Source organism: Arvicola amphibius, chromosome X (genome assembly GCF_903992535.2).
Source record: "Arvicola amphibius chromosome X, mArvAmp1.2, whole genome shotgun sequence".
In the NCBI taxonomy this organism is placed as follows: Eukaryota; Metazoa; Chordata; class Mammalia; order Rodentia; family Cricetidae; genus Arvicola; species Arvicola amphibius.
Genome location: NC_052065.1, coordinates 22786545 through 23074902, shown reverse-complemented (window position 1 = coordinate 23074902; position 288358 = coordinate 22786545). Strand labels below are relative to the sequence as shown.

Here is a 288358-nt window from a genome sequence, read left to right as displayed (position 1 = left end):
GGGTTAAATAATGGTCTTTACCAGAAGAGAAGCTGCAGGCCTTAGAGCAGCTGGTAAAGGAGGAACTAGATGCTCACCTTATTTAAAAATCAATCATCTTTTAGAATTCTCCTGTATTTGTTATTAAAAGGAAATCTGTAAAAATGGAGAATGGTGACAGAACTTAGAGTGGTCAACAAGGTTATTCATTGTATGGGCCCCTTACAATCTGGAATTCCTCCACCTTTTCTATTACCAAAAGGATGGCCTCTCATAGTTATTGATTTGAAAATTTGTTTCTTCACTATACCTTTAAAAGAAAAGAACAAAGAAAAATTTGCCTTCACGGTGCCTACTTATAATAATTCTCAGCCTACTAGGAGATATCAATGGACTGTCCTCCCAAAGGGAATGCTCAATAGACACACCCTGTGTCAATACTTTGCAAGTCAGCCATTGGAAATAATATATAAATAAGTTTATAAGTATTATATTCTATTATATTTTGCTATCTGACTCAAGTGAGTCAGATAAGTTAGAAAGAATGTTTGAAAAAGTAAATAAAGCTTTGCCCAAATGGGAATTATAAATTATTCTTGAAAAAGTACTGAGAAGAGATTCAGTCAATTACTTAGGTTATAAAATAGATTTACTTAAAGTTAAAACACAAAAGGCACAAATTAGCAGAAACCAATTGTGGAATCTTAATGACTTTCAAAGATTGTTAGGTGGCATTTCCAGTCAATGACTGGCTGTTGGGATAACATCTGATCTAATAATCTACTTAAAGAAAATCTTAGATGGTCACAAAGACTTAAATAGTGCCAGGGAATTAATTGATATTGGAATGAAATTAAAGGAGGCATATGTGGATAGGGTGGATCCATATCTTAATTGCATTCTAGTCATATTGCCTTGCAGAATTTCTCATACAGGAATTTTAATGCATAGGGAAGATATTATCTTATAGTGTATCTTTGAACCACATAAATCAAGTAAAAAATTAAAAACTTATTTGTAAAATGTCTCTGAATTCAGTATAAAAGGAAAATTGAGACTTTGTCAGCTAGCAGGTATAGACCCAGCAGAGATTATAGTGCCTTTTACTACTGATGAGAATTTAAAACAATATAGGAAGACAATGAACTATGACAAAGAGCTTGTGATAAATTTTAGGAGAGATTAATAACAATCATCACAAAAAGCAATAGAATTGACCTTATAAAGAGAACTACTTGAATTCTTCCTTGTTGCGGGAGCTCCCTCCGCTCCTTTAGCCAATAGCCGCTGAGATACCAGCCCATTGGGGCGTGGTCTCTCTTTTTAAAAATGCGGCTACTTCCCTCCACTCGTGCTCTCCCTTCCGGCTCTGCTTCCAGCAACTAGGCTCCCTTCCTGATTGCGCAGAGGGCTGTTGGCTGGGACCGTGATCTGTAAGTTTTTCCCCTTTAAATAAATAACCATTCTATTAATCATAATTCCAAACTGGTGTGGGGCTGTTTGTGACTTATGCCTTCATCTCCTCACATTGTATGTGAGACACAAATAACTAGAACCCATATATTCTATACTGATGCAAGTCAATCAGGAAAGGCAGGTTATAAATCAAAAGATTTAAGTAATTCTGTCCAAAATGCAGAACTATATGCAATTTTCATGATACTATGGGATTTTAAAGAACCTCTCAAATAGTTACTGACTTGCAATAAACAGAACAAGTTGTCTTGCATATTGAAATTGCTGAATTTCTACCATATGATACAGAATTGTCTTCATTATTCATTCATGTTCTAGATATAATTAGGAATATGCTTTGTCCCATATACATAATACATATTTGATCCCATATGGGTTTCCCAGGACCTCTAGCACAAAGTAATGCAGAAATTGATCAATTATTGATTAGAAGTGTGTTGAGGGCCTCAGAATTTCATAAGAAATGTCATTTGAATAGCAAAGGTTTAACAAAGGGGTTTTCTATTACATGACAACAAGCTAATGAGATTATAAAGAGATGTCCTACTTGCTGATTCTATAGTCAAACAACACTACCTGCAGGGAACAACCCAAAGGGTACTCAAAGGAATAAAATATGGATGTGTTCCACTTTGCAGAATTTGGGAAATTAAAATATGTACAGCACACTATTGATACTTATTCAGGTTTTCAATGGGCAACTGCCTTGAGTTCAAAAAAGGCTGGTTCAGCAATCATGTGTATATTATAAGTTATGACCATCATGGCTATTCCTGAGCAAATAAAGATAGAAAATGGTCCAGCATATGTGTCTAAGAAAATGAAACAGTTTTTTTGTTTATGATAATACAAAGCATATTATAGATATACCAAACAATTCTACAGGTCAGACAGTTATAGAAATGTCAAATTGAACTATGCAGGACATGTGAAGCAAACAGAAAGGGATGGAAAATACCCCCAGAAATAGATTGCATAATGCTTTATTAACCTTGAATTTTCTTAACATTGGTGAGAAAGGATCCATGGCAGCAGAGAGACATTGGATGAATTAAATCAGCCATTGTATTTCAAAGATATTTTGACCAGGCAATGTGCTACATTGGAGCAAGGGTTTTGCTCTTGTTTCCACAGGAGAAGAAAACTATGGATATAATCAAAATTAAAAAAAGTTTTGATTTGAAAAGGAGAAACCTCTTGAGAAAGGGAAATGAGAGCTGATCCATAGGTGGTAATCATGCATGTAGTAAGAAAACCTCAAAAGTATTGGGACAGCATTCTATTCTTGCCTTTGCAGGAAAATATACTTTTTCAAAAAATCAAGAGACCCTGGATGTTTGGATGCCTAAAGAGGAAAAAATAACCATCAAGAAATGATCATCAAGCAAAGGAATATGACTTATGAGGACATGTCATCTGAGGTTAAAAATTCATATATCTATCTACATATAGATATATAGATATATATGTATATCACAATATTCTTTTAAAAACTCGCTTAAAATTTAAAGCTGGTTTTGGTGTTGGACAATAGCTATTCTTCCCTAAATGCAAGCATGTTGTTAAAATAATTCAGAGTTTCTGTCTCATGTCAGGAGCCATTTGGTATGGGACTCAAAGAAAGAAGATTTTAGGAAAAACTTTACTTTTTTCCATACCTATATTTATTATATATTGTATATTTTGTTGAATATTTGTTTATACAAATAATGTTTAAGTTTTCTACAATGAACAGTATATTTTCCTGCAGTAATCTTTAAAGTTTTCAGGAAGAAGATGGAGCCCCCCCCAAATGACTCCATATCATTGATATGAGGACTGAGTATTCCAATGTCTCTCATATTATGCGCATTGTCTACTTGTAGGCCTCTGTGTTAATTAGCATCTAGTACAAGAAGTTTCTATGGTATGTGTGGGGTAGAGTAGGGCACAAAACTATAAGAATGGTTCTTTAGAAGTCATTTTATTTTAGTATTCCTTTTTCTGAATAATAATAATAGGAGATTTAATATGACTTATCTAATCCCAGGTTCCTTTCCACTTCAGCAGTGTCTTCTATAGGCTCCATTTCATGGAGTGGGTCATAAATTCAATCAAAATTTGATGAGTAACTTCCTTCAGCCAAACACCTTTAAAGGCTGGACCAGGTTGAAGCAAGACTTTGGGAATAAAAAGGCCACAATCCCATCCACTCACCCTCTTCTTCCCATGTACCACACCTGGATAGGTGTTGTTCAGTAGTTGACTGTTAAGTTTCCAAGAGTTTGTAGGCTTTCTGGGGGTAGAATTATTGTTAAATTCTAAATTTAGTCCATGGTGATCCCACAAGACACAGGTGGTTACTAATATTTTTTGTATATGTGAAAATTTGCTTTGTTTCCAAGTAAATGGTCAATTTTCGAGAATGTTCCATGAGCTGCAGAGAAGAAGGTATATTCTTTCCTATTTAAGTGGAAAGTTCTATAGATGTCTCTTAACTCCATTTGATTCATTACCTCCATTAAGTTTCTCATTTCTCTGTTAGGTTTCTCTCTGATTGACCTGTCCATTGGTGAGAGAGGAGTGTTGAAGTCTCCTACTATTAGTGTGTGTGGTTTGATGACTGCCTTGAGTTCTAGTAATGTTTCTTTTACATAAGTGGGTGCTTTCATGTTAGGGGCATAGATATTCAGGATTGAGACTTCATCCTGATGAATTATTCCTGTTCTGAGAATAAAATGTCCATCTCCATCTCTTCTGATTGACTTTAGTTTGAAGTCAACTTTGTTAGAAATTAGTACGACCACACCCACTTGTTTTTTAGGTCCATTTGCTTGATAAACCTTTTCCCAACCCTTTACTCTAAGTAGATGTCTGTCTTTGTGGTTGAGGTATGTTCCTTGTAAACAGCAGAATGTTAGATCCTGTTTTTGTATCCAATCTCTTAGCCTGCGCCTTTTTATAAGTGAGTTGAGTCCATTGATAATAAGTGATATTAATGACCTGTGGTTGTTAACTACAGTCATTTCATTTTTTTTTTGGTGGTAGGGTTTGTGTGTTACCCTTCTTCAAGTTGTACAGGTGAAGGGCCACTTGATGTCAGAGTTATTGTGGGCATTGTTGGACTCCTTGGTTTGAGATTTTCCTTCTATTACTTTCTGTAAGGCTGAATTTGTGGCTACATATTGTTTAAATTTGTTTTTATCCTGGAAAATTTTGTTTTCTCAATTGATAGTGAACGAATGCTCGGCTGGGCATAGTACTCTGGGCTTGCATCCATGGTCTCCTAGTTTCTTCAGTACATCTATCTGGGGCCTTCTGGCTTTCATACTTTCCATAAAGAAGTCAGGTGTTAGTCTGATAGGTTTACCTTTATAAGTTGCTTGACCTTTTTCCTTTGAAGCTCTTAATATTCTTTCTTTATTCTGTATGTTTTGTGTTTTGATTATTTTATGGCAAGGGGATTTTTTTGATCCAGTCAATTCGGTGTTCTGTATGCTTCTCGAACCTTCATAGGAATATCTTTCTTTAGATTGGGAAAGTTTTCTCCTATAATTTTATTATTAAATATATTTTCTGGACCTTTGAGTTGTACTTCTTCTCTTTCTTCTACCCCTATTATTCTTAGGTTTGGTCTTTTTATTGTGTCCCAGATTTCCTGAATGTTTTGTGATGAGAATTTGTTGGATTTGCTGATTTCTTAGATCAGTGCATTTATTTTCTCTATGATATCTTCAGAATCTGAGATTCTTTCTTCTATCTCTTGTATTCTGTTGGTTATGCTTGTTACTGTAGTCTCTATTCATTTACATAAATTTTCCATATCCAGGTGGCCCTCGGGTTGTGTTTTCTTCCTTGCCTCCATTTCAGTTTTCAAGTCTTGCACTGTTTCCACTATCTGTTTGATTGTTTTTCCTTGGTTTCCTAGGATATCATTTACAGATTTACTCAATTCTTCAAACTTTTTGTTATTCTTCTCATCCATTTCTTTAAGGGAGTTTTTCACCTCCTGTTTAAGGGCCTCTATCACTTTCATAAAGTCAATTTTTTTCTACTTCTTCTTTGATGTTGGTGTGTCTTCTATCTATCTGATGATTTCATTGGTTAATTAATAAAGAAAACTGCTTGGCCTAATATGTTATAACATAGGTGGGTGGAGTAGACAGAACAGGAAGAAGGAAGTGAGGTAGATGGCTCAGATAATTTCCCCGCCTCTCCTCTCTGGGTCAGATGCCATGCCTCTCCTCAGGTAGACAAACGCAATGAAGCTCAAGCCCAAAATAGACATAGGCTAGAATCTTCCAGGTAAGCCAACACCTCGTGGTGCTACATAGATTATTAGAAATGGGTTAAAGCAAGATATGTGAGAATTAGATAAAAAGAGGCTGAAACTAATGGGACAGGCAGTGTTTAAATGAATACAGTTTGTGTTGTTATTTCGGGTTTTAGGCTAGCTGGTGGCTGGGAGCAGGGTGGCGGGAATGCAGCCTGCAGCTCATCACTACAGAATGGTGCCCAACTCCTGCCCAGATCACCAAAGCAGCAGGATGTGATCTGCCCCACTGAAAAAAGGTACTGAGCCACATGGCTAACATAGATCAGACTAATGGGTTAATTGAGATATGAGAATTAGCCAGTGAGAGGCTAGAGCTAACGGGCCAATCAGCTTTATAACTTATAGAGATCTCTGTGTTATTTCTTTGGGGCTTGCCAGCCGTGGGGTATGAGGTGGGACAGAAACCCAAACAAGCAGGCCTGACCCCCTCACTACACTTCTTGATTGAGGTGTTCAAATCCTCCTGTTGTAAGGTTGCTGGGTTCTGGTGATTTCATGTTGTTTTTCAGATTGTTGGAGGAATTCTTGCATTGGTGCCTGCCCATCTCTCCTTCTGAATGCTCCTCTATGGATCTTCTTTTACAGGATCAGGTGTCCTTGCTTGCCAAGGAGCTTGCAGACAAAGGGCCTACCTTGCTGCAGGCAGGCTATTGAAACAAAGAAACTCCCGCTGGCCCGGTTGCACTCACTACCTAGTCCCAGCACCCAGATCAGGCTGAGCTTCTTATGTTATGAGCCCAAAGGGGGAAAAAGAAGGGAGGGTTTTTCTGGATGCAAGCTGCGTGGGGTAGGAAGAGAGAGGCAGTAGCCAGGGAGAATAGCCCCAGCCGGAAGACCAGGAAGTATAGGGGGTTGAGGAGTGTCTGTGCTCCTTCTCCGGGGCTGCTGCCAAGGGGCCAGGAACTCACTCACCTCCTGGATGTATCTTCTGGCACTAAGATCTGGTTTCCTTGTTCACCAGGGAATTCGAAGACAAAGGGCCTACCTTGCTGCAGGCAGTCTGTTGAAACAAAGAAACTCACTCCCGCCTGGTTGCACTCACTACCCTGTTCCAGCGCCTCAGTCAGGCTGAGCTGGGGATGTTATGAGCCCGAACATGAATCAAAATCTTCACTGCATTCTGGTCATATTATCCTCTAAATATTCCCCCTACAGAAATTTTAATTCAGAGAGAAGATATTATCTTATAATGGATCTTTTTATCACATAAACCAAGTAAAAATAAAAAAAAATTATGTGGAAAGGGTCTCTGAGTTAATTCTAAAAGGAAAATTGAGATTTGTCAATTCTCAGGAATAGACCCAGTAGAAATTATAGTATCTTTTAATAATAATAAAATTGACAAATTATGGGAAGAAAGTGAATCCTGGCAAGGAGTTTTTAGTAATGTTTTGAGAGTGATTTACAAAAACTATCTCCAAAACCAAGAGAATTTAACTTATAAAGAGAACTCATTGGACCCTTCCTTGCATTGTACAGGACGTACCAATTACTGAAGCTCCTACATTCTATACTGACGCAAATAAATCAGGAAAGGCAGGTCACAAATCAAAAAAATTAAGTAATAGAGCAAAGCCCTTATCATTCTGTCCAAAATACAGAATTATATATTATTCTCATGGTACTAAGGGATTGTAAAAAAACTCTCAATATTGTTACAGATTCACAATCTACAGAAAGTTGTTTTGCCTAATGAAACCGCTGAATTTATACCAGATGATAGATAATTGACTTCATTAATATTCAGGAACAATATATGATCAGGAATAGTCAACTTCCCGTATACATACCACACATCCAATCCCATATGGGCCTGCCAGGTTCTCTAGTACAAGGTAATGTAGAAACAAATCAATTGTTGTTTGGAAAAGTGATGAAGACCTCAGAATTTCATAAAAAAGCATCATGTCAATGGCAAAAGTTTAAAAAAAGACTTTTCTCTTACATGGCAACAAGGCAAATTATAAGGAAATTATAAGAAAATGTCCTACTTGTTCTTTATATAACAAAACACCACCACCTACAGGAAGTAACCCAAAGGGTACTCAAAGGGAATGAAATCTGGCAGGTAGATGTGTTCCATTTTGTAGAATTTGGAAATTAAAATATGTACACCCCCACCAATGATATCAATTCAAATTTTCAATGGGAAACTGCTTTGAGTTTGGAAGAGACTGATTCAGTAATCACAAATTTGCTAGAAGTTATAGCCATAATAGGTATACCTGTACAAATGAAGAGAGACAATGCTCCAGCAAATGTCTCTAAGAAAATGAAATGCATTTTTGTTTATAATAATATAAAACATATTACAGATATACTACACAAACCCACATGACATGCAGTCATAGAAAGGTCAAACTGAACTTAAAAGATATGTTAAGTAAACAGAAAGGTATGATAAAGACCCCCAGAAATAGATCACATAATGGTTTGTTAACTTTGAATTTTGTAAATCCTAATGAGAAATGAACAATAGTTGCAGAGAGGCATTGGATAATAGAAAAAAACAAAATTAAATCAGTTGGTATTCTTCAAAGACATAAAGACCTCAGAATGGAAACCGAGATATGTGTTATGTTGGGGAAAGGTTTTGCTTTGGTTTCCACAGGAGAAGAAAATTGATAAAGATTCAGTTTGAACAAGAAATATCTCTTATATAGAAGAGATGATAGTTCATCAAACAGCATGACTGCTTAATCTAAACTAATTTATAAAACTAAATGATGGTTTTCATTTGATGAGATGTAACTTGCCAAAAGGAAGCCTACCCAAATTTAGGGTTGGGGAAGGGTTTTTGTTTCTCTCTTTTCAGAAGATTAAAGGCATCTAACTAAGGGCACCAAAGACAACTGGACAAAAGGGACATCTTAAGAAAAAGGACAAATTTTCCAGTAAAAAATGTCTCAAGAGTAAGAGCAAATTGGCCTATTGGTATATCCTATTTCCAACAGGAAATTTCATAAATCTTCTCAAATGTTTGTTTTGCTATTCTCTACAAACATTTAATTAAAATTATCTTTTTGTAATCCCCATCAAGTTAAAGATTAAAGCTGGCTTTGGAGTTGGAGTGTGGTTCTCTCCTTCTATATACCTAAGCATACCTGTTAAAGTAAAATCCAAAATTTCTGTCTCATGTCGGAAGATTCACCTGATATGGCACAGAAGAAAAACAAAAAATTAAGGACTCTGTTATTGCCATTAATGTCATAATCTTTGGTATTATACTCACCATTTAACAGTGTTTCTTACGGTATAAATTTTATAAGATTAATAAGCATATGTATTTAATTTTTGTCATGATATTAATGATCATCCAGAGTACTAACTTGTTCTAGAAAAAGGTTTCATCTACCTTTCTGCCCACGATCTTGTGTTTGAGTCTCTATCAGTTTTCAAAAGTGAACCATGAACATGCTTAATAGGGATCTTTGAAGTTTCCAAAAGTAGGTTGGGACTCACAATGATGATTCCTCCAGGACTATGTTAACACCACTAACCTGAAAAAACAACCACCTAAAGATTGCTTTGGACTCCAAATGCTCAGAACAATTTCAAGGTGGCTAGTTGACATGATCCAGCCTAACAGACTACTCTAGCGAGGACTTGAGACAAGCCTTGCACTTTCCCTTTATGCAGACCCTGGGTAACAAATGGCACTCCTACCTCTCCCAGGACTTCATTAACCTAAACTTTTCTTTCAGGATGGCCTAAAATTTCGTTTGCCTTCAGACAGCAGGAATAAATTTAATAAAACATTGTACACATTCCCAAGAGGTGGGGGTGGGGTAGTTTTTGTCTTTTATTGGGTTATGGATATTTGTCTTTGTTTAGGGTGATTGGCTCTTTGGTTTATGACAATGAGACCATCTGCTCCTCACAGGAGCAATCTACCTCAAAGAAGATGATGAACATCAAGAAAAATTCCATAGGAATTTACTTTCTTTACGGCAAAAGTAAGCCACTGGGAAAGAAAGTGGCCTTGTCTTGAGTGCTGACAGTATGCTTCCCTAATTGGAGAAGCAGGACATACAAAAAAGTGTCTACTAAACATTTTCAAGACAAGGTGGGACAGCCATTTAGAATATCTCGCTTCCCAGAAATGTCTGACAAATATTGTAGGTCTGCAGGCCAAAGATGGATGGATGCCTCAACATTGCAGAGGAACTTTGGGGGGCTGTCCAGGCAGCCAGTCGTTTCTATCATTTCTCAAATTTTTGGAAGTTGCTTGCTTGAACTTCCTGTTTATTTAATTAATGTTATTTCCTTCTTGACCTCTGAAGGAGTTGAAGGCTAGATAGTTATGGTTTTCCTTGTTTACCAGACACAGAAAGTAAGCCATGTTAGAAAGTAAATTAGGAACAATACTTTGTACACACCAGATAGGATAGATAATGGAGTATTTTTTCTGACTTTTCAAATACACATGGACTAGACACTGTTGATGTATTTATTGCCTTATATGTTATTTTTAGTTATAATACTTATTGTATATATAGTTTTCTTATATTAATTATTGCCTTCTCTTTTATTTTAGACAAAAGGGATATATAGTGTTATATTATTTGTGTATTGATGAATAAAATTTACCTGAAGGTCAGAGGACAAAGGATCCACCCCAGCCCCCCTCTACAGGTCAGGGAGTGGTGGTACACACCTTTAATCCCTGGACTCAGGAGACAGAGGCAAATGGATCTCTATGAGTTCAGGGCTACCCTGGGCTACACAACATAAATCCAGAAACAGATCCAGGTGGTGGTGACTCAGCCCATTAATCCTAGTATCCCAGAAATAATGAGGTGAAATATGGAAGCGATATGTTTGGGCAGAGAAAGGGGAAGAGACAGGAACTCACTGGAGTTTGGAGTCTGAGGAATTGTAGAGACAGACTATTGCCCTTTCTGTCTGAAGACTTGGTAGAGGTAAAAGGTCTCTCTAGTGGTTGGCTGGTTTGTTTTGCTGATCTTCTGTTTGAACCTCAGTTTCTGTCTCTGGGTTTTTATTATTCATGCTATAGCCCTCTGGCCTATGCAGGCAAGGACACTCACATGCTAACTGCCCCATTATGGCTAATGGAGGTATTTCCATACCCTCTGCAGGCACCTGCAGTCACAAGTTTCACTGTCTCCCTCTCGCCTCCTCAAGCACCTGAACTCACATGTCAACTTTCCAACTCAAGCTTCTGTAGGCACATACATGCACATGCCCACTGCCCAATCTGACTTTCTAGATGTCTCTACTCACATGCTCCTGCCCAAACATGACTCTGAATAGCCTAGACTCCACATGCCCACACTCTGTCTTTGTGCACACCTGAGCTCTCATGGGCACAGTCCCACTGCAGGTACTTTCACTCAGTTGCCATGCCCACTGTCCTAGGCACCAACAATCACATGTCCACCACCACTTGGTCTCTGTAGGAAAGTGCAATGTCCATGCAATCTGTCAACCTTCTTGCCTTGTGTACCTTTGCACTCACATTTCCACTGACTGCCTTGGCTCTGCAGCCACTGGCATTAGCTGCATACCACCCACCTCTTGCCTCTGCAGGCACCTTCAATCACATACCCACTGACCCTGTCAGACCTCAGAACTCATATGCTCACTGCATTCCTGGCCTCTGAAGGCTCCTGCAGGCCCCTGAACTCATGGACAAACCCCTCATCTCTGGCATCTGCAGATACCAATACTCATTTGTTCGTTGTCTCTCTGTTTCCTCACAATAACATGCCAAATATGTGAATAATTTGTCAATCTCTACACTCCTATATCTCTTCCCTCTCATGCCTTCTGCAGTCAATGTAGTTGCATACTCATTGACCTCATAGACAAGTACACTCCTCACAGGCCCACTGCCCACTGGAGCTATTTGTGTACTTCCATTCATATATCCACTGTCCCTGTATGTGCTCCTGAAACAAATGACTCACAAGCCCACTGCCCTCAGGACCTTTTTAAACACCTGCCCTCACAGGACAATACCAAACTCTGGCCTCTGAAGCCAACTTCTTTTCACATGCCCACTGCCCATAATCTGGTTTCCCAGGCATCTCTACTCACATGCTAAGTCTCAGGCCTTGTATGTGCAGAACATTGTTGTCAGAAGCTACTTCTTTATTCCCAGCTGTTCAGATCTGAAATAATCACACAGAAATTATATGGTTTTGCAATAATGTTTTGGCCATAGCTCAGTATATTTTGTCTAGCCCTTTTATCTATAAATTAAACCTATCTCTATTAATCTTTTTATGGCCTCATGGTTGTGGACCTTACCAGCAAGGGTTCTTGTGGTGTCTTCTCCTACAGGTGGCTACATTGGCTTCCTCTGACTCTGCCTACTCTCTCTCTATATACAATATCTCTTCTAATCTAGCTATATTCTGTTAAGCCATTGCCCCAAAGCAGCTTCTTTATTGAACAATAAAAGCAACAATATACAGAAGGACTTCCCACAACATTTCCACTTTTTTGTGTTAATGAAAAGAACGGATTTAACTTTAACATAGCAAAATTACATATAAAAGAGGCATCAAGCAAGAATTATAGGTACATATTTATATCCTATCTTTATCTTGACTAAGGAAAAACTATAATTATAACTCTCTATTTTTCAACTCCATCAAAGACTCCAGGAGGATATAATATTATTTAAATAAACTTGAAGTGCATTGAAGCAATTCCAAAATTCTAGAATTCCACAGAGACATCTAGCTGCCTGGATATTCACCCAAAAAAATCTTCTCTAATATTGTAGGTACCTTATTCAGCCTACTGGCCTACATAGTAATCTGGTAGACTTTTCCATGAAGCAGAAAATTTAATAGACAGTTCCACTTATATTGACAGTTTGTCAGTCACTTTATTCTGTGTCCTGCAGAATGTCTGGCAAATTATTTCCTGAAGCAGGAACCCTAAAAGCCAGCATTACCTTCTTTAGGCATCTTCAATCAGTCATTTTCTGTGGGTCCTGAAAGTCCAGTCAAATATTCAGGCAATGCCATGGGACAATGGCCTTTTATCCTGTCACTTGTAATATTTTTTATTAAATGCTGATGGTTAGTAACCAGGCAAGAAAAGTACAGGCAGGGAATGATAACAGGAGATTCTTGGAATAGGAAAGCTCAGTCTGCAGTTATTACCCAGACACAGAGGCTGCAAGATATGGCTGCTTCACCAAAAAAAGGTACCAAGCCACCTTGTTAACACAGACAAGAATTATGGGCTGATATAAGTTATAATGATTAATTAATAAAAGCCTGGGCTACTGGGCCAATGAGATTATAATTAATGTAGACTTCTGTGTGATGTCTTTGGGACTTAATGACAGCGGGAACTGGGCAGGACAGAAAACTCAGTCAACTGAATGGTGACTAACGTGAGGCCAACTGCATCTATATAAAGCATGAGAGAGATTGAGAAGTTATTACAAATAGAAAAGAATAGAGTTAAGCATGGCTTATTGATGACAGCACTTTCTCAGGTGGGCTCTGCTTGCTAGAGGCAAGCCCTTTCATTTAAGAGAAGCCTTCCTGACTCAACTTTAGATGCATAAACTTGAAGATCTTTTAATAGGTCCTGCCACCAAACACTTAAATGGTGTCTATGAAGAGCCAACAGCAGCTCTTGGTGTGGCAGGGACCTTGAAACTCCATAGAATTGTGTCATTGCACATGGCTCCTACAAGTACCTCTCCCATGAAGCTGAACTCTCAGAAAGTTAACGAATGGGGTGGATCCAGCCATCAAGGCCATGGCTTTAACCTTACCCATATTACTTAGAAATTAAAGACTCATTGGTCAGAAAAGAAAGATATACAGATAAAGATAGATTCAGATGAAAAAGAAAAACCGTCGAAATGTGTTATGGTGTTTTAAAACATATATGCAGGCCTTGGGAGAGAAAAGAAAAAGAATAAAGCCTTCAAAAGGGAGATAGAGGGAATAGTTGGGTGTGTTGGCACACACCTTTTAATCTCAGTACTTGGGAGGAAGTGGCAGAGGCAGATGGAATATCTGTGAGTTCAAGTACAGCCTGTTCTACAGAGTGAAGTGTCCAGAACAGCCAAAGATACAGAGAAAACCCTAATCTCAAAAAACCAAAGATTAAAAATAAAAATAAAAGTAGTGTAGGTTAAAATAAGCCATGTACAAATGTAAAATATACAGAGAACCTGGTTACTGTATGCTTTTATGTTGTCTTGAATTGTTTGATGACTGAGGAAGGAGCAACAGCTGCTAAAAGATATTTACTTACAAATGCTGCTAGATTAATCCAACATATATAGTTTGAAAATGTCTGGACTTTAAAATTTAAGTCAAAGATATGTTACTTTGGAGAAGAGGTTTTGCTTTTGTTTCCACAGGAAATGAGAGGTTCTGGATTCATTCTGGGTTAAGAAAATCAGGGATTAATGAAAGAAGATCCCCTGAAAAAATATCCATGGGAAAGGGCAGCCCAGATAATCTAACATTCAGAGGACCTCTGTTAGGAGTTTCTTCTGAGGTTCTACATCCAGAACAGCTTCAAGAGTGCTGGCTGAAATGATCAAGATGCATAGAATATTGCACTCAGGACTTGACCAAAATCCTAAATTTTTAGGTCCCCATAAGATTATTAATATCTTCAGTCACCAACGAAGTAGCCTAGAAATTTATACCCACATACCCTAAAATACTTATGCGTGTTGGTCTTTGTTTAGAGTGTTGGTTACAAGTTGTTATGCATAATGGTCAGGAAAGAAAAAGCTAAACAAAGAAGCTTAGATTCAGAGTTATTGTCTTGAAAGGAAAGAACGGGGAAGTGTTGGTGGGACAATGATCTTGTCCCTGTAAAGATTTGTCACTTGAATTGGTTTAATAAAATGCTTATTGGCCAGTAGCCAGGCCTAGGGGTATAAGTTGGGGTGACCAAAATAGGAGAACTCTGGGAAGGGGAAAGGCTTAGTCACCAGACATCACCCAGATGCAGAGGACGCAAGATGAGAATGCCTTGCTGATAAAAGGTACCAAGTCATATGACTAAAACAACTAAAAATTTTGGGTTAAGATGTAAGAGTTAAGAAGCTTGAGCTAATAGGTCAATCAGTATATAGATAATATAGACCTTTGGTGTGTTTCTTTGGGAACGAATGGATGCAGGACTGGAAGGAACAGAGAAAAGTCTATCAACAAGAGCCCACACTTACATGTTCATGGTCATCCTCTGACCTATGTGCACTTGTAAAATCTCATGTGAACAGCACTCCTGGATTCTGAAGGCACTTGCCCTCATCTGTAATATATCCCCTAGTCTGATCGTGACAGTCACCTCTCACTATGCAGCTTACTTGGACTGTCCTAGGGGTTCTGTCCCAGGGGATCTAGGACAGCCCACAACTATCTGGTCAGGCTTTGGCCTCTACTCTGCTCTCTTTGTCTCTCCCCAAATCTAAGCTCATGAGTAAGTAGATGACCTGATTGCCTGCAGTCCTTCCCTACAAATTAGTCAAACTGACACCTCTGCTCTTCCAAACTTCTTGCCCAACTGGAGCTATAGAGTCTCATCTTCTATGGTCCAACTGTCCACCCCTCAAGTCACCCACTTGGCACTAACCATTATCCCAGTCACAGAGCCATGACCTTGGATACAAAACACCAAATCCAGTCTCTCACAGGCCCCTCTACTAAGGAGGAGAATATATCATTCCCAGGAATAGCTGGCTTCTTATGTTCCTGGACCCCCTCTTTTTTTCTGTTCTTGCTCACCACATGACCCCTCACATGAACCCCTTCTCACGCCATTACTAAGCCCTCTCATGAGCGCCAACAGGCCCTACTTCTGGTCCTAGCACTACACTTCTCAGACTTCACCCTCAAACACATAAAGAGGGATATGACCTTGGGGTCCTAGGCCAGCAAACGGGACCTTCCTTGCATCTTACATACCTTATTGAGGGTTATATCAGCAGATATTGCAGGGGAAAGCTGGCATATGTTGAGCAAGATGAAGCTGGCCTCTCTATCTCTGACACCCACATTGCAACAAACATAGACAGGACATTTATAAACTTTAGAGAGGGAGAGCAGGCACAAGCAAGTGGGTCTTGGAGCTAAGAAAAAGCATAGAGACTTCTTTGTCGATTCCCTGACTGCCTGGTCCACAGTATACTGGGGCCAGGTTGATTTGAAAGCAGCTGTCAGGGGGGGTCTCCAAAACACATCCCAATGGGAGCAAGGAGGTGTGTGACACAGTTCCCAAAGATGAGGCAGAGGAAGGAGGTCCAAAGCCTGAGTGTCCTGGCATCCTGGTGATACAGACAAGATCAGATTGATTGGGCATAAGTTGTTCAGTGCCTCCATCACCAAGCAAGAACAGGTCCCAAGCACAGTTGATAGGGGACAATTCTGTATTCTGTCAATTATGTTTTAAAGAAATGCTGATTGGCCAGTAGCCAGGCAGGAAGTATACATGGCATAACCAGATGCTATGTAGAGCCGGGCCAATGAGAACAGGATTATTCTGGCAAGAAGGAAGCTCTTTCTGCAGTCCTGTCAAGACACCAAAGAAGCAGAATGTGATCTGCCCCACTGAAAAAGGTACTAAGCCGTGTGGCAAAATAGATAGGAATAATGGATTAATATGAGTTATAAGAGTTAGTAAGAAACCCCAACAAGCAGGCCCTCATGTTACAAATGGTGCCAATGTGTGCACAACTGCATCCACATAAAGCCCGAGACAGCTTGGGAAGTAATTCTAGACACAAAATAACAGCATTATGCATAAAAAGCCAGAAGGTGAAGAGAAGACTATGCTCCAGAAATGAAGCCTCACATCCAGTGGAATGGTCAGTCGTGGACAGCCTCACCACAGATACACTCACTGGTATTGAAAGGAAGGCAAAATCCTTCAGTGACCGAGAAAGCAGATCTGTTGCAGGTGGAATACAATAGATCTGTTGCAAGTAGAGTGTGCAGGTATGGTACCAGCACGGCCAGACCAAACACCAGGAGAACCTATTAAGTTTCAGCACCAATGAAAGGATAAATAAAAAAGAAAGGTGGCAATAGGATCTGGACATTTCTGGCACCCTCTCCTCAGCTGCCCAAGAACCTAGCTGGGGGCGTCTTCCTGGACACCTGGGAACCCCTCTAGAGTCAAGCCTCTGCCAACCCTGGCAGGACAGAACTAATGGGAGACCACCAAGTCCACTTGGAATGGGACTGATGGAACGTGCGACCAAATCGGTCTCTCTGAGGGTGGCTGATGGTGGAGGCTGACCGAGGAGCCAAGGACAATGGCGATGGGCTTGGTCTCTTCGACATGGACGGGCTCTGTGTGAGCCTTGTCAGTTCGGTTGCTCACCTTCCTGGACCTGGGGGGAGTTGGGAGGACCTTGGACTCAACATAGTGTAGAGAACCCTGATGGCTGTTTGGCCTCAAGAGGGAGGGAGTGGGGGTGTGGGTGGAGGGGAGGGAAGGGGGAAGAGGAGGGGAGGAGATGGCAATTTTTAATAAAAAATAAATAAACTGGAAAAAAGAAAGAAAGAAAGGTGGTAGTGAGTATCTTTCAGTGAGTCCTGCCCAGGTATGCCACTAAGGAATTGCATCACATGAAACAGAGTTAGTGAAAGAGGTTTATTGGGGGAGTGGGAGAGAAGAAGGGTGAACGGCCTTATTGTAGTGGGGACTTGAGAGAGACAGACAGACAAGAGGAAGAAGAGAAGCAAGAGAAAAGAAGAGGCAAGAGAGAGAAGAAGAGGCAAAGAGAAGAGTAAGAGATAAGAGGTAAGAGAGACAAGAGAGGTAAAGAGTTGTGAAGAGGGTGAGCTGTGCCTCATGGACTCTTATAAAGGGTGCCCATGTTGCGTAGCTGATGTGGGAAGGCACCTGGTGATAGGTGATGATGGCACTGCTTTGACAGCAGAGACAAGCTGCTGTGATGTTGGGAACTATCAAATACCCTTTTCCATTTTTAACTCTATCACTTCAGAATGTGGGGAACAGGGTGTCATGTAGGCAATGCACCATAACACTTTTCTGTCTTCAAGGACCTCTAAATTACTCAGACATGCTACAAGAGTAAGCCTTATTTAGTACACACACCATTTGAAAATTCAAATGAATTTCAATATATGACAACCTTTGAATTAGCTATCCATTGGTTCATTACCAAAAGTTCATTTCTTAACTCTCAATAATTCTAACATAACTCTCTGGAGTATTTAAAGGCAGGTACAAATAAAACAAAAGAATTATCGTCATTTTTTGGATAGTTTTCTCATTATCCATTAGACATTTTATTACTATGCACACCCAATCTGAGAAGTAAGCATAAAACTGTTAAGTATCATTGTCCTTGGAGGATTCATCTGAAGAAAATCATCAAACAACTCAGAAAACTGAAGGTGCGTGGTTGATCGGCAGTTATGATTCACCAGACAAGCTTTAATATATATAATTCAGTTTTAATAAAGGAAAGGAAAGGGAACTTACAAATCCAAGGTTCCAGCGAGGAGGGCAGGAAAACAAAGAGCAGGCGGGCCACTGGCCCACAAGATTTTATAAGTCAATATTAGCCTAAGGGGGACACGCCTAAGAGGGACAGGCCTTTAGACCAAGGGGGACACGCCTTACAAAACAAGGTTTTTGGCTAGGCTTCCCCTTCAGCTTGTGGTGGGTTTGGACATGCAGCAGGTAAAAGGCACATAGACACAGTAAGCAGGCATAGAACTGGACATTTATTAGAGGAGAGAGAGAGAGGGGAAGAGAGAGAGAGAGAGAGAGAGAGAGAGCGGGGGAGGGAGGAAGGGAGGGAGGGAGAGAGAGAGGAGAAAGGAGAGGGGGGACAGAGAGACACGTGTGCACATGCCAGGGACAGGGAAAGAGAAATATTCAAGATGGTGGCGAGAGGGGTGTGGGGCGCTGGGAGTGGGCATGGCTTGCCCCTTAAAGTGCCAACCAAAAGAATAACAGTATTGACTGTCTTGTTTGGTTACTAGTGTTCACATTTATGTAGATCTATAATGAAAAGAAGCAAGGTAAGAAAGTAAAAACACACAATATACAGTTTGAGGAGAAAGGGAGCATCAGGTCCTGTAATGGAGCTAAATTCAGTGAACAAGGAGATTAAAAAGTTTAAAGAAAAGCCTGGTGCTAAATTGAATAAAGGGAGTGGTGGCCTCAGGGCAGGACCCCACCAAGCTAAGCTTCCAACTTATGAAAAGTAATTAAAGAAAAGCTTAAGCAGTAAAGAAAGCCATAAAAAAACATAAACCTGCCAGGCAGTGATTGTGCACCTGTTTAACCCCACCACTCAGGCAGGCATTATTTGTGTGTTCAAGGCCAGCCTGGCTACAGAGCAAGTTCCAGGTCAGGCTCCAAAGCTACACAGAGAAACCTTGTCTCAAAAAACAAAACAAAACAAAACAAAAATCCCAGAGAGCTGGTGAAAATATATTTGAACAAGAAAGTCAAGTTCCAGCTTCAGCAAGCAGAAGAACCTGGTGGCTTCAACCACATGATTCAAGCAGGGGGTGGAATCTTCCTCTATGGCTAAGGAAAACTGCTGAAATCAGGCAAGTTTCAGTGAACAGAGGTACAGAGAGGCCATTTTGTGAAGTTATTAAGGTGAAGCCTAGATTGCCTTAGAGACCTCAAGATGTTGTAAATGCCAGAGTCATGGGATGCCTACTATAGCATGCTGTAGATTAGGTATGAAACCAGCTGAAGAAAGAGAAGTGTGTTGAAGTTAACAAATATGAAAGGAAATAAAAATCTAAAGAGTGCTTTTACAACAGACATGGAGATGCAAAGTTTAGAGTTTGTTATGCTGGTTTTCATATTTGCTTTAGTCCAGTATTTCCTTACTATCCTCCCTTTTCTTCCTTTTGGAAGGGTAATGTTGTATTTTGTGCCATTGTATGTTAGAAGTATGTGACATCCTTTTTATTTTGATTTTATTGGGATTAGAGTAATGAAATTGCTTTGAATCTCAGAAGAAATTTTGAACTTTGAACTTTTATGCTCTGTTAAGAATGTTATAGATTATGGAGACTTGAAGTTGGAGTGAGTACATTTCTGCATTATGATATGGTTGTATCATAATGATATGGTTTATCAATAAAAATAATAAAGTGGCACCGTTCCCCAAGTTGCTGCAATAGGCAGTGGGTCCTGAGACCACTGTGGACCACAAAGGCAGCTGGTCCCACGCAGGGAGCTGCTTCGCAGGTGAGAGACAGAGACATGCCGCACAGAGAAAGTGGGTATTTATTTAGTGGGTTATGGAGGGGAAAGGCGGGAAGAGGAGAAAGGACAAGATCAGAGAGAGAAAGAGAAAGAGAGAGGAAGAAAGGGAGAGAAAGAAGGGGAGAAGTGGGGAGAAGGGAGAGAGGCAGAAGCTACCTCTTTAGGAGAAAGCCAGAAAGAAAGGAACTGAGGCTAGAAGTGGAAGGAAGATCTGCTTGCCTCAGCAAATGGGAGAGGGAGTGGGCAAGGCTTGTCTCTTAAAAAGACAGGACAGATCATTACACTGTAAGCCTTTGGGGGCCAGGGAGTGGAATGTGGCAGCTTGAATATGAACTGCTCCCTTGTAATGCCTGTATTTCTCTCTATGGTACAGTTCATGCTACTGTACCATTCGTGAGACAAGCAAGGGCCTGGAGATTAAAAGATTATGAAGATTAAAAGAAGATGAGGAGATAATGCCAAATGTTGTTTATTCAAATTTAGGAAATCCCTTATATACCTAACTTCACAATAGAATTCCCCCCAGGCAAGTGGGAAATTACCAAGCCCAAAATGAAGTAAATAATGGCCCTATAGCTAATCACCTGGGGGGGAGGCAGATGGAGCACAGAAAAAAAAACAGTATGTTTAGCCGGAAATTGCAAAAAGATACCTGGCCAGAAACTTTCCTCAAGATCCTGGGGGGAGTTGGGAGGACCTTGGTCTTAGCATAGAGTGGGGAACCCTGATGGCTCCTTGGCCTTCAGAGGGATGAAGGGGAGGTATGGGTGGAGGGGAGGGGAGGGAAGGGGGAGAAGGAGGGGAGGGAAGGGGGAGGAGGAGGGGAGGGAGGGGGGAGGAGGAGGGAAGGAGATGGAAATTTTTAAATATAAAAAAATAAACCATGAGAAAAAAAAATTAAAAAAAAAGATGAACCTCGAGAGGAGGAGTAGAGCTTTGGGCCCTACACTCCCCCACAGGCTCATAGATTTGAGTGCTTAGGGAGTGGCACTATTTGAGCACATTAGGGGATGTAGTCTTGTTAGAGTCAGTGTGGTATTATTGGGTAGGTGTGGCCTTTTCGGAGGAAATGTGTCACTGGGAGTGGCATTTGGGGTTTCAGAAGCCCAAGCCAGGTCCAGTGATTCTTTCCATTCCTGATGCCTTCACATTTGATGTAGAACTCTCAGTTACCATATATGTCTGCAGGCCACCATGATCCTTGTCATGAGGATAATGGACTGAATCTGAAACTGTAACTGAGCCCCAATTAAATACTTTCTTTTATAAGAGATGTCATGATTCAAGATCTCCTCAGTAAATTTGGAGCTTGGGGACCTTGGAAGAGGGTAGGAGGCGAGGGGAGAAAAATATAGAGCTCAATAAAAAAATTTAAAAAGACATGCAAAGCTATGTATGCAAATATGACATATTTTCTGAGTGTACCCCTTATAATATATATATATATATACATATATTTCAATTATTTTAGAGTTAGCCTTGTATTCTTTGACCAGAGTCATCACCCTTCAACAGTATAATCTTGGAGGAAGAGTGTCACTGGGGTGGACTTTGAGGTTTCCAAAACCCAAGCCAAGCCCAGTGTTTCTCTTTTCCTGCTATCTGCAAATCCTGATGTATAACTCTCAGCTCTTTCTCGAGCACCATGTCTGCTTGCATGCTGCCATGCTGGAAAGCCATGATGATAATGGAATAACCTCTGAAACTGCAAGCAAGCCCAAATTAAATGTTTTCTTTCATAAGAAAAAAAAGTTGTCATGGTCATCATGTCTCTTCTCAGCAATAGAACATTGACTAATAGACTATCACATATCTTCTAGGAAAGAAGTAACCTTGTACAGATCTATACACACCAGTAAGAACCTCCACAATCTGGGTGGTGGTAGTATACACCTTTAATATCAGTACTCAGGAGGCAGATGCAGGCGGGTCTCTGTGAGTTCAAGGTCAGCCTGGTCTCCAGAGTGAGTTCCAGGCTAGGCTCCAAAGATCCAAGGAAACCCAGTCTTCAAAAACCAAAAAACAAACCAAACCCAAAACAAACAAACAAACAAACAAAAAACACCATAGAACTAACAAAAGTTCCACACATTACCAGTTTATCAGTTAGCTACAATTTCTGTCATTGGGCTTCTGAGATGGCTGCATCCAGGCCAGTGATGACAGCACAAATCATTCTTGAGGCAGATTACCAGGAATCAAGGATGGTGATCATGGGTCCTTATTTTATAGTACAACAAATTGACTAATGCAACAAGCTTGGTATGATGTAATGGGGCAATGTCAGCGATTCTTACAGTAACATTCCCTTTCCCTCATTCTTCAAACAGTTTAAATGTGTCTCACAATAACTCGCTTTGTAGAACTTTAAGACAGTTCTGAAGCCATTTCTGGCATTTCTCAGTACTTCCCCTCCTCTTCTGGTAACCGAGGACATAACAGCTATACATGCACATACTGAGATGTTGGGAACTTTCCATCTCCCTGAATAGGGGCAAGATAACCCTTAGGTGTTAACTCAGTTACTGATGTTTTGACTTAGTCCCTGGGAAAGGGGCAAAGTGACCCTCAGAAGTTTTCCTTTACCTCATCTGATCTGGCAACCACTCTCCAGCCAAATATTGGTAATAGCCTTTTTGAATAAGCCAATAATAACAGTTAAAGAAGAACCCCCAGACACCCCTTCCTTCTGTGGTTTTTCCCTTTAAAAATAGCCTGTACCAAACATCAGGGTCTTCTAGCCTCCCGACTGCTGGAGGACCCTGTCATGACAGAATTAATAAAATCCTCATGCTTTTACATCAGCTGTGATGTGAGAGATGGTCTCTTGGGGCGAATTCTCCTTGGTGACTGGACGCTAGGGTCCATCTGCTTTAGAATGGAAAGGCTAGACAAGGAACCAAAACCACAGATGGATTTTGGTCCAGATTAAGGTTATACTGTTACACTCAAAGCCCAGAACTTCGAAATACCATCATGAGACCAAATTCAATGCAAAAGCAAAGAATCATTATTGTGAGTTAACTCAGGTCCCTTTTAGTCTGAAGTGGCAGCAGCAGCAGAAATAGCAGCAACAGTAGCAGAGCGGCGTGTGGGAGCTGTTTTTTATAGAGGGGAAAGCTTGGGGAATTCCAAGTCTACAGGCTTGGAATTGGCTTCCCCCACCCACGGGGTGAGGGGAATTTCTAAGTCTACAGGTTTCAGATTGGCTGCCCACTCTGGGCTAAGGTTTGAAAAGGTCATGGTACATCTCTAGGTTAAGGGCTACTACTTCCCTAGGATTAAGATCTATGGGGAGTCATGCCTCTAGACTAGAAGTTACTACTTCCCTACTCAGAGACTGGTCGTATTTTCCTGACCAGGGATTGGTTGCTTTCTTTGTCAGGGGCAAAGATGGATTTGATTTCAGGACCAAACTGTTTCCTTTTCTGATGCTTTTTAGCTTTTAGGCTCCAATTTTAGGGTCAGAGCGTATTTCTTTTTTTTTCTTTTTTTTCCAGTTTATTTATTTTTTATTAAAAATTGCCATCTCCTCCCCTCCTCCCTCCCCCTTCCCTCCCCTCCCCTCCACCCACACCCCCACTCCCTCCCTCTTGAGGCCAAACAGCAATCAGGGTTCTCTACACTATGTTGAGTCCAAGGTCCTCCCAACATCCCCCCCAGGTCCAGGAAGGTGAGCAACCAAACTGACAAGGCTCACACAGAGCCCATCCATGTCGTAGAGACCAAGCCCATCGCCATTGTCCTTGGCTCCTTGGTCAGCCTCCACCATCAGCCACCCTCAGAGAGTCCGATTTGGTCGCATGTTCCATCAGTCCCATTCCAAGTGGACTTGGTGGTCTCCCATTAGTTCTGTCCTGGCCGTCTCAGTGGGTTAACGCATCCCTCATGGTTCTGACTTTCTTTCTCATGATCTCTCTCCATCAGCTCCTCATCAGAACTTTGGGAGCTCAGTCCGGTGCTCCAATGTGGGGCTCTGTCTCTATCTCCATCCATCGCCAGGTGAAGGTTAAGGCTCACAGTGAGCCCGTCCATGCTGTAGAGTTCACATTCATTGTCGTTGTCCTTGGTTTCTCAGTCCTCCTCCACCATCAGCCACATTCAGAGAGCCCGGTTTGGTCCCCTGTTCCATCAGTTCTATTCCAACTGGACTTGGTGGTCTCCCGTTAGATCTGTCCCACCGTCTCAATGGGTAAACGCACTCCTCACGTTCCTGACTTCCTTGCTCATGATCTCCCTCCTTTTGCTCCTCATCGGGACCTTGGGAGCTCAGTCCGGTGCTCCTATGTGGGGCTCTGTCATTTTCTCCATCCAATGCCAGGTGAAGGTTCTATGGTGATATGCAAGATATTCATGAGTATGGCAATAGGATCTTGGACATTTCTGGCACCCTCTCCTCAGCTGCCCAAGGACCTAGCTGGGGGCGTCTTCCTGGACACCTTCAGTGGAAGAATGGTTGAAGAAAGTGTGGAATATATACATGCTAGAATACTACTCAGCGGTAAAAAACAATGACATCCTGAATTTTGCATGCAAATGGAGGGAAATAGAAAACAACATCCTGAGTGAGGTAACCCACGCCCAAAAAGATGAACATGGGATGTACTCACTCATAATTGGGTTCTAGCCATAAATAAAGGACATCGAGCCTATAATTCGTAAAAATCCTAGAGAAGCTATATAAGAAGGTGAACCCAAAGAAAAACATATAGTTATCCTCCTGGATACTGGAAGTAGACAAGATTGCCAAACAAAAAATGGGAACATAGGGGTGGAGTGGGATGGGGGGAGGGGGGATGGGGCGAGAAAAGTGTGAAGTGGAGGATGGGAAGAGCTTGGGGGAATAGGATGGTCGGGATATAGGAAGGGTGGAAATGGGAACAGAGCATATTTCTTTAACTGGCTCTGATTCTAGATGCAAGTGTGTTTCTTTGGCTCTGGTTTCAGGGTCAGGGTGTTTTTCTGTGACTCTGGGTTCAGGGCTCAGGTTCCAGATCCTGGGTGTGTTCCTTTCACAGGCTCTGGGCTCAGAGTCAGGGTGCTCAGCAATTGTGCTAGGGCCACGGATCACAGAACTGTAGTCGCCTGGGTCCTCAATATTCCACTTTCTGTTCTTAGTTCCAAATTAAGCTTGTATTACAGATCCACACAATTCTATCATATATGCTTAGTCTGTAGACTGTACCTAAAATCTATCAACAGATATATGGCCAATTTTAAAAATGTAAACAAGGGAACTATTATAGAATTCTGAGGATTCTGGCCTGGCAGAAGTACAATTAACTGTTTCAAAGAAAGACAATAAGCATATAATTGTGGACAGTGAGAATCAAAGAACAGAACAGTGACAGCAAGATGATGCCAGTTAGTTTGAGAAAGGGATAAAAAAAGGGCAAGAAAAGTGAATGTAAGGATAATCTGACTGATCTTAAAGCATATATGGTTTGGTGAAAGTAAAAGGTGGGATAAAATAAAAGAATTTGGGAAATTGGACCTTTTCTGGTTAGTTTCTAAGAGACATCATTGGGCAATCAATATTTTTATAGCTGGGATGGTAATAGAAGAAATACTTTATAACTTAAAATCAAAGGTTTTATGTAACTGGCAAAAATGGCATGTAGGCTACTTTATTCCAGAATACCTTTGTACTAATAACCCCCAACAAGAATTCAGAAGCTTTTTTGTCCGCACAGGAGATGTGAATGAGCTTCTAAAGCCAATATGAACTTTGGTGCCCTGAACATTTAGTATGTGAGTCTCTGTCTAGTAGTTACCTTTATGAGGATTCACAACTCAAAACTATGAATGTATAAGAATAATCATACATGGAGTTGATCAAATTCTTTGAAGACTTTAAGAAGTGAACTCCCCAAAGGACACATCACCATATATGTTATATGTACAATAATAGCTTGAAAATGAGGCATTAATGGGTTTCAAATAAGTAAATTTTTAGAAATGGTGCCAGAAAAACAAATTTTGCAAGCAAAATTGGAAATTTTTCAATTATACTTTGAAATAATAACTCATATGCTATGAATATTGTTGATGCCCTTAATAGCTTCCGAATGAATGTATCAATCCTTCTTTGTTGTATAATACCCCAACAATTTGTGTGGGCTAAGTGCCTCCAAATTTAGAGTGGGCTTTTATTGTGACAAACATATTAGCTAAATGAATCTACATTATTAGCTAAATGTGCTTAGTTCTTAAATCAGCATATAAAATGGATATAAAATAACTGGGCACAACATTTGAGGGGACTGTATTACAAAGGGAGGCAAATGACCTGTGATAACAAAAAATCATTTTGAAAGAATTTTTTCCGTAAGATTTTACAATGAAATAACTCTTTGACCCAGTGTTTGTGAATGAGAAAGCATTTATTTGCTAAACTTGTGAACAGTTCTAAGATCTTAGGGTGAAAGTGAGAATATAAAATAGAAGTCAGGAAAATTTGGTTGTTGGTGGCATAACAGGGTATTTGCATGCAGGGCTCCTTTGACAAAGTAGCACAGACTTAGTGGCTTAAACAATACTTATTTTCTCAAAATTGTGAACTTCCTAAGTTTAAATAAAGGGTTTATCTGTGTTCAGGGCATTTCTCTCGGCTTCTGAATGTTGGTCTCCCCTTCTGACTTCAGGTGACCTTATCTGAGTGTCTCTGTATTCTAATTTCTTATAAGAACTATAATTATATTGGATTAGAACAGATATACATGATTGAATTTGCCTTAATTACCTCTACAAAGGCCCTATCTCCATAAAAAAGCCACATTCTTAGGGGCTAATTGCTGAGATATCAAAATATAAATTAATGGAGAAATAATTCAGTCCTTAACACTGAGTTCCTAGATTAATACCCACTCCATTTGTCAGGCGCTCCAAAGAAAATACTCCATTTATTGAAAAGAAACCACTTTATTTGGTTTTACTTAAATATAATAGAAAGCATCCTCATATAACATCTAATATTATTTCCAGAATTACAGGCTGTGTACCACAAAATATACATAAACTGAAAGTACAGAAAAATGAACCATACCCATAGCATGTATGAGCACCTAGCCTAAGTTGTTTATAAGTTGAAATCACAATGACAATAATTTACAGGTAAAACAAGACTATATTTCTTTAAAAACCGGTATTTGGATCTAATGTACACATATATACTATTTTAAAGAAACACGAGTAGCCTGGTGGTGGCGGCAAGTGCCTTAAATACCAGCACTGGGGAGGCAGACGCAGCCAGATCTCTCTGAGGTTGAGACCAGCCTGGTCTATAGAGCGAGTTCCAGGACAGTTAGGACTATTACACAGAGAAAGCCTGTCTTGAAAAACAAAAGAAAGTAAGGAAGGAAAAAGAAAAAACTGAACGCACAATAGGTATGTTTGTCAGTATGTTATACAAAGAAGTTAACTCTGTGCCTAATATAACTGACCTGAGTCGCACACTGGATTTATGTGGCACTGAATATCCACAGCATCATAGGCAAAAATCATTTGTAGTGAATATTAATAAGTGAATATTTATAAATGTGAACATAGTGTATATAAAATGATGTATCATTTCTGACCAAACTTAGTGAGTTTTGTGTTTGCATGTGACTCTGACAGTTAAGTGAGGGGCTCAATTAAGAAACTACTGAGGTGCCTGCTCCATGGTGAAAAGGGAAGGTTTCAATAGTAGGTAAGAGAACATCCAGAGGCATCTGGAAGAATCCAGAGCAGTGCAAAAAGGAAAGAGACCAGACATAGCCAAGGCTAGGAAAGCAGGGCATGGGCCAGGAAGATGAGTAGCAGAGGGTAGGGAACCTGTGACCTAGTGAAGCCCAGGAGTTTAGGATAGAAGAGGAAGTGAGGAAGGCCAGGAGCCAGGTGCTCTGAGTGTTTAACAAATCTCTGACTCTGGACTGAAATAGCTTGAAGGCCAGCAAGGACTGTGGTGTGCAATCGTAGGTTGAGCCATTTAACCCTCCAGGTGCAGGCAAAGAAAATGACTCCTTTTAGCTGACAAACCAGTTTCACTAGTTCCCGAAAAATGCTGACTTTTATCCAACTACCAGAAATCTTGAGTTCAGTTCAAGCTTAATTTAGGCACAATTTTGGACCAAATCAGTGATCCCGCCGTTTTGGGGAGAAATGAGACATATTTTGGACCCTTACTATACAACAAATAATTTAAAGAATTTCACAAAAGTATCTGAAGCAAAAAAGTACAAAGGTGGAGCTAAAGAGTATGAGAAACTCAAAAGAGTTAAAAGGACTTTAAAGAAACCACAGTTATGAACACTAGACAGAAAAGAATTGCAAGATACAGACCAGAAAGACAGAGACAGACAGAGAGAGAGAGAGAGACAGAGAGAGAAAGACAGAGAGAGGGAGACAGAGAGAGACAGAGACAGAGAGAGAGACAGAGAGAAGTAAAAAGAAAAAAATCCCACCACCACCAACAAAAAGCCCTGCAAAATAAAACATAAAAAGAATAAGACAAATAAATACACAGAATGAGATGAGAGAGGAGCAGCAGCAGCTGGAATTCCAGGTGACAGGGCAAGCAGCCTCCAGGAGAGGAAAGCTGAAGAAGCCAAGAGCCCATCAGCATCAGGACACCATGGGTGCTCCAGTAGCCTGTCCAGCCACCCTTCCGGGCAGGCCCGGCGGGCGGACAGATCATCCCCTTAGGCTCCTGGGAGCATAGCCTAGCCTGGCGCCTTCGCCGCGGGCTTTAAATGGAGGCAGCAGCCAGGTGTCCAATACCGGCGTGCTGAGCCCTGGACCCCACAACAGGACGCTAGGCTAGACAAGCTTCTAGGTGGGCGCCAGGCCTCAGCTGAGGTGGAGGGCACGGAGCAGGCAGGGGAAACAGTAGCGATCCATGGGCACGCAGAACGCTAGGAAAGGACATCCGCAGCGGCCAGCGGGAACCGGGCTTTAGGAGCCCCGCACAGATTCGGAAACGAGCGCGGTGAAACTCGGAGGAGGGTACCAGGGAGCGGCCTGAGTAAGCAGCAGGGGCTGTGAGACGCAGGCGGGATGATCAGCGCATTGAGGTGAAGGACAAGGTGGAGGAAGGAGAGCTTTCCCGAGCTTCTCTGCTCTGCATCCGAACCGGTTTGCGGGGAGCGGGGCGCGGGGCGCAAAAGGTTGAGTTTCAGAGTCGCCAGTTCCTGCATTTCGGAGGTCCAAATCCAGTTCCATATCCGCTGTCCCACTGCCACTCTCCAGCCCTTCCCAACAGCACCAGGGAACCAGGAGAGCACAACACATCAACAGGCACCCAGCCAGGTGTCCACCATTGCCCTCAGGCTCCTGGGGGTGAGGGTGGGGGCTGGTTAGGAACCAGATCCCTGGAGTGGAGGCATCTAAGGGGAGGGGGTAAGTTGACCCTTTATTCCCTTAGCTAACTGTCTCATCCTTTTTCCCCAACACAGCCATGAACCCAGGCACCAGCACCCAGTATTTCTGGACCACTGAGGCCCAAGGGGAACCCGAAGATGCAGCTGTAGGACATGAGTACTGTGACAACTGCACCAACGAAACTGCAGCCTTGACCAAGAAAAAACACCGAAGCAGAAGAGGCAGAGGCGCCGATGTTCATCCCTGGCCCAAAGGAACATCGTGGGCTGCAGAATTTCTCACGAGTGGAAGGAAGGGGATGGGCCCATCACCCATTGGAGAGGAACTGTTCTAGATCAGGTTCCTATAAATCCCCCTCTCTATCTGGTGAAATACGATGGAATAGACTGCGTCTATGGATTGGAACTTCGCCAAGATGAAAGAGTGTTGTCCCTTAAAGTGCTCTATGATGCAGTAAAACCATCCCCAGTCCCTGATCCCAACCTTGCTGATACCATAATTGGCAAAGCGGTGGAGCACTTATTTGATGGTGAGCATGGCTCAAAAGATAAATGGAGGGGCATGGTTCTAGCCCAAGCTCCTACCCTTAATGCCTGGTTTTACATTACCTATGCAAATGATCCCATCTTATACATGTACCAGTTTCTGGATGATTATAAAGAGGGCAACCTTCGTATCCTGCCAGAGTACAATGAGATTCCTCGACCAGATGTAGACCTGAAATTTAAGGATGGTCTGATAGGCAAGATTGTAGAATATACCCAAGACGATGGTTCCAAAGGGCGGGTAAGGTGATTGGCAAAGTAGAAGCCAAACCATCGGTGTACATCATCAAATTTGACGATGATTTTCATATCCATGTCTATGACTTAGTGAAATATGTCTAATTGGCAAAGTTATGTCACAACTATTGAAATAAAGTTGTCATTTCTAGACGTTCAGAGGCTGTTGCTTTTAAGTATGTTGGGAGCTCACCTTGGGCATAAGTTTGTCCTGACGAATACACAGTTCTGTGGGTATTGCATGCTGTCTGTAAGCACTTTGCCTTGTGGAAAACACTGGGTTTGTTTGGTGGGTGGAGCAGGGAAGGAGGGAACAGCTGTCAATTCAGCCTGTGAGAGAAGGGAGCTAGTATCATTTAAAAATGGAATGGGACTTAGCAGGTCTGGTCCGGGGGGGAGGAGGAAAAGGAACTGGAGTTGGGCTGTGGAGAAGGGGACTGCCTAGGGAGAAAGAAGGAGAGTCAAAGTGTGAGAGAGTCTCCCTGTGCATGAGACAGAGTGAAGGAAGAAACATGGATTGGGAAGGGCAGGAGGGGTAACAGAGTGAAGCCTTCTGGCACCTTCTGGTGATGGTGTAAATCACAAACAATCCCACACCAGTTTGGAATTATGATTAATAGAATGGTTATTTATTTAAAGGGGAAAAAACTTACAGATCACCGTCCCAGACAACAGCCCTCTGCGCAATCAGGAAGGGAGCCTAGTCGTCAGAAGCGGAGCCGGAAGCCAGAGAGCGAGCGGAGGGAAGTGGCCGCATTTTTAAAAAGAGAGACCACGCCCCAATGGGCTGGTATCTCAGCGGCTATTGGCTGAAGGAGCAGAAGGAGCTCCCGCAACACCTCCCCCTTTTGTTTAAGTAAGAGAGTTCTAAACCAACTATGAAATTATATACAATAAGCACAAATATCCTATTCCAACTAGCTTAAGTCTTGTATAATAAATAACTTGGCCAAGTCATGAGAGGAAAGTAACTACATTTATATAGTCTTCAACCCCATCGAAGATCTGAGAAGGAAAATAATGTTACCTGAGTAATTAGGAAGTGCGTTCAAACCACTTCTAAAACATGCAACAAATCACAGAGACAACTAGCTACCTGGACAATCACCCAAAGTCACGTTTGCAGCGTTGAAGCAACCAACTTTGGCTAAGGCCTAACGTAACTGACATACCATTTTCAAAGGCAAGAAACTTTTCAGAACTATCTTACCCTGTCTTGGCAGGATATGACAGTCCTGTTTTATCCATTTATGGATGCTCTGTATCTGTCAGTGGTTGAGGTATGGGCATTTCTTTGCCCAAAGGCCAGTTCTGCCAAGAAGAAAGGCTCCACGTGGAGTGTCTTTGGTGCTCAACATTCTCTCGGGAATAGATTGGTGTTGCCAGGAGCAATTGTGTCTCACTACCAAATTATTTGTCTACCATGGAACTCTGAGTTAAATTAAAGGCCATTTTCTACAGCTCTTTGAAGAGGTTGAAGATTATCTATCTATTCTGAGTATAATCTCTATTTATCTAACGAACCTGATTAGTCTAATTATAAATGACAAACATAGATGACTACTGATCTATATAATTCTCAATACCTATCTAACTTAAAGACTAAGACAATAAACAACTGTGCAATAAATGAGGACAATATCCCCAAATGTAAACAATGTCATTATACAAATAATATCAGAGGTAGAAATGTACATTGCAATATGATAAATATCTCAATATGACAATTGTTTTAAACAGAGTTAGAAGCATACTCTCATACAATAGAGGTAGAAGCATACTCACATACAATGTTCAATATACAAGAATCAACACCAATGCAATTTTCTAATAACAATAATTCACAAATACCAATCATCCCATCAAACCAGGTAATTCCCCCCCCTTTTTTTTCATAAACACCCCTGAGTCCATATAATACCTCCCCCATCCCCTCAACCCTATACCAACTACTAAATGATGTCCCTAAACCAAAGGGCAAACTCTGTTGGGAGAGGGGGCGTCGTCCTCTAAGATTGCTTCTAGCTGACATGGGGGCGACGTTCTTCTCAGGGGGTCCCATGAAAGCAAATGATGGTAAAATTCCCAGAATAACATTTGATCGAGGAAATTGTAACTAGCCTCTGAGTGTTTTGAGGAGGTCCGGCCAGAGTGTTGTCAAAATTGTATACCATTTGAAACTGTCTTGTGTAGTTGGTACCAAAAAAAACCAAAAAAAAAGGTCTAATTTTAGCGCTATTAAAAACATGACGTCATAGTAACCAGGTGAAATTGATGTTGTGGGGCCCCATCTTCATCCTGGAAACTTCAAAGATTACTGAAGGAAAATTTGTTGTTTGTTACAGGAAAGGTAAACATTATCTACAAAGACATATACAGACATATATATTTGATGGAAGGTATAATAAAGACAGACACAGATATGAGGAAAGGCAAAGAAAGTTTATCAAGTATCATCATCATCATCATCATCATCATCATCATCATTATTACTATTATTATTCTGTCCCATTTCATGGCTCCTGACCTGAGACAGAATCTCTGAGATATCTCTTATCAACAGGCTTGGAATTGAAGAGGGACTGAGCCATAGTCCAACTCCAAAACCAGCTCTATATACATATAAATAAAAGCACAGTAATGTATATATATATATATATATATATATATATATATATATATATTTAAAAAATGTTTTATACTTACTAAACCTATTCAGGTTCTGTGTTGATCCATATTAGGTTGTAACTAGTGTCCATCCATCAGTATTTAAATATCCAGGGTCCCTTAAGTTCTTTGAAGATGAGTGGTTTCCTGTGGAGATAAGAAAAGAACCCTGCCCCCAACCTATATGCTTTTCTTACCATCAGTATGATCATCATCCTTGTGAATGAATTATTTTTCTTTTCCAAGGGGCTTCTCCTCTTCAAACCGAACCTTTATTAATTTTGATGGTATCCACAATTTTTCTTCTCCTGTGGAAACAAGAGCAAAACCCCTTCCCCAACGTAGCACATCTCCTGGCTTCCATTGAGAGGTCAGCACATCTTTGAAATAAATTGGTTGATTTAGTTCAGCAGACTTTTCCATTATCCAATGTCTTTCTGCCGCTGTTGTTCCTTTCTCATTAGCGTTAAGAAAATTCAAGGTTAATAAAGCATTATGCAATCTATTTCTGGGGGTATTTTCCATCCCTTTTTGTTTGTTCAGCATATCCTTTATAGTACGATTTGATCTTTCTATAACTGCCTGACCTGTAGGATTATTTGGTATACCTGTAATGTGTTTTATATTATAATAATCAAAAAAGCGTTTCATTTTCTTAGATACATATGCTGGACCATTGTCTGTCTTTATTTGTGCAGGTATACCCATGATGGCCATAACTTCTAATAAATGTGTGATTACTGAATCGGCCTTTTCTGAGCTCAGGGCAGTAGCCCATTGAAAACCTGAATATGTGTCTATGGTGTGGTGTACATATTTTAATTTACCAAATTCCATAAAGTGAAACACATCCATTTGCCAGATTTCATTCCTTTGAGTACCCTTTGGGTTACTCCCTGCAGGCAACGGTGTTTGATTATAGAAAGAACAAGTAGGACATCTCTTTATAATGTCCTTAGCTTGTTGCCATGTAATGGAAAATTCTTTCTTTAGGCCTTTACTATTGACATGATGCTTTTTATGAAATTCTGAGGCCTTCAACACACTTCCAATCAATAATTGATCAATCTCTGCATTACCTTGTGCTAGAGGACCAGGCAGACCCGTATGGGACCGGATGTGTGTTATGTACATTGGACAAAGCCTATTCCTAATTATATCTTGTACCCGGATAAACAATGAAGTCAACTCTGTGTCATCTGGAATAAATTCAGCAGTTTCAATATGCAAGATAACTCTTTCTGCATATTGTGAATCTGTAACTATATTAAGAGGTTCTTTAAAGTCCCTTAGCACCATAAGAATGGCATATAATTCTGCCTTTTGGACAGAATTATAAGGGCTTTGTTCCACCTTACTCAATTCATCTGACTTGTAACCAGCTTTCCCTGATTTATTTGCATCAGTATAAAACGTACGGGCTCCAGTTATTGGAGCATCACGTACAATTCTAGGAAGAATCCAAGAAGTTCTCTTTATGAGGTTAAGTCTATCACTTTTGGGGTAGTTGCTATTAATTTCTCCCAAAAATTAGCACAAGCTCTTTGCCATGGTTCATTGTCTTCCCATAACTTTTTTATTTCCTCAGTAGTAAAAGGCACTATAATTTCTGCCGGGTCTATACCTGCTAGTTGACGAAGTCTCAGCTTACCTTTTATAATTAATTCAGAGACTTTTTCCACATAAGTTTTTAATTTTTTACTTGGTTTATTAGGCATAAATATCCACTCTAAAATAGTATCTTCCCTCTGCATTAAAATCCCTGTAGGAGAAATTCTGGAAGGCAATATGACTAGGATGCAGCTAAGATTTGGGTTCACCCTATCCACATGTGCCTCCTGTAATTTTTCCTCAATCATTGTCAGTTCCTTTTCTGCTTCAGCTGTCAGTTTTCTGGGACTATTCAAATCTTTATCACCATCTAAGGTTTTGTTTAAATGAACTATTAGATCAGGTGTTATCCCAACAGCTGGTCGTAGACTGGAAATGTCTCCTAACAATCTTTGGAAGTCATTAAGAGTCTGTAACCTGTCTCTCCTAATTTGTGCCTTTTGCGTTTTAATTTTCTCTAACCCTATTCTGTAACCTAGGTAATTAATAGAATTTCCTCTTTGAATTTTTTCAGGGGCAATTTGTAATCCCCATTTAGGCAAGACTTTCTTTACTTCTTCAAACATCCTTTCTAAAGTATCTTTATTTGAATCAGATAACAAAATGTCATCCATATAATGATAAATTATTGACTTGGGAAATTGTTTACGAATTATTTCCAATGGCTTACTTACAAAATATTGGCACAATGTGGGACTATTGAGCATTCCCTGTGGGAGGACAGTCCATTGATATCTCTTAGTAGGCTGAGAATTATTATAAGTAGGCACTGTGAAGGCAAATTTTTCTCTATCCTTTTCTTGTAAAGGTATAGTGAAAAAAACAATCTTTCAAATCAATAACTATAAGAGGCCATCCTTTTGGTAATAGAGAAGGCAAAGGAATTCCAGATTGTAGTGGGCCCATAGGTTGAATTACCTTGTTGACAGCTCTTAAATCTGTCACCATTCTCCATTTACCAGATTTCTTTTTTACAACAAACACAGGAGAATTCCAAGGGCTGGTTGATTCCTCAATATGGTGAGCATCTAGTTGCTCTTGTACCAGCTGTTCCAATGCCTGTAATTTATCTTCAGCTAAAGGCCATTGTTTAACCCATATTGGCTTCTCAGTTAACCATTTTAAAGGTAGGGCTGTTGGTACCTCTAAAGGTTTGTTAGTTGTTTTATGTTCTTGTACAGCCTGAATGGCTGGTGACCTTTGTGCATAGTATCCTATTGCATCCTTCCCAGAATTATGAGTTTGTGGGACTGCAGGAATGTTAATCTGGGTATTCCATTGCTGTAGCAGGTCACAGCCCCATAAATTTATTGAAATATCAGCTACATATGGCCTTAGCTTTTCTCTTTGATCTTCTGGCCCAATACAGTCAACCCATCCCATGCTTTGTTTAACTCGAGATATGGTTCCAATTCCTAGTAATTGAACATCTGCCTCTTGAAGAGGCCAATTTGGATGCCAAGATTCTGGAGTGATGATACTCACATCCACTCCTGTGTCTATCAAGCCAACAATCACAATTCCATTTATACATACTCTCAGCTTTGGTCTCTGATCATTTATAGAGGTTTGCCAAAATATAGGCTTCTTATTTCCTATTTGAATTTTTGACTCATCCTCCAAAATTGAGCCATCATTTAGAACCTTATGGTCTTGCAAAGAAGGTTTTAGAGTTTTTAATTACCCTGGTGAGACATGTCTTCCACAGTTACTGGGAACAACTGGACCACATTCGGCTTGGGGGTTTGCAAGAAGCCCTTATTTAGTTTCCCAGTGGTATCAGGTTGCCTTGTCTGTCTGTTGCTGATCTGCATTCACTGGTCCAATGTCATCCTTTACCATACCTCCTACATAATCCGGAAGGCTGAGGTTTCCTATTTTTGCCATTTCCAGATGAGGTATTATTTCTAGAAATTCCTTGCCTGCAATTCCTTTTCCGGTGTCCCAATTTACCACAATTAAAACATTTGGCAGGTTGATGTTCCCTCATTGCTTTGGAAATTGCTTCCCCTACCCAAGATTCATCATGGTAGTTAAATTTCTGAAAATTCATGGTATGCTGAATCCATTCATCCATGGGTGCTGATCTAGACCTTAAAGGCCCAATTATCTTTTTGCATTCTAAGTTTGCATTTTCAAAAGCCAGCAATTCAAGAACTATTCATCTAGCTTCTGCATCTGTTACTTCTATGTGCAAAGCCTTAATTAATCTTTGCAAAATGTCAGTATAGGTTTCTCCCTGTCCCTGCCTAACCCTCGTATATGACTCGACCCTTTTCCTTAGTTCTGGTATTCTATCCTAAGCATTCAAGACTTCTTTGTGGCATAGGAACAATACTTCTTCAGTATAAACAGCTTGGACCTGTGGATCATCATAAGCTCCTACACCAAGAATTTGATCCTGGGAAACCTCCACACCCTTTGCTCTTCCTTGCTGTTCCATACGTTTGGATTCTTCTCGGAAATAAATTCCACACATGAAGGAAGGTCAATCTTCTAACACCACGGATGCTAACTGGGAGAAATGATATTAGAAGCCCAAGTTCTTATCATTTCCTTAACAAATGTAGAGTGCAAGCCATAAGTAATGACAGTGTGCTTAATTTCCTTCAGATAATTCATCCCTATCAGCATCAATCTACCTTCTTTGGCTCCTTTTAAGCCTTTAGAAGTTGACGCTTTGTCAGAGTAAATTACAGGGTATGTTGTTAAAATCCTGGGTAAATCAATTCTGACAGCCATTGGTGACAGTGTACCCTGCCCTTGTGTCTTCTCACTCTGATCATCAGCTCCAGTTTCCTCAATCATTTCAAATCTCTTAATCATAATCTCTTGTAACACCTGAATCTCCTGACCTGCAAATATTTCTAGTGATTTCCCTATGGTATCCATTTTCTGATTCCCATTCTGTACTTGCAATCGCAAGGTCTTAATGTTTCCTTTCAAAGATAACATCTCCTCCTTGAAATGCTCCTGAACATCATGTAAATTGCCATCCTGGAGGTATATTCTGTCTGTTACCTTATCGAAACTCTGTGATGATTTCTGAATGTCAAATTCAACAGCCTGGACCCTCTCAGGTAAGTTCCTAGTACCCTTAGATATGGAGTCAATTTTTCCTGTCATGGTATTAATCCCATCAATTAATGCCATATACTTCCATAATGATATAATATGAAGAAGAAAACTGAAACCTAATAACCAGTAAATTGAGGTATCTTCATAGAGATATAGGCCTCTTGTGATTTTTTCCATAGTGGCAGCAAAAACTGCAGCATGAGTCCCATTAAAAATGAAACCTGCCAGGAGGAGGGGAGGAGATGGCAATTTTTAATAAAAAATAAATAAACTGGAAAAAAAAAAAGAAAACAAAAAAAATGAAACCTGCCATCTTACCTGTTAACCAGCAGATGGTGCTGTTTCTGAGTCATGAGTGGAGTGTCACGACAAATCCTGTTTTAAAATCTGCCCTGATATTTCTTTAAAAACTAGGGGAAAAAATGAGTCACTTGAAAGGGGTTAGATGTAGTACATAGAGAGAGAAAACCCAGAGTCCAGGCACAGGGAACAAAAACCCAGGGAGCTTCTAGTGGCTGATAAACAGTGTGGCTCTCCCCAGGTGCCTGCCCTGCTGCTCTGCTCTGACCCAATGCAGGGTGATTTTGACACAACCTGATGCGAGAGAAGCTGACTCCACGCCCAGAGTCGCTATGCTGGGACAATGTGCCATGCTGCAAATGCCGCTGTGGCAGCATCCACTCTATTGTGTTGGGGATTTCAAACAGCATGTCTATTTGAGCCACTAGGACTTCACAGGGAGTTTTTGCCCCAAGGAGTTTTCAGCGGTAGGCAAAGGCTTGCACTCGCATAAGTGCTGCGCTGCAAGGGAAGGGATTTAAAAACCACTCAGAAAAGATCAAACCAGGTGGGCAGAGACTGCCTGGGCCCGTGGATCCTGGGAGGCATGGAGTTTAAATCCATGTTGGAAGGCAAATGATAGGGTGCGTGGGGACTTGAAGCCAATCCAAGGCGGGTAAAGAATTGCGGCAATAAAAGCCAATGCCCGAGATTCTATATTGAACTGATGGCTCCACGCACAGGCTGTGGCTGAGGGAGGTCTCAAGCCAAGCAGTGCTGGTGGCAGGCAGCCGAGCAAATGGGGTGGAGGAGGTGGGAGGATAGTTCTAAAACCAAACGTTGAGCACCAGGTAAAGGAGTAAGTCACAAAACAATCCCACCCAAGTTTGGAATTATGATTAATAATAAGGTTTTATTTAAAGGGAAAAACTTAGAGATCACTGTCCTAGACAAGAGCCACCTGCATGACCAGGAAAAGCATCTGGTAGCCTAAAGCAGAGTCTGAAGCAAGAGAGGGAGCTACCGCCAGAAAGAACACACCTAAGTGGCTGGTATCTTAAAGGCTATTGGCTGAAGGAGCTGAAGGAGCTCCTGCAGCAGCAGCCCCAGAACTGGCAATAATGGTACTCCATTTTAAAAGTGGAGAAAGGCAGAGCCAGCATGCAGAGCAGCTGCAGACAATCTGCTTACTATTTTAAAGGCTCTTTAAGACTGTAAAGAATTATAGATATGCAATAAGAACAGATTCACACATAAAAGAAATCTAAATGGGTCACAGTGTTGGATAAATGTATGTAGGCTTGGGAGAGAAAAAGCAGGAGTATAAAAAGTTGAAAAGAAATGTAAATATTTTTAAAAAATGTCTTTAAAAAGACAAAGTTTGGGAGAACAATACTTGGTGGACATAGAAGGTGAGACAACAGTGGACATGGAACTCCAGACCCCTACTCCCTAAAACCTCCACGTGGGAGAAAGGCTAGGGCCCCCTCCCAAGGTAACTTTGGCATTCCTAGCACCAGCAGGAATCTGTTCTGCCAGACAGCCTACCCCCAACGAGGAGTTCCCTGCAAGCTCCATGGAGACCAATACTTGGTGGACATAGGAGCCATATACCCTGCCCCCAATGCATCGTTCCCTGCAAGCTCCATGGAGAAAAATACTTGGTGGACATAAGAGCACCAGCAGTGATCTAGTCTGCTAGAGAGTAATCTACCCCGCCCCCAATGTATCATTCCCTGTGAGCTTCATGGAGACCAATTCTTGGTGGACATAAGAAACATAAAAGTTGTAGGAAGAAATGAAAAGGTGCCAATGCAAGAACTCCTCCATCATCTTAAAAAGCAACATGGTACCACCAGAACCAAGATAACACACAAAAGGAAGACTTGGCCATCCTAACCCAGAAGATATAGAGAAAACAACGTTAAAAGTTACTTAATGAAATTAAAGGAGACCCTTGAAATGGAAGTGGAAAAACTCCCTTACAGAAATGGAGAAGACAAACAAAAAGCCAGAAGAATTAAATCCCTCAAAAAAACCCAATAAAACTAAGAAAAAGCAATCAAACAGGTGAAGGAAACAGTTCAAGATTTGAAGATTGAAATAGAGGTAATAAAGAAGACAGAAACTGAGGGAATTCTGGAAATGGAAAATCTGGGTAGACAAACAGAAACCACAGAGACAAGTATAACCAACAGAATACAAGACATAGAAGAAAGAATCTCAGGCACTGAAGATTCTATTGAGGAAATAAACTCAGTGGCCAAAGAAAACACTAAATCCAAAAATTCTTAAAACATTCATGAAATTTGGAACACCATGAAAGACCAAACCTAAGAATAATAGGGTTAGAAGAAAGAGATGAATTCCAGCTCAAAGGCACAAAAATATATTCAACAAAATTATAGAAGAAAACTTTCCCAACCTAAAGAAGGATATATCTATGAAGGTACAAGAAGTTTACAGAACACCAAATAAACTGGATCAAAAAAAATCCCCTCACCATATAATAATCAAAACACAAAAACATACAGAAAAAAGAAAAAATACTGTGGGTAGTGTTGGGTTCCTTGGGTTGTGAATTTCCATCTATTACTTTCTATAAGGCTGGGTTTGTGGCTACCTATTGTTATAATTTGTTTTTATCCTGGAATACCTTGTTTTCTCCATTGATGGTGAAAGAAAGCTTGGCTGGATATAGTAGTCTGGGCTTGCATCCATGGTCTCTTAGTGTCTGCAGCACATCTAACCAAGACCTTCTGGATTTCATGGTTTCCATAAGAAGTCAGATGTAATTCTGATAGCTTTACCTTATATGTTACTTGACCTATTTTCTTTGCAGCTCTTTGATTTATTGATTCTTTGAATTTTTTCTATGTTTCCATCAGCCCTCAGTTTGATTATTGCCAGTCTTCTACTTCTGCTGGTTGAGTCTGCTTCTTTTTTTCTAGAGCTTTCAGGTGTGCTGTTAAGTCTCTAATGTGAGCTTTCTCCATTTTCTTTATATGGGCACTTAGTGTTATGAACTTTCCTCTTAGCACTGCTTTCATAGTGTCCCATAGGTTTGGGTATGTTGTGTCTTCATTTTTGTTGAATTCAAGGAAGACATTAATTTTCTTCTTTATTTCTTCCTTGACCCAGGGGTGGTTCAGTAGTTGACTGTTCAGTTTCCACAAGTTTGTAGACTTTCTGAAGGTAGTATTGTTGTTAAATTCTAACTTTACTCGATGGTTATCTGATAAGACACAGGTGGTTACTCCATTTTTTTGTATTTGTGGATGTTTGCTTTGTTACCGAGTATGTGATCAATTTTCCAGAAGGTTCCATGAGATTCTGAGAAGAAGGTATATTCTTTCCTTTTTGGGTGGAATGTTCTATAGATGTCTGTTAAGTCCATTTGATTCATTACATCTGTTAGTTCTTTTTATTTCTCTGTTAAGTTCCTGTCTGGTTGATCTGTCCATTGGCAAGAGAGGAGTGTTGAAATTTCCTCCTATTAGTGTGTGGGGTTTGTTGTGTGATTTGAGTTTTAGTAATATTTCTTTTACATATGTGGGTGCTTTTATATTAGGGGCCTATATATTCAGGATTGAGACTTTATTTTGATGAATTGTTCCTGTTAGAAGTGTAAAGTGTCCTCCATCTCTTCTGATTGTTTTATTTTGAAATCACTTTTGTTAGATATTAGGATAGCCACAGCCACTTGTTTCTTATGTCCATTTGACTGGAAAAACTTTTCCCAACCCTTTACTCTGAGGTAGTGTCTGTCTTTGAAGTTCAGGTGTGTTTCTTGTAGGCAGCAAAGTGCTGTACCCTATTTTTGAATCCATTCTCATAACCTGTGCTTCTTTTATAGGTGAATTGAGTCCATTGATATTAGGAGATATTAATGACCAGTGGTTGTTAACTCGGGATATTTTTTGGTGGTAGTGTTTGTGTGTTTCCCTTCTTTGAGTTGTGTTGGTGGAGGGTTATCAGATGTCTGTGCTGTTGGGGGTGATGTTAGCTTCCTTGGGTTGAGGTTTTCCTTCTAGTACTTTTTCGAAGGCTGGGTTTGTGTGTACACATTGTTTAAATCTGTTTTTGTCATGGAGTATCTTGATTTCTCCATTGATTGTGAAAAAAAGCTTTGCTGGGTATAGTAGTCTGGGCTTGCATCCATGGTCTCTTAATTCCTGCAGCACATCTATCCAAGACCTTCTGGCTTTCATGTTAGAAGAAAATAATAAAACCCTCAAAGATACCCCCAAAACCAAGAAAAAGCAGTCAAGCAAGTGAAGGAAACAGTTCAAGACTTGAAGACTGAAAGGGAAGTAATAAAGAAAACACAAACTGAGGGAATTCTGGATATGGAAAATCTGGGTAAATGAACAGGAACTATAGAGACAAGTATAACCAACAGAATACAAGAGATAGAAAAAAGGATCTCAGGTGCTAAAGATACTATATAGGAATTAGACTTCATTGTTCAAAGAAAACATTAAATCCAACAAATTCTTAACACAAATCATTCAGTAAATCTGGGACACCATGAAAAGACCAAACTGAAGAATATTAGGGATAGAAGAAAGAGAAGAACTCCAGCTCAAAGGCACAGAAAATATATTCAACAAAATTATAGAAGAAAATTTTCTGAAACTAAAGGTGGATATCCCTATGAAAGTACAAGAAACTTACAGAACACCAAATAGACTAGATAAAAAAAATCCCCTCACCATATAATTATCAAAACACAAAATATATAGAATATACAAAGAATTTTAAGAGCTGCAAAGGAGAATGTCAAGTAACATATAAAAATACCTGTTTTGTTATATGTAATTTTACTATGTTAAAGTTAAAGCAATCTTTTTTTAATAGAAAAAGGCAAATTGTGTGGGAGGTCCTTCTGTCTATGTGCTGCTTTTATTTTTTAATGAATAAAGAATCTGCCTTGGCCTGTTGATAGGGCAGTACTTAGGTAGGTTGGGAAAACTGGACTGAATGCAAGGAGAAGGAAGGTGGAGAGAGATCCCATGGAGATGTCAGATTCAGACATCCAAAAACATTGTCCATAAGCCATTGCCACATGGCGATACACAGATTAATTGAAATGTTAAATTAATGTTACAGTTAGCCAGTAAGAAGCTGGAGCTAATTGGCCAAGCAGTGATTTAATTAATACAATTTCTGTGTGATCATTTTCAGGTCTGAACCAGCGGCATGGCTGGGAACTTACAAGAAGACCTCCTCCAACAGGAGCTAACTCTTGGAGATGAGGTTGACCTCTATTTCAAAGAGATTTGCCTTCCTCTGCCTTCTGAGTATTGGGATTAAAGGTATCTTCTTCCACCACTACCCAGGAACATATCTCCTACATTCTAATACATGTCCATATTCTAAACAAACTTCACACATCTATGGCACTCGCCTGATACCCTTATTTACATTGTATGAAGTAGACAAATCTGTGTGAGTTATAAATGTTTTTTTCTCATACACTACAGCTCAATACTAAGACTGTAGTAAAGCACACGTACAAGTGATAGCATCACTATGCCACTATATTAGACTGATGAGCAGGTCCTTGTAGATTATGTATTCCAGATGTCATATATTTAGAATGGAGAGTAACAGACCCTTGTTCCTTTAACCTAGTTAGCACACTTTCATTGAAATTAAAACTATTTTCTTAATCCCTGTCCAAATCCTCTGCACTCTCCTCAAGGGCAGTCTATAAAATTCAATTAATTGTCTTATATGTGGCTGTGCACATTGTTGAAAGCCAATGCTCTCACAGAAAAATAAACTACTTCTTTGAAGAAAAGATGGCTCTCTTTGGGTTGCATAAATGATTACATGTGTTAGAGAGGGATTTGGATTAGTGTAGTATCTATATATGCCATTCAGTAGAGATTTGTCTTGGTTCTGTGTTAATTCTTTGTGAGGGCTAATAGTAAATGTGGTGTCCTACATTTACTAATTACAGGAGTCACTCTGATATCTCTCTTGCAACTTTCCATGCTTGAATTCCTCTCTGGAGAATAAACCCAAAATGCATAATCCGTAGTTATTTTATGGAATTTCTGAAGCCATAGTTTTTAAACATAGTATTTAGACATTATGCTAGCCATTATTTTACCTGTGAGTTCTCAGTGTCTTCCCAATGAATACTGCCTTGCCATGGCTTGGGTTGGATTGAAAGTTATATGAATTTTATCCTTGATGTGTTTTCCCAGGGGTTTCATTGATCAACTTGAAAGAATTGTTATAAAATTATGAGTGTATCAGATATATTAATATATCTTTGGTATATACTTAACATATGCTATCAACAATGGATGCAAAAACCTATTTCCATTCCACAGATTGATAAAAACCATCAATTACAGTATGGAAATCTTTGATTGAACTAATGTTCACACTGAGGAAAAAAACAGTTTAATGCTCACTGATGCGACACTTCTCTTGCAGGGTCTTAATATGTGTACCAAGCTACATTTTCCCTATAACTGAGTATTATTAAAGGGCATGAATTTACCTTTCAGAAATATGTTCTACCAAAACGTCATTTAAAAATGAAAATACAAAATAGAAAAAAGAGAATTGAACAAAGGTAAAGAAAGGAATAAAGAACAATTAAGGAAAAAAGATATATAAGAAAATAAAATTAGAAATTAAAAAGTGTTTGAGATAATAAAATAGTGAAGCATGAACGTGGTTAGAAATCTTAATAGTTTTGCACTGTAACAGTAATGATCTCAAAATATGTTAGAATTTTGGTACAACTTCAGCCTCTAAGCAAACTTTAGTGATCAAAGACATTCACATTATTTCATAAGTTACACAGTATTAAGAACATATATCTGTGTGAGTTATAGTTATTTCATTTCTTTTTATTTTTATTGAAATTTATTGAGCTCTACATTTTATCTGCTGCCTTCCCTGCCTCTCCCAAGGTCCCCATGCTACCAATTTACTCAGAAGATCTTTTTTTGTCTACTTCCCATGTAGATTAGATCCATGTATGTCTCTTTTAGGGTCCTCATTGTTGTCTAGGTTTTCTGCGATTGTGATTTGTTAGCTGGTTTTCTTTGTTTTATGTTTAAAAACAACTTATGAGAGAGTATGTAAACTAATTCTTTCTGGGTCTGGGTTAACTCACTCAAAGTGATATTTCTAGTTCCATCCATTTGCCTGCAAAACTCAAAATGTTATTTTTTCTGATGTGTAGTACTCCTTTGTGTAAATGTTTCACAAATTCGGTATCCATTCTTTGGTCAAGGGGCATTTAGGCTGATTTCAGGCTCTGGCTATGACAAACAAAGCTGCTATGAACATAGTTGAGCACATGTCCTTGTGGCGCGATTGAACGTCCTTTGGATATATAACAAAATATGGTATTAATGGGTCTTGGGAAGGTTGTTTCCTAATTTTCTGAGATATTGCCACACATCAAAAGAGGCTGTACCAGCTTACAGTCCCACCAGCAATGCAGGAGTGTTCCCTTTAACCCACAACCTCTCCAGCATAAGTTGTCATCAGTGTTTTTGATCTTGGCCATTCTTTCAAGTATAAAATGGAATTTCAGAGTTGTTTTGATTTGCATTTTTCTGATAGCTTGATGTTGAACATTTCCTTAAGTGTCTTTCAACCATTTTAGATTCCTCTGTTGAGAGTTCTCTGTTTAGGTCTGTAACCATTTTTATTGGATTATTTCTTATTTTGATGACCAATTTCTTGAGTTCTTCCTATATTTTGATGATCAGACCTCTGTCTAATGTGGAGTTGGGGAAGATCTTTTCCCATTCTGTAGGATGTTGTTTTATCTTGTTGACTGTGTTCTTTTCTTTACAGAAGCTTTTCAGAATCAGGAGGTCCCATTTATGAATTATTTCTCTCAGAATCTGTGCTGCTGGGGTAATATTTAGGAAGTGATCTCCAGTGTACATGCATTCAAGTGTACTTCACACTTCCTCTTCTATGAAGTTCAGTGTGGTTGATTTTATGTTAAGGTCTTTGATCCATTTGGACTTGAGTTTTGTGCATGGTGATAGATATGGGTCTATTTTCATTATTCTACATGTTGATATCCAGTTATGCCTGCACAACTTGTTAAATATGCTTTTTTTTTTCTATTTGATATTTTTTGCTACTTTGTCAAAAATCAGGTGTTCGAAGATGTGTGGATTGATATCCAGTCTTCTATTCAGTTCCATTAGTCCTCATGTCTGTTCTTATGCCAATACCAGACTGTTTTCAGTACTGTAGCTCTGTAGTAGTGTTTGAAGTCAGGGATTATGATAGCTCCAGAAGTTCATTTATTTTACAGGATTGTTTTGGCTATCCTGGGGTTTTTGCTTTTCCATATGAAGTTGAATACTGTTCTTTTGAGATCTTTGAAGAATTTTTCTGGGATTTTGAGCTCATTGTATTGAATCTGTAGATTGCTCTTGGTAACATTACCATTTTTACTATGTTAATTTTGCCTACCTAAGAGCAGGGGAGATTTTTCCTCTTCCTGGAGTCTTCTTCAATTTCTTTCTTCAAAGATTCAAAGCTCTTTTCATACAAGTCTTTCACTTGTTTGGTTAGAGTTACTCCGAGATGTTTTATGGTATTTTTTGCTATTGTGAAGGGTGTTGATTTTCTGATTTTTTTCTCCAGCCCTTTTATCATCTGTGTATAGGAGGGCTGCTGATTTTTTGAGTTAATCTTGTATTCTGCAACATTACTGAAAGTGTTTATAAGTTGTAGAAGTTCCTTGGTAGAATTTTTGTTAACCTTAAATTTTCTTAATGCTAATGAGAAAAGAACAACAGCAGCAGAGAGGCACTGGATAATGGAAAAATACATCTGAACTGAATCAACCAGTATATTTCAAGGATGTGTTGACCGCACAATGGAAACCAGGGGATGTACTACACTGGGGAAGGGGTTTCACTCTTGTTTCCACAGGAGAAGAAAAATTATGGATACCATCAAAATTAATAAAGATTCACTTTGAAAAGAAAAAACATCATGAAAAAGAGAAATGACAGCTCATCCACAATGGTGAAAATCATACAGGTGGTAATAAAAGCTCATAAGGGTTAGGGCAGGGTTCTGCTCTTATCTTTACAGGAAAATACACATCATCAAAAATTCAAGAGACTCTGGATGTTTGAATACTTACAGAGGAAAAAATAACTATCCACTAAGGAGCACCTAGAAAACAGAATGTGGTTTATGAATCCAGGAATGGGTTACACTTACATTTACATATGCACACACATTGTGTGTGTGTGTGTGTGTGTGTGTGTGTGTGTGTGTGTGTGTGTATACATTCAGCTGGTTTTGGAGTTGGACAATGGCTCTCTAAATCCAAGCTTGTTGTTAAAAAGAACACTCAGAGTTTCTGTTTCATATTAAGAGCCAGTTGAAGTTGTGCCTGCCAGTAGGATTGCTGAAGGAGGCAGAGTCAGGAGGATCACAAGTTTGAGAGCCGCCATGGATCAACCAGAGTCGGACATGTTAAATTTTTCCCAGTAAGCCACTGCCATGTGGTGATACACAGATTAATAGAAATGGGTTAAATCAAGATGTGAGAGTTTGCCAATAAGAGACTGGAACTATTGGGCCAAGCAGTGATTTAATTAATATAATTTCTGTGTGGTTATTTCAGGTGTAAGCTAGAAAATGGTTAGGGACGTCAAACTGATCTGAGCCTATAGTCAAAAATACTAGTTCCAAAATAATCCTAAAATACAAAAATGTATCCTAAAGATAAACATCAAACCACAGTTTTATGAAGCAACTCTCCCAATGATGCCCAATTAAATCCTTACATTCTCTCCTATATGTGGACCATAAGGAATCTGCCACCTGGGACCATGGTGACATCTGGGCCTGGATTGATGCCCATGAACATGTCAGGTTATGTAGTCCTGCCACTGCTGGTGTCTGTATTAATGGCTAGGGCCCATGTTGTAACCAATGACATGATAGATGTCCGGGGTTTAGGCCACAACCTGTGGCCATGAGGGTGTCTGGGTGCTGGGCTTCTATGAGGGACATGCTGATCTTAACAGCCTATGCTGGCACCCAGGGCAACAATATCATTCAGGCCAGGGCTGCTGGCTAGGGTCATGTCTGGGTCCTATTCCATACAGCTGTCAAGGTCTGGGTTAATGTTTGTGACTTCTGATTCCACCAAGGGCCAAGCAGATGACTGGGGACAGGTCAGACACCTCAGAGAACATTGGGGCCTAAGGACCATGCTGCTGCAAGGGCCTTACTGATCTGGGTTTCTGATACTGCCACTTGAAGTCATGAATATGTCTGACACAGTCCACTACTGAGGGCCATGCACATGGAACATGCAAGAAGAAGGAATCATTGGAACCATGCTGTGCTGAGGCATGCCCACCCTTCACTGGCCCTGGGATAGCTGTCCCCTCACTGGATACTATAGCAGGGGAGCTGGCCCTACCCCTCTAGGAAGAGCTCACTACAAAGAGGTAAACTCCTGCCCACTGCCACATGTGTGCACCTCACCTGGGCAGCACACTATAGCTGACCCTGTGGTCAGGAAGCAGGTTTGCTGACTCTAAAAGCATGAGAGTAGGAGATCTGATCCTGCCTCCTCTCATCTGTCACATAGTGGCATGGGTGAGAGAATGATGTCCTCCCTCCTCATCCATTACCACCTAAGGCAGGTGAGAGAACTGGCCTTGGGTTACATGAGTGGGAGAGCTAGCCCTAACCCACAGCAGCTGCAGTGCAAAAGAGAGCAGGCTCTACTTCCTGTCTGGACAGCACACTAAAAATGACCCTGTGGTCTAGGACAAAATGAGCCAATCTTGATGGCCTGAGATCAGGAGAGCTGACACTGTCTGGCCTTGAATGTCCTCTAAAACAATCAGGAGAGAGGGTCCCGCACCGTGCCTGGGCAAAAAATTATAGCTGGCCCTGGTGGTGTGAGTGTGGGAGACTGGATCTGAGGACCTGAAAGCAGGAAACCTGGCCCCTCTCCTTGCTGCAGGCTACATTGATTGAGCTAGTAGAGACAGTGCTAGAGAGTCACTTGGTAGTGTTGATGAGGGAAAGAAGTTTGTCTGACCAATCCAGCTACCAGTCCTCTCCCACACCCACCCTCAAAACCAACATTATATAAGTGCACCTCAACATCCACCTTGTCTATAAAGTTCTGGGGCATGTGAAGAGGATGAACTTACAGATCCAAGACAGTAGGATCTCAGTGACACAGAACATCAGGATATCCAGGAGGAGCACCAATGAGAGCCCATAATAAGTGGTCTACCAGAGGCCAGAGGCCTTAAACCAGACCAATGAACCATAGCAATGATCACAAGATGAATGAACTAAAGGGTAAACTGTGAATCAACAAGTCACACTACAGCCTCCATTGTTGTTGGGGTTTCCTGTTCTGCCTGGTCATCCCAACAGGTCCCACAGCCGATTAGTCCCAAGGAAATCACACAGAGAGTCTATGTTAATGATAAACTGATTGGCCCATTATCTCAGGCTTCTTATTAACTCTTATAACTTATATTAGCCCATTATTCTTAGCTATGCTAGCCATATGGCTCAGTACCTTTTTTCGGTAGGGAAGGTCACATCTTGCTTCTTCAGTGGATAGGCCAGAACTGGGGAGAAATAGGCTTCCTCCTTCCCAGAATTCTCCTGTTCTCATTGTCCTGCCTCTACTTGCTGTCTGGTTGTCCTGCCTATACTTCCTGCATTACTACTGGCCAATCAGCATTTACTTAAAACATAATTGACAGACAATTTTCCCACACCATTTCCCCCCATTTTCCTTTTAAAAATATATACACATAGTCCATTTGGGGGGGGATGTGTGTGTAGTATTCCAGGCTACTTCCTGCAGGTTGGGAGTGCTGATAATCTTATGGGGACCTAAAGAAAATGTAGACTTATGGTAAGGTTCTGACTGGAGTATCCTGTGAGGCTTGATCATCTCAGGTTTCAGTCTTGAATCTGTTCTGGATGTAGAACTCAGACATCTGAGCCATCTGTCCCCACCAAAGATTTTTCAGGTGGTCTTCCTTGAAAAAATCTGATTTTTCTTAACTCAGAATAAATCCATAGACTATCTTCTCCTCTTTCTGTGGAAACAAAGGCAAAACCTCTTCTCCAAAGTAACATACCTTTTTACTTCAATTTTGACATCAAGGTATTTTCAAAGTACCTATCTTGGATCAATTCAGCAGCATTTATAAGCAAATATCCTTTAGCAGCTGTTGCTCCTTCCTCAGTATTCAAACAATTCAAATACAGCACAATTACATACAGTATCCAGATGCTCTGTGTATTTTCATCTTTAAGTGACTTAATTTTAAACTCTATTTCTTTTATGTTTACTTTAAATTTTTGACTTTTTGAGACTGGGTTTCTGCGTATTTTATCCTGGAACACTATAGACCAGGCTGTCCTTGAACTCATGGAGATCTGTCTGTCTCTGTCTCCCAAGTTCTTGGATTAAAGGTATGTGCCACCACACCTTGAACTCACAGAGGTCTGTCTGCCTCTGTCTCTCAATCTTTGGGATTAAAGGTGTGTGCCACCACCCTTGGATTCACCGAGATCTGTCTGCCTCTTTAATTTGCTAAGCAATATGAGTAGGATTAAAGCAGTGGCTTTGACGTCTGGATCCAGCCCATTCCTTCACTTTCTGAGATTCCAGGCTCATGGCGGAGGTACCACCAAAGCCATGTTTATTGCTACAACTCTATGGCATTTCCAGGTCCCTGCTAGCAAGCAAGCTGCAGCAGTCTGCTCACAAATCACATTCAAATGCTCCATAGCTGGACCTCCTGCCTGAAAGAGTCAGAATTTGCACTGGCAGGACGGCCCAGAAAGCTGGCATTTTAAAATGGAGCAGTTTTTTCCTGCCACAGGTAAAAACCAAAAGGCATGCGGTCAGCTTTTCATCAACACCATTTAAGTGTTTCATGGCATGAACACGTAAGTCACAAACAATCCCACACCCGTTTGGAATTATGATTAATAGAATGGTTATTTACTTAAAGGGGAAAAACTTACAGATCACCGTCCCAGACAACAGCCCTCTGCATGATCAGAAAAGAAGCCTAGTAGCCAGAAGTGAAGCCGGAAGCAAGAGAGTGAACTGAGGGCAGTCACTGCTTTTTTAAAGAGAGAGAGACCACACCCCAATGGGCTGGTATCTCAGCCACTATTGTCTGAAGGAGCAGAAGGAGCTCCCACAGCAATGGCAGGACCTCTTAAAAAGAGCTGCAAAGGTTTGCAGCTAATGCTGAGTCAGGAAATCCTCTCTTAAATGAGAGTGCTTGCTTGCCTCTACCAAGCAGAGCACACCTGAGAAAATGCTGATATCAATAAGCCACGCTTAACTCTATTCTTTTCTGTCTAGAATTACTTTCCAAGCTCTCTCAGGTTTTATGTGGATGCAGTTGTCCATGTGGGCACCATTTGTAACAATTCTGTATTCTCTCAACTATGTTTTAAATAAACTCTGTTTGGCCAGTAGCCAGGCAGCAAGGATAAGCAGGAAAACCAGACAGGAAGTAGAGGTGGGGCAATGAGAACAGGAGAATTCTGGGAAGAAGGAAGCTTCCTCTGCAGTTCTGCCCAGACACAGAATAAGGAAGGTGTGACTCCCCGATGAAAAAGGTACTTAGCCATGTGCCTAGCATGGATAAAAATAATGGGTTAATATAAGTTATAAGAGTTAATAAGAAGTGTGAGTTAATGGACCAATCAGTTTATCATTAATATAGACCTATGTGTGATTTCTTTGGGGATTAATGGCTATGAAAACTGGGAAGGACAGAAATTCAGGATCTGGGGGTTCACAGCTCCCAAGAGAAAGACCAGAGGATAAGAATGAGGCACTATTTGGTGATTTTCTTTACTTAGGTCTGCAGCACTTCACTATCCTGTTGACAGCAATCGTACCATGTCTAGTTTTCCCAAAAAGTGAAATCTCTTTATAGACACCAAACTTGAATACTTCCTGCCTAACATCACCTTCAGTCACAGAAATTCAAGTCTAGCACCATCACTCTTCTTGACATGTCACCATGGCACTAAGATAGGTTTACCTTTCTGAAGGATGGAGAGGGACAAACATCTCTATATTTATCAATTCTACTCAGATTCACTCTCCTCCTATACAGGCAGCCATATAAATTCTTCCTCCATTCAGTTTATTACTCTTCCTTCTTTCTTATTTCTGACCTGTCAACCTCTCCTTGTACTGATATTACAAACATGTATGACAAACCAACTGCCTGCCACAAATTTAGGCATCTTGCCCTATTTTATTTCTCTCTTGTTCCCTATACCTCCATTTCCCCCTCTCTACCTTTTTCTTCCTGGGCCATCCCCTCTCTTCTTTTTCCCACTTTTCTTTTTCACTTCCTCCTTCTCTTTTCCCCCTCTCATCATTTTCCTTCCTCTACTTTTCATTTCTTTTTATTCCCTAAAAAAAAGAGTGTGGAAACTCATACCCTCTCATTTCCATTTCTTAAATTTGGGTTTACATGATTGTGAAAACAAATGAATTACTACAAACTCTGCCATTGTGGAAGTTTCTGGCAGGTTTAGTCTACAATGTAGAAATTACAGTTTTGCATCCACCACACATATTCCTACTATGTCATTCTGCCTCTTTTTGCTTTTGATCATTTTTGATGCAAATTCTATCTATATAGCCCAAGAAAAGCTGAAGCTCACAATTCTTTTTTTCTTAGGCCTGCACTTCATAGAGCTGTATTTAATATATATATATATATATATATATATATATATATATATATATATATAAAATCAAAGTCATCTAATTCTGCCATCTAGTGGCTTTTCTTACAAGTGAGACAGCCTCTTCTTTTGTAACCCAGTAGGAGCTATACTCAATCTTGTGATATTTGTACTATAGTGTCTCCACCTAAAGTATTATGCTAATAATCTAGCATTGCAATATTGTCCCCATCTCAGCACCAGATTCATAGAATCAATTGAATAATGGAAAATGAACATTGCATGAAAGTCTCTTGTTTTGCTACTTTTCAATCCAGAAAAGTTGCAGTCTTATGCCCTTTCATGCTACATAACCAATGTCAAACCAGATACCTAAAATGCATACCAGTCTTCAAGTAGCTCACTACAAAGTATTAATAATTGGCATGATAAATGCTTGCAGAAACATTGTTTGACATGTTATTTATCTAGATACAGAAATCTTCAGCCTTCTTAATGAAGGAATCTTAAAATTGAAAAAATAATTTAAAGAAGAAAAATGAGCAAAGGAATAAGAAATAAAGAAAAGAACAATAAAGGCATATGAAAATAAAATTTGAAATAAAAATTGTGTACAAGAGAGAAATAAAGGGCAAATTCTCAAACATGGCTCAGAATACATAAAGATAGAAAAGAAACAAGGAAGGCGGAAAAATGCATCAAGGACAGATAACATAACACATAGTAGTTATTTACTTAAGGACAAATATTCCTGTTTTACATTATGCTTTGGAACAAGAATTACTGAAACAAAAGGACATGCAAGTACAAGAAAAGAAATATTAATAGTTATAGTGACATATTTGGGGTCTTTTATTGCAATAATATTTTATCTTAAAAGAAAAGAATTAATTATATTGAATAAAAACTAGTTGTCTGCATTTATAAAATTATTTCCTCCACTCTCAGCTCCCTAAGAATATAACAGATGTTTTTGCACTTCAGAGTCCTCTTGTTTTGGATATAAATTTTAAAGCACCCTGATCGAGACATTTAATCTCTTGTTTAAGTAATCATATTCATGTTTACACTGTCATACTGATATTAATTTATCAGAGTACATATAAGAAGCAGTGGTCATTGACAGTTAGTGGAGATAGCAAAGCAACAGGGAAATAACAATCATTTCTGATAACAAAATTTAAATAATAAACATTTTTGGGAAAACTTTAATTCCATGGGCAGAGACCAGAATTTTAAGGATATGTTGTCCTTTTTTAGAGAATAACAGATAGAGTAAGTCTGGTAGCTGCCAGTTTAAACACAGACCTCACTCAAATCAATATCTGTTCAAAAAAACTGCTTAAAAACGGAGACCTGTAGATGGGCACTAGGTACAAGGCCCATCTGCTGAGGATACTTAACTGATATTTTCCATTAATAGTACCTTTATGCTACTGTCATAAAAAAGGCACACAGGCCACAGCCAAACCTCTGACTTCTTGTGTTAAACCAAGAAGCTCGGGAGAGTTAATCACACCAATCTATAACCTGGAAAGCTACACCCTGAAAAGGTCCACCAATCCTAAATAGTGTCTATATAAATCCATCATTTTGTTCAGTTTCTTACTGAATATTTCCTAGATGACAGTATTACCCCCTTTACATTATCAATCCTCATATAACTCTCTTGTGCATCTTAATGTGAGGTATGACTTTTTTTTCATGGTTTATTTTTTTATATTTAAAAATTTCCATCTCCTTCCCTCCTCCTCCCCATTCCCTCCCCTCCTCCTCCCCCTTCCCTCCCCTCCCCACCATCCATACCTCCCCTCCCTCCCTCTCAAGGCCAAGGAGCCATCAGGGTTCCCTACTCTATGCTAAGACCAAGGTCCTCCCAACTCCCCCCAGGTCCAGAAAGGTGATCGACCAAGCTGAGAAGGGTCCCACAGAGCCCGTCCATGCAGAAGAATCAGAGCCCAGCACCATTGTCCTTTGCTTCTCAGTCAGCCCCCACTTTTGGGCACATTCCGAGAGACGGGTTTGGTCGCATGATCCATCGGTCCCATTCCAACTGGAGTTGGTGATCTCCCATTAGTTCTGTCCCACCGTCTCCATGAGTGAACGCACCCCTCACGTTCCTGACTTTCTTTCTCATGTTCTCTCTCCTTCTGCTCCTCATCAGAACCTTGGGAGCTTAGTCCGGTGCTCCAATGTGAGAGAACATGAGAAAGAAAGTCAGGACCGTGAGGGAACCTCCACCTGGCGATAGATGAAGAAAATGACTGAGCCCCACATTGGAGGTATGACTTTTTGATATTCATTAACTGTTTCCTCTGGTTACTTTTCCATCTGAGCTGTAGCACTTAATAAATCCTTAGCTGAAGGAAAGAAGTAATGGGAACTTCACCATTTTGGAGATGTCTGAGGCCTTTAATTTCTTACTTCAGAGCTTTATTTCTCAGTGAAGAGGACGTTCATTCACAAATGCTTCTGTAAAGCACTTCCAGAAATGGTACGCAGTGACATTATGTACCCATGACTTGAGAAATATTATTGTCTGCTAAGAATCCATAGTCCAACGATTTGACCATAGCCTTATTTGGAGAATCACCTACCACCAATGATGCCAGGCAGATTGTATAAGACACTTATAGGTGATGCTAAATCTTCCAAAAGAAACTACATCTCAGCTGCTCCCTACTTCTTGGGGCTAGAAATGAGCAGATAGAATATCAATGGGGTTTCCTGGCAACACTTATATCACTGTCTGGCACATTCTTTTTTCCCTTTTGTTTTTTGTGACAAAGTTTCTCTGTGGAATTTGAACCTGTCCTAGCACTAATGCTTGTAAAGCAGGTTGGCCTCAAACTCACAGAGATCGGCCTGCCTCTGCCTCCCGAATGCTGGGATTAAAGGTATGTGCCACCACCACTCAGCAATCTGCCACCTGCCACATTCTAATGTATCTTCATATTCTAAACAAACTCCACCCATCTATGTCCCTTGCCTTATATCCTTATTTGCTTTGTATGAAGTAGACAAATCTGTGTGAGTTATAAATGTCTTTTTTTCTCAATCACCACATCTTCATACTAAGACTGCAGTAAAATGCACATGCAAGTTATAACATCACTATGTATACCACTAACATACAACATTAGACTATTGAGCACTTCTGTGTAGACCAAATACTCCAATTTTTATATACTTAGAATAGAGAGTAATATACCCTTTTTCTTTTGACCATGTTAGCACACTTTAATTTAAATTAAAACCACCTTCTTAATCCCTGTCCACATCAAGGCAGTCTAAGAAATTCAACTGTCTTTTTTTAAGCAGTTAGTTAATTTTTTAAACTTTTATTTTTTAAACGTGGGCTAAAAGTAAACAGTATTAAAATATTAAGTTTATATAATACATAAGTACAATTTAGTGGTGTTTTCTTTTCAGACAAAAACTGAGGCAAACTAATTTTATAAACAAAAACTATACAAGAACATCACACATTAACAGATCACAATTTCTTCAAAGAGAGAAAAGATTTACATGTCTGGTAACCTGGCATCATTTTTTTCTGATGAAATTGACTTTTTAGGCCCAAGTTTCTTTTTCAAAGGCTAACTTAAAATATTTAATGTATAAGTAGCTAATCTATATACAACAAGTTTAAATATATAGATGTCTAGGAGTCAGTATACATTTAATATTTTTTCTGCCATAGAAAATAGAAGTTTAGGTCACATGTTAAGTTCATCTCATAAGATGGGGCTTAAAAATGGACTGTCAGTTTTGCAAACATAAAGCCTTAGTTTCACACTATATTTCAAAAATACTTAGGGATAGCTTAGTGCAATAAAGTGACTTTCCTATATAAATAGTTTGAAAAGGCATTAAAGTTTTTTGTGATGTATGAAACGATCATAAAGCAACCTTTAGATCAAGTAAAACCCCATAGAAGTCAAAGCATTTATCTTGTTTATAATTTCTTTGGTTCTCCCATTGTTTAGAACAGTTTAAACATTTGTTTCATGCCTTACTGATTAAGAAATATTATGGTAAGACAAACTAAAAACAGATTGAACTTCACCATTTGTAAAAATTCAAGTTTTATCATTGTTTGTTACAGCTTTAGATAAATTAGTCATTGTATTACAAAACAATCTTTGTAAATAAGTTTAAATTTCATTTTCAAAAGACAAATTGCACCATTCAAGAGTATAGGAACTTAGGAATCAAAGTTGTGTGTCAGCGATGTATCTTTTAAGTATCACTAGTTTAGTCCATATTCCAATGATAAAATAAATCCTAGTTTATCAAGAGAAACACAGTAACAAACAGAAACTGCTACAGCACCAATTGTTGCTGGCTTCTAGCCACTGTCCTTGGGCCTGAAGTCAGCCCTGTAAACAAGTCCTCTTTTCTTTTAAACAGCTAGAGGAAATTTAAGTGCCAACTTTTTTTTAAGTTTGTTTTGTTCTTTTGTAGTGCTGGGGATTGAGCCCACGGCTTCATGTACCCTAGGCATTTAGTGCCAAATTGATGTCATTTTTAAATAAAATGGCAGTGTAACTCCTCAGTGGGCAAGGATAGCCACAACACTACTTTCCTGTAAAACTTACTCATTTGTATGAACCTTATCCAATATCTTTTCAATTCCAACTTGATGTTAACTTCAGGGTTTTATTGGTAGTTTTTCAGTACTCTTCGGAGGTGTCATAATGCCGCCATTACACACTGGTGACAACTGCCCTCCTTTTCTGAAGGTGTCCACATAGTTTACTTCACTCAGTAAAGCCAAATAATTTGTATGTGTCTGGATATTGTGCCTGTCTTCCATGGCTATCTTCTTAAAGGTCTTCAGCTTCACTGGACTTACACTTTTTACTACACTGACAAAAGGCACCATCCAGTCTACACACTCGGAAATGTCCTCCCATTCCAAACCTGAGGCTTTCTTAACCACTTCAATGGAGGTAAAATGGCATAAGGCTGCAGCTGCCAGAATTCTGTACTGGAATTCTAATGAATCAATAGCGAGGATACACAGATCTAAAAGCTGAGCGATCTGGATGAACGTCTCCTGGGAATACTGAGGTAGAAGAACCTTAGGAACATCTGTAACAGCATCAACTTGGAGAAAAAGATTCAACCAGGAAATGACTGTTACAGGACAAAGTTCCCATTTTAAAGCCTTTAAGATATTGAGTTCCATCTTTAAGATATCTACTTCACTGCAAGCACCATCAGTGACATAAGCAAACTCTTGGAATTTAGGAGCGTAGATTTCCTCAAGTTTAGAAGCGATGAACAATGAGGTAATCCCAATGAGTTGAAGCATATTTTTATTTACATCTTTTTGTGTCAACATAAATCTGTCAAAAAAGTCTTGGGCAAGGTAGAATGTCTCCCTATGAAGTGTGTAGACTTCACATACCTCTAAAAGCCAGTCTAAAAGTATTGACCTCATCTGTGGTTCCAGGTCAGAGTGAAGAACTTGAAAATGTTTGCCATGTACGTATCTGCTCTCCTTCTGCAGCATGTTGTGCCAAACCTCCTGTGAACATCCCCAGCTTAAATCTGGCAGAGGTGAAGGATTAATAAAAAGGTTTTTAAATCTGTAATTTGTAAATCTAGAGAAGTCGCTTGTTCCTATTTCTTTATGCGGTGTTTCAATGATAGTGCAAGGACTGATTCCTCCAGACAGTACATGCGGCCAACAATTCCGAATCTCGTACTGATGCTTCTTGCTGATCTCCTCTTTTCCTTTTTTGACATCCTGTGCTGTTTTCCTCTTTTTGGCCTGAATTATCTGGGCTACTTGCGGGATGTCTGGCTGGCTGGGCTGGGCATGCTGCTGCTTAGCTTGTAAACGGCTACTGCATCTCGACATTCTCTTCTTTAAGGTCTATGAAACCCGCCAGACCCTATACAGCTCGGCTATCAACTGTCTTTTATGTTGATGTGCACATGTTTGAGGTCCAATGTACTTATCTACTCTCACAGAAAAATAGACTACTACTGAGAAGAGATGTTTCTCTTCTGGGCCACATAAATTATTGCTTGTGTTAGACAAGGTTTTTGATTAGGGTTGTATCTACACACGGATTTCACTGGAGATCTATCTTGGCTCTGTGTTAATTCTTGGTGAGGGCTAGTAGTAAATGTGGTGTGCTATATTTACTAATTACAGGAGTCAATCTGATATGTCTCTTGAACTTTCTATGCTTTAATTTCTCTCTGGGAAATAAACACAAAGTGCATGATTGTAAAAATCTAGTGTGTTCTTTCGCTGCTGCGTCCGCAGCCATGAGTATGCTCAGGCTACAGAAGAGGCTTGCCTCTAGCATCCTGCGCTGTGGTAAAAAGAAGGTCTGGTTGGACCCCAACGAGACCAATGAAATCGCCAATGCCAACTCCCGTCAGCAGATCCGGAAGCTGATCAAAGATGGGCTGATCATCCGGAAGCCAGTGACTGTCCATTCCAGGGCTCGATGCCGGAAAAATACTTTGGCTCGACGGAAGGGCAGGCATATGGGCATAGGAAAGCGGAAGGGCACTGCCAATGCCCGGATGCCCGAGAAGGTGACCTGGATGAGAAGGATGCGGATCCTGCGCCGCCTGCTCAGGAGATACCGCGAATCCAAGAAGATTGACCGCCACATGTATCACAGCCTTTACCTGAAGGTCAAAGGGAATGTCTTCAAAAACAAGCTGATTCTCATGGAGCACATCCACAAGCTGAAGGCAGACAAGGCCTGCAAGAAGCTCCTGGCTGACCAGGCTGAGGCTCGCAGGTCTAAGACCAAGGAAGCAAGAAAGCGCCGGGAGGAGCGCCTCCAGGCCAAGAAGGAGGAGATCATCAAGACTCTGTCTAAGGAGGAAGAGACAAAGAAATAGAGCTTCCCTCGAGTCTGTACATAGTGGGTTGCCTGTGGCCTCAGGTGGATCAGTCATTAAAATTAAAACAAGCCTTAAAAAAAAAATCTAGTGTGTTGGGTTCCCTGGGTAAGGGTCTCGTGTAAATCAGGACACAGGGGATGCAGAGTATGAACAACTGCATAACAAGCTTTATTTTGTATGTCTTTTCATACGGACTAAAAAATATTACCTCAAATCTGAAACCCCATTCTATTCATGTACGTGATCATGAGAAACTCTTGCCTCACCTTGCAATAAACAATACCTCATTTACTAATAGTAATAAAAGTGAAAAGAAATACATAGAAATAAGGCAAAAAGTATACAGAAGCAAAGCACTCCTTTATAACTGGTAGAGCATGAAGAACTGAGCTCAAAGGCCATTTCCTTACCCAGGGTAGAGATTCTAACAGAACGTTTGAAAAATGGGAAGAGATGGCCTAGTTTCTCTCCATTTAATTTGATGTTAGCTGTCAGCTTGCTGTAAATGGCCTTTATTATATTTAGGTAGGACCCTTGTATCCCTAATCTCTCGACGACCTTTAACATAAAGGGGTGTTGAATTTTGTCAAATGCTTTCTTAGCATCTTACGAAATGATCATATTTTTTTCCTTCAGTTTATTTATATGATGGATTACATTGATAGATTTTCATATGTTGAACCAGCCCTGCATCTCTGGGATGAAGCCTACTCGATCGTAGTGGATAATTTTTTTAATGTGTTCTTGGATTTGGTTACCAGTATTTTATTGAGAAATTTTGCATCAGTGTTCATGAGTGAGATGGGCCTGTAATTCTCTTTCTTGGTTGAGTCTTTGTATGGTTTAGGTATCAGGGTAACTGTAGCTTCATAAAAGGAATTTGGCAATGACTCTTCTGATTCTATATTATGAAATACCTTAAGGAGTATAGGTATTAGGTCTTCTTGGAATTTCTGGTAGAATTCTGCATTGAAGCCATCAGGTCCTGGGCTTTTTTTGGTAGGGAGGTTTCTGATAACAGTTTCTATTTCTTTACGATTAACAGGACTATATAGATTGTTCACCTGGTCCTGGTTTAACTTTGGCATACGGTACTTATCTAAAAAAATTGTCCATTTCTTTTACATTTTCCAATTTTGTGGCATACAGGCTTTTGTAGTAAGATCTAATGATTCTCTGAACTTCCTCTGTGTCTCTGGTTATGTCCCCCTTTTCATTTCTGATCTTATTAATTTGCTTGTTCTCTCTCTGCTGTTTGATTAGTTTGGCTAGGGGTTTGTCAATCTTTTTGATTTTCTCCAAGAACCAGCTTTTTGTTTCATTGATTCTTTGGATTGTTTTCTGTGTTTCTATTTTGTTGATTTCCACCCTCAGTTTGATTATTTCCAGTCTTCTACTCCTCCTAGGTGAGTCTGCTTCTTTCTTTTCTAGAGCTTTCAGGTGTGCTGTTAAGTCTCCAATGAGTGCTTTCTCTGTTTTTTTTTTAAGTGGGCACTTAGTGCTATGAACTTTCCTCTTAGCACAGCTTTCATAGTGTCCCAAAGGTTGGAGTATATTGTGCCTTTGTTTTTATTAAATTCAAGGAAGACTTTAATTTCTTTCTTTATTTCTTCCTTGATCAGGGTGTGGTTCAGTAGTTTACTGTTCAGTTTCCATGAGTTTGTAGGCTTTCTGGGGGTAGCATTGTTGTGGAATTCTAACTTTAATCCATGGTGATCTGATAAGACACAGGTGGTTACTAATATTTTTTGTAACTGTGGAAGTTTGCTTTGTTACCGAGTATGTGGTCAATTTTTGAGAAGGTTCGATGAGCTGCAGGGAAGAAGGTATATTCTTTCCTATTTGGGTGGAATGTTCTATAGATGTCTGTTAAGTCCATTTGATTCATTACCTTCATTAAGTCTCTTATTTCTCTGTTAGGTTTCTGTCTGATTGACCCGTCCATTGGTGAGAGAGGCGTGTTGAAGTCTCCTACTATTAGTGTGTGTGGTTTGATGTCTGTCTTGAGTTCTAGTAATGTTTCTTTTACATAAGTGGGTGCTTTTATATTAGGGGCATAGATATTCAGGACTGAGACTTCATCCTGATGGATTTTTCCTGTTATGAGTATAAAATGTCCCTCTCCATCTCTTCTGATTGATTTTAATCTGAAGTCAACTCTGTTAGAAATTAGTATGGCCACACCTGCTTGTTTCTTAGGTCCATTTGCTTGATAAACCTTTTCCCAACCCTTTACTCTGAGTAGATGTCTGTCTTTGTGGTTGATGTGTGTTTCTTGTAAAGAACAGAATGTTGGATCCTGTTTTTATATCTAATCTCTTAGCCTGTTCCTATTTATAGGTGAGTTGAGTCCATTGATATTAAGTGATATTAATGACCAGTGGTTATTAACTCCGGTCATTTTTTTGGTAATAGAGTTTGTGTGTTTCTCTTCTTCTAGTTGTGCTGGTGAAAGATCGCTAGATGTCTGAGTTATTGTGGGCATTGTTGGACTCCTTGGTTTGTGGTTTTCCTTCTATTACTTTCTGTAAGGCTGGATTTGTGGCTATGTATTGTTTAAATTTGTTTTTATCCTGGAATATTTTGTTTTCTCCTTTGATGATGAAGGAAAGCTTGGCTGGGTATAGCAGTCTGGGCTTGCATCCATGTTCCCTTAGTGTCTATAGCACATCTATCCAAGACCTTCTGGCTTTCATGGTTTCCATTGAGAAGTCAGGTGTGATTCTGATAGGTTTCCCTTTGTATGTTACTTGGCCTTTTTCCTTTGCAGCTCTTAATATCTGTTCTTTATTCAGTATGTTTTGTGTTTTGATTATTATATGGCATGGGGATACTTTCTTTTGATCCAGTCTATTTGGTGTTCTATAGGCTTCTTGTACCTTTATAGGAATATCCTTCTTTGGTTGGGGAAGTTTTCTTCTATAATTTTGTTGGGGAAGTTTTCTTCTATAATTTTGTTGAATGTATTTTCTGGACCTTTGAGTTGAAATTCTTCTCCTTCTTCTACCCCAATTATTCTTAGGTTTGGTCTTTTCATGGTGTCCCAGATTTCCTGGATGTTTCGTGTTAAGAATTTGTTGGATTTGTTTTGTTCTTTAATCTGTGAGTTTATTTCCTCTATAGTATCTTCAGAGTCTGAAATTCTTTCTTCCATCTCTTGTATTCTGTTGGTAATACTTGTCTCTGTTCGTTTACTCAGTATTTCCATTTCCAGTCTTCCCTCGGCTTGTGTTTTCTTCATTACCTCCATTTCATTTTTCAGGTCTTGAACTGTTTCCCTTACCTGTTTGATTGTTTTTCTTGTTTTTCTTGGGTATCTTTGAGAGATTTATTCATTTCGTCTACCTTTTTGTTTGTCATTTCCATTTCTTTACGGCAGTTTTTTTCTTCCTGTTTAAGGTCCTCTATTATTTTCATAAAGTACTGTTTAAAGTCGATTTCTTCTATTTCTTCTGGAGTAGGGTGTTCAATTCTTGTTGTTTTGGGATGTCTGGATTCTGGTGATGTCATGTTGCCTTTCAGGTTGTTGAAGGAATTCTTGCATTGGCGCTTGCCCATCTCTTCTTTCAAATGAAGCCAGGAGAGACTTGGTGTCTTGGTCCCAACTTTGCTGTGACTGACTCTGGATAGATTTCATCAGTGCAAGAGCAGGAACTATTCCTGACTGGATGGAACTCCTCAGCACTGAATCAGGGATGCTGGTAGCCCCAGGACTCCGCGGACAAAAGGGCGAACGTGGGGGCAGGGTGGGGTCGAGTATCACACAGTGAACCAGCTGAAGGTGTCCGCACTCCCTTGTGGGAATCCTCAGACCTGCCTGGAGGGCAGACTCTCACCCCTCTGGGTGGATGGCCTTGGTGTGGGAGCAGGACACTGTTCCTGAGCCAAGGACCTTGATTACACTAGGGGAGGCTTGGGAGAGGCAGGGACATGTGTAACAAAGACACCCCTGCACCAGGAGCTGGGGGAGGGGGTCTGTGCTCTCTTCCGGCACAGGTCACCCCAGGATAGCACACACTCACCTGTCCAGATTGAACTCCACAGCACTGAATCTCATAGAACCTTTTTCTGGCAACAGATGGAGATAGAGACAGAGACCTACAGTGGAGCACTGGACTGAGCTCCCAAGGTCCAGTTGAAAAGCAGAAGGGGGGAAGAATATGAGCAAGGAAGTCAGGACCACGAGGGGTTGGTCTGCCCACTGAGACAGTGTGCCTGATCTAATAGGAGCTCACCAAATCCAGCTGGATTGGGACTAAGTGAACATGGGATCAAACTGGCCCCTCTTAATGTGGCTGACAATTAGGGCAGACTCAGGAGCCAATGATAATGGCACTGGGATTTGTCTCTATTGCATGGACTGGCTTTTGGGGATACTATTCTATCTGGATACATACTTTCCAAAGCCTGGATGGAGGGGGGAGAGCTTTGGACTTCCCATAGGGCAGGGTATCTTGCCTTCTCTTAGGACTGGAGAGGGTTTGGTCAGAGGGTGTGTGGGGGAGTTTGAGGGTAGTGTGAGTAAGGGAGGAAGTGGTGATTGGTATTATTTATAAAGTAATAATAAAAAATAAAAATAATAAAAAAATGAAAAAAAGAATAACTCTTACATTGACAATTGATCTCAGGAGGTGAATAAGCTGCAAGACAGGTTAGACGGATTCATTAAAAATTTTGTTCTTCATCCTGAGTGTGAGAATCCTGAAATAGATTTGCATGCCAATCCAAAGAAGCAAACAATAGGTATTTTTTGTAAAGCCTGTGGATAGTGAGGCATGAAATTGTCTGGCATGAGTGAGAAGGAAGCACAGAACACACAACAAATCTGCTTAGAGTTTATGGGGGGGTTGTACTGGTCCACTGAAAATTGGTGTGCAGAGAGAGAGAAGGAAATGGCACATCTAGCTTTTAAAACTGCCTAGTACATACACACAGGGGGTTGATGCGACTATGTCATACGCAAATGATGTGGTTCACATGCTCAAGGGTTGGGCTGAGTCATATGTGGGTGATGCAACCATGCATGCATGCAAGTCTTAGCTGAGTTATAGATGGATGATGCAACCACACTGCACGTGGCTCACACGTGGCCCCTTTATCATCCCTGGGGCCATTATGCCCTTCTGCCTGAGGGTTTGTCTGCACATGCATGGCCCTAAAACCTGGAAGTGTCAGCCTTATTGTGGCTGAAATCATAACATTCCACCCTTTTGTTTATTATAAAATTTGGGGAGTTTGGGGTCTTTAATGAGTGGGAATGGGGCATCATAAGGTCTCTTATGACTGCTTCCTGCTGATTTTGTGGGCATCGGAGAGCTGAGATGCTTGATCATGACCTGGGGTGGCTGATTACTATTGTGTTTTTTCCGAGCTCTGTGGAACTGGTTGGCTGGCAGCTTGGACCTTGCAAGATGCTGGAAAGGCAGAAAATTATGTCTGGAAAAACATTTAAGTCCTGGTGATTAAGGGAGAAAAGTCCCAAGATGGTAGATAGAGGGTTGGGGGACAGAGGAGGGAATTTCCCAGAGGTTCCCAAGACCAAGAATAAGGGAAGAATTAAATGATACTTATTGTGGGTAAATCTGATCTGTTTAGATAGGTCCAATTGGTTCCCTGGAGCTTATAAAAATGTTTGAAAAGAAATAAATTTTAGACATATTAAAAGCTTATGATTACAACGGTATAGTGTTGGAATGGAAGACTGTGGGGAGAAGGGAAGAAAAGAAGGGTGAATTATTGGAAAGGGAAATTATTCGACCACTTAATGTTTTACCTGAAGCAAATCTTAAGCATTTGTTCTCCTTAGCATCAAGGTACTACCTTAACATCCAGGAGACACTGCTGCAGTCAGTGATAAACCTGTTATGTCAAAGTCTGTTTTGTGAGCTTTTGGAGTTTGGGGCTGTGAATGTCCCCAAAATCGTTATTGTTTCTTACCACCTGGGCTTTTGGCAATACTTGTACCTCTGACTCTGTTTAATGATGGTCCCTTTAAAAATAGCTGAGTGGTTAACTGGAAATTTAAGTATGACATTGGGGATATAGAGAGGTTGGTAAAGCAGATAAGAGAAAGAGAGTATATGGAGTTTTTGGCACAGGAGGTTTGGATGTGGTGATGAAGTTTTTTTATGGAACTGGAGAAAAAGTGGCTGATCTTGGTGTCCTCTGGAACTTAAGGGAATGGGGCCCTGTTTGAATTACCATATACAAGGGAGTATTTTGAGGTGGAAGAGTAAAAGGTTTAAGGTGAGACAAGTGGATCCAATGAGAAAGTTCCTTGTTTGGCAGCTGTGGGAGTTAAAAGAATTACCTTAAAGGGGCCCTGCCATTTAGGGTAAAGGGGTAAGGGGCATTGGTCTGGGGGAGAGAATAGTACCTGATCTTCTATTTTAATCAGTGGTGGGCATGAATTGGCACATGGTTGAGGTAATGAGTAGTCGGTAAAATAATGTAATAGGGAGCAAAGATAGGATAACAGTGGAGTAAGCAGGTGATCAGAAAGGAGAGAAGTCTTAGGTGAGAGGCCAGGGGTTAAAACCAGCTGCCCATACATGAGTTCAAAGGGCAAGATGAAAAGGGAGCTTTGGGGAGAGCCCTAAGCCTAAGAAGGGCCAGAGGCAAAAATTTAACCCAGTCAAGGTGAAGCTCCTGTGACATCTTTAACAAGAACATTTTTAAAGGAATGGTTAGTTCATTCTACCTTCTCTGAAGACTGAGGATGGTATGGGATATGAAAATGCCAGGGAATGTTAAGAGCCTTAGATAAAGTTTGAGAGATCTGGGAGGTAAACTCTGGGCCATTATCTGACTGAAGAGAGGTTGGGATTCCAAACTGGAGGATAATTTCCTGGAGAAGAACATTGGAAACTGTCTGGGCCCTCTTGTTAGTAGTGGAAAACACTTCAATCCACCCAGATATGGTGTCCATCAAAACCAGGAGATATTTAACTTGTCTGACTATGGACATATAAAATCAAGCTGCCAGTCAGTTCCTGGAAGGGAACCCCTGGCTTGGTGGATGAGAAAAGGGAAGCTACAATATTTGGTCTTGGGATCTGACTTTTGACAGATTTTACAAGAGACAGTGATAGCTTTTAAGAATTCTAAGTCCTCAGGTTTGAAGGTGAGCCTTGACAAAATAAAACAGAGCTTTGCTATTAGGATGAAAGAGCTGATGTAGATATCACAGAATTTGCTGGGTGTCAGGGCATGTCTGTGAGAATGTAAGCTGTACTGTCAGAACCCTCTGAGGTGATTGAGATAGGTTTGGGCTCTGGAATGCTGCTGTTCTAGCTGCATGGTCAGCCCAGTGAAGGCAAAGATATTTTGAGATTGAGAGCTGAGAGGAATAGAGAACAAAAGCATCCTTAAGACCTAGAACTAAGAAGTGGGAAGTTCCTGGGGGGATACTGAAAAGATGTGTGTAAGGATTAGGCACTACAGGATGAAGAGAAACCACTGCAGAATTAATAAGCTGGAGGTCTTGAAGCAGGTGATAGGTTCCATTAGGTTTTTTAACAGCAAGTATGTGATGTTAAAGGGAGAAGAGGTAGAGTAAAGTAGCTTTTTGCTTAGAAGGTCAGAGATAGTAAGCTTAAGTCCCCTAAGGCCCTGGAGAGAGAGGGGGTATGAGCTTGGGTAATGTACTTGTTAGGGTCTTGTAATTGGATAATGAGGGAATGGTGTTTAGCAACAGAGGTATTTAGGGTGTCCCAGACTTGGGGGTCCACCTGATAGGCTAGTAGCGGAAAAGACACATTGGAGCTGTGAGGTTGGGAGGCTAGAAGGAGGAGGAGGAGGGGAGCTGTTGGCAAGTCTCAGGTAAGCTGAAAGAAAACAAAATGGAAGCTCCTATTTTTGCTAAAAGAAATCTCTTCCCATAAGAGGTACCAGGCAGGTCGGCATAACTAAAATGAATAAGATAAATATCCCTAAAAACACAGTTAAGTGGTGGGGTCTGATGAGATAGATAAGGCTCTTCACCTACTTCAACAATAGGGAAACTAGAAGGAAAGGTAAGTCCCAGAATTTCCTCAGTACAGAGAATGTGGCACCGGTGTCCAAGAGAAAGGAGACGGGTCATCCTGATACCATGATGTTTACCCATGGATCCCTGTTACATATGACAGTTGTGGTCAGGTCAAAGGAGCCCAGGCAGCCTCACTCATTCATAGCCAGAACTAGGTCAACTTGGGAATTTTCTGGGTTTAATGTTTCCATGCCATGATGTGCACAAGGACAATCAACTGCCTGATGTCCTTCCTATGGCATCTTGGACAATGTCTTCTGGGACCAAGATGAGGATTGGGGCATTCTCAGGCCCATTGGCCAGTTCTACCTCATTTGAAACATGAGCCTGCTGGTTCTCAAGTCCCAGGGGGACAAGGGAGCAGTATGGACAGCATGGATGGGTCAGTCTGTCACCTTGGCTGGTCAGAGGGCTGTGGCTAGATTGCAGGCTTTGTCATTCCTTACATGGTACACTTTAAACATCTGTGGGGTCAAGGGGCCTTTTTCCAAATGTCTAAGTTTAGCCTTAATTTCAGGGTAGCACTAAAAAAAATGAGTCATGAGTAACTGTCTGCCTTCCATAGTTTTGTTTATCTAAGTTAGTATATTGTAAGAGGGCTTTAGTGAGGCATTCCAAAAATGCAGAAAGATGTTTTTCTTCATATCCTGAATGACCTCTGAGAGCTTATTAGGGTTTAATGGATTGAGGGCAGCCTTATGGAGACGTTCCAGGAGGCAAGTCAAAAACTAGTCCCTAGCTAAAATTCCACCTGAGGTGTTATAATCCCATGGTGGTTCCCACTCGAGCACTGCCTCTGTCCCCAGAGGGGGTGTTGCATATATTTGGTGAACCTCATCTGCATGTAATCTGGTCTAGCCTGCTCCCAAACTCATCTCTGCTCTTCAGGCAGTAGGTTATTAGATGGGATCATATACATATCATGAAAGGTGAGATTATAAAACTGTGACTTAGAGCTTAGATAGTAAAAGGCTTATATATAAGGAAACTCCTTCCATTTGCCTATGCACTGACAATAGTTAGAAAGTTCCTATAGAATATTGGGATCAAAGGTACTGTTAGGTGGCCACTTTAAATTGTTATCTAAATTGTAAGGAGGCCATATTGAACAAAGATGAACAAGTGTAGGAATCTGTAAGTAGGGCATTAAGGCCTGGGGTTTTAAAGCCTATAAAAGGCATCCCAAGGGAGAGACTGGATTGATGGTCTTGAGATTGATGACTAAAGACTGAGAGGTCTCTCACAGTAGGGATCATTGATGAGTAAGTAGTCCAAAAGAAAAGAAAAAGAAAAAGAAAGAAAGAAAAATCTGAGGGAACCTGGGTCCCCAGTTGTGGGAGGACTGACCCTAGGTTTGTCCAAACACAATTTTAGCTAAGGGAAGCAACCCAGGGATGAATGTCAGCGAAGGGTTCAACCATAGCTATGAAGGCCATGGTTGGGGGGGGCTACCTCCCCATTTCTAGAAATACCAGAATATTTCCAGGAGCTCAATGATCAGTTCCTTGGGTTCTGAGAAATGGTTAAGCTGACAAGAATGGGGAAACTCACCAACTGAAGCTGGTGTTGTGCAGAAAGGCCGTGCTTAGGCACATGGAACATCTGGTTGTTGTGGAAAAAATACCCGGTTCCCGATCCCAACACCGGAAGAGGATCCTGGGGTAAGAGAGCCCCCTAAGACTCACAACACCAATGAAATTACCTGGCACAAGTGAGAAGGAAACACGGAACATGCAACAAACCCGCTTAGGAGTTTATTGCGGGGGTGTACAGGCCTGGTGAATGGTGAAGGTCAGTGGAGAGAGAGAGAGAGAGAGAGAGAGAGAGAGAGAGAGAGAGAGAGAGAGAGAGAGAGAAGAGGAGAGGAGAGAGATATGGCGTTCCAGCTTTTAAAAGCTGCCTGGCACATGCACACAGGGGGGTTGATGTGACTACATCATACACAGGTGATGGGGCTCATGCATGCACTCAAGGGCTTAGCTGAGTCATACATGGATGATACAACCACACGGCACATGGATCATGTGGAGCCCTTTAACATCCGCGGAGCCCTTAGGCACTTCTGCCTGAGGGTCTGTGTGCACATGGATGGCCCTAGAACCCAGAAGTGTCAGCCTTATTATGGCTGAAATCATAACAAAGCATGTTTGGCACACATCAAAAATTCTGTATATTCATTCTCAAAAACCCACCTGATAATAGTGACAGTGGAACAGGAAGAAAGAACAGGAAAAGAAAAGTAGACAGGGCAAGGACAAGGAAAATTTTCTTTCTGACCATTATCTATACAACTTGTAAGCAACACTCTAAAAAAGAAAAACATTCATAATCCATTTTTTGGGAATGTGGGAGTAGTTTTCCAAGCTACTTCCTGCTGATTAGGGGCACTGATAATCTTATAGAGATCTAAAGAAAATTTAGAATTATGGTCAGGTCCTGACTGGAGTATCCTGTGAGGCTTGATCATCTCATGCAGCAATCTTGAATCAGTTCTGAATGTAGAACTCAGACATCTGGGCCATCCACTCCTATAGGAGACTTCTCAGGGGATCTTCCTTGATCAAACCTGATTTTCCTTAACTCAGAATGAATCCACAGCCTCTAATTTCCTATGGAAACAAAAGCAAAACCTCTTCTCAAAAGTAACATATGTTTTGACTTCAATTTTGAAGTGAAGGTGTTTTCAAAATACCTATCTTGGATTAGTTCAGTAGCATTTATAAACAAATATCTTTTAGCAGCTGTTGTTCCTTCCTCAGCATTCAGAGAATTCAAAAACTTAATAACATACAGTATCCAGATTCACTGTGTGTTTTCCATCTTTACGTGGCTTTGTTTTAAACTCTATTTCTTTTATTTTTCTTTTTAATTTTTGGCTTTTTGAGACAGGATTTCTCTGTGTATCTTTTGCTGTCTTGGAATTCATTCTATAGACCAGGTTGTCTTTGAACTCACAAAGATCCACCTGCCTCTGACTCCCAAGTGTTGAGGTTAAAAGTGTTTGCCACCACACCTTGAACTACTCTCTTTATTTTTTATTTTAAGGTCTTTATCCTTTTTTCTTTTCTTTCCCAAGCTTACATAGATTTTTAAACACACTGTAAACCATTTAGAGGTTTTCTTCATCTGAATCTATCTTTACTGAATATCTCTTTTTCTCTGACCACATAAGTCTTTATTAGCTAAGCGATGTGGCTAGGATTAGAGCTGTGGCTTTGGCGGCTGGATCCACCCCATTCCTTAGCTTTCTGAGAATCTAGTTTCATGACGGAGGTATTGGCAGGTGTCATGTTTATTGCCACAACTCTATGGCATTTCAAGGTCCATGCTGCCACCATGAAGCATGATGTAGACTATTCATAAACACCATTTAAGTGTTTTCTGGCAGAGCCTCTTAAAAGGGCTGTAAAGTTTTTGCAACTAAAGCTGAGACAGGAGGCCTCTACTGAGAGTGCTTGCCTCTAGTAAACAGAGCTGCACCTGAGAAAATGCTGCTACAGTAAGCCATGCTTAACTCTGTTCTTTTGAGTCTAGAATTACTTTCCAAGCTCTCTCAGGCTTTATTTGGATACAGTTCTCTACGTGGGCACCATTCAGTTGTCTGGAGGTTTCTGTGCCACCAGGTCCCACAGCCATTTAGGACTAAATAAACACAGAGAGATCTACATTAATTATAAACTGATTGGCCTAATATCTCAGGCTCTTCTTATTAACTAATTCTTACATCTTAAAATTAGCCCATTATTCTTGTCTGTGTTAGCCATGTGGCTCCATACCTTTTTTGGCGAGGCAGTCACATCTTGCTTGCTCTGTATTTGACTTCCTTTTCAGCTGGGTGATGACTGTAGACTGAATCTTTCATCTTCCCAGAATTCTCCTGTTCTCATGGCCCCACCTATACTTCCTGCCTGGTTGCCCCACCTATACTTTCAGCATTTTTTTAAAATACAGTTGACTGGGTACAGACCATTATCCCACAGCACATCTGGGTTCCTGACTATATTTGCATACTCATTTTCAATGTTAAACACTTGTTAGCATAACTTCTTCCACAAAGTGCATTCTGGCAGTTAAGAACCCTAGTGGTTAATTCATGTGGCATACTAGCTCATAACATTGTTTAGGTCTTACCCTTTGTGTCATCCATCTCACAGATTGTAACACTTCAATAAATGTATGTGAAATTTTGGCATTAAAAAGGATGGATTCTATTCTCTTGTCCATTATCTTTGTCTGTGTCTTTTAATGAGGAATTAAGACAATTCATATTGAGATATTAATAACCATTGGGTTTTTTGTTGTTGATGATAGTGGTGATGCTGTTGTTGCTGTTGCTACTGGTGGTGGTGGTGGTGTGTGTGTGTTTTTCTTGTGTGAGATTTTTTTCTGTGTTTTCATAGATGTAGCTAACCTTCTTAGGTTGAAGTTTTCTATCTAGCACCTTCTGTAGGACTGGATTTCAAAATAGATATTATTTAAATTTGATTTTATGATGGAATATCTTATTTTCTCCATCTATGGTGACTGAGAGTTTTGCTGAGTACAATAGTTTTGGTTGACATTTGTGGTCTTATAGAGTCTGCAGCACATCTTTCCAAGAGTTTCTGGTTTTCAGAGTCTCCATTGAGAAGTCAGGTGCAGTTCTATTACTTCTGCCCTTATTTGTTAAGACGTCATTTTTCCCTTGAGGCTTTTAATATTGTTTCTTTGTTCTGTATGTTTAGTGTTTTGATTATTATGTAGATGGGGCCTTTGTTTTCTGATTCAATCGGTTTGATGTTCTGTATGCTTCTTGTACCTTTATAGGCATCTCCTTTTGGTCATGAAAAATTTCTTCTATAATTTTGTTAAAAATATTTTCTGTACTTTTGACCTGTGTTTCTTCTCTTTCCTCTATTCCTATTATCTCTAGGTTTGGTGTTTTTATAGTATCCTAGATTTCTTGGATGTTTTGTGTCAGGAACTTTTTAGATTGAACATTATATTGACCAATATATCCATTTCTTGTATCTTCAATGCCCAAGATTCATTCTTTCATCTCTTGTATTCTGATACTGAAGCTTGCCTCTGTAGTTCCTGTTCAAATACCTAATTGCTTCATTTCCAGAATTCCCTGTTTTTTAATTGCTTCTATTTCCATTTTCAGGTCTTGAACAGTTTTATTCATTTCCTACATCTGTTTGTATTTTTGTTGGCTTTCTTTAAGGGATTTATTCATTTCCTCCAATTGTTTGTGTTTTCCTGGCTTTTTAAAAGGGATTCATTCATATACTCTTATTGTTTTTGTTTTTTTTTTCTGGATTTCTGTAAGGGATTTACTTATTCATTTCCTCTTTAAGAACTTCTATCATATTCATATAGTTGGTTTTAAGGTCTTTCTTGTGCTTCAGCTATATCGAGGCTGCTGTGGTAGGATAGCTGGGTTCTAGTGGACACATGTTGTCCTGGATGTTATTGTGTTCTTAGGCTGGTATCTACACATCTTGGTGTGATTATAGGTCTAGATGCTGATTTCTGTGTTTGTCTTTATTGGGTGAGTGTTTTGTTTCTTCTCTGGATTTTCAGAAAGTGCAGTGGCCATGTGTTGCCTGTTTTAATACAATGTTTGGCTGGTATGTTCACTGAGAATGCCTGCTGGTGTTGGAGGCTGGGATGCAGTGACAAGTGGGATAAGGGAGGTCAGGATGTGATGGTCCGTGGGATCAACAGAAGACGTAGGCAGGGGTAAGGAAGGCCAAAGCTGTTGATCTGTTGTAGCACAAGGGAGAAGACTGAGGGTTTGGGTCTAGAGCATGGAGGTCTGTGGGTAGCCCAGCCTGTGGTTGAACAGGAGAAGTCTGCCTGAGTTGGGGGCTAGGATACAGCAATGAGTGGGGGAAGGGAGACCAGAAGGGGAGGATCTGTGAGATCCATAGGAAATGTGGGTGGTGAGGGGGAGGGAGGCTGCAGCTGGTATTCAGTTGCAGCATTAGAGAATAGCCTGAGGGATTGGTTCAAGGACAGTGGTTCTCAACCTGTGAGTTGCAAACCCTTCAGGAGTGGCACAACCTTTTCACAGGAGTCACCTAACACCATCATAAAATGCAGATATTTATAGTATGATTCATAATATTGGAAAAATTAGTTATGAAATAGAATGAAATAATCTTATGGCTGGGGTCACCACAACATGAGGAACTCTACTAAAGGGTTGGAACATTATGAAGGCTGAGAACTGGTCTAGGGGAACAGAGAAAGTGGAGAAGGTCTGTCGACAGGCTTCCTGGTCTTTTAATTAAATATATTTTTTAGAAAAATAAGGTAATTTTTTGGGAAAAACAATTTTTTCTGTGTCTCAGTTATCTGATACTCTTCTTAAGTAGTAATCTGCTAAATATGTTGTAGGCACAGATTATATATTTTCCAGTATACCAACAATACCACATACAGATTTATCTAGATCATGACTAGAATCTGGTTCTAAAACAGCGAGAATAAGAAAAGTTTCTGGTTTCCAGCCAGGTGGCCTGGTGAAATCATAACCAATGTAAATCTGGAAGTATGGACATGTAAGTAACCAGGGAGCTATAGAATAGCTTGCCTGGTGAAGGTCCATCTGAAAGACACAGCTAACTGCTTAAGCTTTAAAGGAGAATGGGCAGGAACCATTAGAATAGGTATTGGAATGTTCATAGATGTTTGGAAATTTAGAGGACTTAGTATCTGTTTCCTGCCTTAGGAAATTAAACTTTGCTAAAGCCATTTCAATGACATACCTATGAAAGACAGGGAGTCACTATCTCAAAAAACAAAATAGTTGTTAAGTGCTAACAGATTGACTGAATCTTGTATATACATATAGTTGAGTATTTAGAATACAGTTATCAGAAAGCAAAACAACCACTGGAATATTTGCCAAATGTCAAAATAAAAGACAAATGGATTCTCTGGGGGATTTGCTATCTGGGGAAATTCATCATTTCATTATTTAACAAGGCCAAAGTGTACCACTAGCATTTATTAACATTCACATTTGAAAATTAAAACCACATTACATCAAATTATTATCCTTGAAAACATACACATACAAGTAATATTATATGGAGTAGGTTTTATACACACACACACATACACACACACACAGAGGTCATGAATTTGAAAGAGCAATGAAGCACACTCAGGAGGATTTTGTAGTGAGGAAAAAAAGTGGGAAATAATATAATTATATTATATCTCAAAACATAACCCTACCAATTAGAGAGAAATCATACCTGGTACTAGAAACTCAGCCAACTATGTATGGCTAGTGAACACATGGATCTTAAAGAACCTACAAACACCACTTTACTAAACAAGCATAATTCCTAACTATACTCTATTTGCCCTTATACTCAGAAACAAATGTATTTCTCATCCATCAAGAAAACTTCTCTTTGCAACAGACCTTTGCAGAAAACCAAAGCCAATCAAAATGCAGAGTTGTGGATCCCATATCCAATTGATAGATACATCTACAAATCAATCCCTGTACCTTGGGTACATTCATTGCAGAAGAGGAAGAAAGATTATAAAAACCTAGAAACAATCTAGATTCCCCTCAATGGCAGAATGGATAAAGAAAGTGTGGCACATTTACACATTAGAGTACTACTCAGTGATAAAAAACAATGGCATCTTGAATTTTGCATGCAAAAGGATGGAATTAGAAAACACTATCCTGAGTGAAGAAACCCAGACCCAAAAATATAAATATGGTATTTACTCACTCATAAGTGGATACTAGCCATAAACAAAGGACACTGAGCCTATAGTTCATGATCCTAGAGAAGCTAATAAGGTGAACCCCCCCCCCAAAAAAACATATATAGACCCACCTGGAAATTGGAAACAGACAAGATTCAGAGCATGGGGGCAGGAGGTACAAGGAATGGGAGAAGGGGGGTTGAGGTGAACTTGAGGGAATGAGATAGTTGAGATGGAAGAAGGACAGATATGAGAGCAAGAAAAAAGATGTCTTGATTGAGGGAGCCATTTTGGGGTTAGCAATAAACCTGGCTCTAGAAAAATTCTCAGGAACCCACAAGGATGACCCCAGCTAAGACCCTAAGTAATCAAGGAGAGGGTGTCCAAACTGACCTTGCCCTGTATTCAGACTGATGATTATCTTAAATATCACCACAGAACCTTCATCCAACAACAGTTGCTTCTGTACCAGTTGTTGTAAGGCCTGCTGCTTCTCTTCTGTTTTAAAGGCCATTCTTTAACCTATATTGGTTTCTCAGTTAACCATTTTAATGTTAGGGTTGTTGGTACCACTGAAGGCTTGTGAGTTGTTTTGTGTTCTTGTACAGCCTGTATGGCTGGTAACCTTTTTTCATAGTAACTTATAATATCCTTCTGGAAAACATGAGTTTTTGGTACTGCAGGAATTTTAATCTGGGTATTCCATTGCCACAGCACATCACTTGCCCATAAATTCACTGTCTTATTAGCCACATATGCCCTCATCCTTCTTCTCTGTCCTTCTCTATGTATTCAACCCATCTTGTTCTTTGTTTTACTTGAGCTATAGTTCCAATTCCTAAGAATTGAACATCCGCCGCTTGAAGAGGCCAATTTGTCTGCCAAGATTCTGCAGCAATGATAGTTACATCCATATCTGTATCCAGGAATTCTCCCAATTACAATGTTATTTATATGCACTCTTTTCTTTGGTCTTTGAATATTTATATTATCTCCCTAAATATACGCTTTCTACCCCCTATTAGAATTTTTGATTCATCCTCCATGATTAATCACCATCCACCCTCTTCTGGTTTCTGTGGGTAGTAGGCTTGCATGTGGTGCACAGACATACATAAAGGATAAATACGACCCATACACATAAAATAACATCAAAGTGCAAAGCTGAACAGACTTAACAACTTACATATCTCAAATCAAGGAACTTGTGCTCTGGAAAGAAACATTTTTAGGTGCCAAGCAAAGAGAGGATGAGATAGGCCCTGTGAGTCATAACTAACACATGCTACAGGGGAGAAGATGAACAGAGGAAGCCACAAGGACATGGGAAGTTTTTTGATATTTCTTCCAAGTGTCTTAAGTGTTAGAAATAAGGAGATGGGATACCAACACATGTCTAAGACCTGCCTTGAACCGCAAGGTCAGAATGGTAGATTTGGATGCAGGAGAAAGAAGGGTGAGATAGGAAAGCATTTAGGGTTATGGAATTCCTAAAGGAACTACCGTGGACAAAGAGGTAAGAGGCTATTGTAGACTGATAATAGAAATCCCTCCTTTATGCTTGATCAATCCTGCTGAGGAACAAATTTATAACAATCCTCTTTGGCTGATTAATCATAAACAAATTATTTTGTTTGGTTTTGCAAATTGAAGCTAGGTTCCTGTGCACGCTAGGAAAGAACTCTACTACTAAGCTAGTCCAAGGAGACCTTAATCTTATAATTCTTCTCAGCCTGCAGAGTAACTTGCATTACAAGCATCTATCACAAAGCATGGACAAAAAAAAACCTATTTTTGAAAGAAAGGCCTCTTCAAGATTTCTATTGTTATGGTAAAACACCATGATCAAAAGTAAATTGGAAAAAGGTTTATTTCTACTTACAATTGTAGTTTATCATCAGGGAAGTAAGAGCAGGAACTGAAGGAGAACCAGGGAGGGGTGCTGCTTATTAGTTTCCTCAGATTGCTTTCTTAGAGAACTCAGGACAACCTGCCCAAGGGTAGCATCACCCTGCAGTGGGCTGGACCCTCCCACATCATCAAATAGAAAATTGTCCTATAGCCTTGCCTACAGACCATCTGGTGGCAGCTCAACTGAGATTCCTCTTCCCAGATAACTCTAGCTTAACTCAAGTTGACCAAAACAAAACACACAAAATCCAAACCAAAAACAAAACACCGAACAACCAGGTCTGATACTGTAAGCAGCAGATGGTTAGAAAAGTTAAGAGTACAGTTGAGTGAGAATAACAGTGTATATGTTTCTTCTGAGATAGTCGGAAATGCCTGTCCCATTATGGACTGGCAACAAGTGGCTACATGGAAAGCATCAAACTTGTGGTTGAAGACAAAATTTTAAGTCATGGAAGTGTGGGCTAGATGCATTCTCACCTGGAAGCCAATGCCCTTTGTTACCAGAGTATTAGGCAAGCTAGACAACCAGGATTGATAAGAATAAACATTAACTCTTGAAATAAAGTGAAAGGCTGCTTCTGAGGTCCTAAGATGAGCCAGGTGGGGGATAACACTCTGCTCAGATAAAAATTTACACCAGACAAGGTACTTAAAAGCTCAGCAGACATCATATTCAACAGAAAACCTACGTATCCAAGACCCACTCCTTCTGCTATAACCACCCAAAGAACCCCATGTTTCTAGCTTCATGTGCCCAGTAAGGTGAGAGAGAAAGGTGTGGGAGTTAAGCCAGATTGCAAGAGATTGGTAGAATGGGTAGGTCATGGCCATGAGTGGAACTAAACAGATCAGAAATGCTACTCAGAAAGTAGTAGTATAAAGGACAATGTCATGAATTAAAAAAGAGAGTTGTTGTGGGTATACTAATGCACTTAAGATGTTAATATCTCATTGAACACACTCAACATACATGTTGTTCAATTTGTTTTTAACCATCAGGAAACCATTCATGTTACCACACATTAATTATTACCACTGATTTTTGGTTAGGTCAAAATACACAGCAGCCCGCACCTAGCTAAATCACAAGAATCTTGTCTACCATGCCAATTAGGGATGTGTTTGGCACCTGTATACATAAGGAACAACTATGCTGTGGGTCCAGCCATTTACCACTCCACCAAGGGCTGGGATTACAGGTGTTTGCTGCTGGTATTTGAACTCAGGGCACTATGCTCATACCCTTTCCCTTGGACTACATGCCCATCACTGGTATTTTTATTTTTGTACAAAGCTATAATATAGGAAATAAAGACTTTTTTTTCATTTGAAGAGAAATTATTTATTTTGTTAAAGTCAAGCAAGAGGATCTGTTGATAAGTGGTAAGCATCAAGCACAAATGTGCATTTTTTTTCCAGGGCAGAGTTCAGGGTAAAGCCACAAAAACCGACCACAAGCAAGGTCAGTGTGTATACAGAGAGTTCCACAAATGTACCCACGCCTACGCATGCCAAGGACAAACCATTAGCACCAGATTGTTTCTTATGCAATAGTATCAATAGTCACAGACATATGTACATGGACTCTCTGGAATTCTTGGATCCCTGCTAATCAGACATGGAACAGGCAAGCAGGGAATGGACAATGTTTCAGTACAAGCATGCTAGAGCACTACATATTGTTTTCCATAACAGACAATCTTGGAACAACATGAAAAGGCAGGTTACAGACAAACAAAATTCCACTATTCACAGTTTACACACATATCAAATTTTCACAACACTGTATTTTGGGATAAAGAACCACAGGTAAATAGCCTTGTGTAAATTAAAAACAAAACAGTCTGCAATTCCTTGAAAAGTATGTGAACAGTCAGCATTACATTTTCTGACATGACCCACATTCACAGCAAGGAATGACCAAGTGGAAAGAGGACGCTGCAGTGACAGATCAAGGACTTCAAAAGGTAGAAGTAGCTTTGTTTAATAGGATTCAATACATTTGCAAAGGTTTTCTTCCAGCCGACAAGTGATAGATTGTCAACAAGGCCATCTGTGCTCTGCAGTAGAGAAGCTTACCTACCTCGACTCAATTGTATGGTATCAACCTCTGTTCCTCTGGCTCAGGAAGCATGGATTCTGGTCCTTTAAGACAACTGTGTATGGGAGTGTGAGCTCATGCATATACACATGGATCTAAGTGTGCATGTGTATTCTGGAAAGGGCATGGTTATTGGCAAAAGGGAAATCTTTGCATCTGCTGCAATCTCAAGGGAAAACAAGAATTAAACAATCCCTTGATAGAACAAAGACTAGTGACGCCCAAACATCAAGTCACTAGAGGAGCTTACTCATCTTTCACCATGCATTTAGTTACATAAACTTCTCTTTAACTACACCAAACCTACACACATTTAACGCAAGTTATACACGCCATTGGTGCCTGAACATTTTTCATGTGTTTATATGCCATACACACATTCTCTTTGGTGAAGTGTCAAGTCTTTTGCCCACTTTTTCCAAATGGTTTGTTTTCTACTGTTGGATATTGGGAATTCTTTATATAAATCTTTTATCAGATGTAGAAAGCCATGGAAGTGGGGTATGCTAGTAAACTCAGAACTCAGGAAGTGGAGGCAGGAGGATCAGGAGTTCAAGGTCATCTGGACTACATAGGGAGACTGAGGCCAATCCGGGTTATGTGAGACTCTTCTAAAACAAACAAATAATAATAAAAATAAAATGAGTAACAAATCAGACACATGATTTACAAATACTTTTTCCCAATCCCTGTCCCGTTAACTGGAAACCAATAGAATGACAGTGTTGCTTTAATGAATAACACTCCATTTATCCATCTTTCCATTTCAACTGTTAAGGACAAGGAATCTTGAAACTCGATTTCAAGTGTAAGTACTAATCACTCCACAGGACCTCTGACAAACTAGAAGACGGAATCTTAAGTCTTAAGGTACATGGTATGTAGCTCATGGTAACAGAAAAGTAAAAAGAGACAAGCCACCAATTATCATTAAGGATCACATACACAAAGGAGTGTTTTGAGGGAGAAAACTTCAAAATATTCCACTGGTCTCAGAAAATAAAACACAAGCAATTACATTACGGGTAGACACACTTTTAACCAAATAATGTCACTTGGTTAGAAATTATTTAAGATGTGACAAGAAGGACTATGTGATAATCTTATTCTTGGAATGAATACATCCAATATGCAGGCTGTTCATTTCATAGTTGGTTTTTAACCACTAAAAAACTGTTCATGTTTCCCACATATCAATAAATTACCATCATCATGATGATAAGCCAATGAATGCTCGCATTATTAAATGAAAAACAGAACACATAGTAGCCGAGGCCTGGCTAAATCACAAGGGTCTTTCCTCTCATGTACCGTAGGGATGTACTTGGCATCTACACAAAGGAGGAACAATGGTGTCAGCGCTGCAAAGGAGTGCTTGCATGTATTGTGGGCCCAGCCATTGGACATTCTAGGGGTCCCTGCTGACCAGTAAAGGCGGGCATTCTGTGAAGTCGCATGTAATATGAAACTCTGCTCAGCAAACCAATAGAAATGAAAAACATAAATGAATCATCACATACTAATAGGACATTATTGCTTTTTTACTAGCCTTGTGGCTCCAGAGTGTGTCTCTCCAGAGATGGGCAAATAGGCTTGGATTCACTCTTGTATTCCCAGGCATTAATTTCCAAGGCTCAGTGTCCGACTTCTGCAGGGACAGGTCTCTTACTTGCTTCTCTCAGGCTGTAGGCTGTCAAACAAACACTTGAGCTGCTCTTCACCCAGGTGGATTTTATCTTCCAGCTCTCGTTGCTCGATGATGAGGGCTGACTTCATCTTCACGAAGTGTTCATAGTCAGCCAGGCTCTCCTCACTGAGGTAGTTGGCCAGGATATCAAATACAATGCGCTCACGACGGTCCAGGTTCTCTTTAAGCTCCTTGGCATCCTCATGCTGCTGGGTTAGGATCCTCTGTTTCTCCAACAGTGACTGCTGTTGAGGAAAGGGAGACAGAAAGTCCTGTTGAGGCGGGGCTAAAGACAAGACTCTGGCCAATTCTTTAAAAGCCCTGCAGCTTTTGGAGACCGGTCTGATGGAAACCTTGAAGTCACATGGGATCCCCATAGAAATGACCAGAATGTAGTCTACATGTGCTTTTAACTATGGCCATCTTCTCTACAACTCCTCCTTTCCTCACCCTTCCAGAAGTCACTTAGGCCCCTCTGGATTTCCTCTTTGTCTGTGCCTTCTCTTCCATTTGCCTTAAAATCAGGGACCAGCAGTTACAGAGTTCTGACATGCTTCAAAGAGACAAAGGACTTGGGAATCCTGTTTGTCCCAAAACTGAAAAAAGAAAATACTATAAGTTGAGCCCAGTGGCTCAGGCCTGTAATCTCAGGTACTCAGAAGACTGGGGCAGAAAGCTCATAAGTGAAGGTATGTCTTAGCTGTGAAGTAAATTCCAATCCAGCCCAGACAAATTACTGACACCTGGCCTCAAAATAGAACGCAAATGTAGGATTGGGCTATAGCACAAAGAGGGAGGGGAGTGGAGGGGAGGGGAGGGGACGGGAGGGGAGGGGAGGGGAGGGGAGGAGAGGAGTTTATCTTTCTTACACTACAATTGATGTAGCAATTTAACATCCCTTCCCCCAACAATTCCCCTTCTATATTTTTCTTGGCCCTCTCCAACTCCAAGCTTGCAGAATCAACACTATGAGGAGAGGGGAGGGGAGAAAGGAGAGGGAGAAAGACAGTGGAACACACACACATACAGAGAGAGAGGAGAGAGGGGGAGAGAGAGAGAGAGAGAGAGAGAGAGAGAGAGAGAGAGAGAGAGAGAGAGACAGAGAGAGAGAGAGAGAGAGAGACAGAGAGAGAGAGAGAGAGAGAGATTGAGATTCTAGGACAAGATTAAATTCTTCAACAGAAGGTGGTACAGAGACAAAAAAAAAAAAGGCCAGTAAAGCAAAACCCAGAGCAAGAGCTGCTGGGAAGTATGTGTGGAACAGCTCTTCACTCCTTACAGTGTCTTGCTTCAAACAATGTCTCGGACACACAAAACTTACCATCATTGCTTTTAGTTTATAGAATATCCATGTCCAATAGAAACCCTACCAAGTCTAAGATGAAGGAAGTGAAGAAAGGAAGACATGAACGCACTCATTGTCTTCACACGGAGCCTGGCAGGAGCTCAGGAAAGAGGGGCTGTTATCTCTTACTCAATGTGGCCTGAAACGGAAACTCTCTTTGGGATTCCCATGACCATAGAAACTTTAGAGTACATCTTGCCTTGTCAGGCCTGAGACAAAGAAAGAGATGAGATACTTTCTCTGAAAGAGGGCAGGTCAAGCCAACATCCTCCAAATGGAAAACAAGTGGACATGATTAACGTGTTCTACAAATATTGCTCAAGTTGTGAAAATCACACGGATGCCTGAAAGCTACTGAGACAGCAGTGGGAAAGAGCCAGACGTGTTTCACGGTGGGAAAGAGCCAGACGTGTTTCATTAATAAAGAGATTGATTTTGAAGTTCCATAATATGTAAAGAACAGAGAAAGATGTTTAGCTGAAACATAACCTATGGAAGTGAGGAATTTATCTTCTTCTGAGTATAAGAAAACTGAGGATACATGTGATGGTATATGCCATGCACAGACAGTATGAGGCTTCTAAGAGCTGCCTTTCCTAGCACCCCAAGGATGGTCACTCTAAAACATCCTCACCACTTCCCATTTCCCACACAGACACGTTTGCCAGTACCCGATCTCCAGGAGAAGGACTGTCGTCCAGATTATTGAGGGCATTTTCCACGCGGGCCAAGCGGCCTGACAGTGACAGCAGGAGGTTCACCACTTTGTCCAGGTCCCCAATAAACATCCGGAACTTGTCAAACTCATTGGGTTTGCAGACGTCTTTCACAATGGCTTCTACCTCTTCTCCCAGGGCGTTGTTGGCTTGGATGTCTTCCAGAAGGCTCTCTCGGGCTTCCCGCAGTACCCGCAGCTTACGGCCGATGCTGTCGATGAGCTCTTGCTGTAGGGCACAGGGAAGCATTGAGACATTAGTTAGAATCATCCCAAGCTGGGGCCCTAGGTTAGTATAGCCAAGTCACACACAGTCTGGGAAGAATTCAGCTAGATGTTAGTCTTTGAACCATCAAATAACGGGGGATTTGTAAAACCAGGGAGAGGAAAAGGCCTCCTGGTTAAATATAAGCTTCCTCGTTTGTGTGAGCCAAAGAGGTAGCTCAGCAAAGAAAGGTCTGATGACCTGAGTTCTAATCCTACAACCCACTTGGGGAAAGGAGAACCAGCTCCCACCAGTTGGACTCTGACCACCATGTATGTGCTGTTGCATGCACACATGCACATGCACGCGTACACATAAATGTTAAAAGAAATTAAATGTATATAAAAATGTACTAAAGACAAAACAGGGCTGGTGTATATATAAGTCAGTGATAAAGTATTTACATAGCATTCATGAGGTCTTGGGTTCCAACCTCAGCACCACAAAAAATACACGAATAAATCCAAAAGAGAAATAGGAACCCAGGTGATGGAGGAGGGTCATCTGTCTATGTGTTACTTTCACTGGTTAATAAAGAAACTGCCTTGGCCCTTTAATAGGACAGAAAATTAGGTAGGCGGAGTAGACAGAACAGAATTGTGGGAGAAAGAAAGCAGAGTCAGGCAGACACCTCAGGCAGTCGCCATGCCTCTCCTCTCTGAGTAGGACGCAGGTTAAGATCTCTCCTGGTAAGCCACCACCTCGTGGTGCTACACAGATTACTAAATATGGGTTAGTCAAGATGTGAGTGTTAGCCAATAAGATGCTAAAACTAATGGGCCAGGCGTGTTTAAATGAATACAATTTGTGTGTTGTTGTTTCGGGTGTAAAGCTAGTCATGCGGGAGCGGGGTGGGAACGCAGCCCACTGCTTCTTCAACACCCAGGCCTGGTGCTTTATGTCTTTAATTTCAGCACTGGGGAGACAAAGGCTCAAGGATGATGAACTCCAGGCTGGCCCAGTCTATATAATGAGATACTATTTCCAAACATAAAAACAAAAGCTAAATAAAACAAATTCTCATTTGGTGAATGTCCTGGAATGCTAGAGCTACCTCGGTTTGACTTACAATAGATGCTATTCCGATCTCTGTGTCTGCAAGAATTCATGGAATCTATATGACACCTTGAATGCTGTCATTTTAAGCATACAAATTAAAGACTTACATACAGAGACAGCTTGAATCTATATCCAGCACTAATTATCTCTGTCTTTTAGCAAAACAGCTATCACATGTGTTTATTAAACATTATTTATTTAGTATGTGTGCATGTATGCACGCATGTGCATTCACGCATGCAAGTACATGCGAGCCATGGCACACATGGAGAGGTCAGAGGAAAACTGAGGACTTGGTTCTGTTCTGACACCTTGTAAGATCTGGGGAGTAAATTCAGATTTTTAGGCTTCTGTAAAAGTGCCTCTACCTATATAGCTTTCTCCCAGGCTTGTCATTACTCAAAAGCAAAACAAAAAAAAAAAATGTTAAAAAAAAAAAAAAAAAAAAAAAAAAAAAAAAAGAAAAAAAGAAAAAACAAAAAACCACCAATAAGATCAGCTTGTTAACTCTTCCTCAGAAGAGAGAATAGGGAAGGTCATTAGACCCTTTCCTGAGATTCCAGCCACTTTCTCTGACACATTTCCTATGAACATGTAATACCTCCCCCAATGCATGTGTCTTTGAGAGGGGCGAAATGGCGTGTAGACTAGGACTCCACCTATGTAGCTTTAAAGAAATTGTTATCTAAGCCAGGGTGAGACTTTCCCAGTGATATGATTGTTTTGGGGTCATTCGTGCTCCTTGCAGTAGATCCAGTAAACTCATTGATTCACCAAGCTATATATGGGTAAAACTCATCTTTTTGATGCCCATTATGAAAGGAGTGAGAAATGAGGCACCTGAGGACCACTGAAGTTATGTGTCTTAGCCACTATGTCTCCTTGAAGCTACAGGTCAGGTAGGCTGTTCCTCTTTGTCAAAACCAAGGAGCCAGGGCATCCTCTTACACATGTGAACTAACAAAGAGTCTATACCCACAAAAGACCTGAAATCAATATTGCATTTGGGTCGACACCTTTGCTTTTGGAGCTTTTTAAAGAGAATCAGGTAAACACTATCCCTTTAAAAAGGAAATCTGGTGCACCATGATTTCAGAAACGAAAAGAGTTGCCTTATTCCATGAATATGCCACCTGCCTCATAAATAGTCATTAAAATCCTTTCAAATTTCACAATGAAGAACTATGGGCTACTTGGTGCTTTGGGAAGCCCACCCAATTCATCTTTGCAATGTTTACTTTGCTTAGTTTTGCTATGAAGCCTTTTGCTTCATCTGTCTGTCTCTTGACAGAATTCTTTCAATCAGACAATACTGAAGAGAACCCTAACCAAGATATTACCTTGGTACCCTATCTGTGGTAAGTAGGTGATTTGTTCTTATTTTCTCAGAAAAAGTTTAGCAGATACTGAATACCATGATTCCAGAGGCAATTAGATCTTGGAGCTCTGACCCAATTAATGGTTTTATCTATCTATGGTTTCAGAATTTGAAAAACGAAACTACTGGGAGGTGGTAAAACTGTAGAAGGTGGAGGACTGAGACACTGGGCATGATCTAAGTACTGCATCTTGCCCTTCCTGCAGCTGCTTGTGGCTTTGATGAGTAGGACTATGCCATAGCCACTATTGGATAACTCAGCCATCATTAAAACCATGATTAACAGAAACCTTCTTTCTCTAATGTTGTCTATGTCAAGTGTCTCATCACAGAGAGGTAACAGTAACACATGTAAAGAAACGTCAGCGACCTTCTGAGACACTGTAAGTATAATCTATTGCCTTCCATCTGATAAAGACATTAGTAGGGAAAATATATATGTGCCATAAATGATTTAACATTTCATCTTTTACTTTTCTCTGCAGTGCTGGGGATATAACTCTGGGCGCTGTTCATCCTGGGCATCCACTGTGTTGCTGACCTACACGAACCCATAGCTTGACTGTTTTAAAGTGTGCGACAATGTGGAACTTAGCACATTTATGCTTCTGTGCAGCTACCACCGGGCATTCATTTCTAGAACTCCATCTTCCTCAGACAAACCAGTAAACATTAAAATTATTACCCACCCTGACACAAGCCATTTAAAGCAGTGGTTCTCAACATGTGGGATGTAATCCCTAGGCTGAGTAAGACTATTAGAAAACATGGATATTTACAAAACATGATTCTGTGCACAAAAATAAATAAATAAAATGTAACAAAACTCATCACACTCTGTGATTCACCCAGACCCAAAGCAGTGGCCTCTTGACACAGTATTCCAGTACCTGGTGCTCTTCAGAACCAATAGGTAAAGCACTATACAGACAAAGGTGGTAAAATCATTTTTTAAATTGTTTTTCGGAGGTGGCATTTCTGAGAAAGGGACTTGCTGTATAGCTCTGGCTGGTATCCAGCTGGTTATGGATCCCAGCTGGTTTTGATAATCCCCTTCCTTCTTCCTCCTGAATCAAGGATTATAGGTACATATCACCGCACCTGGATTTTAAAGACATTTTGGCATACTTTGTAAGGTAGGGAGCTAGAGAATGAATCTAGGACCTAATACATGCTAGGTAAGCAAGCATTCTGCCAATAAGCTATGTCCTTGGCCAAAACATGCACTTCTAAATGTATTGTGCTATGAAATAACAAGCCTAACTAGAAAGAAGGAGGAAGAGACCCAGTCAGCAGTCCTCATCAACTTAGACCGTGAAACCCAATATGGACAAGTTCAACAGAACCACCATATATGGGCTGCCCATGTATGCTTCAGCATTGCCAGGGCGTAAAATAAAATAAAATAAAAATATAAAGTTCCCTGTATGTACAGCATAGCCTAAATCAAAATGCTTCGAATTCTGTTTTATGAAGTAAAACTAGAAATGCTGATGTTTTTAAAAATATGGACACATGACTAGAATAAAGTATATATTGCTCCAATTCAAAGTCTCTAAGAGACCATATTTAGTTCACAGAACTCAAAAGGTTACCATTTTCTACACTGAAGATGTTTTTTATTATATAAATAGGTCATAATACTCCCTTCCCTAACATTTCTTACATAATTAAGATCATCTGTGCTATCTTTCAAATCACTGGGTCGGGAGCAAAAGATAACAGTGTCCTTGCCATGACTGCCACGGGTAGACTGCATAAAATGGCCATGAGTTAACTTCCAACCTTCTTTCTTGGTTCATGAAGCTGAAGCCCTGCCTTCTACTGCTTCTCCCAAGACCACCACCAGCTCCTGCCAAAGAGTATCTGTACCTCCTCTACCTTTCCCTCATACAGGACACAGTTCTAGGGTTAGAGCCTGCCTGGCACTACTCTGTTTCTACAATCACGGGCATTTGTCTCTTTCTAGCTATTCACTGCAAACTTTTCCCATGAGGGACTAGGGTGGTATATATTTTTACTTCTTGTAGGTTCCAAGATCAGTGACAGTCAATATGTAAGCAAATGAATGTGGCTATATTTCAATAAAACCTATTCCTAAAAGCAGGTAGAAGTCAGGTTTACCCAGCCTATGTTTAGATGTGTCTGTTTTTTTTTTTTTTTTTTGGCGGTAGCCTAACATATTTCTTAAGAACATAAGTCCCTTACAGAGGGCTCCTTTCTCTAGTCTTGCCTACAGTTGGATCTTCACAGGGCTTTGTAGAAAGGCTATAGCACGTACAATTGTGAGGAAAGGTTGTTTTTATTTAATTTTTTGAGGAAGGATCTCACTGTAAAGATCAGGCGTGAACTTACCGTGGCTGCACAGACTGATCGAACTTGCCACCCTCCTGCCTCAATCTTCTTAGTGTTGAATAACAGGCATATATCTCTACATTTAGCAGGTAGGGAGTTTTGACTGAACAGAGGAAGGTCTCCTTATTCCTTCCAGACTGGTCCAGAACTCCTGGCCTTAAATAATTCTCTAGCCTCAAGCCTACTTGGTAGTTTTCAATTGGAGCTACTGGGCTGAGGTCATATTTGCACTTCTTACCTTCTTAACTGACAGGTCGTGGTCCAAGTCACCCCCTGAATACTCCTCAGGCTCCTGTAAGTCCTTCATCTTGATAAGAAGTTCTGCCTTGGGGGCCGATGTGCTGTAATAGGTAGAATTGGTGGCCAAGGACACGACCCCTGGCACGCCTGTGTCCTGTTTCCTGGGTGAAGAGGCAAACAATTGCTTTTCCCATCCCACCAGTGATTTGGATTAAATCCAAGTCCTTTCATGCGCTAGGTAAATACTTTATCTCTGAGATGCATCCTTTGGCCCTAGGTAACCGAAATTTTTAACAAACAAACTCTTTAAAAGAAAGAAAATGCTATCATATAACATCCTTAAGAGGCAGGTTCTGTAATGGGACTTAAAAGTAGGTGAGAGGCAGGTAGATCAAAGAGACACAGATTAAATACACATAAAGATGCCAGCGTCTCAGGAATCTAAGGCGGGAAGATTTGGAGTTTAAAGCCAGTCAAAGGTAACTGTCTCAAAACAAGACAAAATAAGTAAGGCTTATAGCTTGGTGATGACAACTTGCCTACTATGTATGAAGACCTGGGTTTCTAGTTCAATATTATCAAGAGTGGGGTAGAAGGGAGACAGGGACATGAGGATGGCATATTCCTACAACCTAGCATTGAGGAAGCTGAGGTAGAAGAATCAAGTTCAAGGGAGCCCCAAGTTCATAGAAAGACCCTACTTTTCAAACAAATAGATGGACAGGCATGCGATCTTCATATTGAATATGGAAATTAAATGAGAACACCACACAGCTGAGGAAGCGGACAGTCGGCCTCATGCCAACAAAGGGTTTCTCGGGGTCAGCACTGATGATATCTGGGAGCTGTCTCATATACGGTAAGATCTTTAGTCGTTTCTGCTATGCTTCCACTAGATGTCAGGAGTGTTCCATTCTCCAGTGGGCATCATCTTGCCTCTGTTAAGCCCCAAGCAATCAAATCCAGGGACGGTGGAGGAGGACTGAGAAACCAAGGACAACGGCGATGAGCTTGGACTCTACAGCATGGACGGGCTCACTGTGAGCCTTATCCGTTTGGTTGCTCACCTTCCTGGACTTAGGGGGAGTTGGGAGGACCTTGGACTTAACATAGTGAAGGGAACCCTGATGGCTCTTTGGCCTAGAGAGGGAGGGAATAGAGGTATGGGTGGAAGGGAGGGGAGGGAAGGGGGAGGAGGAGGGGAGGAGATGGAAATTTTTAATTAAAAGATGAGGAAAAAAAAAAGAAAAAGAAAATTTAAAGACTTACCAAAAAGCGCTAAGTACTGGGGACCCCAAGGAAAACCATCACCTCCCGTGAGAAGCAATCATGATATCAATACGCCCCTAAGTCCCTTCTTTTACTTCTAAGCCTAGGAGATAGGGACTGATAAACAAGCAGGTGTATGCCATCTACTCACTGGTCCTCTGTGACTCTGGGTGAGGGGACTTTGGGAAGCAGCTTCCTCCGCTGCTGAGCTTCCTCCAGGAGGGATTCGTCTTTGGGGAAAATCCCTTCCATCAGATCCATGGTGGTCTTGATTTTCACGCTAGGGTCCAGGATGTCAGCCAAGACTGTCTTTTCCCACAATCTCCCTGGCTAATTCTTCAGACTTCAAGTCATCCACGGTCTTCTCCTTTGCCTTGCCGTAGTTAAGTGAGGGAGGGGAGGAACAGCTATCTCTGACGGGAGGCACTGGGGTGCTGGGCGGCTGGGGCTCTGGAGGGCGGGCTCTATGAGGGGCTTCCCACCTCCTGTCGTGTGTACACACAAGAGCGGGAGTGAACACTGCGCTGATGTCCTCAATGTCTTGATCTGGTCCTCTCCAGCCCACTGGGCAGTTGGGGCAGCTCGGCTGGGCACGCAAGACTACTGGCGGCTCTCTTTTCTCGGGCTGGCTTTCCGAGTGCACGATTTTTATGGGCACCATTTTCATCACCGTGGTGTGGTGTCCCTCCACACCGCTCGATTCTGTAACGACAAGGGCTGGTCTTCTGAGATCTTGACATGTACAGGTTTCCACCTGCGATTCACAAAGGGAGTCCTAACACAAAGACCCACTGTCAACTAGCCAAATCAAAAGACAAAGCAGAGGTTGGAAAATGGTCCTCGTTTACCCCTCACATGGTCTCTAAATGTTCTAGCAGTTCACTCAAAACTCTGCCACACACCTATAAGCATGTGAGGGAGAGGTTCTGAATGATACCAAACCTGTTTAATATTCATTTTGTTTCTTAAGAATTGGGCATGAACCCAGGGACTTAAGACAAATGCTCAATCATATGAGCAAAATCAAGCACACTCCTTGATTTTGTGTTTTTATTATGAGGGCAATACAAAAAAAATGCAGTGCTGGGCAGTGGGTGGCTCACACCTTTAAGCCCAGAACTCAGGAGGCAGAGACAGGTGGATCTCTGTGATTTCGAGGCCGGCTGGTCTACAGAACGAGTTCCAGGACAGGCTCCAAAGCTACAGAGAAACCTGTCCCAAATAATAATAAATAAATAAATAACCATTTAAAAAAGCATCAAAACCATTTGTTAAATCTCTCTGTGTCACTATGAAGCCTACCAGTAATTCAGTATAATTCTAATGAGTTGAGATGCTAAGGCACTGGAAACTGCCTGTATGAAATGTTATGCAGTTTCTCTATCACAAGAGGTCACCTTATTGTTTTCCTATTGCTATAATAAGAACGTGTATGCAGCACCCAAACGTCTAGGATTTTTTTAAAGACAGGTCTCATTATTAAGACAATGCCCAGTCTCAAACTCATAGAGATTCACCTCTGCCTCCTGAATGCTGAAATTAAGGCATATGCCATTGACGTCTGGCCTCCTAGGTTGAAATTTAATACCCTAGGTGTGGTCTTAGGAGAAAGACCTTAGAGAAGTGGTGTGTTGGAAATGGACTCTTCTAAATGGTATTAGTGTCTTCACAGATGAATGTTGAAGAGCTTCCTGCCTCCTTTACCATGTGAAGACACAGCCGTCTATAAAACAGGTTTCTGAATTTGCCACACCTTGACCTTTCTCTTCCATTCTCCAGAAACATAAGCAAGCCACATCTGTTGTTTCTAAGCAACTCAGGCTGTTGGGATTCCATTGAAGAAGAAATCACCAGACTAGGATAGCTTCTCTGTAGATTACTAACAATGCTGCCAATTGAAAGATGCTTTATTTAAGACATAAAACACAGTTGAGGCATACACAGCAAGTCCTCTGGGAAGACAGAACATCGATTGGACAATTGCTTCCATCAGAGTGGCCTATAGGCAAGTCTGTGGGGGCATTTTCTTGATTAATATTTGATGTGGGAGGGTCCAGCCCACTGAAGCTGCTGGTCCTGGGTTGTATAAGAAGGCAGGCTGAGCAAGCAATGAGCAGCAAGCCGGTGAGCAGTGTTCCTCCACGGTCTCTGCCTCAGTTCCTGCTCTTACTTTTCTAAGGGTGACCTAGACATTGTGAGGTGAAAGAGATCCTTTCCTCCCCAAGTTGCCTTTGGTCGTGGTTCTTATCACAGCGGTAGAACCCTCACTAGGACAGAGATGTAATAACAACATCAATGATGTCCTTTCTAAAATGGCTTTTTATTATTTGAGAATTTCATACATGCTTATGCTTTCATCAAGTCCCCCCACTATTCCTTCCCAATTTCATGTTGCTTTTTGTTTTCAATAAAACTTCCAAGTCTACTTAGTGTTGTTAGTATGTGCTTGCCAAAAGCTACTCAACAGGGGGTAGGACTTTGTGAAGCTCCCCTCCATCTATGCTGGGATTTGTCTGGCTTACTCTTGTACATGCAGTCACAGCCACTGTGAGCTGATATGTGCAGCTGCCCCATCCTGTCTGGAAAATAATTTCATGTAGTCATTCATTACCTCTGCCTCTTACAAGCTTTCCAGCCACTCTTCCACAATGATCTCTGAACTCTGGGAGAAGGTGTGATATCATGTATTGTAGTGATATTTTGTTTGTAACATAACAGGTAAAGCTTGCCTAAAGATCAGAGTGCAGAACTAAAACACTAGTTAGCCATAGAGGCCAGGCAGTGGTGGGACACACCTTTAATATCAACATTGGGAGGCAGAGGCAGAAAATCTCTGAGTTCAAGGCCACCCTTGGCTACAAGAAATTGATCCAGTCTCAAAGAGAAACAGAGCTGGGTGGTGGTGGTTCACACCTTTAATCCCTGTACTTGGGAGTTACATGCCTTAACCCGAGCACTAGGGAGGTAGAGGCGGGAAAGGATATGCCTGGGTGGAGAAAGGAATAGAAGGCGGAAGGAGACAGGAACTCAGTTGCAGTCTGAAGTTTAGTGGAGACAGATGGAGTCTAAGGATGCAAACTGAGCCTGCAGTCTGAGGTTTGGCAAAGAAGCATTCATTGTGAGGATTTATAGAGACAGGATCTCCCCTTCAGCCTGAACAATGGTAGGACAAAAACTCTCTAGTGCCTGACTACTCTGCGTCTCTGATCCTTCAGCTTTCAACCCCCCCACCCCCAAATAGCTGACTCCAAGTTTTTACTATAAAGACCAATTAGAATTTATGCTACAAGGGTATGAAAACTTAGAGGTTTCATATTCTCTGCAAGAGTTATGGATCTTTTTGTTAATTGTCTTCTATTGCAAAAGAAGCTTCTCTGATGAGTGTTAAAATGTACCAACCTATGGGTATAAAGACAAGTACTTAAAAAGGAAGATTTAATGCAATACCCACTTATCAGAATGAGAGTAGTTGGTTCTCTCCTAGAGTCTTTGACCTACCCAGCTATGGGTTCTCGGCACTGTTAACAGTAGCAGGCATAAGTTCCAATTTGTGGAGCAGGTCATAGATCCAATCAGAAAGTTACTTACTCCCACAACATTCATTATTATAATTCCCAGAGTTCACAGCTGGGTAAGACTGTTTATTACTTCACTCCCCTATCATCAGTAACACTTTCTGGCACTATGAAAGCTAGCCAGTGGGGATGAAACTTTTAGGTCATTACCAACTTGCCTGCATGTTTTATGATTCAAGCATGTAGCTTCTTCAGCAATAGGATAAAGTTCTGGAAGGTGACCAAGAGCAATGGTAATAACCTATAATGTTTTTTTTTTGGGGGGGGGTGTCTATGAGATCTTACTGAACCATAACTTGAAAAGAGGTAACTTGTGGCACTGGGCTTTTTATCTGGGTCATTCAGAAGTTTAAAGGGGTTGAAGAACTTATTAGTTGATAAAAGTCTTTGGCTATCTTAGCTCTTTAGAAGTAAGAGGCCAAAGAGTGAGGAGTTCAAAGACAGTTTAGGGCACATACACAGTCTAGGCTACACAGTGAGTTCTTGACTAACTCAAGTTATATATCAAGTTCATGTCTCACAAAACAAGAAAAAAGGAAAGGAGGGAGAGGGGAAAATTGAAAGAATATGAAAATCCTGGACATTACTCAACTTTACCTAAATATCTTATACTTGGGTTAAATCTGATTTTGATCACTGGCAAAATATGCTTAGTCTGAATGTGCCAGGTAGTAAGGCAAATGGAAATGCATTCAATGCAGACAGAGGGGATCATGATGTCACTAAACTACAACTGGTCATTTGAGCTAGGCCTCATTCTCTACACGATTTTTCATGACCAGATTTTACCCATGTTTGAAGCTGTAGCATACTGTTGTAAAACAATACCTTGCTGAGTTGTCTTCATGGATAAGCAGGGGAGGCTTGTCTGTCAACTTCTGTGGGGCAAACTGGGGTGAAGGGGAGCGAGAGGTTTCCATGGTTGATATCTGTCGGTGTTGACGCTTAGAAGAGAGCTGGGCTTCCGGTTCAGAGAAAGCTCTCTCCTCATTCACATGCTGGCTGTCTTGTGGTTGGGCACTGCTGATCACAGAGGAGCTGTAGGAGAATCACACACACATCCAGGGACTCGGTAAATGGTGTTGGTAAGGACTTGTTGGAGAGAGCTAAGTAAGAGTCTGTATGCGTACTGGACTTGAGATGAGTCACTGAAGGCCTCTGAGACAAGGCTGCCTTCTTAGCATGCAGGGTTGTGCACACTGGCTATAAAGTACGCTCCTGAACAGGTAGGGGTAAAAGGCGACCCTGGACTTGGGGCCCCAAGTCTGACAGTATGCGTATTCTTGAGGTAGAGCCCCAGCTTGGTTCAGGCCCTCCTGCAGAGGCTCTGTATCTTCCTGGGAGTGGGACAATTCAGAAACTGTGGAATTGGCTTGTGGGTTCTGATTCAGTAGGTCCTATAATGGTCTCAGGGCATCTAGAGGAATTTCCAGGAATTTTCTTATCTCATAAAAATGAGACAAGAATTCTGATTGGGATCTTCTCTAGTAGACCACTTTAAGGACTACACGTTTTCCAACACCCGTGCCACAGCCACTTGTGAAATGGTAACAATCTACAACACATGCTATATATGTTAGGCCATATGTGTAACATGTTCTGTATGGAACATGAAGTATCAAGGACACATACATATAGATCTGATACAGACACACATGTATATACCAACTACATTTCTTTAAAAGAAACACCCCTTCACCAAAAAAGAAAGAAAACAAACCTCTGATTTAAGGAAAAGAGCAATTCTCAATCTAAAATTGACTTTGAAGCTGGGCAGTGCACAGTATTTGGTAGGCCAAAGGACTATAGGACTATTATACAAGTATCCTGCCTTGTGGATGATAACCCTTCTGTGTTCTAAGGAGAGGAAGGGAAGGCAGCTGAGGGGAGGGGAGGGGAGAGGAGGAAAAGGGGAGGGGAAAGTAAGGTATGGGAGGGGAGGGGAGGGGAGGAGGAGAGGGGGAGGGGAGTGAAAGGGAGAGGAGAAGAAAGGGGAAGTTTATCTTTCTTATACTACACTTGACTTAGCAATTTAATGTCCCTTTCCCCAACAATTCCCCTTCTCTATTTTTCTTGGCCCTCTCCAACTCCAAGCTTGCAGAGTCAACACTATGAAATCACCAACTGATTTTAACGGCCCCAGTTCATAAGAATCTAGCAAATCCTGTCACAGATAGACACAATAAAAAAGGACCAAGATGTAACAACGTTGAGTTCTGTTGGGACCATATTCGAATCTGTGATTTTAATGGTGTCCAAGAGACATAGAATGTAGATAAAGTTCAGTGTGATATGTTTGTGTCATGTTGGAATATAGATGTACATTTATAAATAGATGTATATGCTATGGATGCTGTCTGTACAGATTTATGTAAATGTACACGTGTGCCAGTGGTGCATATATGTCCGTGTTCTATGTATCTGTCCTGTGCTGTGTATTGTATACGTAGATGTGTGGCGTGACTGTATATGCGGCTATGCCATGTACATATATACCTTGATCTGTACTATTTTTTCTGAAGCAGGGTCTCATAGAGTACCCAACCGTGGATGCAAAAACCACAATTCTCATCCTAAAGGGAACAAGAGATAGTTTATTCAGGGGCCATATTTGAGTGACTGCAGCCTGGGAACACGGGTTTAGGTGACCCCAAATTTCACGTTCCAATATGGAAAAAGTTTCAAGAAGTTTTTACAGTTTTGCCAAACAAAGAAAGTCATACAAGACAAGTTTAAAATGTATTTGGCGTGGATATCAGAGAGGCAGTCACAGAAAGATGAGGAGATTCGTCCTATAGGTCTGAGATGTTATCTGATGATATTCTTAGTTTGGGGATGGTGAAGGCAAATGGGTCTTCTAAATTAATAGATTACAAAAGATTTTAATCTATTAGTCACATGATGATCCAACACAGAGGTGGACAAGGAATGGCTATTCACAGGGCTAAAGCTAGTCCAAGGAAAACATTCCAACATCTTCAACATCACTACAGTTTTAATCAGCCAACCAGCCTCTACACACACAGTTTTTCTTTCCAGGAATTTTCATTGATATTATGTTGGCCTCACACTTAGCATCCTTCCACCTCAGTCTCCCAAGTTCTGAGATCAGGCATGTAGCACTTTATCTAGCTTTTGGGCGGGAGGTAACCAGGAACTGAACCCAGGGCTTTGTACATGCTAGTGTGTGTCATACCACAGCCCCCCTTTTTATTTTAAGACAGGGTCTCAGTAAATGGTTCAACTTGTCCTTAAATTCATTCCATAGCCCAATCAGGCCTTGTACCTATATGATCATTCTGCTTCAGTCTGTTGAGTAGCTAGGCTTGCCCCTTTTTCATTCATTTGAAATAAAACACAAGTGACCACAGACCTACAATCCTGGCACTCGGGAGGCAGAGATATCAGGAGTTCAGGGTCACCCTTTGATTGCATAGTGAGTTCAAGCATAGTTTGGGCAATATGGAGATCCTAAGAAAGGGAAGGGAGCAAGGAAGGTAGGAGGGAGGGATGGATGTCCACAGAGACAAAATCCCTAAGATAATAGGAAGACTTAAGGACTGTGTTTCCTTATGTCTGTATGCTACCCTGACAATAATGCTGGAGCTGGAAGAGAGCCATACATAGGAAGGTGGCAAAGGCAACAGCATTGCAGAGTCCTGGCAACTAATATTCAGGCTAGGTATGTAGTGAAGCTGACCCTGCTGTGGGACCATGGTCTGTACCCTGTCACTTGTATTTTAAATGAACACTGATTGGCCAGTAGCCAGGCAGGAAGTATAGGTGGGGTGACCAGGTATAGGAGAGGATTTGTATGGAGTTCCTCCAAACCAGGGATCGTAGGCAGACGCAAGAGTTGCTCTTAGATGAACGGAACCATCCATGGTTCTCCATGACAGAAATCACCATACAACTTCTTTCGAAGACACAAGGCACACATAGCCCAGACTGAACACACAGAGCTCAGGCAGGACAGGCCACTTGTTTCCCAGCTGGTGGAAGTGTTTGAGAAGGATTAGGATGTGGCCTTACGGAAGGAGGTATGCAACTTGGGGCAGGCTTTGAAGTTTCTCAAGACCCGTGTCATCCCCAGCCTGTTCTTTCTCTGCCTCCTACTTGCAGGTAAAGAGGTAAATTTGGAGATGTTCCTGCTGCCTCTGAAACCATAAGCCTAAACACTTTCTTTTATAAATCGCCTTGGTTATGGTGTTCCATTAGAACAGAAAAGTAATGAAGACACTAACGTACTTTTTCTCCTTTCATTAAAGTAAGATGCAAAAATTCAAGAATAGCAGCATGGGCTAGAGAGGTGGCTCGGTGGCCAAGGCAATTGCTGAGCAAGTGGGAGGACCAATAATCCCACTGCTCCTATGTTGAGGTGGGAGGCAGAGGCAGGAAAATCCCTAGAAGTTTGTATATGAGTAGCCTGATAAAAAAACAATGAGACCCTGTTTCAGACAAGGTGGAAGGTAAGGACCAATGTCTGAGGTTTTCATCTGACCTTCACATGCATGGTATCCATCACACACACACACACACAGACACACACACACAACAGGAGCAGTTCTACAACAGCTCCACTGGCTGTGGGTATAAACAAAAATGATCTGGAAAAGGGTAGACTCATCGTCCATTATAAATAGCTAGTCTGTCCTACAGCTTGGAGGAATTTATCAGTCAGATCTCTGTAGAAGTCAGGAAGCTAGAAGACGGGACACAAGACATTCCACCTATAATTCTCCACCACCTTTCCCACATTCCTGATAATTCTTAGCAGTCACAGAACTCCAAAGAGCAATTAGTTAACCAACTGACCAATCAACAAAGGCACAGGCCTCATCAGGAACATTTAAGAATAAAGGTACCAGTTATATTCTTAGAAATTAATCATCAGACTTCCCAGAGCATACGCTGCTGTGGAATAGGGACTGTCTTATTATCCTCTGACTGCCAAATTTTCAGGCACGGAAACAAGACGGTTGAGCATCTTTTATCTCGAATGTTTTGGGGAAGATATATTTGAATTTGGAATTAAAAGATTTTTTTGACTATTTGTATATACAGGTATGAAAACTAAAATACCTACAGAATGGACCTTAATTATAATCATGAATGAAATAATGCTAACTTATGCCACATTTACAGTTTATATGTTTCATGCATATAGCTGAAAGATAATTTTAGTTTACTATTTTTTGGCACACCTGCATTTTCACTGCAAGCCATCACAGTATAATGTATAACATCAAGAGTAGAAATTTGTCCCTTGTGGCATTCTGTGGGCACAGAACTTCTGATTCAAGAGAATTTTAGATTTCAGGTTTGTGGACTAGGGATGATCAACCTGTATTTGCTAAATTAACAGACAAATTATGCGAATGATAACAAGGAAAAGAACTATTTCTACAAGTTTTGTTCAAACTCTTGGATCTTTTCATTTTGCAGTTTTGTCTGGGGATTTTGGGGAGTGTCTTTAAGACAAGGTCTCAATATGCAGCCAAAACTGGTCTCAAACTTGTAATGGAGCCCAGGCAAGCCTGCCTGCACTTCCTAAGTAGTTGAGATAGCAGATGTACATGACCATGCTCAGTCTCCAAACTTTTGTGTCTTGCTGGACGTCCTTTGGGGAAAACGCAAACCCAGCAACATCCTGGCTTTGACCATGTGTTTACTGAAATGCCTCTTTGCTAAAGCTTTTCTCTCTACGCCAGTCTGAGTTTCTCATGCCATGTGGGAAGAGTAATTACTTTAGAAGACCAGATGAATTTTACTTCTCCAATCTCTTCACAGATGGGCTAAAAAGGTTTGCAGTTTCCTTGGGATTTCATTTTAGCTTACAGAAACTCAGATGCCAAGTAGTAATTAGACAAAATGATAAGTCATTTGTGGTTAAATGGGTTGGGGGGAGTAGACGATTAAAAGAGAAATACTGCTCATAAAGTGATGCAAACTCAGATTAACAGGCACTGACTTTTAATTGCTATCCAGTAATTATAAGGGGGTGGGGGAGTAGGCTTGGGAAATTCCTGCTGTGCAAGCATAAGAACTCGAGTTTGGATCAACCAACATCTTTGTAAAAGTCGGGTGTGGTGATAGTGTGGTGTGGACCCCAGTGCTCGAGGAGGGTTTGGAGCAAAGCGTGGTCTCTGAAGATCACGGCCAGCCAGAATAACCATATTCATGAGTTCTAGGTTAAGTTAAGAGACTGTCTCAAAAAATAAGGGTGGTCTTGTCTACATAATGATATCCGGACAACTAGGTGGTTAGACTGTTAAACCTATCTTGAAAAACAAAATAACAAAGTAGAGTAAAGACATTAACAGAGACTTTTGCACTCTGCATGCATGTAGGTACGTGTACACACACCACACACACCCCTGCTTGGATCTGGAAACCTAAAATAAGCTATTAATAACGGCCTGTTCAAATACTGTAGGGCCTGGTCTACCCTTGTTCCTGGGGGCTCATCTTGAGGACAGTTTCTGGTCAGCTAAGCTAAGGCATCCTGTTTGTTCCTGTGCCCTTCTGCTCCCCGCCTGGTGATTACTGTAGGGCATTGCTGACTTCATCATTGGTATGGTAATTTCCCACCTGTCTGGGTGGAAATCCTTGCACAGCAGCGAGGTATATAAGCATTTCCCCAAAGTTAAATAACGGCAATTCGGCTGATCTCCTTTCGAATGACCCAGGTCTCTTTGTGTGTTTTTTCAATCTCCAGGCCCTTGCCCGTCTCGCATACTGTACAGTGGCATGCGAACTGTACCGAGGGGATACACAAAAATCGGGTGTTACAAAATACCCCAAGCGAACTAGCTATGCTTTACAAAATACATTCTGAGAATCTGTGGCAAGGCCTTTCTCATGTCTGCAGCCCCATCACATCATACTTGCTCCTAAGATTAGAGGTAGCAAGGAAGTGGGCTCTGCTCAAACTGAGTTAAGAAGGCCAGGAAGAGCGTTAAATAGTGAAAGATTGCATGCCTCCAAATCTATGTCAAAACCAGCCCTCCAAACAATTTGGATGTCAAGAAGAAACATTATGAATCTGTTTTGCAAAACTTCGCCTTCCAATTCCCTTCTCTCCTACTTTTCTTACCCACTCTGTGTAGATATCTAAAGCTATATTTCTTGCATTTTAAATCCTTGACTCTGCAGTCCCTTCCAAGGAATAATCATTATCTATAAAAATGGTTTCACTGAATGTTCCTGGCACCAGGGCCTAGGGGGAATCTACCTAAGTTTCCTTGCAGTGGGGACAACTTCCAGAGCCCCTGGGCCAGTGCCTTCAAATGGTATCTGTGGAGTTCCAATTGGGTCAGAATACACTGTCTTAGATGAAACTGAAAAAAGGGGCCAGGAAAGTTTTGTTTGTTTTAAAACACAGTTTTCTAAACCTCTTCACATCCTTGGCCACATAAACTCTTCCTGGAATTCTTAAATGCATAATAATTCTCTCTTCCCATTAACTCTTTCTGCCTGTCCCTCCTTTCCCTTCCTCCCTTCTTTCCTCCTTTTCCTTATTGAAGCAGGATCTCACATGTCTCAGGTTGGTCCTTGAGGTAACTATATAGCAAAAGGTAGACCATGGACTTCTGATTCTCCTGTTTCCCTCCCTTCTAAATTCCGAAAATAAGGTAATCACCAGGATGTCCAGTTTACTGCACTACTGGGGATTGAACCCAGGGCTCCTGGATGCCAGGCAAGTCCTTCCCCAAGTTGGGGTATATCACTAGCCTAGAGTCTCCTTATACCCTTCACGGTGTTTACAAAAGAAACAATTATAAATACTTTGGTGTTGTTTATTTCCCCTTTGGCAATACTGGGAACTGCAAGTATCTAGGGCCCGCAGGCTAGGGAGAACGCTGAGCGTCACCACTGAGCTATAATTCCAATCCGCATTTTGACTTTCACATCAGTTGCCCAACCTGGACGTTGAACTTGCATTTCCTGCCTTGGTCTCTCAAGGAGCTGAACTAAGAAGCCTGGTTAAAACACCATGCCAAGTCACTAGTGACTTTAAATTCTAGTATATGCCGTGCTATGCAGAACAGGGGATTAGCAAACTAGGGACGTTTTAAGTACTTTGTCGTGTCCTTTTATTAAGAAAAAGCATGGTGTGATGCATGGTTTTATAAACAAGGTTTTATCATAATAGTACTATTCTAGGAAAATTTGGTCCTACTATATGAAAAACTTTTCCCCAGACACTGGGAGACCTAGAAAGAGAGACAGGCAGGGGCTGGAAAGATGGCTCAGTGGTTAAGAGCACATTTCTGCTCTTGTAGAACTCAGTTCTAGATTCGATTCCCAGACCCCACATGGTGGTTAAGAAACATCCATTAACAGTTCCAGGATCCAACAGAAAATATACATGGTGCACATATACACACATGCAGGCAAAACATTCATATACATACATAAAATAATCTTAGTTTTTAAAGAAAAAGAGAGTACAGATAAATCCAAGATTGTACCGAATGCAAATTGTGTGAGATATTTACTAATAGAAGTGTGAGTCACAAGTAGCAAGAGGACCTACTATTGTGTCAGAAAAGGAGGATATATCTAGTGACTTCATCCTATATGTAGAATGTACCTGTTTATCTTAATTTAATATCAAAAGAATCAGAAACATCCCTGGATCAGGTGTGGAAGTTTGAATGTAATTGGCTCTCATGAGCTCATAAAGAGGAGCACTATTAGGAGGTGTGACATTGTTGAATTAGTTGTAGCCTTGTTGGAGGAAGTGTGTCGCTGTGGGGGTGGGGCTTTGAGGTCTGCTATGCTCAAGCTACACCTAGTTCAGTTTACTTCCTGTTGCCTGCCAATCAAGACGCAGGACTCTCAGCTCCTTCTCCAGCACCATGTCTGCCTGCACGCTGCCATGTCCCTTTGTAATGATAATGGACTGAACCTCTGAAAGCATAATCAAGCCTAATTAAATGTTTTCATTATAAGATTTGTGGTGGTCATGGTTTCTCTTCACAGTGATAGAAACCATAACTAAGACACAAAGTCTGTTTTGCTTATTTGTGGCATATAGGGAAATGATATGAAAGAAACAATCAGGGTTATTTAGTGTCAACCACGAAGGTGATGAGTGAAGATGCCAACCATCAGATCAAGCTGAATCCCTGTACCACTCTTCCAATTTTTGTTTCTTTCTTTGGCATAGCATCTCAATATGTAGCTCACTCTGACTTTGAACTCACTGTCCTCTTACCTTAGTGACAACAAATGCTGGCATCATAAACATTTCTAGAGTCCATAGTCATTTCTTTTGCCAAACACTTTGTAGACTAAGAGTATTTAGAACACATGGGACATGGCGCTCTCCCCTAATACATGAGCACTCCAATCTCCTACAAAAGGTCAGCAGCCATCAACCTTTTCTAAAATAGAATTTCCTCCTACAATACATGTAACACAAGAGTCAGGCCTGTAAAACGCTGATCTATTTAAAATCCTTAGTCACTTTGGTCCTTCCTTGCAAAAGCATTGTAGACGATTAAGAATCAACAGAACTGTTGGGTAAGTTTTATACAATGCCATTATTAAGTTACAAGTTAGCAGCAACAACACATAGTTCCTAGACAGTTGGTGGCCACCAAAATACCGATTCAGGGGGTGAGCCACAAGAAGAGGATTAATTTATGTTGTACAGAAATAATCTAAAACCTAACCAACAGTAAGATTTTGAAAAATACACACCGTATAACTGGCAATGGATGTAATTGTATGGCCTTAATTGGCAAATGATTAAAGAACAGAAGCCCACTTTTAATAGGAATGTGAGCAGTAAATGAACAAAAGAAAAAATAATACCAGAATAATATACAAAAAAGATTCCCTCTCCCCAGCCCCCCAAAATATGTTAAAGTGATTGTTACTTAAACCACAGAATTGTAAAATTAATCTTTAATACTGGCAAAGTTGTAAGAGGAACAGGACTTCCTAGGCTGCTGGTGAATAAAGCATAAATAACAAAAATACACTGCATAGGTCCAAAAGGTGAGACCTCCCAAATACATATCTACCATGTTTTAAGATAACCCATATGGAAATGTATGCCTCTTACATTTTAGCTCTTAGCAAAATATGCTTATTAATTAAAGTATTATTTGCAATTGTGAATGGCTAGAAACAGCTTTAAATATTATCTACCGTATAAGACAGATTTCTCACATTTTAGAACACTAGGTAGAGTACATATAAAAGATTTTTGTGTGTGTGTGTTTTTTTTTTTTTGTTTTTTCGAGACAGAGTTTCTCTGTGGCTTTTTGAGCCTGTCCTGGAACTAGCTCTTGTAGACCAGGCTGGCCTTGAACTCACAGAGATCCGTCTGCCTCTGCCTCCCGAGTGCTGGGATTAAAGGCATGCGCCACCACCGCCCGGCAATTTTTGTGTTTTTTAAAGTCAATTTACATACACTATGTGGAGAACGACTGTATATGTAAAATATATATTTGATTGAAACAAGACTCAAAGCAAACACCATCTCCATGTTCTCTAGTGGAATCACTGGGTAAGGGGATTAGGATAATTTTAAATTAAAAAAATTAATTTAAGCTAATCTCCTCACCCCATCTAAGACTTTATTTTTTAAAGAGGTGTGTGTGTGTGTGTGTGTGTGTTAATACTTAAATAGATTCTGAATCCCTTTGCACATCCACAGATATCTACCAATGATCGGACAGCTAAGTTGCTCTTGCAGAAGCCAGCTAAAACCTCTAGTGTTCAAAAAAAAGGGAAAGATGGGTAGCTCAAAGTGGATATGTCAGCTTCTTCCCATGGTTCTGCAAACATGATCATCACATACATAAACACACAGAGACACACATATACATGCACACACACACACAATCCAAAGTAGTAAATAGTCACACACAAGTATTCTAAAAGGCAACATAAATTATTACCTTCCCTAACCTTCAGCATCCAAAGTCAGACTTTGGGGGAGTGGCCAGTCTGTGCAAAGCATGCAGCAGTTAATACACATTTACTAAATTGTTTGTCACTGCAGCTGGGTAGCGGAAGCCTTCTAAAACCCATTTGGTTAACACATACTTGTGATTATTTCCAGAACTTTTAAAAAATGCCTTTGTGCATGCTTGAATAAATGAAAATGCCCCTGTAAAGTTTCGCTGAAGACAGAGGTAGGTGTGTGTGTGTGCACATTGTATGCACATGAATGGCTTTTCCTACTATATAGAATAGTAAAGACATGTCCTCTTTTCTACTACAAATGCAATATTTCCTTACTACATTATCAAAAATACATACATTCATACATACATACATACATACATACATACATACATACATATACTTTGCCTAGAAAACATGTTAACCATTCATCAGATTGGTACCAGTATTTTTATGCTTAAAATTATTTTCCATTCATTTTATAAATGCAGTTGGAATGCAGCAAGCTGCTTAGCTATAATGCTACCAGATTCAGTAAACCTTTACTTAATTTGCCGTTGTCTTTTTTTTTTCTCTTGCCTCAGCACTGGCACAATCAATGACTAAATATGTGATTCAAGATGACACCTAGTCCCATGAGTCAGTGAATACAGACTCAGATAGCGTGTGTATGTGTGCACAGATAGCTATGCAGCAATTTCCCGGTGAAAATGGCATTCCTTCCACACATGCGAATGCTTCCTTGCCTGCAGCAAAGGCAATCCATCATTTAGCAACACGGCCAAAAACAATAACCTGCATTTTTAATCACAATGTAAGAGGCAGAACAGAAAACACAAGCACATGTATAATGACACCTTTAAAGAAAAAACACTATCACGATCCAAATAAATAACAAATTACAAGAACTAAAGATTTTTCAAAGCCATAGAGATTCCATTTTCTCCTTGTAGGTTTTTTTTTTTTTTTCACTGCAGTTAGGAAGCCGTGTGAATGGAACCATGGACCGTTTGCATGACCAAGCATGCACACCTGGTTTTAGCCACCCACCTCTGTCGGGATGTGTCTAACTCACCATTTTCTTTCAGGGTCCACACTCAGTGTCTTGGGAGTGAGCGTGCCTGCATCTTATAGCTACTGAGAAAGAAATGGCAATGCAGACAGGTCTTCACAAATCCCAGTATCCTATTGCCAGAAGTCACACAGAGCAATTTCTCTACACAGCCAGGGCTACCAGTCCCACTGGTACAAACGGCAGGCAGCTTTCAGTTCCAATGTGCCTTCCGCCAGCTGTAAAAAACCAAGGCTGCAAAAACTGCATGCATCCTTAGACATACATGCAGTATGGACCAACGTGTCCCCTTGCACACGTGTGCATGCTTGCAGGGCTCTGGCCAGAATCTGTACCCTGATTTGCATGATTTTTTGTCTTTGACAGAACAATAAACAATGAGAATGTTAGCACATCTTGCCAGATCGGACCCACGCCATTGTGAGCTGACAAACAATGTGCCCTTTAAAGACGGTAGAACAAAAGAAGCATTGGTACTACACCCCCCTCACAAATAGCACAAGTGAATTTTTAAAACTGTTCCCTTTGGGGATAAGATACCCTGAGAAGGTGAGCCCTAGAGTCTCTTACCTGAATCCCTGCTCGCTGCTGTAGACTGTGGCTCACTCTGTCTGCAAAGGCAGCTAAGTGCTTCAGGGACCCACAGCCTGCCTCTGCCACCGCAGAATCCTGCTGCCTAAGGCACTGAGGAGTCACGAAGGCAGCTGCGATAGCTGGAAGATCAGAGCCTTCGCCTTATGATGGACAAGTTTGATGCAGGTCTGGTCAACTCCAGAACTCGGTATATGTGACCTCAGGGAACATTCCTAACACATACCATAATTAGCTATAAGAGGTTTCTCCTTTGAAAATCCCATCAGGCACGGAGCGGGGAGTGGTGGTCCTTCTTTTCCTATTTTTTTTTAATGGAAAATATAGAAGAAGCTCCTGCAAGAAGATCATTCATAAATTCTACTTAAGAACTCTTGGCCGTGCTATGGCAGGCAATCCATGGTCTAATGCTACAATGGAGTTAAAGATGACATTCAACAGCCTATTTTATGTCTGTGGATAGATATTCTTAGGCGGATTACGCACTCATTAGGAATGTAATCCATCAGCTAACAAACCAAGTGTTTCAGAACCTTTCCTGTGTGCAAGGGCACTAGGGCGAGAATACAAAAGCCTCCAGGCTGACCCCAACTCACCCGATTCCTTGCATCCCAATGACTTGCATTTAAAGACCCCCTCCCCCCCCCGCCCCCGTGCCCCATGTCCACTCTGAGCCCAGCCCCCAACCTCAGTGGCATGGTCCTGAACTGAAATTGCTTCTCTCACAGCTTTTCCTCACAGCTCCTTCCTCTGAGTCCGGGGCTTAGCCACCAGGGGTTTCTCTTTACAGCTTCTTTCCATAAAGCTCTTCTCACTGCACAGCAATTATTTCAAACTCCTGTTCATTTTACCAAATCACGTTGTTATCCAACCTCCAATGCAGTGCATTGCTAATGTGTTATCATTATAGCCATGAAGCACTGACTTTTTTATTAGTATATATTCGCTTTTACAGCATTATGGGTTCCATTCTTATATTTTCACACATGTAAGTCACATAGTTTGTCCATCCTCATATTCTTGTTACCTTCCTTTGCTCTTTTACATCCTTCCTCTTCTCAAATACTAACCTTTCCACTACTTTTATGTTATATGCATACACATGTTCATATATGTTTAATCTAGATTCTACAATGAAAGAAAACATTTGTTTTTTTTTTTTTCTGATTTACCTTATGGTACCTAACACAATGGCCTCTGGTTTCACCGACTTTCCTACAAATGACATGATTTCGTTTTTCTTTGATACACTCACATCCCACCCTACGGTTTTCCTTACGATTCTGTTGATGGAACACCCTGGCTGGTGTAATAACTTGGCTATTGTGAACAGTGCTTCAGTGGATACTGATACGTAGGTGTCTTTGGGGCATACTAACTTGGATTCCACTAAATGCTTAAATCTGAGAGAAAGGGTTAGGAGAGTCTGGGGGGCCTGATATAAACACAGTGAGGAAGTGAACATGTATTTTTTATTGCAAAGCCCATACTTTTTCCAGTGTTTTTTCACATCCATATAGTATTTTATAAATAAGCAACAGTGCCCCTTTCCTGCCACCCCATCTCTACCTTCTTCTCCAAGGGGCCTATACATGCTAAGCACATATTATACCAACTGAGTATATTCCTAACTACAAACACTTCATTTAAAAACTAATTATAGAAAATTTAAATAAAAGAAAGGAGTTTCCATACAATACACCCAGTTTCTTCTATCATTAAGCCTGAGATTTGTATGTATAGTGTATGATCAGTTGGATCTTAAAGTATCTCTCATAGTCCTGTGTTTTAAAGGCTTGATCCACTGAAGGCCACTACTGTGAAATCAAAAAACCTTTAGGTGATAGGGCCAAGAAGGAAAAAGTTAGGCCACTAAGAATATATACTGAAATAAAAGAAAGGAGTTTCCATACAATACACCCACTTTCTTCTATCATTAAGCCTCCTACCATGAGATAAATGGTTTCTTCTACCCTGTGTTCCTTCCATGATGTCCTGCTTCATCAACAGGACTAAAAGCAACGTCACCAACTGCAGACTAAAACCACAAGCCAAATCCACCTTTTTCCTTTATAAGTTGGTCATCTCAGACATTTTGTTGAAGTGATGGAAAACAGTCTAATATAATTTACCCCAGATAATGATACAATAGTGGTACATTTGAAACTGATATGCTACCTACTGCACTAACAAGGAATTTCAACATTTGTACACTAAAATGACCCAATATCATATTTTTGTATTTTTTATTTTTATACTTTTATAAGTTATTTTATACTTTACTAATTAAAATATACTATTTATCGTTCCTTTCTTGGCCTAGGATTCCAGCCAAGTACCACATTGTACTTAGTGGTTACATTTTCTTAAGCTTCTTTTATTGGGACTGCTACAAAACTAAAAGTTTGTCCCTCCCTTCAAATGTATATGCTAAAAGCACATAGAGATTTGTTCTTATCATCTCAGAATTTGGGATGCAGGTGTTGTGTAACAGTTGACTAGGTAAAAACCTTTCATCTTGTAGGGAAACTCTTTAAGACATAGGATGGAAAAGGGGAGGAGAAACAACAGGGTGTTCTAAAGGGATGTGAAATAGTCCATCCTGTCGGGAAGCTCGTTAAAACAGGAAGTAAAACTCACCCATGTTCCTGTAAGGAACCTCAGTAAAACTCACTGGTTTAGCAAGCTGAACTTTGGCACTATCTGTACATAGTGAGCTCCTGGAAATCTTCTGGTATTCCCAAAAATAGGGAGATAGCCCCCTAACCATGGCCTTCATAGCTACAGTTGAACCCTTCGCTGACAATTCATCCCTGAATTGCTTCCCTTAGCTGAAATTGCATTTGAATGACCCTGGCGTCAGTTCTCCCGCAACTGGGGGCCCAGGATCCCTCAGATTTTTCTTTCTTTTTCTTTTCTTTTGGACTACTCATCAATGGTCCCGACTGTGAGAGACTGCTCACACCCGTGCCACACAGGCTCCACTGCCCTCTTCAGATCTCTCTACCCCCACTAACTACTCCATTAGCCCCGCTGGACCATTCTTCCTCTCCATTGCCTGGCCACAGCAGCCGCCCACTCTGGCACCCACCTTTACCCCGCCTCTCACACACTCACGTGGTGCTATGGAACCTAACCCGGACCAAGCCAAGCCAGTTGCAGTTCTCCTGTTGCGAGATGTGGCCGGCACAGATGGATTGATTAGGGCACATGTTCCTTTCTCCCTCTCAGAGAGAACAAAAACTGGGATCCTATATGTCTAATTCTACCACTTTCATAAAACAATTCCAATATATTACCCAGTCTTAGAATCTCACCTTTCATGATATCTATATGATCCCATCTAATCACCTACTTCCTGAAGATCACAGGCGAATTTGGGAGCAGGCCAGACTACATGCAGACGAGATCCACCAAACACATGCAACACACCCTCTGGGGACAGAGGCGGTCCCCAAGCAGGAACCACACTGGGATTATAACACCCCAGGTCGAATTTTAGCTACGGACCTGTTTTTGACCTGCCTCCTGGCATATCTCCATAAGGTTGTCCTCAAGTCAGTAAAATATAATAAACTCTCAGAGGTCATTCAAGATACGAAGGAAAATCCTTTTGCATTTTTTGGAACGCCTCACTATAGCCCTGTTACAATATACTAACTTAGATCCAGAAACCACGAAAGGCAGACAGCTACTCATGACTCATTTTTTTTCTCAGTGCTACCCTGACATTAAGGCTAAACTTAGACGTTTGGAGAAAGGCCCCTTGACCCCGTAGGTGGAAGTCTTAGAGTTGGATTTTAATATGTACCATGTAAGGAATGACAAAGCCCACAATCATCACTGTCACATGCTAGCAACAGTCCTCTGACCGGCCGAGGCAACAGACCTCCCAATCTGTGCTGTCCGTGCTGCTCCCTTGATCCCTGGGGCTTGAGAACCAGCAGGCCCATGTTTCAAATGAGGTAGAACTGGTCACTGGGCCTGAGTATGCCCTACTCATCTTGGTCCCAGAAGACATTGTCCGAGATGCCATAGGGAAGGACATTGGGCAGTCGATTGTCCTCATGCACTTCATACATGGAAACATCAAACCCAGAAAATTCCCAAGTTGACATTCGAGGTCTGGCCATAGATGAGTGAGGCTGCCCAGGCTCCTTTGACCCGACCACAACCATCATCTGTAACAGGGAGCCACGGGTAAGCATCATGGCATCAGGAGGGCCCATCTCCTTTCTCTTGGATACCAGAGCCACATACTCGGTACTGAGGGAATTCTGGGGACCTACCTCTCCTTCTAGTTTCCCTATTGTCAGGATAGGGGGACAGCCTTATCTACCTCAGCAGACCCCACCACTTAACTGTGTTTTTAGGGATACTTATCTCACTGATTCATTTTTAGTCATGCCAACCTGCCCGGTATCTCTTATAGAAAAAGATTTTTTAGCAAATCTCTTCTAGTAGGTGTGATTCTCATGGGATGAGGACTACACCTCCCAGAAGGCCTTTGTGAGCAGAAGGCCCCTGCGTGCAAGCGCAGATCGCAGTTTCACCCCGCCGGACCCAAACACTACATTTCCCAGGAACACCGTACCCCTTTAAAAGTTTAGAGGCAGAGGCAGGTGGATCTCTGTGAGTTCGAGACCAGCCTGGTCTACAAGAGCTAGTTCCAGGACAGGCTCCAAAGCCACAGAGAAACCCTGTCTCGAAAAACCAAAAAAAAAAAAAAAAAAAAAAAAAAAAAAAAAAAAAAAAAAAAAAAAAAAAAAAAAAAAAAAAAAGTTTAAAAACCCCGCCATGTGCGCTCGCTCTCTCTCTCTCTCTCTCTCTCTCTCTCTCTCTCTCTCTCTCTCTCTCTCTCTCCTCTCTCTCTCTCTCTCCTCCTCATCTCTCTCTCTCTCTCTCTCTCTCTCTCTATCCCCTTTCCCTTTTTTCCTCCCTCCCTTGACCCGCACTGTGGAGCACCCCCCTTCCCTTAATAAACAATCCTCCCACGCACGTGGTCGCGTCCTGGGTCTCCCTTCCTCTGGCTCCGCGATACACCCCACGCCGAAAAAGAAGAACAGCAGTAGAAGCTTCCATTTCATTTGTTCCTTCCATTCACCTTACCCCAGACTACCTCAACAGTGTGCCAATTCATGCCCACTGCCGATTACTATTCTCTCCCTCAGACCAATGCCCCTCATGCCTTTCCCCTAAATGGCAGGGCCCCTTTAAAGTAATTCTTGTAACTCAAACAGGGCCCTGTCCTCTTAAGTTCCAGAGGACATCAAGATCAGTCACTTTTTCTCTAGTTCCAGAAAAACAAAAGTTTCATCACCGTACTCAAACCTCCTGTGCCAAAACTCCATACACTCTCTTTCTTCCTCTTTCTCCTATCTGTTATGACGCCAAGATGTAAATCTGTTCCTGTTCTCTTATAGATTCTGGGGTAAAGTACTGACATGTTAAACTCACCCAGTTTCAAACATATTGTACAGGCCACACCTGCTGTACAAAGCTTTCTGGAGACAATGCCAACACCCGCACCAGTTCCTGGGACTTCATCATTGGAGCTCACCCCTTACTCTCCTCCTTTCTTCTTCTTCCCCTTCTCCTTTTTCCTTTCACCCCAAAAATAAAGATGCAAAGGTAATGTCCTTGAGTTCATCTTTTTACCCCCAGTTCCTTGACTGCCATAGACATGCAATTCTGAGCCCTTAGGGGGTAAAGTGAGGCTGATACTCAAGCGCCCCACGCCCCCATACTTCTGCCCCATCTGTGTCCTGGATCAGAACACAACATTCAAGTAGTGCAGACTGGGGAGAAATCGGAAGGCAGCCATGTGGTGGTGCAAACCCAGTTGGTACCTGGTAGGCTGGGCAGGATGGCTGCCTCAAATTCAAAATCAGTCTGATCCATATTGCAAGTGAAGACATTTTGATAGTTATTAATGACTGACAACTTGACAGGATCTAGGGGACGATTATGTGGGCATGACTATAAGGCTGTTTCTAAACTAGGTTAACTGAGGTGAAAAGACCCACCCTATATATGTATGGGCAGCACCATCTCTGGGCTGAATAAAAGGAGGAAGTGAGCTAAACACCAGCATTTCTTTCTCCTAACTGACTTCACTACTATGGAGGATAGTATCCTCCAACTACGAACCAAAATCCACCCTTCTTTTAGTTGCCTTGTCAAGTACTTTGTCACAGCAATGAGAAGAGAAACAAACTAATAACAGCCATTAAAAACAAATTCTGGCCCAGTGTGATTGGCATACACCATTAATCCCAGCACTCAGAAGGCAGAGGCAGACAGATCTCAGTGAGTTTCAGTCTAGTCTGGTCTATACATAGTGAGTCCCAGAACAGCCAGGGCTACATGAACAGACCCTGCCAAAAAAAGGAAAGAAAAACAAAAACAAACTAACAAAACCAAAAAAACTAAAAACAACAACAACAACAAAAAACCCAAAACCAAACCAACTAGTCTTGTGCCTCTGTCTTTTTCTGACAGTTGCTGTTTTTCTTTTCTGGGATGATGGTCTTGTCTTTACACATATACAAAGAACACTTTAGTTCGGGGCTCTGCCTGGCCTTGTGAAACAGAAAGCTCTGCCCACATCATCAATCCCTGCCCACTCCTAATCTCTCTACTTCCAAGCTCAAGTTTCACCTTCTTAGCACAACCCACTCAGCGCTGGATGCATAATTATCTAGCACAGTCCTTTAGGAAGGCAGACTGCAATTTCTGGACTGCAATTTCTGGACAGCTAATTGAAGGCCAGGGACAATAAACATCTGCCCTAAAGCCGTGAACATAGGGTAGAGCTCCCCAGTAATCAATCTTTGTTCCTTCCGAAATCCACTTGGCAGAAACTGGTTTTCTAAAGAGGAAATTGGTCTTCACAATAATTTCTACACGCCAAGTTTTCTCTCAGGGAAAACACCCAAGTGGCGTCCATTGGGTTTGCTTTTCTGGTTCGTGTATTTTATATTAGAGCAAAATGTCTCTGAAAAAATTCTCCATGCATTCAGTTTTGTAGCTCTACTGGGAGTAAGAACATATTCTTGTTATTTTCTTTTACTCACCCCAATAAAATACAGCCTTGAGGTCAGTGATAGCCCAACTGTGGGGGTCAACCCCATAGCTCATGTTAGCCCCAATTCCTAGAGTGTCCTAGGACATATATCTTTACAGAAGAAGTCCAAATGTGAGGAGCAACAATCAAAACTAGTTACATTAATTTTCTTAAAGGGTTTAAGTAGGAATGTGGAAAGCAAGTCAGTTTCATGATTTCTTCTGAAACACTTAGATCTTCTTAACTCTAGATCAACTTAACTCTAGATCAAGTGCAGATGGTATGGCCCATTTCACTTACTAGCATCTAACTAAAATCTTTAGCAAAATTTTAACACAGAACATGTACTACCATGGAATGCTGATATAGAACTCAAGGAAGGTAAGATAGGAAACCACTCATCTACCAACTCAACCATCCATCTACTCATCCATCCTTCCATCTTTCTGTCTATTCATTCATCCATCATCCATGCACCCAACCATTAACCGATCTCCATTCATCCACCCATTTGTCCATCCGTCCATCCATTCATTTGTCCGTCCGTCCATCCATCTATCCTTCCATATGTCTATTCATTCATCCATCTATGCATCCAACCATCCATCAATCTATCTATCCTTTTATAAACCCCTCACCCATCCATCCATCCATCTACCCACCCACCCACCCACCTATCCATCCATCCATCCATCTATCCACCCACCTCTCCATCCATCTATCCACCCACCCACCCATCTATCCATCCATCTGTCTATCCACCCACCTAACCCACCCATCCATCCTTCCACCACCAACCCACCCATCGGTCTACCCATCTATCCATCCATCCATCCATCCATCCATCCATCCATCCATCCATCGGTCTATCCATTCAATTTTCAACCATCTATCTACTCTTTCATCCATCCAAACAACGACTTATCTAACTGAGAGCCTGGGAGTTAGAAAGACTCCCTGGCAGGCCATCATGTAGGGAGAAAAGGCCATAGTTAGGTACTGAAGATAGTGAGCTTCCAAGATGGCTTGTTTCTTCCTCACCCTCCTGACCAGAGACAAAAGTCTGATAGCTCAAAACAAAGGCCTTGTGGGCTTTTTCTCCTGTTAAGAACAGTCTGGATTTTTTTGTTTCACGAATCCCCAGTAGGCTTCAGAGAGGGTTACTTTCTCTATGTGTCTGCTTCATATATATGTTTCCTCACCCCCAATAAATGCATTTCAACTGCTGATTCTGTCTGTGCTTGTTTGTGGAGGAGGTTAAGATTTCTCTGTTGCTACCTGTCATGCCCAAATGAACCTGATTAAAAAGCCCTAGACTACTATACACACACACACACACACACACATCGTTATGCAATACCCGTCCTTATTAACTCATTCCTCCTTCTGTCCCTCTGCTTATTTATCCAAGTGCCCATCCTTCATCCATTCAAGTACGCATCTCTGCACTTATCACCTATCTATCCATTCACTAATTCACTCATCCACCAACCACTTATTTGGTACCTAATCTGTGTAAGAACTATGTGTGATAAACAGCAGAGAAAAATTAAAATCCTATTCTTCCAAACTGCCCACCAGAAACGAAGAGGAGGAGTCCAGATAATAGGACAATGGTGTAGAAATACATATTGAATCCTGCTCCCAATATCCCAGTCTGCAGAGGATAACTCTGTTCAAAGTATGATGGACATCGATTTTGAAGATGTTAGGAATGACTAATTTGGTGTCACAAAAAGGAACATACTAACAGTGAAAGTAACTTAGCGTGACAATTTCTTTTCACAAAAAGGGCACACCATGCACTGGGATCAAGCCAGTAAGTAGCACCACACATGGTCTAGATGACCTCTATCTTTTATCCCTAACAGAATATAGCTATATAGGCAAACAAGACATTTAAAGTGGTGGTTAAGGAGAAAGGAGGTCACTAGGATTACTAAAAGTGAATCTGTCTGGTGTCCTTGTAAGAACTGGAGATTAGGAAACAGAGACACACAATGCAAGCAAATGAGGGCACAGTAAGGAGCTAAAGTCTACACATAAGTTAGAGAGGCATTGAGAGGAAGGAACCACCCTCCCTTTGATCTTTCAGCCTCCAGGGCTGGGAAGAAATCAGTGCTTACTATTTAAGCTATCCGGGCTATAGGACATTAAAAATGTCTCTATTGCATTTCTGTTTATACACACACACACACACACACACACACACACACACACAAAATCAGAGGACAACTTACAAGAGTTGTTTCTCTCCTTTCACTTTATGTATTCCAAGGACAGAACTCAGGTCTGCAGGCTTGGTGGCAGGGGCCTTTACTAAAAGCTGGAAAATCTCACCAGCCCCTGTGAGACCACTTTTTAATGACAGTCATTGAGAAATCAGACACCGAGTCTTTAAGGGACTCCCAAATCAGTGATGGAATGCATTTGCAAGAAACAGACCCAGCTGGCTGTAATAAACTTGAGGATTCAGCATGAAATCTGAGGACAGCTGGAACCTCTAAGAAAATATCTTCAGAACATGTGAGATGGGCTGCTTGGGACCAGATGCAATGGAGGGGAGAAAATGCCACTGTATCTGCTACCTTGTGGTCAGGTTACCCAGCTACAATGTGTTTTTCCCTTAATCCAACAGACTTTAATGATATCTCATGTGCCACGTACCTTTATGTTTGTTTCTTAATTCTGAGACAAGGTTTTGTTCTATAGTCTAGGGCTAACTTGAATCTACGAGCTCCCTTCTTAGCCTCCTGAGTACTGGGATTACAGACATATGCCACATGTTGCTCTCACATAGTTAAGAAAAGAATGAAGTACTTTCCTTTCAGCTACAGATACTTGTAATTCTTTCCCCACTACATGGTGTGGTCTTGCAGGATCGTATCCTTCACACATGCATAAAAAAGATGCTATTAGTGGGAGGTGCTCTCACATGCCTGTCATCCCAGAAAGTGTTCAAGTAGGAGGATCAGCACAAGTCTGAAGCCAACCTGTGTTACACAGGCCATTTCTGGGTGGGAAGTGACACCATATCTCAAAACATAAGAAAAAAATTAAAATTATATTAAAAAGTTATTTCTGTTTGGACTTTGGTGAATAATCAGCAAATAAAAATTAACTCCTATGTCAACATTTTTGTGTTATCACAACAGAATGCAACAAAACTCTTTATTTCAAGTATCAAATACCAGATCAATAATTAATTTCCCATGGAGACATGTTTATGTTACTTTAAGCCTATGCAAGGTCACTAAGTATTTTCATACTTCTGCATTTTAGACTGCCTATTATTTTTATAATCTTTTTATTTCTCAAGCATATTATTTCTTGTTGATCCTCTAGAAACACATGCTCTAGGAAAAGGTGAAAATGACTTTTTAACATTCCTATTTCAAAATTTCAATATCCTTGCCTCTTTTCAACACACACACACACACAAAATGCAATCCTGAAAACAGCAAGGTTTGAAACGCAAAAGCAGGCTGCTTCTGAAACTAATCTCTTCAGAGTCATTAAGCGGCCAGCTGAGAGACACAGCCATGAGAAATAAGGCAGAAAGCCCCTCTTCCCTTCGTCCTACTCCTGTGAGCTCTCTGACAGAGCCGTGGACACAAATAATCACGTGTGCACACACAGCTCATGCACAGTATAGCTGTCCATGGTGACATTCTCTGCCCCCAACCCTGCACAGCTGCTGCTCAGCACGTGACTGACTCAGAGCCCAGGAATAAAGCTCTAATTGTCCTCTTCAGACACTGTTAAATTCCGTAGGCAGATTATTCCGCAGGCTTTCATCAGTTTAGCTATGCAGACTGTTAAGTAATTGCAGGGATTTCTGAGGCAGGCACACAGAGTATCAATCCGGTCCCTTCAGAACCACATAAACGTGGGATAGTTTTGAATACGGATAACAACAGTTAGTGTAAAAACGTGTGCAATAAGACACCGTTACATAAAGTTCTTGATAACAAAAGTTAGTGTAAAAATGTGCAAAATAAGACACCATTACATAAAGTTCTTGAAAGCATATATCTAAGTTGGTTATTTCTGCAACGGAATCTTGACCTTTGAAGTCAGTGTTTAATTTGCATCGTATGCTAGTCATATAGGATGTATAAAACATTAGGAAAATCTTCCCTCAAGAAAGCCTGGTGCATGTTAATTTTCATCTTTCCACCAGGGTTATTATACACACATCTAATTGAATCTATTCTCTACACAGCTTATTATATACCCCCCCCCAACAATCTGGAATTGTTGCAGGCAACACTGTAAGAGCACAGATCTTGCCCGCCCTCCTCCCTTCTCTGGGAAGTCAAATGACTTCTATTTTAAAGCTTCAAGTTAACTCATTAAACAAGCCCAATTTAGAAAGCTTTACCAAAATCCTTTCTGACAATTCTGAGACTGTGGCCTACAAACACAGCTGTGTGCCAGATAGTAAAAGCATCTCTTCAGTTAAAGACTTTGTTTAAGGAGGCTAAACTGGACATTTTTTTGTCCCCATAAAGCATTTCACTCTAAGAAAAACCAACAGCTACTTTAAGAAACATTAAAGGCTATCACTGCCCTGCTTCTTTGGGCAGGGCAGCAGAGTCCACGGGATCTCTCGTTTCCAAACTCTAAAATCTTAGTGACGGTGGAAATCACACTCGATTAGCAAAACTAAGACTTGTCCTATTAACGTCTCATTCACCTTCCATAGATATGTTCACAGTCAACACAACTTTTCAGCAACCCCAATCCACAATTCACCCACCTTGGAGCAGAATGTCCCTCGTCAGCCTGCAGTGTACATTGTGGTACTTCTTTGTGCCCGCCAGAGTCCTCTGGCTGCCTGTCTGGCTCAACAGGCACTTCCTGTGAAGAGCGACACCATGAGACACAGACTCATCAAGCTGCCTTCATGCCTGAGACGACTGTTATTATGAAACCCCTCATTTGTGGGTTTGCTTTGTATGCCTGTCCCACAATGCCCGTGGTAAGGCCTGTTGCCTCAGACTTGAGACCTGGTCACAGGACATGGCTGTTCAACTCCATAAGGCACTTAATTGAGACCACTGACCTCGGACTCCGGCATTGAGCAGAAAACAGGACTCCTACATGAGGGCTGTTGCCATGTGACACAATCAGCCAAAAGAAACACAATAAAAAACAGCTGGCCACAAGTCATAACTGCAAAACCACACATGCTAGGACTTGTGGGGGCTGGGATTCTGACTCCTGACGGAGAAGGCATGGAGTTCTCAGAATTCACACTGAACTGTGTGTGGATAAGTTGGAATGCAGCAGCGGCAGAAGCAAGCTCTCCCCGGGGTCTATGTGGAGTTTTGGTACCAAATACTAAAAGCAAGCAAGCAAGCAAGCAAGCAAGCAAGCAAGCAAGCAACTCTCCTTCCATGTACAGCATGGAGGTTATCTTCTAAGAAAAATACTAGCAGTTTGTTATTAACAAGAAAATGAGGCTGTTAATATTGCAGCATTTCCCCCACAGAGCAGATACACAGAAAAAGTACAGTGAAGTGAAATTTAGGACAAGGGACCTGGGGATGAAAGAGATGTGTTTGCACAAAGGAATTCATTCCCTTATCTTTCAAACTACAAATAACACTCTTGCACCTCAGTGAGCCCTCATACATGCTGGGTATGCCCTAAGTGTCTTCAGATAGTACAAGTGAGGCCGTGGCACACGGTATACTGCTTACCTGTGAGTAGCGATCAGTGGACGGTGATGACCTGGACCGTTCATGGATGTACTGTGCCCTCTGCTGTTGGTCTAGACCAGCATCCAGAATATCATCTGCTGAATGGTACCGCCCAGAACTCCTGGCTTCCAGAGGTTTCTTCTGCTCCTTCCAAGACGCCTGATATTCTGCAAAGGTTCCAAGCCTTCTGGGTGGGTTCAATGTCTCAGAGGCTTTTTCTACTTGTCCATCATCACTGAGGACCTCTCCACAGGAGGTGGCCCGTGACCTCTTCTGGAACCAGGACTCTGTACCCTCACATTCACGGCCCCCTGTCTGTGGCCTCTCAACCTTGCCTCTTGAGAGCCCACAGAGAGCTTGCCTGTGGCTTGGCCTCTGGAGAAGAGATTTGCTTGTTTCCTCAAAAAACTTCCACCTGTCAGCAAATGTTCCCACAGTATCCTCAGGTGTCCTGACGTTAGGATGAGGACTGTGGTCCCCTGACAGACCCACCTCATTCATTTTCTCTGGCTCAGAATAGGACTTCAGCTTCTGTTCCACTGTGAACCGTTTCCGGCCTCCGATTCGAAGAAGATGGGGCACACCACCACCAGAAGATGGTGGCTTGGCCAGACCTGCTTCCCAGAGGCTGGGGACAGAGTCTGGCTCCCCAGGGGAAGATAAAGAAGATGAGACAGTACGGTCACAATTCCTGTGTTCTGCTTGTCCCGGATACTGATCTGCTGGGGTGGGACCTAAATCACAGCGGTGGAAGGAGGTAGCCCTCAGAACACGTGTCTGGGCCTCTTTCAGGTGCTCTTTATAGGTGCTGGGGAAGGAACCTTCTGGGACAGCCCCCGCATCAGCTCTCCATTCGTCAGCAAGTGTCACAGTGCTTTTGCTGTTCTGCAGCTTCGCTCTGCGCATCTGGATCTCATTCCTCAGCGTCGTGGCAAAACGGTCACTCCTTCGCATGGGTCTACCCACCTGGGCGTCAAGCGGCAGTGGCTTCTCGGGTCTCCATGCCCCACCTTGGGTCAGAGAGTGCAACATGGGTGTCCTTTCACGAGAAATCCTTCCACGTTCTCCATCCACCGACTTGAGGTCACCATCAGGACACTGTGACCTGGCTTTCACAGTACGGCTGGCTTGAAGAGGCTCGGGGATCCCTGAGCAGGAACTTTCAATCCCTGCATCCCGTGGATGATATCCCTCTCTTCCGTGAGAGGCCAGCGTCTCCTCATGCTCTTGTAGATAGCACCTCTGGCCCATCGAGGGCAAGAGAGGATAGTCAACGTCCACAGAACGTGTGTCTGAATGCCCCAAGTCACCTCGGGGTGTCACAACCTGGGCACACCCCTGCACAGGCTGCCTGGGGGGTGCACAGAAGTAATGGCTGTGCCCTCTATCATCCAGCTTCTGGTTGGCAGAACCAGACCATCTCACCTGAGCATCATTCCGGGAGGGTTCAGGAAGCTCCTGCAAACCCCCACCAGGAGTCCTATAAAGCAGTTCCCTCGTTGACGAGGGGACCCTTGGGCTCTCATCAGTGCATTGCCATCTCTGCTGGCTCCCACGGTAAGATGTCAGGAAGTGGACGTCTGTGTTGGACAAGGACAAGTGGTGCCTGCCCGGGACCCCTGAAGATCCACCCACTCTATCATCTGAGGATAACCAACGGTAATCCAGGTGGCCTTCTTGCTGGTAACCCAAGCTTCCTGTTTCTTTGCCACTCCTTGGGTGTGCCAGCCGACACTGTCCATCAGTCATTTCCAGTCTATGGCTCCCTCGGGGTTGGGTGGTAAAGTCTGAAAATGGAGGGTCCCGTGTCTTTTCACGGCCCCCAGCTGCCACAGCAAAGCCATCACTGAGCAAAGGAGCTGCAAGGGGGGGAGGAGAAGGGGCTTTCTTCTTGTCAGGAACATACCAAACAGGCCCAAAATTTGATCTTCCAGAAGTGGTTGTTTTCGGCTCAACATTATCCTCTGGCCTTGGGCTTTTCCTGATGTTACCAAGAACCCTGAGTGTGGAACATGGCGGCCTGTCCTGTAATCCCTGAGGATCACTTGCAGGCTGGCTCTGTCGGCTGCTGCCTGGCCTGGAGGCCTCCCAGAGGCCAACTTTGTAGAGAATGTTCTCAGTGGAAGAGGCGTCGGCCCTGGGCAAGGTGTGGTCAGGGGTGCCGGGACAGGTAGAGAAGGAGCCGTAAGCAGAATCTCGCTTGCCGTGGCCACCCAGGTGTCCAGATGGGGAGAGCTGGGAGCCGCGGTCCAGGCTGTCTAAGCTGCCCACAGAGCTGAAGTGCTCAGCAGTGCGCTGTAGGCTTGTGTGCTCCCATGAGCTGGACAAATCGTGGGAGGAAGAACTACAAAGAAAACGCACCCAAAAAAAGGTTTGCAAACAGCAAGATCTCAGGAAAACAGCATTGTGAGCATAGCTGGACCTACGCTAAGGAGGACGAGGTTACAACAAAAAGGTTTGTAAACGGACAGAAAGATGTCAGGAAAACAGCATTGTGAGCATAGCTGGGCCTACGCTAAGGAGGACGAGGATGCAACAGTAGCTGAATTGGGAACTGGGGAGGAAAGACATTTCTAAGGACACACTGAAAAGACTGTTAACCTCCTGGGTACCTTTTTAAGATTCTTTTCAATGCTACTACATTTTCTCAACTCAATAAAGACTCTGATGCAGGAAGTGCCTAAATTAACATTTCTGTGGTCCTTCATTTGGTAGGGACTGGGAAAATGGCAGTTCATGAACTAAGAATCGTTCTTAGTTTTTTAAATTTTTTTTAATTTATTTTTTATTATTGTATGTACATCATGCCATATGTGTAGCGGTCAGAGAACAGTTTTTGTGGAATTGGTTCTTTCCTTTTTCCTTTCTGTGTTTCCAGGGATAGAGCTCAAGTCATCTTTTACTCACTGAGCTCTCTCACAAAATAACGTAAACAGATTCGTCACATCCAATGGGATTGAAACAACAATTAAAAATCTTCCGGTTCAGCTGGGTGTGCTGGCACACACATTTAATCCCAGTATTCGGGAAGCAGAGGCAGGAAGATCTCTAGGAGTTCCAAAGCCAGCCTGGTCTATAAGAGCTAGTTCCAGGAGAGCCAGGACTACATAGTGAGACCATGTCTTGAACTCCTCCCAAATCTTCCAACTTATAAAAGCCCAGGGCCAGATGGATTCAGTATAGAATTCTATCAAACCATCCAAGAAATAACATCAATATTACTCAAATAGTTCATAAAATATTAAAGCAAGGACATTTCCAAATTCTTTTTATGAAGCTAACAAACCCCTGATACTAAAACTGGACAGACACAACCAAAAAAAGAGAATTAGTTCTGAAAGAACATGGATACAAAAGTTCTCAATAAAATACTTGTGAATCAAATTAAAAAAAGACATCCAAAAGGTTATCCACCATTACCAAGCTGCCTTCATCCCAAAGATACAAGGTGCTATAAGAAATACCACAAGAGAAAACAAGCTTGTTTGTCTAGCCATTTAATTTTGTTTTCTTGCTGTGAAATATTCGGTTCTAACCCTAACTGAACAGAGGTGGTCTTGACTACTCAGAAGTCAAGAGATTCGTGGGAATGTCTGAGTATTCACAGAACGTGACAGTTATACAGATCACACATGGTACCTAGTCTCAGGGAAAGAGTACTCACCTAGCCTGGTGCTGGCTCTTCCAGGAAGGGGACCCACTGGTGCTCAGAAACAGTGAGGCTGCTGGCTCGGGGTAGGTATCAGAGACCTTGGTGGCATGCCAGGAGTGAGGCCTCCAACTCGGATCACTCTTCCTGGAAAAGAATGCAGACACTGAGGGACTTTGCATCCTGGACACCTTACTGGCTGGCACCTCTGTAGGAATCCAACAGAGGAAACTAGTGGCGTCTGCTGGCACCCAACACAGCACGACTTACAACTGCTTCCCGTTGGATATGGTCATGCACGTTATTTCCGATATTTGTTAATGACCAAGTTGCCATGTTGTAGAGTGGAAATCATAGCCTCTAAAGCAGTCCTAAGTCTTTTTAATCTATTCTTCCATAAATGGGTACAATTATTGTTTGCCAGTTAGAAATTCTATAAGCTTTTGAGATGTCTCCTGTACCCCAGGCTAGCCTTGAATATCTGATCTTCCTGCCTCCATCTCCTGAGTCTTCAAGTGGACCCCCATGTACTGTTTTATGTACTGATGGGGATGGAACCAAGAGTTGTGTACATTTCTAGCTCTTATTTTGTTTTGTTGTTGTTGCTTTGTGCATTTTTAAAAGATGGAGTATGCATGAGGCCTTGGGATTGATTTCCAGTACCCCCAAAACAACAATAACAACAAAATACCTTCAGGGAAATGCCACACACATGAAGACCCACAGAAGGTCCCTTTGACTCCAAAGTCACTGCATGAGGGTATCTTTACTTCTCCAGTTTAAGAAAGAAATGAACTCACAGTAGACAGTTTTTCAGCCAGTAAACAATGGGAAAAGAATCCACTGAACACCTTTAGGTAAATAAGATTACACATTTTCTCCTACAGGCAAAAATATTAAAGAATGCTATACAATAAAGAATATTTTCAGCCTGGCCTGGCCCCCGTGGGCTGGGGCAGCCTGGAAAATAACACCCAACTACGTGCCCAGTGTCCATGACCATTGCCGCTGTGGGTGAGCACAGGAGAGCCGTCCTACCCCTTGCCAGCTGCCACATGTCCACCCCTCACCAGCTGCCACAAATAGGAGAGCTGGCCCCACCCCTCCCTTGGGCAAAGCAGGAGAGGTGGCCCTGGTTCAGCTACCACCTAAACCGAGATCCAGGTCTTTGAGTTGGCCCAATCCTCCAACAGCTGCTCCAACCAAGACCTGCTAGAACCCATGAAGGGGCCAGTCCTGCAGAAGCCTTGAACTACTTCAATGACTCATTGCAATGAACACTTGCGAGTAAAGCTGTTTGGGCAAAAATGTACACTGTGTGACACCCTCAGCGTCCACAGTGAGATTTTTTTTGTTTGTTCATTAATCTGTTTGTTTTATTTTATGGGGAGGTTGCAAGGTCAGATGGTGGATATGGAGGAACAGGGAGATGAATGGAACCGGGGTGCATGACGGAAAATCCACAGAGAATGAATAGAAAGTGGAAAGAGAGATTATTTATCAAGATAAAACCGAAAAAATGTTATAACACAAATCTTTTAATGACCTGTATAGTTTCAATAAGTATGCAAGGTGTAAAAAAATAAAATATGCTGACTTTGTAATAATTTTCCAGGAACTAGAAAAGGAATAAAACAGACAAATTCATTACACCTCAGAACTAAGGAATTATAAAAGCAGGAATGTACCTCATAGAATTCCTCAAATTCTTCATAAGGAAGGCTCTAACCACATGCCCTTCATTGTCTGCTGTTTTTTCATGTTACATTATTTGTAACTTCTTTTATCTTTCTTTTTCTGGTTAACTGGTGAGATAAATAAACTAGACTGACTGAATATGAGGGCAGAGGGGAGGAAAAATATGGCTAGGTAAAGAAAATGCCAGTCGGGCGGTGGTGGCGCCCTTTAATCCCAGCACTCAGGAGGCAGAGGCAGGCAGATCTCTGTGAGTTCGAGGCCAGCCTGGTCTACATAGTGAGTTCCAGGACAGGCTCCAAAGCTACAGAAAAACCCTGTATCAGAAAAGGAAGGAAGGGAGGGAGGGAGGGAGGGAGGGAGGGAGGGAGGGAGGAAGGAAGGAAGGAAGGAAGGAAGGAAGGAAGGAAGGAAGGAAGGAAGGAAGGAAGGAAAACACCTCACCCATGATGATACTATTTCTACCTCCTCACTAGAAAGCCCTGAAATGCTAGTCGATGTCATGGGAGAGCAATGTCCAGGAAAAATACTGCTATTAGTAAAATCCTAAAATAGTAGCAATAAATTTGTTGTAAGAGATTTCAAATGTCTACGGCATCTTTGCTACCTTTCACATTGGTTTTGTGTGTCCCTTCCCCTTCAGTGTCAGCTCAAGGTGAGCAGTTCCAGTAACAGAATGAAGCAGTTTTGCTTTGCTTTGCTTTCCTTTTCCTTCCCCTTTTCTCTTTCTTTCCACCCTCCCTTCCTCTTAATAGATGGGAAGAAATAATATTCTAGGGAATCTGAGCATGGTTGTAGGGAGACTATACCTTCTTGGTTGTCTTAGAATGTTTTCTCCGAAGAAAGCCATGGAAGAGTCATTAGTTAGCACATCAGGATGCTATGGAAGAGTGTTCTCCACAGCACCTAGGATTATATTTATGTGCAAGGGACCTAGAAGTTCTCCAAGGCTAGAGGGAATCAATGAAGAAAAGTAGGACAAAATGCATCTCTTGGCTCATATCTTTGAGAACTATGCATGAATAACAGACTATGCTCTGTGAGGCCATGAAGAAATTAAAAAAAAAAAAAACACAGAAGAGCCTTAAAAGGAGAAATACATGGGGCTAGCAAAATGGCTCAACTGGAAAAATGCACTTGCCATACAAAATTGAGAACAAAAGAGTTCTATTCCTATATGCAATCGCTGAAGGTTCCAAAACCTACCAGGGAGAGTGAAATTCTCCTAAAATGCACATGATCGTTTTCACACCCTCTCAATTTCCTGGCCCTCAACAAATCTGGGTATCAAGAGCACCAGGCTAATTACCATTTCAGATGCTGGAAAACAGCTGAGGTTGTGTTAATAAGAAACAGATACATCTAGCGCCTAGCTGGCCAGCCATCCACAACGCTGAGGAGATTTTGTGTTATCTGATGCCACCTACTGGCCCAGTCACACTCAGTATCTCTCTGACTAGTTGTACCCATTCTCAGGTGGCAAGAACGGATTTGAAATCCACTGATGAGTGAGGTAACAGAGACTCAGAAAAACAAACACAATACATACTCACTCATAAGTAGATATTAGATGTAAAGCAAAGGATAACCAGGCCATAATCCACAGCTCCAGAGAAGCTAGGTAACAAGGAGGACCCTAAGAGGAACACATGGATCACCCAGGGATGGGGAATTAGATGAGATCTCCTGGGTAAACTGGGGGTCGGGGAGCAGTGAAAGGAAAGTGATGGGAAATGAGAACGTGAGGGAATGAGATGGTCGAGGGGGAGACGGGTGGACTGAGAGAGCAATGGAGAGAGATCTTGGTAAAGGGAGCCACTATGGGGTTAGGTAGAAACCTGGTATTAGGGAAATCCCCAAGAATCCACAAGGATGACCCCAGCTAAGACTCCACGCAATAGTTGAGAGGATGCCTGAGCTGGCCTTCTCCTGTAAATCAGATCGATGACTACCTTAATTGTCATCATAGAACCTTCATCCAGTAACTGATGGAAGCAGATGCAGAGATCCACAATCAAGCACCAGGCTGAGTTCTGGGAATCCAAACAAGGATAGGGAGGAGGGGATATATGAGCAAGGGAGGTCAAGATCATGATGGAGCAATCTATAGAGACAGCTGAACCAAGCTTGTGGGAACTCATGAACTCTAGACTGACAGCTGTGGAGCCTCCGTGAGACCGAACTAGGCCCTCCATATGTGGGAGATAGTGGTGAAGCTTGGAATATCTGTGAAGCACCTGGCAGTAGATCCAGGACCAGGATCTGTCTTCCTGGTATGTAAGCTAGTTTATTGGAGCCCATTCCCTATGGTGGGATGCCACACTGGGCCTTAACGCAGGGGGATGGGCTTGGGCTTTGGCCAGTTTGTTGACTTCCCATGGAAGCCCTTACCTGTTGGGAGGAGTGGATGGGGTTTGGGCTGGGAGGAACGTCGGGGAGGGGGTGGTGGGGTAAACTGTGAATGGAATGTTAAATGAAATTAAAAAATAAATTAACAAAAAAAGAAATTCACTTATAAATAAGGCTCTCCTGTTTCCTCCAATGTGGGACACACAGTCAGACGGGCAAACAGGTAGAGAGATTTATTTCACTGTGATACTCTAGTAACTTTTCTTGAAATTATCTGCCACAAATGTACAACAAATTGGATGTACTTCATTTAAAAAATAATGTCATAGTTCAACTAGGAACTACGGAATGATCTTTAGTCTTTGTGTATGCACGCACGTACATGTGCAATTGTGTGTGCATGCACATATAAGCTTGCATTTCCATGCAGGTACACACACTACAGTTTATGTACAGTTCATAAACAACCTTTGGTTATCAGAACTTGCCTTCTATATCATTTGAGAAAGGGTCCCTTGTTTGCCTCTCTATACATTATGCTAGCTAGCCCACGAGTTTCTGAGGATTCTCCTGTCTCAACCTCCCATTCTGCCAAAGGAGCACTTGTATTACAGGTATGTGCTATCACATCTGGCTTTACGTGGATTATAGAGATCCAAACTCAGATCCTCATGCCTGTATGGCAAGTATATTACACACCGAACCATCTCCCAGTCCGATATTTGGATATATTTAATTTTGAAAGAACAGTGCTTGGTATTTCAATACAAAAACTGGCATAGAGCAATAAAAATTCTGTTTCTTCTCCTTCTGTTAGACAGTCTCTTACTGTGTATGCTGAGCAAATTTGGAGCTTGCTATACAGCCTACAGTAGCCTCAAATTTATGGCCGAATGCCATAAATGCAGCTTCTGTTTCATTCTGCTGGTTATTAGCATAACTAATTTGATGAAATTTTTGTTATGCAAAAGGACAGAGAGAATCTCTTCCCTTTCCTCAAAAAAAAAAAATAAACAATCACATATGCATTGGGTATTTTTATAAGTGTTTAGTGAACTGCACTTCCTCCCCAAATACAGTCTGTGTCTGGTCATCCCGCCCTAGTTAGGTCTGCAAGTAAACACAGGAGGCTTGGCTTCTGGAAACCTGCAGAAATAGCTCAGCATATCCCTCAACCTGGAAACCTTAACCAGGCAGGCTAGAGGGCTATTTCCACAGACTTGGTGTTTTAGAAAGTCTAAGATAGAAGAGGCAGAAGTTAGGACAGTGTTAGAAATGTGCTAGGAATATTCGGGTATCGGTGACTTCAAAAGCACCAGCGAGAGAGCCTAGGGCCTGTGGAGGGGCACACAAAGCCACCTCACCCCCTAAGAGGCCCAGAGAAGGCAGGGTGCTTTCTAAAGGTCGGGGTAAGGGAAAGTGGAATTGAGTTGGCTCCTGGTAACGACTGGCACTTGGAGTTCCTCAAACAAATTAAGAAGGTCCTTCCTGCAGAGTGGACCCTGGCTCTCACCTTGAACTTTCTTCTTGCTTTCTCTCTGCTATTCAGGGATTCACAGCTCTGTGCTTCACCTCAAGTGCACTGGGGATGATGCCTTGGGTTTGTATATTTTCATCGAGCACCTGGCTCAGCCACTGAAAGACAGCTCCGTGGCTTTTTCTTCAGAACAGAAACACTCCACCCTCTTGAAGTCGCCACGCACTAGTTACAGCGTCCTTTGCCCATGTCCTTATCTTTAGCTGGGAGCATTCCAGACGGCAGGACCTACTGGAACGATGCTAATCATTTGGCTGGGATGCTACCTGCAAGTTCAGTGAACCTATAAAGTATATGTTACAACACTCTTAATGATGACACTGTGTCTCTGTGTATCTACTGTAAGGAAAAAAATTAAAAATGAAAAAACGGCACAACAAAACAATAGAAGGAAAGAAAGAAGCTTTGACTGCTTAATGGCGCAGTGATAGATTCATGGAACAGTCCATTCTTTCCTAGGCAGACAATGCCCTGCTGTGGACAGGAGCATCCTGCCTGATAAGATCTGGTCCTACGGGACATGAGTGAGAAAGTTTCTGCCTTTCTGCACCAGAAAAATTCATTCAGGAAAGACACAAACTTCCTAATACACTCTCGCGGGATGAAACTGATACAAGCTATCAAAGGCCTATCTTCAGCCACTACTAAAGTTTCACGGTTCCTCTTCTCCCCACTGCTGAAAGAACGTTACAAAATGAACTCACGCTGTACTCGGTACTGGAGTACGCTCAAATCAACAATCTGTTTCTTACCTTCCGTCATGTTTACCAATGTTGGAAAGCAAAGGGAAAAAAAAGGCTACCTTTCTATCTTCTCCCCTCCATATCCAGGTCACTTGCGATCATGATTTCCAAATGTCTAGTCCATCAGACAACATTTAAAAGGACTCCAGCAAAAAAGAAGGAAGGAAGGAAGGAAGGAAGGAAGGAAGGAAGGAAGGAAGGAAGGAAGGAAGGAAGGAAGGAAGGAAGGAAGGAAGGAAGGAAGGAAAAGACTCCAGCACAAACTCCTGGCTTCATTTCAACAGAATGATAATGTTGGCCAGGAAACAAAAGACATTCAAATGTGCAGTCATTAATGTAACCATTAAAATAGCCCTAAGGATAAACAGAGTTGATGAGTCTTATCTATAACAACAAAGATACAAAATTGGATATGGTGACTCACACCTGCAATACTAGGCCTTAGGTAGTGGAGGTTGAAAAACCACAAGTTTGAGGCCAGTCTGTTCTACACAGCAAGATTCTTTCTTTCTTTTTTTTTTAAGGTAGCCACAGAATCAGTATGTTAGAATGACAGCTGAGGATGGGTGTGATGGGTGTGTAGTGGGTCTTCCAAGGTTATAGGTAAGGAATCTCAGGGGAACTGAGATTCCCCCACCCAGGCGTTCTATAAAGACATATTATCTAGCTCAGGTCTTTGAGAGAGTCAGCAGAGATAAAAGGAGACAGATGTTTGAAAAACCCGCTATAAAGGACCAGATCAAAACACACTGGAAATACCCTAGGGATCTCAGTGACTACAAAAGTGCCTCAAAGGGACAAATTCCAAAGAAGGCGAAGTTGAGCAGGATGTTTCTGGAAGGCCTAGAGTGGAGGGACAATGAAACTGATGTGGCCTTTGGAAATTGTATATACTCCCCCAATTTTCATAAGAAATAAAAAGTACCTTTATACAAGCATACAGTGGATCCTGGCTCTCTTGCCTGTCTCAAAGGAAAAAAAAAAAAAAAAACATCTCCTTCTTAGAGCTTTCAATTATGCTTACCATGCCCTGACAAAAATGTTAGAATAAATTTGATAAAATTTGAGAATTTATAAGATCCTTCTCATAGAAAAATGACCCAGAAATAGAGATTAGATATAAACAAGACGTCTAACAGGTAGGAAAGGCAAGCCAAGACATGTGGCAAAGAAATGTTGAACCTTGGCCATTAAATAATTTCATTTTATAAAATAAAACAAATGACTTCCTTGAAGTTTACGACCCGGTCTGTCGAATACAAAGAACGGGCCTACGATTTGTGGTGGTATACATCGGTCATGGCTACACCTGAGACTCTAAGGCAGGAGGACTGTAAACTTAAGGGCATCCTGAACAATAAAGCAAGACCCTTTCTGAAGGGGAAACCAGCCAACTGCTGGAGGATGAAAGTGAACAGTTAAGTGCTATGCTGAGTAAATAATAGTTCTCAATCAGGTCTGGTGGCACAGATGTGTCACCTCGACACTTTTAAGTAGGAAGACTAGGAACTCAAGGTCACCCTCGGGTTGTACACACTGAGTTTGGAGCCAACCTGGGATACCTAAGGCCCAGTCACAAAAAGAAGGAAAAAAAAAATCAATTCAGTAACATTTTCCCCCAAAGGAATCTGTTAATTTAAACCCTTAACAACGTCTTCCATAGTTGGAGAAGTATAAAGCAATACCTCACATGGATGGTCACTCTACATCCATAAATGCTAAGTAGCTATGCGGAAATTGCCATTTGTTTTATCACACATCAGCTCAATAAGGATGGATGGTCCTTTTCTTTGGAAAAGCACCAAGCCACAGAATACCCTCCGTATCCTTAAGTTAAATGAATCCCAAGACCTAACGGAGAATGTGGTTCAGGAGTAGAGTACTTGCCTGGCATTCAGAAGGCCCCGAGTTCTATCCACAGCAATGAAAATAATAGTAACAACAATAAATGAACAATAGTGTTATGTTTAGAAACTGAAACTTTACAAGATGCTCAAGAAATACCCGTGTGCTGTTTTTGTTATCTGAGGCTCTTGTGGTTGTTGTTTGTTTCTGTCACTTCATGACAGCTACAGACAAGCAACCCTAACGCCCAGGGACAAAGCAATACAGCTGTTTTCCAGAGTGGAGGCCAGATACCTGCCATCCCTTTATCCCGGTCATGGTAACAGCTATTCCGTCAGAAAGAATACTGGCAGTCTCAAAGTCAAAAGCACCTGAGTTATTTATTTTGGCTTAGTTAGTTTTTCAGACAGTGCTTCCCTATATACTTACTGCCTCAGCCTTCTCAGTACTGTGCTATAGGAAATCCTACAGTTAGCAGCCTTTAAGTCACCCGCCCAATGGGGCATGGCCTCTTATACTATTTATGCCGATGTAAAGTATGTGTCTGGCCTCTTTTCTGGCTTCAGGATTCAGTTGCTGTTCTCCGTTCCAGCAGGGGATTGTGATCTATGAGTCTACCCCTAAATAAATATTTATTATTCTCAATTCTGAGCTAGTGTGGGATTTCTTTTAAGCATCCTTCTTCAGTACTGGGATTATAAGCATGTGCCGCCCTCCCCAGCATAACCCTGGTTATTTAGACATTTCATAATCCCATTAATAAAAGCACTAGCAATACAACTTTATTAAATTAAAAAAGGCTTTGGATTTAACTACCATCACCAGGCTATAAATCCACTTCCTTGGCTCCTATTCTAAGCGGTTTTTGTGAGGGCTGGGTTATAGCAAATATTGGAGAGGGAAAAGAGGGAGACACATAATGTGGTTCTCATACCATGAACATTTTCTTGCATAAATGAAGTAGACAGTGAGAAAAGAAAGGCAACAAAATGCAAATACAACAACTTTCAGAAAACGCCCATTCTACATGGTAAGGTGTGTTTGCTTCTTTCTCCAAAGATGACCAAGGAATATTAGCAGCAGCAAACTTTATGGGCCATGTGTGTGAGTAACATTTATTCGGTCTCTGTTACCTACTGGGCAGTCATCTGCTCACAGCTCTGTCCGTATCTCTCTACCCCTTGGTAAGAAACCAAAAGTGCATTTCCCTAGACCATGCTGTCAGCCCAGAGGAACAGGGCATCCCCCAATCATCGTTGTGACTAAAATCAAGGGCAGGGCAGAGAACTCTGAGAGTTACAGGGCTCCTACAAGTAACAACACGGGCGAGCTACCTGTTGGACATAACTAAACCATGGGCCTCCCGCCAAGGGAAGTCGATTGAGAGGTTGGCAGGATGTTGAAGGAATCCTAAAAGAAATCTCACACTAGCTCGGAATTGAGAAATAGATGGTTATTTATTTAGCGGTAAACTCACAAATCAGAATCCTCTGCTTGAATGGAGAACAGAAACTGAATCCAGCAACCAGAAAAAGCAGGCGGAAAAGAGGCCGGGTGCATGCTCGACATCAGCACATCTAGTATAAGAGGTCATGCCTCAGTGGGCGGGTTACCACTAGCTGTAAGACTTCCTGCAGCACCTCCTCCTTTCTGTTTACATAAGAGAGTTCTAAGCCTAATACAAAACTATATACAATAAAAACAAGTATATTCAATAATTATCCTATCCTAACTAGTTTAAGTCTTGCATAATAAATAACTTGGCAAAGTCATGAGAGGAAAGTAACTACAACCATCTAGTCTTCAACCCAATTGAAGATCCGAGAAGGGAAATAATACTTGAGTAAGCAGGAAGTGCAATCAAGCAACTTCCAAAATGTGCAACAAATGACAGAGACAACTGGCTACCTGGACAATCACGCAAAGTCTCATTTGCAACACTGAAGCAAGCAACTTTGGCTAAGGCCTAGAATAATCATCTCAACCGCTTATTTCACTTTTTGATTCAACCGCACATAGAGGAATCTTCCCAATGTGAAGTCCTTCATGTTAGGGAGACCTTACCACTGGTACCCCTTTTAAAAAGAATACAATTGAGGGTGTGACCCTATGAAACAGCACTTGGCTAGCACCACAAACAAAAACATTAACTGCATTGTTAATGCTACAGCTTACATCTTAACTCCGTGGGTCTCAAAATGAACATCATCTGTAGCACGTAAGGCTAGTTATACAATTTACAGTTCCTCTGAGCTGAGTGTCATGGCATATATCTATGATCCTGGACTTGAAAAGCTGAGGTAGAAAAATTAAAAATCTCATGTTTGAGGGCCTGGGCCTCCTGAAACCTTGTCTCAAAAAAGAAAAGGAAAAGGAAAAAAAGAAAAGAAAAATTGCCAGTTCCTTTAGAAACTTGAAAGAAACAAAATTAACAGCTTTTCTTAATGTGTTTCTTAATTTAGTAAATATGTGTCTCTTAATATAATTTTAAAAAAACCACCAGTGAGCCTGGGTGTAACTCAATAAGTAAACCACTTGCCTAGCATCAGCAAGGCCCTGCCTGGGTTCAGTCCCCAATACCAGAAGAAAACAAAAGGCAAAATACAATGATAATTGTATGCAGGAAAATGTCATAATACGATCCATTAGTTTGTATAACTAAAAAAATTAACAAAAATAGCCAAAGTAATGAGAACTAAAAGCCATCAATGTTTGCGAAGTAATGCTTTGTTTTCTTTACTCACTAGAAATCATACTCTATACTTCTACCAAACAACTTTATAAACATCATTTGATGCCTAAGTTACGGTATTAGCACTGCCTTCATAAAGATCAAGTTCCTTATTTTTCTACAATGAATAAAGAATGAAAAACAAAGTCTTAACTTTGACCTAGAAAATGAAATGTCTCACAGGGATTCATCTGATTAAACTACTTAAGCTACATACAAGTCCAAACTCAGGATAAAACACTTATGAACTATTTGGTTTTGCTTCTTTTCCTGGCCTTAATAAAGAAAATACGGAAGGAAGTGCAAAGAAATCAGGGCATAAACTTCAACATCTCTGCTTCGACAAGGAAAGAAACATAGAAACATGCCTCCGCATGCTCACAAATAGAAATAATGCCATCAGCCATGAGCAAACAGCAGCAAGCAACACTTAAAGCATGGATTTCATTTGACACTCCCAGAAACCCTCCTTGGACACCCCCCGCAACACACACATACACCAAGAATCCATTTCTGGGAGAATTCTGCAAGGAAAGGTTTTCTAGAATGTAGAAAGGAGAAGAGGGGGAAAGAGGAAAGAAGGGGACAAAGGGCACAACCAGCTGCTGTCTTGAAACTACCACTCCTGTCATAGCACAGTAGTTACTCACAGAAATAGCTGCGCTAACAATCATCACTGGGGCCTCTGGCCACCCACTCAAGGTCAGTTCCATGAGGAGAGCACTACAGGGTACCAGTATGAAGCTGAAGGCAAGGAAACTCTACAGCACCGGAGAAAGTCTGCATGTTGCACGGAACTTGCTCCCAGTAAGCGACACCCCTGTCCGGCATCGGAATCCTGATTTCTATAAAACGTGCAACCATCTAATACAGGCTGCCTAACCATTGCAGCCTCCAGCAAAAGAAAAGCCTCCGCTTTAGTGCTAATCTACTCCTGAATGTTAGCTTAGCAGATATCATTAGATTCACAAGATGGTTTGTGATGATCAGCAAAGAGACAAAAACATGAGTCAACCCCATTCTGGCTTGTTCCCAACAAAACGGCTTGCAGTCTAGGAGAGTATCACCAGAAACTACCAGAGTGAGATTAAGGATGAAGTGCCAAGCGTATTTCACTGTAAAAAAAAAATTAAAATGTAAATTTGGGAAGAGATTGAAAATATATTCATGGTATAATATTGAAAATAAATCTTCCCTAGGGTTCACAGGTCTAGTCTGATTTGCTTCTGCATTACTGGAGACTGAACCCAGGGCTTCACATAGGCTAGACAAGCGTTAACTACTGAGCGCTGTCTACCTAGTCCTTCCTTGTGTTTATTATTTTGAGACAGTGGGTCAATAAACTACCCAGGCTGAAATCACTCTACTGCAGAGACTGGACTCTACATTTTTGTGCCTCTGCATCTCTAAGCGTTTTCCTTCAACTGAGTGGCCGAATCGATACAGCTGCTGAACGAAACAGTCAGTAGCCTTCTGTGAAAATCCTAGAGCCCAGATTCATGCCAGTGTACATGGAGATAACAGAGCAGGTGACAACTATATAGAGACAATTAAATACATATTGAAAGACTACAGAGCATTGCAAAGGGACACACTGAAACATCAAACACCTTGGAAATGAAAGAACAAAGGCATACTGGACCCAACCTGTCACAGCCTGACGGATCTAGCTCCTACAGTCTCCCATCTACTGCTCATGAGCTCGAAAGCCACCTGGACATCATGAAGGACAATGTGCTACCACTGAAGATGATCAGATAGCACCGTGTCCCTTCAGGCATCGCTGTCCAGACGCTGCCTCTCAATGAAGACATGATTACTAGATCCTTGTGAAATGAGACGCCTCGGCTTTGTGAAACTGGCCTATTGAAATCTCACCCCAGTTGGTTGGTCCCACACACTAAGATAAAAGGAGCACAGGAAATAAAAGCAGGCAACAGCCGTCATTAAGAAGAGGGGAGTCTATGCAAGGACTACTATCCAAATGCTAACAGTCGCAGTATGAGGTAGTCAGGTGCAGTAAGGCAAAGGATGGATCAACATAGTCTATTACTTGATCGACATCTTAAGCAGGGCAACATTAATCTATGTGTTCGCATCGTAGGCTATGAGTCACTTTCAGAGTGACGTTGTGAGCTCGACTCTTCCTTGGGTTCTCAGAATCAAATCGGGGCCTTTGGTGCCGAGCACATGCTTGACCACGGAGCTGAACCCCAGGACTTGAAGTTTTTGTGAGAAGGCATGCTCCTCCATCTTGGAGCTTAATATAAAATATGAGTAAATACTAACTAATCCACGGTGACAGAAAGTAGAGTAAGTGGTTGCCTGGAGCACAGAGAAAAAAAGTGAGTGGGGAAATTCAAAGTTTGAGAAGAATATATGCTAGAGCTTTAAGAATAACTGGTGCATTTGTAATAAAGACTTGTTACTCTGGAGTATTAAAAGGCTTTACTAAGTACATCTTTAAGATTAGCAGTAATTATTCACCACGCACTGAGAAACAGGCATAAGTTCTAATATTAACTAATTTACCACCATGGGAAACATCCTTCACATCTTTAAATAACATCACGTCCAACTTGAACAATATCTCTAGTACCTACAATTTATATAAAATTACTTCCCCAAAATTTAAAAGACTATATTATTAAAAGGATGCTTTAAGCCAGGTAGTGTGCCAGGTAGTGGTGGCGTACACCTACAGCGCTCAGGAGGCAGAGACGGGTGAAGGATCTCTGTGAGTTCTAGGACAACCAAGTTGGCTACACATAGAAACAAACAAAACAAATCTCAAAAATCCCACAAAATTATGTTGGAATAATAGATTCCTGAATAAACTGTTTGCTTTAAAATCTTGCTACTTAAACGATTCAATTTTATCTAAAGCAGGGAATTGTCTACACTACTCATTTAAAGGAAACTGCAGAATACAAAACAGGAGGAGTTCTCCATAGGGGCTTCCATCAGTGCCTTCATGACAAAAGATTAATTCCCTTTACTCTAATCTTTTATGTATCTTTTACCAGCCAGTAAATGCTCTACGGTCTCCTCCTCTCTTTGCTTCATACATGGCAATGATGTATTTTAAACAGGTTTTATTCCTTGTATTGATATCCTTAGATATGTGGATCTAGTTTAAAAAACAAATTAAATCAAGCACAGTAAGAAATATATTTAGTAATGTCCACTTTACCTCATAACAACAGAAACACAAAGCAAACAATAAAACTATTTTTATCCCACCAAACCCATGGACAGAAACACACACAACAAAAACCAAACAAAGAGAAAGACATCTACACTAGATTTGACACCAAAAACAAGTGGACCAAGAAATCTGTTCCATATTTCTATACATATCTACTGACTCAAAGTCAGGCTTGGTGTGGTGGCGCACACACGCCTTTAATCCCAGCGCACTGAGGCAGGGGTAGGTGGATCTCTTTGAATTCCAGGTCCTCTTGGTCTACACCAGAAATCCAAGGCCAGCCAGGGCAACAGAGAGAGAGAAAATGTCTCAAGGAAAAATAAACAATAACAAAACGTCTGCTCAGGAATCAGATGGTCAGAGTTGTCGCAGGAATTTGAGATTTGTATCTTCCTTATTCAAAGGTCAGGTCAGTCAAAGGGTGATTCTAGCACTCTTGGAATCACAGAGCGAGGTTTAGAAGGCAGTGGCAACTCAGGGGCCATGCATGACTCCTAGTCTGACCTTTAGAATCCACATCCTCATGACCATCACTTGACTAAGAATAACAGCGTCTTATGACAACAAAGGACTTCTGTACTGGCTAGTTATATGACAACTTGATACAAACTAGAGTTATCTGAAGAGGGGTACCTCAACTGAGAAAATATCTCCATAAATCCTGGCTGTATGGCATTTTCTTAATTAGTGACCGACGGGGGAGGGGCCAGCCCATTGTGGGTGGTTTCATCTCTGGACTGTCGATCCTAGGTGCTGTATGAAAGCAGACTGAACAAGCCAGTAAGCACATCTATCTCTCTAAGGCATCTACATCAGGTCCTGCACCGTTTGAAATCCTGTCCAGACATCCTTCAGACAATGAACAGTGATATGAAAGTATAAGGCAAATAAACGGCCTCCCCAAGTTGCTTTGGCCATGGTATTTTATCACAGTAAAAGCAATCATAACTAAGAAAGCTTCTGAGGGGTCATGAGGCAATCAAGGAATTATACATTGATGATACCTCATTCCAACTTCCTCAAACAGATCAGAAACTCTCATTCTGAGATCGTATCTTCTGAGCCATAAGGCCTAATTAAAAAGGTATTTAGGTCTCACTTTGAGATCGCATCTTATGAGCTATAAGGACTAATTAAAAAGGTGTTTAGGACCGGAAGTGCGGCAGTTCAGTGGTAGAGAACTTGCTTAGCACAGAGCAGGGTCTGGGTTTGAGCCTGGGCACAATCGCAACATAAACAAAAGGTATTCAAAAGCCTATCTCACGTAGAAATGAGAGTTGATAAATAATATACAAAGAACAGTTTTATTTCCTTGTTTCTTTTTTTTAGGCCCCAATTATACATAATTATATGTTCAAGGACTTATCAGCATGAACTCACAGCAATGTATCTGCTCCTGCTTCTTATATATTGGGATTGAAGGCATGCACAACCACACCCGGCTTGACTTTTTAATTAAATCGATGACTTCACTGATTCCATCAAAAAAAGACATGCAGCCAGGCTCAGAGGTGCGTATCTCTATCTCTGAAAACAATCTTCCTCGTGATACCTGGGAGTAGTTTGCTTTATTATTTATTTATGATGCACACAGCATTCTGTGTGCATGTCTGCCTGCAGGCCAGAAAACGGCACCCCATGGGAACTGAACTCAGGACTTCCGGAAGGGCAGCCAGTGCTTTTAACCACAGAGCCGTCTCTCCAGCCAGGGAGTACTGTTTTTATCCTATACATAAATGCATCATCTTCCTAATTTTCTTAAAATTATCTAACCTTCTACCCTTAATCTAATTTTTTTTTTTTTGAGACAGGGTTTCTCTGTAGCTTTGAAGCCTGTCCTGGAACTAGCTCTTGTAGACCAGGCTGGCCTCGAACTCACAGAGATCCGGCTGTCTCTGCATCCACAGTGCTGGGATTAAAGGTGCGTGCCACCACCACCACCTGGCCCCTTAATCTCATTTACAGGAACAGGCCTTTTGCTCCCCAAGTATCTGCTATCTGCATCTGTTTCTGTCTTTCACGGATAAGAATGAAAACAAGCGGCCTACCACCTTCTATGAATAGGCATCAGGTCCCCTCACTGCGAGCAGAATGTCCCCCATAGGCCTACGTTTTGAAGTCAGTGGCACCTTTGGGAGGCGGGGTCTGGCTATTAGAAGGCGACTGAGGACAACAAACCTTAGACAGTTTTAGTTCTGCTTCATCACTTCTGCTTCTTGGTCAGCAAAAATGCAAAGGGAGAATCTGCAAAACACTTCTAACACTATAAAGCCCCTTCCTTCTCTAGGGGGATGTGCACAAATCTCTTGAGACCATGAGGCAAAAAGAAATCTGTCCTCCTTTAGGCTGCTACTGTCAGGAAGTTTTTTCATGGCAACTTAAAAGTTTAGGCCACTTAGATAGTATTTAAAGCATGTGAAAGAATGTACCTAGATTATATACAAATATTATGGCGTTTTCTATAAAGGCCATGTGCAGATTTGGGTGTCCGAAATGGGGATCCTGGAACAGTCTCCAGAAGCTAGTGAGGAATAACTCTCATTTTAAGTTCACACGCATGTTGAGATCTCTTCACATATGAGAAAAGGCATCCAGGCTTGGCATTTTAGCACTGTACTCCTTGTCTGGTGAGCAAAAAAGAGGCACACGTCTCACCTTTTGACCACAAGCTTCAGGGTCTTATGGGAGCCTTTTACCAGGCAGATGGCTTCTTGTCTGAACCCTGAGAGATTCACGTCATTGATAGCCACGATCTCATCTCCAGCTAGTAGCTTGTCAGCGGCTGCGGCTTTGCTCCCTTCTTCAATCTGTAACACAGAAAGGAGTCCATGAACATCCCTAGGCAAGTTCCTCCAAGGCGGCTGGGAATATAACATATACAGGGTTCAAGCAGGTCAGTTTTAGGATTACTTAGAAGTAAAAGGACCCAGGAAGCCTGGAGCAAACAGGCCTTGGAAGCTGACTTCATTCCCACTGAAGGACCACTAATACAAGGTTTCTTATTCAGCATCCCTCATCCTGGTCGGTCCCCCAGGACACGGAAGAGGGAATGGAAAGACTCAGAAACCCAGAAAACCAAACACAAAGGAACCAAAATCAGATTCATACTGTGGAATTCCCTCATGGGAACAATATTGTGGATCATTCTTACTCTTTGCTAATTATTTCTCATACATTAATCCTATACCTTGTATTAGTAACATTTTCGAAATGCAATTCAAATTTCACACATGCACTTACAAAAGCCACACATTCATTCATGCAGCATTTGGTTCATTCAGAGTTGCATACTGTCCATCAATTTCAAGAACGTTTTCTTGACCAAAAGAAACAACTGCTCATTAAACAGAATGGCTCCAATATCCTAATCGCCTTCTTTCCTTTCTTCCTTTCTTTCTTGCAGCATGAGAGAATGAACCGAGCCCCACTGAGCTATGTCCTCAGTACTATCCATTCATTACTCATTCATTCACTTAGAAAGGATCTCCCAATGTAGCCCAGGGTAGTCTTGGATTGACTTTTATAGACCAGCCTTGAACTTAGGATCCCTTTGCGTCATATTCCAGAGGAGCTGGGATTTCAGGCCTGCACAGCCACCACCACATCCAAACTCTAGGTCTACAGATTTCCCTGCTTTGAGAAGTTCACATAAATGGAGTCATACAATATATACAACCTTTTAATGTTTAGTTTTTGTAATTTTGCATAAGACTTTCAGTATGCATCTGTGTCATTTTTCCATTAAACATGATGGCTAAATAAAATCCATGGCATGAACAAAGCCATTTTCTTCATAGATTTACCAGCTGATACTCATTTGTTTCTACTTTAGTGATTATGAATAATGTGTCTATAAATATTGATATACAAGGTTTTATATAGATATATTTTTATTTCTGTTGGGTATACCTACAAGAAGAAATTATGGGTCCTATGGTAACTATATTTAACAGTTTTAAGGAACTATCAGTTCTTTCCTAAAACAACCATAACATCCCATTCCTTAACATAACATTCCATTTCTCATAAACATTCTTCATATCTTTACTATAGCCCTAATCAGATTATGTCATGCTATGGTTATTAAGAGCTTCATTAATCGGTGCTAAGAATATCCTCCACTGAGGTGGTGTGGGCTCATTAGTGGAGCACTTGCCTGGCATGGGCAAAGGTTCCCTCCTCAGCACAGGGAAAAGAAGAAACACATACACGAAGCTTGACTATCACATCACCTTTTAAAGCTCCTACCTTAGAAACAAAACAGAGATCACTGAACCCGTAGCCAGTTATCTGATCTATAACTTATAGCACTTAGTAGTGACTAAACGCCAGTGAGGCCAGCAGCTAACTATAGATCCATACACATCCTGATCTTCTGCACAAGTGGTTGGCTAGCAAATAGTCGGCCAAATAAAATCCAGCCAGGGGACTTCACTATCCTTGTTACTTATTAATAAAACTTACCAGAACACAAATACACATTTAGATAGTGCCAGGAAGCACCACTGGCTTTTAGGCCCACAAAGCCAAATACATTTCTATTTTGTCTATTACACCTCGCCCCCGAAAACTCTTACAAAGAAACAAGAAGCTGCAAAGAACCCATGTTCTTTATACCACCAAACAAATGACTGGTGGCACTCACTGCACAATCTGTTAGCTGACTTGTTTGGTTTGGGACAACTAAGGCTCATCTCAAACTCGTGATCACACTTCTGTCTCATATTTTGTGGTGTTGCACACACTTTATAACAGTACTCAAGAGACTGGAACAAGAGATTGCTGGAGTGGTGTATTATTTGTGTTTTGATAAATAAATCTTGCCTGAAGACCAGAGGCAAAGCTAAAGCAACTAGAAATCAGGCAATGGTGACATACACCTTCAATCCCAGGATTTGGGAGACAGAGTCAGATAGATCTCTGTGAGTTCAAGGCTACCCTGAGCTACATAAAATCAATGAAGAAAAAAATCCAGGTGGTGGTGGCTCACGACTTTAATTCCAGTCCAGGAGAGTCATACACCATTAATCCTAGCACTCGAGGGATATAAAATGGGAGAACAGCGAGAGGCTTAGGGGGCTTAGTTTGCCCGGACTTGGTAGAGGTAAGACTTCTCTGGTGGCTTGGCTGCTTTGCTTATCTAGTTTTTAGATTGAACCACAATTTGTCTCTGGGGTTTTTGTTATTTGTGCTACAGATTGCTACAAGTTTTAGGCCAGCCTGAGCTATAAAATGAGACCTTGAATCTAAATAAATAAATAAATAAATAAATAAATAAATAAATAAATAAATGAGTGAATGAATGAATGAATGAATGCATCTACACATTTTACTAAAATCTCTACCAAGTCCCCAGGAGAACTGAACTTTTATGCTAAAAAGACAATTATCTATTGTAGGTCAGTATCACATACAAGATTAAACTAGTACTCCTAGCTTGACCTAAAGGAGCAAGCCTGTAATTTCAGCTACTCAGGAGGCTGAAGTAATAACTTAGCAGCCTTTGCTCAGAAACAAAAACAAAAACCGGGCTGGAAGATAGTTCAGCAGACAAGGGTGCTTGTTGTCAAGCCCGATGAACAGATTTTGATCCCTAGAATTTATATGGGTAAAAAGAGAGATGCGACGTTTGCTCAGTGGAAGAAGAGATCTGGCTCCTGCAAGTTGCCTGGAGTTACACACAGAGAGAGAGAGAGAGAGAGAGAGAGAGAGAGAGAGAGAGAGAGAGAGAGAGAGAGAGAGAGAGAGAGAGAGAGAGAGAGAGAAACAGAGAGAGAGAGAGAGAAACAGAGAGAGAGAGAGAGAAACAGAGAGAGAAACAGAGACAGACAGACACACATGAATAAATGAAATAATGAATGAAATTTTAATGTTTTTAAAAACTGGGTTGAGGATCGAGTTTAGTAGAGACGAACTTATCTTCATGCTGCAGGTTCAAGTAAACACTCCTGTCAAAACCAGGAAGCAGTCCATCCAATAACAACTCACTTCCAAAGTCCAACATTTGTTTTCTTTTTTGGGACAAGATCTCACAGGGTCGCTGTGACCGGCCTTGCTGTGTAGATAGATCAGGCTGGCCTCAAACTCACAGAGATTCATCTGCCTCTGCCTTTCAAGTGCCAGCACACACAGCAAGTCTAAACGATTTTACCCCAGTGTAATAACAAACATACTTAATTTATACCTGACTCAAGACATATGTATACACACACACACACACACACACACACAAACACACACAGTCAAAATGCAGTGATGACATCTAAAAGAAACTAGGTTTTGACAAGTTTCATGGGAAAGACTTAAAGAGTGCTCAGGTGGAAAATCATGTGGGCAACTGTCTGTGTAATGGTAGGACCCAAGGAAAGCCATCCTATCTGGGGAGTGACCAGAAACAGAAAGTATTTAAAAGTATTAAAAGTATTAAAAGTATTTAAAGACTGGAGGTGAGGTTGGGGGTACCAACAGAGGTAACTTAGATATAACACAGACCGTAGAGGAAGAATGGATAGCAGATCCAGGATTGCTGACAGTGGTGGAAGAGAACACAAGACAAAACCCAGGAAGAAAACACTGGAGCTGGGATCACGTCCCCGAAGTCAGCTGGCAGAATCTCAACGTCAGACCTTTCGATCCATTAGAAGTCTAGTTCTCCGGTTGGTGGGCTGAGAAACAAAAATATTTTGGACCTTGATACTAAATAATTATGTATTCTGATGCAAACAACCCAGATATCCATGAACAGGTGAATACATAAGTAAAATGTGTACATACACACAACATGCAATCTAGCCTTTTTTAAAAAGTAGAGTTCAGATAGAGCTCAGAGGTAGGGTACCTCCATGGCATGCATAAGATCTCAAGAGTCGATTCCCACTATGCTCATGCCCCCAAAGGATGTTCTGTCATATGTTACAATAAGGATGAATTTTGACATTAAGCAATGACATATATCAGAATTACATTTTTTTTAAAAAAGGTAACTCTATTTATATGAGGTACCTAAGTACCCAAAACCATAAAGATAGAAGTAGAATGAGGGTTTCCAGGGGATGGGAAGAGGGAGGAAGAAGAAAGAGTTAGCACTGAATGGTACCAAAGTTTCAATATGAAACGATGGAACGCCGTCACACAGCACTGGTGATGTGTGGACAACAGTATGAATATGAACTATACCTCATGCTGCTGTATCTACATTTCAACATGCATTTTAAATGCTCAATTTTAACTTGGATACATTTTCACACAATACGTTGTGTGTTCTTCAATATATAAAAGGAAGAAAACTATTATGCCCCAGCATAAAATTGATAGGGGCTGAACTTTAAAACACATCCCCAACCATAAACACTTTAAATTCTACTAACATTGAGAAAAATCTTTGGGAAAGTCATGGTGACAGGGTTATTAGGAATTGAAGTCAAGATTTTATGCACGCAAGCCAAGCACTCTATAAATACCTCCAGTTCCAGTTTTTCTGAAACTGTGTCTCACAATTTTCATCACATTGCCCTTGAACTCCTGGACCAGCTAGTCTTATGCCTACTTGACACATTGAAAAAAGGGAAATCTCAATTGAGAAAATGCCTCCATGAAATTCAGGTGTAAGGCATCGCCACGGCTTAAAATTAGAATTCAACAGCAACACTAATTCCAGAAAGCCCAAAAACATATGGAAATTAAAAAAAATGTTCAGCTGAATCATCAATGCATCAAGGAAAATATAAAATAAATTAAATATTTCCTAAAATTCAACAAAAATGACCACACAACATACCCAGATTTATGGGACACAATGAAAGCAGTGTTATGAGGAAAGTTCATATGCCTACATAAAGAAACTGGAAAAATCCTGCATTAGTGAATTAACAGAACATTTGAAAACTCTAGAAGTAAAAGAAGTAAACTCACCCAGGAAGACTAGACATCAGGAAATAATCAAATTGAGAACTGAAGTCAACAAAATAGAAACAAAGAATACAAAGAATCAATGAGACAAGGAGTTGGTTCTTCAAGAAAAATCAACAAAATAGACAAACCTTTATCCAAACTAAACAAAAGGCAGAGAGAACATCAAAATTAACAAAATCACTCATAGGTGGTTTTTAAACATAAAGCAAAGAAAGCCAGCCTGCCAACCACAATCCCAGAGAACTTAGACAACAGTGAGGACATTAACAGAAACTTACATAGATCTAATCTACATGGAAAGTAGAAAAAGACAAGATCTCCAGAGGACATTGGGAGCATGGGTACCTTAGGGGAGGGGAGAGGCAGGAAGGGGAGCAGAGAAAAACGTAGAGCTCAGTAAAAATCAATAATTAAAAAAAAGAATGTCCAAGATCAAAAACACTGATGACAACTTATGCTGGAGAGGTTGTGGGGAAAAGGGAACACTCCTGCATTGCTGGTGGGAGTGCAAGCTGGTACAGCCCCTTTGGATGTCAGATGTCAGAGTGGAAATTACTCAGAAAATTAGGAAGCAACCTTCCTCAAGACCCAGTAATACCTCTTTTGGGTATATATCCAAAGGATGCTCAATCGTGCCACAAGGACATGTGCTCAACTATGTTCATAGTAACATTGCTTGTCATAGCCAGAACCTGGAAACAACATAAATGCCCCTCAACCGAAGAATTGATAAGGAAAATGTGGGACATTTACACAATGGAGAAAAAAATTTCACAGCAGAAAAAAAGTAACGACAGCTTGAAATTTGTGGGAAAATGGATGGATCTAGAAAACATATTGAGTGAGGTAACCCAGATCCAGAAAGACAATTATCACATGTACTCACTCATAGGTGACTTTTAAACATAAAGCGAAGAAAACCAGCCTACAAATGACAATCCCAGAGAACCTAGACAACAATGAGGACCCTAAGAGACATACATAGATCTAATCTACATGGGAAGTAGAAAAAGACAAGATCTCCTGAGTAAATTGGGAGCATGGAGACCATGGAAGAGTGTAGAAGGGGAGGGGAGAAGTAGGAAGGGGAGCGGAGAAAAATATATAGCTTAATAAGAACAATTTTAAAAAAAGATTCAGGTGTAAAGCATTTTCTTAATTAATGATTGATGTGGGCGGTCCCAGCTCATTGTGGCTAGTACCACCCCTGGGCTTTCTAAGAAAGCAGGCTGAGCAAGCCGTGAGAACAGCTCTCCTCCAAAGTCTCTGCATCAGCTCCTGCCTCCAAGATCCTGCCCTGTCTTAGTTCCTGTCCTGACTTCCCTACAGCCTGTGATATGGAAGTGTAAGGCAAAGAAACCCTTTACTCAAGTTGCTTTGGTCATGGTGTTTTGTTGCAGCCACGGAAATCCTAAGACAGTTCCCAAGAAGTGGAATCATTAAGCATGCCACAATGCCTGGTCAAGACAGTTTTTAGAGCCGTGCTTCCTTGGAATGACACGTTACCTGCATCTGACTCAGCTATGATGAGTGGGTTAAAAGTAGGCTTTCCATCCTGTTCCCATAAATGCTTATATAATAAGTTCAGGGACATATGATCAAAGGGATCTCATCTGAGTCCTTCCATCTTCTCAAAGAAGGATGACAACACTTGTTATTTCTTGTCTACAAAGACAAGACGTAAATAAACACCCTTGAGGCCTTCCTCAGCTAGACCCCATCCATCCATCCATCTTTTTCAGGGAAAACGTTTGCATCTGGAAGATACCATGGCATTTTCCTTTCCATGGCTCCCTTGACGAGATATTTATATATGCAGGGGGAGTGTAATCAGAAAACAAAAATCTGGACACCCACTATATCCCAGCCTGGTATCTACACATATTTTATATATATATATATATATATATATATATATATATATATATATATATATATATAGAGAGAGAGAGAGAGAGAGAGAGAGAGAGAGAGAGAGAGAGAGAGAGCCTACAAACTGGTGCTGATCTGGCATGGTGAGACTGCCCAGAACCTGGAGAACAGCTTCAGCACCAACCGAGTGAGCAAGCATTGGGACATGCTGGCAATGACTTTGACATGTTTTATCTCAGTGCAGAAAAGAATGATCTGATCATCTGAACACTGTGGTTGCAGTTGAGAGGACCTGGCACCACTATAGGGGTCTGACTAGCTTCAATGAAGCAGAAACTGCTGCCAAGCGTGTTGAAGCACAGCTAACGATCTGAAGGAGCTCCTGTGATGTTCCGCCACCACCAATGGTACCTGATCACCCCTCCCATGACATCAGTAAGGATCACAGGTATTCCGATCTCATTGAGGATCACCTCACCTCTTATGGGAGTCTGAAGGACACTACTGTTAGAACTCTAAGCTCTTATTTGATTTATAGACAGCGACGCTATAAAATGGAAGATTTAGCTCCATGATGACCTCTTGAAAGAAACCCACCAGACACTTGAAGATACCCTAAATGCTGTTGCCGTTGAGTTGCAACAAGAACGCCTTTCCCCTCTTTGATCCGAGAGGCTTCTTCAAAGGGGGGAATTAAATAATAGCTTAAGCCAATCAAACCCATGTAGTTCCTGGCAGATGGAGAGGCCTATGTATGAAGCTATGAAAATTGTGGCTACTTGGAGCAAGGCCGAGAAGCAAGGGCAAGCAGGCACACTAGTCCTCCAAAACACGCTTGCCCTTGTATTCATGTCTTCTATACCTTTCTCCAACACTGATCACATCTTCCGGATGTTAAGTGGTCGTTTGAAAAAGGGATAAATGGCTCCCATTTTCATCTTAGTATTTGTCCTGAGCCAACTGCCCTCGCGATTTGTCAGTATAGCACTTCTAGAGTGCAGTTCCTTTGTCTAAACCCAGGAAATGCTTCTCTTATCCAGGAGAATCAAGACGTAGTAATTATAGTTTGTCTTAGTGCATTGTTAACTAAGGAGCCGCTTGGAAAAAGGACAGAGAAGAACCATGATGGGACATGCCCAAAGAGAAACCAGAGTCTATTTGCTTTCTGTCCCTGGAGCCTATCCTTTGTGTTAAATCTCAAAGAAAGCCTGAACAAATGGCTGAAGTGTCTGTTTAACATATCAAAGTGGATACCGGCAGCCCGGTTGTCCCATCATTTCTCACTATGACAAGTACCTGCTACAGAATTATCCAGGTTGGCACACCCTAGGCCCTACCATAAACCTCTCCAAGCCCTGAGCTTCACGTCCTGTTTCTCTTCTCCTACAAAACGAAGTCATTTTGGCTATGAATCCTCTTTGTTCCCAGACACTCGCTTGGGTCCTGGTTCCTCTCTGGGCCCCCTCCTCTTTTCCCTTCCTCTTTCACTCACCCCCTCCTCTTTCCTCTCCTGGCCCGGTTCAGTCTGCTGCCCATTATTTATTTTATGGGCACTGGTGTTTTGCCTACATGCATGTCTGTGTGAGGGTGTTGGGTCCCTTGGAACTGGAGTTACACACAGCTGTGAGCTGCAAAGTGGGTGCTGGGAATATGAACCCAGGTCCTCTGGAAGAGCAGCTGATGCTCTTAACCGCTGAGCCATCTCTCCAGCCCTGATGTCCTTATTTTTCATTCTCTATGTTCTATTGAAGTTGGGTAAATGAGGAATGTGGTTATTCCAATGGAAGATGAACTTATCCTGTGTGGTGATTTTTGAAAAACGATTCCCTCCCTGGCCCTAGAGCAGCTGGCTCCAGAAGACAGGACTCAATCCTGAGTCAAGCTTATATGCTGTATTTAATATTATACAAAACTTCTTCTGAGGTTTCTAGTGGTAGCTGAAATAGTACTACATTCAGTCAAGAGAAAATAAACCATTCCCTACACCAAATTGGAATAAATTCCCTGGCGTCAAAGGACCAGGAGTGCCTCCTGCTGTGTATCTTCTGCCATGTTATGGGGCAGTGAGATGTCACTTGATAACATATAATAAGCACACAATATTTCACCATTGCCTCATGAAGCAGGTTCAGTTGCTCTGCCCAGCCATGTGAGGCCTGATATCTATTCCCTTTCACCTAACAGGATGACATCTTTTCCCAAATCAGTATAATTTAAAATTATAATTTAAATTTAAATAAAATTTTAAAAAGAAAATGCTTTGTCAATTTTCATTCTATACTGAATTCACATGCTATCTTAGGTTGAGCGTAATCATTCGGGCTTGGAATAGAAAACACACCTAAACTTGGCACCAGTTTTCAAAGAGCAATGACTGCAGCTATGAGCTGGACATGGGCGCTACACATTTACCATCCCAGCACTCAGGAGCTTGAGATGGAACAATTACGAGTTTGTGTCCAGCCTGAGGTACACAATGAGACCTGTCTCAAACAAACAAACACAGAAAATACAAAACTGATGTTTGTTACACTGTAGCCCTGTGAGACCTTGTCTCAAACAAACAAACAAACATAGAAAATACAGAATTGGCATAAATATAGAGAAGTGGACCAATGGAATCGAATAGAAGACCCAGATCTTAACCCACAAATCTATGAACACCTGATTTTTGATAAAGGAGCTAAAAGCACACAATGGAAGAAAGAAAGCATCTTCAACAAATGGTGCTGGCATAACTGGATGTCAACCTGTAGAAGAATGAAAGTAGATCCGTGTCTATCACCATGCACAAAACTCAAGTCCAAATGGATTAAAGACCTCAATATCAATCTGAACACACTGAACCTGTTAGAGGAGAAAGTGGGAAGTACTCTACAACATTTGGGCACAGGAGACCGCTTCCTACGTATAGCCCCAGCAGCACAGACATTAAGGGCAACATTGAATAAATGGGACCTCCTGAAGCTGAGCAGCTTCTGTAAAGCAAAGGACACTGTCACTAAGACAAAAAGGCAGCCTACTGACTGGGAAAAGATCTTCACCAACCCCACAACAGACAAAGGCCTGATCTCCAAATATATAAGGAACTCAAGAGACTAGACTTTAAAATGCTAATGAACCCAATTAAAAAATGGGGCACTGAACTGAACAGAGAATTCTCAACAGAAGAAGTTCGAATGGCCAAAAGACACTTAAGGTCATGCTCAACCTCCTTAGCAATCAGGGAAATGCAAATCAAAACAGCGCTGAGATACCATCTTACGCCTGTCAGAATGGCTAAAATCCAAAACACCAATAATAACCTTTGCTGGAGAGGTTATGGGGTAAGGGGTACACTCATCCATTGCTGGTGGGAATGCAAACTTGTGCAACCGCTTTGGAAAGCAGTGTGGAGGTTTCTCAGGAAATTTGGGATCAACCTACTCCAGGACCCAGCAATCCCACTCTTGGGAATTTACCCAAGAGATGCCCAATCATATTACAAAAGCATTTGTTCAACTATGTTTATAGCAGCATTATTTATAATAGCCAGAACCTGGAAACAACCTAGATGCCTTTCAGTGGAAGAATGGATGAAAAAAGTGTGGAATATATACATATTAGAGTACTACTCGGCGGTAAAAAACAATGACATCTTGAATTTTGCATGCAAATGGATGGAAATAGAAAACACCATCCTGAGCGAGGTAACCCAGGCCCAAAAAGATGAACATGGGATGTACTCACTCATAATTGGTTTCTAGCCATAAATAAAGGACATCGAGCCTATAATTCGTAAAAAATCCTAGAGAAGTTATATAAGAAGGTGAACCCAAAGAAAAACATATAGTTATCCTCCTGGATATTGGAAGTAGACAAGATTGCCGGATAAAAAATGGGAACATGGGGGTGGGGTGGGATGGGGGGATGGGGGAATGGGGAGAGAAAAGTGTGAAGTGGAGGATGGGAAGAGCTTGGGGGAATAGGATGGTTGGGATATAGGAAGGGTGGATATGGGAACAAGGAATTATATATCTTAGTTAAGGGAGCCATTCTAGGGTTGGCAGAGACTTAACTCTAGAGGGGTTCCCAGGTGTCCAGGAAGACACCCCCAGCTAGTTCCTTGGGCAGCTGAGGAGAGGGTGCCAGAAATGTCCAGATCCTATTGTCATACTTATGAATATCTTGCATATCACCATAGAACCTTCACCTGGCATTGGATGGAGAAAATGACAAGAGCCCCACATAGGAGCACCAGACTGAGCTCTCAAGGTCTTGATGAGGAGCAAAAGGAGGGAGATCATGAGCAAGGAAGCCAGGACCGCGAGGAGTGCTTTTACCCATTGAGACGGTGGGACAGATCTAACGGGAGACCACCAAGTCCAGTCGGAATGGGACTGATGGAACAGGGGACCAAACCGGACTCTCTGAATGTGGCTGATGGTGGAGGAGGACTGAGAAACCAAGGACAATGGCAATGAACATGAACTCTACAGCATGGACGGGCTCACTGTGAGCCTTGTCAGTTTGGTTGCTCACCCTCCTGGACTTAGAGGGAGCTGGGAGGACCTTGGACTTAACATAGTGAAGGGAACCCTGATGGCTCTTTGTCTTTGGAGAGGGGTGGAGTGGGGGTATGGGTGGAAGGGAGGGGAGGGAAGGGGGAGGAGGAGGGGAGGAGATGGAAATCTTGAATAAAAAAATGAGGGGAAAAAAAAAGAAAATACAGAATTGATGTTTGTTACACTGTAGCCCCGTGCTTGTAAGGTAAAGTCAGATTGTGTTGTAACTATCCATTCCGATACTATAGACCCTTACAGACAAGAATGAAGTCTTGGGCAGATAAAAGAATGTGAATTCTACAGGGAACCAGGTGCACTATAGACAAAACAGTGTAGCACAATGGATTTCAGAGTGGAGACCTAAAGGCTCTACAGACAAAGTGTTGTCATCAGCAACTTGAAAGGAAGACAGTGAGATTAAGGAGGACATTCCATGGAAGTCCTGGCATGAAGAAACATGCAGGCAGGAAATGGAGGCATGCCAGAGGGATGAGTCAGGGGGAAGAGCGTAAAGAATACACAGGAGGAGTGTGGGAGGGTAAGGGCGGAAAGTGAGAAGACTGAGAACCTGACCTTGAAGCAGAATATGGGCACTGTTCTTCAGGTAGTGGGGGTAGGTAAGCCAGGGCAAAGAAGTCAAGTGTGAACGTATGAGGAAAACAACTACTTCAGGATGATTAACCTTGTAGTTAGAATCAAAACAGACTCCTTCAGCAAAAAGAATGAAACAGCAAGAAACGTACCCCCGTGACCAGTCATCAGAACGAAACAGGGAAGAGCAACTTTGCTGTTTTACGAGCCTGACATCATACCCAAAATATGAGTCACACCTGCAGGTTATCAGCTATAATTATATTTCACCTCACAGTGAATAACCTAAAATGCATGACCAGACCATGTCTTTTGTTAGACAGAAGAATAACGACTTCTCCTCAGTCTTAAGTCCCTTACTCATTCTGTCTGGTCTCAGTTCCTTCAGAAAGGAAGCTTGACTCAGGTTGGGAGTGGAGTGTTTAACACGTTAAGAAATGCCATGAAGGTGGGACTTCACGGAAAAGAATAGAGAGGTCTAGCGGTCCTTTCATTCTCAACCGAAATAAGGGCCAGGTTGGACTTGATCCTAAGACACAGAGACGCAGACATGGCCTGGACAGGGTGACAGGCAGAGACAGGTAAATGAAATGTTTATAAGGAAGATGATGGGTTGGGGACAAGGTCTGATGCAAGGGCAGAGGTGAGTAGCCACCAAAATGTGAAGGGAAGTGCCCATGGGGGCCTCAGTTTCCCAAGGCAAGCCCAGGATCCAGAGGCTGTGCAGACAGCCATTAGTGAACAAAAAGGAGCTAACTGCTCCTCTGACTGTAAGAGCCAGTCATTGGGTCAAGTATTTGTAATGTAGGCAGGCAGCCAGGTCAGATAGACTGGGAGCCAGGGAGACATTAACATTCTATGGCAAGGGCTCACAGCTTTCATGGTAATGGACATAAAGTCCAGCACTGTGTGGGCCTCTTCTCCAGATGGGGTGGAAGCCTGAAGACTCTGATACCTGGCAAATCTCTATCAAGAGCAGACAATGCCAGCTACAATCTGCCTAAGAGACACCCATGAAGAGAACTAAATCCAGAAGACAATTTTCTGAAGAAATTTATATTTCTGTAGAGACAAGGGATTTGAAAACAGTGTATCCCAAACACCTCCTGTTATCAAAGTACCACGAGTTAGCAATGCATTGCCTCAACTTCAATCCTAATAAAATAGAAAAGAAGAACCTATCTACAGGGCCGAGGCAGAGCTGGAAAACAAAATAAACCTGGAACCATCCTGACCTGACCTCCCCAAAGCCAAGCTGCACGTCTCAGTGACAGGAAGGCACAGGCGCCTCACCACCTAGATGAACAGCTAAGCTTTAGGGAGCTAGGGAAGACAGGTTTCTTTTGTGTACATACCCTGACTCTGACCCAGGAGATACTGCCTTCTTCTTTATATGCTATTCATATTTATTTTGAGTTCTTTTTACCTGCAGCAGTTATTAGTTAATGCCAAGTCAAATATAAACAAGGGCCTGTTGCTAATGATTCGGTGCATTTTTTAAGTGATGAGTCCTCGCTACGGTATTAAGACCAGCTCCAAACTACCACACTCAAGAAATGTCCTGCCTCAGCATCCCGAGAAGCTGTGACTATAGGTGCATCAGCAGAAGAAATTGTTTTCATTAATAGTCACAGGCATAGATAGAGTAAATAAGCCTTACTTTGCAAGACCTCTGGTCTCTATGGCAACTACTCTAGTTTGTTTTTAATAGAGAGACAAATTTGGCACAGGAGGAAAAACCAGGTGGCAAGGTGGGAAAAGGTTTGTGTCATGGAAGGTTTACAAAACACTGAGGAGAGATAACAAACTTAAGACTTGTCTGTATAGGATTTAGAAAAAAAAATATAACTTATTTTTCCTTAGTCTCAGTTTGGTCATCCAAAAACTGTCTGGTTGTCTAAATGGGGTTTGGTGATGCTGTCATCTCAGCCACTTGGGAGGCTGACGTAGGAGAGCTGGGAGCTACAGGTCAGCCTGGGCTATAGTGAGACCCACTGTCAACAAAGCAAAACATAAAAAGCAAGCAAACAAAATACCACCAGGACAGCTAGAAACGGTGGCAAATGCCGATAATCCCAACACTGGGGAGATTGTATGCAGAAGAATCCAGAGTCCAAGGTCACCCTCACCCTACATTATTCTACTCAAGAGCAGCCTGAGCTACACAGATTCTACCTTAAAAATAATAGAAGTGGGGGAGGAAGGAAAAAGGGAGATAAATAAAAGGGAAAGAGGAAGAAAATTAAAGGAAAGGAGAAATAATAAGGCAATGGAAAGAGGGATGGGGAAGGAAAGGAAGAAGAGGGGAGAAGGGAAAGGAGGGAGAATGGGGAAAAGAAAACACCCTAAGACAACCAGGAAGGTACAAGCGAGATAAAATGAAGATACGCTGCAAACTCATAATACAAGTATATCCACAAATCACTGTTATTATTACAACGTGTTTATGTCAGATCGGGATTAAAGCAGGGTAGGTATAGCAGCACAAGCCTGTAGTCCCAGCACTTGGGAGGTGAAGGCAGAAGGATCGGTTTAAGGTCATTTTACACAAGTGTGGGGGACACACAGACACTGCCTTCAAAAACAAAACCCCAAGTAGTGTACAAAATTATTCAGAAATTACTATCATTGTTACAAGGATACAAGTAGATTAGCTGCAAACTCTGAGTATTACTATTATTATTACAATCTATCTATGACTGATCCCCGGGAATGGGAGGTGGGTTTCATGGAGACTTCCCACAATCCCAACCCTTGGGAGGTAGAGGCAGAAGAATAGCAAGCAGTTCAAAGTCATCCTCAGTGAGTAAGTTTTAAGTCACCTTGAGCTACATGAGACCCTATCTCCGTAACCAAAAAGAAGGGCATGAAGAGGGAGGAAGAAAAAGAAAAAGAAAAAGAAGGGACTGGAATGAAGCTCAGAAAGCCCCACTCAGGTCATGATGATCACATGAGAACACTGGAAGCTTAGTGGAAAGGGAGGCGACGTCTCCACCGGTCATTTCCTCCAAAGTTACTCGGGTAGAATGCTTTCTAAGCCCTCGTATGTAAGGAGATTTGAGAGAAAAACTTCTGTACATTTGTATTGTTTAAACACAGTTAAGTTTCCTATACAGCATTACAGAAAACACAAAAAGTTTTAATTTATAGCTGGGGTGGCTTAAAGGTTTAGCCTAAGTGATTGTATAGGAACCAGGTTACATTTCCCCCAAGAATTAAATGGTACCTAATAGTGAGGAAGTAGGGGGTGGAGCACTTGTTTGGCACAGGCAAAGACCTGAGTTCTATACTTAGAGATGTAGGAAAACTAAAGAATCTTCCGTGTATCTTGTCTGACACAGAGCCAATATATGATTTTGTCAAGTGTGATGGAGATCACCTGTACTCCCAACGATCAAAACACGAAAGCAGGAGGATTGGGAGTGAGAGGCCAGCTGAGTTACAGGCTACAGAGCAAGCAGGCAGCCAACCTGAGCTACACAGAAAGACTGAGGGGGAAGGGATCAGCTAATGTGTCACAGTCTGAATACCCTTTATTTACAATCAAACAAGGAACAGAAAAAGAATACACATACATACATGTATTCACCAGCTGGCCCTATGAAGAGCCCGTGCGTGGGTCAGGAAAACTGTTTTCAAGGATCTCCGTTCATTAGGTCAAAAGAGGAAGCTGCTAAGGATTAAACGCAAAGGTGACATACTCACATCTAGGTTACATGGGGCAATGAATAGATACGGAGAGGCTCCCAGAAGGCACCAATCCGTTTTCACACTCCTCTACATCTTCACCTTGACAAGCACGGCTACGCTAACAACCATCAGCACTTAAAACCTGTTAAGGGATAACCAGCCAGAGACCCTCCATTTGCCTGTGACCCTTCTCCCAGTCAAATTAAGTTTCTCACCATTTTGAAATTCCCTTGCCACAGAACCCTCGCTAACTACCTCTGCTCCCTGGCCAAACCCAGAAAGAAGAAAGTTACTGTCCTTAGGTGCACAGCTGGGCAGTGTCAGCTGGTGCAGCCAGCAATGGAGGCAAGCACCAGCTTCAGAATGGTGCTGGGATCATGGTGTCTGCAGGGACAAACGCACATGCAACTCTTTAAAGAAACAAATCCATTCTGACATACACAGCTCAATGATATATAATGCACAGGACGATAGCAGATAACAGGAGCTATGTGTGTCGATGTGTGTTAGTTTCTGAAACTATGACAAACTGTCTAGGAGAAGCAACGTACGGTCACTTGAAAGGCTGCCTCTGAGCTTGTAAGTAAACAGGGCAGTGGAAGCACTTGGTAGAAAACATTTGTTCACCTCAGGGCCATCAAGAAGTGACTGAGGCAGAACCTGGGATTATCAACACTCCCTCCAAGGGCATGCCTGACTTCCTGTTTAACAACAGATGCCACTTCCTAGGTTCCTAAGAGCACCACAGACCAGCAACTTTTAATACAGGGACTTCAGGGGCCTCTAAGATCCAAACCATATAACAGTATGTCAACCAAAGACTAAAGAATGTTTAAACCAATATTGTCTACAATAACTCAACACTGGCTATTTTACCCAAATATTTGATTAGTAAAACCTTGTGCGGGGGGGGGGGGGGCTGGCCAAAGAGAACACCTTACCTCAAAACACATTTCTCAACCTCAGCACTGATAACATTTGGGGCCAAGCCATTCTTCGTTTGGGAAGAATGGATGTCCTAATATTTCATAGGCTGTTTAGCAACATTTTCACCAGCTAGATACTAAGATGTGCTCTCCAGACATTATCACATGTCTCCTGAGGGACATAATCACTCCCAGTGAAGAATCACTATGTTAAATAATATATGAAAGATATCCAGAATAGTTCACGTAGGACAGAAATCCAAAGCCAGGTCACTTCCTCTGCACCATGGCAGGAAGCAAGAAGCCACTTGGGTCACACAAATCAGACTCCTTCTGGTCTATAGAAGAACGCCTAAGTTTGGACAGGTGGGGCCATCACATTTAATACTTGTTCTACCATTTCCAAGCAAAACAGGCCTTGATATAGCTAGTCACCCCAATAATGGGGTACCACACGCCCCAATAATGATGGGCACAGTGTCCACTCATCACCAAAATGGACATTACTGTGGCTTGCTCACATTCAGCCTAAAGGACCCCAGTCCTTATGTACTGAGGCTTGATCCTACCTGATGGAGGAATTGAGAGGTAACTAGGTCATGAGGGCTCTGACCTAACTACAAAATAAGCCACTGGTGAGTACATAATGTGACGTCATTACTGGCAGGCGACGTGTAGCTGGAGAAAGGAGGTCATGTCCTAAACGGATGTAGCACATCCCCGATCCTGTGCCCCTTTCTCTGATTTCCGGCTATTGTGAGGTGAGTAGTTCTGATCCACCACACTCTTTGGCTGTGCCCTGCCTTCCCAGAGATCCAGAAGCAACAGAGCCAGCTGACCCAAGGACTGTAACCTCTGAAACTTGGAGTAAAAAAAATCAATCTTTCCTTCACTGAGTTATTTCTATCAGATAGCCTGTCACAGTGACAAAACATAACCAGCATCTTTCTAAGGACAGAGATCAAATTTTTTTATATTTATTTATTTATTCATTATGTATACAATATTCTGTCTGTGTGTATGCCTGCAGGCCAGAAGAGGGCACCAGACCCTATTACAGGTGGTTGTGAGCCACCATGTGGTTGCTGGGAGTTGAACTCAGGACCTTTGGAAGAGCAGGCAATGCTCTTAACCTCTGAGCCATCTCTCCAGCCCCCAAAGATCAAATTTTATATTTTGTTTTTCTACCCCTCTTGTATAGGTGGCCCTCACCATACACTAGACACCATTTCTGGAAAGGCTGAGAAAAGAGGAAAAGAATCAGCAAGGATAAGCAAAGTTCCTTACTATAGCCCAGCATTAATCTTAGGATGAGGCGGGGGAGAAATGGGCAGGGCACACACACATGCATACACACACATATGCACACACAGACACACACACCACCACCACCACCACCATGCCACCATAGCTGCTGAGGTAGATTTTCCAAATATCTAGACACCAAACAGGCTTTCCAGCCATCTAGCAACAATGCTTATCTGCTCCTAGGCAGTTCTCACAGATCTCTGGGGAAAGAAAAGCTGGGTCTTTTTAAACAGTTGCTTGCATGGAGATTACTAGGGTTACTGAAATCTGCACTTTTCAAAGCACAAAGGCAATCTGGAATAACAAATACACAATCAAGAGACAGGAAACGGAACTGCTGGGTGTGAGGACACAGAGTTCCAGCTGCTCGGGACACATGGCTGTTTATTTTTAATGGGCATTCCCATCCTCAGGCTAGTTCAAAGGATGTGTAGCTCTTAAACAATTGAATGCACTGTGGCTGTGCACGTAAGGAGGAAAGAGGGAGGGGGAACCAAGCTATGGTGACTTCCCTTGAAGTAAATTCGGGCACCACCACCCCCAACCTTCCTCTTTCTCTCAACTACAGTATGACACTCTTGCTAATCACAAAGATTTTCTTCTATTGGGAAACGTTTTTGGTGATGCTTGTTGTCAGAAAAAAAAACATAAAAAGCTCTTACATGTGCAAGTGTTTATGGGGTTGGAAGGGTGGACACACAACCCCCATGTAACGGCATGATCCTCTCTTTAGGGACAGCAGGTGTCTCAAGCTAACCGTCTAGATTTTAAGGGGATAGAATTTATTCTCAAATGTTTACAATGCTTTTCAAAATAAGTGTTTCCTCCATTTCCATCCCAGTATCACGTTGCTGGGCATGGTGGTATACATGTCATTCCACACTGGGGATACTAAGGCAGGAAGATTATGAGTCTGAGGCCAACATGTGCTACATAGGGAGGCATTACTTTAAAAAAAAGGGTTATAGCTCACTGCTAGAGGCCTTGTCTTAATTTTAACTCCATAATACAAAATGAAATAGCAAAAGAAGCTAATGGACCATAAAATAATGTCTGATTTGGTGTTGGGGACTTCAGACCACCAGACCCTGAATTTCTCATAAACAACTTGTTTTCCTCTGCTCTGAGCAGCCTGCAGCTGTTCTAAGCACGAGACCCTGATGGCAGGGGAGTGGGTTCTGAGTCTGCAGCTGAAAGATCCCGAGAGCTGGGGCGTGGCCAGAGCCCTATATAAGCTGCCCCTGAGCACAATAAAGTGGGCATTCTTGGCATTCTTGTCTCAAGAATGTCCCCTTGGCCTGTCTGTCTGTGTGTTTGTGTGTTTTGAAATCTTCTGCCCAGTTCCCATAGCACTTAGTGAGTAGAGTGCGAAACGGAACGGGTGTTGTTACAATTTGACTAATTCAAAACTTATTAACACCCATGGTTTTTTGTTGACATCCACACAAGAACCCAGCACCCCAGAGTGCTGACGGCCCTTAATAGAATGGCTATTGGGGAAAAAAGGTGCACCTCACTTTTCCTTTCTATTTTCTTTGTCCTGGACTTACCATTCAAAGGTCTGTGATTCTCCACAGTTGAATTTCCCTACAGCTTGATTCATGTCCAAGTTCCTTCCCTGTGATCCTTGGTTGTGTCTTTTGGAAGTCTTCCCTCTCCTTCCCTCATCACTAATACTAAATTCTTTGCAATTACTCCTGACCCTGTGTCTGAATCCCTTGCAGGGAGACAGTGTCCACTAGGCAGAGAAGAGCAGAAAACAGCTGGAAGCTTCAGAGCAGAGTCTTAGTGCAGAGATGCCTGGGGCTATTTCTTTGTGCTGGCCTTGAACTAAGACAGGATGCTCAAGGATGCTACCTAGCAACAGGGAAGACATGGAGGGTTATAGGTCCAGATGTAGCAGGGAAAACTCTGAGATTCCCGTAAATTCTCTGGTCCAGGATTCCCAGTATCTGCCTGAAATAAGGTCGTTGAAACAGCTCTTCCCAGAAAAGACTGATGTTTCAAATGGTCCTTTACTCCACTTACTCACTAATTTAGGTTTGTTTATTGGGGGTGCATGGTATCACTCTGTAGCCCAGGCTGGTCTCAAACTCCTGATCTCACCTTAGCCTCCAAAGTGCTGGTGTGCACTATGCCCAGCTTATATACCATGTTTTGATATTTTATTTCATTTCTTATTTATTGGAGACAGTTCAGGCTGACCTGGAACGCACTGTGTCACTGAGGTTTACTTTGAATTTCTCAAACTCCTGTTTCTACCTCCCGAGAGCTAAGATTAAAGGCATGTACCACCAAGTCTTTCAAAAATAAACCCAACACCAATGAGAATAGTTCTATATGGTAAAATGTTGCTTGATTTTATAATTAGGCAGAACTATGAAAGAGTAAAACCTATTATTGAGAGAAAAAAAGCAAAGAAAAATCTTGCTCGTTTTGCTTTAAGAGTGAGAGCTGGCTTTTGGGAACCTATTCCCTATGGTGGGATGTATGCCTCACTCAGCCTTGATGCAGGAAAGAGGAGCTTGGTCCTGCTTCAACTTGGTATGCCAGACTTTGTTGACTCCCAAGGGGGGGCGGGGCTTACCCTTTCTGAAGGGAGACAGAGGAGTGGAAGGGGTGGAGCAGAAAGGTGGGAGAGGGAGAGGGAGAGGGAACAGAGGACGGAGGGGAAACTGTTGTCCGTATGTAAAAATAAAAAAATGTTTATTAAAAAAAAACTAAGACATATTCAGCTAAGTGTGTGCTCAACAAACACACATGCACACACGGGTTACATAGTGAGACCTTGTCTCAACACACACACACACACACATACACACACACACACACACACACACACACACACACAGGTTATATAGTGAGATCTTGTCTCAACACACATGCACACACACTCCACTTACCTGTTAGTTTACATTTTGCTAGGACGTTCACTTTTAGTCTAATGAGAAGAAATTAGAAACCAAATGGGGACCCGATGCATGAAAAGAGCCTCATCTTTTTCCCGACTGAAATTTCACCAGGCTCCTTTTGGCATGGAGATGCACATCCCTGACAATATTGAGTTACACCGAGTATTAATTTCTCTGTCGTTTCCTAATTGGTGTTTGTTGAGACAAGGTCTCGCTATGTAACCCATGTGTGTGTCTGTGCGTGCGTGCGTGCGTGCGTGTGTGTGTGTGTGTGTGTGTGTGTGTTGAGACGGGTCTCACTATGTAACCCATGCAGGCTTGGAATCACTGTAACCCAGACTGGTCTTGAATTCACGATCCTCCTGATTTTAAGTCCACAGCGACAGGATAAAACATGCACATCATCGCCACGCTAGCTAGAATCTATATTTCCTTGGGTCTCACTTGTGACTTTGTGATGTTGTTGTCAAGAACCAGGTAGCCCTCCTGGACTAGAAAACAAAATGTTTTTTTCTCACTAAACTGAGGAATGATGGGACAGTGATTCTAAAATTCTCTAATCTTTAAAATGTTTGTCTATGGTTGATTGCTGAAGCACATTGGTCTGCACTGACTTCCTACGGAAGCTTGGGGAACAGTGATATAGATACCGGTCATCCACCCTAATCCAAACCTGAGGGAGGATCAAACTCAAGAGCCTGACTGACATACCCCACTCTCGAAACATTTCTCAAGGAAAAACAAGTTAGCTATGATTGCTTCCTATATAGATTCTTTCCTGAAGATTATCTCAATTCTTCTCTAGTTATGACTCGTGCACCCCAAGGCTCACTCCTACTAAAACAAAACAATAATAAACCACACATACAATGAGCCTTTTATACATACCATTTGCAGTTTTCCTGGATTTCAGCACTGATCTATCTCCAAACAGCTGCCCATATTGAAACCCTGAGTATATTCAGTGTTCCAATCCCCTAGAGTACTGTTTGGGACCCAACCCTAGCTTTTCTGCTCATTTAGCTGAGCCCCTCCATGAGCAAAGACCCAATACATAGGCAGAGAGGAGGGTCGTCCACTGTCTAAGGCTGGAAGAACCAATTGCAGTGTCCCACTGAACGTGTGTCCTGACCAACCCATGAAATGTTTTATCTCCTAAGAAACAACTCAGAGAACATGCAGAAGGCTTTATCCATTCTGCTGTCAGATTAATGATGTTACAGATTTTTCTTCATAGGACGAACACTGAGAGCAACTTCCTGAGGTCAGAGAAAGGCAACACAAAACACATTTTTTAAATATTTGGTTTATTAGATTTCCTTAACCGTCCTAGAATACATATATAAAGAAAAAACCATTTCTGATCACAGGGGATAAAGTTTATATTCAAAAGACTTTCATGACCTGACTCCCACAAGCTACAGAGCTGATTTATTCCCAGAGCCTGGGACATCTCCCCAGAGTGCACCCATGGGGACTGGGAAACGACTCACACACGCAGACAATTCAGGGTCTAGTGAAGCCAAGGAAATGCCCAGCAGACAATGAAGGAGGCCACCCAAAGCAGTCTATTAACACAGGGGATACACGCTCAGCAGCAGACGGAAATGAACGGCCAGGTCTTCTGCAACATACATGAACCTTGACAATTGTACAGGCTGGTTTTGTGTCAATTTGACACAGCTAGAGTCCTCAGAGAGGAAGGAGCCATGAGAACCATGGCCCCAGGTGATCCAGTTGTAAGGCACTTTCTCAATTAGTGATCAATGGGGAGGGCCCTGTCCATGGTGGGTGGTGCCATCCCTGGGCTGGCGGTCCTGGGTTCTATAAGAAAGCAGGCTGAACAAGCCACGGTGACGAAACTAGTAAGCAGCACCCCTCCATGGATGGCCACTGCATCAGCTCCTGCCTCCAGGATCTTGCCCTGTTTGAGTTCCTGTGCTGACTTCCGTTGATGATGAACAGCAATGTGTAAGCTGAATAAACCTTTTCCTCCCTAACTTGCTTTTTGGTCATGGTGTTCTGTAGCAGCAATATACAAATATGTGCAGTGCTACACAAAGCCAGACACAAAAAGTCAATGATATATGATTCTACTTACAGGAAATATCCATGGCAGGCCCAACCAGAGAGTTGGAGAGCAGCCTCTTGGCTGTCTGAAATTAGTATATTAGCAAGGATGAGTACTTCACAGAAATAAAGCATCATTTTGGGGGACAGGGACGGAAATGCCCTGAAATTGTATTGTGATAGATACACAAACTCTGAATTTACTAGGTCACTAAACTTACAACTGTAATGGAAAAATTAAAAATGCTGAGGATCCCCAGCGGTAGCAGGCAGCAGAAATGCTGCAGGTCCCCAGGCGGTGACAGCAGGCCATGCAGTGGCAGCAGGCCATGTGGCAGCAGGCAGTGGGCCCTGAGAGCAGCCAGTCCCAGGCAGGTAGGGCTGCAGGTGCTGGTCCAGGGCAGGGAGACTCGTGGCAGTAGGCAGGAGACAGAAACATGGAAAGGCACACCATGCAGAGTGAGGTTGGATATTTATTTAGGGGTTATGGAAGGGAGGGGATGATGGAGGAGGGTCATCTGTCTATGTGTTACTTTCATTGGTTAATTAATAAAGAAACTGCTTGGCCTGATAGGTCAGAACATAGTTGGATGGAGTAGACAGAACAGAATGCTGGGAAGAAGGGAAATGAGGCAGACGCCTCAGGCAGACGCCATAGCTCTCCTCCCCAAGATGGATGCAGGTTAAGATCTTTCCCGATAAGCCACCACCTCGTGGTGCTACACAGATTACTAAATACGGGTTAAAGCAAGATGTGAGAATTAGCCAATAAGAGGCTGAAACTAATGGGCCAGGCAGTGTTTAAATGAATACAGTTTGTGTGTTGTTATTTCGGGGCATAAGCTAGCCAGGTGGCCGGGAGCCGGGAGGGAAAGCAGCCTGCAGCTCCTTCTACAAGAGCAAGAGGAGAAGGGGAGAAGAGGGAGGGAGAGGGAGAGAGGGAAGGAAGGGGAGAGGGGGGGAGAGGAAGAGAGAGAGAGAGAGAGAGAGAGAGAGAGAGAGAGAGAGAGGAGAGACAGAAGCTGCCTCTCCAAGAGGGAGCCGGCAGTCAGGCTGCAAGCTGAAGATCAGCCTGTCTCAGCAGATGGGGGAAGGAGTGGGCAAGTCTTGCCTCTTAAAAAGACAGAACAGATTATTACAACAACTAGTAATCTGAAGCCAGGCACCTTTAATGGCAGCACTTGGGAAGCAGGCAGATCTATGAATTTAAGGCCAGCCTGGTTTAGAGAGCTAGTTCCAAGACAGCCAAGGCTACACAGAGAAACCCGATCATGAAAAATCTAAAAAAGCGCTAGTAAACTAACGAGGCCTAGTGGCACAGGCCCCTAACACAAGCTATATGGGAGACTTGGCAGGTATGACTCCTAACACTTGAGACTGCAAGCCTGGACAATTTAGTGATGTTCTGTGTCAAAAACCAAAATGAGGACTTGGGATCTAGCGCCTGCAAGGGCGCCTGCAAGGGCGCCAGGATTGGGTTCAAGTACCAGTAGTGCAAACGAAAAAGAACAGGTGAAAATTACACGCCTCCATAAAGTTCTCAAAGAAAGGAAGGTCAGTGAGCTTGGGGATTTCAGTATCTGGGATCCAAAATGAACTGACTAAAGGAAGACCCTGTCCCAAGCAAGGGGTGGGGGAAAGGAGGGGGTGAGGGGAAGAAAGAAAGATGCCACTTGGACAAGTACAGAGGGAAGACAGTTTCCAAAAACACACAAAAGTGATGGTCTGGCATGTTCTTAACAATTTCTACTTCAATCTTGTGAGCAGCTTTAGGCCCTACAGAATATGCCAACAATGCTGCAGGAGTTTCACCCCCCATTAAAGAGGAGGGGATGAAACTAGATGTGGTTCCTATTTCGCCTTCAGTCACTTGTCCTTAGAAAACAGGTGCTTGGGATAAAGAAACTCAGGAACTCTGCCACCATGCTGCGTTGGGCCTCAAGTTTTGAAGGGGCTGGTAGGGCGTTTCTGGCCCCATTTGTGCTATGAGCTACATTTCCCAGGTCCTCCAGATCCAGAGGCTGCAGCAGGCCAAGGAAAAGGCCTCCAAAAATCGCAGTAGCTCTGGGAAATTCACCCCTACTGTGCAACAAGGCTCCCGGAATGGGCTCCACAGCAAGGCTCTCATACCTGATACGATAGCAAACTCCAGCTCCTACTAGCTAAATCCCATGAAAATTGTTTATCCTTCAGACAGAAACCACCCATGTTGGAGCCAGGGGGAAGTTGGAACACTGTGGGTTTGTTCACCCAGTCCTCAGGGTAGACCTGGGGACTTTTCAGAGACCTGGTTTCTAAAATCAAAATTCTAGGATATGCTTATGCTAAACGTTTCAAGCCTTCTACCAGGTACAGTTGTTGTGAATACACAAACTCAAGACTATTAATATTTTGCTAAAACTTAGTATGCTACGTGCTTTTTCAACTATAGTCTGCATTCATATTACCAAGGGAACAAAGGGAACGAAGCTGCCTTAGAACAGCAAGCTCAAAACATTATGGCTGCTGGAAGAAGGGGTTCATGAACCCTTGCCTAGCAGAGTGCCACCTACACACCCACCCTTTCTCCTTTGAATGTTGAGTCTTCAGAAGGAATAATTCAGCAGAGACTCTTGGGGTCCAACTTCAGATACCCAGTTAGAAAATGAAAACACAACAATTGTATTTACAGTAAATAATGTCAGCTGCATTTTTCTCCATGGCTGAACAGTCTGTCCAGTTAACATAATAAAACCTTCTCTCCAAACAGAGACTTTCTTTCTCTGAAAGAGCTGCAGGACTGGGGATTAAGATGTGACCTTGACTGGCTGAGCCAGAGACACCAGGATCCAGGTGCTGGGGAGGAAGCTGCCCACAGCAGGCACTGGGCGGGGTTTCAGAACAAATCCAGCTGGTGCAAAGGGAATTAAACAGCACCAGGCACAGACAGGGCTTCTTGATAACAGCTCCTCCTCTCTCTCCTGTCTCTCCTGTCTCTCCCTCCCTCCCAGTCCCCCCCCTCTCCCTCCCTCCCTCCCCCTCCCCCCCTCCCTCAGCTCTCCAACAATTCAAGTCCCAGGTCAGGCTTAGCAGATTTCTGCTGAGCATTTAGAACTCTTTCTGCTTAGCCTCCATCTCAAAAGTCTCCATCTCCATCCTTGTCCCCATCCCTTCTCTGAACTCTCAGAAAGGCTCAGAGTAAACTTCATACAACACCAGGGCATTTGTAGAAATGGGCACAAGGGAGTCAGGCACAAAGGAGTTGGGGCAGTAAGCTTCCCTCAGAAGGCACTCTAGTGGTTTGTATGCCTTGGTACTAGAGAGCTACATACTCGAGTATTCTACTCCTCGCTCGCTCCCACTGCCTATCTCCTTCCATCCTTCTGGATGGTTCCTCTTTTCTCTTCCCTCATCTACTTCCTGCCCTCTTCTCCATTTCTCTCTGGGTAATATCTCCAATCCAACATCTTCAAGCACAGCCCTCTACCAAAGGGAAAGCTACAAATCGTAGTTCTCCATCTCTATTGTCCTGAAGGTAGGTGCTGCCACCTGCCTTGTGGACAACCTCAGGTACAAATAACAAAGGATACAACAGATTTTAGAGGGAGTCTGGCTACCATGTGTGATTTACATGAAGCATGGAACACTCTGTAGACAGCTGCTCCTGTGAGGCAGAGTATGCACGCACTACACAATTAAATTGCAGGAAAACAGACCAGTGCCAAGGAAAGAGATGGCGCTAACAGCACAAGAGATGGTTCTTTATGGCAGGGAATATAAACATAGAGACTGGAAGACTTTAACTATGCAGAATGATTTTTTTTTTTGGTTGTTCGAGACAGGGTTTCTTCTGTAGCTTTTTTGGAGACTGTCCCGGAACTAGCTCTTGTAGCCCAGGTTGGCCTCGAACTCACAGAGATCCGCCTGCCTCTGCCTCCCGAGTGCTGGGATTAAAGGCGTGCGCCACCACCGCCCGGCACAGAATGATTTTTAAGGTTAGTCAATGTGAAAGGTTCCTATGTTGATCTCTACCCCGTATCTAACTCTATGGTCATCTTTAGGCCATACCTGGCTAAGGATTTGGTTTTGCCTGTTCAAAATAATGGCCATTATATTCTCAATTCTAAAACTGTATGTGTAGGTGAATTGACAGGTGATTGGTTGATAGATTGAAATAAATACATATGACTTTGTTTAAACCACCAAAGTACCAGCTATGCATAAAATATCAAAGAAGCCAGGCAAGGCAGCCTGTGTCTGTAGTCCTAGCTATTTTAAAGGCTGAAATGACTGTATCACTTGAACCCTCAAGTTCAAAGGCCAGTTTAGGCAAGACAGTAAGAATTTGTCTTTCATTCCAAACAGACACACACATGTATATAAATGGATACTCATGTATAGGGTGTGAATGTTGAATATGAACTACTTTCCGTGGGTTCAAGTATTAAACCCTTGGTTCCTAACCAGTGGTGCTATTTTGGGAAATGCTGTAAACTTCAGAGGGTTGGACCTATCAGGAGGAACTAGAACAGTAGAGGTTTATCAGTTTCCAACACCATCTGGATATAAGGAACAGATCATTAAAGCTGGTGCTTCCCAAAGTCTAGCCTGGAGGTCACAAGTAAGCAAGCAGCGGACTCAATTTTCAACCTCCGGTTTGAGACACAGCAAATCTGGGTTGGGGCATATTTGAGCCCCCAGATGGGCCAATAGCCAGGTGGACATAATTTGAAAGGAGTGCTCAGTGCTCGTCTGTTAAGCTGTGATCTAGAATTAAGGCTATTCAGGGCTGGAGAAATGGCTCAGTAGTTTAAGACCCAGAGGACTCAGGTTTGGTTCCAAGTACCCACATGGCAGCTCACAACCATCACTAACTACAACTTCAAGGGTCTCCACGGGCACTCCACACATGTAGTACATATACACACATGCATACAAAACACTCACACACAAAATAAATTTTAAGATTTTTAAATAAAAATAATTATGGTGCATGTGAGGTACAGAGCTGTGCACTTGAAGGTAGAGACAGACCATGAGTTCACGGGTAGTTCAAGAGACCCTGTCTGGGGGCTCAGGGACCTAACAGTTCCGTGGCAGAAGGCTTGCTTCTGATGTGTAAGGACCTGGGTTTGATTACACAGAAGGAAGAAATTAAAGCTATTCATCCTGGAATCCCAGGACCCAGGACTATTGCTGCAAACTCAAGGTCAGCCTGAGTTACTGGGTGAATTCCACTCCCCTGTGGCTCCACGGCACACTATACCTCAGTGACACACGTATCTAGCAGGTGCAAGGCTCGACCTGGTACAGTATCATAAACAGAGAATCAAAAATTCTTTACATATTCCACACGTTAGACCCTAATATGTTGATCAGTTTTGTTTGACGGAAACAAAATACCTGAGTTTATCAGGATATAAACAGGAAACGTTTTCTTTGGATTCATTGCCTCAGGTTTCAGCCCCTGGTCACTAAGCCCTGGTGATCTACCTTTCCTTGTAATGAGGCCCCACTTCTTAAAAATCCCACCATCTCCAAATCATGCTACATGATTGAGACCCAAAGAGCAAAGGAAACAGCTTAGTAGATAAAAGACTTGGCATGCAGACGCAAAGACTGGAATCCCTAGAAGCCATGGAAAGTCAGATGCAGAAGCATGCATCTACAATCCCCGTATGCTTACTCCCTAGAAGTTCTGGAGTCCACTAGTTTGGCAGATGCTGCGGTGAAGAAGAAACCTTGCCTCAGACAAGGTAAGGAGATTGGGACGAGGGCCTGAGGTTGTCTTTTGACCTCCAAACTTACCTTCCTCGCTGACACACGTCCACAAAATCCTCTTACGGTACCAGAAATACAACCTGAATAACCAATGTCCTATAAAAAATAATGGCCAGGAAATGCGCTTTTCCTTGGGGAGCCACCGTTGTCCCTGAAGCTCAAGTTCCTGGCATATAAACTATACAAGGTTGCCTTTTTATCAGTGTTGGAGGTAAACAGGAAGCAGCAGAGAAGTTAAATGTAGCTGTCTCTTAAACTCATTCTCAGTAGAGCTTCTGCAAACAAAACCCCAGATTCTCACCATGCTATGAGAACCAAATTTTTGCTACAATTAAAATTTCACCCTGTCATAGGATTATATATTATATTATATATTAGTACAGTCCCTCTCCCTTAGCGAGGCAGAAATCACAATGACTAGGAATCAGAACAGTAAGTAAGTAACCCCAGGCAATGAAGGTTATTAAATACATTCTCACAGGAATTGGGGCAACAGTAGAAAACTCGCCTAGAGGTACAACTAGGACTCCAACCCCAGCAACAATACTTCACGAGTCCTTTAATTCCACAGTCACTCATTTTCTTTATTTAAAAATTGCATCACAAAGGGTAGGGATATTACATTTATTTATGTGTACATGACATGCATGATGGGTAAGTACACACCATGCTGCACATGCAGAAGTCGTAGGACAACTTGCAGATGTTATTTTTCTCCTTCTACCATGGGATCCAGGGAACAAACTCAATTTTGTGCTTTTACCGGTAGAGCCAGTTCCCTGCCCCACCCTTAGTAACAACTTCAATTTTCTAGATAATAACCATTTCTAGTTTAAAAAAAAAAAAAACCCACTCCAAGGACAGATTATCCCACAACTTCTGTAGTTTGGTATTTAAGGAGACTTATCCAAATTTAATGCAAGCATAATGAATTTTCACTTAGGAAAAAATCCAAATTCAATGCAAGCATAATGAACTTTCACTTAGGAAAAAAAAAGCTTTGTTGCTTTTATGTTGTTTGCACGTGAAAATGAAATACTCTGTTTTAAAAGGTGAGCCCGCCTTCCTCTTTCCCTAAAAGCGCCCCTCACAAACATTCATTCATTCTCTTGCTTGGAATATCTGAAAGCCTGGGGGCCCGAGAAAGAGACTGTTAAGTACCACTCCACAGGGACTTGAGGGAGCGTTTGTCTCACAGAATTCTTGTCCTGGAGCTTTTCTCGCTATTTTCCATGGACTGAGCAGTAATTGAACACTCCTAATAGGAGAAAACAGCCACAGGGCCAGACTCGCCCAGCCCAGCCCAGCCCAGCCCAGCTCAGACCCTGCACAGTTCAAAAGGGCAGATTCTTATGTTCTGGGATCATTCAGCCATATTCCAATACCCAGACTGTTTCCCTGCCTTCCTTCACAGTCCTTAAGGTGAGCTCGAAGAACTAGCTATTAAGTTTTATAAAATTACCTTATCCAAGTACATGATTTCTTGGAATGAAGGGTGGGGGTGAGAAGGGCAAGGAAGAAAAGGAAAAGGGATAAGGAGGGGAAAGGAAGGAAAAAAAATCTATGGAGTATTTCTAGGTTTATATGTTACATGTCCCTGCTCTTGCTGTAAATTTACTTTTTATATTGTTGTTTCAGCTTAAAAGATGAGAGAAACCTCAGAAACTTCATTCATTTAAAACCTAAGTATTAAGGCTGGGCATCAAAACTGACCTCTGTAATTCCAGCACTAGGCAGGAGAATGGTGAGAATAGTTTGTCAAAGCCAGCATGGGACTCTTGCTTAAAATAAAAAATAAAAATTCTTAATGTTGGAGCTAGTGATGAGGTTCAATGGTAAATTTTTTTTTTTTTTTTGATTTTTCGAGACAGGGTTTCCCTGAAGTTTTTTTTGGATAGCAAGTGCAAGATCCTGGATCCATCCTCATACTGCAAAAATAAAATGTAAAACCTTAGGCTAGTTCTCCACTTACATCTGGCACATAATTATAACATCACTATATGGATCAGCCTGAAAGTAGAAAAAGTCACTGATACAAACTAGGTTTTCATGGCACAAGGTTATAATTAATGGAAAGCAAAACAAGCAATGCCTGTAAGAACTTGATTTCTTGTGGTAGCGATTCAAATGCTACCTTATCATGAAGAATAACAAGGCTAGTAAGGTCACTCAGTTCATAGGGAGCTTGCCTAGCACTGGTTTAGTCTCCAGTATCACATAAACTAGCAAATTGCAAAAAGGAAATTACTGAAAACAAAACACTGAGAAATTTATTTGGTCATAAAATAATGAGCTTTCATTCCAAAATGCAAGTAATTTGGCAATGGCCATAAATAATAGTTACTGATCTTTGCAGAATTAGGTGGTTTATCAGATGAACGGCTGTTCCGTGGTGATTAATATTCACACTGGGCTGTGTGAATTACCATAGCAAATTAGCTTAAAGCATTAGTATTGGAATTGGGTCCTCAAAGCACTGAGAGCTGAATGCAGTGAGTGGCTTTAACAGCCAAGGTTTCTCTCGGGTAGACTCACTGAATTACTTTTCTATGCTAAACACACAGGTCTTTTCTGCCTATGCTCTAGAATCCCTTAAACCAGCACACAAATTTCCATGTAAAACATCTATCTGGGCTACAGATGGCTACAAATATAGCTCAGTGGTAGTAGCATGCTTGTCAGGAGCAATGACTTGGCTTCCATCCCCAGCACAAGAAAAATAAAAAATAAAAAAAGTTACACTTTATAGCTTTGGGTAGCCTGGCACTTCCTATGTTCCAGTTTTGGCTTTTCCCAGAACCAGCAAATAAATACCTGCCTGCCTCTGCCTCTGCTACTCCTGGCTGATAACATTTACTCACTGTTAGTGACAGGCAGCTGCTATCTATCTTACTTCTTGTACTACTGACATCAGTATTGACATTCAATCTCCACCTGGGGGTAGCTAGCAGGCTGCATGTTATTTTCAAAAAAGAAAAAAAAATAAGGCTCTCATCTCTTCCAGGGGAAGCTAATAACTCCCATGTTTGTTGCATTCTTATTTGTGACTTGCAATGTTTCCTTTAAAAGGAAGAAATTTAATCCCTTCATCTGGGAGACGGAGACAGAGAATCTCCAGTTCTAGCCATGCTGAGGTACACGGCAAGACTGTCTAAAGAAATAAATTAAAAGAAGGTAAATAAATATGTAAAACAGTGGGGAGGATAGATTGGAAATTTTATATCAAAGTGACCCAAATGTGTTACCTAGAAAACTGTTTTGTAATAATCCTTATTGTCAAAAGGCGTAATGGCACACACCGGGGAAGATCTCAGTTTCATTCCCTTTGGTAGCTGTTGGAACTGAGCACAGAAAACGTACACTGCCTGTTGGATTGGAAGCTTTGGGGAGGGACAAGGCCCTAGGGCTCAGCCCTCAGCGGATGCACCTGAGAACAGCTGTTAAGGGTGTGCACCAAGAAATAGAGAAAGGCATGACCGAAACATCCAGAGATTTCAGGAACTGCTGTAGCCAAGACTCCAGTGACCAAACCTACTCAGCCTGGCATGGAATATAGGAGAAATAAAGCAATGAAGGAGAGGGATCAGACCCTAAAGCCACACACACATCATCCTCCAGCCATGTGTCAAGTATTCCTAAAGGTGCCTCAGGGACACTTGAATACCAGACTCTTCTCCTCCCTGGACGCCCAAGGTTTCCTTACACTCTGCACACCTCTGCATCTACTCGCACACCTGGGGCTACTGGTCCTGGACCCCGCATCCTTGCTTGAAACTATCCGTGGTCCTGGGGGCCAGAGGTGGAGGATGTGCCTAGAGTATCTATGCCTGGCACGCTAGATTCAACTGCCAACAGAAAAACAAAAACAGCCAAGCTAAAGAGTTTCCATGGCTCCCACAGTCTTTCAAAAGGGCTGCTGCTCCTCCCACCTCCCCAGCTATCACCTTCAATGACCTCTCCTTTTCCAAATCCCTGCACTCGGCAAGGAACCATGAGGCCTCTTAAAGAACAGCCACCTCTCTTCTAAGGTCTGTGCAGTCATGGGTCAGATCCAGAGCCAACCGTACACAGACATGCACAAAGCGTTTGGCATTGAAATGTGAAATGCATGCTGGGCCATCCTAGGAATGGACACATGGGATCCCAAAAGAACTTCCAAAGGCCCAGGGTTTTGTAATGTAAATGTAAAACACATGGAGCCTTTTTTCCATGCTGTGGACTGAACTCAGGACTTTCCACATACAGACCCTTGACTTTTGGGGAGGCTTTCCCCCTTTTTGAGATAGAATCTCATTTACAGCGCCTCCACATTCAGAATTCCCCTTGAAAACCACCTCAGCTGAAGTTGAGACTGTAGTTAGAAAACATTCGGATACCTCCTATTTGCTTCTCCTGGTGGAGAAAGGTGTTATATTAGAATCAGTCCCTTTAAAAATTAATAATTCTTAAAAATGTGTGTGGATATTTTAACTATAAGTATGTCTGTATACCACATGTGTTCAGTGTCCATGGAGGGACAGGCATTACAGATGGTGTTGAATCTACCACATGGAAGCTAGGAATCAAACTTGGGTCATTGGAACGAATGGTTGGTGTTTCTGAGCCACCTCTCCAGCCCCTAGAAATCCGTTCTTATTCCAGGGTGCATCAGACCATCTAGAATTCAGCTCTGGTGTCCAGAAACCATGCTTTTGCATATGTCAATAACTGTCTCAGTTGGAGTTGGCGGCCCACACTGGTAATCCTAGTATTAAGTATAAATTCCAGGCTACATGGAAACCCTGGCCGAAAAAAAAAAAATCTAATCTGTGATGACGCTAACATATCGTGCCTATCAAATTACATTCTGAATAATTACGTTTAGGGCTAGAGAAATAATTAAGCAGTTAAGAGCCAAGTACTATTCTTTTTGTTTTTTTAACTAAAATTTTGGAGTAGTTTATTATACAACAATGTGTCGGGAGCTGTGTGGCCTAATTTCAGATCAGCATAGGAGTGCTTGTCCTGTGGGTCTTCTGATGAGGCAGAAGCCCACAGGGACGGTCTCACTAGGCAAGGACCAGCAGACTTGGGGACGGTGCAGAATACATCATAATATTGATGATTCTCTGGGTGGTTTTAGTGTCATTTTTGTCAGTCATGCATGGGACAGATGTGATCATTCCTAGAACCCCAGTTTTTCTCAAATATTTTTCCCTCAAATTCTTTGGGAGCCGATGCTTCTAGAATTTCCTGTCTGGGGATGCCATCTGTCACTTCAGACACTGGGAGCTGTTCTGATTCAGGGCTAACAGGACTGGAGGCAGATCACCCCTATTTCTGTAAAAATGGTTTGAATGGGACTGTTGTTCTTGAAAACGTGTGTCTATGTCAATGACCTTTTAGTCTTGTGAAGTCAGGATGTACCCGGCTCGGTATTTGGCCAAGCTAGCAAAATGACAAGTGTTTTTGGTTTAAAGATGTTTTGATATAAAAGTTAGGAAAAGATATATTTGATGGGTTTTTTTTGGGGGGGGGCGGGGGTGTTGTTGTTGCTGGTTTGGTTTTTTTTTTCCTAAAGATTAAAGCTGGAGAATGGGAAAACTTGTTAACATGGAAAAGCATGCTTGTTTTTGATGTATAAATAAAGATGGCTGGAACTATCTGGGGCCAGCCACTTGTATGAAACTCATCCAGGGGTCACACAGTTCATTTCTTCAGGCCAACATCCCTTTCCCATTTCAGGACCTGAACCCAGGCTGCAGCAGGACATCGGCAACAATGGACAATGGACAATGGAAACAGGAAAATCCAATCATATTCTTATTTTTAATTTTAAACATAATTCTTTATTGATTCCTTGAAAATTTCACATCATGCACACCAATCCCTCTCAGTTCCTTCATATCCATCCCTCACCCTGCTATGTGCCTCCCCGAATTAATTTAGAAAAACAAAACAATAAACCAAAAATCCTACCTCGCTCTTCCATCTCTCCAACATTTCTTCATTCATCCTAGGGGCATTGAGAGCTACAGTGTGTCACACAGAGTACCCCTTGTGTCCAATCAGCCCTACCTACCACAAAGTGTCCATTGCAATGAGTCATTGGTGTGGTTCAAAGCCTCGGGTTTCTGGTCCATTGTCATCATGGGACGCTCATCGAGACTCCTCTCAGACATCCTATGGTTACCACAAGTCATGGAGGTCCTGCAGTTACTGATGATGGTGGGGGAGGGGGGGTCAGCTCTCCCGCTACCATGTCCAGGGAGGGGCAGAACCAGCTCTCCCGGGGCCAGTGCTGGCTCAGCAGGACCCTCAGAACTCAACACGCCTGGTTCCTATGACTCCCTGTGGTGACATGCATGGACATCAGCCTAGATCCTGGCCGGTGTTGGGCCACAGACCCAGACGTGTTCCCTGGCAGCAGCCCAGGCTCAGATGTAAAACCATGGTCCTAGGTGCAAGCACAGGTCACTCCAATCAGGCCAAGCACTATTCTGGCCAAGGACCCATGTTCAGATCCAAGCGCCAATGCTAGGTGGCTCATAACCACCCTAAAGTCCAACTCCAAAGGAGTCCAAAGTCAAAGGTCTCCATAGGAACCTGCCCTCGCGTGTCCTGTGCCTCACTCTAGATTTAAAAAAATAAAACAACTACGCTGATCTCCTTGCTATAGGCTTTGGTGAGAGAAGCCTTTTTTCCCCCAACAGGCAGTTGTTAACTATAAAGACTTTTAAGTCAACGGGCTAAAAATACATGACTACTGAATGATGCTCAGCCATAAATGGAACATCTGTATCATCCTCCCCAAATCTCACGGAGGGCACACCCATCCCTAAAGATCTATGGCCAGTTAATGCAGGTGAGGATGAGACTCTTCTTCAGTGGTGTAGCTACTGGTAAGGTATCTGTGGCATTAAATTCAATAGATAACCAAAGAGAATTTTCTAAAGGCGTGAAAGTAGGAAGAGGACTGGCTGGAAAAAGGAAGAGAATCGGTGGAAGGGGAACAAGAGAGAATAAGGAGGGAGGGGTAAATATTACCAAAATACATTATGTGCATGTATGAAAAAGTCAGTGAAATCTGGTATGTACAATATATGCTAATAACGTTCCTAAAAAGTCAAATAATAATGATGACGATGATTCTCACACAGATGGCCTTACCTCCTCAGGGCAATAGTTCTCAAATTAGTCAGTATTAGAATTCTCTGGCTTATCCTCAACAATCTTCCACAATGGCGTTCATAAATACTAGAGCAAGGTGTAAAAGTTTCACCTGCACGAATGGCAAGAGCTCTTAACAACTGAGATCTCTCCAGCTCTACCCTTAACTGCCTACTTTTATGAATAAAGTTTAATTGGTACATGGTCCTTTCACTTAAATATTGTCTATGGCTATTTCTGGCTACATGGACACAGAGAAGGAACTGGACTACAAACCCAAAAATAGTTGTTTTGTGAACCTTTAGATAAAATATTTGCTGTCTCCTAATTTACAGAGGGTCATCTGGATATTAAGAACACCCCAAACACAGACACAGACGTATTGTTAGTGAGATTTCTGGAACTTCCCACAGAGCTAAGAATGGAGGAGGGCATGGAACTGCATAAAATCCTGAGGACCTTTTTTTACACCTTGAAAGCTGGCCTTTAAAAAGACTCCAATTTTAAGTTACAGCTAAGGAAGAGTTATACATTAATGTGCTCAGTGGCCCAGGTTGGAACGCTGTCCTTTTGACTACGCACTATGACCTTTGCCAGGACACTGGAGCCTGTGAGCATACCATTAAACATAAACAACCTCAGCCAAATCTCCTGGAAGACTTATTGCAAAATCAGAGTTGAAAGATAAACGAGGGGCTGAGAAGATGTCTCAGTGAGTAAGCCGCTTGCTGTGCCAACATGAGGACCTGAGTTGTAATATTCCACACCCACATAAAAAGCCGGGTATAATGGCACACACTGGTAACAACAGAATGGGAGTTTGAATGTCAGAGACAGAGAAATTCCAGTAGGAGACTCAAAGTCAAACCCTAGCCTCCACCTTAGCATGCACAGAACACAGAAGAATACACACATGCACACATATGCACTATATACAATAAATAAATAAATAAGGAAAAGGAAAGAGATATAGTTTAAAACAGAGTACCTGCCTAACATCCAGCATTCACAAAGCCCTGGGTTCCATAAGAAGCAGACATAAAAAAATAAATAAATAAACGACAGCAAGCATGTTGGCACACAAATGAAGTCACAGCATGCAGAATGCCAAAAATAAACACGCAACCGAAACATTCAAAGAAAAATGACAAACTCTATAGTGCACTTGATGGCTTCTAATCCTAGATAAAATGAGTTCATTGGGGCGTCTCCCTGCTGACGTGAACACAGGAAACATAATCCGAAACTCTGACGAAACACGGTTTGCATTTTTTCTTTCAAGGAAGTTGTTGATGCTATCAAGAGGAAGGAGTGGAAAGGAGTAAGAGAAAGGGATTGATTTCCCAAACGGGATCCCTGGATCACTTCACGGTGGAGAAAAGGGCTCTCTCTTACTGGGCCAACCCAAGAATAGATATTGACACAAACCACTGGGGAAGAAAGAGATCCACCTTGCAAGAAGCTAAGTCTACATTCCTATCCCCTGACCAGTAGACACACAGGCTGCTCCGTCTCCATTCGACGGTGGCCTTCGGAGTGAGGGCAGTCTCTCCTTACAACATACCCATCTTCTCAGTTAGTAGAAAACCACACTGTACTTTATAGGAGTGAAAGAGACTCTCATAGACCACATGTGCAGGTCAGAGGAGTTCTCTCCTTCCTCCTTTGCTAAGATTCAGAATTAGAATTGAACTCAGGTTGTAACAACGAATGCCTTTTAACCTGTTGAGCTGTTTGGCCGACCCCAACATTTTTTTTTGAACCGATAGCTTATTTCCAGAAGGACCAATTAAGAGGCACAAGGTCCCTGTACAGAGGGCCTCTCACAGGTACCATGCCTGGGGGATGGAGGTAAGGGAGAATGTAACAAGCTGGAAACACAAGAAAAGTTCTTCAAATAAAGATAGCTAGACAATAAATAGTAAATAATAATATTTTTGTTATTATTATTTTAATTTATACTAATATAATATGATTATATTAAAATATAATAATAATAATAATAAGAAGAAGAAGAAGAAGAAGAAGAAGAAGAAGAAGAAGAAGAAGAAGTTAGAAAATAAATGCTCAGAGCAACATCTTGCATAAAAATCTTCAAAAGTAGAAAGTACCCAAATATCCATCTACAGATGAATGGAAAAACAAAATGTTGTCCACTCATACAACGGAATACTACTGGATCTAGGTAGGAGATATGAAGGAACTGCTAAAGGAAATGCAGGATTTATTTTGGGGTGCTGAAAATGTCCTGGCATTAAAGTGAATGATAAAAAACAAACAAGAAGAAAAAAACACTGAAACTTACACTCTAAAAGGGAGAATTTTTGCTGAACATAGAAGCTGTCACGCGTAGTCCCAGGTACTGGGAAAACTCAGGCAGAAGAATCTCTTGAACCCAGGAATGGAAAGCCAGCCTGGGAAACAAATATAACGTAATCCCATCTGTGATGCAATGTGACCAACGACATCATATCCTTAGAACCATGACCTCCATGCCATGGTGGATGGAATACCTGAATTATGAGTCAAAATACATCATTCCTTATGTTGTTTGTGTCAGGTTTCTGTAACAACCCTACAAGTAATACACCATCTTAGGAAAAAAAAAAAACAGAAAAAAAAAACAGAATTAAAAGGGTGTTGGGAGCTATGAACCCCCAGATCCTGAATTTCTTATAAACAACTTGTTTTCTTCTGCTCTGAGACAGCTTGCAGCTGCTCTGAGCACGAGACCCTCAGGAGTTCCCGATGTCAGGGGAGTGGTTTCTGGTGGGTTTGGCTGGGGCGTGGCTATCCCTATATAAGCTGCCCCTGAACAAAATAAAGGGGGCATTCTTGGGGCATTCCTGTTTCAAGGATGATCCCTGTCTCTGTGTCTTTGTGTGTTTCAATCTCCAGCCCCTTGCCAGGTTCATGAAATGTATGGTGGCTCATAGAGCACAGACGGGCATGGTGCGCTACAAAAGGGGACGGCCTAGAGATGGCCTGGTATTGAAGAGGACTGGCTGCTCTTCTAGAGGACTTGGGTTTGATTTTCAGCACGGACATGGTGGCTCACAGCCATCTCAGCCACAAGAGTGGCACACAGACATACATGGAAGCAAAAACACCTACACACGTAAAATAAAAACTGTTTAAAGGATGGTAGGAGGAGCCGGGCAGCGGTGGTGCACACCTTTAATCACAGCACTTTAATGCCAACACTCGGGAGGCAGAGGCAGGCGAGTTCATGGCCAGCCTGGTCTACAGAGTGAGTTCCAGGACAGGCTCCAAAGCTACAGAGAAACCTTGTCTCGAAAAATAATTTTTAAAAAAGGTGGTAAGAAGAGGAATTAGGAAGTATATAATAACAACTTGTCATAACTAAAAACAAAATACCGAAAAGAAAATTGGATATAGTGGCACATACGTGTAATCCAAGGACTTGGGAGATACAGGTAGGATGATCAGAAGTCCAGCCTGGATTATGTGAAACTCTGTCTCAACAAAACAAGAAACATTTCTTTCCAAGACCTTCCTTTCCTAGCTACCCCAAGGAATGAAACTTAGACACCGTAGGGTGAATCTTCAATCTGAGATGCTGCAGAACGACCGTAATTACTACACTTTAATTTAGTTTCATCACTAAACGGGGTTCTCAACCTGTGGGCTGTGAACCCTTTTGGGGGGAGGGGTCGCATATCAGATATTTACATTATGATTCGTAGCAGTAGCAAAATTGTAGCTATGGAGTAGCAAGGAAATAATTTTATGGTCGGGAGTCACTACAACATGAGGAACTATATTAAAGAACTGAAAGGCCGCGAAGGTTGAGAACCACTGAATTCAAAGAAACTCCTACAACCCGAAATCAGGATACTCCTAGGGCTGCAAGGTTAGGGAGAAGTGGAAAACATTTAAAATCCTCAAAACAACCCTCCCCAAAAAGCCCCTCCCGGGTGCGTCCAGGGCAAGAACTCAGATCCCTGTGCTCAGCTTCACCTCGTAACATACAGACATTAAATTACTTCATCATCACCTGGTTACAGAAGGTTCATGAGAGAGAGGAATCAAAGATGATTTCTACGTTTAGGAATAAACCTATGGACAAGATTAGAAACCCAGGAGATGAGAAAAGGTAAAATAACGATTCCCCCAGAGCTCAGAAGACAAGGAGTGGCTACGCATAGTGAGCCCCAGACTGGTAAAGACTACATAGAAAAAAAAAAAGGAAGAGGGGGAATGGCAAGGAGTACATGAGTGAGACCACATACACAAGCAAGGAAAGACCTCAAGAGAAACCAGCATTCCTTCTGGGTACAGAGGAAAGGAGGCAGTAAGAGGCCACTGTGGAAATAGTCGGAGAGAAACAGAAACAATGAGTTTTCATGTGAAGTAGAAATCGTCAGAACTGCAATTACAGCGTGGGTAATTTAAGAATGAAACTCTTGTAAAAACAAAGCGAGTTCCGGCTGTTCATCAGGGCACATAGAGGCTTGCTGTCCCAGGAGATAAAATGCAAAATGCATTTCTATGGTAGAAATTTCACAGTGACGCAGAGTGCTATGTGCTTTTAATTGCTTTTCTCCAAAACAGCCACTGAAAATGGACTTGGGGGGGATCAGAAACAACCCCTCCACTCCCAGCTCCTAACCCCTAAATAGGATCAGGAAGTCAACATAAAATAAATATGACTGGCTCAGCAGCAAGCTGGTCTTTTCAAGTCCAGATGTTTTCTTTCCAGACTTGCGTTCAAGTTCAGGCCCTCTCCACACAATGAAAATGTTAAGGAAAACGTCACAGACAAAAGAAAACAAACAACGAAAAATAAAATTGTTTTAAAGACTGACATATTTGATCGACTTAAAGTAATGGTTCTAGAAGTCAGGGATTTCTTTTTAAACAGAACTATGTAGAATATTATAAAAATATATTCCACAGAACCAAAATATTTCATCCCCCACTGCCAACCTCCCAAGCCTTAGGGTTGGGGACCGACTGAGTAATATTAGCCAAGTGTTCTTACAAAGAGCTACATCTATAGCCGCAAAGAGCATTTGTTTGGTTTGTTTTTTTTTTAAGATTTTTGATTTCTATTTTATGCTACTGTGTGTCTACATGTATGCCACACGTGTGTGGGTGCCTGAGGAAGCCAAAGGCATCAGATCCTCTGGAGGTGGAGTTACAAGCATGTGTGGGTACAAAAGAAGAGCAGCCAGTGTTCTCCACCAGCGAACAATCTTTCCAGCCCCAAACGTCATTTCTTAACATCTCAAAATGAACAAATTAAACTTCCTTCGATCTGTCTTCTGATTCCAAAGATGTGGCAGTATTTTTGTTTGTTTCTTTTCCTTTTTGAGATATGACCTTATGTAGCCTGAAACTCATGATACAATAGCAGAAGCTAACTTTGAATTTCTGATCCTGTCTCCACTTCCCAAGGGCTGAGAATTACAGTTTGACAATGGGATCCTTAAAATAATTACCTTCAAGCATCCAATAACTAAGTCTTCACTGTTTCCAGCACAGAATTCCTGAGCAGAGGAAAAAAATACTGCTATAATTCCACAAGGATCATTTATGCTTAAGCTAATAATGTATTTTCTGGGTCTGTCTAGGTGTGCCGACTGCAGACCAAACCCAAGACTTTGCACAGAAATAAGCAAGGGCTCTATCAATGAACTACGGCCCCAGGCAACATTAAAACACTACCATGCCACTATGCAACAATGTTACGAACTTATGTACAATTAACACTGATAAATATCAGTGTTTACAAATTTACACACATAGGCACAATTAACTTACGGGTAAAATTTTATCAGATACAGAATCTGGATCTACAGACAATTACCTTTACCTACTTCACAAATGCAGAAAGGGCTTTCTGTTACTTCCTGGGCATCTTCTCCTCACATCTCCCCCAGATACCTGGGACCCTCATCTTTTATCTACTTTCTCACTGTTGATCCAGCTCAAGGGAAGAAAAAGTCTGCCATTCAAGATTATAATTAGCTAATCTGATGAAGGCAAGCTCTGTTAATGACCACTTAACGTGTAACCTTCACAGGCAACATGTTCTGCGCTTGAAGCCGTGTGAGAAAAAAAAAAAAAAAAGACAGCACTGACGGGTCAAAGGTACAAACTCTAACATCATCATTCCGTCACCCAGGCCTACCCGAGGGCTAATTATCTACACTAGGCATTCTCCCAGCTTCCTGTGCTTCCTCTCCAAAATTCCCAAGTCAGCATCGACAGACCTGGAGGAAAAGCAAGACTAGGTGAAAATTAAATTACCGACTAAAAGGAATAGCTGGAGTTGAAGAAGCCACAGGTGTGGAGGTCTCACATAACATAAGAAGTTTGCGCGGAATTAGCTGTGTGCTGACTGGACAGCCATTTGTGCTCCTTCCCACAAAGTCAAAAATCATGTCCTCCTACACAGGTGTCCAAAGTGTTATAGATTTGCCCCTTGAACATACCCATTAAAAGGCAAACTTTTCAGTAGTGCTAGGATTTCATTTCTGTCTGACTTGTTAAGCAATTCAGGAACCCAAACACAAAGCAGATTTCATGTAGTAGTAAGAACAAGGCAAAGGACCATGCCCTAGGAAACCACATTATTAGTCAGCGGAGCTCTGCTCTGAGATTATCTTCATCCCAACCGGGCGAAAGGAGAACCTATTTCAGGAAGGGGGCGGCTATAAAATGGCAGACGTTACTTCTACTTGGACTTCACTGAGGAGGATAGGGATGCAGCCATACCCAGCTGCGTGGGGAGCTGAGAAACATAGCCCAACACTAGGAAGCAGCTACACAGAATTTTTTTCCCTACAGGCACAACCACACCACACCCACAGATCCAATTCCTTGAAAGATTTTCTATTACAAATAATTGAAGGCGTGAGATAAAAATGGAGCCTGGTGTCACAAACATGTTTAGCTTTCATCCTTCCTACTAGTTTCATTCGCCTTTGAAAAAAATTACCTTTGACAACTTCTGCTGATCTGAAAGACCATTCATTCACATTATTACAAAATTAGCAAATGCTTTAAGGGTAATAATACAAATAATCCTTAAAGCATTTTGCTAAATTATTTAAAAATAATTTAAGTTTTGGAGGGATAGAAGAAAACAATCATTTATGAGGCTACATAAAATACAAACAATAGACTGAAGCTAATATTAAATGTAGCTTTTAACTTTCATTTATTTACGTATCTATGATTTGCATTACTTTGGATCAAACCCAAGGCCTTGCACACACTAAGCACTCTACCCACGAGGAACATCCCCAATGAGTATGCTTCCGGTCACCTTGAAATCTGCTTTATACAAAAATATCTGCTAAAGTTACTCTATGATAGGGATATAGCCCATTCCAAAAGAAACCTGAAGTGTTGGCTCTCAGGAGTTCCCAGAAAAACATTCTCGCTGGGTCGTCACTCATCCACATGCACCAGGTAATACATGTTATTCAAAGCAATCTGTTCTTTAATACCAGTAGAGAGTCAACGAGCCCTAGAGACTGAAGAAACTTCTGGCGGGGAAGAAAGAAGCCCTTTCTTCAGAAACAACCCCCGAAACAAAATCTTGTTTTGGACGGTTTTGAAAACTAGCTCAGTATTACGAGACAAAAGAATTAGCCACTAAACAAGATCAGTATGGTGTCAAAAAAGAACCATGAGACGAAATTTAGAATTTGAAGAAAAATAAATAAGGTCACAAATTTAAAATGGAAGGATTGGAAGATAAAGTTAAACAAAATTTCCCAAGATCAAAACCACAAAGAATAAAAAATAAGAGAGAAAAAATTAGAGAAAACCTAACAGATTACGAATTAGAAAGGTCTGACCTCACTTCTGCAATATTAGGCGCTGAAAGAAAACAGAGAATGGTGACCACCATCAGAATAACAAGATAAACCCTAATATTGCAAAGTGAAAGAAAAGCTGCTTTGGTATATGTAAGAATATATGAAAAAATATGTCATCGTTAGGGATTGGTTATCAATAACTGCAGAGGAAATTAACCAATGGAATAGAACCACCAAGGACTGCAAACAACATGACCAAAAGCAACTTGGAGATAAAAGGGTTTATTTCATCTTACAGGTAATAGGTCCTCCAGTCCAGGCAGGAGTTGAAGCAGAGGCCATGGCGGTGTGTTGCTTACTGACTTGCTCCCTGTAGCTTCTCAACCTGCTTTCTTGTACAACGACGCCCCCCACCCCAACTCCATCCCACCAGGAATACCTGCCCTGGGGTGGTACCACTTACACACACACACACACACACACACACACACACACAAATCAATCAAGAAAACGCACCACAGACTTGCCTACAGGTCATTCTAAGGGGAACATTTTCTCAACTGAGGTTCCCAAGCTTGGGCCGAGTTGACAAAATAAATAACAGATGGCCCCACAACAAATAATCATTTGGCCCCAAATATAAACAACGTCAAGGCTGAAAAAATATTTTTGTAGCCCAAATTATGGTATGAGATTCACCGGATATGTAAGGAAAGGCAGGAAATACACCTGAGGAGTTAAGAGAGGGAAAATCAGAGCAGATTTTGCAGAAACAAGGCTGAATCCCTGTCTAGAGTCAAGAAAAACAAGAGTAACAGCTATATAAATTATAAGTGGACTATTTAAGGATAAAGATCCACTGTCAAAAGAAATAAGTGAGTTTCAGAAGCGGCTGCTGTACCTCACTGGAGGTCATGAGAACCCACACTAGAGCCCTTGCCTAGCAGACAAAAACAAGACCCTAGGTTCCGTGTCCAGCACAAGAGAAAAAAAAAGTTTCAATAGCCTCATTGAGAGTACGGAAGAACAACTATTTGGTTACTTAACTTTGATGCCAAAGAGCCATTTCCATAAACATAAAAACAAAGCTGGGTAGGTATATTTTCTCCCGCTCCCTCTCTCCTAGCACTAAAGAGGCAAGGCAGAGGAAGGAAGGCTTGCATTCCAAAGTGGTCTGGGCAACATACTTAGTTTTGTTTGTATCAGCTTGGGCTACATAGTAATATCCCATCTCAAAAACAAACAAACAACCCCACAAGCACTCTATCGCCTTTCTTCTGCCAATAAGTAAAAATATTGATCTTCCAGGACATAGAATAAACCCCGCCTGGGTTCTCCATACCTTTCCAAATGGTCTTTGATCTGAAAATTTAAAAATCTCCTATGGCTTGAAAGAGAATCACAGCCGTCCACAGCTCGTCTAGAACACTGTTTTTCTCCTACACAGGAAATCATTACTGCTTGCAACTTAATACTCCTGGAATTAGGAATACAAAATGGTCTCCTCATCCAGGCAGAGGGAGGGGAGTTTACCTTTGCTTTGCAACTCATATTCTTCAATTACTTTCCTTTCCTTGATTCCCACTTAAAATTATGCTAGGGATCAAACCCAGGGTCTGATACCTGCAGACAAGCTCACTGACTAAAACTCCCATCTCCCAATGTGTACAGGGTCTCACTAAGTAGTCAAAGCTAGAGTAGAATTTACTGCCCTCCTACTCCAGCCTCCCCAGTGCTGGGTTATCAATGGACACCAATATCTTGGCCTTGGTTTTAAATGATACACTGAAACACATTTTCTCAAGGCGTAATCTCAATAGACCTCTTCCTTGAATTCACTACTGGCTTTGTTTCTATACTGTTTTGTTTTTCTTTGAACCAAAGGCAAATGCTCTATTGACTGAACCACGTGTCAGCCCCCCACCACCACCAGCGGTATATTTTATGGGTTTATTTGTATTATTTTTAATTATGTGTCTATGAAGAGGGTTGTTCACATGTGCGAGAGCAGGTGCCCATGGATGACAGAAAACAAATGGGGGTGCCTGGAATTAAGAGTTACAGGCATTTGTGAGCTGCCTCACATGGATGCTGAGAGCTGGGAACCCAGCTCAAAGCTGACCCATGCAACCTAAGGCTTTATTAGGGCTTTACTGCTGAAGACACGTGTGTGCGTCATTGGATAGAAGTCAAGCTGGTGCCGAAGTAGAAGCTTCGTCCTTACTAGTGTTCACGGTACTGGAAGAGAAAGTCAATCATCAATACCTCCCAGCTCAACTCTGTAACCCACAACAGTGACCTGCCTGTAAGATATAATGAGTAGCGACACATATGTTACAGGAGCACTCGATATAATGACATATATCACACGTATGTTATAGGAGCACTCAATCGTTTTCTGGTACCATTTAAGGTCTTCTCCATGAGATGGAACCCATATCTGCTACTGTTCAAGTGGTCAAGAACCTAAGACTAATTAGGTCATGGCCTACAGGGAAACCTGATACTATTATTCTTCTAAAGAAACAGCAATCAAAGGACTCTTGATAGCTACTGCCATTCCCGTAGATCAGTGCCTTGCTCCTCCCTCTTCAGAGACGTTTTTTCTTGTCGTATACAGGAACTAACACAGAGACCCACAACTGGACAATGGGCACAGAGTGAGCCCATTTGTGGTCCTCGGTGTTAAACAGGACGTCTTCACCAAAGCCCTCTTCTTGAGGGTGGAGGATCTACGTGTAAGAGGAATCACAAGGAGAACAATTTGCCAGAGGGGAGGACGGCTCCATGGAAACAGTATCTTTCATAAATAACGGGGGAGTTTTGACACCAGATATATAAAGTGAGGACATGACTGCTCCAGGCATGGTGGATGGGAAGGTGTTTATGTGGCTATGAGGAAGAGTCCAGCCAGAGGCATCTGGAAGAGTCCAAAGTAGGGGAAGAAAGTGGTACGCGCGAAACATGACCATGTGGGGATGGTGGGTGAGAGAGGAAGAGAAAGAGAGGGAGAAAAAGAGGACCAGGGACGGAGAAGCCAGAAAAGGGGGAGGCAAAGAGGGCACATGGCTGAAATGGCAGGGTTATGGAGGAAGGAGAAGCTAGAGAAGGGAAGGAAGGTCATGAGCCTGAAACATTTAAGGTAGGGTGAGAAGAGTCAGGATGCTCTGGAATAGGTATTTGTAATGCTGAGAACCTAGAGGCCAGCGTGTGCTTTGGTGTGCTAATAGACACCCCAATTAGCCATTCCTGAGTTTCTTTGGACCTGATGATGCACCAATGAACTAAGAGACTGATGAGGAGCACATGGCCTGCACAGGTCCTAGCACTGAGACTCAAAAGTGATAAGTGGACACAATCTCCCACCCCTAAGCAAGGCGTTATCTACACTTGATAACCACAGGCAAAATAAACTCAGTTTTCTCCAAAGGGAGTCTCAGTGAACATATTAACCACACCTCAGGGGAGGGCTGGGATCCAACACAAAACGAACTCAATGGTATTTTTATACTTTTTTTGTCTCGTTTTGCTTTGTTTGGGCTTCTTTTATTTGTCTTATTGGTCTTTTGCTTGTTTTATTTTCTGTGTCTGTGTTCTGTGTGGGTTGCTTTTTGTTTTGCTTTTGTGTTTAAGAGAAAAAAAACAAAGTTGGGTTGGTAGGGAAGTGGAGAGGATCTGGGAAGAATTGGGAATTGAGGGAGGGAAAAACAATAAAAATTACTATATGGAAAATCTTTTTCAATATAAAAAGAAAGCTGAGCCGTATCTCCAGGCAGCACCAACTATGCCTCTCACTCCCCACCCAGCTGTATGGTCTAGAATTCTACTAGTGCTCTTTCAGAATCCTCCTATGGATTAAAATTCTCAGCATATGTCTATCAAAAGAGACTAAGTTTCCAAAGCCTGTACAACGTCTCCTATAAAGCATGGTCCCACACCTTTCTAGTCTTTGAAAGTAAAAGACAGCCTAAATAAAAAGTCCATCCAGCCTTTATACCCTAAAATTACCTTGTTGAATGTTTCTGTCTTGTCTGGCATGCAAAGAAAAGTTCCACCAACTCCAGAACTTTCCTCCTTTGCTTCTTAGAGCTTAGTCATGAATCCAAGTCTATTTGCAGGCTGACACAAAACCACTTCAGCAAGGAGATAACTCCAAAATGCATTTTTAAAATGTCCTAAGGGCTGGAGAGATGGCTCAGTGGATAAAAACAGGTATTGTTCTTACAGAGGACCCGAGTTCAATTCCCAGCATCCACATCAAGCAGCTCACAACTGCTTATAACCCCAGTGCCAGAGGATGGCCCTAACCTCAGGTACATGCACATATACACATGTGTACATGTAATAAAAATATACTCTTAAAAACTCCTACCAAGTAAAGACCTATGAAATACGCCAAAGTGCAAAAAAAATGCATCTCATTATGACCAAGTAAAAACTATTTATTATTCAACATGTAGCTCTTGGGCAAACTAACTTTTACCTTTATTTTTTTCAAGAAGATAAATGTTAGGACATGTTAAGCACTACTCTTAACTCAGCCAGCAAGACTGAACTCAGCATAGCACACAAGTGTGGCACACAGCTCAGGTTTATAGTTTTTTGTAGTGGTGGAAGCCTCTGGATTTATAGGTGTGAGTCACACACTCTCGTGCATCCCATAAGAAGAATCCTCCAGGACTTGAACCTGAAAGCCTCCAGCTATAAGACCTTGGATAACAACTTTAGGCACCGTGCCTGGCTCCCCACCCTGCCTGGCTCCCCATATGTCTGAAACATCTCCAAAGGAACAAGGATTAGAATTCGGCAAGGCCAAGTTAATTTGCAAGCTGGAAGGGGTAATAAAGATATATTTGAAAGCCAGTTGGCAAGGCTGGTCCCCCAAGTGAAAAGGCCTTTCAGCACAGAAAAGAAAACTTAGCCTCGTGTTTTTTAACCAGACTATGAATTTTCACTACAGACGTATCTTTAGAATGACGCTCACCCTAGTAACTCCAAACCCTGTGGTGACTGCCTTTGCAAAGAGACTGAGGTTTACAATTCTGAGGACTTACATGACCTCAGCACGCTAGTGTGAGGAAGTAGGGATGGGAGTGGAGATGAGACCCAAGCACTCCAGACACGGCTAGAGGCACACAGAAGTGAACCAAAACCCAGACGTTCACATCCAGTGTTCCGCCACTAAATTCAAGGATTCCCCTTTTCAAAACTTCAACTAGAACTTCATACCTAGCTTGTAGGAAGCCCTGGTTTCCACTCCCTGCTCCTCCCCCCTCCCCCCTGCACACACACAAACACACACATTTTAAGCCAGGCATAGTAGGGCACCTACAATCTCAGTACTCATGAGACTCAAGCCCTTTAACAGATTTCCAGGTCAGCTCGGCCAGACTCTGTCTCAAAAGTAAACAAAGGAGATAGGAATGGATCTCATAAGGTAAAGCACCTTTCTCACAAAATCCCAAGCACCGTACCCCACGGCTGTGTTGGCAGAGACCTGTAATCCTAGGTGAGGCACAGAGAACAAAATGTTCAAGGTCGTCCTTCCCAAAGGACCAAGTCTGAAGCACCACTGGACTACGAGGAGACTCCATCTCCTAAACAAACGAGGGTTGGGAAGATACCACAGTGGTTAAGAGCACTGGTTGCTTTTGAAGGGGGCTCAGGTTCAGTTCCCAACACTCACACAACAGCTCACAACCCTCGGCCATTCCCAATCCAACCAATCTCCTGGGCTCTGTGGATATTAGACTCACATGGTACACTTCCATGCAGGCAAAACACTCATTCAAATAAAATAAACCTGTTTTAAAAACAAACAAATAAGCAAAAGGGTACAAGGGAAAACAACTGGGCTACTGTTCCAACATTTATGATCCCAGGCCACCAAGACTTTAACTCCGCAGCCTCTAAACTAGAGACTCCTTTTTCAATCACTAAGGTATTATTATATAGGATGCTTAGGGCCTCTGTTAGCAGTTTCTGGCATGGGGGATGGGATTTAATAAATTATGAATAGCCAGAGCCAGGGCTTCATACCCTCTCCCTTGATTAACATTCCTGAGATTGCAGGGGGCCTCCTGAAACCCAGCTGGTGGATGCGACTCTCCAGTGAGTGACGTCACAGAAAGGAGCTTAGTCTCCACCCCCACCGAAATTCTCAAGGAACACTGGCAAGATTGGCTATGGATGTCTCTCAGTGGTAGAGCACTTGCCAAACCCTGTTTCCATAATGAACATAGTACAAAGGTTGGGTGGGGGGAGATGAAGAAAACAAACCAAACAAACAAAAAACCCAGCAGGCCACAATGGCTCAACCTACCTGCAAATCCAACTCAGCTAAAGTGTAATACTTCAGGTCCCTGGGAGTTCCTAAATCCACCTATACTCTTAAAGAATATCACCAACCTCTTTTCCGTCTTCTTCTCAGAGAGGCAGCTTCGCTTCTGCCTCTCTCCCCACTTCTCTGCTTCCCCCCTCTCTCTCTTCTCTCTCTTCTCTCTCTTTCTTCGCCCCCCCCTTTGGCCCCTTTACCCCACTGTGGAACACTCCCTTCCCTAATAAACAACCTTTCCACGCAAAAAAAAAAAAAAAGAATATCACCAAATCATGAGACCTCTTATAACCTGCAGGTCATTCCTGCTCTTTCTGCAACATCAGCATGAGAAAATGGGCTTTAGCGTGTTTTTGTGCTTTCCAGTTTTATGTGTGTGTATGTGTGCATCTGCTTGTTTGTTAATGGTAGCGAGATTTCAAGCTGTAAATTGTTATAAAGATTCTTAGCAGTTATGATTCCTAATAATATCGTCTTTCGGCAGAAGTCTTGTAGAGTTTCAGGCATGCTTCTGAAATTCTATGAATGTGACTCCTCTGGGAAGTTAATGTCCTTTAACTTCAAACCAATTCCTGAGAAAATAGGAGACCTTCCTCAGCGTCTACTCTGATTGCCCATAAAGCACAGTACTAGGAAGTCTCTGCTCTCAATTTCCTTTCTCCAACTACAAAAATGCAGATGAAGCAAGGACTTGTTTGCATTTTACTGTGTAAATAAAGCCTTTTCTCGGAGCCAAGAGTTCATCTCAGAAAGAAAAACAGACCCACATGAAAACACTGGAAATGCCAAGGGCCTCCAAACACACCACTCTAAAAGCCACTGTTTTCCAAAAGAATAAAATAAAAGCCCAAAGTCCTTCAAAGCAAAGGCAATGCACCATTAGTCTAACAAAGCGATTTATAACTAGGCTGGGGGCATTTGTCAATGTCTGGGGACATTCAGATTGCCAGACCTGGAGACAGGTGCCAATGGCCTTCCTTCAGTAGGTAGAAGCCAAGGAAGCAGCTAAATGGATGACAGTGCACAGAATAGACAACACAGCAGAATGCCCTTGGTACCAAGATGGAAAAACTGTCAGCCTGCAGATGGTATTGAGTTACTCAACATAAATAACATAGCAGGAGAGTTCAGTCAAAAACAGATAGCGCCTACTGGACAGGAAGCAAGACTGATATTCACCATCGGAGTCTGACTTTCAAGACCCTGCCTAGGATTTGCCATATCTGTGACCTCAGAGTACACCATTTTTACCAGTTCTGAGATACATACTCATATGAGATCTTCAAACGATAGTCACATCATTAACAAAAGAATGTGTCCTCTTAAATCGGGTCAAGCTACTCCCAAATTAGAATCAGCTAAACATAAAAGTATCAATTAACAAAATCATAATTATAATAGTATATAAATATAAAAATAGTAGAATAATTATAATTAATAGAAAATTAAATGAAAAATAATTATAATTAATAGAAAGTTAAACAGAAAATCCTTGTGGTCTACCAAGAACCCAACATATAAAAATTGCATAGATGTTTTTTAAATAGAAAAAGAACTATTAGAAAAAGTATTTAATAAGCTTCAATGGCATTACAATAGCTACTGGAAGAGGAAAAGTTGAAAGTGAACTCCAGTTGAAGAACAATTTCCCCTGGTATCTATCAAAGCAGCTAATTTCTACCTTGTAAGTGGCTGTAAATAGACACATTTCCTTCATCATTTTTTAAGATTTTATTTATTTTTATTCACACATAGGAATGCTTGTCTGAATGTATGTCTGCATACCGCATGCGGACAATTCCCGAGGAGGCCAGAATAAGGTGACAGATCTCCTAGGACCAGATTTGCAGAAGTTGTGAGCCACCGTGCAGGTTGCTAGGAATTGAACCTGCGTCCTCGGGAAAAGCAACCAGTGTTTTAAACCACTGAGCCATCTCTCCAGTCAACCCTCCGTCATTTTTAAATAACGTGGCAATTAATTATCAGCGTAATGTTCTAAGTAAGCACCACTGATAAACTTTTGTTTTTTTTTTTCTTTCCGAGACAGGATTTCTTTGTGTAGCCTTGGCTGTCCCGGAGAACTCACTCTTGTAGACCAGACTGGCCTCAAACTCACAGAGCCTGCCTCTGCCTCCCAAAAGCTGGGATTAAAGGAGTGCGCCACCACCGCCTGGCTGTTGTTCTTATTTTCACAGTGTGTGTGTGTGTGTGTGTGTGTGTGTGTGTGTGTATGTGTGTGTGTGTGTGTCCTTAATCTTAAAGCATTGACAGATATTTGAAATACTGTTTATATATTAATATATTATATAATATATTAATATATGTATAAACAACAGAACATGTGAAAATACATGTGTGTACACAAACACAGGAGCAACAGCAATGAATGTGTATATACGCATGAAAATACAAAAACCACAAGTTGTTCTGAGTCCCATCCATCCTAAGCAAACAAAACCGTCATTTTTCAGTTATATACTGAGTCACGTACAAAAATTATACAGGGCTAGTACAGCTTACTGAGGCTGAGTTTGATTAACATATACTTCCATTTATAAAAAGCAGAGAGCGGGAGGCCATCAAGCACGCAGAGTTTGTAAAACTGGAACTATCTTGTGCAAAGGAGGATGAAAATCTCTCTAGCAAATCTTTCCATTTAAAGTAATCTCCAACAAACTTATACGGTGAAAGACCCAACACTAGGGGCCAGAGAGTTAGCTCAATGGTTAGGAGCACTTGCTGCTCTTACAGAGGACACATGTACATTCAAGCAAAACACACATAAATGTAAAAGAAAACAAACACATTTAAAAATGTCTTAAAAATCCTAAAACTTTATAATTAAATGATGTATAGCTCATTCCATCTGCTACTCAAACAAGGGTGAGGAAGATGTGTGGAATCTTCTTTTGTTGTTTTAAAGAAGTTCATGCCAGATACGGTAGGGAAAAGGGAAAATGGAGGCAGGAGAGTCAGGAGCTCAAGGTCATCTGTGAGCTACACAGACAGTTGAAGGCCATATGCTCAGAATACTTGAGAGAGAGAGAGAGAGAGAGAGAGAGAGAGAGAGAGAGAGAGAGAGAGAGAGAGAGAGAGAGAGAGAGAAAGAGAGAGAGAAACAGGAGGGAGAGAGGGAGGGAGGGTGGGAAAGGGGAGAGGGAGGGAGGGAGGAGCAGAAAATAAATATGTGCCAGGTGAGGCACTATTATGCATGAAAATTGCCAGTCACCTTCATACCACCCAACACCTCTAGGAAACAGAAATGACATTCTCAAGGAGACTTTGCCTTTAGTGAGACTCAGCTCTGCCCAGAACAGGCCCTCGTTTCCTTTAACCAGAAGACCTGAGAGATTGGCGTGTGGTCTGTTGATACAGGTTTATACACGTTTAGTTATAAGTCCCAAGATGGATTGCGTTTTAAGAGAATTCCAGTTCTAAAGCAACCTAAACACACACACACATGCATGCATGCAAGTGAGACTAAGGTCTCTTTCCTTATGATCAGAACTCAAATTTTATTTTATAAGCACGCCGAGAAGTCGCAATCAATGTGCTGAGCATCCAGAGCGCGTGCATGTAGGAGAGGAAGCGGAAAGTCAGCAAACATGGATGAGCTCCTTGGAATCGTATAGCTGGCTGGCAGGAGTTTCTAGAATCTGTTTCAGACTAAAGACCGGTGCAGACCAAAAGGTGAAAAAGCAAAAAAAAAAAAAAAAAAAAAAAAAAAAAACAACCAACCAGGGGCCCTAAAAACAGGTTTCAGAATAAAAACCCGTGCAGACCAAAAGGTAAAAAGTAAAAAAGCAACCAACCAGGGGCCCTAAAAAGCAAACAAGCGCAGCGAAGGCTAAGCCCAGTCCCTAGATCCTGGGACTGTTTATTTTCCTTCCTCTCCCGGCAGCCTCGCAGGTGTAGGTCTGGCCAGGCCAGGAGTTACAGAGGACGACCAGGCCCTTCCTCAAAGGGGTAGGGAAGGAGACCCGGAACGGGAGCCATTGCAACTCCCAGCCACGTTGGGAGTAGCCCGAGGGCGGCCAGGCTGGAGCCGGAACCACACAGTTCTGGCTGCCCAGACCCCAGTCTCCAGGCACAGGTGACCCCTGCAGATGCGCCCCCAGCAGTGCCCCAAGACCAGGAACCAGACTCCATGCACAGGTGACCCCTGCAGATGCGCCCCCATCAAGGGAGGCTGCGCACCGGACGCCCCATCTGCAGCGCCCCAAGACCCGGCCCAGCCTTCTGCATCGGGGACCCCTACGGGACAGTCACCGTGCAGACCCCGAGGTCGCCTTACCTTAGTGATGACCAGAGGCTCGCCGTGCTCACGACCGCCCTTCAGGGTGAAGCCCCAAGGGGCGCCTCCGCTCAGCCGCACCTCCACTAGGCGGGCACCGTGGGCTTCGCCTGGGCGCTCCGGCCGCGCGCGGGGCTCGGCGCCCTCCATGGTGCGGGACGCTCAGCCCCTGCAGCCTCTGAGATCCGCGGCCATGCACTCCGTCCCTACAGCCTCTGAGGTCCGCGGCCATGCACTCCGGGCAGCACCAGGGAGCCTCCAGGCGTCCGGGCCGCTGCCGAACGAGCTTTGCAACTTGGAAAGCGCAGCGCGAAGGCCCCAAGCGGGAGCACTCCGGGCAGCACCAGGGAGCCTCCAGGCGTCCCGGCCGCCACAGAACGAGGTAAGCAACTTGGAAAAAGCGCAGCCACTAAGGTCCACACCCACGCACTCCGGGCAGCACGAGCTGGCCCAGCACCACCAGGGAGCCTCCAGGCGTCCCGGCCACCGCCACCACCGTCACCGCCGCCGGCCGCTGCTGAAGAAGCTTTGCAAGTTGCAAAGCGAGGCGCGGGCCGGGCCGGGAGGGGCGCAGGGAGGGGGCGGGGCAGGGGGAGGGGCGTGCGCGCGCCCGGGAGCCGGGGCCCTGGCGAGAGCGCGCACAGGGGGGCTTGCGATCGGACTGCGCTAAAGGTGCAAAGGGTTTTGCGGGTTTTCCTCCTGTGCGCTAGGCGGATCGTGATCGAGGCGCGCGCTCCGGGCTCCGGGACTCGGTCGGGCGTGAGATCCCACGGTCCCTCCGCCCAGCTCTGCAGGCGCTGAGAGGCTCGGGGAGGGAAGGAGGGCCGGGTGCAACGCTGAGAGGCTCGGGGAGGGCCGGGCGCAACAGGTGAGGCGGCGGAAGTGTGCCTCCGGGACTTAGGCGGGACCTGGAGGCGAGCGCCACCAGAGCAGCTGCCTTCCAGCACCTCCCAACCAGGAGCTGAGTCGGTCTCAGCCCTGCCTCTTGGTAGCCCGGACCGACTGCCGGCTACTTCACAGGGGAAGTTCATTACTTTTTAAATTGTTAACTTATTTTAGAAATTATCTCTCCTCGACATCTCTGTAGCCAAAGATGACTGAATTCCTTCCTAATTCTCTTGCCTGAGTCTCCTAAATGCTGGGATTACAGATGGGAGCCTCCATGCCTGGTAACACTTTGCTGGGTTTCCATATCCGTGAAACAAACCCCCCTTAGGAGTTTCCATGGCTTGCAGAGTAGAAAAAAAAGGTTTTTTTCCATTGATGTTTGTATGTGCAGCTGGAGGCTGTACTTGTTTTCCCAAAGCAGCTTGCACACTGGAAAGTGCAGGAGTCTTTTGATACCTAAATTACGAATCTTGTCCCTAGTGACACACTTCCAAAACCGAGTATTCAAATATATGAGCCTATGGGAGCAAGTGTCATCAAACCATAGTGTTTTCATAAATCCATCGTTACTGTGTGCAGCCATAGAAATCTCCATTCTTCTCCATCTCTATTTTCTTTTGACATAGGATCTTACTCTGGAACTTACTGGGTAGTCCAAGCTAGCACCCAACTCTGGATGCAATCGCTTTTTCCTCTGGGTTGCTGAAATGACAAGAGAGTCCCACCAGTTTCCTTAAATTTTTATGTTCATTATATACTAATTGTCAGGTTGCCATCTGCCACTTTAAAGGATCGTACCTTTTTATTATCAGTTTCTTTACTCTTTTTTTTGTTTTGTTTTGTTTTATGAGACAGTTTTTCTCTGTGTTTTCTTGGCTGTCCTGGAACTCACTCTGTAGACCAAGCTTGTCTCAGACTCACAGAGATCCACCTGTCTCTGCCTCCCAAGTGATGGGATTAAAGGCTTGTGCTACCTCTGCCTCTTCCTTAGCATATTTAGCAATGCCAATACAGACGACAGCCTTTCTTCACAGCCACACAATGCACAAAAGGGAGCAATGCCTAACATGAAGACTCTAAAAGAGATTTCAGAAAATACAAACTTACACCTAAGCTTAAGAAAGAAACCAAAGCAAAGCCTGGTGGTGATCGTAGCAGCAAATACTCATACACATAAAATAAAAAAATGAATCTAATAAGGCAAGGAATGTTGTCATTCAAATGAAGATGTCATTCAATGGTAGGAATCATGACACCTCAATACCAAAATCAGATAAAAGGCCATATTAACTATTTTCTCTATAACCTACAGAATCCCTACGAATTTAGTGGCAAGACAGCTATCAAAACTAGAGAATAAGAGGGCTTGCGGTTAAAGGACGACTTTAACAGCATGAAGTTATCCTTTTGACCATTGTTTCCTTAATCCAGGGTTCTGTAAGCCTTCATTGCAAACATTAGAGTTAATTTAGCTGCATACCTACCAGTGATGAAACAGAATGCTAAATATCTCATCATCCACCCAATCAGATCTTGAAAGTATTTCACGTAGAATCATGTGAGTTGCAATAATTATAGATTTCTGTAAAGAGCTATGCAGTGAACTTGAATAGGGTCCGTGTAGCCTGTCCATGACTGGCACCATTATTTCACTTTTATAGTTTGAAGATGAGGAACAGTTTTGTGCCAAAATAGAAAGCAGCCATAAGGGAAAACTTCACAGAATGCCTGTTGTGTGTCAGGCACATTGTGCACAAGTCCTCTTAGCAAATACGTGAATATACCTGTCACTGCAGTGTACGCATGGAAACACTGAGACCCTTAGAGGATTTGTCAGGCAAGGACTGTGGAATGAAGGTTGCACGCTGACAAAAACGTCCTTCGTGAGACAGTAGAGGAGCCCCAGGAACAGAAAACAAAACTTTTCATGAGTACTATCTATGTTGTGGTTTGAAAGACAAAGGCCCCCAGAGGGAGTGGCACTATTAGAAGGTGTGGCCTTTGGGAGGAAGTATGTCACTCTGAGGGCGGGATTTGAGGTCTTTTTCTCAAATTTCACTCTGACTGTTGACTTCCTGTTGCCCACAAGATGTAAGACTCTCCGCTTTTTCTCCAGCACCATGTCCACTTGCATGATACCATGCTCCCTGCCATGATGATAATGGATTGAACCTCTGAAACTGTCAGCGAGCTACCCCAACTAAATGTTTTCTTGATAAGAGTTGCCGTGGGGGGCTGGAGAGATGGCTCAGCAGTTAAGAGCATTGCCTGCTCTTCCAAAGGTCCTGAGTTCAATTCCCAGCAACCACATGGTGGCTCACAACCATCTGTAATGAGATCTGGTGCCCTCTTCTGGCCTGCAAGCAGACACCCAGGCAGAATATTGTATACATAATAAATAAATAAAAAAAAAGAGTTGCCGTGGTCACAGTGTCTCCTCACAGCAATAACAGCACTAAGACATACGTACAAATGATACTCTACAATAGTAATCTACTCAAATGTAAGAATTCCATTTCCACAGTCTCGGTTACCATGACATCCAAATACACACTATTTCAAGAGACCACATTCATATAACTTTTATTAATATTGTCATAATTGCATTGTATTAGTAGCTGTTAATCTCTTCTTGTGCCTACGTTATAAACTAAGGTTTATCATAGGCATTCATGTATAGGAAAAAAATCATCAGGATGATATTCCAGTAGTGTCTATGATTGCAGGAAGGTACCGGGATATTGGAATGTGTAGGACCTGGGCCCATAGTTTATTATTAAATGTTTTGGAAGATGAGACCTTGGGTTTGGGAGTGGCAATGATGAAGGTGTAGCCTCAAAATAGTGGCTAAATTCCAGGATGTCAAGCATCTTTTTTGGTTTGGTTTGGTTTGGTTTTGTTGAGATGGGGTTTTGCTGTGTAACCCTGGTTCTCCTCAAACTCAGAGATCCACCTGCTTCTGCCTCTGGAGTGCTGGGATTAAAGCTGTGAGCTGTGGCCGGGCGGTGGTGGCGCACGCCTTTAATCCCAGCACTCGGGAGGCAGAGGCAGGCGGATCTCTGTTAGTTCGAGACCAGCCTGGTCTACAAGAGCTAGTTCCAGGACAGGCTCCAAAGCCACAGAGAAACCCTGTCTCGAAAAACCAAAAAAAAAAAAAAAAAAAAAAGCTGTGAGCCGTGGCCCCAGAGACGATAAGCTTCTTGGCTGAAGAAAGGTGGAGCTCACATCTGAGCTGGCCAAATGGGGGGTAGTTCGGAGAGGAGCTCAAAACTTACAGATATTGGGGGGAAAATGAAACACCACCACGCTATAAAGTCCATCCCCAATGGCAATAGACTTTTCACTCTAGTGATGGTGTTGTCTCTACTGTGTGTGAAAAGTCCTTGCTGTCATGAACTTCTTAAGAAGATAACAACACCATTTAAGATCTGTTTTCAAAATCTCTTGAGTGGGGACCATCCTTAAATTGAGGACTCAGCTTCTAAATGGAATTTATCAGAGAGTGGGCAGTGCTAGTGATCAATTGCTGACCCTCCTCTGCATCTCCAAACACTGACCCAGATTAAATCATACCTTTTTTTTTTATCACTTTTCATTAAACTCTTACCATCCTTACCACTCAGATTTCCACTGATAATCTACACAGTCTTTTTGCCCCATCTTGAATTTGATATTGTTCATATAGGAAGTCATCCATGTGACTGGATAAAGACCTGAGAATCATAGATAGCTCTATTAAGGAAACAGCAATTCTAGTGCTGATACACACTCTGAATAATGTTGCTATTTAATTAAAGGCTAAATTGCAAAAATTGATAATGTGATTACATGATACTCATAACTGATTTCATGCCTATAATTCCTGTCCTATAGGAGGATGAGCCAGGAGTATTGGTAAAGAGTTCCGGGCCAGCCTACATATCCAGAGTGCATCTAAAAAAACTGTGAAAAGTGGCAAGGACATCCATCTGACAAAGATGCAGCATATATCAATCTTTACTGACGAGTAGTTATTTTTCCTTTAAAGCCATCCGAGCCTATACTGATGAAAGCTGACACCCTTCTATCCACAGCTGTCTGTAGTAACTCTTCTGTTCTGTGCCTGTTATGCCAGTGTCAAGTGTATGAAGAGAGTTAGCCAATAAGAAGTTAGAGCTAATGGGCCAAGCAGTGATTTAATTAATACAGTTTCTGTGTGGTTATTTCAGGGCTAAGCTACCTGGGTGGCCAGGACAAACAAGCAGCCCCTCCTTGCAACAACTGGCACCCAACATGGTCAACTAACTAAAGGAGGTGATCCAGTGCCATGAAGGAAAAGAGGATTGGTTGCACTGCTTTGGTTTAAGGTCCTGGACTGCAATAGGAGCAAACAGAATCCTGATTCCATGCCTTCTGTTCTGGGTCCTGTGGATATTTTCTGCAAAGAGCTGTTTCCACTTGAAACGTCTCTGCATATGGTTTGGGTATGAAATTTGCAGGATGGGATTTAAGGAAGAGTCCTGGAGGAATACATTTTTTTTTTAATTTTGAGACAAGATGACTCTGTAGCCCTCTCAGTCGAGAAACTCATTATGCAGACCAGGCTGTCTTTGAACTCACAGAGGTCTGCTTGCCTCTGCCTCTCGAGTCCTGGAATTAAAGGAGTAGGCCGCTCACCTGGCTAGACTAAAACTCCACACGTGAAGCTCTAACTTGGAAAATTCCCAGCCCTCTGCTAATCGCCCTTGTCCTAGCTCACCGTTCATGGACATAGGTGTCAGTGAGCCTGGGGTGGTAACGCACCTCTTTAATACTCTGCAGGCAGAGGCAGGTAGATCTCTGCAGATTCCAGGTCAGCCTGGACTACAGAGTCAAACCTTGTCCCAAAAAACATAAAAGAAAACCCCTGAATTTGGTGCTGCGGATTCCTTTAGTTTTATTAGGTATGTCGTGCTCTCCAAATGAGATGAGGTATGTCAGGGTGGGTGTTTGTTTATTTGGTGGTTTTTTTTTTCTGTTAGAGGGGTGGGTTGGATAGTCTCTCCCTATGTAGCTTTGCTTGGCACGGAATTCCCTATGCAGACCACAATGGTCGTGAACTCAGAGAGATGGCCTGCCTCCACCTCCCAAGTGCTCAGATTCAAGATGTCTTTTATGTGAAAGGAAGGTCCCTGTGGGTTTGTTTCAATGCAGCAGGACCAGAGAGAGTAAGATGTGGAGACTGTTTCTGTTTAGGAGAGATGTATTCAGTGGATGAATGTGAGTGTGTTGCCTCTCAGGCATCGCATGAAGATGTCACAGTTACAAACTGTCTTGATGAATGGGACAGGTCTCTCCAGGTTGGGGGCTGCGGGTTCTGGGGAGGGAAGCTACAGGGAAGGCCTGGTGCAAAGGGAAATTGCTGACTCCCGCCCACTCCTGGCGCTCCTCCCCCATCCCTCCCTCAGAACATTCAGCTTTAGCCTCGTGAGACCTCGTGGCCTGCAAAGACTGGAGCCAGCGCAGCCTAAGGGGCTGGGGTGGGGAAAGAGGCCCAGGCACATGATGCCCAACCTCCCTGGCCAGCCCAGCACCTGACCTGCAAAAGCCTTGGGTTTTGCCGAACGGAGCAAGACCAATTGCAAAAGCCTGCAAACGCCTTGAGTTTTGCAATGGCCTCCCCACGCCTGGGCATCTTCTGCTGCCCAACGAGGGACGCAGCCACGCAGCTGGTGCTGAGCTTCCAACCGCGGGTGTTTCACGCGCTGTGCCTGGGCAGTGGCGCTCTCCGTCTGGTCCTGGGCCTCCTGCAACTCCTGCCGGGGCGCAGATCTGTGAGTCACACGGGGCCTGCGACTTCCCCACCGGCCTCGGTGCGCATCCTCCGCGCTGCAACCACCTGCGACTTTCTGGGCTGCCTGGGTAAGGTGCGGCCGGCTCCTTTTAGGGATGGAATACGCAGCTCATGGAGTAGGATGTGCAAGGTTGTGTAGCGGGCTCCTTTTGGGGATGGAATACGCAGCTCACGGGGTAGACCGTGCAAGGTTGTTAATTCATCGAGGAGAAACATTCAACGCCATCCGTGCCCATGTTTTTTCCCCAATGTGCTTATGTGTTGGTTGTTTTGTTTTTTATCTAAAAATCCTATCTTCTGAGCTGTTGTTGAAATCACCAGGGTCTTGTGCTTGCTGGGTCAAAGTCCCCCCCCCCCCCCGCCTCCCAGTGGCACTGTCTCCAGCCCCTCAGTCTGGTTTTGAACCTCAGGTATACAAAGTTCTATGTGGTGCATGTTCTGTGACACCTAAGAGAGACTCACATGGATCTAATCTACTTGGGAAGTAGAAAAAGACAAGCTCTCCTGAGTAAATTGGGAGCATGGGGACCTTGGGGGAGGGGAGAGGCAGGGAAGGAAGCAGACCGAAATGTAGAGCTCAATAAAAATCAATCAATCAATCAATCAATAAAAATAAAAAAGAATGACACGACATTTTAAAAATGTTTCAGCATCTCAGAGAAGATAAATGGCATGTGATGGCTGCATAAATTTATATAAAGTTGTGTGGAAATGAACACAGCATTTGTTCCTGATCTGAGACCCTCTTAGCTCTGCTAGGGCCAAGTTGAAGGTGGGAAATAGATGCCATGGTCCACAAAACAACCATGGTTAACGACCTGGCCCTTAACAGAAATGAGTTTGTCGATGTCCTTTTTTCAACTAGAGCATAATGCACGTTGCTGAACTCTAAACTAGACGTTTTATTTTATCAGCTTGGTGTGGGAATTGCCCAATATGCTTGCAGGTTGTCTATAATTATAAAGAAGTATCCTGAATCCCCAGATGCACCCTGCCCGGGTTTGCAGACCTTTTTCCTTTTTCCTCCCTCCTGGCTGGGTTAATTGGAAACAAATCCCAGGCTGGATGAATTTCTGTCTGTCAGGTTCCAATAGAAAGAAAGCACTAAAACCAAATAATTTTGTGTAGTGAAGACCTGTTTTATACCATTGCCAAGAGTTACAAAAATGTGATTATAGACACTGAAGAATTTGAGTTCCCATGAATACTCTGTAATTCCAAGTCACTTTCTCACATTTGGAGAGCACGACAGGAAAAACCGTTTCCTTTCCACGAGGGATAAATTGTTTTCCATGCAGAATAACTTGATTCCTTCAGGATGTTCTCAGAATAGGTATCAATAGCTCGAATAATTAGAAATAAAGATATACCTAGATATCTTGTTGAGTAGCAAAAGAACATAATCCTTCAAAAAAAATCTAGTAGATGAGGTTGTAGACATAAGACTGAAGTACTTTTCAGAAAAGCTGTTCTATTTTATTAGTGGTGGCTTGATAATTAGAAGATTTGGCTTAAGAGTTCAGGGACCACACTAATCCTTCAGTGCATGTGTGGAGTAGTGTGTTACATGGTACACATGCATCTTACCAGGTCCTTATATGATGAATAACAAGGATATTAAAAGTACAAGTGAAAAACACAGACCTGCCAGTGGTGCTGTGATTCCCAATCACCAAACAAAACAGGGACAATGTTGTTCCTGCTTATAACGTGAACAGTCGCTGAAGTGCCTGGGACAACTCTCACAATAATGATGATCTCGGTTGCTCAGCCTTCAGTTTCCTTGTTATTGTTGCACACCAATATTTCTGCTTTTCACTTTCATCTTTCTCTCTTTCCTTTCTTTGTTCCCTTTTTTATACCCCCTCTAAAACAACCAGCTTGTTCCTGTTTTGAATTAAAATCAATAAGGCTTTTACTTTCTAATTCTCATCCAGGAATTGTTATCAGGTCCACGGTATGGGTAGCCTACCCAGATTTCATTGAAAACGTCTCCGGTGTGAATGGAACTGACACGTGGCCTGCTGCTTTCTGTGTAGGGAGCGCAGTAAGTCGCCTCATTTTGTTCACCCTCCTCCTTCTGCTCCTGCTGCACGATGATCTTCACACACACACATGCACCTGTGAACACACACACGCACGCACTCATGCGCACATGCCTCCCTCTGCTCACCCTCCTCCTTCTGCTCCTGCTGCATGACGGTCTTCAAAGTCAGCAGAGCAAACACTGGGAATTGTGATGAATGCAACTCTCAGGTCACACCCTGGACCTGAGGACCAGGAGTCAGTGAGGCCAAATCTACTTGGGGTGTGGATGGATACACAAGTCTGAGAATGAACCATCTAGTGCCTCAGCCTTCACCTTACACACACACACACACACACACATACACACACATACACACACACACACACACACTTTTTCCATGTGTACGCAGCCCCAATCAAAGCCAGCTATAGAGAAAGACAGAAAGATTGGATGTGGTTTTCTAAAGGAAATATATTTAAATATACATGAAATATTCTACATGAAATTTTTGTATAAGTAAAACATGCAGTAAACACACAGATTGCACACAGAGAAACATGCTAAGCTTCTCACACTGCCATGCCCTTCACAAGAATGACGTGAAGGTATGAATGACATGTGGAAGTCTCAGTTCCTCTGTAGAATTTCCAGCTTACTTCCATTTCTACTCTCTATGATTCCCTAGCTGCATTCCAACAATGCCTCTGTCTCAGTGAACATGTGCCTTGTCTTAAGCACACCAGAGACAGTTCCCATGTCAAATCTAACTCTATAGACAGAGGACACACAGAGTTCCAATGTCAAATCTAACTCTATGGACAAAGGACACACATACATATCAAATCTAACTCTATAGACAGAGGACACACAGAGTTCCCATGTCAAATTTAACTACATAGACAGAGGATACACATACATGTCAAATCTAACTCTATAGACAGAGGATACACAGAGTTCCCGTGTCAAATCTAACTATACAGACAGAGGACACATGCATAAACAGACACCACCGGGCCGCTATCGTGTGCTTCAGAGAATGTGTCCACATGGGATGGCTCACTGATGCTGTCAGACAAAGCCGTGTCTGCCCCTCATTGCAGGTGTGAGTTGCAGGCCTCATGCATGCTGCTAGAATTGTTGATGCTGAACTCCTCTTGGTTACAGATGTGGGTCCAGCTGTTGTACAGCGCCTGCCTCTGGTGGCTCTTCTGCTATGCAGTCGATGTGTACCTGGTGATCAGGAGATCGGCAGGACTGAGGTATTTATGACTGGGAACACGGACAGGGATATCTTTCCTGTTTCTGTGAGAAAAATTCGGACATGCTGTTGGGCATTCGAAGGTTCTTAGTGGTGCGGCTCACACCATACATCACCTGACAATTGGATTTCTATCCAGAAATATTTATGCTTGCTCATTTTTATAGTGACATTTCTTCCAGACCCCTGGTTCCACTATGCAATTCAGGCTTCCCCTGAACCTAGGATACTCCTGCCTCTGTTTCCTGAGTGCTCAGATGAAAAGGATTTGCCATTATTCCCAGCTGACAGCTCATTTCTATAAGATACCAATGGTAAATTCAAAACATCAAGATTCTTCCAACCTTGCAAATAAGTAACTTTGTAAATTAAAGAGGTAGAGGCTGTTGGTAAGTTCAAGTGAAAAGCATATGTGTTCAAAACCCTGGGTTCAATTCCAGTGGCCACATCAAAATCCAGAAACCTAAAAGCCTTGGGGGAATCAGGCATTTGGAAGTGAGCACTGTGTAAGAGCCTCTCACTCTGTCACCCTGCACTGATTTTATGCTTTGTTTATCATCCAGGCTCCCACCCTGTCCCCTGCTCCTCAGGGGCTTCAGTATTAATTATGAGGTCAACATTCATTTTAGCAGGCAGGACGATGGTGATGCCAGCATCTAGAAAGTTTTGGGAAGTGCGTGGCTTCTGAGGATGTGCAATCACGTGGAAAGTTAATGCATGGGCTGTGAAGCCCAAGAAGCTTTTAAAAGGCAGGAATGTGGGCAAGTCTCAAGCGTGGAGATATGTGCCCGTCCCTCTGCACCTATGTGACAGTTGCGACAGTTGCGTAGCTTGCCTTTTAGCAGGACTCCTAATCGTGCCAGCAGGGGCTGTCTCTGACTCTGGTGCCTGCTTCCCTGGCCCTTTCCTCCTGCTGGGTTGCCTCATTCAGTCTCAATAGGAGAGGAGGTGCCTAGTCTCAGTGTGACTGGCTGATATCCATGGGAGGTCTGCCTTTTTCTGAAGGGAACCTAAAGAGATGAGAAGAGGGACTAGAAGGAGAGGAAGGAGAGGAAAGGGCTGAGATGTAAATGCAAAATAAAACAGATAAATACAAAAAATAGTAAAATTTTGCAGAAAAAAAGTTATGTCCCTGTGTGGAAAAGAGCAGGCTCCCCATCCTAGAGACGCCAGGCATAGAGCAGAAGTCACAAAATGCTCAGTTTCCGTGGAAACCAAGCTCACCCTAGAGAGACTGAGGCTGTTATTAAATTACAGGGCAGGGGCCCAACTTGGCAAACGTGGTTGATAAATGTCACAAGTCCTTTGGGATCTGGTAAGCACTCACCTGCTTTCTTTGGCAGAGCAGAGTCCTTTCCCCTTTTAATTCCCATGTCCAGAAATATTATTAAGATAGACTTGAAGTTTAAATTTTAGCTTTCACTGTAGTACCCCTCGAGTGAAGACTATCGCGGTTTCAAAACAATATTACACAGGGCTTGAGATCTTGAAAAAGGCCTTGAACTAAATGTACTGTGCATCATAAGAAAATGACAGTATGGTTCCCCTCAGAGTCATCTCAAGCACCCCAGAGACCAGGGCAGGAAGATCTGGAGTTGGAGGTCAACTCAGGATGAATAATGGGACCCTGTTGCAAAAAGAGATCAAAGTGTGGGCATCAGAAGCCATGAGATCTTGGGCAGGCCATGAAGATGGCTGGTCCCGGGCACAGGGTGAGAGACAGAGACATGGATGGGCACAGCCATGCAGAGTGAGGTTGGATATTTATTTAGTGGGTTATGGAGGGGAGAAGGGAGAAGAGCAGGGGGGGGAAGAGGGAGGACAGGGAGAAAGACAGGGAACACACAGAGAAGGGGAGAGGGATAGAGAGGAGATGGAGAAAGAGGGGAACACAGAGAGGGAGGGAGGGAGAGGAGAGGGGGAAAGATGGGAATACATACACACACACACACACACACACAGAGAGAGAGAGAGAGAGAGGGAGGGAGGGAGGGAGGGAGGGAGGGAGGGAGGGAGAAAGACGGGAACACACACACACACAGAGGGGGGGGAGAGGAAGAAAGACAGGGGAACACACACACAGAGGGGAGGAGGGAGTAAGAGAGGGGAACACACACACAGAGAGGAGAGGGAGTAAGAGAGGGGAACACATACACAGAGAGACAGGGAGAAAAAGAGAGAGAGGGAGGGAGGGAGAGGAGAGGGAGAAAGACAGGGAAACACACACAGAGGGGGGAAGGGAGAGAGGGGGAGAGGGAGAAAGACAGGGGAGTACACACACACACAGAGGGGGGAAGGGATAAAGACAGGGGAACATTCAGAGAGAGACAGAGAGACAGAGAGACAGAGGGAGGGAGGGGAAGGGGAGAAATGGGGAGAAGGGAGAGAGTTGGAAAAGAAGAGGCTGGAAAGGGGCTGGCAGGAAGGAAGGACAGACAGACAGGGAGTGGGTGGGGCTTGTCTTTTACAGGGATAGGACAGACCATTACAGTTGGGAACCATGAAGCATTCAGATAAAGGTAGTGTTCACTTATGGTCTGACTGCCACAAGTCGCCACTGAGTGAGGGTGCAGGTTCATAATCTGGTTGGGTTTCAGAAGGCATCTGTTATTAACACGGCCATCTCCTGTATCCTGTGGCCCAGATGTGGCTGTTGTGGCACAGAAGGAAGAACCATTGCCCAGGTTTTATTGACCTCCAGCCTTGGACTTGGTTAGTCTTGCCTCCTGGGCTGGACTCCTTGCTCTGTCAATGCACCTGGTGTGGCCACAAATGAGGGGAGCATGTGGTGTCATCAACAACACAGCTCCTGCAGAGGGCCACTCCAGGGTAGCAGAGTCTGCGTATAACTTAGATCTCTGACAATGCTCACATCACAGACAGGCTCCCCTCAGCTTCCTGCCCCTGTGAGGCCCGAGGAGGGATACTCCAGGAACTGGTTACAATGGGGGAGGCAAAATATGCTGGAGTCATTTCCTTGTGCTCTCCCAGGCAGCTGGAACAAATAAGTTTTTCTCTGGAAGCTTTGTGTGCGAGCCTCTGCTTCTTTTCCTGACTTCTGCTCATACAGCTGCTCTTCAAAGTCAGAATCTCCGCTGGATGTGGGTGCCATTTGCTAGGTATCTTGCTGAATCTCGCATGACAGCTAGTGTGTGTGAGACCGCTAGAGCACAGCCTGCCCACCCGATTGCAAAGAAGCATCTGTTTGAATGGTGTCCACTGCTCCATGGGATGAGCTGGCTTCATGTGGTTCTATGGAGTTACCAGCAGTATCTGGAGTTACCAGCCACGTCCTCAAATCCAGAGAATTGGATAAGAAGGGTGGACTGGGTGGGTGCTTGCAAAAGATAAAGGAGGGATGTGGCAGGAATGTGAGCTATGCAGGGAATGGGGAGTGCAGAGGAGGGAGAAAGAAAAAGAAAACCCTCAGGTTTGCCAGCAGAATTTGGGATGTCTAATACCCACCAGGTCCTGAGACATGGAGTCTCTTTTGAGCCTTCAGATTACACCCTTTGTCTGATTTCCACCCAAGATATCCATCCCCTTTTATTTATTAATTATTTTTAATTATGTGTATATTTGTGTATCTGTGTGTGGGCTTATGAGCAGGTACCTGAAGAAGCTAGAAGAGGGTATTACCTGGATCCCCAAGAGCTAGAGTTACAAACATTTGTGAAGCTGCCTGACAAGGGTACTAGGAATTGAACTCAGGTTCTCTGCGAGAGCAGTATAGTGCTCCTAACTGAAGAATCTCTCTAGATTCCCACACTCTGTTTAAAATGGAGCCTTTTTTCTAGATTTTAGTGTTTAAAACCTTAACATTTACCTTATTGCATTTTGAATTTATTTTCAGAGTTTTTCTGTGTATCCCTGGTTGTTATGGAGCTCACCTCACTCTGTAAACCAGGCTGGCCTCAAACTCACAGAGCTCTGTTGGCCTCTGCCTCCTGAGTGCTGAGATTAAAGGTTTGTGCCATGACTGCTTGACTGATCTATCATCTATCTGTCTGTCTGTCTGTCTGTCTGTCTATCATATATCTATCTATCATCTATCTATCATTTAGCTATTTATCATATATCTATCTATCATTTATTTATCTATCTATCATATATCTATCTAATCTATCATCTATCAATCGTCTATCTTTCTATCATCTATGTATCTATGTATCTATCTATCTATCTATGTATCTATCATCCATCGTCTATCTATCTATCATCTATCTATCCATCAGTTTTTGAGACAGGGGTATGTCTATGTGTATTCTAGCCCAAAATTCCTGTATTTTTATGACTTCCTATGATTATATTGGGCCACCCTGGTAATCTAAGATGAGCTCACCTCAATAATCCTTAATCACATCTGTGGACTTTCCTGTCATATCGTATCCCAGGTTCTAGAAATCAGGACATGGACATCATTGGGACCTTGTTCTGGCTACCACACCATTTAGCTACTTATACACTTAGCCTTCTACTTTGGATGATCACAGTTCTGAACTCGATTTCTCAGCCTCTGTTCCTGTTTCCCTAGTTAGTGCTTAAGGGGTACAATTACTTGCATGATTCTTTTTTTTTTTTAAGATTTTATTTATTTATTATGTACACAGTGTTCTGCTTGCATGTTTGCTTGCAGGCCAGAAGAGGGCACCAGATCTCATTACAGATGGTTGTGAACCACCATGTGGTTGCTGGGAATTGAACTCAGGACCTCTGGAAGAACAGCCAGTGCTCTTAACCTCTGAGCCATGAGGGTTTGATATGACAACCACTTGAGATTGGGAAATTCAGAAAAGTGACTTGTGTTGTTCTTAGTATTTTCTGTGTCTACAACTTTTGCTCCATAAATCTTTGGCCACTGAAAGTTGCAAGTGATTTCACTGTGCCATATACGATCATATAATGGATTACCACAGGATCAGAGCAACAGGGCCAACTAATCACACATCGAAATTGATCACTTTTCAGAAGTCTCCACTTTTTGTCACTTCCCCATTAGAATTTCCTGATGACATTCAAATCACAACAGATGAAAACTGAACACTGCTTTCTCAGGATGTCTACATATGGGATTGTTTCTTATTTTTTTTTATTAAGATTGAGTCTCAGAAGTAGCAGCCACCCCCCCCCCATTAGGACTGTTGTCATCAGAACTGGAATTACATAATGGTGTGTATCTGTAGTTGCAGCTACTTTGTAGGTTCAAACAGGACAATTACTTGAGCTCAGGAGTTCAAAGCCACTCTAGACAACATGGTGAACTCCCACTTAGTTTGTTTTTAAACACACACACACCCCAAAACCAAGAAAAGAAGAAAAAATTTTGTTCACTGTTGTCAGAGACAAAGAGAATTTGGTTCATTCAAAAATTAAATATGAAGGGGTTGGGGTACAGCTTAGTCATAGAGCAACTGACTGCTGTCTATGAAGATGTACACCAGCTTAACATGGACATACTATTTAACCGAGCAATTTCACACACACACACGCACACCACACACATGCACACACACCATGCTCATGCACACCACACATGCGCACCACACACACACCACGCACACACACAAACACACCACACACACATGCACACCACACACACACCACACACACATACAACATACACATGCACACCACACACACTCACACACACATGTACACACACACCACACACGACACACACACACACACCACAGATGCACAACACACACATGCATACTACACACATGCATCACACACACACCAAAGAATTGAAAATAGGAGCTCAGATAACTGTATATACATGTTCACAACAGTACTACTCATAGCCAAAAAATAGAAACAATCTAAATTTCTATTGGTGGGTGTTTGAAGGAGCATAATGGGGCTTGTCCATATGACGGTGTATTACACAACCATGAAAAACTCACTAAGTGAAAAACACCATACGCAAAGCCATTCAGTTTATTATCGTCTGTGAATATCCAGAACAGACAACTCCACAGAATAAAGTGTATCGGTGGCTCTCAGGGCCAGCAGGGATGGTAGTGACTGCTAACGGGAACAAACTCTTCTTTTGTGCTGATCAAAATGTCCTGGAATTAGATAGTCATGATGGCTGAACAGCACTGCGCATGTGCAAACCATCTCTGAACTTCTCACTTTCAAATAACAAATTTTATGTGATGTGAATTTCATCTCAACTGAAAATACAACAATGTAAACCCAACAACCTCCTCACCGACAGCATGGGAAACTCTTGGCGGGAAACCTTCCATAGCACAGAAGTCGATCTGGTCCTTTCCGCTGGGCAGGCATGTTGTGACCGTCTGACCTGTGGCGACCTCTCTTCTGTTCTCTCCTAGCACCATGATGCTCTACCACATCATGGCCTGGGGCCTGGCTGTGCTGCTCTGCGTGGAGGGGGCAGTCATGCTCTACTACCCGTCCGTGTCCAGGTAAGCCAGGTCACCCCGTAATGTAGTGCTCAGATCCCTGGTCTATTGCATGTCTCTAACATGGAATGAAAAGCTGGATAGATGAATCCCACTGGAAAAGAATGAGGGACGGTAATTTTCCAACATGCTTAAGGCACTGAGATCCACTCCTCCCTGCGAACAGAGATATTTATAAAACCTCAGGGCCTGAGGATGACCACTGTAAATTTAAGCAGAAAACAGAGAGGTAGACAGTATTTCTGTGATTTTAGGAATGTGTCTACCAGGGCTCAGCACAGCACGGCCCTCCTGGTCAATCCTACCCTTTGCCTGTGTTTGTTAATAAAGTTTTATCAGAACACACATTTGTTTGTATGCGGCCGGCTGCCACCTTTGCTTGACAGACATGGGATTCAGAGCTACCACAGAGACCACGAAGCTGAAATATACAAGCCATCTGCTTCTGTATGGGAGAAGTTTGCTGACCCATAGTGTAGAACATTTTTGACGACTCTCGGTTTCTTTGTTAGATGTCTGTCTCCACTTTGGTATTGCCTTGTCTATGAATTACTTTTCTGTGGCTGTGAATAAATACCGTGACTCAAGGTAACTCAAGGAAGAGAGAGTTTATTTGGGCTTACACTTTCAGAGAGATGAAAAGTCCATTGTGACACGGAGGTGTGGTAGCAAGCAGTAGCCATGATTGCATGATCGGGAAGCTGAGAGATCACATCTTCGACCACAAACACTGAACAAAGAGAGTGAACTGAAGGCCTCTTCAAATACCTGAGCCTGTTGGGGACATTCCTCATTTCAACAATTGCAATTTGCCAACTAGGGATTTTCTCAGGGAGCTCTGTGCAGGCACGCTCTATATTTTGCTTTCTGGAAAGCTTATAAAGAACAGGCAGTAGTGTTACTGCTATCACAGTAAAGCACGCTTAACTGGAAAGCCCTTTCTTTTCTCCCTTTCTTTTCTGTGTCCTCCCCTCTGGGACCCAGAAATTCCCAGAAAAAAATTGAGCCCAAGACTTCCACTGATTCGGGGCTCACAAGGAGGCCCCGGGTGCTCAAATGCCTTTGGTTGAGCTTGGATTTAAAGTCTCTATGCGTGATTATCTCTTAGTCCTGTGCTACCCATTTTCTTGAACCCTGGGTGTTCTTTACGTATATCCTCACTCCCATCAGTCATTTTCTCTCTGCCTTTCTGTCAGAATTACTCTTCTCTGCCTTCTCATGTCCCTGGAATTTTTCCAGACCACATTGATCCTTCAGAACTGAAGAACATTATTTCTGTTAAAAGGAGTCATCATGTCAGTTTGGTTGCTCACCTTCCTGGACTTAGGGGGAGCTGGGAGGACCTTGGACTTAACATAGTGAAGGGAACCCTGATGGCTCTTTGTCTTGGAGAGGGGTGGAGTGGGGGTATGGGTGGAAGGGAGGGGAGGGAAGGGGGAGGAGATGGAAATCTTTAATAAAAAAAAATAAAAAAAATAAAAAAAAAACAAAAAAAAGGAGTCATCATAGTGGCTCCATAGCCTGCTTGGCCTTCGTTTATTAATTCACAATCATTTTTCTCTTCTTAAATCATATGTGGTTTAGTTGATAGTTCTTAACTTTTTAGATTAAAAAATAATTTATTTATACCAGTGTTTTGCTTGCATGTATGTATGTGCATCATGTGTGTGCCTGGTGCCGGAGGAGGTCTGAAGAGGGCACAGGAACTCTGATGATTATGGTGTGTGGCTGCTGGGACTGAACTCAGGTCCTCGGCACAAACAGCAAGTGCCGTCAATCTCTGAGCCATTCCTCGGTTCCAGGTCCTATATTTGCCACATGAGTGCATGACCTTTCACTGCATCCTAAGGTGACTAATGATTTTCATGATTAATTTGTAGAAATCCTCGTTAGTTGCCCTAAAGACAACTGCTGAAACTTCATTATTCATGATAACGACATCATTTTAAATCTTTTTTGGAGGCAGGGTCTCTCTTTTCTATAGCTCTGGCTGCCCTGGAACTCTCTTTGTAGACCAGAATGGCCTCAAACACAGAGATGCCACTGCCTCCCTCTTCCAAGTGCTGGGATTAAAGGCGTGCGCCACCACACCCAGCATTTTTCACGTCTTAAACTTCCACCTTCTGAGTTGCTCAAGGAGAGGGAGTGGATCGTATTCAAGTTCCTGGGCAAGGCCACGTAGCAAGTACTCAAAGTCCAGTACTTAATTGGGTATCTTTGTCTCCCCTTCCACTTGGACTGTGTGTGTATATGTGTGTGTGTGTGTGTGTGTGTGTGTGTGTGTGTGTGTGTTTCTTGAAGAGACCCAAAGCAGAGAATCTATCACTCTGGAAGACTTTTTCTATCCTATACTTTCCCAGAAGGCCTTTAAAAGGTTCCCCCAGTGAAATGCTCTATCACTCCTCCCATATATGAGACAGGAACATGACCTCTTATCTCAGTTTCCAGGGAAGTGAGTTGTCTCAGCTAAAGCTTTTCTTTAAAGGAGAATGTTTTGGTATTTCTCTTTTCAGGTGTGAGAGGGGCCTGGACCACGCCATTCCCCATTATGTCACCACATACTTGCCACTACTGCTTGTCCTTGTGGCCAACCCCATCCTGTTTCACAAGACAGTGACTGCAGGTAAATCTTGCGCGCGCGTGCGCGGGGGGGGGGGGGGGGGGGGGCTACTCTTGTTATATGAACGCTGAGTACATTTGCATGTCTTGGAACTCACAGAAAAAAACAGCTGTTCCTTCTTCAATGACACACAGCAACTGTACTTATTTTTTTCAAGACGTGAATGGAATAGTTGGACAAAACGATCATGTTTAATAAGTGAAACTGTGAAAGTCAACTTTACCTACACAGGGTTTTTCCTGGTATTTGCTCAGTTAAAGATCATCGGTTTTGATTAAGGCTTCACTTCTGTGCTGGGCTCCCCCAGAGTCTGCCTTTAGTCTGGAGGGCCTGAAGGTGATTTTGTAAAAACGGTAGAGGCCACTTAGGTAGTGGAAGAGACAGATAAGAGAAGGGATGAGGTTTGGATTCAGAGTCTGGTCATCCCTAGGCAGTCACTTGACCTATGCATTTTTCCACAAGGACAGGAAACAGGAAGTGGAACACAGGAAACAAGTCCATTGCAATGCTAAAAACTGAATGAGGGGAAGATAGTGAGTTGGCAGAGGGATACATCTCTTACAGCTAGGACTAGGGGCCTGCGTCTCTTCCCTTCCACCTCCTCAAGTGACCATGGCTCGGAGCGAATATCCATTGGTATCCATGTTTCTGGGCCTCTCTTGGGTAGAATGTGAATTAAGGTATTTGCACATTGGCCTTCACAGAAAGGTCATTTAAGAGTCAGAAGTTGTTGGTAGAAACTTCTAAAGAGTGTTTAAAGTCTCTATCATTAGTGATAAACTGTTGACATGTTTGATGCATCTTTTCCTATCTGCTTTTAAATATAGTGCATTAAATACTTTACTTTTTATGCTACAGTCTCAACTTTTGGTTGAACTGAAAAATATCTATTTATTTACTATATTTATGTGTATGTGTGAGCCTACCTGAGTTTATGTGCATCACATGCATATAGAGGCCAAAAGAGGGCATTAGGTTCCCTGATGGGTGTGAGCTGTCATGTGGTTGCTGGGAACCAAACTCCAGTCTTCTGCAAGGACAGAAAGTGCTTTTAATCATTGAGGCATCTCTCCAGCCTTTGCTTGTAGAATCAAAAAAAAATTAAAAGTCTATTATTACTCCAGACACAGAAAGACAGTTATCACATGTACTCACCCATAAGTGGTTTTTAAACATAAAGTAAAGAAAACCAGCCCACAAACCACAATCCCAGAGAACCTAGACAACAATGAGGACCATAAAAGAGACATACATGGATCTAATCTACATGGGAAGTAGGAAAAGACAAGATCCCCTAAGTAAATTGGGAGCATGGAGACCATGGGAGAGGGTTGAAGGGGGAGGGGAGAGGCAGGGAGGGGAGAAGAGAAAAAGCGGAGCTCAATAAAAATCAATTATATATATATATATATATATATATGTGTATGTATGTATGTATATACACAAAACAGAACAAAACTCTATTATTATTGGTAGGAATTTATTGTCCTTATATAAATTTTTTCTTATCTGCATTTAAATATAGGAATTTTATTTTAAAAATTTCACACAGGAAGTGTTTTTTGTCAAAGCAGTGGAAATGTCTTGGCCAAACACTATACTATTCCAGTGGTTATATCTGTGCAGCGGAACCATGGGTCATTATTCTCTAAATATATATTTTAGCTTGTCTGTAAGGAGAATTGTTAACTTTTTCAATATTCTTTTTTCTTTTATTTATTACTTTATAAATAATATCAATCAAAATTTCCACTTCCTCCCCTCCTCCCTTTCTCTCCCGCTGCCCCTTCCTCCTTCCCCCTCGCACTCCAGTCCTAAGAGAGGGCAGGGTACCCTGCCTTGTGGGAAGTCCAAGGCCCTCCCCATTCCATCCAGGCTTACAAAGGTATACATTTAAATAGAACAGGATCCCAAAGAGCCAGTACATGCAATAGAGACAAATCCCAGTGCCATTATCATTGGCTTCTCAGTCTGCCCCAATTGTGAGCCACATTCAGAGGGTCTAGTTTGATCCCATGCTCGTTCAGTCCTAGTCCAGCTGGATTTGGTGAGCTCCTATTAGCTCAGGCACACTGTTTCAGTGGGTGGACCAACCCCTCGTGGTCCTGACTTCCTTGCTCAACTTCTCCCTCCTTCTGCTCTTCGACTGGACCTTGGGAGCTCAGTCCAGTGCTCCAATGTGGGTCTCTGCCTCTATCTCCATCTGTCGCCGGTCGAAGGTTCTATGATGATATTCAAGATAGTGATCAGTCTGAGTATGGGACAAGGCCAGTTCAGGCACCCTCTCCTCCACTAACCAGGGTCCTAGCTGGGGTCATCTCCATGGATTCCTGGGAACCCCTCCAGAGCCAAGTCTCTTGTCAACCCTAAAATGCCTCCCTCAATTAAGATATCTCCTTCCCTGCTCCCATATCTGTCCCTCCATCTCAACCATCCCATTCCCCCAAGCTCTCCCCAATCCTTCCCTTCTTTCATCTCTCTCCTCTTCTCCCCTTCCCCTCATCCCACCCCCACCCCCATGCTCCCAACTTTTACCTGGAGATCTTGTCTGCTTCCAATTTCCAGGAGGATCGATATATGTTTTACTTTCAGTTCACCTTATCACTTAGCTTCTCTAGGATCGTGAAATATAGGCTCAATGTCCTTTGTTTATGGCTAGAATTCACTAATGAGTGAGTACATACCATATTCATATTTTGGGGTCTGGGTTATCTCACTCAGGATAGTGTTTTCTTCTTCCATCCATTTGCATGCAAAATTCAAGATGTCCTTGTTTTTTTTTTTTTTTGAACACTGAGTTGACATCCAGTTACACCAGCACTATTTGTTAAAGATGCTTTCTTTCATTTATTGTATAATTTTGACTTCTTTCTCAAAAATCATGTGTTCATAGGTTTGTGGATTAATATCCAGGTCTTCAGTTGGATTCCATCGTTCAATGTCTCTGTTTTTATGCCAATACCAAGCTGTTTTCATTACTGCAGCTCTGTAATAGAGTTTAATGTCAGCGATGGAAATGCCTCCAGAAGTTCCATTATTGTATAGGATTGTTTTGGCTATCTTGGGTTTTTTGTTTTTCCATATAAAGTTGATTATTCTCTCAAGGTCTGTGAAGAATTTTGTTGGGATTTTGATGGGGATTGCATTGAATCTATAGATTACCTTTGGTAGAATTGCCATTTTTATTACGTTGATGCTACCAATCCAAGAGCATGGGAAATCTTTGCATTTTCTGGTATCCTCTTCAATTTCTTTCTTCAAAGACTTAAAGTTCTTGTCAAATAGGTCTTTCACAGGGCTGGAGAGATGGCTCAGCGGTTAAGAGCATTGCCTGCTCTTCCAAAGGTCCTAAGTTCAATTCCCAGCAACGACATGGTGGCTCACAACCATCTGTAATGGGGTCTGGTGCCCTCTTCTGGCCTGCAGGCATACACACATACAGAATATTGTATACATAATAAATAAATAAATTAAAAAAAAAACAAATAGGTCTTTCACTTCTTTGGTTAGTGTTACCCCAAGATACTTTATGTATTTGTGGCTATAGTGAAAGGTGATATTTCTCTTATTTTCCTCTCAGCTTCTTTATCCTTTGTGTATAGGAGGGCAACTGATTTTTTGAGTTGATCTTGTATCCTGACACATCACTGAAGGTATTTATCAGCTGTAGGAGTTCTCTGGTAGAGTTTTTGGGGTCACTTATGTATACTATCATATCATCTGCAAATAATGAAAGTTTGATTTCTTCCTTTCCAATTCGAATCCCCTTGATCTCCTTATGTCGTCTTATTGCTATTGCTAGAACTTCAAGCATTATGTTGAAGAGATATGGAGAGAGTTATTATTGTGTGGGGTTTGATGTGTGATTTGAGTTTTAGTAATCTTTCTTTTACATATGTGGGTGCTTTTTCAATATTCTAAAATAGTAAATGTATATTGTTTTAGAATGGACAAAACAAGCCTTTAAAACACAATACTTGAATGAATTACTAATAAAGTCAAAAATTCAGTTAAAAAATGATCAGTGTTAATTTCCAAGTTGTGACAAAAGTCCTGCATTTGTGTATGATGTTAGCACCAGGAGAATCTAGAAGGACATATAGGTTTGCAGCAATTCTCTGAGCTCAGTCAGTTAAGTTGAAACAGAGCTCAGGGGTAGAGCAGTTTCCTAGTGTGCATGAGTCCCTAGGTATCATTCCCAGTATCACAATATACAGAGTTATTTCAAAGTGTAAGTTTCTATGTATGTGTATGTATATATGAGTAGATGTACATGTGTATATGTCTGTATGCCTTGGTATCTATAAGTACTCCAGGCACAACACTGTAATTACTGTCATTGATGGGTTTACCTCATGCTCTTCTGACTATGTGTAAGAGTTCATATCTGCTTTTATTTTCTTCTCTATTATGAGTTAATGTAAGTCATGAGTGTTGTCTGACATTCCTTTACACTCCTACAGTGGCCTCTTTACTGAAAGGAAGAAAAGGTGTTTACACGGAGAATGAGAGGCTGATGGGAGCTGTGATCAAGAGCCGGTTTTTCAAAATAATGCTGGTGTTGATTGCATGGTAACCTTTCTTCTAGTATTTTTGTTGTTGGTTGTGCTAGTGGGAAGGATCTGCCAACTTGTCATTTTACTTTTTCAAATGTGACTTACGTGTTCCAAAGGAAATCATCTGGAAGGGAAATCTCTGAAACAATGTAATGCATCCCCTAAAGGAATGAACAAAACACAAGTCAACAAGTCCAGAACTCATGTTTTTTTTTTTTAAAGAAAAACCTTTATGACAATTATATATCAAACTCTGAGAATAAGAAGCTAACTGTTCAAGTTTTTTTTAATTTCTTTTTTTTTAAAGACAGATTCAGCCAGTTTTTCTTCTTCCTTTCTATTTTCTTATTGTTTTGAGGCAATGTCTTACCACATACCCCTGGCTGACCCCTGTGGTTTCCCTGCTTCTGTCTTCCAGGTGCTGGGGTTGCAGAAAAACACTATCATGCCCAGCTATGGGTTCAGTTTTCAAATATTTAAGCTCTATGCACCTGGCATTTCATCTTGTTGCTGGGCTGACCAAAGTAAAGGGGCAGTGATGCTTTTTATCTTGTGTAAATATAAGTATTTTGCTTGTGTGGAAGCAGATGTGCCATGTGTGTGTTTGGTTCCCATGGAGACCAGAAGAGTATGCTCAGATATCCCTGAAGTTAGCAATTTTTTTTTTTTTTTTTGGTTTTTAAGACAGGGACAGGGGTCTCATGAGCTGCTCCAGTTAGCCTGGAACTCACAGAGTTATGCCTGCCTCTGGAACGCTGGGATTAAAACGCGTGCCACTGTGCCCAGCAGGTACATATTTTGTGAACTACCCTGTGGGGTGCTGGGAACTGAACCCACATCCTCTGCGAGAACAGCAAGTGCTTCTCTGCCCTAGCCTAGTTTTATGAGTGTGCCCATCTCTCTTACTCTTGTCCCCACAATTCCTGTGTCTTTAGAGAAAAGGGCCAGGACACATCTTCAGTATAAAGACTCAGCTCACTGGAGGGTAGAGAAGAAGCTGGGCAACCATCCCCTTTTGTGCCTCCCATTTCACAAACGTTTCTGGTTGATGCTTTGAAAACATCTAACAAAGCTTATGTAAAAAGATTGCAATCCAAGCTGTAATGAATCAGTACCATACAGAACACGGCAACTCTCGGTGGTATTAATTCCCCTGGCAGGAGGACATTTCTTTAAATTCCTTTCAGGCAAGGCCAGTGTTAACTACTGCTTGTCATATTTTCACCTTGTTATTTCATATCACAGGGACCCACCGAGACTGACATTTTAAAATTCCACACAAGGACTTATATTGAGTATTTTTCTGCTAGTATTTTCTCTGACATAAAACATCATGTCAGAGGCAATTTATATAAAGAAAGATTTATTTGGGACTTACAGTTCCAGAAGGATAGGCATTCATCACTATCATAGCAGCAAGCGTTGCAGCAGGCAGGTTGATGCTGGGGCAGAAGCCCAGAGTTCACAACGCGATTCACAAAAAAGAAGCAAAGATTCTCACTGAGAATGCCGTGGGTGTTTGATACTTCAGAACTCACTGAAAGTGATACTCCTCTCACAAGGCCGGACCTCCTAACCCTTCCCAAATAATTCCACCAACTGGGGGATCAAGAGGCCATTCTCATTTAAACCAACTCAGGACTGGTGAGGTGGCTCATCAAGCAAAGATGCTTATGCTCAGGTCTGACAATTTGATGTCTGCATCCTACAAAGTGGTGGGAGAGAACCGACTCCAAGAGACGTCCTCCGACTGCACCCCAGTCCCACCACAAGCACCCATGCACCTTCTCTCAGGGACACGCAGATTCCTCATAAAATATCAAAATAGTATTTTGGTCTCCATCGAAAGTTTAGGTTACTTCACAAAAAGAAAGAAGTAAGGAGGAAGAAAGGAAGGGAGGGAGGGAGGGAGGGAGGGAGGGAGGGAGGGAGGGAGGGAGGGAGGGAGGGAGGGAGGGAGGGGAAGGAAGGAAGGAGGAAGAAAGAAGAAAGGAAAGAAAGAGGGAAGGAGAGAGGAAGGGAAGGAGGAGGAAGAAGGAAGGAGGAAGGATGAAAGAGGAAGGAAGGAAGTCTTTAGGTTACCTCTCTTATGGAGGATGATTTCTGGTTTGATACAGGGTTAAACTTTACACCTTGATGTGATGTGCAGTGTTTCCATCAGGAGAACCATTTGAGGTCTGTGTTAGATCAAGAGAAGGATTTGTGTCTCAACTAAAGTCTTGATGCCAACTCAACTCCTTCCTAAAGTGGTCCAATTGCTACCAAAAACCAATACACCAAACCTTGGTGAAAGTCATGATGAGTTTCACTGAGTGACATTTTCCTTCCATCAGTTGGTCATCCAATCTCGTCAATGAAAGTCTTTTGTTCTACCTTGAAATGCAACCAGATATCCACGGAGAATCTCTGAAACGCATCCAGAATGCAGCTAGGACCACGTGGTTTATCATGGTAGGTCAATATAGACTTATTTTTTTCTTCTTGTAAAAAATGAAATCAACGTAAAAAAATTCAAAGTCCAGCGTGTAAACATATAATCAGTGCAAGATTCTTGAGTGACCTCTATCATGTGGTGCACTGGTAAGCTAGATTCAGTCATCGCATTATTGAACAGGCTCAGGTCTGAGATGGAGCCTGGTGTTTGCATTCACAGGACGCTGTGTTTGATCTTCAGCACCGCAAAGTGAGTGAGTGAGTGAGTGAGTGAGTGAGTGAGTGAGTGAGTGAATGAATGAATAAAAGCGAGGCAATCTCTGCTAAGTCACTCGTGCCTAGAATATGAAGCATTTGACGTTAACTCACAGGATCAAACTCTTACTCTTTTCTTTGCCTTTTTTTTAAAATTAGATATTTTATTTTGCTTCTTTTTAAATTAGATATTTTACTTTGCTTCTCTTTAAATTAGATATTTTACTTTGCTTCTTTTTAAATTAGATATTTTATTTTGTGTGTCTGGGTGTTTCAGAGGAATGCCAGTTCACTGGGTAAACCAGAACAACACTTATCACTATATTGACCAACGGTCATCCCATTTCCCTTGACCTCCACGTGTCCTTTGCCTTCCTTCCCAGGGAATACTGAATCCAGCCCAAGGACTTCTCCTGTCTCTGGCCTTCTATGGCTGGACAGGATGCAACCTGGATGCCCATCCTCCCAAAATGGTGATGCAGTGGGAAGCAATGACTGCGTCTGCTGAGGACATGCACCAGTCCCCTGTGGGCTCCCGCGTGCCTCATGGAAACCCCAAGAAGGTGGCTTGTGCTGGGGGACACACTTCTGATGAGGTGGTGAGCGTTCTGTCTGAAGGTAATGCGTTAAGCAGGGAGGTGCATTTCCTCTTCCACATCTTTTCATTTTTATCTATTTATCTACCCCTTTTGGAAATCTCTCACATTTTAGTGTATGATTGTTTTACCTGCATGTATGTCTGTGAACCACATGTGTACCTGGTGCCCATGAAAACCGAAAGGTGGGGTCAGATCCCCTGGAACTGGAGTTCTGGGTAGTTGTGAGCTGCTGTGTGATGCTGGGAACTGAACATGATTCTTCTAGGAGAACAGCCAGTGCTCTTAACCACTACACCTTTCCCTCATTTTTAAATTTATTTATTTTTAAAACAGAATCTTACTCTGAAACAAAGGGTCGTCTGTAACATCCAATCCTCCCGCCTCAGCTCTTTGAATGGTATTAGAGGAATAGAACACGATGCCCAGCTAACTGGTTGCAATAATTCCCTGGCAGTCTAAGGGGAAAGGTTTAAAAACACTCAGTGGCTTAGTTCCCGCCTGCAAATAAGGATACCCACAGTCACCTGTAACTCCAGATCCAGGAGAGCTAATGCCCTCTTGTGGTCTGGGTGGGCACATAAACACATGTACTCAAAGATACATACAAATAAAAATAAATCTAAGTGACAACAAACCTACTTATGTTCATCAGAACGATCCTGCACATTCTCAGTTGGTCCACAGAGAATGGGGAGAAACAGCTGATATTAGCTCACTAGAGTGTGATAGTAAAAACTCTTTACACATCAATAAGTGTATTCTGTGGGCATAGTGTCCCCTGGGTCAGAAAACATCTCCTTTGCATTTTGAACATAATGTTTGGGGTGCAAAAACATCCATGTACACACACACATACACACATGCACACACACAGACACACACACACACACACACACCACACATACCATACACACATACCACACGTGCACACACACACGAACACACTCACATGTGTGCGCGCACACACACATACACACACATGCATGCACACACACAGATACACACACGTGCGTGCTCACACACACATGCACATACACATACACACACACATGTCCAATGACAATACACAGCACAGCCCCAACAAAATACTTTGCCTTGTATCAAACTAGTAGGAGGAGTATTTTCAGGAAAGATGTGTGGAATTGGCTAGAAGAGTTCTAGCTTCTTTCCCTTTCCTGCTTTTTAAATACATGGAAGGAGGTTCATTCTTGGGACAAGTCTGACTGAGAAAACGTGTAGATAAACCCATGACCTCATCAACCCAAGGTACTAATATATAGTTGTATTGGGGAGCCCTAGAGGAAACAGAGAAGCCCTTCTGGCTGGACCTACAAGATGGGGAAACCTTGTGTTTGGGGACTTTTTTTGTCTGTTCTGGAATGGAACCCAAGGTCTCATCCATTCTGGGCTATTTCTGCAACCCCAGTCACACCCCAGCCCACAGGCTTCTGATACAGCCCAGTAGTTCACGAAGGACAGGGACATACAAGTTTAAACCACTGTCAACATGCCAAGTTACTGCTATGACCTGGGGAGGAAGGCAAAAAGTTGCATCTAGAATTAGTTGTGTGTATTTGAATTCCCATGCTGAAAGCTCAAACAACTGAGCCATTTTGACACTATAATAAAATCCTACAGTAACAATAAACCCCACTACATCTGGTTCCTGCACCTTACCTCTCCTGCCTAGAACAGGATTAACAGGGACCTCCTTGTTTCTATTTTTTCCAACTAGGTGTTGCCCTGGACTGTCGCTCAGAGACCGGAAGCATTCGAAGTCTTTAAAAATTAATGAAGGTCCAACGGGAAAATTAACAGGGCCATTGTTCTAATTTTTTATGCACATGAATGTTCTGCATATTTCCTATGAATCACATTATACAGTATTTGCCATTTTCTGTCTGACTTCTTAGCCTAAAATCTTGAAGGTTCATTCAGCAGCAAACATCACTACACAGTTCTTTTAGCGGAGTAATTTTTTTATTGATTTTTATTGAGCTCTACATTTTTCTCTGCTCCCCTCCCTGCCTCTCCCCTCCCCTTCAGTCCTCCCCCAAGGTCCCCATACTCCCAATTTACTCAAGAGATCTTGTCTTTTTCTAATTCCCATGTAGATTAGATACATGTGTGTCTCTCTTAGGGTCCTCATTATTGTCTAAGTTTTCTGGGATTGTGGTTTGTAGGCTGGTTTTCAAAATTTTATTTTTAACAACTGCCATTGACTGTAAAGAACTCCAGCAGACCATGCATTAGGAATGGTGTTGTGCCTTTGCAGCAGTGACCATAAACACTGCCCTCATAGTTTATCAGACACATTTAAAACAGTTCAAATTATTCTTATATTGAATTAATAGAACAATCATTAAAAATAATGATTTGAGAAAAGGAGTGGAGGAACAGGAAGGCAAATGAAAGCAAAATAATTTCTGGTGTGGGACAATGATCTGTATTCTGTCAATTATATTTTAAATAAACACTGATTGGCCAGTAGCCAGGCAAGAAGTATAGATGGGTCAACCAGACAGGAAGTAGAGGTGGGTCAATGAGAACAGGAGAATTCTGGGAAGAAGGAAGTCCTAGTGTGTAGTTGTGACCCAGCCACAGAGGAAGCAAGAAGTGACCGCCTCACCGAATAAGGTATCGAGCCATGTGGCTAGCATAGGCAAGAATAATGGGCTAATATAAGTTATAGGAGTTAAAAAGAAGCCTGAGCTAATGGGCCAATGAGTTTATGATTAATGTAGACCTCTGTGTGATTTCATTGGGACTTAACAATTGCGGGAACTGGTCGGGACAGAAACTCAGACAACAAATGGTGCCCATGTGAACAACTGATCCACATAAAGTCTGAGAGAGCTTGGGAAGTAATTCTAGACATACAATAATAGAGTTAAGCATGGCTTATTGATAGCAGCACTCTCTTAAGTAGGCTCGGCTTGCTAGATGCAAGAACCCTCATTTAAGAAAGGCTTCCTGACTCAGCTTTAGCTGTAAAACCTTGCAGCTCTTTGAAGAAGTCCTGCCATGAAATACTTAAATGGTGTTGATAAAAACCTGACCACATGCTTTTTGGTTTTCAACTGTAGCAGGAAAAAAAACCACACTGTTTTAAAATGCCAGCTTTCTGGGCCATCCTGCCAGTACAAACTTGGACTCTTTCAGGCAGGAGGCCCAGCTACAGAGCATTTGACTGTGGTTTGTGATCAGACTGCTGCAGCTTGCTTGGTGGCAGCAACCTCGAAACACCATAGAGTTGTGGCAATAAACATGGCTACAGCCAGTACCTCCCTCATGAGGCTAGAATCTCATAAAACTAAAGAATGGGCTGGATCCAGCCATCAAAGCCACAGCTTTAATTCTAGCCATATTGCCTAGCAAATTAAAAACTCATGTGGTCAGAAAAAGAAAGATATACAGTAAAGAGAGAGTCAAAGATGAAGAAAACCTCTTAATGTTTTACAGTGTGTTAAAAATATATGCAGGCTTGGGAGAGAAAAGAAAAGGGTTAAAGTCCTTTTTTTAAAAAAAAAGAGAGTAGTTAGGTATGGTAGCACACACATTTAATCCCAACACTTGGGAGACAGAGGCAGGCAGATCTCTGTGAGTTCAAGGACAACCTAGTCTACAGAGGGAGTTCTAGGACAGCCAAAGATACACAGAGAACCTGACTCAAAAGGCCAAAAATTAAAAGTAAAAATAAAAGAAATAGAGGTTAAAATAAAGTTATGTAAAGATGAAAGGTACACAGAGTCTGGATACTGTATGTTATTATGCTCTCTTTGGATTGTTTGAATGCTGAGGAAGGAGCAACAGCTGCTAAAAGATATTTATATATATATATATTTATATATATAAAAAGATATTTTATAAATGCTGATGAACTAACCCAAGATAGGTATTTTGAAATTACCTTGACTTCAAAATTGAAGTCAAAAGATATGTTACTTTGGAGAAGAGGTTTTTCTTTTGTTTCCACAGAAAATGAGAGGCTATGGATTTATTCTGAGTTAAGAAAAATCAGGTTTGATCAAGGAAGACCACCTGAGAAATCTCCAGTAGGAACAGATGGCCCAGATGTCTGAGTTCTACATCCAGAACAGATTCAAGACTGCTGCCTGAGATGATCAAGACTCACAGGATAATCCAGTCAGGAAATGATCATAATTCTAAATTTTCTTTAGGTTCCCATATGATTATCGGTGCTCCCAATAAGCAGGAAGTAGCCTGGAGAACTATGCCCACATTCCCCAAAAAAATGGACTATGGATATTTTCCTTTGTTTAGAATGTTGGTTACAAGTTGTTATGGCTAGTGGTTAAGAGAAAAGCTAAACAAAGGATATTAGATTCAGAGTTCTTGTTTAAAAAAAGAGGGGGAAATGCTGTAGGACAATGGTCTGTATCCTATCAATTATATTTTAAATAAATGCTGATTGGCCAGTAACCAGGCAGGAAGTATAGGTGGAACAACCACTCAGGAAGTAGAGGCAGGTCAGTGAGAACAGGAGAATTCTGGGAAGAAGGAAGGCCTTTTGGGCATCCTGTCCTACCTGCAGAAGAAGCAAGATGTAACTGCCCCACCAAATAAGGTTCTGAGCCACATGGCTAACACAGATAAAAATAATGGGCTAATATAAGTTGTAAGCATTAATCAGAAGCCTGAGATACTGGGACAATCAGTCTATAACTAATGTAGAACTCTGTGTGATTTCTTTGGGACTTAACAACTGCGGGGACCAGGCAGGACAGAAACCTCAGACAGCACATTGGGTGAGGGGTGATACTGTGAATGAGGAGGCAGGACTGATGGTGAGGGGCTGGGCAACTGGTGAAGAACAAGGCAGGACTGAGAAAAAAGATGTGCCAAATGGTGTGCCTGAGGTTGGGGCTGAGGGAAGGGGCAGATCAGAAGGTTAGTGGAGGGATAACTTTGGGTTCTGATGATTAGGGTTGGAACTTTGGATGAGAGTCTGGCCTGAGTGTATCAGGGCAGGGTGTTGTGGTGTGTTGCCAGTCTGAGGGTCAGGAGAAATGCAGCAGGTAAAGCTCATGACTGATTGTGAGTGGTTGGGGCTAAGAGTGAGGGAGCTGTGGAAGGAAAGTGATGGGTGGGGCTGTGGCAAATTGGTGGGGCTGAGCATTGAGTGGACAGGATATGCATAGAAGTGAGGAGGAGGGACTGTGGGGTTTTGGATCAGAACACTGCAAGATGGGACATAAGCCAAACTGAATTGAACTGTGATGGGGGCAGTAGAGGGGAACCCTGAAGAGGGGCTGAGTGGTTGCAGGGTGGGTTATCTAATGAGCACAGAAACAGGAGAGGGGGCTTCCTTGTGAGAGTGTGGGAAGGTGGAAAGCAGGTATATAAAGGGTGTGGTACATTTTGTACCCTCTAGAGTCAAGTCTCTTGACAACCATAAAATGGCTCCCTTAATTAAGATATATGCTTCCCTGCTCCCATATCCACTCTTCCTATATCCCAACCATCCCATTTCCCCAAGATCTCCCCATCCTCCCCTTCACACTTTTCTCTCGCAATCTCCCCTTGCTCCCATCCCACCCCACCCCCAAGTTCCCAATTTTTGCACGGCAATCTTGTCTACTTCCAATATCAAGGAGGATAACTATATGTTTTTCTTTGGGTTTACCTTATTATCTTCTCTAGGATCATGAATTATAGGCTTGATGTCCTTTTTTATGGCTAGAAACCGATTATGAGTGAGGACATCCCATGTTCATTTTTTTGGGTCTGGGTTACCTCACTCAGAATAGTGTTTTCTACTTCCATCCATTTGCATGCAAAATTCAAGATGTTATTGTTTTATATCGCTGAGTAGTACTCTAATATGTATATATTCCACAGTTTCTTCATACATTCTTCCACTGAAGGGCATCTAGGTTTTTCTAGGTTCTGGCTATTACAAATAATGCTGCTATGAACATAGGTGAACAAATGCTTTTGTAGTATGATTGGGCATCTCTTGGGTAATTCCCAAGAGTGGAATTGTTGGGTCATGGGGTAAGTTGATCCCGAATTTCCTGAGAAACCTCCACACTGCTTTTCAAAGTGGTTGCACAAGTGTGCATTCCCACCAGCACTGCATGAGTGTACCCCTTACCCCACAACCTCTCCAGCAAAGGCTATCATTGGTGTTTTTGATTTTAGCCAATCTGACAGGTGTAAGATGGTATCTCAAAGTTGTTTTGATTTGCATTTTCCTGATACCTAGGGAGGTTGAGCATGACCTTAAGTGTCTTTTGGCCATTTGAACTTCTTCTGTTGAGAATTCTCTGTTCAATTCAGAGCCCTATTTTTTTAATTGGGTTAATTAGCATTTTAAAGTCTAGTTTCTTGAGTTCCTTATATATTTTAGAGATCAGACCTTTGTCTGTTGCAGGGTTGGTGAAGATCTTTTCCCAGTCAGTAGGCTGCCTTTTTGTCTTAGTGACAGTGTCCTTTGCTTTACAGAAGCTGCTCAGCTTCAGGAGGTCCCATTTATTCAATGTTGCCCTTAATGTCTGTGCAGCTAGGGTTATACATAAGAAACGGTCTCCTGTGCCCATATGTTGTAGAGTACTTCCCACTTTCTCCTCTATGAGGCTCAGTGTATTCAGATTAATATTGAGGTGTTTAATCCATTTGGACTTAAGTTTTGTGCATGGTGATAGATATGGATCTACTTTCATTCTTCTACAGGTTGACATCCAGTTATGCCAGCACCATTTGTTGAAGATGCCCTCTTTCTTCCATTGTGTACTTTTGGCTCCTTTATCAAAAATCAGGTGTTCATACGTTTGTAGGTTAAGATCCGGGTCTTCTATTCGATTCCATTGGTCAACTTCTCTGTTTTTATGCTAATACCAAGCTGTTTTCAATACTGTAGCTCTGTAATAGATTTTAAAATCAGGGATGGTAATGCCTCCAGAAGTTCCTTTATTGTATAAGATTGTTTTGGCTATCCTGTGTTTCTTGTTTTTCCATATAAAGTTGATTATTGTCCTCTCAAGGTCTGTGAAGAATTTTGATGGGACCTTGATGGGGATTGTATTGAATCTATAGATTGCTTTTGGTAGAATTGCCATTTTTACTATGTTGATCCTCCCAATCCAAGAGCAAGGGAGATCCTTCCATTTTCTGGTATCCTCTTCAATTTCTTTCTTCAAAGACTTAAAGTTCTTGTCAAATACATCTTTCACTTTCTTGGTTAGCGTTACCCCAAGATATTTTATGCTATTTGTGGCTATCGTGAAAGGTGATACTTCTCTGATTTCTCTCTCTGCTTCCTTATCCTTTGTGTATAGGAGGGCAACTGATTTTTTGGAGTTGATCTTGTATCCTGCCACATTACTAAAGGAGTTTATCAGCTGTAGGAGTTCTCTGGTGGAGTTTTTGGGGTTGCTTATGTACACTATCATATCATCTGCAAATAACGAAAGTTTAACTTCTTCCTTTCCAATTCGAATCCCCTTGATCCCCTTATGTTGTCTTATTGCTATTGCTAGAACTTCAAGCACTATATTGAAGAGATAAGGAGAGAGTGGACAGCCTTGTCGTGTTCCTGAATTTAGTGGGATGGCCTTGAGTTTCTCTCCATTTAATTTGATGTTAGCTGTCAGCTTGCTGTAAATGGCCTTTATTATATTTAGGAATGACCCTTGTATCCCTAATCTCTCCAAGACCTTTATCATAAAGGGATGTTGAATTTTGTCAAATGCTTTTTCAGCATCTAATGAGATGATCATATGGTTTTTTCCTTCAGTTTATTTATATGATGGATTACATTGATAGATTTTTGTATGTTGAACCAGCTCTGCATCTCTGGGATGAAGCCTACTCGATCGTAGTGGATAATTTTTCTAATGTGTTCTTGGATTCAGTTTGCCAGTATTTTATTGAGGATTTTTGCATCGATGTTCATGAGTGAGATTGACCTGTAATTCTCTTTCTTGGTTGAGTCTTTGCGTGGTTTAGGTATCAGGGTAACTGTAGCTTCATAAAAGGAATTTGGCAATGACTCTTCTATTTCTATATTATGAAATACCTTAAGGAGTATAGGTATTAGGTCTTCTTGGAAGTTCTGGTAGAATTCTGCATGGAAACCATCAGGTCCTGGGCTCTTTTTGGTATGGAGGTTTCTGATAACAGTTTCTAATTCTTTGTGACTAACAGGACTATTTAGATTGTTCACCTGTTCCTGGTTTAACTTTCGTATATGGTGCTTATCTAAAAAAGTGTCCATTTCTTTTACATTTTCCAATTTTGTGGCATACAGGCTTTTGTAGTAAGATCTAATGATTCTCTGAATTTCCTCTGTGTCTGTGGTTATGTCCCCCTTTTCATTTCTGATCTTATTAATTTGCTTGTTCTCTCTCTGCCGTTTGATTAGTTTGGCTAGGGGTTTGTCAATCTTGTTGATTTTCTCCAAGAACCAGCTTCTTGTTTCATTGATTCTTTGGATTGTTTTCTGTGTTTCTATTTTGTTGATTTCTGCCCCCAGTTTGATTATTTCCATTCTTCTACTTCTCCTAGGTGAGTCTGCTTCTTTTTTTCTAGAGCTTTCAGGTGTGCTGTTAAGTCTCCAATGAGTGCTTTCTCCGTTTTCTTTAAGTGGGCACTTAGTGCTATGAACTTTCCTCTTAGCACAGCTTTCATAGTGTCCCATAGGTTTGAGTATGTTGTGTCTTTATTTTCGTTAAATTCAAGGAAGACTTTAATTCTTTCTTTAATTCTTCCTTGACCCAAGTGTTGTTCAGTAGTTGACTGTTCAGTTTCCATTGGTTTGTAGGATTTCTGGGGATAGCATTGTTGTGGAATTCTAAATTTAATCCATGGTGATCCGGTAAGGCACAGCTGGTTACTAATTTTTTTTTTTTTTTTTTTGTAACTGTGGAAGTTTGCTTTGTTACCGAGTATGTGGTCAGTTTTCGAAAAGGTTCCATGAGCAGCAGAGAAGAAGGTATATTCTTTCCTATTTGGGTGGAATGTTGTATAGATGTCTATTAAGTCCATTTGATTCATTACCTTCATTAAGTCTCTTATTGGAGAGGCTGTGCTCTGTCTCCCGGGCTGCTGCCGAGGGGTCAGGAATTCTCTCACCTCCCTGATGTATCTTCTGGTACTAAGATCAGGTGTCCTTGCTGGCCAGGGAGTTTGCAAAGGGCCTACCTTGCTGAAGGCAGGCTATTGAAACAAAGAATCTCCTGCCCGCCAGTTGCACTCCCTACCCTGTAGTGGGAAGCGGCAGGCTGTGTCCCGCCACCCGGCTAGCTTTGTCCAAAATAATTACACGGAAACTGTATTTTTTTAAAACACTGCCTGGCCCATAGTTTTAGCCTCTTATTGGTTAATTTTTACATCTTTTTTTAACCCATATTTAGTAATCTGGGTAGCACCACGAGGTGTGGCTTACCAGGAGAGATCTTAACCTGCGTCCATCTCGGAGAGGAGCAGCATGGAGACTCCTATGGCGACTGCCTGAAGCGTCTCCCCAACTCTACTTTCTTGTTCCCACAATTTTGTTCTGTCTACTCCACCTACCTAATTTTCTGTCTCTTAAAGGGTCAAGGCAGTTTTCTTTATTAATTAACCAATAAAAGAAACATAGATAACTCTCCTCCATCACTACCCAGTCCCAGCGCCTGGATCGGGCTGAGCTGGAGATGTTATGAACCCGAATAGGGGAGGAAGAAGGGACGATTTTTCTGGGTGCAAGCTGGGTGGGGTAGGAAGAGAGAGGCAGTAGCCAGGGAGAATAGCCCCAGCGAGAAGATCAGGAAGTGTAGGGGGTTAGGAAGTGGCTGTGCTCCGTCTCCTGGGCTGCTGCCGAGGGGTCAGGAAGTCACTCACCTCCCAAATGTATCTTCTGGTAGTAAGATCAGGTGTCCTTACTGGCCAGGGAGTTTGCAAAGGGCCTACCTTGCTGCAGGCAGGCTATTGAAACAAAGAAACTCCCGCCCACCAGTTGCACTCCCTACCCAGTCCCAGCGTCCCGATCGATCGTGCTAAGCTGGAGATGTTATGAACCCCTAAATTCTGTTTTTTAGTTCTTGAATCCTGTCCTAAGCATTTAAGGTTGCTGTGTGTCATAGGAACAAGATGAGTTCATCATAAAGTGCTTGAACCTGTGGATCAGCATAAGTCCCCTTACCAAGAATTTGGTCTTGGAAGCCTGAAATCCCTTTGCTCTTCTCTGTTGTCCTAAATTTTTTCCTCTTCTCCCTAGGTGCATTTCCACAGTAGTTGTGGCCAGTTTTCCAGAACTACTGACACCAATTGAAGCCAGTCATGTGGTGTATCCTTATTGCTTGAAGCCCACGATTTTACCATCGTGAAGGCAAGTCGTAAAAGTACTGCTTGCTTCATTTCCTCTAGATCTTTCATACATATAGGTTACCATTTACATTCTCTAAATCCTTTTGGGTATTTAGTACTGTATGGTTTGTCAGAGGTGATTATTGTGTAAATAGCTAAAACCCTTGGTAAGTCATCTCTGACTCTTATACATACTGGTGAGGCTAAATCCTGTCCTTGAATCTCCTCTCCCTGCTCATCAGTTCCTATAAATTCCTCAATCATTTCAAATCTTTTTACCACTGTCTTTTATAAAGCCTGAATCTCCTGACCTGTGTATTTTTCTAATGATTTCATCAACTCACATAAGCTCTGGTCCTCATTCTGTACATATAATTCCAAGGTATAAAATTTTTCCATTTATTATAACTTCTCATTCTTGGATATTATTTGGATGGTGTGCAGAGTGTCTTCCTGGAGAGATTTTTTTCTGCTAACTTATAACTTTTTATATTTATTTATTTATTATGTATACAATATTCTGTCTGTGTATATGCCTGCAGGCCAGAAGAGGGCTCCAGACCTCATTACAGATGGTTGTGAGCCACCATGTGGTTGCCGGGAACTGAACTCAGGACCTTTGGAAGAGCAGGCAATGCTCTTAACCTCTGAGCCATCTCTCCAGCCCCCAACTTATAACTTTTTAAAAGATTTTATTTGTCAAATTCAACAGTATTAATAGTTTCAGATAAGTTCCTAGCACTCTTTGTCAGGGATTGGATTTTGTTTGTCAAGTTAATGTTACCCTTTTCAATGAATGGTATTGTTTCAACTACCTTTTGATTTTTGATGGTATAAATCCTGTCAGCTAGCTGTTCATTATGAGTCTGTAAAGACTGTATCATTTATAAAGTGCCTCATTCTTGACTCTTTTGTTAAACCATTTTTAAGGGTATAATATGAAAAACAAAGCTAAGTCCCAATATCAAATAAATTGATGTATCAGAAAAACCATATAAGCATTGCAGAATACCATTCATACTATAAGCAAAAAATTTGTTAAATTCTTCAATGGTGATATTGTCTGTAATTATCTAACTTTCAAATTTATTGATTTATTTATTAATCAAATGAACTTACCTCTGTTTTAAGATTACAGTAAATTGCTGTAAGTCTAATAATCTTTATGGGCCTGTAGGTGTCAGGATTGTGGACACATGGCAGAGAGATGCAACCAACAGTGGAGTGTACAGTATCACTTGGTGCAGTGTTGGTACCTGCTTAAGTACTGACATATATGCTTGACAATTGAAGAGCAATTAAATTGATTCTACACACAGAGAGAGATTTTGGTGGCCAGAATTTCAAGGAACCCAGAGCATGTGAGCCAGGCACACAAATCAGAAGCTGGGAATACCAACTGAAAGCTATGCAAGTCATCGCACAGCAGGGAAAGCTGTGGAGAGGAACATGTGTGAGCCTGGGAAACTGCCAAGTTGCTGCACAGCAGGCCTACCAAAGGGTAGCTCTGCTGCAGCAGTGTTTTGGCCAAAAAAAAACCCACTTAATAGGTAAAATCAATCAGTGGGATCCCTCAGTGTGATTTTCTAATTTTTTTCATAATTTATTAGATTAAAAAAATACCAATCCATGTTACCATTCCCTCCTCTCACCCTATTCCCTCCCTATACCCTCCCACACCACCCCATCCAATCCTCAGAAAGGGTAAGGCATATTGCTTTGGGTAATGTCCAAGGCCCTCCCTACTGTAACAAGGCTGAGCAAGGTATACATCCAAAGAGAAGGGCTTCCCCAAAAGCCAGTACATGCAGTAGGGATAAATCCTGATGCCAATGCCATTGGCCCTTCAGTCTGCCCCAGCCATGAAACTGTCACCACATTCAGAGGAACTAGTTTGGTACTATGCTTGTTCCTTCCCAGTCTGGCTAGAGTTGGTGAGCTCCCATTAGCTCAGGTAAACTGTTTCAGTGGGTGCCACCATCATGGTCTAGACCTCTTTGCTCATATTCTCATTCCTCTCATTCTTCAACTGAACTTTGGCAGCTCAGTCCAGTGCTCTGATGCGGGTCTCTGCTTCTGTTCCCATCAGTTGCTGGATGAAGGTTCTATGGTGACATGTAAGATATTCATCAGTCTGACTACAGAGCAAGGCCAGTTCAGGCACCCTCTCCTCTATTGCTTAGGGTCTTAGCTGGAGTCATCCTTGTGGATTCCTGGGAATTTCACTAGAGCCAGGTTTCTGCTAACCCTATAATGACTCCCTAAATCAAAATATCTATCTCTTTGCTCTCATTTCTGTCCTTCCTTTATCTCAACTATCCCACTCTCTCATGTTCTCTATCCCCCTCCTCTTATCCCCTCTTCTTCTACTTCCACCATCCTCTCTACCCCCACCACCATGCTCCAAGTGTTGGCAGGCAGTCTTGTCTGTTTCCAATTTCCAGGTGGATCTATATATCTTTTTCTTTGGGCCACCATATTACATAGCTTCTCTAGGATCATGAATTATAGGCTCAATGTCCTTTGTTTATGGCTAGAAGCCACTTATGAGTGAGTATATAACATATTCATCTTTTTGTGTCTGGAGTACCTCACTCAGGATAGTGTTTTCTAATTCCATCCATTTGCACACAAAATTCAAGATGTCACTGTGTTTTACCACTGAGTAGTACTCTAATGTGAAGATGTGCCACAGTTTCTTTATTCATTTTTCCATTGAGGGGCATCTAGGTTATTTCCAGGTTTTGGCTATTACAAATAAAGGTGTTAGAAACATGGCTGAACAAATGTCTTTGTAGTATGATTGAACATCTTTTGGGTTTATGTCCAAGAGTGATATTGCTGGATCCTGAGGTAGGTTGATTCCCAATTTTCTAAGAAAGCACCATACTGATTTCCAAAGAGGTTGTACAAGTTTGCATTCCCACAAGCAATAGATGAGTATTCCCCTTAGTCCACATCCTCTCCAGCATAAGCTGTCATTGGTGTTTTTGATCTTAGCTATTCTGACATATGTAAGATGGTATTTCAAAGTTGTTTTGATTTGCATATCCCTGATGGCTAAGGATGTTGAACATTTCCTTAAGTATCTTTTGGCCATTTGATATTCTTCTGTTGAGAAGTCTCTGTTTAGTTCTATACCCTATTTTTAATTGGGCTATTAGAATTTTAATGAATAATTTCTTGAGTTCTTTATATATTTTGGAGATCAGACCTTTGTCTGAAGTGGGGTTGGTGAAGATCTTTTCCCATTCAGTAGGCTACCTTTTTGACTTATTGACTGTGTCCTTTGCTTTACAAAAGCTTCTCAGTTTCAGGAGGCCCCATTTATTTTTTGTTGATCTCAGTGTCTGTGCTGCTGGTGTTATATTTAGGAAGTGGTCTCCTTTGCCAATGTGTTGAAGACTACTTCCCACTTTCTCTTCTATCAGGTTCTGTGTGGCCAGATATATATTGAGGTCTTTAATCCATATGGACTTGAGTTTGTGCATGGTGGTAGATATGGATGTATTTTCATTCTTCTACATGTTGACATCCAGTTATGCAAGCACCATTTGCTGAAGATGCTTCTTTTTTTCCATTGTATAATTTTAGCTTCTTTGTCAAAAATCAGGTGTTCATAGGTGTGTGGATTAATATCTGTGTCTTCGATTCAATTCCATTGGCCAATCTCTCTGTTTTTATGTTAGTACCAAGCTGTTTTCATTACTATAGCTCTGCAATAGAGCTTGATACCAGGGATAGTGATGCCTCTAGAAGTTCCTTTATTGTACAGGATTGTTTTGGCTATCCTGAGCTTTTTGATTTTCCATATAAAGTTGATTATTGTTATTTCAAGGTCTGTGAAGAATTTTGTTGGGATTTCGATGGGGATTGCATTGAATCTATAGATTGCATTTGGTAGGACTGACATTTTTATTTTGTTGATCCTACCTATCTAAGAGCATGGGAGATCTTTCCATTTTCTGGTATCTTCTTGAATTTTTTTCAAAGACTAAAAAGTCTTGTTGAACAGTTCTTTCACTTCTTTGGTTAGTGTTATCTGTGGTGCCTGCACCATGAGATGGTTCATGAGTCGGGCAAGAGGCTGGAGATTGAAACACGTACACACATACACACAGGTCATCCTTGAAATAAGAATGCAAATTTTATGGTGTTCTTGGGCAGTTTATATGGGGCTCTCCTTGACTAATGGCCATTCCATAGCTCTTGGGATTTTTCAGCTGCTCACCCACCAGAAACCACTGTCCTATCATCAGGAACATGAGGTTCTTGTGCCCAGAGCAGCTGCAAGTACAGGAAAGTAAGTTGTTTAGTCCAGCAGGCAAGGGGTCATAGAAAATTCAGATTCCGAGGGTCTGCAGTCCCCAACAACTCTTTATTTTCTATATATTTAGATCAAGGTTCTGGACTAGCATGGGCATAGCCAAATATAATAGTAATAAGTTGGAAAATGCCCTAGAGAACGTGCTTATTTCCACATGAATGATATAGTCACTGTACAAGATAGCCACAGCAGCTTTCTGACTAATGGCAATTATGGCTGTTGTGGAGGCTGCAGTGGTAACAATAGTGGCCACTACAGTTGCATTGATCCTGAAGTCTCAGTGGGAACAGCTCAGCACCAGCTGCTTCTTTGGGATAGGTACCAAGCCTGGAACCTGGACAACAGTGGTAGTTGTCTCATTCACCAAACATCTGTTTAAACGAGAGTAGTTAAGGGTAGAATCATTCAATGTACAGACGGCTGCATGAGAAATCTTATTTTGGCTCCAGTTTAACTGCAAACTATTTTCTGAAAACACAGACTGCCAGATAATTTAAAACATACCAGTAACATTATTGTGTCCCCAATTAATGGGAATGGGGGCTGTATCATAGCCCAATCAGTGGAAAGAAAGTACAGCCATGTGAGACTATCCAGGCCCACTGGCATCAGCACCAGTGGATTCACCTGGGGCCCATCATACCTGTTGGCCGTGGCTGATGGCCAGGAAAATCATCCATATGACACACAAGTTGTTCAAGAATCCAAACAAAAATGGAGAGAAATGCAGCTTCGTAAACTTGTGGTCTCTCATGCGAGCTATGGTACAGAGACATCTTGCAGCAGCAGCCTGAGAACTTGAGCCACCAGCATGGCATAATCTAAGTTGCATGGCAGTTTGAGTTTCACTCATTCACACTGAAAAGATTACTGATAAGCAATAAAACAGGTTCAGTTGGGGAAAAAAAAAACTTCAAAATAGGTTACAAAGTGTTTAACAATGTAGTCTTAAGAAAAAAATTAAAGTAGAGACAATAATAAATAAATAAACAAATAAATAGTTTAAAAATGATAAAGTCTTTTTAAAGCTTAGAACTAAGGAGATTTTATTTATTTATTTATTTATTTATTTGCTTATTTATTTATTATTTTTGGATAGATTTCTTATTTTATTTTTCCATTCAAAAATTTACACTTCCTCCCCTCCTCCCATTCCCCTCCCACTGCCCCACTCACTCTCCTCCCTCCTTAAAAGAAGGCTGGGTACCCACCCTGTGGTTAGTCCAAGGTCCTCCCTCCTCCATCCAGGCCTAGGAAGGTGTGCATCCAAATAGACTAAGGTCCCAAAAAGCCAGTACATGCAGTAGAAATGGGTCCTAGTGCCAATATTGATGGCTTCTCAGTCTGCCCGCATTGGCAGCCACATTCAGAGAGTCTGGTTTGATCACATGCTCTTTCAGTCCCTGTCCAGCTGGATTTGGTGAGCCCCCATTAGATCAGGCCCTCTGCCTCAGTGTGTGGACCAACCCCTCGCAGTCAAGACTTCCTTTCTCATCTTCTCCCTCCTTCTGTTCTTCAACTGGACCTTGGGAGCTCAGTCCAGTATTCTGATGCGGGTCTCTGTCTCTATCTTCATTCATCGCCAGATAAAGATTCTATGGTAATATTCGAGATAATCATCAGTGTGATAGTGGGGCATGGCTAGTTCAGGCACCCTCTCCTCTGCTGCCCAAGGACCTAGCTGGGGACATCTCCATGCACAGTTAGGATCCCCTCTAGAGCCAAGTCTCTTGCCAACCCTAAAATGGCTCCCTTAATGTAGAAGTCTTCTTCCCTGCTCCTATATCTGCCCTTTCTCCATCTCAACCCTCCCACTCCCCATTTAAGTTGATATTAGCTATTGGCTTGCTGTATATTGCTTTTACTATATTTAGATATGGTCTTTGTATCCCTAATCTCTCCAAGACCTATATCATAAAGGGGTGTGGAATTTTGTCAAATGCTTTTTCAGCATCTAAATAATGATCATACGTTTTTTTTTTCTTTTAGTTTATTTATATGATGGATTACATTGATAGATTTTTGTATATTGAACCAACCATGCATCTCTGGGATGAAGCCTACTTTATCGTAATGGATATTTTTTAATGTGTTCTTGGATTCGGTTTGCCAGTATTTTATTGAGGATTTTTGCATCGATGTTCATGAGTGAGATTGGCCTAGAATTCTCTTTCTTGGTTGAGTCTTTGTGTGGCCTTAGTATCAGGGTAACTGTAGCTTCATAAAAAGAGTTTGGCAATAACTCGCCTGTTTCTATTATGTGAAACACATTAAGGAGTAGAGGTATCAGCTCTTCTTAGACATTCTCATAAAATTCTGCATTAAAACCATCTGGTCCTGGGCTTTTTTTGTTGGGAGGTTTTTTTTATGACAGCATCTATTTCCTCACGATTTATAGGTCTATTTAGATTGTTCACCTGGTCTTGATTTAATTTTGGTATATGAAATTTATCTAAAAACAAATCCATTTCTTTTACATTTTCCAACTTTGTGGCACATAGGTTTTTGTAATAAGACCTAATGATTCTCTGAATTTCCTCAGTGTCTGTTGTTATGTCCCCCTTTTCATTTCTGATCTTGTTAATTGGCATGTTCTCTCTCTGTCTTTTGATTAGTTTGGATAGGGGTTTGTCAATTTTGTTGATTTTCTCAAAGAGCCAGCTCTTTGTTTCATTGATTCTTTGTATTGTTTTCTGTGTTTCTATTTTGTTGATTTCAGCCCTCAGTTTGATTATTTCCAGTCTTCTACTTCTCCTGAGTGAGTCTGCTTCTTTTTTTCTAGAGCTTTCAGGTGTACTGTTAAGTCTCTAATGTGAGCTTTCTTCTTTTTTTAATGTGGGCACTTAGTGCTATGAACTTTCCTCTTAGCACTATTTTTATAGTGTCCCATAGGTTTGGGTATGTTTTGTCTTTATTTTCGTTGTGTTCAAGGAAGAATTTAATATTTTTCTTTATTTCTTCCCTTACCCAAGTGTGGTTCAGTAGTTGACTATTCAGTTTCCATGGGTTTGTAGGCTTTCTGGGGGTAGAATTATTGTTAAGTTCTAACTTTATTCCACGATGATCCTATAAGACACAGGTGGTTATTAAAATTTTTTGTATCTGTAGATATTTGCTTTGTTACTGAGTATGTGATCAATTTTTGAGAAGGTTCCATGAGATGCTGAGAAGAAGGTATGTTCTTTCCTTTTTGGGTGGAATGTTCTATAGATGTCTGATAAGTCCATTTGATTCATTACCTCTGTTACTTCTCTTATTTCTCTGTTAAGTTTCTGTCTGTTTGACCTGTCCATTGGTGAGAGAGGAGTGTTGTAGTCTCCTACTATTAGTGTATGGGGTTTGATGTGTGCTTTGACTTCTAGTAATGTTTCTTTTACATATGTGGGTGCTTTTATATTAGGGGCATAGATATTCAAGATTGAGACTTCCTCTTGATGAATTGTTCCTGTTATGAGTATAAAGTGTCTTTCTCCATCTCTTCTGATAGATTTTAGTTTGAAATCAATTTTGTTATATATTAGGATAGCCACACCCTCTTATTTCGTAGTTCCATTTGATTGAAAAACCTTTTCCCACCCCTTTACTCTGAAGTAGTGTCTGTCTTTGTGGTTGAGGTATGTTTCTTATAAACAGTAGAATGTTGTATCATGTTTTTCTATCCATTCTCTTAACCTGTGCCTTTTTATAGGTGAATTGAGTCCATCGATATTAAGTGATATTAATAACCAGTGGTTGTTGACTCTGATTATTTTTTTGGTGGTAGAGTTTTTGTGTTTCCCTTCTTTGAGTTGTGCTGGTGGAGGGCTATTAGATGTCTGAGTTATTGAGGGTGTTGTTGGCTTCCTTGGGTTGTGGTTTTCCTTCTAGTACTTTCTATAAGACTGGGTTTGTGGTTACGTATTTCTTCAATTTGTTTTTATTCTGGAATATTTTGTTTTCTCCGTTGATGGTGAAAGAAAGCTTGGCTGGGCATAGTAGTCTGTACTTTCATCCATGGTCTCTTAGTTTCTGCAGCACATCTATCTAAAACCTTCTGGTTTTCATGGTTTTCATAGAGAAGTCAGGTGTAATTCTGATAGGTTTATCTTTATATGTTACTTGACATTTTTCCTATGCATCCCTTAATATTCTTTATTTATTCTGGATGTTTTGTGTTTTGATTATTATATAGTGAGGGGAATTTTTTTTGGTCCAGTCCATTCGGTGTTCTGTGTCCTTCTTGTACCTTCATAGGAATATCCATCTTTAGGTTGGGAAAGTTTTTTTCTATAATTTTGTTGAATATATTTTCTGGGCCTTTGAGATGTAATTCTTCTCTTTCTTCTTTCTTGGGTTTGGTCTTTTCATGGTGTCCCAGATTTCCTGGATGTTTTTTGTTAATAATTTGTTAGATTTGATGTTTTCTTTGATCAGTGCATTTATTTCTTCTATAGCATCTTCAGTGTGTGAGGTTCTTTCTTCTAGTTCATGTAATCTGTTTGTTATACTTGTCTCTGCAGTTTCTGTTCATTTACCCATATTTTCCATATCCTGCCATCTCTGGGTTTGTGTTTTCTTTATTGTCTCCATTTTAGTTTTCAAGACTTGAATTGTTTCCATTACCTGTATGGTTGCTTTTTCTCGGATATTTTTGAGGGACTTATTCCCTCAAAGACTAACTTTTTGTTAATCTTCTTATTCATTTCTTTAAAGAAGTTTTTTACATCCTGTTTAATGGTCTCTATCTCTTTCATGTTACGTTTAAAGTCTATTTCTTCTACTTCTTCTGGATTAGGAAGTTCAAGTCTTCCTGTTGTATGTTCGCTGGATTCTGGTGTTATCATGTTGCTTTTCAGATTGTTGGAGGAATTCTTGCATTCTAGCCTGCCTATCTCGTCCTTCAGATGCTGTTAGGAGAGTCTTGGCAGCTTGGTCTGATCTTTGCTGTGGCTAACTGTGTACTTGGGGGTTTTTCTTGGTCTGTCCTCTTTTAGGTCCCCTCAGCCCTGGAGTTGGCTCTCAGTTCCTCTCCACCTTGAAGTAAGCTGTGGTGGTGGATCCTTCCTGATGGATCTACTGGTACTGGATCAGGGCTACTTGCTGAGGAAGGACCTCTCAGACAAAAGGGAAGGCTTGGTAGATGTCAGCTTGGTGGAAAAAAGGAACCCCTGCAGCCTTGCACTCACCACTGTATCCCCAGACCCTCAGCCTCGAAACAGGCTGACTTGGGATATTCTAGGACCCCACAGATGGAAAAGGGTGCTTGGGGGCAAGCTGGGGTGGGATTTGTAGAGAATGCCAGTAGCTGGGAGAAGCTCCACTGAATGACCAGAGAGTTTAGGGGATTGGAGGGTGCCTATGCTCACTTCCTGGGGTGTCTGCCTGGCCCGGTGGGGACACACTTACCCCTCCAGATGGATTTACTGGTACTGGATTAGGGTCAATAATAAAGTCTTTAAAGAAAGTAAAATAATAATAAAAAGAATAAGCTACTTAGAGATGGGAAATACACAGATCTTGATCTTGTATGTTATTGTGTTGTCTTTGTTTTTTTTTTTTCTTGATTGATGATATGCAAACAACAGCCACTGGAAGACAAGGGACTGTAAAGGGGACTACTGAAATAAACCAGTCTAGAAACTTTAAGAATACCTTAACTTCAAAATACAAGTAAAAAATATTATGGTGGGGAAGAGGGTATACTTTTGTTTTCACAGAAAATGAAAAGCTGTGGATTCATTCAAGGTTGACAGAGATAAGATCTGATCAAAGAAGGCCCCCTGAAAATTCTGGCTACAGACAAGAAGAGTCACCAGTCAGACATGGAGGAAGCAGGAAAGCAACATGGGCAGCACATAGGAAAAGTAATAGAGCCATAAGGCAAAATAAATTAATAGAAAATGTTTAAGTTATAAGAGCTAGTTAGAACAATCCTAAGCTATTGGAAGAGCTTACATAATAAATAAGAAGTCTCTGTGTGGTTATTTGGGAACTGGCAGGCAGGGCAAAATGTCCATCTACATATCTGCCTGTCAGTTACATTCCTTTATTTAAATGTTTTCACATCCTAAACTCCGAAGGCCATGATCATGCTTCAGACACCGCCAACAAACTTTAGCAGGCAAGAGTACTGGTGAAATGCAAGTTGCTTAAATAAACACGACAAATACAAGGTGAAAGAAGGTTTATAAGTAAACTGGCAAATCAGTACAGAAAATAAACCAGATTCCTCTGTGGAGACACCTAAGTACTCATATCTCTGGAGAGTAGAGTTGAACAGCTTAGCCTAGTGCCCATAGAGGTGAGCAGGGGATGTCAGATCCTCTGAAACTAGATCTACAGATGGTTGTGAGCCACCATATGAGTGCTGGGAACTGAGCCATAGTCCTATGTAAGAGCAACAAGTGCTCTTAATTGTTGAATCATCTCTCCAGCCCAGTTTCTTTTTTCTTTTAATTTTTTCTCTCTTTCTTTCCTTTTTTGAGGCAGGGTCTCATTATGTAGCTTTTACTTGTCTGGAACTTCCTATGTAGACCAGATTGACCTCTATTTCATGTAGATCCATATGCCTTTGCCTCCTGAATACTGAGATTAAAATTGTGCATCACTTTGCCTAGCAATCAGCCTAATTTCTTTTTCTCATTCACTCATTTATCTATTTTGTTAATTGTTATTTGGTTTTTATAGTGGGAAGGTCTGTGGACCCACTATAATATAAGAAGTCATAATTTTTCATATGGAGATAGGTTTGCTTTTCTTCTTGGATCTGTTCTAATCCTAAGCAAATCTATAGACAGTCCAGAGTAATACTGTTTTAAGTATAAGTTTAGCTACATATTTCTTAAGTGTTTGCTTTGTTTTCTTTTCCCAGATGGTGAGGATGAGGCTTGGGTTGTGGCAGTCCTACCTTAATATTTAATCTTTTCCTAATTTTCTGAACTACTACAAATGACCACCATTGTCTGAATGGATATTTTCTACAAGGCTAACCTGTTTTAATACAACCTTAATCACACTCCTAACAGTCATACCTGGAAGATAGAAGATCTCTACTCACCTAGATAGATGATCACCTATGACGTGTAAATATTTTTGCTTTTTTCCCATAGCCATTTCTTTGAAGTCCCACTGGGCACTTTTAAAGAATATCAGTCCAGAAGGTCTCCTTCCTGTGGTTTTCCATTATTTTTATTTTTTGCTTATTGTTTGTCAAGTTACATATCTCTCACACACCTGTTTAACAATGGTAGAGATCTCTGTACAACTATAACTTTAAAGTATTTCATCATACATGGATCCCTAATGACTTCTCAAATTCTGGGGACTCCATGGCTCCTCTGATCAAGAAGACAGTGACTTATCATATGAGTCCCATCATCACTTGATCTTCATTGACCTTGTAGAACAAGAGCTAAAATACTGCCTGTCCTTTTTGACCCTCTTCTCTGCCATATTCCGTGTCCAGGCAACAAAATCAGCCAGGTCCCACCCACCTTATTCATTCATGCTTGGAGGTAAGCCTGAGGATTAAGAAATAACAGGGAGAAAAAAGTCAGAGATACCAAAGAAAAGACAGAGACACAGGATAGAATCAGGAGGGCATCCAGTAAATACTGAAATTCACCCACATTTATTTCTCATAGGCTTTATATACCCCAACCCAAAGAGGAGGAGGAAGACAAAAGACTTCTTTACCGAGATGCAAGGAACAAACCAACCTTCTCAATACCTAAAGCATCAAGTAACCATACCATATGTCAAATCATCCCATTAGTAGGCACACCTTGGTTCAAACCTTCTGTCAATAACCTTAAAGGAGCAAGAATAGGTTTGAACTCTTACCTTTAGTCAAGTTGGAACAAATTCACATCTTTGGGCTCCCCCATGTCTTCTCACTGAAGTAGGCCTTTAAGAAGGAGAGCTTTAGCAGCCTTGTAATTTTAACTACTATGCAACATATAGGTAAATCTCAGACAAATATCACAATTAATTTCCCACAGTTGGTTAAACACAAATTACACATATGGCCACATATGGCACATGTTAGCAAATTAAGATTATTTATACATGTATTTTTAGCTACCAATCATATTTTCTTCTTCAAGTCTCAAAGAAATCTCTCTGCTTGGATTTTCACATAAATACACACACACACACACACACACACACGCATGCACGCACACACACATAAACACACCTTTTCCCACTGTTACTCTCAGGTATTTGAACACTTGGTTTCTAGCTGGTGGTGGATTCCTAGTTCGTGGTACTGTTGGTGGGGGGATGATTCAGCCTTGCCAAAGGAAGTAGGTCAGTAGGGACACGTTTTAAGATTATATAGCCTTAACCTACTTCCAGTTAACTCTCTCCACTCCATGCCTGCATTTGAATGTATGAATGCTCAGCTTCCTGCTCCTGCTGCCATATTTGCCACTTCTTGCTATGCTTCTATGCCCCCTCTCTTTTATCCCTTTGAAACTGTGGCCCAGATAAACTCTTCCTTGTTAAAGTTGTCTTTGTCCAGGTGTTTTGTCAGCCTATGGTGACTGAAAATTTTGCTGGGTATGGTAGTACCCAGAGGGTTGGCATCCATGGTCTCTTAATGTCTGCATAATGCTTGACCAGGACCTTCTGGCTTACAGTGTTTCCATTGAGCAGTCAGGTATAATTCTGATAAGTCTGCCTTTATATGTTATTTGGCCCTTTTCTTTTGTAGCTCTTAATATTCTTTCTTTATTCTGTATGTTTAGTATTTTGATTATTATGTGGTAAGGGGATTTTTTTTGGTCCAGTTTATTTGGTGATCTATAAGATTCTTGTACCTTCATAGGGATATCCTTTAGGTTGGGAAAAATTTCTGGGCCTTCGAGCTGGAGTTCTCCTTTTATTCTTAGGTTTTTGTCTTTTCTTGGTGTGCGAGATTTCCTGAATATTTTGTGTTAAGCTTTTGTTAGATTTAATTGTTTCTTTGTCTGGTGAGTCTATTTCATCTATCGTATCTTCAATGCTTGAGATTTTCTCTTTCATCTCTTGTATTCTGCTGCTTGTATTTATGCTTGCATTTGTGGTTCCTGATTGCTTTGCCACATTTTCCATTTCTAGGGTTCCCTCAGTTTGTGTTTTCTTTATTGCTTTTATTTCAGTTTTCAAGTCTTGAATCCTTTCTTTTACCTGTTTAATTGCTTTTTCTTTGTTTTCTTTAAGGAATTTGTTGATTTCTTCCAATTTTTTGTTTGTCTTTTCCTCCATTTCTTGGAGGGAATTTTTCATTTCCTCTTTAAGGGCCTCAGGCATTCTTCTAAAGTTATTTTTAGGTCATTTCTTCTGCTTCATCTATATTGGGGTGTTCAAGTCTTGCTGTTTTAAGTCACTAGTTTTTGTTGGTGTCGTGTTGTTCTTTGTGGTGTTGAGTGTGTTCATACCTCGTCTGCCCATCTTTTCCTCTGATTGGTGTAATTAGGGCTGTGTTTCTAGTGATCAATCTTCCAAGTGCTACTGGATCTATGGCTCAGATGGGGACTCCTCATGGTTGAGTTGGGGCCACAGTTCCAATCACTCCAGAGGTCACTCAGCATTCTCGGTGGTTTCTTAGTACTCCTAAAAGTCACTCAGTACTCCTGGAGCTTGTTCTGCAATCCTGAAGTTCATTTGGGCCTTCTACCATGGAGGTCACTTGCTTGGGCCTGCTCCCACAGAGGTTACTGACCTGGTCCTGGTCTTGCAGAGGTCACTGACTTGGGCCTTCTCTGATGAAGGTTACTGGCTCAGGCCTGCTCTGGCAGAAGTCGCTGGCTTGGGCCTGCTCCCATGGGTGTCCCTGTCTCTGTGTTATCATTTTTATTAAATTCTAGGAATTTGAAATTTTCTTTCTTGACCCAACTTTCACTCAGTAGTGTGTTGTTCTAGTTTCCACGAGTTTATGTAGTTTCTATTCTTGTTAATATCAAGTTTTATTCTATTGTGCCTTGGTAGAATGCAGGGTATTATTTCAATTTTCCTAAATTTGTTGAGACTTCATACCCTAATTTGTTCTTCTTGTGGACTGGTGGAAAAATGCTTTATGGAAATGAAAGAATTGAAATATATTGCGTGTACTTTCTGTGCTGGTTTTATGCTGAGATCACATAGAGAAATGGATGCTATATGAACATAGAAGAACTGAAATTACCTGGTCCTTCTGCTGTGTTTGAAGGGTTTATGGTGCCATCTTGTGGCTAAATGAAAAATACGTTAAGAATGTAGAACATTTGAAATTGGTTTTTGTTTCTACTATTTTTGGTGATTTTATGCTGCTACCCTGAGGCCATATGGGAGAATATTTTATGACTGTAGGGAAGTTATAAATCTAAATACATTCTTATGTATTTAAATTTAAATAAATTATATGTTATACTTACTAGTAACAATTTCTAATTTTTCCTTAGGTAAAATTTATAGGATTCATTAAACTAGAATGAATATATAAAGCCAGAAATGCTGGCATATGCTTGTAATCCAACCACTTGTGTGACTGGGGGAACAAAGTCATAAGTTTGAGATCAGCCAACATAGCAAGTCCCTCTCTCAAGAAAATTAAGAGAAAGAAAGGAAAGAGAGATGGAGAGGAAGACCGAACATCATAGTTTCATTGGACTATTAACTCAAGATACTGAGTTTCTTGGTGGAGATACATAGAGATTGGGGTGCAGTATTTCTCTCAATAGAGAGTTTTCCTTATTTCATTATTAACCTTGTAGGGGGTTTTGATATTTGATTCTTGCTTTATTTTACTATGAGTAAGTATTCATATACCATATTCAAATACCATTGTTACTTTAATAACTTCTATTCTTCTCTTTTTTCTTCTTTTTGTAAAATTGCTCATATATGATAATCTTGGTGAAGCAATAGAAATATCTAAAAAATATCTAAAGATTACTATCCAAAAAAACGAAAGAAAAATAGAGAATATAGTAAAAGACAAAGCTTCATTTCATGAAACTTACAAGACGAAAGACTCCAGGCCTCAGTTTCCCAGTGTTTCTGCCCTATCTTCCAAGTGTATATGTAAATGCTCTAATAAATATTTAAACTCTTTATTCTATTTCTTTATTTTTATTTCTCTCTTCCTGGAAGCTACTAAAATCCCTACTCTGCCTGCCATAATATTTTATCTATGACAAATTTTATGCCAGTTTTATTCCAAATCAATTTAAAAATCTTCTATCATCTAGACTAAGAACCTGAAAGGGGGATTCTGTGTCCTTTGACACTCCAAAAATGTTCTTTGATGAACAAAATAAAATACAGAAATAAATTATTAAGGATTTACAATTAGACTAACAGATCCTATACCTGAAAACAAGCACCAAAAAGGGAAAAAATGAGTAAGTAAGCAAGCAAACAGCAAAGGAATGTCTTCAAAATACTGCAGAAAACTAATGCTCCCCATATAATCTGTATGTATTTAATGATGGATCACTCAAATTTTGAGGTAAAAATAAAGACACAAATTTTTGAGGAATTTTGAAGAACTCAGAATGAAGTTGAATTCAGAAGTATTTTTTAATTTTTTATTTATTTTTTTATTTTTATTTTTTAATAATTTTTATTTATTTTTATTATTAAAAATTTCCACCTTCTCACCATCTGCCACAAAATGAATTAAAAATAAATAAAGAATATGAAAGAAGCTTCTAGGTTTCCCAATAAATAAGTGCTGCTGTGTAGTAACTCTCGTGGCAGTGTACGGGATACCTGTCACTTCAACAATGCATAGCTCCAACAACATATTTTCCTCTCTTGAAGTCTAGCATGGAGAAAACCCTCAAAAATCCTCAAGCAAATATGGAGCATGAGAAAGAAGTGTTATTTTCATCACATCAAGCAAAGACAGAAAGCATGTGATTGCTGTTCGGTAACCCCAGGCTCAAGGAGTCCAAAGTTGAAGCCAGACTTGCCCTATACAGTGAGTTTCAGACACACATAAGCTATAGAGTGATACTGTCTCACAAACCCAGTAAGCAAGCAAACAAAGAAACAAAAAATAAGCAGCACAGAAAATATAGCTAACACATATATGCTTCTCCAACCCACAGAAATTTTGTTTCACCTGCCCTGGTAAAGCTACATGGTCGAAAACCAGACAGTATACAAAATAACTTCCTGACCACCAACCTGCTTAAACAAGATACTATCAAACCAGACTTTATGAGACATACCTGTTAACCCAGATTTAAGTGTGATGTTTTTGCACATCTTTTGAAAATGCAAATTCTACAACTATTACTGTTGCAACTATAATCAAATCCATGAGGTATTCCATAGTCTTTGGAAGAAGTGTTTGCAGTAACTACCAATCATTTTGCTAATCCAGACATTACAAATAACCCCAAGGAAATCAAGTTAGCATAGAAAAATCCATTGTTATGCAGCACAGCTGTGGAAGTAAACATAATTAAAGCCTATGATAACCATGTTAGTTCAAATCCTAGGACACAGAAGTTAGAGGCAGGAGGCTGGCCTTAAACTTATTCTGTAGACCAGGTAGGCCTTGAACTTGCATTCCTCGTGCTTTGGCTTCTCAGGCATGTGGGAATACAGGTCTAGACCACTAGGCCTGCCTCAAATTTTGTTGTGAGATATCTGTACATTGTATGAAGATATATTACTGTGATTGGTATAATAAAAGACTGAGCTGCCAAATTCCATGTCTGAGTCCATGGTTCAACTGCAGCTGGGATCTGTGATGATGTCTGTGACCCAGTGGCACCTCAGGAGGTCCTAGAAACCATGCGACATGAAATCAAGAGGGCTATACTGAGCCAGTCCTGCCCTTCACTGCTGGGGAAAAATTCCCTTGCCTCTCACTGCCCACGACAGCAAGAGACCTGGCCCCTGCACTCAGGAGAGAGGGCTCTATTCCTCACTACAGGCCATGATGAACCTACCCTGAAGGCATGTATGTAGAGGATGCATGTAGAGGATGCATGCCCTCAGGGTAGGTTCATCATGTCCTGCATCATCACCACTGCACCCAAGGTGAGTGGCCCCAGTGGCTCAGTCTGACATGCTTGGCTAACTCTCAGGACTACAACTGGGCCTTTGGTTGACCCACCCTAACATCTACCCCATCTAGGTCTTTGTGGGAACTTGTGAAGGGGCTGGTCCTATGGAATGATACCCACAAGATTCCCAAAACACAGGATACCAAAGAAGAGCTCTGGTGAAGATCCAGTGAGGAAGGTGTACCAAAAACAACTGATCTTGAACCAAACCAATAACTGGTTCAAATAAACAATTGCCACTCCAACTGATGGGACAAATGGGCATACTATATGACACACCAAAGCCTCCAATACTGTCAGGATAGATGAAGAGGTGATGGAGAGGCAGGAGAGAAGAAGAAGCAGAGGTTTTGCTGTTTTGGGTGTGTTTTTTTGTTGTTTTGGTTTATTAGTTTTTGTTGTTGTTTTTGTTTATTTGTTTGCTTGTTTTGTTTTCCTTTTGGGGGATCCAACTGGATGATGGGGAAATATGGGGGGACCAGGAGGTGAACAGAATTGAGATGCATGACATAAAACTCCCAAAGAGTCAATAAAGAAGTTTAAAATAAATCTCAGGATATATACTTTGGTTGGAAGCACCATGTAGCACACTCCCAATTGCACCAAGTTTTTGTTGTACCTGATGATTCCTTGTTTATTGTGTTATTCATGATGGGAAAGGTTGATGGCCCTTGAATCTATAAATGACTCTTGCTTTTTTGTTATTTGTTTGTTTTGTTTTGTTTTGTTTTTGAGACAGTTTCTCTGTGAAATAGTCCTGGCAGTCCTGGAACTCATTTTGTAGATCAGGCTGGCCTTGAACTCACAGAGATACATCTGACTCTGCCTCCTGAGTGTTGGCATTAAAGGTGTGTGCCACCACTTCCTGGTTCAGAGTTTGCCTTTGAAAAAAAAAGTCAGTTGTAAAGGCATTAGAACAGTTTGCGGAGTGTTGTGGACTTAGAAATATTATCTGTTGCTGGGATAAGATACCATGACCAAGACTAAAGTTTATATGGGGGCTTATGGTTTCAGAGGGTTAGAGTCTATAATTGCAGAGCAAAGCCAAAGTCATGGCAGCAGGAACAGTTCCAAGATTACATTTCACACTGTCTTTTGAAACCTCAAAACCCAACCCCAGTGACATAGCTCTTCCAACAAGGCCATACATAATCATTTTCTACTAACCAGGGAACAAGTATTCAAACATATGAGCCTATGGGAGCCATCCTCATTCAAACCACCACAAGCTGGGAGAAGAGTGAGCCAAGTTTGCTGAGTTGCCAGTGTGAGCTAAGTGAGAAAGCTACTATAAGTTCCATTAGCCTTTTCACCCTTCCTGGAAGATTAATAAAGTCAGGCTGGTGGGAAATGTAAGCAAAGGGTTAAATAAGACAAAGCTCCACTAGGAATTATAAAGAAGTCACTTGGCCAAAATGCTGATTCCTCCTAACACCTTGAAATAAAAACATATGCTCAAAGAGGCCATTGAGTTCATTTTCTGTTGGCCATCTACTGCTGGGCATGCGGCCTACCCTTAAGAGTAGTTTGGTTCCCCAGTGAGACTTCCTTGGAGAAACTAAATTTTTTATTTGCAAGTGGTTTATCAATTGGAGATAACTTCTGGGTTAGAGATGAGGGCATGTGCCCACTTCTTCTTTTATCTCTAGGGCCCTTTCTGGTGCAGACCTGGCCAAGCTGCCTTAGTGTCTGTGAGTTCATATATGCGTTCCCATCTACTGCCGGAAGAAACTTCTCTGCTAGTGGCTGAATAAAGAACTGATCTATGAGTATAGCAAAATGTCATTAAGAGTCATTTTATTGCTACATTCCTTTAGTAGTATTTGGTTTCACCCTAGATCCCTGGGCTATCTGGTTTCAGGTTCTTTGTCACCCAGGCAGTGTCAGGTACGTGTTCCATGTTGTGGAATTTAAGCCCTAGGTCAAATCAGACATTGGTTGGTTATTCCCGCAAGCTTTGTACCACCATTGTACTGATATATCTTGCATCATTTTGTAACAAGGGGTCTATAGCTGAATCAATGTCCATGTCCCCAACATAAAAACTACTTTTCCCTAACTGGACTGGTACAGAGGCACAGGAAATAATGAGAAATAGTTCACACAGCAATAACGGAAAGGCATCTCAGGTTTCTGAAAATCTGCCCATGTTTATTATTCAAACATCTTTTATTCCTCTGGTAAACCAAGGTGGAAACTCATTAATATTCTCTTTCCCGGGATGCGGGACTACCAAAACACCTGCAATTTAAGTCACCAGCTTGGAATCAACACCTCTCCCCAGGCGATCTACAAATTAACAAAAGAGAAGGAGCCATACATCCTGAGTCTCTGTTAGGTGGCTAGCTTGTCTGGCAGGATTGCAGCTGCCTTGGAAATTAAACATGGTCAGAGACCCTGGCTGTAGATATTTTGTATGAAATATGGGCCTACAGATCAGTGTTTATGTTTCTCCTTTGGTCACATGCAGGGCACCTTCTTGTACAAAGAACACTAAGCTCATAAGTGTAAAGGCTCTATGTAGGCACCAGCTCCATCTCTCTGTGTTTAATGAGTTGTGTTGTGTTGTCTTCTGCAATAGAGCCTTGATGGCAGTTTGTGTAGAACAACCAATATAGTCTTGGCAACAGCCTGGGTTGTTTGGGGATTCCATGGGGCCCCTTTGGCCAACAATTTAATTAAATATAACTCAGTCCTGGAACTAGAAACTTCATTTGGTGACAAGAGATGGACAGTTGGGGCTGTGTCTCTCCTATTATTTGTCAATTTCATCTAGATTGCCTTCATGTATGTATATATATCTAGGAAGCTTCCACTGTATTAGGTTTCCATGCTATCCATCAAATGCCCCTTAACTTTAACTATCTCTCCCCATATTTTCTCCTTCATACCCCTCTTTCCTCCCCCTCTCTCCTTGATACTACCATTCCACCATCCCCTCATCCATACCATATCTATTCTATTTCCCTGTTTTAGGGAGTTCTAGTTGTCCCCTACTTTCTTAATCTCTACCTAACCTCTGTGGTTCTATGGATTTTAGCTAGGTTATCACTGACTTAGCAGCAAGTGTTCACATAAAGGTGAATATACACCATATTTGTCATTCTGGGGGTCTGGATTACCCCACTAAGGATGATTTTTTTCTCATTACATCCATTTACCTGTAAATTTCATGATTTCAAGTTTTAATACAGACTGAGTAATATTCTGTTGTGTAAATATACCACATTTCTTTATCCATTCACTTGTTGAGGGTTATCTAGGTTTCCAGTCTCTGGCTATTATGAATATAACAGTGTTGTTTCATAATATATTCAAACTTTCTTTGTTTTTAAAAATATTTTTATTTTTAATTTTTTTAATTTTTAATTTTTATTTTAAAATTAAAAATTTCCATCTCCTCCCCTCCTCCCACTTCCCTCCACTCCCCTCCACACGCACCCCCACTCCCTCCCTCTCCAGGCCAAAGATCAGTCAGGGTTCCCTACACTATGGGAAGTCCAAGGTCCTCCCAATTCCCCCCAGGTCCAGGAAAGTGAGCATCCAAACTGACAAGGCTCCCACAGAGCCTGTCCATGCAGTAGAATCAAAGCCCAGCGCCATTGTCCTTGGCTTCTCAGTCAGCCTCCACCGTCAGCCACATTCAAAGAGTCCGGTTTGATCACAGGCTCCATCAGTCCCATTCCAGCTGGCCTTGGTGATCTCCCATTAGATCTGTCCCACCGTCTCAGTGGGTGAACGCACCCCTTGCGGTCCTGACTTCCTTGCTCATGTTATCCCTCATTCTGCTCCTCATTAGAACCTTGGGAGCTCAGTCCAGTGCTCCAATGTGGGTCTCTGTCTCTATTTCCATCCATTATCAGATGAAGGTTCTATGGTAATATGCAAGATAATCATCAGTGTGGCTATAGGAAAAGGCCAGTTCAGGCACCCTTTCCTCTGCTACCCAAGGAACAAGCTGGGGACATCTCCTTGGACACTTGGGAACCCCTCTAGAGTCAAGTCTCTTGCCAACCCTAAAATGGCTCCAGTAATTAAGATATATACTTCCCTGCTCCCACATTTCCCCCTCCTCCATCCCAACCATCTCATTCCCTCAAGCTCTCCCCATCCTCTCTTTCTCCTTTCTCTCCCTCTATCTCCCCTTATCCCCACCCCACCCCACCCCCACCCCCGTGCTCCCAACCCCTGCCCGGCAATTTTGTCAATTTTCAATATCCAGGAAGACAACACTATGTTTTTCTTTAGGTTCACCTTCTTATTTAGCTTCTCTAGGATCGTGAATTCTAAGCTCTATGTCCTTTATTTATGGCTAGAATCCACTTATGAGTGAGCACATACCATATTCCTCTTTTTGGGTCTGGGTTACCTCACTCAGGATGGTGTTTTCTATTTCCATCCATTTGCATGCAAAATTCAAGATGTCATTGTTTTTTACCGCTGAGTAGTACTCTAAAGTGTATATGTGCCAATATTTTTTATTTTTATTTATTTCATTTTTTCTCTTGTTTTACCCTACAGATCCTTTGCACATATATTATGGCTTTTCATTTTGCGTTTTTACAGGATTCCTGAGTGTGCAAATGAGTGGATCTCTCCATCTGTATCTGTTTCTTCTGATTTTTCTTGGGCTCTTTTCCTTCTGTTTCGTTGCTTTTATCCTATTCTAATGTGTTTGTTTTATTCACCTTATTATGTTTTATTTCACTATTATCTCTTAGGAGCCTGTTTTCTAATGAGAGACAGAAAGGGTGTAGATCTGGATAGGAGGGGAGGTGGAGAGCGACAGGGTGTAGTAAAGGGACAGAAGTGAAACTGTAATCAAGGTATATTATATGAAAAAACTATTTTCAATAAAACAAAAGATATACTCATTTCATACATACTTATTTCATTTCTCCTTAGAAACTACATTGTTCTGTATTCTGTTTTGACAGACGTTTCTGTCCTGCCCAATCCCGCAGCTGTTCAGTACCAAATAAATACACGAAGGATTATATTACTCATGAACCAGTTGGCCTATTAGCTCAGGCCTATTATTAACTCTTATATTATACATTAACTCATAAGTCTTGTCTGTGTCAGCCACATGGCTGTGTACCTTTTATCCGTGAGGCATTCTCTTCTTGCCTCTTCTGCATCTGGGTAACAACTGCAGAGGAACAAATTTCCTCTTCCCAGAATTCTCCTGTTCTCATAGCCCCACCTATATTTCCTGCCTTGTCACCCCATGTCACCCCATTTTACTTCCTGCCTGGCTATTGACCAATCAGCATTTTATTAAAGCAATACAAGTGACACATTTTTACAAGGTACAAGACCATTGTCCCAAAGCATACTCCCCCTTTTTCAAAACAAGAACTCTGAATCTAATCTTTGTTTAGCTTTTCTTCCTGACCATCATCCATAACTTGTAACCAATACTCTAAACAAAGACAAGCATCTATAATCCAATTTTTTTGAATGCTGGCATAGTTTTCCAGGCTACTTCCTGCTGATTGGGGGCCCTGATAATCTTACCTAAAGAAAATTTAGAATTATGGTCAAGTCCTGACTGGAATATTCTGTGAGGCTTAATCATCTCAGCCAGGAGTTTTGAGGCTGGTCTGGATGCAGAACTCTAACATCTGGGCCATCTACTCCTATCGGAGATTTCTCAGGGTGTCTTCCTTGATAAAACCTGATTTTTCTTAACCCAGAGTAAATCTACAGCTTCTCATTTCCTGTGGAAACAAAAGCAAAACCTCTTCTTCAAAGTAACATATATTTTGACTTAGATTTTGAAGACAAGGCATTTTCAAAATATGTTGGATTAATCCAGCAGCATTTATAATCAAAAGTCTTTTAGCAGCTGTTGCTCCTTCCTCAAACATCAAAAAATTCAAAGACAACACAATAAAGTACAGTATCCAGATTCTCTGTGCATTTTCTATTTTCACATGGCTTTATTTTAAACTTTATTTCTTTTATTTTTAATTTTTGTTTTTTTGAGACAATAGTTCTGTTTATCTTTGGCTTCCTGGAACTCACTCTGTAAACCAGGCTGTCCTTGAGATCACAGAGATTCACCTGCCTCTGTCTCCTGAGTGCTGGGATTAAAGTTGTGTGCCCTCACACACATCTTCTCTCTTTCTCTGAACTTTATCCTTTTTCTTTCTCTCCCAAGTCTACATATATTTCCAAACACACTGTAAACCATTTAGAAAACTCATCTGAATCTATATTTACTGTATATCCCTCTTTTTTCTGACCACATGAGTCTTTGATTTGCTAAGCAATATGGCTAGGATTAAAGCCATGGCTTGGTTGACTAGATCCACCCCATGCCTTAGCTTTCTGAGAGTCTAACTTCATGACAGAAGTACTTGCAGGAGCCATTTTTATTTATTATATTTTTTAAAACAATACCAACCCAAGTTCCCACTTCCTCCCCTCCTCCTATTACCTCGACCCACCCTCCCACCCTACCCCCATCCAATCCTCAGGAAGGGTAAGGCACATTGCTTTGTGGAAGGTCCAAGTCCCTCCCAACTATATCTAGGCTGAGCAAGGTATCCATCCAAAGAGAATAGGTTCCCAAAAAGCCAGTACATGCAGTAGGGATAAATTCTGGTGCCACTGTCACAGCCATGCAACTGTCAACCACATTTAGAGGGACTAGTTTGGTCCTATGCTGGTTCCTTCCCAGTCTTACTGGTGTTGGTGAGCTTCCATTAGCTCAGGTAGACTTTCAGTGGGTGAACCATCATGGTCTTGACCTCTTTGCTCATTTTCTCATTCCTCCCACTCTTCAACTGGACTTTGGGAGCACAGTCCAGTGCTCTGATGCAGGCCTCTGCCTCTGTTTCCATAAGTTGCTGGATGAAGGTTCTATGGTGATATTTAAGACAATTGTCAGTCCAATTACAGGGCAAGTCAAGATCAGGCCCCTTCTCTTCTATTGCTTAGGGTCTTAGCTGGAGTCAGCCTTGTAGATTCAAGGGAATTTCTCTAGAGCCATGTTTCTGCTAATCCTATAATGTCTCCCTCAGTCAAGATATCTCTCTTCTTATTCTCCTCCCTGTCCTTTCTCCATCTCGACTATCGATTCCCTCAAGTTCTCCTTAACCCTCCCCTTCTTGGTGGGAGCCATGTTTATTGCCACAACTCTATGGAATTTCAAGGTTCCTGTCACCACCAAGAAGCATACTAGAGGCTATTCATAAAAACCATTTAAGGCCTTGTGGCAGGGCCTCTTAAAAGAGCTGTTGCAAAGTTTTGTAGCTAAAGCTGAGTCAGGAAGCCTCTCTGAAATGAGATGCACTTTCCTCTAGAGAACAGAGTCCACCCAAAAAAATGCTGCTACAAAGAAGCTGTGCTTGACTATGTTCTTTTGTGTCTATAATTACTTCCCAAGCTCTCTCAGGTATTATGCAGATGTAGTTGTCCACGTTGGCACCATTTGTTGACAGAGGTTTCTGTCTCACCCCAACCCACAGTCATTCACGCATGTATCACCACTGCCCAGCATCAGCCTGCTTTCTTATAGAACCTAAGACAGCTCAGGTATGGCACCACATACAATGGGCTAGTCTATCTCACATCAGTCACTAATTTAGAAAATAACCTATAACCAGATCTTATATGAGAAAATGTTATCAAAAAAAGTTCAAAAGTTATCCTTTCAGATAACTCTAGCTTGTGCCAAAGTGGCATAAAACTAGCCAGCATACGTGCCAAAAGATAAACAAGAAGGAGTTTCTTGTTCCTGCACTAAGGCTATCCACCCAGAGGGGTGAGTGTCTGCCTGCCAGGCAGGCCTGAAGGTCTCCGCAACGGAGTGTGGGCACTGCTTGTGCTACAGGGTCTTCTGTGTTGTACTTGACCCCACCCTGCCTTCAATCGGTTTCTAGCCATAATTAAAGGACATCGAGCCTATAATTTGGGATCCTTGGGAAGATAATAAGAAGGTGAACCCCCCAAAAAAGATATAGTAATCCTCCTGGATATTGGAAGTAGACAGGATCGCCAGGCAAATATTGGGAACTTGAGGGTTGGGCGAGACGCGGCCAAGGGAAGATGGGGAGAGAAAAGCGTGAAGGGGAGAATGGGGGGAGCTCGGAGGAATGGGATGCTTGGGATACAGGAAGGGTGGATATGGGAGCAGGGAAGCATATATCTTATTCAGGGAGCCATCTGAGGGTTATCAAGAGACTTGACCCTAGAGGGGTTCCCAAGTTTCCAGGGAGAAGCCCCCAGCTAGTTCCTTGTGCAGCTGAGGAGAGGGAGCCTGAAAAGGCCAGTTCCTATAGGCATACTGATGAATTTCTTGCATATCACCATAGAACCTCCACCTGGCGATAGATGAAGAAAATGACTGAGCCCCACATTGGAGCACCGGACTAAGCTTCCAAGGTCCTGATGAGGAGCAGAACGAGGGAGAACATGAGAAAGAAAGTCAGGACCGTGAGGGGTGCGTTCACCCATGGAGACGGTGGGACAGAACTAATGGGAGATCACCAACTCCAGTTGGATAGGGACTGATGGAACATGAGACCAAACCAGACTCTCTGAATGTGGCCGACGGTGGAGGCTGACTGAGAAGCCAAGGATAAAGGTGCTGATCTTTTACTATTCTGCATGGACAGGCTCTGTGGGAGCCTTCTCAGCTTGGTTGATCACCTTCCTGGACCAGGGGGGAGTTGGGAGGACCTTGGTCTTACCATAGAGTAGGGAACCCCAATGGCTCCTTGGCCTGAAAAGGGAGGGAGGGAGGGTATGGGGGAGGGGAGGGGAGGAAAGGGGGAGGAAGAAGGGAGGAGATGGAAATTTTTTAAATAAAAAAAAGAAAAATACACATAATAAAAAAGCCTAAGTGGAACAAAAAAAATAAACTACCTACTTTTAGTTTACATACTAATCCCAGTTCCTCTCCCTCCCCTCCTCCTGCTTCCCCCTCCTTCCTACCACCCCACCCCTATCTATTCTTCAGAGAGGACGAGGCCTTCTATGGGGAGTCAACAAAGTCTGTCACATCACATTGAGGGAGGACCAAGACCCTCCCTCTTGTATCTAGGCTGAACAAGGTATCCCTCCATAGGGAATGGGCTCCAAAAGTCTTTTCATGCAGTAGGGATAAAGCCGGGTGGTGGTGGCACACGCCTTTAATCCTAACTTGGGAAGCAGAGGCAGGAGGGTCTCTGTTAGTTCAAGGTCAGCCTGGTCTAAAGAGTGATTTCTAGGACTGACCCCATAGCTATTGAGAAACCCTGCCTTGAGCCCCCCAACCCCCCGAAAATTTCTGGTCCTACTACCAGTGACCACACCAACTGCCGAAACCACACAACTGCCACCTACATTCAGAGGGCCTAGCTCAGTCTCGTCTGCAGTTTCCCCAGCTGTCAGTCTGGAGTCAGTGAGCTCCCTCTAGCTCGGTCAGCTGTTTCTGTGGGTTTCCCCATTATGGTCCTAACCCCTTAGCTCATAACTCCTTCCTCTCTTTGACTGAACTCCTGGAGTTTGGCCCAGTGCTTAGCTGTGCATCTCTGCATCTGCTTCCTTCAGTTACTGAATGAAGGTTCTATGATGACAATTAAGGTAGTCATCAATCTGATTACAGGGCGAGTGAGATCATATGGAGGACTATAACAAATACCATAAAGACATATGTATCTTAAAGCTGATGGGTTGCCTAAGTCGGGATGGGAACTGCGACCCGCAGCTCATTTCCTATAGACTCTATATCCGGAGACCATGCCCCAGCCCTACCCAGGGCTGTCCCTCCTACCTTGTGAAGCAAATCTTCAAGGGGACATTTGTGTTGGATCAGTTCTGACCCTCCAGTGCATGCTTATCAGGGGGCTGTTCATCCCACTCTCAATGTTGTAGAAGCCAATGTTCCTTTGTTATCATCTACCCACCCTTCCCTTCCTTCTTTTCCACAATCAGAGGCTGGGAGTGACATACACATTTTCTCATCTTTTTACTTTTATTTGCACAACCATGAACTTGGCCTTGTGTTAAAATGTGATGTTCACATCACTGACCATGACTCAGCTGCCAGACCTATGCATTGGTGGTTCCTGGGTCTTCATCGGTGAGTTGAGTCTTGGAGCTGGTCAGGTCCTCAGCACAAACACGGGAGCTGTCTAAGCCAGGCTGACTTTGCTCTGGTGCGTTCAGGCTGTCCTCATTCTCACCGGTGTCTTCGCGAACCAGTAATGCCAACGTTGTTTCGCTAGGTTCCTTTGGAATTCTCATTTGTATGGTTTTCTTAGAAGCATTTCTCCCAGTAGTTCTTCGCAAGGATTGTTCGTTCTTCATCATGATCTGAAAGGATCACACACTAAGGTCACAGGGCACTGCTTTGGGAAACGATACATGTAAAAGGGGCAGAGGTAGAGGAGGGGTTTATAGGGAGGCCAGAGAAAGTCCTAGGGGTGGGAATAGCTTCAGAAAGGAGGGAATAAGCTTAGGTCCTCTCACCTTCAGAATTTGATGACAATAACAGCGACACTGGGTGTTCTGCGTAGACTTGCGCTTGGGCCGGTGGGTAGTCTTATGCTGCTGTTTCTTCATCTTGGCCCCTAGGGCAGAGGGGGTTGCATCTGCACGAGGCTCTGGAGGTTTTCTGGGCACCTTTGCCATGCTAGGCTTTCTAACCGACTGGCCCAGAGCTCTGAGTACCCTGCTTATCTCCTCTGCCTGAACAATGGAGGGCCACACCCTTCAGCCCTGATTGGTCAACAAAGTCTGCCCTAGCCAATAGCAGCTAAGGTGGGGTTGAGACGAAGTCACAATGCCCCACCTCAGACACCTTTGGGGATGAAGGGAATCCATGGCAGGCTGCATGAACATCCCAGATATGACTTACACCCTGGAAAAGGGGGAAATGTGCTAGAACTACAATGTCTGGTTGGAAATGGGCAGCTTTAATGAAACTTCTGCAAGAGAAATTTCTTATGCTTCCTCCTTTCTTCATATACCCAAGTTAGACTGTGGTGAACTCAGAGTTTGCTACTTCAAACCTGTACTTTTAGTTGCATTGACTTTCCTTTCGTCTTCTGATCATAGTTTAGATATTATACCTGATTACTGTACAAAGTAATAGGACCCTATAAAGAATGCATCAATTGTGGATAACATCCTATAAGCAACAACAGTAAAAACATGTGTCCCATAAAGACATGTCCTTACCACCACAACAGAAGAAAACATGTGCCCTGTAAATAGACATCACCTTACCTATTTGGCATCTAAGACTGCCTATTTTTTAATTCCTGGTTTAAAATAGATGTTATTTTTTTCTACCAGTCTTTTCTCTTACAGACAGGAAACTGGGTAAACTGCAGACTATTGACAGTTATATGTTTGTTTACTTTCATTATTGAAAGCTATCACACAATTTTTCATTTTATGAGATTCTTCCCTCCTATTTTAATCACTTTTTTCCTTTTTTGCTAGCACGATTTGCCCCCCTCCTCATTAGGTAAACTTGACTAATATATTTGTGCTCTTATTTTTTAAATTTAATTTTTAAAAAATAAAACAACTATCTTTTTTCATTTTACCTACTAATCCCAGTTCCCAAAACTTCCCCTCCTCCCATTCCCTCCAACTTCACCTCCACCCCATCTCCATCCACTCCTCAGAGAGGGTAAGGCACATTGCTTTGGGGAAGATCCAAGGCCCTCCCTACTATATCTAGGCTGAGCAAGGCATCCATCCAAAGAGAATAGGTTCCCAAAACGCCAGTACAAGCAGTAGGGATAAGTCCTGGTGCCATAGTTTTGTGCTCTTGAAGTTTTGACTAATATATTTGAATCAGGTCCTCATATATATTTTTGTTCTTGTGAAATATATTTGTGTTCAAGTGTAGTACAATGGACTATGGGAGTCTGTGCTCTGCTATCTCTACTTCACTGCATCTAGCAGTGCATGATATTTCATTAGAATGCACACACCAACTTTAGCTGCTCATTTCCATCCTCTTTCGAGGGAAACCTGTGTTTGTTCAATATAACATGCCACAAATATTACTGTTCTTTTCATTGTTATTTTTGTACCTTGTGGACTTTTGACCATATGTATGTGGTCAAGAAGCAACTGTCTTAGTCTTAGATTGATGCAATTGTCTCATTTCAGGGTCCTATAACAGTTAAATTATGGTTTTTCTACAACACATGTTTATTGCTTACTACTCTTAAAATACAGCTGATGTTGGAGTAGTTACAATCAGACTTGTAGTTATAGTTAGACTAGTTATAATGAATACTCCTTTTCTGGTTTTGACTTAATCTAGCCTTCTTGGTTACTATTCAGACATTTCCCATGAACTGAATTTCTGCATCCTCCTGTTTCAAGAAGGCAGCATAAGCTAGTAGATAAGACTCATTTATAACTTTCCTTTCTGCCTTCCTTTCTTGATGTCAGCTGTTCTGACATCAAGGCAACTGGTTGAAATTCTGCAGCCTTATAGACTACTGCAGCCAAGTTTTAACCAAAATTCTAAATTTTCTCATGATCCCCATAAGATTACCTACACCTTCAACCAGCAGGAAGCAGTATTGTATACTATGCCCAAACTCCCAAAATATTATTGATAAATATTTGTTTTCATTTAAAGAGGATTGCTTATAATGATTTATGATCATAGTCAATGTCTTTCTAAAGAAAAGGGGGTATTATGATATAGAAATAGTTTAAAAGTAGATTATTAAATCTACTTTAATCCAAAAAGTAACTGTTAATCTCAAAATATTTTATATTGGTATGGATTTTGGTTTATTGATACAAATTTAAGGTATATTCCTACAGGTTTTTAAAACATTATGTTTATATAGCTCATTTAAAATACAATATAAAGTTAATATACAATTTAAAAGTCAAACTTAGAGTCATGTTAGTTAGGTTTTCTAGATATGCAGAGATATATTTCAGATGGATAAGCAATCTTCAGACACTTCAACAAACTGCAGAATATTACATTTAAAATGTTTTAAGAACTTAGATTTTTCTTGACAGTAGACAAGTCTGCTTCTGGCAACCCCAATTGCTTCAAGACAAAAAGACAATTGCTTCAGACAAAAAGATAGTATTTTCTTTAATTTTGTCAAATACAAATGGACTAAATATTTTAACTGTATTTTTTGATTGATAACCTTTTTGTTATATGTAATTTTACTATTGTAATGCTAAAACCTTCCTTTTTAATTAGACAGAAAGGGGAGATATAGTGGGATGCACTTCCGTATGCTGCGAATATGTGTTGCCATTATTGGATCATGAATAAAACTGCTATTATGCCTATGGAAGGGTGTAATATAGCTAGGCAAGAAAGCCAAACTGAATACAGGGAGAAAGAGAGCAGTGTCAGGGAGATGCCAGCAGTTGCAGGATAATCAAGATGTGAAGTAAAAGCCATGAGCCTTGTGGTCAAACATAATCTAGTAGAAATGGATTAGTTTAAGTTGTAAGAGTTAGTTAATAATAAGCTTGAGCTAATAGACCAAGCAGATGTAATCAATAATGAGCTTCAGAATGATTGTTTGAGACCTGGCAGGTGGGAGAGAAAACTGCAGCTACATTTTACATTCCTTCTTCTAGTTTCTTCCCCACACTCTGCCCTCTCAGGGACAGGAACTGATGTAATTTTTGTTTATACAGTGTAGATTACACATCATATAATTTAATGGCTTCTTACATGATAATTATTTTCAGGATCATCAATACTGCCAAGCAGATCTACATTGTACTTCTTTTTATATTAATGCTTCAATAGTATTAAATTGATACAATCAATCCATTTTAAATTTGGCTCCCCTCTTTTGGAAAGATAATATTCATTAAGTACCATTGTATGTTGGAAGAATGAAATTTCCTTTTTGTTTTTACAGGAGGTGACAAATAAGAGATTGTCTTGAGTACTTTGGCCTTTGAACTTTAAAATGTGTTGAGACTGTGAGAGCCTATAGGAACGTATGATGTTGGAGTAAATGCATTTTGTATTCCAGTATGACCAGGGATCTTTGTGGTCAGGGAGTAAAATATGGTGGCTTGAATGAGGTGTTTCCATAATTTCAGGTATGTTAATATTTACTTGCAAGTTTCTGGTCCTGTCTGAGTAGGATTAGGAAGTATGACCTTGCTGGAGGATGTATGTCACTGGGGATAAGATTTGAAATTTCCAATTCATGGACCATTCATTTCCAATTATCTTTCTCTGCTTCATGTTTGCCATTTAAGATGTTAACCTCCAGCTTCTGATCCAACTACTATGCCTGCTTCCTGTTGCCTCTGATCTGCTATCATGGACTCTAACCCTGTAGAACCACAAGTCCAAATCAATTCCATCTTCTATAAATTGATTTGGTCTTGGTGTTTAATCACAGCAATAGTGATTTAAGATATAATTAAGGTTATCCTTTGGTCCTATAATGGCTTTTGACCATGTTTACAATATCAAGCACAAATTCCTTCCTGTGCATTAAGGCTCAGGTCCAATTAGTTGGTGGTCGATTATCACCATTAACGTTCTTGCTACTGTTGCACCAGTTGGCACATCCTGACTGGCAAATTCATATGGCAGCATGCAAAGGTCCAATGTTGAGTAAGACCACTGACATTGACCCACACCTGAGCAACCTGCATAGCCTATACAGCACTATAAAACCTATGCAGTAGCTGTCCCTTCCCAGCTTGCACCCAGAACCCCCCCCCCTTCATCGTCCAGTCTTCGGGGCCATAAAATCCAACAGCTCAGCCTGTTTGGGCACTGGGACCAGATTTGAGTGCACCCAGAGGGGTGGGAGTTCCTTTGTTTCAATAGCCTGCCTGCAGCAAGGTAGGCCTTTTGCCTGCAAGCTGCCTGGCCAGCAAGGAGAATTGAACTTCTAAAAGAAGACCCATAGGGGATTATTCGGAGGAAGATATGGGCAGGCGCCAATGCAAGAATTCCTCCAAAAATTTGAAAAACAACATGAAAGCACCAGAACCCAGCGAATTTACAACAGGAGGACTTGAACACACTAATCAAGAAGAAGTAGAAAAAAATTGAATTTATGAAAATAACAGAGTCCCCTAAACAGGAGGTGAAAAACTCCCTTAAAGAAATGGATGAGGGGCTAGAGAGATGGCTTAGAGGTTAAGAGCATTGCCTGCTCTTCCAAAGGTCCTGAATTCAATTCCCAGCAACCACATGGTGGCTCAAAACCATCTGTAATGGGGTCTGGTGCCCTCTTCTGGCCTGCAGGCATACACGCAGACAGAATATTGTATACATAATAAATAAATAAATAAATAAATTTTAAAAAGAAATGGATGAGAAGAATAACAAAAAGTTTGAAGAATTGAGTAAATCCGTAAACGATATCCTAGGAAACCAAGAAAAAACAATCAAACAGATAATGGAAACAGTGCATGACTTAAAAACTGAAATGGAGGCAAGAAAGAAAACACAAGCTGAGGGCCGGCTGGATATGGAAAATCTACATAAACGAATAGAAACTACAGAAACAAGCATGACCAACAGAATGCAAGAGATAGAAGAAAGAATCTCAGATTCTGAAGATGCCATAGAGAAAAGAAACGCACTGATCTAAGAAATCAGCAAATTCTCATCATAAAACATGCAGGAAATCTGGGACACAATAAAAAGACCAAACCTAAGAATAATAGAGGTAGAAGAAGGAGAAGAATTACAGCTCAACGGTCCAGAAAATATATTTAATAAAATTATAGAAGAAAACTTCCCCAACCTAAAGAAAGATATTCCTATTAAGGTTCAAGAAGCTTACAGAACACCAAATAGACTGGATCAAAAAAATTCCCTCACCATATAATAATCAAAACAGAAAACATACAGAATAAAGAAAGAATATTAAGAGCTGCAAAAGAAAAAGTTCAAGTAACTTATAAAGGTAAACCTATCAGACTTACTCCTGACTTTTCTATGGAAACCATGAAAGCCAGAAGGTTATGGATAGATGTACTGCAGAAACTAAGAGACCATGGATGCAAGTCCAGATTACTATACCCAGCCAAGCTTTTGTTCACTATAAATGGAGAAAACAAAATATTCAAAGATAAAAACAAATTTAAACAATACGTAGCCAGAAGTCCAGCCTTAAAGAAAGTAATAGAAGGAAAATCACAAACCAAGGAGTCCAGCATTGCCCAAAATAACTCAGACATCTAGCGACCCTTCACCAGCACATCTCAAAGAAAGGAAACACACAATCTCTACTACCAAAAAAAAAAAAACCCATAGAAATGATGACCGGAGTTACCAACCACTAGTCAATAATATCACTTAATATCAATGGACTCAATTCACCTATAAAAAGGCACAGGCTAAGAGATTGGATATGAAAACAGGATCCAACAATCTGCTGTTTACAAGAAACACACCTCAACCACAAAGACAGACATCTATTCAGAGTAAAGGGTTGGGAAAAGGTTTATCAAGTAAACAGACCTAAGAAACAAGCAGGTGTGGCCATACTAATTTCTAACAAAGTTGACTTCAAACTAAAATCAATCAGAAGAGATGGAAAGGGACACTTTATACTCATAACAGGAAAAATCCTTCAGAATGAAGTCTCAGTCCTGAATATCTATGCCCCTAACATAAAAGCACCCACTTATGTAAAAGAAACATTACTAGAACTCAGGGCAGCCATCAAACCACACACACTAATAGTAGGAGACATCAACACTCCTCTCTCACCAATGGACAGGTCAATCAGACAGAAACCTAACAGAGAATTGAAAGACTTAATGGAGGTAATGAACCAAATGGACTTAACAGACATCTATAGAACATTCCACCCAAATAGGAAAGAATATACCTTCTTCTCTGCAGCTCATGGAACCTTCTCAAAAATTGACTATATACTTGGTAACAAAGCAAACTTCCACAGTTACAAAAACATATTAGTAACCACCTGTGTCTTATCGGATCACCATGGATTAAAGTTAGAATTCAACAACAATGCTACCTCCAGAAAGCCTACAAACTCATGGAAACTGAACAGTCAACTACTGAACCACACCTGGGTCGAAGAAGAAATAAAGACTTTAAAGTCTTCCTTGAATTTAATGAAAACAAAGACACAACATACTCAAACCTATGGGACACAATGAAAGCAGTGCTAAGAGGAAAGTTCATAGCACTAAGTGCCCACTTAAAGAAAACGGAGAAAGCACTCATTGGAGACTTAACAGCACACCTGAAAGCTCTAGAAAAGAAAGAAGCAGACTCACCTAGGAGAAGTAGAAGACTGGAAATAATCAAACTGAGAGCAGAAATCAACAAAATAGAAACACAGAAAACAATCCAAAGAATCAATGAAACAAAAAGCTGGTTCTTGGAGAAAATCAGCAAGATTGACAAACCCCTAGCTAAACTAATCAAATGGCAGAGAGAGTACAGCAAATTAATAAGATCAGAAATGAAAAGGGGGACATAACCACAGACACAGAGGAAATTCAGAGAATCATTAGATCTTACTATAAAAGCCTGTGTGCCACAAAATTGGAAAATGTAAAAGAAATGGACAGTTTTTTTAGATAAATACCATATACCAAAGTTAAACCAGGACTAGGTGAACAATCTAAATAGACCTGTTAGTCGCGAAGAATTAGAAACTGTTATCAAAAACCTCCCTACCAAAAAGAGCCCAAGACTAGATGGTTTCAATGCAGAATTCTACCAGAACTTCCAAGAAGACCTAATACCTATACTCCTTAAGGTATTTCATAATATAGAAACAGAAGAGTCATGCCAAATTTTTTTATGAAGCTACAGTTACCCTGATATCTAAACCACACAAAGACTCAACCAAGAAAGAGAATTACAGACCAATGTCACTGATGAACATTGACGCAAAAAATTCTCAATAAAATACTGGCAAACCGAATCCAAGAACACATTAGAAAAATTATCCACTATGATCGAGTAGGCTTCATCCCAGAGATGCAGGGCTGGTTCAACATACGAAAATCTATCAATGTAATCCATCATATAAATAAACTGAAGGAAAAGAAAACCATATGATCTTCTCATTAAATGGTGAAAAAGCATTTGACAAAATTCAACACCCCTTTATGATAAAGGTCTTGGAGATATTAGGGATACAAGGGTCATTCCTAAATATAATAAAGGCTATTTACAGCAAGCTGAGAGCTAACATCAAATTAAATGGAGAGAAACTCAAGGCCATCCCACTAAATTCAGGAACACGACAAGGCTGTCCACTCTCTCCTTATCTCTTCAATATAGTGCTTGAAGTTCTAGCAATAGCAATAAGACAACATAAGGGGATTTAGATTGGAAAGGAAGAAGTTAAACTTTCGTTATTTGCAGATGATATGATAGTGTACATAAGCGACCCCCAAAACTCCACCAAAGAACTCCTACAGCTGATAAACTCCTTCAGTAATGTGGCAGGATACAAGATCAACTCCATAAAATCCATTGCCCTCCTGTTCACAAAGGATAAGGAAGCAGAGAGGGAAATCAGAGAAGTATCACCTTTCACGATAGCCACAAATAGCATAAAATATCTTGGGGTAACTCTAACCAAGGAAGTGAAGGATTTATTTGACAAGAACTTTAAGTCACTGAAGAAAGAAATTGAAAAGGATACCAGAAAATGGAAGGATCTCCCTTGCTCCTGGATTTGGAGGATCAACATAGTAAAAATGGCAATTCTACCAAAAGCAATCTATAGATTCAATGCAATCCCCATCAAGGTCCCAACAAAATTCTTCACAGACCTTGAGAGGACAATAATCAACTTTATATGGAAGAACAAGAAACCCAGGATAGCCAAAACAATCTTATACAATAAAGGAACTTCTGGAGGCATTACCATCCCTGACTTCAAACTCTATTACAGAGCTACAGTATTGAAAACAGCTTGGTATTGGCATAAAAACAGAGAAGTCGAACAATGGAATTGAATAGAAGACCCGGATCTTAACCCACAAACCTATGAACACCTGATTTTTGATAAAGGATCCGAAAGTACACAATGGAAGAAGGAGGGCATCTTCAACAAATGGTGCTGGCATAACTGGATGTCAACCTGTAGAAGAATGAAAGTAGATCCATATCTATCACCATGCACAAAACTCAAGTCCAAATGGATTAAAGATCTCAATATCAATCTGAACACACTGAGCCTCATAGAGGAGAAAGTGGGAAGTGCTCCTCAACATATGGGCACAGGAGACCGTTTCCTACGTATAACCCCAGCAGCACAGACATTAAGGGTAACATTGAATAAATGGGACCTCCTGAAGCTGAGCAGCTTCTGTAAAGCAAAGGACACTGTCACTAAGACACAAAGTCAGCTACTGACTGGGAAAAGATCTTCACCAACCCTGCAACAGACAAAGGTCTGATCTCTAAAATACATGAGGAACTCAAGAGACTAGACTTTAAAATGCTAATTAACCCATTTAAAAAATGGGGCTCTGAACTGAACAGAGAATTCTCAACAGAAGAAGTTCAAATGGCCAAAAGACACTTAAGGTCATGCTCAACCTCCTTAGCTCTCAGGGAAATGCAAGTCAAAACAACTCTGAGATATCGTCATATTATCCAAGGTTTTTTTTTTTTATAGGAAGTTGACTATTGTTCTTTCAAATTCTGTGAAGAATTTTGTTGGGATTTTGATGGAGATTGCTTTGAAACTATATATTTCTTTTGGTAGGATTGCCATTTTTACTATGTTGATTCTTCCTATCCAAGAACATGGGAGATCTTTCCATTTTCTTGTATCTTCTTCAATTTCTTTCTTCAAAAACTTAAGTTCTTGGGAGGAGGAGGAGGCGGCTGTGGCGTTGGCCCGCCTGCTAGTTCTCTCGCTTTCCCCGCCCCCGCCGGGCTAGCCGGAGCTGAAGGGAGCCGGGCCCCCGCTGTTGCAGCCTGTCCTCCTCCCGGCCGGCGACGGAAGAACCAGTCCGGCATCGACACCAGCCGGGCATTGAGACCAGCCTCCCCGTCCCGGCGGCTGCAGCCAGGGCTCCTCGGGGCGCAGGCGGGCGCAGGGCGGCTGAAGGTTACTGAGTGCAGGAGCACCTAGCCTCCCGCGCCGCCCCTCCTGCCCACCGGCTCGCCCGCCAGCCCCTGGCCACCTGGCGGCGCGGCCGCGTGTGTGGCCGCAGGAGGCGCCGTCTCGCTCCCAGGTGCGCGCTTCGTTCCCGGAGCCGTGGAGCTTGGCAGCCTCCACGGCGTCCAACATGGACCGGGAGATGATCCTGGCGGATTTTCGGGCATGTACCGGCATTGAAAACATCGATGAAGCTATTACATTGCTTGAACAAAATAAATGGGACTTGGTGGCCGCTATCAATGGTGTAATAAATACCCCAGGAAAATGGCATTCTACAAAGTGACTTCGGAGGTGAAACCCATGCCAGGACCCACATTTGATACAGCAAGTCACCCTGCTCCAGCTCCAACCCCCTCCTCTTCAGCGTTTCGCCCTGTAATGCCATCCAGGCAGATTGTAGAAAGGCAGCCTCGAATGCTGGACTTCAGAGTTGAGTACAGAGACAGAAATGTTGATGTGGTACTTGAAGACAGCTGTACTGGTGGAGAGATTAAACAGATTCTAGAAAACGAACTTCAGATACCTGTGCCTAAAATGCTGTTAAAAGGCTGGAAGACTGGAGATGTGGAAGACAGTACGGTCTTAAAATCATTACACTTGCCAAAAAACAACAGTCTTTATGTCCTTACACCAGACTTGCCACCACCTTCGTCATCTAGTCATGCTGGTGCCCTGCAGGAATGATTAAATCAAAACTTCATGCTGATCATCACCCACCGAGAAGTCCAGCGGGAGTACAACCTGAACTTCTCAGGAAGCAGTACCGTTCAAGAGGTAAAGAGAAATGTGTATGACCTTACGAGTATACCTGTTCGACATCAGTTATGGGAGGGCTGGCCAGCTTCTGCCACTGATGACTCAATTTGTCTTGCGGAATCAGGGCTCTCTTATCCCTGCCATCGACTTACTGTGGGAAGAAGAACTTCACCTGTGCAGACCCCTGAGCAATCAGAAGAGCAAAGCACGGATGTTCATAAGGTTAGTGATAGTGATGGAGATGACTTTGAAGATGCTTCAGAATTTGGAGTGGATGATGGAGAAGTATTTGGCATGCCATCCTCTGCCCTGAGAAAATCTCCAATGATGCCAGAAAACGCAGAGAATGGAGGAGATGCCTTATCACAGTTTACAGCAGAGTTTTCCTCAAGATATGGTGACTGCCATCCTGTATTTTTTTTATTGGCTCATTAGAAGCTGCTTTCCAAGAGGCCTTCTATGTGAAAGCCCGAGACAGAAAGCTTTTTGCTATCTACCTCCACCATGATGAAAGTGTACTAACCAACGTGTTCTGCTCACAAATGCTCTGTGCTGAATACATTGTTTCTTATCTGAGTCAAACTTTCATAACCTGGGCTTGGGATCTGACAAAGGACGCCACCAGAGCAAGATTTCTGACGATGTGCAATAGACACTTTGGCAGTGTTATTGCACAGACCATTCGGACTCAAAAGACAGATCAGTTTCCACTTTTCCTGATTATCATGGGAAAGCGGTCATCTAAGGAAGTATTAAATGTGATACAAGGTAGTACAACTGTGGATGAGATAATGATGAGACTCATGGCTGCAATGGAGATTCTCTCAGCTCAACAACAGGAAGACGTAAAGAATGAGGATGAACGTGAAGCCAGAGAGAACGTGAAGAGAGAGCAAGATGAGGCCTATCGCCTTTCCCTGGAAGCTGATAGGGCAAAGAGAGAAGCTCATGAGAGAGAGATGGCAGAACAGTTTCGTTTGGAGCAGATTCGCAAAGAGCAAGAAGAGGAACGAGAGGCCACCCGACTCTCCTTAGAACAAGCCCTGCCTCCAGAGCCAAAGGAAGAAAATGCTGAGCCTGTTAGCAAGTTGAGAATCCGAACCCCCAGTGGCGAGTTCCTGGAGCGGTGTTTCCTGGCCAGCAGTAAACGCTGTCTTTGATTTCGTGGCTTCCAAAGGATATCCGTGGGACGAATTCAAGTTACTGAGCACCTTTCCTAGGAGAGATGTAACTCAGCTAGACCCCAATAAGTCATTATTGGAGGTAAAGTTGTTCCCTCAAGAAACCCTTTTCCTTGAAGCGAAAGAGTAAACATGACTCAGCGGTGGAACCGGCCACTTCTGACAAGACAAGTGGCACATGTCAAGAGATGGGCTCCTCGCCAACCCACCCACGCGCTCGTCTCAATTCAATGTCACACTTCTGCCTCTTGCAAGATTGCTGGAAAAAAGTAATAAACATAGCTACTTAAAATTTCCCATCCATGAGTGTATGTTCCCCAACCCTCACGATGGAGCACTACAACCCCATGGCCTCCCCTGTTGATACCTGCTCTCCACCCTTGTTTAACACCCTTGTTTACTGTTGAATGCCAGTGAGCCCTCGTAGAACTTTTACCTCTCCAGTTCCCATCTTTCCCCTTCAGTGTCCAGGACAGTTCTTTTTGTCCTTGATATCAAGAAGCTGTGTGTTTGATATGTGTCATTGGGCCAGGGCTCAGACCTCTGCTTTTTTATGTCCATAACTGGATTTTAAGTTTATCACCTAATTTTAAAAGGCAGAGAGAAAAAAGTCAAGTAGGACATTCTTGGCCTGGAAGTTAGACATTTTGGGGTAGAGAAGTATGTAGTATAAATGACTCCTTCACTAAAATGTGAGATGCTGTTGGAGGACTGATTTGACATATATGCAGCTGTTTATATACTACTACCATGGGCTCCATAGTCCATCTTGGAGGAATTTTTTTGTTTCATTGCAGCTTGGGGAACTCGAGTACACAGTATGTTGAGGCAGTGTGCAAGGTGCCAGAACTAAGTCTTGCTACTGGCCAGCTGTGGGAAGCTGTTATCTGGCTTGCAGAGAGGCATTTAGAACTTCCCAGGCACCTGCTACCAAGTTGCTGGGCCATCAATGTACACCGCACTCAGTTCTGCTTTTCCTCCCTCTACTACTTATACATCTGGGACCTTGTCACTTGGTGGGGTGTTTGTTTCCCTTTTTTTCTGACTTTTGGAGACCAGCTCTCACTATGTAGCTCCGGCCTCAAACTTGCAGTCATCTGCTTCAGCCTCCCAAGTGCTAGGATTACAGGCACACCCCACAATACATGGTCGTCACTTGATGTTTTAAACACCTTCTCTATTGCCAAAAGCTGATCAGCTGCCCTGTGGGCTCTCCTGCAATAAGGGACTTGCTCTATAATTTTAGTTTCTGAATGTTTTAATATTAGATATTGAATTTATATCCCAAATAAAAGGGATCTCATTCTTTGGCTAAAAATTCAGACGTCATATATTTAAGAGAGCAAATTTGGAGGCTTAGCCTAGAATTCATGTGTTGCCTGATTGATATGTGGGGTTTGATTTGTAGATGTGGACTTCGTTAATCTATGGGTTTGGGGTTTGGGGTAGTTCATAAGAATATTTATATCTTCACAGCCAATCAATTTCCTTTTAGTCTTGAAATGTTCTCTGTGGCTATTTTTGTGTCATCTCTGGTCTTTATCTTTAGAGTTGACTTCCCAGTTTGGTTATTTTGTAAGTGTGTTAGGTGTATTTCCCTGGTTCCACTATGAGGTTCTGAGAAGACTTAACCAAAGCTGAAGATAATTCTGGTCACTTTTCCCTGTACTCAAAAAATATCGGCCAGAAAAATTCACCTGTTTTCCTCTGATGCTCGACCAGGAACGTCAAAACTCTTAAGTGATGTTGCTAATACAATTCACCTATCAGCTGACTGAAGTGAAGGGAGCGCACTGTCAGGGGAGTCCACCTGAGCGCTTTCTCTCCAGCTCCTGCTTTCCTAATCAAGTGGCACCACAAGATGTCGTTTCCAAAGCTGCAGCTGTACTAGGGTACCAGCTCCTCTTTGTCCAGCTAGACCTTGTTCTGTAGCTGCTGTGAGAAGCCACAACCCTGAACTCAAGCCATACTCAGAAACAGCAGCCAGGGCATGGGCAGGGGTTGAGCAAGATCTCTGAACTCACTCTTATGTTTAACCTGTTCCATCTGATCTGGATTTGACTTCATTATATGGTTCCCTGCCATTCCCGTTTACTTCTGTATACCAACATGTAGACTTTACTCTGAAACCAATTTCATAAACGTTATTAAATGTGAAAAAAACTTAAGTTCTTGTCAAAAAAGTCTTTCACTTTTTTGGTTAGTGTTATCCCGAGATATTTTACAATGTTTGTGGCTATTGTGAAAGGTGATGTTTCTCTGATTTCCCTCTCAGCCTTTTTATCCTTTGTTTAAGAGGGCTACTGATTTATTGAGTTGATATAATATAAGTTTAAAAAAAAACTCTAAGATACCATCTTACACCTGTCAGAATGGCGAAAATCAAAAACACCAATGATAGCCTTTGCTGGAGAGGTTGTGGGGTAAGGGGTACACTCATCCATTGCTGGTGGGAATGCAAACTTGTGCAACCACTTTGGAAAGCAGTGTGGCGGTTTCTCAGGAAATTCGGGATCAACCTACCCCAGGACCCAGCAATTCCACTCTTGGGAATATACCCAAGAGATGCCCAATCATACTACAAAAGCATTTGTTCAACTATGTTCATAGCAGCATTATTTGTAATAGCCAGATCCTGGAAACAACCTAGATGCCCTTCAGTGGAAGAATGGATGAAGAAAGTGTTGAATATATACATATTAGAGTACTACTCAGTGGTAAAAAACAATGACATCTTGAATTTTGCATGCAAATGGATGGAAACAGAAAACACCATACTGAGTGAGGTAACCCAGGCCCAAAAAGATGAACATGGGATGTACTCACTCATAATTGGTTTCTAGCCATAATTAAAGGGCATCGAGCCTATAATTCGTGATCCTTGAGAAGATAATAAGAAGGTGAATCCAAAGAAAATCATATAGTTATCCTCCTGGATAGAAGAATCTCAAATGGCCAAAAGATACTTAAGGAAATGTTCAACATTCTTAGCTATCAAGGACATACAAATCAAAACAACTCTGAGATACCATCTTACACCTGTCAGAATGGCTAAGAAACACTAATGATAGCTTGTACTGGAGAGGATGTCGTTTAAGGGGAACACTCTTCCATTGTTGGTAGGAATGCAAACTTGTACAACCACTTTCGAAATCAGTGTGGGGTTTCTCAGAAAATTGGAAATCAACCTACCTCAGGATCCAGCAATACCACTCTTGGGCATATACCAAAAAGATGCTCAATAATACTACAAAAGCATTTGTTCAACTATGTTTATAGCAGCGTTGTTTGTAATAGCCAAAACTTGGAAACAACCGAGATGCCCCTCTTCAGTAAGCACAGGCTTCCCGAAACATGCATCCACGTATGCACATGGGCTCATGTTGTCTTCAAATACTAAAAATCCATGCTTCTTGAGCCAGAGGATACTGGTTCCAGAGGCTCTGATAAAGATGATAATGCCCTCCAACTGGTTGAGTCAAGGCTGACAAGCTTCAGTACTGAAGAACACAAATGACCTGTTGACAGTTTACCAATACTTGTGGGATGAAAGCCTTTGCAAAGGTGTTGATTCCTGTTCAGTGAAACTACTCCTACCTTGCAAAGTTCTTGCTCTGCCACCACAGCCTCCTCTTCCTTTTATGTGTTCAGTCCTCCCTTTGAACATGGGTCACATTGGAAAAGGTGGAGCTGACTGTCCACCAACCTCCTATGGAAAAAATTGTTTTTACTTTAAACCAAGCTGAGACTGCTTATTTTCTAACCAAAATAACCCAAACCAGTCATGTTAGTACACATGTGAAATACTAGAAGAGCATTGATGGGAGTTCAGAACAAGCCTGGGATATACAACAAGATGCAGTGTAGAAAGAGGAGCACTAATGGGGGGTAAATGAGGGGGTGGGTATAGGAAGAGAAGGAGAGGGAAGAAAGGAAAGAGGGAGAGGAGAAGGGAAAGAAAAGAAGAAGGAGGAGGAGGAGGAGAAGGAGGAGGAGGAAGAAGAGCCTTATTATAAGGGAGATTCTTAAATTATTTGAGCAATCTTTGCTATTGATCATGTTTTTATAATTTGCAGTCCAGCAATGGTGAGGGACACAGATTTTATTGGTTAACTGTCTAAATCTATGATACAAAACAATTACAAATTCTCAGCAATACATAGTACAAGGTATTTATTTACTTACGTCATGAGTTTGTAGGTCCTTCAGCTGGTTCAGACTTGACTGTGCCATATGACCCTCATCTTGTTGCTGCAAGCAATCTTGTCAATTAGGCTTGTTTATAGCATGTAAAACAGAGCACCAATCCATTCACAATGATGCTTGTCATGGCATTGGTCACTTCATACCTTGCAACCTTCTGTTGACTTAAGCAAATTACATGACCAAATGCAAACACATTCAAACCCCGAGAGACTAGCCTGGCACAAAGGACCTTTCACTTCACAGTTGCAAGGCCTGAGCAAGTGACTCAGCATTGCTGACCTACTGTGCTTGTCCTCTCAATTGGAGATGAGTTGTTTTGATATGAGTGAACACGACAATGTTCTTGGAACACAGACCTTGTGTAAACATTGTATCTAAATTCTGCATATTGTTAGTTGCCTTTCTTATTTTCAGGGCAATCTGTCCAGGATATCGGGCTGTCTGAACATTTACATTATGAACTACATACTGAAGGAAAATTCATACCAGTGTGCTTTTTTCCATTTCTAAAGACACCCATTAGTCAGCATAGACATATATACTGATACATTACAAAACATTAAAGAAACAATAAAGCATTTTCAATCTTACAGTTAGATACAATCATTATATTAGACTCCTATGGGTGCTTAGGAAGTGCATGGTGGCACATTCCTGAAATCTCAGGTCTCTGAGGTCAGAGGTTAGAGAATTAGAAGTTCAAGTTGACCATGACTACATAGTGAAACTGTCTCAAAAACAAGAAAAAAAAGATAAGGAAAAATACTGTATTGCGACCAATTCCATCCTTTTCTTCCTACTCTGAAGTCATTTTCTGCCTCCATCTCTCACTTTTCCTTTTTTTCAAATAGAAATAGGATTTAGGCAAATGATACCTTTTTTGTAATATTCTTTTTACTAAGCATAGTTGGGAAGTTTCCTTCAATGTAATTTGACGTAATTAGTGTGGCTGTGTAGTAGTCCACTGTGAGGCTCTACAGTGGTCACCACCTGTGCCTCATCCATCAGTTTGTTTTAGGAGGGTTTCCTTTTGTGTTCCAGCTATAACCTCATTGACTGTTTCACAAACCTGGATCTTTGTGCAAATCCCTGATGAACTAACCAGGATCTTTCCTAGTGTGTTTATGTCATCTCTGCTAGCACCTACTTCTCAATATGGCAATGACTTCTCTAAGACTGGGCTGAGAAACTATTCCTCAGAGGGAAGAAATCAAGAAAAGGATGTCAGACAGGCCTGAATTACTCAGATGGGTCAGAAAAGGCCACTGATTTATATATATATATATATATATATATATATATATATATATATATAACTCATGCTACAAGAAACAGAAAAAATATATGACCAAAGAAAGCATATATGTGTACTGTAATGTGTCCCCAAATACTATCATGATATTCATACATTGGTGACTGAAAACACATAGTGGGGTCACTGAGGGTTGGAATTTGATGACATAGTAGAATTCTCAGAACTATAAAACAGGCCAGTTGTGTTGCCAACAACAAAGGACATCAAAAGACATATTGAGAGAGCTGTGTCCTCATTATCCCCGATGGCCCAGATAGCTGCTTGTTTTGCCACATAGCTGGTAACTGGTTCACGTGAAGACAGCACTGCTGGTTAGTAGCAGCTCCATCTATCTTTGGTATATACTCTAAGCAATATGACTAATTATACATATCACAATTCATCACTGACTGTTTAAGTGTACATAACTGTGGCTGTAAATATATTCATAGTGCCATGGAGTGGCTATAACTTCCCGTCTTCCCCAACAGAAATGCTGTTCTCATTGAATGTCATCTCCTACTTCTGACTGCCCCAGCTCCTAGCAACCACCATTCTGCTTTCTGTCTCTGTGGAGTTGATCACACCAGGGATTGCTTTAGTGCAATCCCACAGTGTGATCTTCTGTGGTGATATTATATTTTGATGTGATCTGACCCCACAAAGACTCATGTGTTAAATATTTGGTTCCTAGCTGGTGGCAGTGTTGTGGGATCTTCTTAACACTTAAGTAGTTAGGACGTACGTAGCAGCCCTGGCGGAATCCAGAAAGCCAAGGGCAATAGACTCAACTCTCTGAAATCTGATCCAAAGTAAATAATTACATTTTACGTTGCTCTCTCAAGTACTTTGGTCTATGGAAAGGTGAGCAACATTGAAGTGTGAGTTATGATGGTTCGATTTAATCATTTCTCAACATCACGTTAATGTGAAAGACAAAACAAGCTCTGTAGAAACTAGGCTTTGAATTTTGAATGGGAACCTTCATTCAGGCTAGTGATACATAGTGTGGCCTATTCTCTGTCATGATGTCATGCATTAGCACCATTCTCTGTCTCCCTGCCTCTATGTCTGAGCATCTCTCTGTCTTTCTGTGTTATTTCTGCCTTACTCTGTTGCTCCATTTTGTGTCTTATGTTCTCTATTTGAATTTGAGTGAATGGTCAGGAAATGTGACCCAAAGAACAGCTGTCTTGATCCTTCAGCTCACAGAACCTGCCTCCACGAAGAGCTGCAGGTGCCAGAACTTTTGATTTATTCATGTAAATTCTCAAGCCTACGAAGCATTGTGTGCTCTCAATGTACAGCAGGCAGAACATCAAATAGTATGATTTTGTAATATTTACACCTTGTAGAGGATCTATACTCCTTTTTGTCAGTCCATGTACATACACACATTCGTCTATGTTTACAAATATTAACGTGTGAGAATGTGGCTGTCTCTCTCTGTGTGTGCATATGTGTAAATAAACACCTGTTTATATGCAATGTTCTGGTGTGTGACTTTCTCTGTCTCTCTCTCTCTGTTTCTGGGTCTCTGTCTCTCTGTCTCTGTCTGTGTGTATGTGTATGTGTGTGCTCTGCGTGTGTTTGTGTGTGTGTGTGTGTGTGTGTATGTTGTGTTCAGTGTTGTTTTATTTTATTCCTTGCTCTTTGAGGGGTCCAGAACCCAACTCCCAAATAAATCACATGAAGTCTTATTCTTCCTTATGAATATCCTGCCTCACCTTGGCTTGTTACTAGCCAGATTTTCTTAAATTATCCCATCTATCTTTTGACTCTAAGCTTTTGCCTTTCTCCATTTCTGTATACCTTTTTCTACTTTTTCCTCTGTGGCTCGTCCATGGAGTCTTCCTCTCTTCCTCTTTCTCACTCCTTCTCTCGCTACTTCTAGATTTCTCCTCTTATTTATTCTCTCTGCCTGCAAGCCCCCCCCATATTCTTTCCTGCAAGCTACTGGACATTCAGCTCTTTATTAGATCAAACAAGTGTTTTAGATGGACAAAGTAACATAGCTTCATAGAGTTAAACAAATGCAACATAAAAGAATGCAACATATCTTTGCATAAATAAAACAAATGTTCTACAGCAGAAACAAATGTAACACATCTTTAAATAGTATTCCACAACAGTCCATCTCTTATTATGATAGTTGGATCAATTCCATGACTGTTTTCTTTGACCCCAGTAGTAAGGAGACCACTAGTTTGTTCCCAGCAGCTTAGCCCCAAAATAACCACACAGATACTGTATTAATTAAATAACTGCTTGGCCCATTAGCTCTAGCTTCTTATTGGCTAACTCTTACATCTGAATTTAACCCATTTCTAGTAATCTGTGTATTGCCACATGGCTGTGGCTTACCGGGTAAAGTTTCATCCCTGGGGCTACATGGCTGCTTTCAGACTCTGTCCTTCTCCCAGCATTCAGTTCAGTTTCCCCGCCTATTTAAGTTCTGCCTTGCTATAGGTACAAAGCAGTCCTTTATTAACCAATGGTATTCACAGCATACAGAGGGGAATTCCACATCAAACCCCACTCCTGCCTCCTTCAGTGATTCACTTCTACACAACCTGTACAACTTGGGCATCCCCATCACTTGGGAAAGACCTCTTCCCATAAAAGGTCTTCTCTTTTAAAAATACATTAAAAAGCCACTCAGAATTCCTCTTATTTTTGTGTGATATCATCCTTCATACTATCATGTTCTTAGCAACTCTCCTGGTTCTTCTACCCCGACTCACACACAGGGTACAGAGTGGTATCCCTTCTTCTGCTCCCTCACTTCTCTTTCTGACACAAGTGGGCATATACTTCCTGGAACCTTTGATTCTTGTAGAGTTTTGACAGTAGAGATGGGCCTGGAACAAATAGCTAGTTTGTTGAAGCTGTTGATGCCAGTTGAGGATAATATGACTTCTCTGGTGGGAGCTTCTACACTAGGGATAGAGTGCAGTCCTTCATTTCACTCATCCCTTGACAGCAAAGGGAGCTCAGAAATTGAATTCAAGTAATATTATTCATTGTCTTCTAAATTGGAGTCTCATAAATGCAACATGATACCCAGGAGCATGAGGAACATCATTTCAAGTCCAGTCAGTCTCACAATGAATTTGAGGCCAGTCACACCAGTTTAAGTCTGGGCTACATACTGAGTTTGAAGCCAGAATGGTCTACATAGTAAGGTCATAACTCCGATTAAACAAACCATAGCAAAAAAAAGTCTTCCTTATGCCAAGTATAGTGACATATGGCTTTAAACACAGCCCTGCTAATTATGATTTTAGGGATCAGCCTGTCACAGTCTTTCCCTTTGTGCTTCTGTCTATGATACCACCACTAGACCCTCCAGAACCTTGTGTTCTCTATAGACTAAGCTGGATGTCTTCTCCCACTTACCCTTCATTCTTCTGAGCCCAAAGCTGCCATTTATCCCTATGTAGCTCTATGACAGTACAAAAGCATAAAAACATGCTTGCTGATTCCTATGCATTTTAGATTTGCTTCCTGGTGAACATTTTCTTATTTTCCAAATTGTCCTCTTTTGATGTGTGCCAAATATTCCAGTGAATTGATTTGCTTCAAAGTAATGTACACTGAGCAGTAAGCTGTATATGCTTACTAGAATCACTTGATTTTCTATTACTTTTCTCATTAATTAATTAATTGATAGTTTATTCATCATTTATTGACTTCCATATTAGTTTTTTTTGGTACAGAGTCTCACTATGGAACTTGAGACATATGCTATGTTGGCCTTGACACTCCCCCAATACTACAAACTGGTCATCTTTGTGACCATCTGTATCCAAACCTCATTGTACATCTGGACCAACAGTCAGAAATAGAACTGTTATAATTCATTGTCAAGTCACAGTAAATTTTCCCAAAGTTTCTTCACTTAATTTGCTTAGATTATATTCCAATAGCAATTTCTAGAACAAAGGCCCATTTTCTCAAACATAAATAAATATTTCCTTCTGTTACTAGTCGCCCAACAGACAGTGTCCCAGGCTTGAATAGCCTTTCCTTATGTTGTTTTGTATTTCTTTGCAGTTGTCCAGTGTTCACTGCCATCATGGTACTATTCAACAAAAGTTCCTATCACCAGGTAGGAGGTTTTGCTTTGTCCACCACAGCATGGATTCTTTGCATCATCTCCATGGGCCTCCCGCAATGGCGAGTGTGGTACTTGAATGAACCTACGATCTCTTACCCTAGTGTGGCCTTTGTGGGAGTTTGGAAAGTCTGCATCTACCACCATGACAACTCCAGCAATATTAGAATGTGTCACCAATACAGCTACCATGACAACTTCATCCCTTTGGATATTCGTGTTTCTCAATACCTACTACTGATCACCAGCATTTTATGGCTGATTGGAAAAGTGGCCACCATTGTTGCTCTTAGAAATGTGTACATGGTAAGACAAGAGGAGAATGTCACCTACAATGCCTTCAGCACTTCAGCAATTCTGAACATCATTGCCAGTAGCTTCGTCTTCCTTATTGTCTTGTGCAATTATTTTTCCATTGTAAACAAGGAGGGAATTGACTTTCCACCATCTTTCCATATACCCTTTAACCCACATAGTCAGAAAGTTGGAGCTGCCATGGGAGTGGCATTTCTAGCGGCCATTCTGTTTTTGTGCAGTGGTGTGATTTTTATTTCTTACAGGTTTCCCTTAAGCAGCAAAGTCTTTCCTAATATCTGAAAATGAATTTACTTTGCCTTAAAAAATCCAAAATTTCCTGTGGTTATAGCAAGGATTTTTGAGATGTCTACCTAAAGTTTCCAAGGACTCAACAATGTTCAAGTGGCCTGTGATAGAAAATGGCAAAGTGGCTCCTTCTGATATCTTTCTGTGTTGTGTTTCATTACTTCATTAGTTGGATTATGGACTTTAATTAAAAATTTAAAAAGCATACCCACTTGTCCATTTGTCTTATGAAATTTAGGTTTTAATTGATGTCAGTGAAGGAAATGATAAATAAATCTAGTATATATGAAAATGAGTGTCAGAGCACATTAATCTCTGATATTGCCATCTGGTTCCAAAGCTAAAAACAAAAGCTTACCTATTTGTCATGTCATAATAATACTGTATCTATATTATATTACATAATATATATTATACAACATATAGCATCTCTGTCATATTGTTTCCCAAATGTGTTCAACTTGGCAAATTAGTGGAAGGAATCTCTCCAGGACATTAGAAGACTCAATAGTCTAAAGAAGTCTATATTTCCTTCAATAAGCAATCGTTGTCTCTTTATCTGACCTAACAGCCCTTGTGACTGCCATATGAGATCTTTTGAGTCATATTGAAATGTTACTAGGTACCACTAACTCAGAAGCTGTCAGCAGATTACATACTTTGATGTAACTCAACTACCTAATGCTCACACCATTACATTGAAAAGCTTCATGAGTAACTATAAAAACGTCATGTATGATAAACAAATATCCTTTCACTCATTCATTTATGGTCCTGCATAGCTGCACATTTCTCTGCTAGGTAGAGATATCATGCCTAAATTTCAGGCCAATTTAAGTCTCTGTGATAATACAGTGATTCTTATGAATTCTTGTCCTGAAATGTTCTGTCCTGTAATGGCCTATAGTTGATTGGTGTCACGGACAACACTGTCCCCATAGTCTCTGGTACAGACCCCTACATCATTCAAAACTATTCCTCCTAAATTCTAGGATACCTCTATTACTAACCATTTATTAACAGTCATTTCTGTCATAATTACTCTTAAGGACCCTAATCAATTTCCCTGAAGTCACCAATACACTTAAAGTATTAAGGAATTAAAAGGCTTATTGCTGTTCACTGATTAACTCCTGGCTACTAAGGTACTGAGTCATTGTAGCTCTTTGTATAAAACCCCTTCTATGTCAGTTTTTTTAAAAGCAGATGGATCCTACAGAAGAGCTCAGGGTCTAAGGGCACTGGTTCTAATACACCCTATGTTTCCCCATCCTTGTACCTTCTTGGAGCAAATACCCTACAATACCTCCTTGTTCATGGTGTTAGACATTAAGGATGTTTTCTTTTAGATTTCTATCTAACTCAGATTCTCCATTCCTTTATACCTCCATCTAGTTTATTCAAGAGTTTGCCTGCACTGTGTTACATTGGGGCTTTTTGTAATAGGCCCCACCTCTTTGATAGGCCTTAGGCACATACTTAACCTTAGTTAACGTTGTTAATTTAACACAACCTGGAATCATCAGAGAGGAAAACCTGGATTGAGGAACTGCCTAGATCAAATTGCCTGTGGACATGTCTGTGGGGGATTATCTTATTAATTGATGCAGGAGGTTCCAGACTCCTGTGGTTGGCACCATTCTAAAGCAATTGGGCTTGGGCTGTATAAGAAAGCTAGCAGAGTGACCCAGCAAGCAGCATTCCACCTTCCTCCATGGTTCTTGCCTTCAAGTTTCAACCTTGAGTTACTGGCTTGACTTCATGCCCTAACTTCCCTGATGATGGAATGTGACTTAGAAGTATAAACCAAAAAATCTCTTCTCTCCCCAAGTTGATTTTGGTCAGGTTTTATTGCAGTAACAAAATGAAACTAAACTCTGTTCCTTGATCAGTTTCTCCCTGGGAGCAACCTCCCTCAGTACATGGATAATTTATCTATCTACAGGCTAAGCAAATTTTTTTTTTGATCAAAATACTGTTCTTAACTGTTCAAGGAATTCTGAACCCTTAACAACTTTCCATAGCCAATTGGGAAGGCAATGTCCGATGTTTGGTCACAGGGGTCAGATGGGGGTACCTGGTGTTAATTCAAACAACAATTCTAGTTAAAATAGGTTGTCCTTGAATCCCCTCATTGGACACCCAAAACAGTTGATGCAAAACATAGTCCTCACCTCTAAGGAAATGAGAGAGTTTACTTTGGATAAAAAATATCAGGTGCATTTCTTATAGGCTGCATTGCCATTATGAGATTGAAAGGACTAGGGGAACCAAAAGTGAGAAATAATGTGTTCCATGAAGACAACAGTTACCTTTGATACCTTTTTTGCTTTAGTGGGAAATGTTTCCATCTGTAACCACTAGAACTAGCAGACATCTGAGTCCCTTGCATAGGGACAAAGAGCAAAATCTATTTGTCACTCTTCCCCTAGAATAGTGTCCCTATGTCGGGCATGCTGTAAGAAGGTGTGCATGAGGGGGTAAGAGGAGAAGGTCTGAAAATGCATCTGGAGTCTCAAGAAAATAACCACACAATCTAACATAGTTTAGAAAGTCGGATGTTTTACTTTGATGGAGCACTCTCATTGGTTAATAAAGAAACTGCCTTGGCCCATTTGATAGGCCAGCCCTTAGGTGGGTGGAGTAGACAGAACAGAATTCTGGGAAGAAGGGAAGTTAGTATGCCTCTCCTCTCTGGGTCAGACGTGATGGAGCCAGCCGCCAGGTCACACATGCTGAATCTTTCCCGGTAAGACACCACTCGTGGTGTTACAGAGATTATTAATTATGGGTTAAAGCAAAATGTAAGAATTAGCCAATAAGAGGCTGAAACTAATGGGCCAGGCAGTGTTTAAAAGAATACAGTTTCCATGTAATTATTTTGTGGCATAAGCTAGACAGGCGGCCAGGATCAGTGTGGCAGGAACGCAGCCTGCTGCTCTCATCATTACATTACTTCTGTAGAAGGGCATGCTATATCAAGCAAGCAAGCAAGCATACCCAGCAGGATTTCCAATAGATTTTTACTCTTGCTGCAAAGGGATCCTGTGACTCATTCTGAGTTGTCAGAGCTCTGCATCTTTGGTATAAGAACAATGCAGCTTCTGGGGAGAAATGACATTGAGTATATATTTTAATTTTGTGAAGTGCTGACACTTGAAGAATTTAAAATTTTGCAATTTACAATTTTTGGTGGTTTGTTTCATTCCACCCTTTGATAGAAAAAAAGCATCACATTTTGTTTACATTTCCCACATGTATTTATAACTTCGAGGAGTAAAATCATTTTCTTTTTCCACTTTCCAAACTATAATTTCATAAGATTAGATAAAGGAGCATTTGTTTCTAAATAAATTTATACCTGAATAAATAAAATAAAATGAGGTAAGTTATTGGAAAAGTAATTATTCCATGAAAAACCTTTGCAGTGGTGTTATCAGGACCACATAATTGGGAACGAAAATACACTACTGATAAGCTTTCATGACAGAGATATTTTTTGTTAGCATCATGTCTAGGGCTAGTTTATTTTCCCATGCCATTCTACTGATGACATCTAAATGATCTGCTATACCCTTGAGAGCATCTTTGAGACAATTTACAAATTGCTGTTGATCTTAACATATATGATTTATGCAGTCTTCACTTTTATGTATGAAAGACCACCAGAATAGCACTGACTCCAATTGTGCTGCTGTTTGATTCCTTTCCTTAAACTTTTTAGGGACTCCTTTAAGTATTCTGATGGAATTTATTCAAATTCAAGTGCCAAATGACTTTCCAGGAATTAAAATCTCCCCTTTTCAATAAGACAATTGAGTTCGACCTTAGGTAGGTTGGTGATAGGCAATAGTGAAAGAAGTAGCCAGTTGGACCAAAGCACAGGTCTCATTCCAATTGTCCAGTAAGATGTCAGATAATAGTTCAGCACAATACCACCAGACATATGCTCTGGCCATGCTCAGGCTGGAAAAGAGTGTTCAACTCCTCAAAGGAGGCCCTGCCATTCAGACACATTTCTCAAGAATTTCAAATTCTTCATCCATCTTTCAATGAAGGAGGTTTAAGTGGTTTCTCCTAAAGGAAGAGACACAATTCAAAGGAGAGGGCCTTTTCCTCAGCCCCTTGGTGCCGGGGGACAGAAGGTATAAGAACTGAAAAGACAGTCTCCTCCAGGACATCTCTTCCTGAGAGAGGAAGAGCTTGCATTTCATCCCCAGGTATCTGAGGTACATCTGAGTGGGAATGAACATCTCAGTCTTCTAACTTCCCTCCAACATAAGTGTAATAGTCATTCTTGTTTTAATTTTAAATTTTTTAAAAACAATCTTATCTTACATACCAATCCTAGTTTCCTCTCTGTCCTGTCCTCCAGCTCTCCCCATCTTCTCCCCACGCCTCCCCATCCACTCCTCAGAGAGGCTGAGACCTCCCGTGGGAAGTCAACAAAATCTGTCACATCACTTGAAGCAGGACCAAGGTCTTCCCCTCGCCCTTGTATCCCTGGGCAAGGTATCCCTCCATAAGGAATGGGCTCCAAAGAGCCAGAGCATGCACTAGGGATAAATAATGGTTCCATTGCCAGTGTCCCCACAAACTGCTCAAGCCACATAACTGTCATCCATATTCTAGTACAGTCTTATGCAGGTTTCCCAGCTGTCGGTCCCATTAGCTCAGGTCAGCTGTTTCTGTGGGTTTTCCCATCATGATCTTGGCCCCTTTACTCATAATACCATTCCTCCTCCTCTATGAATGGACTCCAGGAGTTCAGTCCAGTGCTTAGCTGTATATCTTTGCATCTGATTGCATTAGATACTGGATGAAGATTCTATGAGGCAAATCTGATTATGGGGAAGAACATTTTAGGTACCCTCTCCATTACCACTTAGATTCTTAACTGGGGTTATCCTTGTAGATTCTGGAGAATTTCCCTAGTACTTGGTTTCTTACTGACCCCATAATGACTCCGCCTTTCAAGGTATCTCTTTCCTTGCTTTCCCTCTCTGTCCTTCACCCAACTCACTCTCCCAGTCCCTCGTGTTCTCCTCCTTGCTCCCCTTCTCCCCTCCCCGCTCCCCTCCCCACACATCCATGTTACTAAAGAGATCTTTACTACTTCCTCTTCCCAGGGAAATCCATGTGTGTCTCTCTTAGGGTTCTCCTTGTTTCCTGTCTAATGAGGGATCCCCCCTCTGTATGCTGTAAGTATGTTTTATTGCCATTACTTAATAAAGAAGCTGATTTTGACCAATGGCTTAATAGAGTATAGCCAGGCAGAAAATCTGAACAGAGATGTAGAGAAAGAGTAGGCAGAGTTGAGGAGATGCCATATAGTTGCCACAGGAGAAAAACACCAGACAAAATCTTACTGGTAGGCCACAACCATGTAGAAATACACAGATTAATAGAAATGGGTTAATTTAAGATGTAAGTTAGTCAGAAATATGGCTAAACTATTGAATAAGCAGAGTTGTAATTGATAGTTTCTGTGTAACTATTTTGGGTCTTGGTGGCCAAGAACAAGCAGCCTCCACTTACAGATTGGCACACCAACATGGGCTGACTACATCCACATAAAACCTGAAAGAGCTTAAAAAAATTCTAGACAGCCCGTCTTTGGGGCCACAAAATCCCACAGCTCAGCCCGTTTGGGCTCTGGGGACCTGGAATTGAGTGCACCCAGACCGGTGGGAGGTCCCCTCCTTCATTTGACTGCCCGGGGCAAGGTAAGCCTTTGTCTGAGAGCTGCTTGGCCTGCAAGGGGACCTGACAGTCTGCCAGAGGATCCATCATTCTTTGGGGTGTCCTGCTCCAGTTCTAAGGCCATCCACCCAAAGGGGTCAGACTCTGGCCTCCAGGCAGGTCTGAGGATTCCTGCGGAGGGGTGCGGGCTCCTTCAGATTGTGCTGCCAGGTTCGCTGTGTGGTATTCCATCCCGCCCTGCCCCCACCTTGGCCCTTTTGTCTGGGCTGCAACCCTGGGCTGCCTGGAATCCCTGATCCTGTGCACTGACATTCCATCTGAACTGGTGAGTGAAGGCGGACCCTGGGGCAACCTGCCCTGGAAGAGAGCACAGACCACCTACCCCCACTTCCCTCTGCAGGCTTGTGTCTGTTTCTCCTGTCCCTGTGTCTCCCAAGCTTTCCCTAGTGTTCTCAGGTATCCTGCTCCTGTTCTAAGGCCATCCACCCAAAGGGGTCAGACACGGGCCTCCAGGCAGGTCTGAGGATTCCTGCAAGGGAGTGCGGGCTTCTTCAGATTGTGTCGCAAGGAATAGGTCCTCCTCTGGCACTGGGGAGATCCAACCAGTTTCAGTCACAGCAAAGATTGGTCTAGGACACCAAACGCCTCCGGGCTCCCTTTGAAGGAAAAGATGGGCAGGCGCCAAAGCAGGAGCTCGTCCAAAAACATGAAAGGCAACATGACATCACCACAAGCCAGACATCCCGAAACAACAAGAATTGAACACCCTACCCCAGAAGATATAGAAGAAACCGACCTTAAACAGTACTTTATGAAAATAATAGAGGACCTTAAACAGGAGGTAAAAAACTGCCATAAAGAAATGGAGATGACAAACAAAAAGGTAGACGAAATAAATAAATCTCTCAAAGATACCCAAGAAAAACAAGAAAAACAAGAAAAAGCAATCAAACAGGTAAGGGAAACAGTACAAGACCTGATAAATGAAATGGAGGTATTGAAGAAAACACAATCTGAGGGACGACGGGAAATGGAAACTCTGAGTAAACGAACAGAAACTTCAGAGACAAGTATTTCCAACCGAATACAAGAGATGGAAGAAAGAATCTCGGACTCTGAAGATACTATAGAGGAAATAAACTCACAGATTAAAGAACTAAACAAATCTAACAAATTCTTAACACAAAACATTCAGGAAATCTGGGACACCATGAAAAGACCAAACCTAAGAATAATTGGGGTAGAAGAAGGAGAAGAATTACAACTGAAAGGCCCAGAAAACATATTCAACAAAATTATAGAAGAAAACTTCCCCAACCTAAAGAAGGATGTTCCTATGAAGGTACAAGAAGCCTACAGAACACCAAATAGACTGGATCAAAAGAAAGCATCCCCACGCCATATAATAATCAAAACACAAAACATACAGAATAAAGAACAGATATTAAGAGCTGCAAAGGAAAAAGGTCAAGTAACATATAAAGGGAAACCTATCAGAATTACACCTGATTTCTCAATGGAAACCATGAAAGCCAGAAGAGCTTGGATAGATGTGCTACAGACACTAAGGGAACATGGATGCAAGCCTAGACTATTATACCCAGCAAAGCTTGCATTCACCATTGATGGAGAAAACAAGATATTCCAGGACAAAAACAGATTTAAACAATACGCAGCCACAAATCCAGCCTTGCAGAAAGTAATAGAAGGAAAATCACAAACCAAGGAGTCCAACAACGCCCACAATAACTCAGGCATCTAGCGACCCTTCACCAGCACAACTAGAAGAAGGGAAACACACAAACTCTACTACTAAAAATGACTGAAGTTAACAACCACTGGTCATTAATAACACTTAATATCAATGGACTCAATTCACCTATGAAAAGGCACAGGCTAAGAGACTGGATACGAAAACAGAATACAACATTTTGCTGTTTACAAGAAACACACCTCAACCACAAAGACAGACATCTACTCAGAGTAAAGGGTTGGGAAAAGGTTTATCAAGCAAATGGCCCTAAGAAACAAGCGGGAGTGGCCATTCTAATTTCCAACAAAGTTGACTTCAAACTAAAATCAATCAGAAGAGATGGAAAGGGACACTTTATACTCATAACAGGAAAAATCCTTCAGAATGAAGTCTCAATCCTGAATATCTATGCCCCTAATATAAAAGCTCCCACTTATGTAAAAGAAACACTTCTAGAACTCAAGGCAGCCATCAAACCACACACACTAATAGTTGGAGACTTCAACACTCCTCTCTCACCAATGGACAGGTCAATCAGACAGAAACCTAACAGAGAATTGAAAGACTTAATGGAGGTAATGAACCAAATGGACTTAACAGACATCTATAGAACATTCCACCCAAATAGGAAATAATATACCTTCTTCTCTGCGGCTAATGGAACCTTTTCGAAAATTGACCATATACTCGGTAACAAAGCAAACTTCCACAGTTACAAAAAAATATTAGTAACCACCTGTGTCTTATCGGATCACCATGGATTAAAATTAGAAT

General features: G+C 41.8%; 7 protein-coding genes across 7 annotated transcripts; 5 read left to right on the top strand and 2 right to left on the bottom strand.

The window, feature by feature from the left end:
- Positions 1 to 28508: 28508 nt before the first annotated feature.
- Positions 28509 to 30243, top strand: LOC119804175 (spindlin-2-like). Its single transcript, XM_042054313.1, is given in 4 exon segments — positions 28509 to 28651; positions 29028 to 29330; positions 29545 to 30134; positions 30137 to 30243. Coding segments are annotated over 4 exon segments (1143 nt in total).
- A 26926-nt stretch (positions 30244 to 57169) lies between these two features.
- Positions 57170 to 58387, bottom strand: LOC119804174 (G1/S-specific cyclin-E2-like). Its single transcript, XM_038315675.1, has one exon. It carries the CDS (start codon positions 58385 to 58387, stop codon positions 57170 to 57172), a length of 1218 nt encoding a protein of 405 aa, XP_038171603.1.
- A 401-nt stretch (positions 58388 to 58788) lies between these two features.
- LOC119805058 (60S ribosomal protein L19-like) lies at positions 58789 to 59451 on the top strand. Its single transcript, XM_038316862.1, has one exon. It carries the CDS (start codon positions 58804 to 58806, stop codon positions 59392 to 59394), a length of 591 nt encoding a protein of 196 aa, XP_038172790.1. The 5' UTR covers positions 58789 to 58803; the 3' UTR covers positions 59395 to 59451.
- A 19187-nt stretch (positions 59452 to 78638) lies between these two features.
- On the bottom strand, positions 78639 to 193830 carry Shroom2 (shroom family member 2). Its single transcript, XM_038317148.1, is given in 13 exon segments — positions 78639 to 81095; positions 82867 to 83139; positions 88206 to 88368; positions 89628 to 89780; positions 89782 to 89954; positions 89956 to 90096; positions 90099 to 90161; positions 93864 to 94089; positions 117469 to 117569; positions 118415 to 120758; positions 122079 to 122210; positions 138827 to 138978; positions 193329 to 193830. Coding segments are annotated over 13 exon segments (4338 nt in total). The 5' UTR covers positions 193479 to 193830; the 3' UTR covers positions 78639 to 80828.
- A 6016-nt stretch (positions 193831 to 199846) lies between these two features.
- Positions 199847 to 222172, top strand: Gpr143 (G protein-coupled receptor 143). The gene is made up of 9 exons (XM_038317363.1): positions 199847 to 200096; positions 201966 to 202075; positions 203222 to 203316; positions 209657 to 209749; positions 212260 to 212369; positions 216830 to 216938; positions 219256 to 219373; positions 219994 to 220228; positions 221945 to 222172. The coding sequence occupies exons 1-9, from the start codon at positions 199847 to 199849 to the stop codon at positions 221992 to 221994; spliced, it is 1170 nt and encodes a 389-aa protein (XP_038173291.1). The 3' UTR covers positions 221995 to 222172.
- A 39816-nt stretch (positions 222173 to 261988) lies between these two features.
- On the top strand, positions 261989 to 270207 carry LOC119804173 (FAS-associated factor 1-like). The gene is given in 6 exon segments (XM_042054312.1): positions 261989 to 262006; positions 268024 to 268221; positions 268223 to 268270; positions 268272 to 269141; positions 269144 to 269874; positions 269876 to 270207. Coding segments are annotated over 6 exon segments (2028 nt in total). The 3' UTR covers positions 270039 to 270207.
- Positions 270208 to 279477: 9270 nt separating this feature from the next.
- Cldn34 (claudin 34) lies at positions 279478 to 280122 on the top strand. Its single transcript, XM_038315640.1, has one exon. It carries the CDS (start codon positions 279487 to 279489, stop codon positions 280120 to 280122), a length of 636 nt encoding a protein of 211 aa, XP_038171568.1. The 5' UTR covers positions 279478 to 279486.
- Positions 280123 to 288358: the final 8236 nt, after the last annotated feature.

Excerpts from the sequence above, each read along its gene's own strand:
- Cldn34 (XM_038315640.1), top strand. The coding sequence starts at position 279,487 with ATGGTACTATTCAACAAAAGTTCCTATCACCAGGTAGGAGGTTTTGCT.
- Gpr143 (XM_038317363.1), top strand. The coding sequence starts at position 199,847 with ATGGCCTCCCCACGCCTGGGCATCTTCTGCTGCCCAACGAGGGACGCA. Across the intron at positions 212,370-216,829 it reads TCACAAGACAGTGACTGCAG|TGGCCTCTTTACTGAAAGGA; the intron begins GTAAATCTTGCG and ends ACACTCCTACAG. Across the intron at positions 219,374-219,993 it reads GGACCACGTGGTTTATCATG|GGAATACTGAATCCAGCCCA; the intron begins GTAGGTCAATAT and ends CTTCCTTCCCAG.
- LOC119804174 (XM_038315675.1), bottom strand. The coding sequence starts at position 58,387 with ATGTCGAGATGCAGTAGCCGTTTACAAGCTAAGCAGCAGCATGCCCAG.
- LOC119805058 (XM_038316862.1), top strand. The coding sequence starts at position 58,804 with ATGAGTATGCTCAGGCTACAGAAGAGGCTTGCCTCTAGCATCCTGCGC.